This window comes from Notamacropus eugenii, chromosome 6, assembly GCF_028372415.1.
Source record: "Notamacropus eugenii isolate mMacEug1 chromosome 6, mMacEug1.pri_v2, whole genome shotgun sequence".
Classification (NCBI taxonomy): Eukaryota; Metazoa; Chordata; class Mammalia; order Diprotodontia; family Macropodidae; genus Notamacropus; species Notamacropus eugenii.
This window is the reverse complement of record NC_092877.1, coordinates 158303595-158547387: the sequence shown is the minus strand read 5'-3', so window position 1 is coordinate 158547387 and position 243793 is coordinate 158303595. Positions and strand designations below refer to the sequence as shown.

Genomic DNA, 243793 nt, shown 5'->3' with positions numbered 1-243793 from the left:
AAACATTTTCTCAGAAACATACTGATATTTTAGAGAAATTACATGCCCATTTCCTTCTGCTGAGTATTTTAAATACATTATATTGTGAATCATAGGAAGAAATTGAAGGAGATATAGCTCAGTGCTGCAAAAATGCTCAGGGATGACAGTACTGTATTATGGTTAGTTATAGCTGGATCAAAACCAGGTCTAGACCAGCTCTCTAGTGACCTTCCATTATAGCATGCTATCTCAAACACACTTGTCCAATTAATAGACAAATAATGCTATGTTATAGGAAATATGATGGATGACAAAATAATAAAAAAGTCCTTAAAGGCAATCTTGTATTTCAATTATTTATGTATTCTGAATTTAATCAACACCAAATAACACCAAAAACCCATTTCCATTTACAAAATAGAATAAAAAAGGCAATTATATGTGAAAATCTGATTGTATACAGCTTGCATTAAAAGAAGTATATAAATTCAACATATTAAAAGAGATCTACTTGTCTGTTTTTCCTTCTGAGCTTCCTTTAGTGTATTTAAAAAATATTTTAATTGCCTTCTTATGATTATTTTGTTGCAACTTTATTGTTAATTCTACTTTCTCCCCCCTTCTTCTATCCTTCTCCCTATTAAAAGAAAAACTCGATACTTATATCAAATAAACAGTCAAGCAAAACAAACCCTCCCTGTCAGTAAGTGGGTGGCATGTTTCTTCATCAGTCTTTTGGATTCCCATTTGTTTTTATTAGTCATCAGAGTTTTTATGTCTTTTAAACTTTATTTATTTATTGGTTTATTTTTACAATAAAGTTGTCCAGTTGTGAGTGACTCTTCTTGAGCCCATTTGGGGTTTTCTTGGCAAAAATACTAGAGTGGTTTGCCATTTTCCTCTCTAGTTCATATAACAGATGAGGAATTGAGATAAACAGGGTAAAGTGACTTGTCCAGGGTCACAGAGCTAGTAAGTATCTGAGTCCAAATTTGAACTCAGGAAGATGAATCTTCCTGACTCCAGACCTGACCCTCTACCCACCATGCCACCTAGCTGCTAATGTTGTCATTGTGTAATTTTTTCTTCTTTTTCTGCTCATTTCACTCTGCATCAGTTCAAACAAGTCATGTCAGGTTTCTCTGAAACTCATCATTTCTTATGTTTCAGTGATAATTGATGACATTCACATAACATAATTTATGGAGTCATTTCCCTATTGATAGGCATTTCCATTTTTCTAGTTCTTTGCTACAATACAAAGTGCTACTACCCTTCCACATCTTGTGAGTTAGGGCTGTAGTACCCTATGATTTGGAAAATCTGAAATTTTGGGCCCTTCTTTTTTACCAGAGAAGTGTGAATTTTTTTCATTTGTGGGGTGTTTACAGTAACTTATTGTAAAATATGGGTTGAAATTATACAGTATTATACATATATTTTATGCATTTCCGAATTCCTAAACTTTTCTATGTTGTCTCCTGGCTTTTGTCTGTGGCTTCTATAAAACTCCCCCCAAATTTCCATTTAATTTCTTATGCCAATCTGCAATATATTGAAACTGTGATGGTGAAAGTGATGATGTGGAAGGGACAACTGTACAGAGCTTTTTTCCTTTTTAATATATATTTGGTGTATAAGCTTACTAATGGTATTGTTGTATTGAGATTTTTTTTAAATCAATGGCATAATAAATAGATGAAATCTAACCTAACAGTAGTCCATATGAAAAGACCATGGCATGTTAGCTTATGAAAAGCTAAGTATAAATCAGCATCATGACATCACTCATCAAAGAGATAATGCCATCTTAGATCACATTAGTTAAATTAATTAGTTTGAGCTTAGCTCAAAGGAAGTAATAGTTCCTTGGCTGTTCAGATCACATACAGAGTACTTGTTGAGTTATGAATAGGCATTTGATAAATGCTTGTTGATTGATTCTAAAGGCCATATTTTAATAGAAACATTGGTACACTGAAGCATTTCTTGAGGAGGGTATGATGGTGTATTTGTCTGGAAGCTATCTCATATGAGAAATGGTTGAAAGAATTGGAGTTGTTTATGCTGGAGATTTTGATTGGGGAAATGGTTGAGAAGGGCGATATAAAAGTCATAGTAATTGAAAGGATTTCCAAGAGAGGTTTTGAGAAAAAAAAGGATCAGATTTATCTTGTAGTTCTGGAGGGCAAAGTTAGGATCACTGAGTGGAAATTATATGGACACAGATTTCAGCTCAGTGTAAGGAAAACTTCTAGTAATTGGAGTATCCAAAAATGGAATGACTAGCTTATAAAGTAGTGAACCTATCTCCTTATTTATCTTGTTGTGAAAGAAGAAAAAAAACAAAAGGAAAAAAAAACTATGAAAAAATAAAGTGAAAACAGTTATGCTTTGCTCTGCATTCAGACTCTTTCATTCTGTTCTTTCTTTGGAGGGGGATAGCATTCCTTTGAAATTGTCTTGGATTATTGTATTCATGAGGAGAGCTAAGTCAATCATCATTGATCAAGACCTGATGATTTTAGTCATAGAAAGGATCAAAATATCTAGAAATGGAAGCGACTTAAGAAAGCAAATGGTCTGATCCCCTGATTTTATAAATGAAGAAGCTGAGAGAAAGATGAATTGTCCTGATGACGAGGAAAAGTAGTTAAGCTAGAGTGAATCAAAGTCTTCAAACATCAAAGTCCTCTTCCATGTTGTCTTTCATTATGCTTGATAAAAATTTGAGAAGGGAAAAAGCAAGACTTTAGTAGATTATGGCTGGCCTTCACTACCCATTTTTCATGAACTCTGCAGCTTTTTTTTTTTTTGACATTGTCAACTATCTTCTGGATACTCATTCCTTTGAATTCTGGAATACTGCTCTCAGCTGGTTCTTTTATGAGTCTGACTACTCCTCAGCTTTCTTTGCTGGATCATCTTCCATATTCTCTCCCCACCAAATATGTGTTGTTTCTGAAGACAAGTGTAGCTCACATAATAGTTCTTCTAATTTAGGACTAAGTTGTATTTCTCAAATTAAACCTACCCATGATTGCCACTTTATATTACACCATGTGTCTTTTCCATCATCTACAGTACCTAGCTGATTACTAGGCATATTACTATACAATTCCATATTACTATATATGTATGTAATCCCATAATACTATATAATATACTATACTATATTTTATATTATTATGTAATATTATACCATATTACTATGTAATTCAACAAATACCAGTTGATTTAATTTAGTTTGAATAAATTGAATTAATTTAATACTAAATTAGATTGAAATTGGTCTGCTGGTAACAGGAGATGCTAGTGGTTGGAGTAGATGGGAAAATAAAAAGACATTTTTAGGGAATTGGAAAAATAAGTTAAGGACTTACTTGTAGATTGAAGGTGATTTTTCAGAGAAAAGTATTTTGGAAATTTTTTAAAACATCTTCTCTGGTACTTTATTAAGTCTTCACAGTCAACAAAGAAATCAATCAAACCCTGATTTGTAGTTTGCTCATTTCTAAGATGTAAATAAATGTTCATCCTGAAAATGTAATAACTGTCTGGCTCCAGTACATCCCTGTTGCCCCCAGGCTCCAACTTTTTAAAAATTCATTTTGAACTTCAATACAAAATGAGAAAAGAAAAAAATAGCATTGCCATGTACACAGCAGAGTATGAGAATACATTAAAACAATGCATTTCCATTTCAAGAAAGCCTGTGTAATAGATACCATGCATTGTTTTCCAAGATTCCTAACTTGTCTTCTCTTCCTTGTAGGTATTCTTCTGTTCTCTGCTGTGGACTTTTTACTTTATATTTTTTCCCTCCTCCAATCCTGCCCTAATGAAGGCTAAGTTAAGCATGGATATACGCATATGTACATACATACATATATATATATACACAATGCATATATAAACATACATATGTATATACACACACAAATACACTCATAAACATATGTGTAAGACCACACTATCTTTATTTCCACTTGTCATTTGTTTCTCTGAAGGTTGATAGCATCTTCCTTCATAAGTCCAAGTCTTTCCATGTTTTTCTAAATAAACCAGTTCATTTCCTATACCATAGCAGTATTCTAACTCAATCACGTCCTATCTGAGAGATTGTCTATGAAAGTTTTTTTTCCTGTTTTCTACATTCCTTCTATTCTTGGCTGCATAGATTTTATATATACAAGACAATTTTAATTTAAAGTAATAAATTCTATTCATTTTATACTTCAACAATACTCGCACCTTATAATATAGTTTAAGGTCTGATTCTGCTGAATTTGCTTCCTTTACATCTTTATTTCCCTTGGTTTCTTTGAAGTTCCTGACCTTTTGTTCTTCCAAATGAAATTTATTATTTTTTTTCTAATTTAGTAAATAATTTTTTTTGGAATTTAATTAGAATGGCATTAAATAAGTAGATTAGCTAGGTAAAATTGTAATTTTTAAAAATTATATTGGCTTTACCTACCCATGAACAATAAATATTACTTCAATCACTTAGATTCGACTTTATTTGTATAAAAAGTATTGTATGTTTATGTTTATATGGTTCCCGTATCTGTTTTGGCAGGCATACTCTCAGGTATTTTATACTGTCTAGCTTATTCTAAATGGTCTAAAACAATATTGAATGATATTACTGACACATAGTGTAGTTTTCCTATTTTTTTTTATAAAATCTACTTTAGTTTTAGTTTTTTCTGAGATCATGATTTTTACCCCTGCTTTTTTTACATAATAAATTCTACTCCTACCCTTACTTTTATCTTTGTGCACTTCTCTCATTTTTATTATTTCCTGAAAGCAACATATTGTTGAATTCCAAATTTTAATCTACTATCCATTTCTGTTTTAGGGGTTAACTCCTCCCATTCACGTTCTAAGCTATAATTACTTGTTGTGTATTTTCCTTCTTTATTTTTCCTCACTATCCTTCTCACCCTTTTTACCCCCATCCCTCCTCACTCCTCTACTTTACTTTTACATGCTACCTTGCCCTCCTATTCCTTAACCTACCCATCCCTCTAAGAATCCCTTAATTATTCTCTCCCCACCACCCTATATTTTGGAAATTATTTGTATAACAGTTTTAACAGTTCAAAATAGGACCATGTCATTTTCAGGACTTCATTTTTCTAACCATCCCCTTCCCACCTGTATCTGGATTCTTATTCTAGGATTCTGTGCTCACCTCATAGGTGAGGCCCATGTCACCCCTTCTCCTTTCTAAATTTGCTTTATTTTTTAGCTTTGTTTTTCTCAGAATGTAACTTCTTTGAAATTATGGACTATCTTCTTGCTTGCATTTGGATTCCTGGTGCATATCATATCATATATCATATCACATCACATCATATATCATTCATTTGTTATGTCTCCATGATTATTTACATGTCAGGTAATTAATACTTTTTTCTTCTTCAGACAGATAGATTTTTCTGATCCACTCCTATAATGTATGAAACCATATTTCTAGTAATAATCTTATATTTTGAAAGATTATAATTTTAAAAGCATGGTTATATTTTGTTCATTTTATATATTTGATAGAGACCTAGATTTTTGATGGTCTATCGCTACCTTTGTTTAGATTCTTTCTTTGCCTTCGTCACTCCCTGATGTTATGTTTAGTTTGTGAACATCTCATCCCCACCTTTAACATCTGAATGCAAACACTTGTATTTTTGTTTTTGTGACATTCCCACTGCCTAGCATAGCTCCTTGCACATAGCAGGTATGTTACTCAGTTTGTGGAGTTGAATGCTTAGTAATGGACAATATCAAGTATTAGAGAAGGAACAACTTTTATGTTGTTCCTTTTTTGTTTAAAATATCTTGTTTTCTTCACATACAAAAATGAACACTTAGTTTGGGGGTCATTTCAGTCTAGACTGAAAAATTCAACCCAAAGCACCACATGACTTTTTGTATGTTAAAAAAAAATTTAAAATCAGCTTATGGTTCAAGTAACTTTATTGTCAAAAGAAACAGTATATACACATACCCATCAGTTCCTTATTGTAAGCTATTTTGAAGACTTGTAAACACATTAAAAATCACACTTAAAATTCCTTTTTTTTTGTTTAGCACAAAAAACCCTCCAAATACATCTTCCTACTTTTAGAAAAATTTTCAATTTGAAAATAAGAAAGATTCTAACAGTTCTTAGATGAAAATCATTTAGTCACAAAGTAGTTATCATATGAATTGGTCATGCATATAGCAAGGTGCAATATTCAGTGTCAACTCTCCTCTTGCACGACACAGGTCCCTTGAACTTTTCCTGACCTGCAGAAAAGCATTAGAGCTACTTTGTATTCTGACTTAGACCCTACTGTGTGCTCTCGGATCCACATTGTTGCAAAATACAGACTGTGCTCTTGCAGTCCCAGCTGCTTCTTGCAGTCCACTTCAAACTGAGAGAAAACCAGTTAAGTGTTACCGTTGGGAGTGCTGCCTAAGAAAGTAGTAACACTGCTTGGCTTCATGTGTGAGGTGTATGTACAGGTGTCCTCAAAGGAAAACAAAGGAAAGCAGTGAATTCTTAATGAAGAAAATATCTGAGTCTTTTATACATGATCAAGATCATAGTATCATAGATTTAAAGCTGGAAGGGACCTTAGAGATCCACTCTTAGATTCTAATCCCTCATTTAATAGATAAGGAAATTTAGGGCCAGAGAGACCTTAAGTGACTTGCCCAAAGTTACTAAAGTTCTAAGCCCCAGAACCAGGATTCATGTCCTCTGGTTCCAAATCCAGTGTGCTTCCCTCTGTTACTTTTTTTTGATTCTTTGAAACTGAGTGCACCCCATATATTTATAAGAAACTTCAGGAAAAAAGTGCGTGTAAGTCTTGTATTTACTGAACTACTAAGTCAACCAAGTCCCCACCAATTACTGGGAACCCAATTATTTAACAAATGAGATTTTTGTTGCATGTCCATTGCAGATTGAAAATAGATCCAAACAATCCTCTGTGAAGTTTTTTTTTCGATTTCCCATGCAATATATGAACTACTTTTGGCTCACTGTCCTCTATAATTTATTTTCCTCTATGTGGAATTGAGCCCCTTTTGTTTTTCCAGAGGAGCTGCAATCAGATGTCCTTGTTAGCTAATTGAGTTTGTCCTCCTCTAGTATATTTCTATGGATCCACGAGCTCATTGGGTCCTTTGGCTGGTGCAGATCACCATTCACGTGCATCTTTCAACCTGTGCCATCTGTGGCTATCCCTTCTATAAGTCTCCTGCCAAAGAGATCCAGCATACTGGAAGACTTCCTATTGGTGTTTTCTAAATCATCCTCTGGGTCTGGTATAAACTAGTCATTTTATAGCTTTGTTGTGGTAATAGTAAGTTCACTTTGAAACAGATAATGGTATTCATTGTGGATTTTCTAATTTTAGAATATGGTTATGTATATGAATTGATTCTTGTTGATTGAGTGATTAGTGACATTTCACAAGAGTCTGTGAAAAGAGCTGGCTTTATTAGCTCAGGTGGGATCTCCTGAACTGGCCACATTTCTACCCATATGAATGACGGAGTATAGGTTTTCTGACTGCCCTTGCTTTCGATGGATCTTCTTTGCTTGTAGTTATACCAAACCTGACGAATCATTTCTTTGAATGGTCTTGTAGTTAGAGTGTAGAGAATGGGGTTCAGAGCACTATTGATTGGAAGAATGAAAATCACCACCCAAGAAGTTATGGTACCTGGAAAAAAATGTTAAATAGTATTAGCTTTTAATTTAAAACTTACTAGTTTCCAAAAAACCATGATCTGCACTGACCCCCAGCAAATAAACACATCCCTCCCAACTTCCTGATTTACTTTTCTTCTGTTGCCATTTGACTATATGTCTTACCAAACATTGTTTCAGAAGGTCAGTACTGCATCACAACAATGTTTAAAAAAGTGATACTTTAATTCAACTCAGTTCAACGTATCTTTCTTTAGTAAGAACGTGTAAAAAGCCAGACAATGTACTAGCCTGGATCATTTTCCAGGGCCAAGGAGATTTTGCCAGACAAGTATGTAGAGGGAATAAGTTTGAGGCACTGAGTATAGTTTTTTTTGAATATGTGGAGACAGGAAAACAAGGTAACCTGTGAATGATTTCTGAGGTCCTTCACTTACAGGGCTAAACCTACTACCTATGATCTGATAAATTTAAAGCATTCGAAAGTAAACAAGAAAATTTTATTTTCCCCCAAATTGAATAATAATATGATGTGAACTCTATGTGAAACTACTTCTACTTATCAGATCACTTTTTAAAAAAATTGTTGTGATGAAATACAGACCTTCTGAAACAATGTTTGGTAAGACACACATTGACTGAATATGTAGTCAAATGGCAACAGAAGAAAAGTAAATCAAGAAATTGGGGGGAGGTATTTATTTGCTTGGTGGGAGGAGTGTCATGAAGTTTCCTTCTCCCTCTCAGACTATAATCCTGCGCCTCTGCCCTTCTTTGTGGAGGACGACACTATGGATGCAAAACATTGCATATGCTATCAGACTCAGGTATTGTTTAGGTTTTTTGTTTTTTTTTGCTAACTTGCCTTCTTTTTTTTCTCTTTGTTATAAGAGATGGGTCTCTACAGGGGAGGATATATGTAGGAATGAAGGTGATGTAAGGCAGAAGATAGCAACATATGAACAAAGCTATCACTGAATACTTGATTATCGGCATGTGAGATATCTGTATATGTATGTACATGTATATACACACATATGTAAGTATACATTTGTACAAATGTACACATATGCATATACACATACATCTGCCAATTTACAGGGCATTCCCAAAGTCTTAGTGCAGCTTTAAGCCATTAAAGCTCTCCAAGCTTTAATATTAAACTAAGTCTTGTGGGAAACCCAATATATCCACTCCCAACTGGTCAGTCTTTAATATTTGGGTGCTTTCTTCCATCACCTTAATAACTCTCATATAATAACATTCAAGGCTTAGCCACTGCTTTCCTCACAATAACCCTATGAGAGAGGTAGCATAAGTATTATTTTCCTTATCTCTCAGACAAGAAATATGCATCTTGTAGGGATTAAGTAAATTGTACATGGTCTTAATGGGCACCGACTGGCCATACTGGAAGTTAAACTCAGGTCTGACTCCAAAGGCATCAGGCTCTATTATGCTGTCACCTGGCAGTTCCCCATCCAAACTGGTGTGTCTGCAGGCTGTGTAAATTAGTTTTTATTATTTGTCAGTGTTAGCAGTGGATAATTTCGAGCAAGTCACCAATACTTCTTGGCCTCCGTTTCTATGTACTAATAAGCATTGTTACTAGATATTCATGAAAGACACTTCACAGTTCTCTCTAAGGAAAACAAACAAACAAACTAAATCCAAACATTTTTACTGATGGACTAAGCATACAAATTTTTAACATATATCCCTCAAAAGGATTTTAAATTTAGACTTTTAATCATTTCTTCTCAGCAAAATACAGTGGAAAGAGGAATTTTGTTGCTTGTCATTCACAAAGAAAAGAAAAAAAAAACCCTAGCATCATACCTGGTATTTCTACCTGAAGCAGTGAAAGGAACTTCAATATAAAAATGGGTATCCAGCACAAGGCATCCGTAAACACAATGAAGAAAAAACGTTTGGCAAGGGTCACTTCCTTTTTAACATGATTCCGGATTTCTGTTGCAGTAACAGCCGTTTTGTGAACACTGTAAAACATGCTCCCATAGGAAAAAACGATGATGATAAAGGCTGCCAAGTTAACACCTATTTAGGAGATAAGGCCCATTAGTCAATATGTGACTCAGACCTGGAAAGCATAAAGCATTCTATAGTTCAGTGTTATTAGCAGTATTGTTAAAGAGAAGTTGCTGGAAAAGTAACACAAATTTCTTTGTTCTACGTTAAAAATTAATATAGCACTTGGAAATAAAAAGATTTTATTTGCAGCTATCCTGCATTTGCTAGGAATTATGAAACGTGTAATATGGAAAGTGTTAGAATAAAACAAAGAATTCTTTTTTTAATTTAGAAAAGACAAGTTTAATAAGATTATTAAAATCTATTTTGTAAGTTCTTACAAAGGACTGGTAATTTTAATACATAGGAACATAATGGCCAAAGTAAGCATTTCTCATTGACATAAATGAAATTATTTTTAATTTCTTAAGCAAGTCACTTTAACCTTTCTTGGTATTCATTCCTTCACCTGTAAGACAAGGAAACTGGATGAGATGATGTCCATGTACTAAAAATATTTTTATTCATATTTGTGAGATTATTGCTGAAAATGTACTAACAAGGTTAACTATGTAGCAAAAATACATGTTCTATCTAAATCTTATGATTCAGAGCTGAAGGGACCTCAGTAATCATCTGGTTCAAGTCTTTCCTTTTACAAAAGAGGAAACTGAGGCTCAAGGAAGTTAGCTGACTTGCCTAAGATCACAAACAGAATAAGAAACAGAGTTAGAATTCTGAACCCATTTTACACTAAATTGTAAAACCTGAGGTTTGTTAGCTTACATTTTAGTTGTCTTAGTCCTTCACTTACATGTTTAATAAGATCTAGAGAAAGACCACTACTTGTGGGAGGTCAGAGAAAGGCAATACAAGATCAATTTAATTTCATTGACATTTATGAGCTACCGATGTCTGTGGAGTCAGCATCACGATGTCAATGGGAAAAAAAAGATGGCCTATTCAGCCTAGATAAACTGAGGCAGCCCCAACCATGACACTCATTTTCATCCCTTAGCTTATTAACATTTTAAGAAAAAGGCAAAACAATTTTTTTTAATGACTGTCACACTGGCAATACTATAACATTGCTACATTATAAAATTAAAATGTAGGAATTTCTATACTTTGTGAACTCTGGAGATGGAGCTTAAAGTGAAGAATTCTAATGGTTCATTGTGCCTGGGCACGTCAGACTTTCTAGTAATAGTGATGTTGATTTTTCATAATTCAAGCACTTTGTTTTATACTTTAAACATAAATATATATTTTAATATGCTGATTCCACAGGTATTCTGCTACTTAAAATACACAAGCATGTTAAAATTATAAATGCAAAGGACCCAGATTCCACCTCCATATTGGCATTTACAAAAATGCTGGTAAAATTCCTAAGTATAAGTGACTTGTGTTTTATTAACTATCTGCATTATATTATGGCTTGCTTATATTAATGGAAGGCAGAGGAAGATCTGTAACTAGTAATGAATGGGGTGAGCATACAATATCTACCTAAAGAAAGTGGTATAAAATATGCACTTAATTCATTTGGGGATAGGGTGAGTGAAGTAGCATGTGCACTCCAGGGCACTGTGAAACTGGCTGGTGAGGGATTTGGGGAGATGGAAATAGGGGGATAGGGCAAAAGTGTTCACCTGGGATTTGACTTTTGGCAATATATAGTAGCTTTCATTTTAACTATTTTTGCTAACTAGGTACTTACTGCTAAGGAGCTGCAAATGCTTCCAGTACTTTCTACATTTCAGGACCCTGGAGCAAAGTCCTAGTAATTGCCCTGCCCTAATCACTATTCTGGCTACAGAGATAATGTGGTCTGGTGGAAAACCTACCATACTGGACAATCAGGAAATCAAGGGTTAGATCAGAGGTGGTGAACCTGCTGCTTTGAGGCCACATGTGACCCTCTAGGTCCTCAAGTGCAGCCTCGAGGTCACAGGTTGCCTACCCCTGGGTTAGATTATAGTTCCTCTAGGCCCTTTTAATGCTTCCTTATTATCTGACTTTTCACTTAGATGACAATTTGAAATAAAAATCTGTAGAGTTCATAAAATATAATGAGCTCAGAACTGCTGGTCATTTTGTCACCAACTAAAAGATAATAGTTTCTTACCCAGAAAAATAATTACTGAATAAATCTGTGCTCCCATGCTTTCTCCCTGCTCTGAATGAAGGGGGAAACAGACTCCGTTGGTACCATAATAGTTTTTGAAAAATTCCTTGTTGCTCAGTGGGATAAAAGCCACCACAAACCCAATAATCCATATAAGAATCAGAATTATGATTGTCCTGCATTTTCCAGGTTTCAAACATCTAAAAGGGTAGACGATGCAGATATATTTTTCCAAAGTCAGGAAAGTTAGAAGTAAAACTGATACTTCTGTGGACAGTATGGCCAAAGATCCTACTAGCTGGCAGTGGGTACTATCCATCCAAAACTGTGCATGTTTATTGTACTCTCCACGATACTTCAGGTCAAAGGCTCCAATCACAAATAAATATATTCCCATCAGGCAGTCAGCACCTATAAAAATCAATTAACAGAATGTATATAGAAGCATAAATAGATAACACTTTTTCTATCTCACAAGAAGTAATATTGTTTGAAAATCAACTTAAATGAGAATGTTTTTCTTTGTAATTATTACACTTGAATGGAATAGTTTTCAGAGCGCCCTCATGGTGACTTGACAGTAAGTTTGCCTGATCAGTCATGAGAAGTGCGTTAGTATTCTACACCTTTCCTTGACAGTGTAGTTGGCATGTCAGAGTGACTGATGTCTTGTCTGGTCCATTGCTCATCACTGACTGTAGCAGTGGAAATTAATAGGTAAATAAGGAAAAACAACAACCACCAAACTAATTTTTTTGCAGCTGTGCTTAAGAATTTGAGGAGGAATCTAGAAACTGGTGTCTGAATTTGGTCCTTTGGAAGGTAATCCAGTAACTACTGGCCCATGTAGCAGCTGACTGGAGCTCTTGATCCTCATTATGGAAAATACATGCAAATGATCATGAAGTGGTGTTCAGAAGTAGCATATCTTCAAGAATTAAAAATCATTCCCTAGATTATTGCCTTCTGGACCTCCCTGGCTCCCTCTTATGTACTATTTTATTTCTATTTCCAACTTCTGAGACCCTGTGCCTATTCAATCAAAATCTGCCTTCTGAAAAGGCTGTGATGTCATAACAGACAGGATGGGTAAGTTGATGTTTTGGCTCTCTGAGAGGTATTTGCAGTACAAATTGTGGAATTTCTTTTTAAAAACATTTTTATGTATTTTGTTAAATATTTCCCAATTACACTAAAATATTTTTAAACATTTATTTAAAAAATTTTTGAGTTCCAAATTCTCGACTTCCTGTTTTGCCCCATCCCTTCAAAACATAAACAATATATCTATTATATGTGTGTGAACACACACACATATATATATATATGTATAATTTGGTTATTCAAAACATTTCCATATTAACCATGTTGCAAAAGAAAACACACACTAAAACCAAGAAAAATCAAGGATGAAAAAATTGTGTTTCTGCATTCAAACTCCATTGGTTCTTTCTCTGGAGGTGGATAGCATTTTTCATTGTAAGTCCTTCAGAATTATTTTGCATCATTGTACTGATCAGAATAGTTATCATTCACAGTTTTTCATCATACAATATTGCTATTACAATATTCTTCTGGCTCTACTCACTTCACTTTTCATCAGTTCATATAAGACTTGTCAGGTTTTTCTGAAGCCATCCTGCTCATCATTTCTTATAGCACAATAGTATTTGTCTGTGGAATTTCTAACTAGGGAATGATATGCTCTGTCCCATGATAGCAAGTCATAGAGAGGCAACATGGTATAGTAGTCGATAGAGGGCTGGCTTGGAGCCAGAAAGAACTGGGTTCAGATCCTGCCTTGGACACATTCTGGATGTGTGACCATGAGCAACTTATCTTTCAGTGCCCCAAGAAAATGCTCTTAGAGTATAAGTTACAAGAGAGAGTGCCTTTGTGAATTATTAGAGGGAGTTTCCTACAATGCAATCGGAAGTCTAGTCCCTATCTCTTCTCCCTAAAGAGTCATCAAGCAGAAAGTAAGGGGAGATTTTGTTGGCTCAGAGGGATAATTTTACTACCCTAGAGGTCACACCATTGTATAAGGCCAGCCCTGATCCCACAAAAGTGTAAAGTTGGATCACTGCCTGATAAACCACTGACTGGATCCAAATATTTCATTGAAAATTTGGAGCTAAAAAAGGTTGCTGAGTTGTCTTGCCTAAGCAGCACATACTATTTGTTTTCCTCCAAATAAGAACTGGTAAACCTTTTGAGGAGGGGGGAGGGAAGAGGCAGAATGAAAAAAAAGTGGAGTTAAGAGGAGACTTATGCTTTTCCTTGGTTGAAGGATGTAGTGTAGTCTCTTGGATATACTAGGTGTCCAACATATGTATATGGAATGAATGACATAATACTAAATACTGATATTCTACCAATCAGAAGTGGTAAATGCAAATTTAAAAAGCTAATGGCATTAAATTTCCCCTGGATATAAGGGAAATTGGATTAGATTAGATAACTTAAGGTTTCTTCTAATATTTTACAGTGGAATGGTTAGATCTTAGAACCTGTTAGACAAGGGGCTCTTAATCCAGGGTCTGTGAACTGGCTTTTAAAACTATTTTGATGATTGTAGTTTAATATAATTGATTTCCTTTGAAATCCCATATATTCTGTTTAAAAGCATTATGCTAAGAAGGGGTGCATAAGCTTCATCAAATTGTCAGAGGAGTCCATGACACAAAAAATATGAAAAATTCCTGTGTTAGACAAAGGACTTTCCTTCCTTCCTTCCTTCCTTCCTTCCTTCCTTCCTTCCTTCCTTCCTTCCTTCCTTCCTTCCTTCCTTCCTTCCTTCCTCCCTCCCTCCCTCCCTCCCTCCTTCCTCCCTTCCTTCCTTCCTTCCTTCCTTCCTTCCTTCCTTCCTTCCTTCCTTCCTTCCTTCCTTCCTTCCTTCCTTCTTTCCTTCCTTCCTTCCATCTTTCTTTCCTTTCTTTCTTTCTTTCTTTCTTTCTTTCTTTCTTTCTTTCTTTCTTTCTTTCTTTCTTTCTTTCTTTCCTTCCTTCCTTCCTTCCTTCCTTCCTTCCTTCCTTCCTTCCTTCCTTCCTTCCTTCCTTCCTTCCTTCCTTCCTTCCTTCTTTCTCAAGGAAAGGAATCTCAAGGATCTCAAGACCTCTCAGAAATTCTCTAAAATGTCAGGTAGATATATTCTCGTAGGATTTGTGTGAGAAGGATATGGGAAAAATTGCACAGGATAAGAAAATGTGGATGAGCTGTATTTCTACATTGCTGGGGGGTGGGGGTGGGGTGGGTTGGGATATTCCCACCATTAAGAATGGTCCACTTAAGAAATTTTCAAAGCTAAAACTTCAGTGTGATAAATCTATACTACAACCTCCCCCAATTTGCCTTTCTACAGCTAGCATATCAAACAATCAGTAGATAAGTGGTACAAACTGATTGAGAACTGCTTGTTTATAGAGAAGCTTAATCTAAAGGAGCTAATAAATGATATCACTAAACTACATCTTTGCAAAGGAATTTGACTCCAGGACCTCTGTGAGAAAACTAGATCTAGCCAGGAGCAGACAAACTTCTTTGCCTTAGGAGAAGGAGGCATGGGGAAGGGAGGCATGAAATACATCTGAGTGTTTGGGGGGACTGGGGATATTTACTAACACATAGATTTCTGCAAGTATGATTTTAATGGTGTTGGGCACTGCATCAAATGCTTACATCATAAAACAGCCCAGTTGTTATACTCTCCTGGGGTCATGACTTCATTGGTGGGGTGGGGAGACCTGGAAAAGGAAGGGCAGAAGAGGAGGACAGGAATAAGAGCCGACATATAGTACTTCATAAATTTGCTCATAGGATCTCACAATATTCTTTATCTAAGAGAGCCAGGCAGCATGATATCCATAAGAGAGATGGTCTTTGTATCAGAAAGCTCTGGTTTCAAGTCCTGTCTCTGATGCTTTTTAACAGAGTATGAGTAAGTTACTTAACCTCTTTGTGCCCTCATGTGTCTCTCTAAGACTCTAACTTACAGAGGAGTTGCCAGTCTCCAACAGTGGAGAAGGATTTTCCACATCTAGAACTGCCCATTTGGATGAAATCCCAGGTATGAACTTCCTTGCTCCCAGAGTCTTTAGGGTGAAGCCACAGAATAGACTGTGACTCTGGAAAATATTTGGAATTTTCTTATCGTCTAACAGTAATGATAGTGAATAGCCGAAAATTTCCCTTTCCCTAGGAGGAATACTCACAGCAGAGAGAGATGATTGACATGGCATGAAGCTTATTCTCTGATCTGATATAAGGCCGCATGCAGATGACAAAGATATTTCCAAAGCATGTAACTGCAGATACAACCCAGACAAATACTCTCTGAATGATGCTTGCTAAAAGATTCTCTAATGATGAAATTCCATCAGTATTTGGCTTGCAGCTGCGTACATGTGGAGCATAGCCACAGTACTGGAATTTCTTAAAATATCTGTTGGACAAAAGAAGTCAAAATGATATTTTCAATTTAGATGAGAATGTTCACATATCATATTCATATCCATTTTAATAGCCTCTCTTGATCTCTCCCCCAGTTAAAAAAAAAACAACAAAATCTTGATTTCAGGGATATTGTGGTGGAGTCTAGTAGAGAAAGCATTGAATTTAGAATCAGAGAACTTGGAGTCAAATGAAGTACTAGCTATTCACTTATCTTGTCAGTGGGTTGGAGTAGATGTAAGATCTTTTCCAGTTCTAGATCCTATTACATCCTGGAGAAATATAGAACACAAATACTGTAGCTTTAAATACAAGTTTAGTTTTCATGGGATTGTACATTTAGCTTTGGTGTAAACCTTATGGATTAGCTACTCTAATTGCCTCATTTTCTACATAATGAAACTTAGGCCCAGAGGGGCAAAGAGATGCTGCATTTCTTATAGGTATGAAGTGGCAGAGAACCAAGTTCCGATTCCAAGTCTGCTACCTCTCCAAAAGGAGGGACAGTGACTTGATTTCATTGTAAATACATATGCAAGTGAGGAACACAAGAATGCTGGTATAGTAAGTCTAAAAGATGATAGACCATTCATAAAACTGTTGTTCATCTGGTATGGAAATGGAAAAAAATTCTGAGTGTTAGGCATATGTATTTATCTAATTTTTTTAATAATTTAGATCACTTGTACATTTCAAAACTCTCTGGGTATTGAAATTTTCAAAATAATAGTTTTAAAATAGATTTTTGATACTGTTGGTATCTCTTAATAGTGTTTGCTAAAGAAATTTTCCAGGGATGAAATTTCACCTATACCCTTTTGATTCCAGAATATACAAACACTTAGCTTGCAGAGGTAGAATTACTATATCCTCATGTTTATAGCAGTTATATCACTGAGGCCACCCTGGCCTGTTATTAGCTATAATAGTGTTATATAACTGGTGTTAGTTATAATAGATGTACAAAAGAGGTCCGGAGAGATCCTCAATAGTATTTTTGTGTTCATGGGACAGAGCCATGGGATGGTTGTTGTAGATCTGTACTGATCACATGGATAGCAATTTTCTTTGATCCTTACAGAATCAAAGAAGCATAGATTTAGAGCTGGAAAGGACCTTCAGGTCATCTAGTACAACCCTTTCATTTTACAGATGAAGAAATCAATTTCCACAAATGTTGGGACTTGCCTGAAGTTTGTCACCTGAGTAGTAAGTGGCAGAGCCCAGCCTATGGTCCTTTGATTCTCAAGGCAGCTTTCTTTCCACTATTCCACACAAAATCATTCTTGGCGCAGGTATGACCACTAGCTAATTTTATAAGTAAATGAGATAATAAAAATTGTCTAGTAGGTGCACTTGGTAAGGATATTTTATACAAGCTCATTAGAAACAGGTAATACATTAATAAGATGAGGGACTGAAGTGGAAAAACTTACATGTGGGATAGATTCCTAAGAGGTGCAAACATTCTTCTTTGGATATTTGAAATTTCAATTCCTTCTAGGCTTCTAAAATACCAAATTCAAAATCAAATTAAGCAAGAGATATGAAATCCATAGCATGACAAAAGCTTTTATGAGGCATGATAGAATTCATAAGAATTCATCACTGTTTCAGAATCATATCTAATTCCTTTCAGTCTGTATTAAATAATAGGTGGAAAAATAGGTGCCTGCAGTTTTCCCCCTGCATATGTACACCAAAGTTATCACACTCAACGAAAATAAATTAATGATGTTGTAGTTTATGCAATTTAGTTACTTAAGATAGAGTAGACTTAAATCCCATCTTTTTTGGAAAAAATACAAGGACAAATTGTGGTCAAGTCTTGACAATTCAAAGCTCATAAAAGGAAGGAGAACATAAAACATTAGATAACGAAATTTTTATATTTGAGTTTGGATTGCAATCAGTTACAAATATATTCTTATGTGATAGCCAATGTGAGAAAAAAACTCATTTGTAAATAGTGAGATAAAACTTGTTCAGAACTGGAGAAAATTTCTCTACTGCTTTAACATCAGTTTTTGTAGGAAATAGGGAAATTGGCCCATGATCATTTCACCTAAAATTTGAGAATTTTATCTTATTTGAAATACAAAATTTAGGTGAAGGCCATTATTAAGTGAGTTGACTTTAGGATAATCAGTTTTCAATAAACTGACCCCAATTCAGGTGAAGAGTAATGATTTTAAGTAATTGATGTATAGTCTAACCGCAAATATCCATAAGGGAGCTTCCTCAAACTGACATCTTATTCTTAATATCTTTTGTCAATCATTTTTATTGTCAAGGTCAAAGTAGCTTGTTTAAAAAGAAAGAAAAATTGCTTGCTTTTATAAACTTTCAGAAAAGATTTTCAAACTTCTGAATTCAAGTTTTGTATTTAACTTTTGGTATTTTGTATTTTCTTTACTAAAAGTTAGGGGAGGAGAGAAAGTAGAGAATAGGGTTGTGTGCTTTGCAAAATCAGGTACCTGACAACATTTGGTGATGATGTGCAAGAAGAGGTCAGGGGGAAGGGAGGTGAGGAAAATCAGTGGGAAGAAAGAGGAGCTTCAGCACCCATTATGGAAGTCTACTGAATAGGTTCCCTGTAGAGGCTCAAGCAAAAACCCAAAAGGTATCATCTGGGGATGTGTAGCAAAATTTGTAAATGGGATATAAAATCACTTTATGTGTTGGAAAGCACTTTATATATGATATTTCATTTGATCCTCACAACAACCCTGGGAGGTAAGTTCTATTTTTATCTGAATTTTGAGGATGGGCAAACAGACTGAAAGAGGTAAGATGATTAATTTACTAAGGTTATTTACTAATTAAATGTCTGAGACAGAATTTGAGCTCAGGTCTTCCTAAGTCCAAGTTTAGCACTCTATTCTATCACCGAGTTACTTTGCATAAATGTATACTGTACAACTAGAATGAACACAAGGATACTATTTTCTCTTCACTGAGAGGCAGGTAGGGAACATGGGAAAGAATGATGAACATCTGATGTTGAATTCTCAGCTCTGAGGTTCCATATTTACCAGTTGTGTGAACTAAGGCAAGTCACTTGACTGTATGTACTTCAGTTTTCTGTATCAAATGAGTCTAATGAGACTTTCCTTACTTATTTTGGAGGGTTTTATAGGGGAAAGAACTTTGTATGACCTTAAGGCATTATGTAAATGGAAGTGATTATTATTTGTAGAAGTTAAGTGAGGAAAAGACTTCTTTGAAGAAAGAAAAGGATTTTCTGCTTACATAGTTCCTCATCAGTTTAGTGACTATCCCCCAATCAACTTGACGAAATTCAGTTTTTCTTTGGAGACATATGAGGGAGGAGGGAACACTGGAACTTTGCTGAGAGGATGGAGTGTTGGGATTGGAAGTTCAATTTCGTGTGGACAGTCTCGGGCGGGTAAAGGTGGGAGCTTCTAAATCTTAGAGCTCTCACGAGACCCCCCCAGGAAACGGCAGGGGATCGAGGTGAACCGAGCTAGCTCGGGTATTTCCGCCTCTCCCCGGGAGATACGTGATGGGTGGAGTCTCCCTGCCCTCGAGGTCGTCCCGGATCTGGGCACACTATTGTTATCTAACAGCACGGTATTGAGATGCAAACTGTGTGGCTGAAGGTTAAGTAGGATTGAGAAAGCCTGAAAGCTCTCTTAGCACGTAAGGAGCCAAGAGGACAGTAGGCTCCGTTCTCTTCTTTCCTCTCTCCCCTCCCCCTCTCTCCCCACTTGTACTTCTACTTCCAATCCCTTAAGATCCTAGCCTCCTTAGGAAATCTCCCCCTCTTCCTCCTAAGGAAGATCCCCCTGCACTTGTAACCTAGACCCTGAAATAAAGCTCAACCCTTGTTTGACTCTGGAACGTCCTTTCTCTCATATGAGCATCCGGTTTTGGCCAACCGAAGACCTCGGAGGTGAGGTAAGTAGACTCGGGTAGCCCACACAGGCCTCTAGGCCTGGCAGTTGGCGTCTCCGAACAGAGGACAGGAGCGCGGATATCCTGGGTGTTTTGGGGGAACACCCGGAAGGGGCTGTGAAAGAAGCGAGTCCCGAATCCTAGATTCGGAAGGAGAGAAAGAGTGAGAGAAGCTTCCCACCCCCATGGGAAAAGGGCAGAGATGGGGAATCTATTGCCAGTAATAAAGCCAGAGGAACAGGAGGTCTGGGCTGAGAAACTTCACAGGGAATGCAGGAAGGCGGGGGTCACAATAGAGTTAGATGACCTCCGAGAATTTTGTAAAAGGATTTGGAAAGTTTCTCCTTGGCTCAAGCAGGCAGGAATATCAAGAGAAAAATGGGGAGTGGTCAGAGAGCAAATGACGGCTCATGAGCAACAATACCCTGGGGAGCTGGAGGATTTAGATTTCCTGATATTCGGTGTAATTAAGAGCCTGCTGGAAGGGCCGGAGAGGCCAGGGCGGGATTGGAATGAGAGTGGAAGCAGAGAGAGGGGAGGGGAGAACACGGGAGGGACGGAGAGTCCAGGCAAGCAGAAAGTTAAGCGGAAGGTTAAGGAGCGTAAAGAAAAAATAGACTCGGAGCTCCATCTAGCGGATGGAAAAGGCAAGGCAGGGGAGAATACGCCGTGCCTTCCCTCCGCGCCTCCTTATAACCTGCTCCATTGGTCAGACAGTTCAGGGCCACAGTCCAGTTTGGAGAAAGGAATAAGAAAGGCTATAGAGAATGGAGAAGATGTAGGGACATTTCCTGTGCTAGAAATAGCGGACCCCAGTGTCCCTGGTGGCGTTCAAAGGAGCCACATACCCATAGAGTGGAAGAGAGTGGCGACTCTTAAAGAGGCTTGTACCAAGCATGGCCCTAATTCACCCTTTGTCATAGCCATGCTTGAGACTCTCAGTGGTCAGTTCGTTCTGACTCCTAATGACTGGAAGAGCTTAGCTAGAGCCTGCCTTACCCCTGGGCAGAATGTGATTTGGGTATCAGAATTTTCTCAGAGGGTAAAGAGCACTACCGGTGGGCTAGGGGCTCAGGCCCCCCAGGCTTATCAGCAATTTACAGGAACAGGGCAGTTTGAGGCTACAGGAAATCAATTACAGTACTCAGCCTCCGATTATGTTTTGATTGCCGGAATGGCTATTGCCGCCTGGAAGGTTACAGCCTCTAAGAAAGAGAGAGAGTTTCCCATGACTAGGATTACGCAAGGAAACAATGAGCCATTTACTAATTTTGTGGCCAGGCTGCAGGAGGCAGTAGGTCGAGATATGGGAGAGGAAAACCAAGGGACAGAGATAGTGTTGAGGACATTGCTGCGGCAGAATTGTAATCATGACTGCAAAAAGGCAATGCTGGGACTGCCAAAGAATGCATCTGTTGAAGAAATGATACAGAGATGTGAAAGGGTAGGAAGTCAGGTCTACTTGGCACAGGTGCAAGGGAAGTACCTGGCCGCTGCCTTAAGTAATATCTCTTTGGAGAAAAAATGTTTTAACTGCGGAAAACCGGGACACCTTAAGAAAGAGTGTAGGAAAGAAATAAGTACAGGGAGGGGCCAGGACCCTTGTTTTTCATGTGGAAAGCCAGGTCACTTAGCTAAACAATGTAGGAAGTCAGGAAACGGGGTGAGGGGCCCCTCGAGGGCCCCGAAAGTGTACCCTTTGGCAGAGAATCGGGACGGCCCCTTGGAGGGAGAATACAGGAGATTATGGGGCCAGAGGAAGGAAGGCAACACCTTTACAGCTTAGAGAAGTGCCAGCTTGCAGCTCATCAGTTTGCCATGATCCCCCTGAGAGACCCCATACAGGAGGAATCCCTGATATTACAGAACCCCTCTCATGCACCCGTAGTTATATATACAGGAGTTTATCCCACCGGCACCACAGCACTTCCATGCTCCAATGTGGTAGCCGAGCCAGCTCATATAGACAATCAGCTTCCCATAGCTATTGCCCTTCCTTTAAAGCACTCAGTTCAAATCCAGTTACTAAAGGAAATAGGACAGAATAGACCCGAGTATACAATCTGGCTCAATGGAATTCCCATGACTGGCCTCCTTGATACTGGAGCGGATAGGACCTGCCTTAGCGGTCGCTCAGTACCCTGGCACTGGAAGCTCAAAGAAAGCCAGAGACCAGTGTGGGGAATAGGAGGGTGCCAAAATACCTTAGAGACAATGCACCCAGTAAAGTGGGAGGCAGAGGATCGCCAAGGGACTGTATGGCCGTTGGTGATTCCAGGACTTAGTTTTAACATCTGGGGCAGAGGCATTATGAGCCGCCTCGGGATGAGGTTATCAAATTTTTAGTAAGGGCCATCGCTGTTGCTCTGGAGTCCCCACCCTTGAATTGGAAGTCAGACACCCCGATTTGGGTGGAGCAGTGGCCTCTGACTCCAGAAAAACTCCAGGCACTACAACTATTGGTTAAGGAGCAATTAGCACCCTGGAATGCTCCTGTGTTTGTTATAAAGAAAAAATCCGTAAAGTTCAGGTTCCTTACAGATGTTAATCAAGCATTTGTAAGCACCTGGCAGCAGCTATACCAAAATAAACAGCCACTATGCATTCTTATCAATTTTACCTTAAAGGCGATCCTCGCTAAACAAAGAAGGGGAAAAGGTCGCCTAATACAATCAGAGCTTGATACAGCTGTCTCAAAAGGCTCACATACTACTCCAGCTATGAGACATTTTAAGATACTAATATGGGGTCGAGGGTATGTTTGTGTCTCCACAGGAAAAGGGAATGCGTGGATTCCCATTAGAAGGATCCGTAGGAGACGACGGAGACGCAGGAGGCGGAGAGCCCGGAGACCCCGGAGAAGGATCATACACCACCTGAGCCTGCTGCTGACAGCTTTAACCTTGCTGCCCAGAGAGGAGGCAGCACTCATCACAACCGCAGACACTGCTGCTGACAGCTTCCCATCTAGGCATCTCTTTCCACCAGCTGAAGGACACTTGGGGGGGGAGGAGGTGACCAATTTTCCACCTGTATAGATCCATTTGCAAGATTAAGGGGGGTTGTGACGTGTAAGGCGCCTACACCAGCTGCTCCTCTTAAAATATGCTTTGGGATTAGTTGATTGCACTTCCCCTGTTGTAACTCAGCCATTTAGTTTCATCTTTGTTTTATTTGATGCCTCCCTTTGTCAGTTGTGCTAGCTGCAGATTTCTGTGTGAATGAAGTCTTGTTGTAGGGTACTCATATGCTAAAGGCCTTCCTAATTCACTCAGCCTCCAGCCACTGTTTGCTCTAGAGCCAGGTGCGCTCCGCGCATAACAAAGAAGGGGAGATGTTGGGATTGGAAGTTCAATTCCGTGTGGACAGTCTCGGGCGGGTAAAGGTGGGAGCTTCTAAATCTTAGAGCTCTCACGAGACCCCCCCAGGAAACGGCAGGGGATCGAGGTGAACCAAGCTAGCTCGGGTATTTCCGCCTCTCCCCGGGAGATACGTGATGGGTGGAGTCTCCCTGCCCTCGAGGTCGTCCCGGATCTGGGCACACTATTGTTATCTAACAGCACGGTATTGAGATGCAAACTGTGTGGCTGAAGGTTAAGTAGGATTGAGGAAGCCTGAAAGCTCTCTTAGCACGTAAGGAGCCAAGAGGACAGTAGGCTCCGTTCTCTTCTTTCCTCTCTCCCCTCCCCCTCTCTCCCCGCTTGTACTTCTACTTCCAATCCCTTAAGATCCTAGACTCCTTAGGAAATCTCCCCCTCTTCCTCCTAAGGAAGATCCCCCTGCACTTGTAACCTAGACCCTGAAATAAAGCTCAACCCTTGTTTGACTCTGGAACGTCCTTTCTCTCATATGTGCATCCGGCGTGGCCAGCCGAAGACCTCGGAGGTGAGGTAAGAAAGACTCGGGTAGCCCACACAGGCCTCTAGGCCTGGCAATGGAGGACTCCTGATTGGTTCAAGTGATCAGGACTGCTTCCAAGATGATTGGTTGGCTGATGCTCAGAAGGGTAGACTTAACAGTGAGCTGTCCCTGCTATGTGGCATATGAAAGCAAACTGACAAACTAGCATGGTCTCTTTTATGTTTTGGTTTTGCTTTCCTATTCAAAGAATAGACCAATGCAAAACACAGCAGACCTGCACTGGGTTGGAGCAGCAGGAGAATAGAATCTGAATTTGAATAGCTTCTTCTCCCAGGGATTGGAAATGGCTATATTGGGGCAGACACACAGAAATAATATGTGCTCAAGAGGAAAAAATATGAGTATAGACTTTCCCAGTCCAAGAGAATGGAGTAACTAGGGAACTGATAGATATCCTGCAGAAACATGTGCAACTAGATGGCACAGTGACAGCATGTTGGACCTGGAGTCAGAAAGACCTAAGTTCAAATTTGACCTCAGATACTTACTAGCAGTGTGACCACAGGTAAATCACCTAACCTCTGTGCCTCAGTTTCCCCATCTGTAAAATGTACTTCCTATAACTGTTGTGAAGATCAAATGAGATAACATTTGTAAAGTGCTTCACAAATGCTAAAGCATTATATAAATGCTAATTATTATAATTCTTTCTCCTTTTCTCTTATTGAAGTGGATATATGTGGCCACTTGTAATGGTAATTTAAATGGGAAGACCTTTCCCATTCATTAATAGGCCCATGTGACATGCTTAAATCACATGGAAGCCTAAGTCACATGTAGTGGGAGGATCTTGCTGAACAGGTGGAACAAGAAAGGTGGAGCAGAACTGCGATGAAGTTGAGGAGAATGGTTAGGAGTAGAAGAGAGAGGACACAGACAGGCACAGCTAGTCTTGTGAGTGTTTGTTTGTGGGGAACCCCATTTGGGGTGTGGTGAAGAATTGGAAATGGCTTTGTCCCTTGCAGTTCTAATATGTATTGACTTCTTAGTTACTATGAAGGAGTTGGCTTTCTGGTGTTGGGATTTGGCTTTCTGATGTCTGAATAAATGTTTTTATTCTACCTTCTATATGGAGAGTCTGTTATACTTAAGATTCAGAACTATACCAGCAAATTCATAGTGGCTCTCAGTGCTGTGAATATCATTTTGGTGATACATTTGCTGTCACAAACAGGATCCTAGGGTATAAGATCTCTATTTGGAGGCAGAAAGACTTTAGAGGAAGAAACTGATATCCCAGGATGGGAGGATTTACCTTATTCTTCCCTAATAAGGGAATGAGCTGAAAACACTGGACCCTGTGAAAACTGGGAACTGAGGTTACAGAAGAGGGAACTTAGAGATTTGGAAAGGTGTTTGCAAAGAATATCAATAAAATCAGGGAAAGACCTGGCAGGGAAGTGTAGGACAGGCTGGATTTTATTAACAGGTTGCCATATTATGCAGAAAAGTGCAGATGAACTGCTAAAGGAAAAAATTCAGATGGAAAAAGAGTTAGGTAGTTTGCATGGTATTCTCAGCATTTGGGCTCTTCTTTAAAAGAGCAAACTGGAGGATCTCAGGTGGTATAAGAAAAAGCTATTCATTTAGCTCAGAAGAAGAGAAAACTGGCAAGAGAAGTGTACATACAAGCTTTGTACAGACTCAGCCTAGATGCCATCACCTAGTAGGTGATGACTGCCAGGAGAGTGTGTGGGAGGAAAATGTAACAAAGTCAGAGTTGGAAAATGAAACAATGTTAGAGGGAGAAGGCTTCTCAGGCAGAAACATGCCCAATATAAGGAGGTATCAGGAAAACCAGGGGGGCAACACAGAATTTAGGGAGATAATTGAGGATTTTACTTGGCAAGAGGTCATAGATATTTTGAATCGGTTCATACAAAGGATAGGAGAATCCTTAATATCTTGGACGGTGAGAATCAGTGATGAAGGGGCCAGATTAGTATTCATAGATGGTATTAAAAGTTGCTTAAAAGTTGTAGGTATTAATCAGAGATTACCATACACAAGGAGGTAACAACATGACTAATCTGTTAGCTTTGGCAGTAGGTGGATGTAGTAAGCAGTATCCTACTGACTCTATGTGGCCTGGTGGAGATAGACTCTGGTATTCACTTAGAGAAAGTTAAAGAAGGAGGTAATGAAGACCGCCATAATGTTCAGAAATGCAGATGATACTGATTCCCCCAGGCAGTTTCCCACAGTGATATAGTAGTGAAGATGGCTTCTCTTGTTTACAAGTACCTAGTTCTGACTCTACTAATTGGGCAAATAGGGCACCCTCTTTCAGAAGTGGTGGACAAGATTTCACAGTTAAGTGACTTAGGAGACTAGAGAGAAGAGTAAATAGATAGCTATTCAAACTCAGAATAGATTGACAAGAAAAGAATTGTTTACTCTCCTATTAAGAGCAGGGATAGATTTTGGAAGCATACATGGTATTCCAACAAAGGAACTATAGAAAATGTACAGAGAAAAGGGGCTTGATATTAGTTAGACTGAGCAGCAAAATAAGATCTGCCCCATACAGATCTCCTGAAACATTGTATCCAAGTTTGTCACACCTTCAGGGAGAACAGGAAATTGGTCAGGTCCCAGTTCAGATTAAAGAAATACACAGACAGGATTACAGATCCCGTATCAGTCTGACCATATATTGGAAAAATAGTTCAAATACTGTAAGTAGGGTATTAATATACTGGGGTAGAGGCCTCCCTTATATATGAAAACCTTGATTAATTTAATCATGGAATTCCTATCACCATCACAGGACTAGGAGGGACTAGAATATCAGCCAGACAAGTCAACCTAACAATGAAAATACCTAAGGAAGGATATACCGTGGTAATTGTACCCATTCCTGAATACATCATTGGAATAGATATATTGAGAAGTATGACTTTAAATTTACCTGAGGGGAGATACCAATTTGCAGTATGGATGATAGGAATTAATATAGTTTTAGTGGGTAAAATAAAAATGAACTCATTCACTTTACCTGAACCTTCTGAAGTAATTCTGAAGTAAAGGAGTATCATGTGGGCAAGAAGAAATTACCGATATTGTAAAGGAATATGTTGAGACAGGAGTGTTATTCCCTACAACCATTCAATGGAATAATCCTATCTGAGCAGTACAAATGTCAGATGGGACATGGAGTGTATTATAATCTATTATAACACTATATTATAGTGTATTATAACAGTGTTATAGACAACCGAATAAGGTGACTCTTCCCTTGTATGCTGCTGTTCCAGATACCATTACCTTAATAGAAAAGATTCAGAAATATGATGGGACTTGGTAGGAAGTTATTGATTTACAATACTTTCTTCACTATCCCAATAGATTTGAAATGATGGGACCAATTTGCTTTCCCTTAGCAGGGCCAACGATATACTTTTACATGCTTACCACAAGGATATGTGCATTGCCCCACTATTTGTCATAGAATTGTCGCTGAACATTTGGATGAGTTAGAGCTACCTGGTGTACAACTTCCAGACTACATAGGTGATATTATGATACTGTAGAAGAAGTGGAGAAGAGTGTGACACTTTTAATTGGGCATATGAAAAGCAAAGGGTGGGAGATTAACTCTGCAAAGATTCAAGAAGCAGCTCAAACCATAAAGTTTTGGGGTATATAATGGAATCAGGGACTGGAAGAGGTTTTCCCACAAGCCCGACAAAAGATTCAGGATTTTCCTATCCCCACCAATAAGAGAGAGGCCCAAAAGTTTATAGGATTATTTGGATATTGATGATATCACATACCACATCTAGGACAAATTTTGAAACCCTTATATAAAATTATTAGGAAAAAAATATGAATTTGATTGGAGACTTGAGCAGAGTACAATTTTTGAAGAAGCAAAGGCCATTATACAATTGGCCCTAGATTTATGGCCTATGCAAAGTGGCCTGGTGGAATTACAGGTGACAGTACAGGATGAATATGCAAACTGGAGTTTATGGCAGAAACAACAAATCTAAAATGTACCCTTCAGATTTTGGTCTAGTAAACTCCATCTGGAGCTCCATATACCCCTTTTGAAAAGCAGTTGTTAGCTGCATATTGGGCTTTGGAAGAGACTAAACAGTTGACTTTAGGCCATGTGGTAATATTAAGGCCTGGAATCCCAATTATGATCTGGGTAATGAGGACCCCAGGTTCTCATAGAATTATACATGCATATGCATAATTAAATGGAAATGGTATATTCAAAATAGATCTAAAACAGGCAAAAGTGAAGTTTCTGCTTTACATGAATTATACACCTTCTGAACCAAAGCAACAGTTGGTACAGTCCTTGGCAAAATGGAATGAGGGATATCATGGATTGACTGAAGAACAAAAGAGATATGCATAGTTTACTGATGGGACAGTAACATATTTGGGCCACAAAAGACATTGGAAAGCAGTAGCCTATAACCCATGTACTAGGCTGACTGTGGAAAGTACTGGGATAGGTAGAAGTAGTCAATATGCTGAACTTACGGCAGTACATCAAGCTATCAAAACAGAACAAGGAGGACAGTGTCATATATACACTGATATATGGGCAATAACCAATGGGTTAGCTACATGGTTACCCATCTGGAAGAATCAAAATTGGGAAATTCATGGCAAACAAGACTGGGGCAAAAGAATTATGGGAAGATATATGGGATGTCTTTGGTTACTAATTTGTCAGTTTTTCATGTAGATGCTCACATGGCCTCACCATGCCAGAATACACTGCACATTCTCATTGACTAGCAAAGATTGCTACTCAACATATTGTCCCTACTTTGACACCAACTGATGATGTGGTACTGGCAAAATGGGTCCATCAAACGGCCAGCCATTTAGGGGTCCAGGTCACACACCAGAGGGCACAAGACTGAGGTATTAGTATCTGTCATTCATCATTAAAACAAGTAGCAGAGGAATGTTGTTTATGTCAATTGGAAAAGGAATGAACTATTCCTTGGGCAGTAACTGGAGAGATAGCAAGGGGGAAAGTACCAGCCCAAATTTGGCAAATATATTATATTGGGCCCCTACGCCAAGATAAAGGATGCCAATTATATGTACTTGTGCTGACACCTATTCAGGTGTACTAGTGGCTTGTCCCTAAGAATGCAACCCAGAAAAACACCTGTAAAACTCTAGATATCATAAATCTATATTATAGAATCCCAATGCAGATTCAAAATGACAATGGGTCACATTTAAAAGGTAATGAAATGAAGAGATATTGTGTATTAAGCAATATAGAATGGATATATCATATTCCATATTATCCACAAGCATCTGGGTTAATTGAAAGAATGAATGGATTATTGAAAGAACAGTTAAGAAAGTTGAGTGCTAATCATTCTTATCAACGTTGGAAAAGTAATTTGTTCACTGCTTTACATAATTTGAATAATAGACTATTGGGAGGAAGTACATATCTGACCAGAATGATGACCCCAAATCTGCAAATTAGAAAATGACAAATGTATAAGATCCCAAATATTGAGTACTGTACTGTGAGACCAGATATCCCAGCACTGTATTCAGGGGTACCTGAATCAGCAGGATATGATTTTCATTGTCTAGAGGACTTTTGGTTGGATAGAAAAGAAATAAGAAAAATCTCTACTGGAATATGTATGAAAATCCCTAAAAATCATTTTGGATGGATATTACCTAAGTCAGGATTAGCAGCTTGAGGAATACATGTATTTGCTGTAGTGATAGATTCTAATTATCAGGGAGAAATTATTGTGACATTCCAAAATTTAGGTGAAGAACCAATATAGTTTTGTAAAAATGATAGAATAGTTCAAGTTATTATCATTCCTTGTGAAACAATACCCCTGGTGAAAACTTAACTTTCTTCCAAAATAACTAGCAGAACTGAGGAGTTGGGTTCTACTGATAGAATAAAATTGAGAGGTAATGTATGGATAAAACAGAAGTCAGACAATTTTCCTAAGGCTGTAGAAATTATATAGCACATGAGAAACATAATACTATAACAGTTGTTTATTCAAGAGAAGATGATTACCAAATTGTACCCTTAACTCATATGTTCTACTGTGAATGAGGCTTAATAGTGGGTTCATGAACTCCAGAAGCATGGTTGACCCTACATCTACTCTGCTTCTGGTTATTGTTTCCTTGTTGTTTTTTGTTTTATTTTTTTGGCTTTTTGTCTGTTTACCTTGTTTACTAAATTTGTTTCCTGCAGCCTTAGTACTCTCTACCTGAAGATGCCTGATCATTTAAGCCAGATGTCACCCCTTGTCCATGAGTGTGATGTGTCACCCCTGGACCTGGCATTGACCAAGCTCCAGATGCCAGCTAAAGAACTAACCTCTCAAATGGGCCCTCCTAGGGCAGGGACAGCTCCATGTCCAATTTCAGCAGGAAGTAGCAATGGAAGAAGAGACTCTTGTCCCTTGCCCCAAGATTGTCCCATTCATTTGAGTGGGGGAATTTTGGGGCGCATGTGCTGAAGCCCCACCCTAAGATATTGTTTTATGCTTTTTTGTGTGTGATCCCTGTTATATTGTTGCAAAGTTCTGTTGGTACCAGTTGCCTAAGATATTGTGTTTTATACTTATTTTCTGTTATCCCTGTTACAGTTCTGTTGATACCAGTTGCCCCACTGACCTATGTAATGGAGCTGAATGTAATGGTAATTTAAATGGCAAGATCCTTCCCATACATTGATAGGCCCATGTGAATGGCTTGAATCACATGGAAGCCTAAGTCACATGTAGTAGGAGGAGCTTGCTGAACAGATTGAAGAGGATGGGTGGAGTAGAACTGAGAGAAGACACAGACAGGCATAGCTAGTTTTGTGAGAGTTTGTTTGGGGTGGGGAGCAGGCTTGGGAATGGCTTTGTCCCTTTCAGTGCTAATGTGTATTGACTTCTTGGTTACTATGATCTATTTGGTTTTCTGGTGTTGGGATTTGGATTTATGGTGTCTGAATAAATGTTTTTCTTCTGTCTTCTATATGGAGAGTCTGTTATACTTTGTGATTCAGAACTAGGCCAGAATATTCACAGTTGCACACGACTACACTTTGGTGATACACCACTCAACTGAGAGAGTAGCTAATGGACAATGCCTGTGAACTTTTAACTCCTGTGTGGAAGAGGAGGGAATTTTTAATTCTGAAATTGGTGTGATTGTGAAACCTAGCCATCTTGACTAAGAAGGAAGATTTCCTAGACAGTATGAGCTTCAGCGATTGCCTAATGGGTGATTCTAATTTTGAGAGTTCAGCAATTAGATCTTCTAGAGAGAAGAAGGGATTTCTTTGGAGAGAGAAAAAGATTTCCTGAATAATTTGTGAGCAATATCCTACTTGGAGAGTCAGTGAGCTATTCATATAGTACATGTCTCACTCAAATTCATCATCTTCATAATGTTTTTGCTCTGTAGGAGGAATACAAACCATAGGGTATGACTGTGTAGGATTTCTTTGGATGGTTACGAATCCTCCCAAGATCAAAATGTTGCACTAATAGCAGCCCCAAATTCAGTTCTTTTCCAAGGGGAGCTGAGTGCTTTATGTGTTTCTACATATGGGCCCCTTTTAGTCCTTTGCATATTTTGAACTTTTAGTGGAATGAAAGCAAAGCTGTCCCACCAATTATATACATTACTACTTTGAATACCTCTTTGGGAGAGAACCAGGCCTTTATTAAACATATTTGGAGGAACGCATGTGAAAGCTCAATGTTATATAGTAAGAAATTTTCTGCGAGTAACTCTAGGTGGGGGTATAAAGAAAAAATGACCCTCTTCCCTCCAGGATCAGACTGTGTAAACCCAGAACTCTGTAATAGAGAGACACTGGGCCACAGTCACATATTAATCTAGCTAGTTGGTATTTATAAGCTCCTGTAGGATTTTTTTGTAATATTCCTTTCTAAAAGACTCAGAAATGAGGGGATATATTAAAAAGCAACATGCTGTTGTCTGAAAATCAGAAGTCATCATAAATCTCTATCCCACCAAGTCCATATACTTACAGAGATTTGAGTTTGACTAGATAGTCAAATTGGTCTGCTTTGATTTTCTGGATTGGATTATAGGAAAGGTTCCTGTTAAGTTAACAGTGATAAGTTAGTATATAAAAAAAGATTCAATGACTTTTTATAAAATTTAAATTGTGACCTTGAAAAATAACCAAGATAAAGAGATGTCAGAGGCTTAAACTAGATTAGGCTATATAAGAAATCAGTTGCCTTTATTTTATGGCTTAAGGGACATGAGGAAAGCCCCTAAAATAATCACAGTGATTCTGTGACTTTTTAATTGATCCTACTTGCAATTAATTGATTTTGTCCTGTAAGTACCTAAGTCATGATTCTTTGTCTCTGAACCTAATTCAGAAATTTAGTTGTCCTGTAATGAGTTAAATTTAGAAATCCAGTTCTCCTGTTGTTTACTCTTCTATTTTTGTGTCAAGGCAATCTGTTATCCTTGAAGGTTGCAGGTGGACACTAGGGAGTTTTGTCTACTATCTTTACACCACCAAACTATCCTTCAAGGATGTCTATTTTATTATACAAAGATGTCTGGCTTGCAGATGCAGCTGAATTCAAACAATGAACATTTCTTAGTCATAGGAGGGAAGGAGGCGTTGTTGCTATCCCTTATTCCCAATTTCCAACCAATTACATTTTCTTCCATTTATGATGCTAGACTTCCCATTTTCTGTACATCCTCAAACCATAAAAATGCTGTTGACCCTGTAACTGAGTCTTAGCTTTGCTGGGGAAGCTGAGATCCTATTTTTTGGTAAGTTCACACTTTTTTAATCAATTCATTATGCTTGGAACTTTGTGCCTCAGTCTACTTTAATTTTTTTGAACTGTTATACCCCCAAATATCTCTCCTAGTTAAGGTGCTAAAGTGCCTAGAATTCCACTTTTGTACATATTTTTACATTAAGTATTTCTACTCTTTGCATTTTTCTTTTAAGATATAGAGAGTTCTAGAGGGGAGGAGCAAACAGCTATTAACATTCTAGTATAAATTAGTTTAGCCATTCTCTTCTAGGACTAGAGGAATATTAGGCAGCAAGAAAGAACTGGGTAGGTGGAAGGATAGCCTCCTTCCCATTTTCACCTAGCTTAAATGCAATATAAAACAATCACTTCATAAAAAGATGAGTCTATAGAATCATGCACAAGAATTTTTTTTTGCCAAAACATATATATCAAAGAATACCATACTAGATATTTTTTAGATATGAAGATTAAGGAAATTATTCTTTTAACTAGAACAATACTTACCTCAACATAAAAGTGGAGTTGAATTTAAAGAATATAAAATTTATGGAAAAAATATGCATGCTCTTAAGAGCTATTGATTCACAATGGGAGTTTCTCTAGGGGAGTGTTGGAGACTCACCAGTCAGATACTGAAAGCACAGGTGGAGGGAGAGGTGGTGATGAAGAACAAGCAGCCCTAGGGTTGGGTCAGGAGACCTGGGTCCCAGCTCTATAACTTACTAGTTGTGTGACTATAGTCAAGTTACATACCCTTTGTGAGCATGTCTTCATGTACAAAATGAGGAGGAGGTTGAACCATCAGGTGTCAGTGTCTGGCCTGAGAACCAGAAGAAATGGGGATGATCTACGATGAGCAGAGAGGTTCATTTTAATGAGACATGATCAGGGCATCATCAATTTAGAGCTGGAAGGCACCTCAAAGATCACCTACTTAGACCCTTTTATTTTATAAATGAAGAAAATGAGTCCCAAGTTGGGGGAGGCAACCTGTCCACGGCAACTCAGGCAACCTCTATATAGGAGGGGCTTTTGTCAGTGATGTTTTATATTTGGGATGTCATTCCAGATGTTATTTCTGTGGGTGGCCCAAATGGGGAAAAGAAAGAAGAAGCAGAATTAAATCAATTCCTGTTAGATCTTACAGTTGGGAGAGCTCCTTCAGGTCCTTAAACAGGTAAGGAGGAAGAACTTCAATCTTGTTACTTGCTAAGTCCCTAAGAAGAAACAACCCCAAATATATCATGTTATTTGCAATACTTCATTCGTTTCATTGACATTTATTAAGTAAGGCATACTGGTAAGTAAAACTGAATAAGAAAAGGTCTAAAAAGCAAAAGATGTAGAGTTAACAAGAAAGCAATAATTATAGAATACATTGCATATAACTATTTTCCCAAGACAAATAATTTTGGGGGGCTAGTGGGGTTGGGGGAAGTATTTCATAAATCTTATCTCTGTCCTAATTTTGGGAAGTGGGAATTAAACAAAGGGTTTGATCCTTCATTTATATATATAGGCTTTTTTGTCTTTGGATTTGATTCTGGGGGAAACTGATTCCCAAAGTGCACATGGTAGTACATTTAAAAAATGCTTCTTGAATATATATTGTAGAGGGAATTCCTTTTCAGGTATGTGGATTCTATGGTTGCTAAGATCCCTTCTAATCCTAAAATTATGTAATTATGTAAATCATTTCTAGCTACAGGGTTCTTAGTTCTAAACTTCTACCCCAGTATCCTCATACATCTAGACATTTACTATATTACCTGATGCTGCAAGCAGAAAGCCAGCCTGTCTCTGATGCTGTAGGCTTCTAGAATTCCTTTGTCTTTGGCAAAAGGAAGAAAACTAGAGGGAAGGGACTGCCTTGCTGGCTGAACCCCTTGAGAAACAGGGTGGGGTAGAGCTTAATAACTCCTGGAGATGGATCTTTTCTTGATACTTTTCTTTTTCCATACTTTTTCCTTTGGCACTGTATTCATTTACTCTATGCAAATGTGTCTAAAATCATTGTCTCCAGTACAGACCTCTCTTCGGACTTTCAGACTTGCATCTCCATCTTCCTTCACATTAAAATGCTAAGATCTAAATTTATTTTCTATTTTTCAATGAAAAAGCATCCTTGTCCTTTCTGCCCCCCCACTGACCACTGCTAACTACAAATATACATAATCAAGCAAAACAAATTCCTGCCTTGGCCATGTCTAAATATCTCATTTTGCCATAAGTTCATCACCTCTCTGTTGGAAGGCAGATAACATTTTATTTGTTATCTGGAATTTTTATTATCCTTGCATTGATTATAGTTCTCAAGTTTTTTAAAGCTATTTTTTATGATCTTATAATTGTATGGATTGTTTTCCTAGATCTGCTAAACTTATTTTATTTCCCCTACACATACTCCTCTTATAACATCCCTGTATCTCTCTTGGAGCATGATCATTCACCCTAGCTCTCATATTCAAAACTTTAGAGGTTACTTTGTTTTTCCTTTTTTCCCCCTTATTTTTCATATTCAATTCATTACCAAGTCCTGCCAATTCCACCTTTCATGACTCTTTTATGCCTTACATTGCCACCATCCTAGTACAGGCTTTCCTTCCTTGTTTAATAGTCCACCAAGACTATTACAGTAACTTCCTAACAAGTTTTCTTGCCCCTATCTATCTTCCCTCTTTTTTTATCTTCCCTTTTATTCTAAACTCTGAAGGAGGGACAACTAACCCCTTTTCTTGGGCCATTAATCCTAACCCTGCAACTCATGGTATGCTTTAGAAGTTTTCATCATGAATCATCAATTCCTCCTTCTCTCCTCCCCATTCACCCATGTCCATATTCAATCTTTTTCTACATACTTGCATGTTTGCTGCTTCTTATAAAAGAGACTTTCATCTCCCTTTATTATTTTCCCTTTATACAAAAGGAAAATAAAGAACTTTTACTTAAGAAGCAGTGTATACATTGGGGGAAAAATTATGGTGAGGACAGTGGGACAAAATGATTAGAGGGAGGAGGTCACGATGTTGGATACTTTATCAAAGTCCATCTTCTTCACAATGTTCTTGGGCTTAATATTTTCCTCTTGATTTCAGATGAAAACCTGTCCAGCCTTGTTGGAACTCCAAAAATATTGGCCATCCATACCTTCAGTTGGTCTCTCAGGGTCTCTACAAGCATTCACTGATCAAATGTGGATGTGTAATGCTCACAACATGACAGATAAGTTATCAGATGCTGTTATCAAAAACTGATACTACCCAGGAGATCCATTATCTCACTTAGATATGACAGATCTCTATCAAGTCTCCAAGGTACATTATCTGCCAGATGGGCTACTTTTCTTGGTGGGTCTGGTCCATCATGTACTTACACAGGATGATCATTAGCTTCCATGAGTTTACAACTCCCAAATTTATATAGATAGCTCTTATTTTTGCCTTCTAAACATCTCTACCTGGATGTTTCATCAACAAATAAACTCACAATGTACAAAATGTAACATCATTTTCCTTCTATCTCTACCTATCCAAAATCCAAGCTTCCCTATTTTTGTAAGAATAGAATCACCTTCTCAGTAATGCAAATTTGTAACCTTATACTCATCTTCAACTCTTCTTTCTCTCATTCCCCATATTTGTCATGTCTTAAACCCTCACAACGTCTTTCAAATACCTATCCTTTTCTGTACTTACAGGGTCACCCATCTAGTTAAGATCATTGTCACCATCTTCTCTCACTTTGACTATTGCAATAGATCTCTAGGCTGTGTTCAAGTGAAGAATGTGAACTGCTGTAGGCCTCTGGATAGGAAAGAGACTTTGATATACCTCTAATTCAGTTTTGACAGGAAGCTTTGAGAGCATAATATTGATGTGGTTTCTGTCTCTGTTGTGTCTATTCTAGCTTGTGTTGAGGTGAAGAATTATTGGAGATGATGTGTCCCTCTGAACTTTGAAAGGTTGGAAAGGTGAGCTACCAGAAATTCAAGAATTGGAAACTATACAAGTGTTTGCTGACAGCCTTGAGGGAATGCCCTGCTTGACTCGAGACAGACATGGATCAAACTGGTAGCCTAGACTTCATGTCCTGTAGCAAAGGAACAACTTGTCCATCAGCTATGCCACATTTGGAAGTGAACTTAGTGGGGTGAATGATTTATAGCAACAAACTTACGTTTAGACTCATGCTCCCATGAACTAAGGTAGTATTGGAAATTATAGAGTATATAAATAGTTTATACTTATAGATTATAGGAATGTATAGAAAAGAATACAACCCAGTTAGCAAATGTTTTATACTTCATGTCTCACTTTATGTTTTCAGTAAATATCCCTTTGTAAAAGCTATTTAATAAGGGTTAATTTGTCAAATTGAGAGTAGGGTGCTAAACACTAGGCCAATCACTGATAAAGGAAGGATATTAACTGTAAGTGGCAATAGATATCAGGATAAGATAGAATAGAATAGATATATATTAAGGACCACAATGGGAGCTTAAGGCAACAATTTTGGAAAGATACCCATAACCCCTTAAGAATAACCCTAGAAGGGACCTGTAGAAGCTCCCCTCCATAGCCCATAAAATACCTGTAAAAATGACTCTAAACAAATTCTAGAGCAGTAGAAACCACAAAATGACAGAATGAAAGAGATTTCCAGCCCAAGGCAGCCTGGAAGGGAGACAGGAAAGGTCTATTGCACCAGGTGTGGAGCAGAGTGCAGCTCAGCTTTGGTCTCAGTAAGGCAGGGACAGGACTGGAACAGGATTCAGGGGGTGAAATCCCTGGTAGCAGCTGCAGTTCCCAGATCGCTCAACCCACAGATGCCAAAGACAGCTTCAAAGGTCAATGAGAAAATTCTTTCATGGGGACTAGCCCCACTGGCAGCAGCCACTGCAGCAGCAGTGTCCATTTTGGGAGCCCTCAGCCTAAAGCCCTTGGGGGAATTGAGCAGCTGATCTGAATCTCAACCCTGAATGATTCTGCTGGGTTGAAGAAGAGAGCTGGTGTGGTGGAGCTGGAGGTGGTTGTGGAGAGGGAATTATACTTGCAGATCCTGGGCAGAACAGAGTGCTTGTGGCTGCTCACAGACAAGAATGCAGGCTAAGAGAGGAGTAAACTCCTCTCCTTTGATTGTGCCACCTTGGAGGAACTGAGAACTTACAGGTTCCCAGAGCATACCCTCCTCTTGGCAAAGGACTCAAAAGTCAAGTAATCAACTAGGAAAATGCCCAAGAAATGGAAAAAAAATAAGACTATAGAAAGCTACTGTCTTGGTGAACAGGTATTTTCTTCCATCCTTTAAGATGAGAAAGAACAATGCATACCATCACAGGAAGACCTGAAAGTCAAGGCTTCTCCATCCAAAACCTCCAAAATAAATATGCAATGGTCTCAGGCCATGGAAGAGCTCAGAAGAGGTTTTGAAAATAAAGTAAGAGAGGTGGAGGAAAAATTGGAAGAGAAATGAGAACAATGAAAGAAAATCATGAGAAGTGAGTCAACAGTTTGCTAAAGGAGAGCCCAAAAATGCTGAAGAAAATAACAACTTTAAAAGTATGGTAACTCAATTGGCAAATGCCAATGAGGAGAGGAATGCTTTGAAAAGCAGAATTAGTCAAATGGAAAAGGAGGTTCAAAAGCTCACTGAAGAAAATAGTTCTTTCAAAATTAGAATGGAACAGATGGAAGCTAACGACTTTATGAGAAAACAAGAAATTACAAAACAAAACCAAAAGAATGAAAAATAGAAGATAATGTGAAATATATCATTGGAAAAACAACTGACCTGGAAAATATATCCAGGAGAGAGAATTTAAAAATTTTAGGAGTATCTGAAAGCCATGATCAAAAAAAGAGCCTAGACATCATCTTTCATGAAATTATTAAGGAAAACTGCCCTGAGATTCTAGAACCAGAATAAATATTGAAAGAATACACTGATCACTTCCTGAAAGACATCTGAAAAGAGAAACTCCTAGGAATATTGTGGCCAAAGAGTTCCCAGGCCAAGGAGAAAATATTGTAAGCAGCCAGAAAGAAACAATTCAAACAGTGTGGAAATACAATCAGGATAACACAAGATCTAGCAGCTTCTACATTAAGGAATTGAAGGGCTTGGAATATGATGTTCCAGAAGTCAAAGGAGTTAGGATTAAAACCAAGAATCACCTACCAGAAAAACTGAGTATAATTCTTCAGGGGAAAAAATGGTCATTCAATGAAATAGAGGACTTTCAATCATTCTTGAAAAGATCAGAGCTGAATAGAAAATTTGATTTTCAAACACAAGAATCAAGAGAATCATGAAAAGGTAGAGGAAAGAGAAATCATAAGGGATTTACTAAAGTTGAATTGTTTACATTCCTACATGGAAAGATAATATTTGTAACTCTTGAAACTTTTCTTAGTACTTGGGTAGTTGGAGGGATTACAGACACACACACACACACACACACATATAGATAGACAGAGTGCACAGGGTGAGTTGAATAGGAAGGGATGATATTTAAAAAAATAAAATCAAAGGGTGAGGGAGGAATATATTGGGAGGAGAAAGGGAGAAACTGAATGGGGCAGGTTATCTCTCATGAAAGAAAAACTTTTTCAACAGAGGGGAAGAGTTGGGAGGTGAGAGGAAAAAAGTGAACCTTACTCTCATCACATTTAGCATAAGGAGGGAATAACATGCACACTCAATTTGGTATGAAAATCTGTTTTATACTTCAGGAAGGTAGGGAAGAAGGGGATAAGTGGGTTGGGGGGGATGTTAGAAGGGAGGGCAAATGGGAGGAGGGAGTAATTAGAAGTAAACACTTTTGGGGAGGACAAGATCAGAAGAGAGAATAGAATAAATGGGGGGCAGGATGGAGGGTAATATTATAATATAAGTTAGTCTTATACAACATGACTGTTATGGAAGTCTTTTGCAAAACTCCACATACATAGCCTATATTGAATTGCTTGCTTTCTGAGTGGGGATGGGTGGGGAGGGAGGAAGGGATAGAAATTGGAACTCAAAATTTTAGGAATGAAGTTTGAGAATTGATTTTGTGTACAACTGGGAAATAAGAAATACAAGCAATAGGGTATAGAAATCTATCTTGCCGTACAAGAAAAGAGAGAAGACAGTGATAAGGGAAGGGAGGGCTGTGATAGAAGGGAGGGCAGATTGGGGGAAGGGATAATCAGAATGCACAACATTTTGGGGTGAGGGGAGGGGAAATGTGGGGAGAAAATTTGGTACTCATAATCTTATGGAAATGAATGTTGAAAACTAAAAAATAAATAAACATAAAAAAAGAAAAAAAAGAATAACCTTAGAACGCTGAAGGGGAATATAGCTACCTTTCTGGGGACTTGATTTATGAATGTGAGTGAGACCTGGTTAAGTACTCCTAGCATACGTACATATATATTGTACATATATGCATATATATATATATATTTGTGTACACACATATATGCTACATTTGAATGAATGATTGAAACAAGTTTCAGATCCTTCTTAGCAGGATAGGACTGAAGTTTCATGCAACTCACACTTATCCTTCAAGGCAAAAAAAAGCTTTCTAGGTTTGCCAATGAGAAGAGTAGGCTTGTGGGACCATTGGGTCATAGATCTACACTAGATGGAACCTCAGAGACCGTCCAATCCCTTCATTTTATTGATAAAGTACTGAGGTGAGGAAAAGTAAAAGGAATGGTCTAAGGTCATCTCTTTCGAGAATAACTAAATCCACAATAACTAAATAACTAAAATAACTAAATCTACAGTTCAGAGAGCTAACTATCTCACCATGGGCCAACGATTATATCATGGGTTTTCCTGCTGCATGGTGGTAGCACAGATGACAGAAATTTCACACCAAATAAAAATTTGAATTATTAGATTTTAACAGAGAGGATGGTTTATGTGAATTTTTCTCTGATAAAAGACAGACATGTCCCAATATATTTTATAACTGTTTTTCCTGTAAATTCTTTGATTATACATAGCAAAATGAATTATGAAATAAATGTTAGCACTATTTTTATGCTTAGTGTGGATAGAGATGGATACCATGAACTGCATAAGTTCCTAAAATACTGTAAAAACTGAAAAAAAAATCTTGAAAATAACTGCTAATTTTTTTTAAAGTCACCCACTCCCTGCCCTTCAATCCTATCCCAGACTTACAGTTCATCTAGTTTCTGAAGAGGGGCAAAGCTATTTTCATTTAAGTGGTTGATTTCATTTTTCCTCATTACTCTGAAAGAATAAAGAAAAAAATATTCTTTAGCCTCTTAACACCATTGCTACCACAAGAGATAAAAGAATGAAAACAATTCATCAGGAAAAGCAAAGATATTGTGTCTACGAATCATCTCACTGTGTTTTGTTGGAGTGAGATATCTTAGAGATATAGGAAGAACAACTAAATTAGTTTTAACTTGGGTTGTCCAAAAGTTCATGAGTAGAATAAAAGAGCAATGATGTAAATTCTTCAGTGTCATGAGAGAGATTCACAATGTAAATAATGAAAACCTCTTTTGTAAAACTACAAAATAGATTTAAAAATCATCGTCATTTTTTGGAGTCGCCTCATCTGTGGGGCATCATGTATGCCTTCCACAGTGTTTTGCTTATAGTAAACACTTAAGGGTTTTTAATTTGATTTGACTTACTACTCTGCAGCTGCTTAAGAAAGTCTATTCTTGACCCAAGTTGGAACAATTCAGTAGGCTCCCACTTTTAGCCTCAAAGGGAATTGGAATTCAAGTGAGCATCTTAGCAATTTCCCTCTCCCTTCCTGCCTAACTAAAAGATGTAAAAGGCAGCTTGCAAAGAGTTTCAGAAGGTTTCTAAGGTCAAAAATGTAATCACTGTACTTTCCCCTACTTATCAGGTACTAAATCCAGTCCTCTTCCATCTTCTTTTTCTGACACTCCCAGTATCACTGGACTAAGACAACTCAAGCACATGCATGGAGGAGATATATTTAAATGATCTTTGACAAATAAAAGAATTAAGCAAGAAATATATTCAAAGACATAATAAAAAATCTTGAATTTAACCAATATCTTTTAGGCCAGCTGACTGATTTCTATTAGGGTAAATCTGATAGATATGTGCTTTGCCTGACTAAATTAAAGGAGATTGTGTGCTGCTTCACCATCTCCATCAAGTATTTTATATGTTATTGTCACTAAGTAATAAAAGTAGCACTGAAACTCTCAGAGAGAGTGTAACTGGTATGAATTTATTGAAGCATATAAACTAGAGTAGAAGCAGTATAAGGAGCACTATTGGGCCACAAGAATTCTATATTTTCTGGGACAGAGAAGTAGGTAAGAAACTTTTTAATCCAAAGGAAGACCTACTTGCAAATAGACCTTATCCTACAGGTAAGCCTTTCGGGCCACAGATACCCTAGAGACACAGGAAAATCAGACTTCATAGTACCCTAAGATGTTTTAGTATCATTTTGATGACTTGCATATTATGCTTTTTTTGGTTGTACAGAGCTTAAAATTGACCATTTTCACCTCTGTTTCAAAGAGGTTTTAACTGGGAGGTAACATCTGTCAATAATTGTCATATATTTGCTATATTAGCTTTTTTTTTTAGCAAATAAAATTCATTTTGATTGCCATACTTACAAAACAGTTAATGTACTACAGGAAATGAAAGTCATGTTTCTTAAATTGTGAATATGGTTGCCTTCAAAGTCTCTGTAAGATAAAAAAAATTTTCATTAACAAAAATAAATTTGGTTAAGATTTCATAACTGATCTATTCATTTTTTCTGTCTAGTTTTTCACATATGTATTACTAAGTCTTCATACTGGGATAGAAGAAAAACTATGTTCCCATTTTCATAGTCATTCAGTCAATAAACATTTCTTAAGCACCTACTACATGTCAGGCATTGTGCTAAGTGCTGGGGATACAAACACAAATAAAAATAAAGACATTTCATGCCTAGATAGCTTACAGTCTATTAGACTATAAAAGAATGACCAAAAGGAAGATGAAAAGCTCCCTCTTTAAAAGAGGTCCTGGAACCCTTGGCCCTGCTCTCCAGTCTAAGAGTCAAATCAGAGGGGAAGGGGTGGATGAGTACTGTATAGCCAAGGCAATATTCACAGTACCGACTGCTACTATGAAGAGGCCAGCATAGTTCTGAATCACAAAGTATAACACTCTCCATATAGGAGGCAGAAGAAAAACATTTATTCAGACACCAGAAAGCCAGATCCCAACACCAGAAAGGTAAATCCATCACAGCAACAAAGAAATCTATCATAGTAACCAAGATGTCCATACACATTATCAGGCCTTCCCATAAACAAACACCCTCACGCAAAATGTCCTTCTCTCACCCCCAGCTAGCTCCCTGCTTTCTCTCTCTCTCCCAGATCTGATTAGTCTGACTCACTTCCTGCTCCACCCATTTAGCAAACTCCTCACACACAGGTTCCATGTTACTCAGACTTACATGTGACCCAGGCAGCTCACATGGGTCAATTAATGAATGGGAAAGATCTTCCCATTTAAATTACTATTATATTCAGCCCCAAGATCTTTCATATTCATTACATACATCAGTGGGGCAACTGGTGTCACTAGAACTGTAACAAAGATAAGAGAAAATAAGTATATAAAACAATATCTCAGGGTGGGGCTTGAGCACAGGTACCCCATCATTCCCCTCTGAATGAACGGGGCCAAAAATCTTGGGGTATGGGGTAAAGGTCTCTTCTTCCATAGCTACTTCCTGCTGAAATTGGATGTAGAGCTGGTCCTATTCAAGAGGTCCTATTCAGGAGGTCAGTTCTTTAGCTTGCATCTGGAGCATGGTCAATGCCAGGTCCAGGGGTGACACATCAGAGTCATGGATGGGGGTGACATCTGGCTTAAACAATCAGGCATCCACAGGTGGGGGGTATTAAGCTTGCAGGAAAGAAATCTAACACACAAGGTAAACAGACAAAAAATAAAAAAGAAACAAGAAGACAGTAACCGGAAGGAAGGTTGATACAGGTTTAGTCATGCTTCTGGAGTCCATGAACACATTATCATAGCCTCATTCCCTGTCGTTTACTGTTTCATCATTTACAGTTTTGGGGTCATCATTCTGGCTAGATGTATACTTTCTTTAATCTGAGCTGGGACCTGGTCAATTCCCTATTCTCCCTGCAGGTATGACAAACTTGAATACAACGTTTCAGGAAGATCTGTAGGGGCAGATCTTATTTCACTGCTCAGTCTAATATCAAGCCCCTTTTTTTTCTGTACATTTTAAATAGCTCATTAGTTGGAATGCCATCTATTCTTTCAAAATCTTCCACTGCTCTCAATAGAGCAGTAAACAAAAATTTTCTTTTCAATTTATTCTGACTTTGAATCTGCTGGCTATTTACTCTTCTCTCTAGTCCCTAAGTCACTTAAGTGTGAAACCTTTCCACTTCTGAAAGAGGGTGGCCCTCTTTGCCCAATTAGTAGAGTGAGAACTAGGTGGTTGTAACCAGGAGAAGCCATCTTCCCTATGACATTTCTATGGGGAACTGTTGAGGGGGTAGCATAGTATCATCTGTGTTTCTGATCATCATGGCAGTCTTCATTATCTCCTCCTTTAACTTTCTTATACAATCCCTAAGTGAATACCAGGGTCTTTCTCCACTAGGCCACATAGAGGCAGTAGGATACTGCTGTCAAAACTAATAGATTAGTTGTATTGTCACCTCCTTGCATATTGAAACCTCTAAAAGCTTGCTGTACAAAAGGATTCTAATACCTACAACTTTCAAGCAATCCACACCATCTGTGGATACCCCTCTGGCCCCTTCATCACTGATTTTTTATATCCAAGATATTAAGGGTTCTTCCATCGTTTGGGTGAGCTGACTCAAAATATCAGTGACTTTCTCCTGAGTAAAATCCTCAATCATCTCCCTAAACACTGTGTTGCCCCCCTGGTTCTCCTGTTTCCTCTTTATATTGGACTTTCTTCCGCCTGAGAAACTTCTCCCTCTAACATTGTTTCATTTTCCAACTCTGACTTTGTTACATTTTCCTCCCACACACTCTCCTGGCAGTCATCACCAACTAGGTGATGGCAACTAGGCTGGGTCTTCACAAAGCTTGTATGTACACTTCTTCTGCCACCTTTTCTTTTCTTCTGAGCTAAATGAACAGCTTTTTCTTGCACCACCTGAGGTCCTCCAGCTTGCTCTTTTGAAGGAGGATCTGAATACTGTGAATTCCCATGCAAACTAGCTCTTTTCCCATCTGAATCTTTTCCTTCAGCAGCTCATTGTTTCTTTTACCATAATATAATAACCTGTTAATAAAATCCAGCCTCTCCTACACACCCCTGCCTGCTGTTTTCCTGGTTTAATTGGTATTCCTTGCAAACACATTCCCAAATCTCTAGGATTCCCCTCCTGTAACCTCAGTTCCCAGTTTTCACAGGGTCCAGTGTTTTCAGCTCATTCCCTTATTAGGGAGGAATAAGGTAAATCCTCCCATCCTGGGATATCAGTTTCTTCCTCTAAAATCTTTCTGCCTCCAAATAGAGATCTTATACCCTAGGATCCTGTTTGTGACAGCAAATGTATCAACAAAATGATATTCACAGCACTGAGGGCCACTACGAATTTGCTGGTGTAGTTCTGAATCTCAAGTATAACAGACTCTCCATATAGAAGGTATAAGAAAAACATTTCTTCAGACACAAGAAAGCCAAATCCCAACACCAGAAAGCCAACTCCTTCATAGTAACTAAGAAGTCAATACATATTAGAACTGCAAGGGACAAAGCCATTTCCAATTCTTCACCACACCCCAAATGGGGTTCCCCACAAACAAACACTTACAAGTCTAGCTGTGCCTGTCTATGTCCTCTTTCCTCTGCCCCTAACTACTCTCCTCAACTTCCTCCCAGTTCTGCTCCACCTTTCTTGTTCCACCTGTTCAGCAAGATCCTCCCACTCCATGTGACTTAGGCTTCCATGTGATTTAAACAGGTCACATGGGTCTATTAATGAATGGGAAAGGTCTTCCCATTTAAATTACCATTATAAATGGCCACACATATCTGCTTCAATAACAGAAAAGGCATAGGAATTATAGTAATTAGCATTTATATAATGCTTTAGCATTTATGAAGCACTTTGCAAATATCTTATTTGATTTTCAAAACAGTTATAGGAGGTACCTTTTACAGATGAGGAAACTGAGGCACAGAGGTTAAGTGACTTACCTGTGGTCACACTGCTAGTAAATGTCTGGGTTCAAATTTGAATTTAGGTCTTCCTGATTCCAGGTCCAACATGCTATCACTGTGGCATCCAGTTGCACATGTTTCTTCAGGATATCTATCTGTTCCTTAGCTGCTCCATTCTCTTAGGCTTAGAAAGTCTATACTCATGTCTTTTCCTCTCAAGCATGTTATTTTTATGTGTCTGTCCCAAAACAGCCACTTTCAATCCCTGGGAGAAGAGGCTATTCAAATTCAGATTCCATTCTCCTCCTATTCCAACCCACCTCAGGTCTGCTCTGCTTTTTGTTGTTCTATCATTTGAATAGGGAAGCAAAAACAGAATATAAAAGATACTATGCTAGAGAGCCCCCAGTTTCCTCTTTTTTTTTTTTTTTAATTAATTTTTTTATTTTTTTAATGTTTAACAATCACTGCCATACAATTGCGATTTTATCCCTCCCCACCCACCCCCCACTACCTCCCTCCCTCCCCACGACTGCATACAATTCTGTATAGATTCTACATATACTTTCCTATTGAGTATATTTTCACTATAGTCATGCTATGTAGTCAGACTAAGATAAATGAAAGAATCCGTATAACAAATCAGAACATGATACACAAACAGATACACATACACAAACATGATCTGCTACATTATGTGAGTGACTTCCATATTTCTCTCTCTGAGTGTGGAAGGCATTTTGCCTTGAGGTCCACCATTGGGATTTTTTTTTTTTTTCAGAAGTTCTTGTGTTATTACAAAAATCTAAGTCTACCAGAAAAAACTCTCACACACTGTGGTTGTTGCTGTGCATAAAGTTCTCCTGGTTCTGCTCCTTTCACTCAGCATCAGGTCATATAAGTCCTTCCAGGCCTCTCTGAAGTCTTCTTGTTCATCATTTCTTATGGCACAATAGTACTCCATTACATTCATATACCATAATTTATTCAGCCATTCCCCAATTGATGGACATCCCCTTGACTTCCAGTTTTTGGCAACTACATAGAGTGCTGCTATAAATATTTTTGTACATGTGGGACCCTTTCCCATTTTTATGATCTCTTGGGGATATAGTCCTAGTAGCGATATTGCTGGGTCAAAGGGTATGCACATTTTTGTAGCCCTTTGGGCATAGTTCCAAATTGCTCTCCAGAATGGTTGGATGCGCTCACAGCTCCACCAACAATGAATTAGTGTTCCAACTCTCCCACATCCTCTCCAGCATTTATCATTTTCTTGTTCTGTCATGTTTGCCAATCTTATAGGTGTGATGTGGTACCTCAGAGTTGTTTTGATTTGCATCTCTCTAACCAATAGTGATTTAGAGCATTTTTTCATATGATTATAGATAGCTTTAATTTCTTCCTCTGAAAATTGCCTGTTCATATCCTTTGACCATTTATCAATTGGGGAATGACTTGTATGATTATACATTTGGGTCAGTTCTCTATATATTCTAGAAATGAGGCCTTTATCCCCGAGCTTAGCTGTAAAAATTTTTTCCCAATTTACTACATCCCTCCGGATTTTGGTTGCATTGGGTTTGGTTGTGCAAAAACTTCTCAGTTTAATGTACTCAAAGTTATCCATTTTGCATTTCATAATGCATTCTATCTCTCCTTTAGTAAAGAATTCTTCCCTTCTCCATAGATCTGATAAATACACTATTCCTTGCTTCTCCAGTTTATTCATGGTATCAATCTTTATACCTAAATCATGTACCCATTTGGACTTTATTCTTGTGTACGGTGTCAGGTATGGGTCTATGCCTAATTTCCGCCACACTGTTATCCAGTTTTCCCAGCAATTTTTGTCAAACAATGAGTTCTTATCCCAGAAGCTGGGGTCCTTGGGTTTATCAAACAGAAGGTTGCTATATTCCTTGCCTACTGCATCTTGAGTGCCAAGTCTATTCCACTTGTCTACCTCTCTGTTTCTTAGCCAATACCAAGTGGTTTTGATAATTGCTGCTTTATAGTACAGTTTAAGGTCTGGTAGCGCTAGGCCACCTTCCCATGCATTTCTTTTCATTAGTCCCTTTGATATTCTGGACCTTTTGTTTTTCCAAATGAATTTTGATATTATTTTATCCAGCTCTAGAAAGTAATTGTCTGATAGTTTAATTGGTATGGCACTAAATAAGTATATTAATTTGGGTAGAATTGTCATTTTTATTATATTAGCACGGCCTACCCATGAGCAACTAATGTTTTTCCACTTACTTAAATCTGAGTTTATTTGTGCAAAAAGTGTCTTGTAATTGTGTTCATATAGTCCCTGGGTTTGTTTTGGCAGGTAGACTCCTAAGTATTTTATACTGTCTACCCTAACTTTAAATGGGATTTCTCTTTCTATCTCTTGCCCAGCTTCCTCTTTTAAAGGAGATCCTAAAGGAGATTCTAAACACTGGGAATTCCCATGCAAACCAGCTAAAACTCTTCTTCCACCTGAATTTTTTCCTTCAGCAGCTTGTCTCTGCTTTTATGCATAATATGGTAACGTGTTAATAAAATTCAGCTTCTCCTACACTTTCTTGCCAGTTCTTTACCTGGTTTTATTGGTATTCCTTGCAAACACCTTTCCAAATCTCTAAGTTCCCCCTTCTGTAACCTCAGTTCTCAGTTTTCCCAGGGTCCAGTGCTTTTAGCCAATTCCCTTGCTAGGGAGAAATAAAGTGAATCTTCCCATCCTGGGAAATCTTTTTCTTCCTCTAAAGCCTTTCTGCCTCCAAAAAAAGATTTCATTTCCTCTGTTCCTGTTTGTGACAGCAAATTCAAAGCAACATTCACAGCACTGACTGTGACTATGAATATGTGGATGCAGTTCTGAATCACAAAGTATAACACTCTCCATATAGAAAGCAGAAGAAAACATTTATGCAGACAGCAGAAAGTCAAATGCAATAGCAACAAAGAAATCTATCATAGTAACCAAGAAGTCTGTATATATATTATTAGGCATTCCTGCATACAAACACCCTCAAGCAAAATGCCCTTCTCTCACCCACAGCCAGCTTCCTGTTTTCTCTCTCCTAGATCTTACTAGTCTGACTCACATTCTGCTCCACCCCTTCCTGCTCTACTTATTCAGTAAACTCCTTCCACCATGAGCTCCATGTGACTTAGACTTCCATGTGACCCAGGCACATGGGCCTATTAATGAATGGGAAAGAGCTTCCCATTTACATTACCATTACAATTAGCAACAAGATTCAATTTTACAGTATAATGAGATTTCCCAATGAAGGGCTTCCTGGGGAAGGAAGACATGTTGAAGAGTTCCAAAAACATCCAAAAGTCTTGTAGCTGGTGAGGAATAGGGAGAAAAACTACTATAATTTCTTTTCCTATACTATAATACAGGGTCTTCATCTTTTTCCTACACTGTATCCTCATATTTTTTGAGTGTACAACCTGATATAGAGGAAAGATATAGAGGCATGAAAAATGAGAAATCATCAGAAAGAATGGGAAATATTATGACCATCCATTATATATTGATTTTAATACATTTTAATAATGAATAGTATTAAACATTTGTATGGAGTCTGAAGTTGCATTTTATTGAATTCACTTTATGGTGTTAGGTATTAACCATGCCATAAAGATAAATTTAGGTTACTCACCAACACATAAGACTGAGAGTTTGTTATTAATTCTTGGAGTAGCAGAGTTGCATTGTGATTTTCCATTTCCATTTAGTAATCACCAGAGATCTTTTCTAAAAGTTCCAGTTATTTTCTTAGCTATTTTTGGTTGTTAGATTTATATAGGTCTGAATGGGGTATCTTGAAATCTCCACTTATTACAGTTGTACTGTCTGTTTCTTCTTGTAAAACAATTAACTTTTAAGAATTTTACAAGATATGCCATTATGTCAAGTATTGATATTGATACATTGTTCATCATGATATAGTTTCCCTTGTTATCTCTTTTAATCAAATTCATTTTTGCTGCTTCTTTGTCTGAGATCATGATTGCTACACCAGCTTTACTGAGCTCATCAGAAGCATAGAAGATTTTGCTCTGACTCAATATTTAAGCCCTGTATGAATCTTTATTTTTTAAGTATATTTCTTATTCAAAATATATCTTTGTGTTCTGTTTTCTAATCAATTCTGATTTCCTCTTCCATTATTTTTGCCCCATTCTCCTCCCCTTTACAGAGAAAAGGAGGGCATTGATAATAGTTTTCTCAGTACTAGCATCTATGCTTATTTGCTTCTGTTGTCCTTTCCCTCTTCTCTTCCTCTTGCCAATATCCCCAAAGCAGGTTCTAACCTTTTCTCTTTCCTTTTAAATCTCTCTTCACTATCCACACTCCTAGGTTGTAGTTTGTTTCATGACTAATCTCTCTCTCTTTTCTCCTCCTTTCCAGTTATGTCGTTTCCCTGTAGAGTTGAATATATTTCTATACAAAAAACTCGTGTGTGTGTGTGTGTGTGTGTGTGTGTGTGTGTGTATTCCACTCTCATTTAACTGGTTTAGATGCAAGTGAGGTTCAAATGATACCTGGTCCCTAAGCCCTTCCTCTTTATTTGTACTGTCTTTTTCTTGACCACTTGGATTGCGTGAGATAGTAAGCTTTTCCCTTGGTCTCTAATGTATTTTTTTCTTTTTTTAATCCACAGTACTACTATGTGTCTCTCTGTCTTATTTAACTCCATCTGTAATACTTGCAGACATTAGGGTCTGAGAGGACAGTTGTTTCTTCCCTTACAATGTTGTTATTGTATAAATTGTTTTCCTGATTTTGTTCATTTCATCTATAAGTTCATACAAATTTTCCCAGGTTTCTCTGAAACCATCTCTTCTATAATTTCTTATAGCACTATAGTATTCTATCATATTTACATGTCATAGTTTGTTCAGCCATTTCCCAATTGAAGGGCAACTCATCAGATTTCCATTCTTTGCTACTGCAAAAAGGGCTGTAAACACTTTTGTTAATCCTTATTTAGAATTTGTTATCCTTAGGGTTAATTCCTCTCTTCACCTACCCTCTCTCTAACTTTCTCTCCTTTTCTTCCTATTCTTATTGAAATACATTTCTATACCCAACTATGTGTGTCTGTGTGCATGTATATCCTTCCCTCCTCTGACCAGTTCAGAGAAAGAGGTTCAAGTTTCAGCTGTTCCCCTTTCACACACACACACACACACACACACACACACACACACACACTTTATACTTGAGCACTCTGATAATGCAAGGTAAACCTTTCCCTCCTCATCTCCAAAGGTATTCCTCTTCCCTTCCTTTTCTATACTTTTAAAATCATCAAGACATCATGCAAACCACGTCTAGGCCTTCTAATTAGATTCTCCCTGTGACCAGTGATGATGGTAGGGTTCAGAGTGGACACATGTATCATCTCCTGTATTAGAACGTATGTATACTCTTGGATCTGGGCATTTTATCTGGCCATCCTCCATGCCTGGAATGCTTTCCCTCTTCCACTCTGCCTACTAACTTCTGTGGCTTCCTTTAAGTCCCAATTAAAATCTCATCTTTTACAGGAAGCCTTCCTTAATTCTAGTGCCTTCCCTCTGTTAATTATTTCCTATTTATCTTGTATACAATTTGTTTTTATATATTTGTGTCTCCCTCATTAATTAAATTGTAAGCCCCTTGAGGGCAGAGACTGTTTTTTGCCTCTTTTGTATCACCCATGCTTAGCACAGTGCTTGGAACGTAATAGGCACTTAACAAATGTCTACTTATTACTCCTTTTTACTACTGTTCACCATTTTTATGTTTCTTTTGACTGTTATGTTTGAACTTCAATATTTCTACACAGCTCTAGTCTTTTCATCAGAAATGATTAGAAATTCTCTATTCTGTTAAAGAGCCATTTTCCCCATGGCTTCTCAGTACTTGACTTATTTCTTTCACCCTCCTTGCAGGAATTTTACTTTTGACCTGGGAGCTCTGGATTTTGGCATTTTCTTTGGAGATTTCATCAATGGATTTTCATTTTGAGGTTTCTTCCAGGAGGTGACCAGTAGATTCTTTGTTTCCACTTTGCCCTATGTTTCTGAGTTCTGGGGAGTTTTTAAGATTTCTTGAAATGCGATGTCTACATTCTTTGTTGTTGTTCATGGTTTTCAGGTACTGTTTCTTAATTTTTTTCCCCTTGTTGTTTTCCAGGTCAGTTGTTTTTGCTACGACATATCTTACAGTTGCTTCTATTTTTTTCAGTTTTTTGATTTAATGTTTCTTGTTGTCTCAGAAGAGTTATTACTTTCTATTTGGTCCATTCCAATTTTCAGGGAGTTTGTTGTTGAGACAAGGTTTTTTTTCCCACCTCTTGTGTCAAGCTGTTAATTCCTTTTCCAATTATTTTTCCTTAGCTCCAATTTACCATTTCCCCCCTTTTGTGCTCTTATTTCATTTACATTTGTGTGTGTGTGTGTGTGTGTATAAATAATATATATAAATAATTTTTTTAACTTAGAAAAGTCTTCTTGCTTCATCTGTTCTAGGAATTCTAACTGAATTTGTAACTGACCTGTGGGTTTGTGGTGTGTGTGTGTGTGTGTGTTTTTTTGCTTTGCTTTGCTTGTAGATGTTTTAAAGTCATTCTCTTCTTCTGGGTTTGTATCTTGAGTGTCTTTGTCAGTATAACAGATTTTTTGTGGCAGAATTCTTTGTTCCTTCTTTCAGTGACTTCCTTACTTCAGATTTGATGTTAGAGCTGGCTTTGTGCAAGTCTAGAGGGAAGGTCTAGGCTAATCTCATAGATGCTTTCTTGGGGATATTAAAGATAAGGATCTCAGCCACAAGTTACTTCCCATGTATCCTGACCCCTTGTAGAAATGGAATGAATAATGAGTTTACTAATCACTTTGATTTGCTTGAACTCCCTTATTATCCAAGAGAAGTTGAAATAATATAGGAATCAAAATCAGCCAATCAGGAGGCAGAATATGTGTTTCTCGAGTTTGACCCACCAGTGATCCTTTGCATTGTTCACTGGGTGAATTTGGAACAACTCTGCAGTGCCAGCAACCATAGGGCTGGCTCAAATGGATTCATACTAGCCCCAAATGGGCAGAACTTGCACAAACATCCTGGTTCCAGATAATCTGTATTTATTCTATTTTCCTGCCCCCTTTTGTTGTAAAACCACATAAACCACTTGGAATAGCAGATTAGGTTCTATTGTTCTACTGTTCCCCATGTGCAAAGGTGCTGTGCTTGCCCAGTAAATGCTTCCAGTATTTGCTCTTGAACTTTGCCTCTGGTTCCCACTTTTCACATGGACACTGTACTCCAATCAATCATTCTGCCACAATTAATCACCCTAAAAGAGCATCTACTTTTAGACTACAAATATCTAATGTATAACAGATAGATAAAATTCTAATCCCAGTATCTCTCTTAAAGAACCGTCCAGTCAATGCTCTCCTATTCCCCAGAAAGGAGGACATTGTAGTGTTCCTCCAAGATGTGAAATGAGATATTCCAATTCATTTCTATGTAAATAAATTAATACAACATGAGCTGCCCCAGGTCCTTGAGGTGTAGTACAAACTTTTATATTCTTTTAATTTCTTTCACCACAATAACTCAGAATCCCCTTAACCCTATAACAGGTAAGAAGGGCCAAAAACGTATGTGGCTGTTGCAATAACCTATTGTGTAGCCTAAACTTGAGGCCCTAGCCCCTCTTGTCTCTGTCCAAAACCATGGTGGTTAGAGTTGTACTGTAGCAATAAATCAGATGACTAAGGACATCCAGCCTCCAGCAGGAGTGGGAAAAGATGAAGGAACAGAACAGAAACTAAAAGTGCTTCTGCCTCCATCAAGGCAGTCTGGAAAGAATTACTGACGCCTATAGTCACCAGAACCAATAGAAATATCATCTAATACGTTGAGTTATCTGCTGTCTAGTAGATATCAGTGAAAGGATTCTGGGACCAAAGGCTGTGGGAAAGACTGACTTCAAATCACCTGAACTAGTGCCATTCATCTTAGATGTAAACTGAGCCCATAAATTGCTGGATTCTCCAGGACTACCAGTTGGAGCTCAGCTTGAGTAATGTGAAATTTACTCCCCTCGTGATAGATAGCTGAGGGTGTTTGACTTTGCCTTAGTCAAGAGTTGAAAGAAAACACTATGAGAAGTTAAAAATGTGCTATGGTCAATGAGTGCACAGTCCTTAGAAAATCTACATTCCTTGACTGATTTTGATATATTTTCCCTCCTTTCCCCCCAAATGCTGCAGCCACTTTTGAACTTCTCCTGCTTATTGGCTTTCAAGTGCTTCCAGTGAGCTTCTAGGTGGGGAGAGGAGCAATATCTTTGCCTAATCTCCCTGTCCTTGAGTATATAGTTCCTCATTCTGCTGCATTTATTCTTCCCTGGTCTTAGGTGAATGACTATCAAAATACAGAGTGGACTAGGCTATGACCTTGGGAGCTTTGAAAGGTCAGGAGAGCCATCAGAAACTTCATCAAAGATGGAAGCAAGCAGAATCTACTAGAGTTGGTAATGGGAGCTAACTCTGGTAGGCAGAACCACACATGAGGAAAGACTGGCTTCACCCAACGCAGCAGTGAATGAACCAGACATTCTCATAAGGAGCTAATATATTTGATGGAGCAATTCCTCCTTTGGTTAGGCCATACCCCAATGAGAACTTGCTGGGGACTACTTCAAGGGAAAAAAGGCCCTCTGGGGCCTGGAGTCTCACTGTGATTTTGGTTACACTATTCCCTACATATCTGTTTCAGTATTTTTTGATTAGGAGCCCTCTTTTCAGAGGGAATTTTTTTCTAGCTCTTGTCCATTATACTTTCTCAGTAAGTATCCCTTTTGTAAGAGATAATTTATATCAATCAGTTGATTAATATTGGGGGTAGCATGTTAACTGGTTGATCCTGGAGAGCACATCAGATGAGGGACTTGTGAATGATAATACTAGAATATCATAAATTCTTAGGGTCATCCTGAGGACCCTGGAAGGAAAAGCAGTCAATTGCCTTTTCTGCAAAAGATTGGGCCCACTATACAAACAAAATTTGTAAGATAATTTTCCAGATCTTTCTCACTCCGAAATGCTTTGTTTGCATGTATATATTTTTACTTTTTTATTGTTGTTTCTATCTTCACTGGGATTTTTTCTGATATTAGGGGTTCTAGAACTAGAGGATCTAAAACTCATGCCTTCTGTTGATGAAGTATTCAGTATTCCTTGGTTAAAACATTCCTTGGTTTGTAAGATCCTGAAATGCAGCTTTTGTGAGAACATGCAGCTCAGTGAGGTCATTCCTGATTCAGAAATGTTTAGCCTTTATTTTAATAAAGACAGGGTCATGATGTTCTTCCCATGCATGGGCTTTTTTGTTTGTTGGTTGTTTTGTTTTTGTTAGAATCAGGGAAGTAGAAGAAAAGAAGCTCTCTTCTCTGGGCATTACTGCTAAGTTACTAATCACTGAACCAAAAGGATTTTCTAACTGACTATAGACTATAGAACATCTTCACTTGTATGTTCCATTGGTACTTCAGACATAACATGACCCCAAATGAAGCTATTGCCTTTCCCCCAATCCTGGTTGTTTTTTGTCTGTGGCACACTTTGGGATTTTCTTTGACTCTTCCCTTCTCATCCCTAGCCTCTCTTCAGCCTCTTCTTGAATACCCTTGGGAAAGGAAGCATACAACATCCAAAAGTAGCCTATTTCATCTTTGTACAGTTCTAGTTCTTGGAAAAAATGATGTACTAGGGGAGAAATTGGAGTACGTGACTTCTAAGGTCTCTTTCAATTCTGTAATTTTATGGTAATGAAGTCTGGATAAAGGATCTTAAAACCTCTGATTCTTTGTGATATCTGCTATTATGACTGACTTTAGAAAACACGTTCCCTAGAACCTGGCTACTTTATTAGATTCTACATTTACAATTCTGATAACTGTCAAGAAGTGCTAATAGTGCCTTCACTATTAAATCTTAAAAATGTACATTAAATCTTACAAATGTATTCTTCAAGTTGAATTAGTCTACTCACCACTATTTTTTCCTACAAAAACCATCCTTTTCTACAATGGAAAGAACACTGAATTTCCAAATCAGGCAAATCACTTAATGGGCTGTAGTTTCCTTACCTGCAAAATGAGGGGGTTAAACTGGCCTCTGAGGTCCCTTCTTCCTCTAAAACCATGATCTTATGATTTCCATGTGCATATTTACATTAATAAGAAGTGGCATATTTGGCACATGTTGATGTCTAAGTTAGACTTCTCCTAACGCTTCACTATATATATTACCAGGTTGTTGTGATGAAAGCGTTCTGACAACTGTTAAAGGACTCAATGTCTACAAATATTTATATTTCTATACAAGATGTGACTAGGAAGATCCTGGGAAAACTTAATAAGACTAAAGGATGAATGAGAACTTTGTCACGATATTGAACATATTTTAGAGAAGGTCTATATAATAGCTTGGGAGAAACCTGCCTTTTCTTGCCTTTGCGGAGATCTTCTGGAACAAGGGAATTATTCAAAGAAAGGTGACAAAAACAGAACTGAGATTATTACAGTCCCCTATCCCCACATCTCCCAAATGATTTTGGGATAGGTATAAAGTGGGCCAAGTTCTAATGTTTGGTAGGAAAAATGATTTGTGAAAAATGAAGAAGTATATTTCCTTCCTCTTCCCCTGAAGTCTGAACCCAGGTTGTGCAAACCCAAGGCTTTTAGTTCTGGGTGACAGGTGGTACTCTAATTCTTCAAAAGATCTATGATCTCACTGATATGGCTATTCCTACCATTGGTATAAACTGCAATTCAGCCATGCCTTTTTATCCTGAGATTCTTAAGGTTCTAAAAATCCTCCATAGACTGGATAACCACTGAGTTGGAGCCCTTCTTTTAAATCCCTTGGCATTCTCATACTAGTGCAACTCTTGGAGTCATCTTTTGTGACCCCTTTCACTGCAATCCCTCTCTTTCCAAAAAAATTCATTTCTAGACAATTCCTTATTGTCATCTCTTGCATATAAATCAATGCCGGCAAATATGCCATGGCCTTCTTATAATCACCTCTGTTCTTTGAGTCACCCACTATTACTTTAATTTATTACTTCATACTAATCCCAGACTGAATAAAATTTTAACTTCAAAATGTCAGAGGCTTTGTCAGTATGTGGTTATAATATGTGTTCTGGTCTTCAGGCGTACTATGAAGCAAATTTTTCCTCTAGAAGAACAGAAAAAAATATCACCTAAATTGTCTCCCTAATTTCTATGTATTAAAAAAAGCTCTAAACATGGTTTAAAAAACAACAATAAGAAACTGCTTTTCTAGCCCACATCTTTCTTTTGAATCCTAGAAGCCAGTTATCTTCTTTAAAAGGACCAGACAGTTCATTACTCACTCTTTCCTGACTCATGATTCAACCCCAAAATCCAAAAGAAAAACAATGGAAGCATAAATTCCCAACTATCTTGCAGACAAAATTTCCCCCAACCAAGATCAAGTTTGTGTTTACAACTTCTGCTAGCTACCATTACTGCCAGCTGACCAGCCTCTTATGTACTTGTATCTTGGGCCAGCCAGCATTTGATTGTTCATGTGAAATTTGATTGTTCATGTGAAATTTGATTATTCATGTGAAATACTCATTATTTTGAATGTAATTGCTTAAAACCACATATTAAAGAGGCACACAACATTCATCTCCTTTACTTTTTAAACCTCTCTGTAAGGATTTTGAACTTTTCAATGCAGAATATTTCAAATGCAATGGTTTAAAAAGTTTTACAGTACTTCCTTCACATCTACATCCAAAAAGTAAGGGTTAGCAGTATTAAGTTATGTACTAGAGTTGAAATGTCTTGAAAGATTTTGGATTTCCTTATGAAGATTAAGATATTTCAAAGCAGAATGATATGACATGATCTTAGGTTTTCTTAGATTTCCTACTCTTCTTAGGTTGTTTCTCCAATAAATTCATCATCAACTTTGAGACTGAAGGCCAACCTCAATACTAATATCAATCCTACTCTTAGGTGTTTTTCTATACTTGATTCTCTTATTTAAAAGACATTTTACTTTTAATTTGAAGGATTCTAACAGGGCAAATTACCTAACCTCTTTTGGTCAGGCTCAACTTAAAATTGAAAGAGGGAAAGCAGGAACCATAGTTAGGTGAATTGTTAAGTCCCTTCTAGCTCTAAAAGTTAAATGTATAATTTGAATAGAAATACTTAGAATCTGTGAAAGCTTCAGTTTAGATTGTTATTTTACTGTATTAAAAAACCCACACATTTTGCAGGCTGTTAACTCCCACATTTATAAAAATGATGCTATTTAAGAATTTGTGGATCAGGAATATGAAAACCTCTATGACCTTGGGCAGATCATTTAATGTTTTTCAGCCTCAATTTCCTCATCTGTAAAGTGAGAGATTTTACAAGCTGTCAACTTGAAGATCTCAAAGATCCCTTCTTGTGCTAAATCTATGGGACCATGGTACTCACAACACTGTGAAGTAATAAAAGTAGTACAATGTAGATCATACAGATGAGGAAAGGCTCTACATCATTTGGCTGAAAGCAAGGAAGTCTAAAAACCAGAATCTGCTCCAGATCACTTGATTCTAAGGTCAGTGTTCTATTATAAAGGCTGAATTTTTTTTAAAAAGGGCAAATTGGTATTAATTTACTTAGCTTTAAATGTAGTTAAACCTACATTTTCCAATAAAAATACATTCAATCAGGTATTAAACATCAGTAGAAAGTCTTCTAACTATAACAGTTTAGCTTATCACTTTTGTTACTGTTATGCTGATCACATATAATCAATCATGAGTAACCAATGCCATGAAGATATAAAAATAGCCAATGCCTCCATTTCTAATGCACAGAAGACACCATATTCAATCTTCTTTGCAATGTTAGCATATGTGAAAGTGACCTATATTCAACAGGGTCTATCTTCATAGAACAGACCAATATCAAATTAAGCCTGGAAAAGAAGTCTCTAATTTTGATCAAGGTAAAATTCATTTGTTTTTTTCTACTACAAAGATAGCCTGGCATATAGAAACCTGGATATGTAATCAGAAAATATGGGTCTGAATACCATTTATTCCCTGTGTGACCACAGGCAAGTTCATTTAAACCTTTTGAGCCTCTGCTTCATCATCTCTAATATGGGTGATTATAAGTAATATTTGCATTTTCTGCTCTATAGGATTATCAGGAAAAACTTACTTTGTAAAGCTGAAAACAGAAATATAACCATTTTCACTTATGACAGATTTTTTAAACATTTCCCACTTCTTTTTCTTTTAAAAAATTATTTTCTTCCTTTATAAGATTCATTTTTTAGAACTGAATTTTTAAAAGCCAATTTTTCAAAATCAGCATGATTGGCTAATTATCAATTTGTTGCCTGGTACTAAGATATAAAACTGTCAGAGGCCCAAGTGGGAGCAGTGCCCCTAAAGGAAACCAATACAGAAGAGGTTGTCTTGCCACTGTCACTATCTTCTTTATCCTATCTATTTCCATCTGTAAAGACTGCTCCATCTCACCTTTCCTCCCTTGCTCAGTTTAATCATATTGCCACTCTCATTTCCTTTTGCTTGAGGAATGAGGCTCCCTTTCTCTCAAATCATTTTCCACATTCCTTCTCCCTCTCTCAATGATGCTGATCCATTCCATAAAGTTTTTATTATGACTAAAATTTAATTAAGATGAACTAAATTTGATAATAAATCATTGAAGTATACTCTTTAAATATTCTGAGAAGTAGCAAGGAGACTGAATTCATCTCAGTGAAGATTAACTCTAGCCTTCATTCCTTAAATTCTTTAGAGCAGTTTTTCCTTTTATTTAAATTCCAATTCAACAGGGCAAAAAGGTGGATAGTAATCATAAAGGAAAGGTTTTTTTTTTTTGTTTGAGAAAGAATTATTATATTTAGGATAGTGGAGGACATCTTGGATCAGGCCTAAGGTATTTACCAACAAATGGGATCTTTCACTTCAGTGTACCCTGGTTACTGCTAAAATAAAAACTTTATTGTAAACTTGGAGATTTCAATCTGAAGATGAACTTTAGTAATGGCACCCGAGGAGCTTTCCTTTAATAAGATAACCTTTCAATTAAGCAACTACTGAAAACAGGCACCTTCATTGAACAAAATGCATCAAAACACAAAAACAAAACCTATCTACAAGGATATTATAGAATAGAAGAACATTATTATCAAGTTTTACTCCTTATTCCTTTTCCATATTCCTTATTTTGCAGCTCATTGAAAGATTTGAAAAGTTAATTTTTTTTTTTGGTGTGAATTAACTAGCCAGTAGAGAAGGGGGCATTTTGGTTAGAGTTTGTTACCTTTTCTCCTTTATCTTTAGCTGAAATTTTCAACTAGATTTTAAAAGATGGCCATTAATGATATGAAGAACCCCTGAGAGGCTCTGAAAGTACTGCTTCAGTTTTTTTCTTTGAATTTTTGCTGAAAACCCTTCTTCTTTTACCTGAATTTAAAGAGACTCTAGGACGCAGGAGGTATTTGTCTCGGGTTCTCTTTGCCCTATTTAGCTTCTCTTGTTCTTTATTCATTTCTCCCTGAAGCTGTAATGCCAATAATCTATCCTCTTCCTCTTGCTGATGCCTTTCAAAAAATAAGAGCTCTAAATCTATCAGTTTTTGGGTAAAGGTACTTTTTCTTTCCTCTTTCTCTGGGGTGTTTTCTGGGCTTATTTTCCTTTTCTTCGAAGAGAAGTCTGAATCAGTGGGGGATTCAGACAGCAATTCCAAACTTTTTCTTCCAGGAATTTCTTTATTCACCAACAGACTACTCCCTTCATCTTTCATCTCTGCTGTGCATTCATTCTCTGATTCACCTGAAGACTTAGCTACAGCTTCCCCAGAGCAGAAAAATTTAGTTTTGGGCAGTTTGTGATGTGCAACATTAGAATGGCTTATAATTGTATTCTTGCTGCTTGTTCCTGGCTTACTTTCTCCTCTAAGACAAGTTTCTATCCCAGCTGCCTGAGAAGTCTTTGCACCAATGTTTTCAATTTCACAGGCTTGTGTAGATAAAGTTGGCAAATCTTCACCTCTTTCCCCCTGCCACCTGGTGCTCTTTCCTTTACCAATACTGACCTCCTTAGACTTGTAGGATCCCTTGCCTCCCTCGGTTCCAAGTTCATTCTGTAGCGTTGGGGAAGTAAGTGGGGACTTGAGTGTCATGCACTTGTGAATGTCTCTAGCCTCGTTAGGTTTGCTCTCTGTTTTCTTTGGTGATCTGCAAGGGGCAGGGTAAGACGAATTGGCAACAAAAAGGGAAGTCAAGACACATTTCAGTGTTTTAAAACTGGTGCTTATTTCTTGGGCCAGTTCTTGACCCATTTGCAGGTGGTCCTCCCTCTCTTTTTGTCTCCCTTCCTCCTCCTGCCTCAGGTTGTCTCCATCCTCAGTTTGCCCCGAGGCTTCCTCATATCTTGGCCTCTTTCCCTTCTCCCTAGTTTGAATTTCTTCTGGCTTTGACCTCGGATTCTTTCCTTCCTCCTGATTCTCTTTTTGCTCCAGCTCCAGTCTCGGCTTCCCTTCTTCCTCTTGTTCCGGCTTTTGCCTGCCTTCCTCTTCCTTCTCCTCCTCCTCTGCCAGCAGTCGGTTTATGTATTCTGCGCTGATACGAGCCTCCTCTTCAGCGCATGCTTGCCTCTCCGCTTTCACCTTGCTCAGCTCCTCCTCATACTCCTGCCTCAGCTCCCCAGGCGCACTGAGCCTGCGTAGTGGGGGATCTACCTCCTGGTCCTTGTGCTTGATCCTACCTCCCCAGCCTGCAAGCCCACCCTTCTGGAGGTACTGCTTCTCGATCCTTCGCCATAGCTTCTGATTGATCAGCGTGTTCTGGCGAGCTTGGGCACGGGCCCACGAGGACACCCGGCGGCGGCAGAAGGGGCAGTACAGGCTGGCCTTTTCAATGGTCTGCTGGAAGCACGAGTGGCACAGAGTGTGGCCGCATGGGAGACTTATGGGCTCCACCAGGATCTCCATGCAGATGGGACAGAAGCATTCAGAGAGCTGGAGCGGGGCCTCCGGGGAAGTGGTCATCCCAGGGGCGGCCGGAGGAGAGCTCCCCATCCCAGGATCGTTGGGCGCCCAGAGCTAGACCTCAGGACGGCCAGATTCCTCTCCTGACCCCTGGCGCCGCCCCGTCTGGGGTTTGAGAGGCCGAGCCTGCAGCTTCGTCCCGGTATTAGCCCCAGGAGGGCGGGGCTTCAACTCTGGCTCTCCCTCTAGACCCCGAGCGGAGCCGACCTGAATACAGCTGGGCTGCACCCAGTCTGGGCTGGCTCTTGTGACGTCAACAGCCGCGGGGGCGGGGCTTCCTTTCTCCCACCCCCTCCCTTCTCCTCCCTTTATCCTCCCAGCCACTGGGAGCCCCCGAGAGTGCCGGGGAAGGGTGGGGGGAGAAAGGGCAGCAGCCACAATACCTGTTCTGCCCACGGGTTTCGATGGACAGTGCCGCCTAGGCTTAGGAAGGATGGATCATCCATCATGATGGTGGAGTAAGAAGCTACCTTCCAGATCACAAAGACCTGGGTTCCATACTATTTTTGTGTCATGAACAAAGACAATGTTTGGACCTCAGGAGAAAGTTTGGAAATGCGTAAGATGAAATACATAGGGAATACCAAGGGGAGCTACTTACGTTGAAATACACTTAGCAAAATATGAAAAAAAATTGAGAATCTTTAATATAGTTCAAACCTGAGACCATTTCCTTATTTTCCCGGAATTCACTTTTTTGGGGGAAGTTGTATCATCTTAATTATCTTCTATATCTATACTATATTTTCTTTACCATCCATCTTCTATAACCCTCTTCTATATTTTCTATCTATACCATCTATCTCTTTCCATCTGTTTTTCTATCTATCTACCCATTTTTAAAAACAAAGTATTGTAAATGATACTGCTGTCCATTAAGTACAGTTGCTTTTAAAGTATTTTTTTGTTCAGTCAGGTTCTCCTCTTTATCATTTCATTTAGGTTTTTCTTGGCAAGAGATACTGCAGTGGTTAGCTACTTCATTCTCTATCTAGCTCATTTAGCACATGAAGAAAGGAGGCAAGCAGGATTAAGTGACTTGCCCAAGGTCACATAGCTAGGAAGTATGTGAGGAGAGATTTGAACTCAGGAAGAGAAGTATCCCTGACTCCAGGCTCAGCATTCTATACTATTCTAACTAGTGGCCCTTTCTCATTTTATACCTGAGGACAGTAAAAACCAGAAGGGTTGCCCAAGGTTACACAAGCCATCTCAAATCATTAAGCACCCATTTATTAAGCACTTACTAGTTTCCAGGTGTTGGGAAGATACGTTCCAGATGATGGGTAAGACCTGACACACTGCCTGTTTTCAAAACCAAAGTCATTGGACTAAAAATCAGGCTCTTTCCACCTCTGTTTCTTTTACATACCTCCTTAACTGATATGTTAGACATCTACTTCAGTATTTCAAGGACATGTGATTTTATCCCAGCGATTATTTCTTGGCTGCATTTCTAAGGTTCCTGATGGCTCCCAACATGATGATCTCTTGGTATAATGTGCTTTAAGGAAAGGATGCCCTTACAGCCTATGTACAAAATAGCCTTGACTTCCTCTGTCTTTTGAATTCCTGGGTCAGATTTTCATATTTTATGTCTTTTCTCTTTTTATATATAGTAGTTATACAGACACAGACTCTCTCACGTATCTGTAACAACAGTTGGGGAAACTGGAGTAGAGACATTAAGTGACTTGTTCAGAGCTACCCAATAAGTATCTAAGGCTGGGTTTTCTGAACTCCAGTCTTGATTTCAGGTCCAACACATTTCCACTGGGCCAGCTTGGGTGAACTTGGAGTGAAGGGGAACCTGAGTTTAAGTCTTGCCTCTGATACTAAATAGCTCTCTTACCATGGGCAAGTCAATTTCTCTAAGCCTCTGTTTTCTCATCTGTAAGGGAGGGTTAATGCTACTTTAATTACCTCACAGATTTATTGTGAATAAAGAGATTAAGAAATTTTAATATCAGGTAAACTTCAGGTAAAACTTTCTATCAAGTTTTTTTGAGAGTGCATTTGTAATAGGTTCTTCCACCTTAAAATGTACAGCTTTGGAATTGACATGGATTTGGATATTAGTTTTCTAAATTTATCTGAATTCTATATAAAATAAACTGAGGAAAGATCTTATGGAGTCACATGTGAAGAAAATAGATACACTTTAGTGCACATACAGTATACAAACATATGTATATGTATGTATATATATGTAGATATACATTTATTCTAACAGTTCACCCCTCTACTTTTAAAATTACTTTTTATCTTGTTTTTCTGATAGGTGAGGTTCCTGGATATGTTAAATATTATTAGAAATAGCATGATGTAATAAATCTTATCTTAGACACTTAGCTATATGACCTCGGACAAATTAAAAGATAGGATCATAATTTAGCTCAGAGGACCTCAAAGAACAACTAGTTGACCGCCCCCCCCCGATAATTTACATGTATCTTTTTTTTTTTAACATGAGGTATTAAAATTGTATCTTGTTCTGGTCTCCTTGACCTTCCCCTTATTTATTATGCTTTAAAGATATTGCGTTTTTGTACAAATTGGAGGTTTGTGGCAACCCTGTGTTGAGCAAGTCTCTTGGTGTCATTTTTCTAACCGCATGTGCTCACATTGTGTATCGGTGGCACATTTTGGTAATTCTCTCAATATTTCCAACTTTTCCATTATTATTAGATCTGTTATAGTGGTCTGTGATCAGTGATCTTTGATGTTGCCATTGTGGTTGTTTTGGGGTACCATGAACCATACCAAAAAAGTTATGTGTGTTCTGACTGCTAAACCATTCCCTGTCTCTCTCCCTTTCCTTGGGTCTCTCTATTCCCTGAGACACAATAATATTGAAGAATATCATATAAAATACAAACATAAAATTATCACATAAACTTAATCGATAAACCAGTGGCAGGGTTTAAGAGAATTGATTCTAATTTTGAAAGAAGTTCTACTGTGGATAAAATGCTATCAAACAGCATCACATGCTACAGAGAAATCTTTATAAAAGGACGAGTCAATCCATGGGGCAAACTACATTGTTATCTTAAGAAACTGTTATAGCCACTGCAGTCTTCAGCAACCACCACATTGATTAGTCAGCAGCCATCAACATCTTGGCAAGATCCTCCACCAAATAAAAAAAGACTTGCTGAAGGTTCAGATGGTAGTTGGTATTTTTTAATAATAAAGTATTTTTAAATGAAGGTATGTACATTTTTTTTTTAAAAAAACAGAATACTATTGCTCACTTAATAGACTATAATATAGTGTAAAAATAAACTTTTATAGGGAAACAAAAAAATCCATATAACTCACTTTACTGTGATAATCGTTTTACTGCAGTAGTCTGGAACCAAACCTGCAATATCTCCAAGGGTTATCTGTGAGTTTATAACAATAGCAGGAAGTAAGATTGCAAAGGGGAACCTAGAAGTCATAGAACACACCATTCCAAGGATCAAAGGAGCATAATTTGCAAACAGTACCATATATTAACCAAAATTCACATCCTGAGAATATGTGCTGTATCAGGGAAGTCATGTAAGCCTTACTGTCAGAGTTCTTAATGCTATGATATATAAATATCAGATAGGTTCCAGACATCTGCAGTAAAACCAGCAGAATAGCAGATGTTAAATTTGAGATGACATGGACATGTTAATTTTGACTTACAATTTTGAGATAATTTGGATATTTTGGCGAACTAACCTCAAGGTCACACAGATAAAACCCTATAAAAATGAGACCTCAAACTTCTGTACCTCTCAGCATTCTAACACCTTCATCTGGGACCATGCAGTTGAGTGATCCCAGCTCTAATCTATCCTTGCAGGAGTGACTTTCCTACTTCCCATTCTCTTCCTCATGATGTCTGCCTCTTTCTCCCATCCCATCTCAGTCCCCATGCTATCTGCCTCTATATTCATTCTCTCTTGCACCATTTGTCTCTTTTTGTACTTTCTGTACCTTATGTATGATTACAACCTCACTTCCTGCTGCCATCATGGTCTTCCCTTGTAAGTACCTAAAGAACCAGGCATGCCTGTCCCATTTCATAATTACATGAATTAATTAGCAATTCACACCACCACCACCCTACTTTAGGCACTCAGCATCACTGGCCTGGAATATTTCAGTAGCTTTATAATTTGGCCCCCTTTCCTAATTGTCTCCCTTCTCCAATTCATCCTTCATCATTCATTGTTTCACCACATTCACTCAAAAAGTCCTAGTAGCTCCCTATTGCTTTTAGGAAACAATTCTTATAATCCCTAGCTTCTTTTAAGCACAGCGCAAGTGATATCCAAGTTTACTTCCTACATGAAGCCTTTCTTGATCACCCCTACTTGCTAGTATCTCCCCCCATTACCTTGGCTATATTTTGAGGTTACTTATATTTGTATATATCTTCTTCCCCAGTTGAATATAAACTTCTTGAGGGTAAGGACTATTTTCATTTATGTCTTTGTATCTCTAGTGCTCAGCATGGTGCCTAGTAGACACCATAGGAGACATATTAATATGCGTTGCTTGACTGATTGTTAAATGACCAGCTATTTGTAGTAGCAGGCACCCTGACACATCCAGGATGGGGGAGGGTGGGGCTCCTTAAAGGCTACCTGGAGTTTCTTGGGGCACACAAACCTTCTTCCAAAGAGTATGCCCCCAAGCAAAACATCACTTTTCAGAGCCAGACGACATCAAGACCCTTGTGACCCAGTGCCTCATTAGCAATTAACAAAAGTTGTGGGCCTTTCTACCAAACAAGCCTCCCCTATTCAAGCTTCCCTTAATGGGCTTCACTTGAGGCCTATTGATGGATAGGGAAGATCTTTCGTTAACATTATTACAACACTTTAATATGTCAATGTTAAGTTTGGACCACATTTTCTAGTGAATTAGATGCCTCAGAATTCAGTCCTTGGTACAGTAACTGATAAAATTAATATGGGGTGAAGTTAAAAGTGGCCTTTTTATCAAATTTACAGATGACACAAAGCTGTGATGGATCTTTTCATAGTGGAGTCCATTGTTTGACATTGAGGTTGAAATCTAGAATACATTCCAGTAGATTAGGCTGAAGACCAAATCTAAGTATAAAGAATTTATGATCTGGATTTAGAGAAATTGAGTTTAAACCTGGATCTTCTACTTAGTATCTGTGTAGGCTTGACCTAGTCTCTTCTCTGAACCTCCATTTCCTTTTATGTAAAATGAGTGTTGGACTAGATTTTTTTAAAAAGTCTCTTACAATTCTGAGTGTATGAAGTCAAATCCAGGATAGATAAAGTATGGTTAAGCAACAGTAAAGATGAAAACTGTCTAGAGTTATCAGTGGACCACAAAGTCAATGTGATCTGACGTTTCCAGGATTGGGAATTAACCACAGCCAGCAAAAGCTAAAAGCAACTTAAGCTAATTTAAGAGAGGCATAGTGTTAAGAAGCGGGGAGTAAGCGTTTTGCGGTACTCTGCCCTGATCAGATGACTTTTGAAGTGTTATGTTCATCAAATATTAGGAAAGATATTGACAGGTTGAAGCATATCCAGATGATGATAATATTGATCATACCATATAAAGAATAGTTGAAGGGACTGAGAAAGGAGGTAGAACATATGAAATGTCCTCAGATATTTGCAGCAGTGTCACGTACAAGGCAGATTTGACTTGTTCTGATCAAACAGGCAATGTGTCATAATGATAAAAGGTCTGGTCTGAAGTTAGAAGAGAACTGAGTTCAAATCCTGCCTTATTGCCCTGAGGAAGTCATAGGATTATAGGTTTATATACTCCTGGGAGTACATAATTCATATATTCCTTCTGGGAGGAACTAATTGATGGATCATGGAGTCTAACCAACCTCTTCATTTTCCAAATGATAGAATGGAAACCCACTCATCCTTTCTGATCCACAATTTCCTAATTTATACAATAGAGATAATAATACCTGTAACACCTGTCTTAGATTGTCCTTGTAAGGATCTAATGAGGTAAGAATGTAAAGTGCTTTGTTAACTTTAAAGGCTATCTTAACATCAATTATTATTATTAGACCCAGAGGACAGAATTTGCACCAGTGTTTGGAAGTTTTGGAAGTTTCAAGGAGGCAGAATTCTACATAAGGAATAAATTCCCTAACAATTAGAGCTATCCAAAAGTAGAAAGATTGGCTTATCAGTGGTAGGCTTACACTTACTAAACTTCTTCAAGTATTATACTGGAGATATATCTCTAGAAATCCTTTTCTATTCACAGCCTCTGTAATTCCAGGAAATGTTTTGAAGCTAGTGGTGAAGGAGAGAGAGGTTTTATTATCTTACCCTTTGCCCTTCCTTTGTTTTGTTGGGTGGGTATTTTGAGAATTTGGAGGTTTTTAGGGTGCTGGAATGTGCAAGAAATGGAAATTGGAGAGGTTTACTACTTGGTAATGGGTCTGCTCAGCTCAGTTTACCACATCTAGCCTAGGTTGTGCAAACAGGGTATTTATTATCTCATTCTTTATTTATTAAGAATAGTGTCGCAGAGACAGACATAAGAGAAGATCTGCTATGCCCTCTTATTGAATTTGAGTACACCTAACATAACACCTACAGTAGAACTTACCTCATGCTTTGTCAAGAATCTGGTGAATCAAACAGAATTAAGTTAAGAAAATAATAGCTGTGCTCTTTTCAAAACAAAAGGAGAAACTTACAGCCAGTGTAGTCTAGGCATATGCTGGCAAAGTGGTTTATCAGGTAAATGGACAAGAGAATTATTCATCAGTGCCCTGGAAAGAGAAAAAAAATGCTTGTTGACATATTTGCAATGAAAGAAGGCAAAGAATTCCAGGGGTCTTTTCTCATCTCAGTTGCAAGCTGGTGATAAAGCTTGCAGAACCCAATAAAACACTGACATTTCCCTGCCACACAAAGAAAGCCACAGTAACTGTCCTGAGTAGTTACAGGCTGATGAACGAACCTCTCTCCTACTCTGAAGTTGCTTATAGACAGTAGTTTAAAGTAGGGAGAATAGGAACCCTTGGGCTTGTGTTTTTCAGCTTGGTCCATTCTGCCGCTGTGGCAGAGCTATTTTTTTGGAAGGAAGGAAAACTAGTGAACCAAGCAAAATGTATTGGTAACAGTACAATGAATGTGCTTTTAGGCTTCTGTTATTTCTGAGTGTCTTTCTTTGCATTCCACTGTGTTTACTGCATGCTGCTTTGGAGAAATCTTATGTTCTTGGCTATGTTGGGATTTGACTGAGTTGCTGGACGCAGAGAACACTGAAGTATGTGGTGGATGATCCATTTGTGATACTAGGTCAGTGGATGCTGCATCTTTGACAGCAGCTGTCCACCGTTTTCCCAAGTGCTCCTATAACTGAGATAACAGAGCCCAATAGTCAGAGGTTGTAGGTTCCTGACACTACCTTTTTAATGTCTTCTTAAGTTTTGGAATAACCAAGTGCTTCAGTGACTAAATTTCAATTGCTATTATTTGTGATGCATGAGAATACAAACCTTTTGAGTTTCCAATTTAAAAGGTCATTTGTTTTAAGTTTGACTAGTAGTATTAAGGAAAAAGTTGAGTTTTTCTAATAATTAAGGCAAACCTGAGTACAATCTTGGTTTGTTAAAGGCAAATTACAACATATGTAGTAAGGCTGTATCCAGCTTTAAAAGGTCTTATACTCCAAAAATGTTCTTTTTACTTCTATATTCAGAAAGCATTTGCCATGGAAAAGGTTGAGGAAAAGAGATTTCAAAATGTTTTACAATCTTTCAAATTGGACTGATAGCTTCATTTTCCAAAATGGGGAAAGAACTTTATCTCCTGCTAATCCAAATTTATCCCTATTAAGCTTAAACTACTAGAACAAGAAGTTCATTATTATTAAATTGTACTTACAAGAGGATAAGAGAATTAAGTCCATAAAATGTTAATGGAGAAATTCTGCTGAGTTGATTGTCTTCAATTATTCTGCCAAGTAGAAGAAAATTTTGTTTTCATTAACTTATTACAATGATGTAAAAATGAATGCTTTTGCTTACAAAGAAAACATACAGCCATTCCAGTCTGTGGAGATCTTCAAATACACCAGGCTTCAAAACAGTTATCTTGTTGTGGCTCAGATACCTGAAAAAAAGATAATGGAAATATACTTTAGAGTTTATTCTATTTGTCAAATGAATGTAGGGGAGAATTAAGCTAATCTAGAGATATTAAAACATGTGGAATTGTGGTGTTGCAAAGAAAAAAGCATCTAATGACTAGCCTAATTTTTCATTTCTCGTTTGGACGTTAGCTATTCTATAGACATTAATTTTTACAAAGAGTAGCAAAAGTGTGTACATATATATTCTCATTTCACTAATGGCTAATATGATTGGGTTTTTTTTGGGGGGGCTATGACACCACCAACAGTACTATGTTTGGAAGTCAAAAACTTGAATTCAAAATGGAGCTCTGTTATTTTTACTAGTTAATATGATTGTAAGGAAGTCACTTAATCTCTCTTTGATTCCATCAATTGGTACATAATAGGTGCTTAATAAATGCTCATTCACTTTCTCCTTTTTTCATCTGTAAAGTGGAGATAACAACTGTGTTATCTGCCTCACAGCGCCTTCACTTTTATGAAGAAAGTAACCTCCAAAACACAATTAAAATGGATGTTCATAAAGGGTTTTCTAATCTTCATTGGTGTTCCTTTGTTTCCTTTTCTTCTTTCAACTGCACCCTCAGTATAGTCATTCCTTAAAGCTCAATCTTTTGCTAGAGATTTTCTTCTTCTTTTTTTCTCTGTAAACAGGGGTTCTTCACTCTCCCAAAAAGGATTCTTTTTTTGGACCAACTGATTGAGGAAATAGATGCTGACAAAAATTTACCATAAATTTCATAATGTCTTAAAATGAATACTTTGTTAATCATTACACCCTGTTTATACATTTGAAAAATAATTATACATGGTTACAACATTTATTTAGTTTATAGAATATTTATTATGTTGAATTATGCAGCTTATTTTGTTGCTACTGAAGATAAAAAGACAATTTTTTGTGGTCAGATAGTCTCACTGACCCCCTGTAATAATAACTCTACAACCCTATATTCTTAAGTTTTTCAAAGTTGTTTTTCTTTACAATGTTGCTGACCTGGTATAAATTATATTATCTTTGGATTGTAAATTGTGCCATTGTAAATTGATATGTGCCAAGCTACCTATCTAGAATAGTTTCCCTGATGCTCATTTAAATCCTAGCCATTCCTCAAGGCACTCTTTAAGATTCCATGATGGTTTTCCCAAGTATTCAGTCTATATGGATGTCTCTCTTTTCCCGAATTTCTAGGACATGTATAGTTCACACCACACTTTATCTACTACCTAGAATGCCCTCCCTCTAGGAAAGTGTCTTATTTTGTGGATAGTAGGGGTGATCACCACCACCAAAAGTGATCTATTTTGTCTTCTCCCTAAAGCCAAGGGAGAAATGTCTTTATTCCCCTCCTTGCATTCCAGATAGATGATAGGATTCAAAAATAACTTCCTCTCTTTCCCCAGTGTTTCTGAGGGCTCTTCCATATGCAAACAACATGGGAATCATCAAGGGAGTCCTACTAATCAAGAAGGACTGGCATTACAACATTACTGGTATTATTGGCGTTACTTTATCCAGCTTCCATCCATATCCCTCTCATCTAACGTTTATTTCTAAAATAACTTTTATGCTTCTACATGAACAAAAAGTCTTATAAAATTTTATACTTTTAAATGAATAAAAAAATCTATTTTCCAATCTGTTCTACCTTTTTCCATATTGGAAAAAGAGAAAAAGAAAGCCTTTATAACAAGTATGTATAGTTGAAACAAATTCCTGCATTGTCTCTATCTATCTATCTATCTATCTATCTATCTATCTATCTATCTATCTATCTATCATCATCATCATCATCATCATCATCATCATCATCATCATCATCATCATCATCTCTCTCTTATATTTATCTGCATGTCTATATCTGTATTGTAAGCCTGTCATCTCCTTATCAAGAAGTAGCATGCTTCATTAGTGGTCCTCCAAAATTGAAGTCATTATTGATCAGAGTTCTTAAGTCTTTCAAACATCCGTTTAATACAAGACTATGTGTAAGTCACTATGATAAGTGCTGGAAAGATCCAGAGATACACAAGTAATGGAGGTGGTGAATTAGGGATGTAGCTAAGTAAAATGCAACTGAGAATATGGTAGGATCATAAGGAGAATATAATGTGCTATGAAATCAGATAAGGAAGAAATTACTTTTAAGTGGGGGAAGCCATGGAATGCTTCTTAGAAGATGTGGTATTTAAATTGAACCTCTTACCCCCTCCAGGATTATTCTAGTTCATCCTGATAATTCCCTTATCTGAACTCCATCTTAGAGCTGAACCACATAGTTAACCCTTAATAGTTTTATGGAAACGGATCTTATTTCTCCAGTGAGAAATAATAAAGTTCTTGAAGATGCTTTTACTGCTTTTGTATCTCAGACAACTAGGCACAGAGCAGAACACTTTAATAGTAAAAAAAAAACCAAAAAACAAACCACTTTAATAGTCAATAGTCAGGCATTTATTAAATGCCCAGTATGTGCCAGACACTATGTTAAACACTGGAGATACAAAAAAGAGGCAAATGACTGTCTCTGCCTCAAGAAGCTCACAATTTAACAGGGGAGACAATATGCAAACAAACATATACAAACTGAGTATTGTATTTATTAATCATTCCCCAGCCCTTCTCACCCAGGAGAACAGAAGCTCCTTAAGGGTAGAAACCTTTTTTTCTTCAAATCTCTGGTACCTAATAGTATTTTGTGTATAGTAGGTGGTAAAAAATTGAATTGAATTAGATTGAGGTAGGAGAACAAAGTGTAGCTGTAGAACATTTCCCAGAGGGGGTTGATCTGTGACTCAACAATGGGGGGTTAAGGGTGGGGTGGTGGGATTGTATCTTTTTTTTCTTGTACATTTTCATCCCTTGCTTTCCTTCCCAACCACTTCCTACTATTGCTAAAATTATGGAGATGCTTCCTGGCTTCAGCATACCCACCCAACTTGCTGTCTCATAAATTTCCTATCTTTCCTATTACGTTGTGAACTCCTTCAAGCTAGACAATGTATTTGTTTTTACCTTTAGATCCTCAGCCCACAGGGTTTGCACATAGTAGGCACTTAATCAATATTTATTACCTTACATTGAATTAATTCAGAAACACTAACATTTGGACTAAAAGAGTGTGAATAGACTAGAGAAAATAACCCAGATCATTCTTTATCTTAAGCACTGTCCCAAGACCTCATCTTTTTGATCTGTATTTAAAAAAATGAAGGCTGGTACTTACAGCTTAGTAAGGTTATGCAGTCCCCTGAAAGCATGCACGGATACAGATCTAATTTTATTATTTTGCAGGTACCTAGGAAGAAAATGGTAATAAAAACAGTGAAAAATGAAATAAATGAATAAAGATGGGTATCAACATGATTTATAAGCATCCAGCATACTTAAAAAATACTGGTAAACCTTAAAATAAACTTATTTTAAAGTTCTGTGGGATAAACATGAACAAGCAAACATGAAAAAAACTTAAAAAATAGCTCTTAGAAGAGCTTAGGATCCATCCTAAATTATCTCATTGGAAAGAAAACGACCAGAAAACCCCCTTAGTCATTTCTGAATCCTAATGAGCAGTTATAGGTCTATTGTGAGTACGGAAAAAAAGATTTTGAAGGCCTTGGAGATACTGTAGCAATGTTAACTAAGTTCAAGAATGCGTGCAATGTTCTTATAAAGTATTTGGAAATGAAACATTAAAATAAAAACTGTGTAGCAAAAAAAATGCTTTTAGAGTCTTTAGCAACAAAATATAATAAACACATTAAATGTTATGCTATGCTACATGGCACTTTAGTTCAAAATCTCTCGAAAGGTAAATTTTAGATGCCCCCTCCCCTCTGCAATTTTTCATCCTCAGAACAAGTTATTACTTAGTGTTCTTAGACCTCAGGCCAGTCTAACTACTGACAAGCAGGTTTTGTGACTGGGATTCACCTTTTTTCTGAGTAACAGAGAAATACCAAGTTTACACAAATTAAAGCCTTGGCTTTTCAAGATAGCTTCTCCCCTGCATTCAGGAAAATGACCAAGATGACCCAACTGTTTGTCTGACTGCTTGGACTAGGGAGGGTGTGTGTGTGTGTGTGTGTGTGTGTGTGTGTGTGTGGTCACTATTCTCTTCTGTGCACCCTGTGATTGTACATATTCTTTTCACTTTAGAATTTCCACCTTTGTTTATACTTCAATGTTTATTACACAGCATTTGATTGTAATTAATACAATGTGGTACAGTATAGAATGAACTTGGGGTTTGAAGTCAGAGGATCTGGGTTAAAATTCTAGCTCTGGTTTTACTACCAGTGTGATATTGGGCAAATTGTTTAATTCCTCTGGGTCTCAGTGTCTTTACTTAAAAATGAGGAGGTTGGACAGATAACCTTTAAGCTCCCTTAAGCTATGACCTCATGAAATACATACTGTTAAATTAGCCCTTATGGAAAGTCATTTTAAAAAGTTATTATAATGACCCAGGTCATAATGAGCAATATAGACTAGTGGATAGAATTAACACATGATACCTGAGTAACTCCAGGCAAGTCCAATGCCTCAAGAAGTTGTAGAATACTAGCTTATCTTCATAGGAAAATGGAGTTTCCTTACCTTGGAGCATCTTGTCTGATAATATGATCTAAAATTACAGATCTGGACAAAAGAAAGAGATCTAATGCTAAGCAAGAAATTGTTAATTGTTTATCAAATGGCTACTTGTGAGCTAGTTATTTTATTCTCATTATTAAGTGAATCAGGTTGACTACTGAGTCCCTTGCTCTGTGTTATCTGAACAAAAGACTAAATTTCTATGTGGCAAAACTCCGTATTTGACTATTACTAGCTGCATTTAAAACTGTGGCCATGAGGTGGCACTACAGACACAAACATGTTTTCCCATCAAGAAACTAGTGAGAACAGTTTTATTGGAGTGAGTCTATCAGGAATGACTGTAATGTTGATCTCTTCTTGATAACAAAAACTTCAGCCTAAGTTATGAAATATTGTTGTAATTAAAATTCTTATTTTTAAATATGATAATGCTATATTTTGAAAGTATTCTATTATGGAATTCTTTTTTATTTTTAAATTGCTCATGTACCATCAGTGACATTTTAAAGTTTTTAGTGTAATGGTGAGATACAGACATAGCTTTTCTAGATAAGAAATAGCTTTGGAGAATGAAAATGAAATGAGAAATCATTACATTTTCTATAGATGGTTAAATAATCCATGACATAAACATTCAAACCAGTTTTTAAACTCTCTCTCTGTCTCTCTCTCTCTGTCTCTCTGTCTCCCTCTCTTCTTGTCTCACTCCTCCCCCCACTTCTTCCCTCTCTTTCATTCCTTCCTATCTTTCCCCAACTTCCCCCCCGCCCCATTACACCTCCCCCTACCTCTTTCTTGACTGTAAGGAGCTTTTGGTAAGGAAAATTACTCTAAAAAGATGTAGATAAGTAAGAGATATAGAGGGCTGCGTGTGCACATTGAGAGGTTAGATCACTTGACTCTGAGGCAGGAATCAACCTAGACTTTCCAGACTCTAAGCTTGGCTCTTTCTCTTCCCTATACTACAATGTTGCTAAATAACACCCAAAGATCAGCATTACCACTGTACCAGCTTGACTCTGGGATGGATAGGGTGTTAATCTGTAAAGGAAATAAGATCCTGGTACCAATTCTGAGTCAAAATAATGTGCAAATGCGATTTTTGAATTGACTACCAATTATAAATTTCAGTTTACTTGCAGCTATGAGCTAGAATATACCCTTAGTTTAACTTAACTGGGGGAGGGATATACATTCTATACTGCCTTGTTTTCTAGCATAATTAAGGAGCACATTGATTATTGAGAATTCCCTTTTTGGGAAGTAGATGGATGGAGGAGGGTGATGAAAGCATTGTTGGAATTGTGATGTGTATACAGCTCCAGTTTCTATGTGGCTGTTCTGTCCAGTGAGAGTTTTCTGAAGTTTCAGAATGTCTTAGGAAACTTTTGCAGCAGCAAAAGTCTTTACCTAACAATTCCCTGCTCAAAAGACAGAGAAGGAGAGAGAGGGAAGGCTATTTTTTTCTGAGACTTTATTGTATATTGATGTTCCCTGGGGAGATGTAAAGGGAAATTCAAATAGCATGTGCAAAAACATAAAAAAGATAGTCATCTCTGTTTCTGATAATTTTGTGGGATTCAAATGTTTTCTTACAGTTTCTGAAGATCCTGGTACTTCTTAAAGCCATCACTGGGAAGTTTTCTTAGTAAGTTCCACTGTAGTGACCTGAAATTAGTGTGAATTTTGATGTTAAGGTGGTTTTATAATGGTAATCTATAAATAGGTATTTATAAGGGTAATAAACAATTATTGCTTTATTTTATCACACATTTTGTGCCCTCCCATGTGGCATAGTAGCTCATACACATCAAATTCACCCTAGTATTTCATAATTTTTAAATGGGTCCAACATTTTGATTTCAAAATAGCTCTTTTTATAGGCAAATGGATTAGAAAACCTTAATTTAAGGTCAAATGATATAGAACACAACATAACCACCCTAGCATTTTGCTAATACTAGGATGTGTAACACCTTAATTTTGCCTTCATTTAATTTTGCCATCTAATGAATATCCAGTTTTGTTTTTCATTTCCCCACCTGGATAACATTATTAAAAAAGAGATAGATCATGTCTGTAAGAGCTTTTTGGTTTGCAAAGAACTTTTTTTTTTTGGTAAAAACATGAAGTGGTAGTTAATATATATGTTTTCACTGCTACTTCATGGATGATACAAGTGAAACTTGGAGAAGCTATTAAGTGTCCAAATCAGTTAAACTCAGGCCAACTAACTGTAAACCCAGTGGTCTCCCTCCTACCAGACTGGCTCCTCAGCTCAGCTGTAAATTTTAATGAAATTAAATGAAAAGTTCATTTCAATTGTATTCAAAATGTCCATTTTATATATCTCAAAACAATTTTGCTAATCTCATTTCATTTTGAAAATAATTGTCAGGGAAATTGTTATTAGTACTGCTGAATAAACTACTTTCTGAAATGTTGTATAGGAATATTTCCTAATAGTCTACAGCTTGATCAAAAACTATCTACATAATTGATAGTATTAGATATAACCCAAACCTTCTATCTCTTACACAGTTGTTGGGGCGTGGTAGAGAGGACACTTGATCAAGTCTGGAGGGCTTGATTCTCGTCAGTTCAGTCACTAATTACTTGTTACTAATCTCCAAAGTGCCTTATCATATAATCTTTAAAGTCCCTTCTGGTTCTGTCATTCTATCATCTATTCCAGGGGTGGGGAACCTGTGACCTTGAGGTCTTATGTGGTTCTTTAGGTCCTCAAATGTGGCTCTTTGAATCTATACTTGAGGACGAAGAGGGCCACATGTGAATTCGAGGCTGCAGATTGGGATAGTCATATTATGTGATACAAATACCCAGAAATACTTTTTCTGATATTCATGGTTCACTGTGAAATGGACTAGCTATGTTTAGGTACCACTATTTTATATTAAAGCCACTGGTTGATTAGTGCCTTCAATGACTGTTAAAAGTTGTTGAATTAGCAATCCTGCAGAGATACTAATCTTACCTTTCACACAACCAAACAGAGCAGTTGTGTCATAAACTTTATTCTAGCTAATGACACCTCCCTCCAAGAACTTTTACACCTTCTTATGTGGCCCAGATCTCCTAATGCTGCCACATACACTCACAAAATGTGTATACTGTATAAATTTCGATTTCATACTATAGCTTGCTTTGTTCATATGTAAGTCAGTCGTAGTCATAAGAAATCTGTTGCTTGGGGGGCGGAGCCAAGATGGCAGAGTAGAAAGACGCACATACACTACCTCCGAACCCACTGCCCATAAAATACCTGTAAAAGAAAAAAGAACCACCAACGAATTCTGGAGCAGCAGAAGCCACAGAATGGAGCGGACGAGATTTCTGCTCCAGAGAGCCTGAAAACCTCTTGCAAAAGGTCCCTCGTGCCCCGGACCCGGAGCAGAGCCCAACCCTGCCTCAGCGGTGCAGCGCTGAAAGGAGAAGATCTGAGCAGGCTTCAGGGACGGAATATCCAGCAGCCGCGCAGGTCCCTCCACCTACAGGTGACAAGGGTCAGTGAGAGGGTCTCTTTGGCGGGTTGAGAGGGGAGTGGGGTGCCCCCATAACTCAGACCCCCTCAGGAGGCAGCAGTGGAGGCGGGAGCAGACCAGGGCTCCCCAAGCAGGCAGGAGCCTGGATCCATTGTTGAAGGTCTCTGCATAAACCCCCTGAGCGAACGGAGCCTGTGAGGCGGCCTGCCCTGACCTGAGCACCTGAACTTAATCTCACACTGAACAGCAGCCCTGCCCCCGCCCAAAGCCCTGAGGCTGGGAAGCAGCATTTGAATCTCAGACCCCAAGTGCTGGCTGGGAGGATCTGGAGGCGAGGTGGGGGTGGAGAGGACACTCAGAAGTCAAGTCACTGGCTGGGAAAATGCCCAGAAAAGGGAAAAAAAATAAGACTATAGAAGATTACTTTCTTGGTGAACAAGCATTTCCTCCCTTCCTTTCTGATGAGGAAGAACAATGCTTACCATCAGGAAAAAACGCAGAAGTCAAGGCTTCTGTATCCCAGCCCACCCAATGGGCTCAGGCCATGGAAGAGCTCAAAAAGGATTTTGAAAATCAAGTTAGAGAGGTGAAGGAAAAACTGGGAAGAGAATTGAGTGACATGCAAGCAAAGCATGAAAAACAAGTAAACACCCTGCTAAAGGAGACCCAAAAAAATGCTGAAGAAAATAACACCTTGAAAAATAGGCTAACTCAATTGGCAAAAGAGGTTCAAAAAGCCAATGAGGAGAAGAATGCTTTCAAAAGCAGAATTAGCCAAATGGAAAAGGAGATTCAAAAGCTCACTGAAGAAAATAGTTCTTTCAAAATTAGAATGGAACAGATGGAGGCTAATGACTTTATGAGAAACCAAGAAATCACAAAACAAAACCAAAAGAATGAAAAAATGGAAGATAATGTGAAATATCTCATTGGAAAAACAACTGACCTGGAGAACAGATCCAGGAGAGACAATTTAAAAATTATGGGCCTACCTGAAAGCCATGATCAAAAAAAGAGCCTAGACATCATCTTTCATGAAATTATCAAGGAAAACTGCCCTGAGATTCTAGAACCAGAGGGCAAAATAAATATTCAGGGAATCCACAGAACACCGCCTGAAAGAGATCCAAAAAGAGAAACTCCTAGGAACATTGTGGCCAAATTCCAGAGTTCCCAGGTCAAGGAGAAAATATTGCAAGCAGCTAGAAAGAAACAATTCAAGTACTGTGGAAATACAATCAGGATAACACAAGATCTAGCAGCTTCCACATTAAGGGATTGAAGGGAGTGGAATAGGATATTCCAGAAGTCAAAGGAACTAGAACTAAAACCAAGAATCACCTACCCAGCAAAACTGAGTATAATACTTCAGGGGAAAAATTGGTCTTTCAATGAAATAGAGGACTTTCAAGCATTCTTGATGAAAAGACCAGAGCTGAAAAGAAAATTTGACTTTCAAACACAAGAATGAAGAGAAGCATGAAAAAGTAAATAGCAAAGAGAAGTCATAAGAGACTTTACTAAAGTTGAACTGTTTACATTCCTACATGGAAAGACAATATTTGTAACTTTTGAAACTATTCAGTATCTGGGTACTGGGTGGGATTACACACACACACATGCATACGCACACGCACACACACATAGAGACAGAGTGCGCAGAGTGAATTGAAGAGGATGGGATCATATCTTAAAAAAATGAAATTAAGCTGTAAGAGAGAAATATATTGGGAGGAGAAAGGGAGAAATGGAATGGGGCAAATTATCTCTCATAAAAGAGGCAAGCAAAAGACTTATTAGTGGAGGGAAAAAGAGGGGAGGTGAGAGAAAAACATGAAGTTTACTCTCATCACATTCCACTAAAGGAAGGAATCAAATGCACACTCATTTTGGTATGAAAACCTATCTTACAATACAGGAAAGTGGGGTATAAGGGGCTAAGCAGGGTGGGGGGGATGATGGAAGGGAGAGCATGGGGAGGAGGGAGCAATTTGAGGTCGACACTCATGGGGAGGGACAGGATCAAAAGAGAGAATAGAAGCAATGGGGGACAGGATAGGATGGAGGGAAATATAATTAGTTCTTACACAACACTACTATTATGGAAGTCATTTGCAAAACTACACAGATTTGGCCTATATTGAATTGCTTGCCTTCCAAAGGGAAGGGGTGGGGAGGGAGGGAGGGCAGATTGGCAGACAGGGCCAATTAGAATGCTGGGTGTTTTGGGGTGAGGGGGAGGGGACAAAAGGGGAGAAAATTTGGAACCCAAAATTTTGTGAAAATGAATGTTAAAAGTTAAATAAATAAATAAATTAAAAAAAAAAAAGAAATCTGTTGCTTTTCTGAAGTAAATAATGTATCAATCTTGGCCTGATCGTTTTATTCACAGAGCATTTTCTTTGGTAAATAATGCCTTATTTCCCAGGCATAAACTTTTAGCACACCTTTCTTTTGGAAACCCTTCAAAATATTTGTTCAAATTTTGACACCTCTGTGATCTTGGGAAAGTCACTTAACCTCTCTTATCTTTTGTTTCCTTCTCTATAAAAGGAGGTGGTTGGATTTGACCTTGATGAGTCCTTCAAATTATATGGCTATGGATATTTTAGAACATATAAGTTCTTTTTAAAAATGTATTTTATTCTGAACTTAAGAAATAAAACAAACATTTCCATAACAAAGTAGAATAGAAAAAAAAAGATGATTGTACGTGAAACTGCAAATCTGTTAGGTACAATTTGCTATTCCTTTTAAATATATAATAAAGTTATCATGTACCTTTTTTCCTTTTTTTCTTCCCTCTCATCTACAGCCCCTCCTCCCCAAGATGGCCATCATTAGACATAAATTTGTATGTATAAGTAATACAATTATATATTTTTTATTTATTAGTTCTTTCTGTGGGTGCAGATAGTGTCTTCCTTCATGTATTCTTTGTAGTGGTTTGGCATAATTAATAGTTAAAATGACAGTCACTCAAAGTGTGCATTTTTTTTCTGCTTGAATATGTATGGAATACTTGTTTTTTTTCAAGTTCAGAATAAAATAAATAAAATTCACATTCTATGGATATGGACTTATGATCCTGTTGTCACAATATCTTTGTAGAGAGATGAAGTTATTTTCCCCATTTGGAAGTTGGAAAAATCACAGTACTACTATTTAGTATATCTTTCCACTTGACAGCTATATGACTTTCTCAAAGTTATCTAACCTGTGGCAGAACCAAGACTTGAAGTTAATTCTCAAATAAATGCTCTTCTTATTAAAGTCCAACGTCAGTCATTCACTCAGCTCCTTAAAGGCAACTGCTTATGCTACTAAAAGGAGCTAATAGTTAGAAAGTTGGAATAATGAATAAATAATTCCAGGAATTGACTTATGCTTATTCATTTTTTGCCAAAGTGAATTTCCATTTGTGAAAAACAACTTAGTATCACCACCAGTTGGAGCTTGGTTTTAAAATTTCAGTTTCTTTCACTTTCAATTTGTCTCCATACCAAGTTACTAATCTGTAATAGTCCTATCCCAAATTAAGGAAAGAGTTGGGAAATTAAATAAAATATGGTTTTTTATCACCTCCTCTATCCAGGTTTTAGTGCAATATTTAGGGACTGTATTTTAGGAATCACTGAAGGACTGACCAACAAAACAATTAAAAATCAAACATCACCAAAATTTGACTGTGTATCTATGTTTGAGACTTGGTAGAGTGAAACCCATGATTAGGCCTTGGCTCTGGATGGGTAGACCTTATTGAGAAGAGATAGGACAAGTAAAAGGAGTGGGAGTGGGGTAGTATTCTATATCAAGAAAGTATACTCGTGTGAGGACATCCAGGAATAAGTCAGGTTGGGGTGGAGAAGCATGAGAAAAAGAATATTTGACTGAAGGTCAAAGGAGAGAGAAATAGAAATGATTTTGTCATTGGCTTTTGTTACAGACTACTTGGACAGAAAGAAGAAAATAGATGAAGAGTTTGGGAAATAGATCACAAGACTGACAGAAGCAAGTAATAGTGATGAAGGACTTCAATCACTCAGCCATCTACTGGAGCGATCTCTCCAGCAAAAGTAGAATAGCTAATACTTTTTTATTTGCTATAGTGCGTATTTCATCTTTGAAAAGGTAGAGGAATAAACAAAAGGAAAACCTATTTTGCATATGGTTTTTGCTAACTAAGAGGAAGTGATTCCTGGGGTAAAAATGCTGGGAACCTTAGGAAAAAGTGATTAATCCATCTTAGAGTTTATGATAGGGAAAGAAAAGAGAAATAGGTATTGTCCGTCATGGCCCCTTAGATTTTGGGAAAGCAGATTTTAGAGGAAAAATTGTTACTATTCTATAGAATAAATAATTTCAGAGGAAGTAACTGATGCTCAAAGAAATTTTGAACACATCAAAGGAAATAATTCCAATGAAAAGAAAAAATAGGACTTCTCTAAAGAGATACTTCAATATACAGGGAACTCACTAACAAAGCTAGATTTTACAAAAGAAATGTACAGAAGACACAAGCTCAGTCAGGCTGCCAAGATGAATGAATGTAAGTGTGGAATGGTCCTATAAAAATTATGTCAGTAATGCTAATGCTCCAAATGAGCTGAGACTGGTGAAGGAAGGTAAGGACAACAGAAAGGGCTTTTATAATTATTTTGGGAGAAAAACAAAAGATTTTTAGATTTGCCTTAGTATGATAACTTCCAAAAGAGAGAAGGTAAAGCTGCTCATTTCATATTTTGTTTGTTTTCTCAGCAAAAGAGAATGACTTTTACACTGTAAATGACAAAACAAAATTACTTACAAGAACTTGATGCCCAAGATAAGTGAGTCTATAGTAAGAGAGCACTTATCTGCCCTTGAATTTAAGCCACTGGACCCAGATGAACCATATCCTTGGTTCCTGAAAAAACTGGTAGCTGTGATGGCTGAACCATAGCCATGATATTTAAGAGACTATGGAAAATGAGGGAGGTGCCACAATGTACCTGTGAAGAGAAGATGCTATTCTGATTTGCAAAAAAAAAGAAAAAAAGTCAGAGAACAGAGTTTGCAAATTATAGGTGAATAAGCTTGACTTCAAATCCTGGAGAAAATTCCAGAAAGTGTCATTAGACTACCTAGAAAGGGAAAATTAGTGAATGTTCAGTAAGTGAAGCAGTAATTACAAAAAATGATAGACCAATCTCATTTTCTTATTTGACAAGATTACTAGCATGTCTGTAGGGATTTAGGATGAGGACTATGAATATAGTTTATCTAGATGTTAACAAAGTATTCTGATAAAGAAGTTCATACTGTTCTTGTGCATAAGGTCCAGAAATATAGATTAAATGATCATGTATAATTATATGGTTGGATGGCTAGACTCAAAGAATAGTTGTTAATGGTTCATTGTCTATATGTCAGGAGGTCTCCTCAGGGATCTGTGCTTGGTCCTGCATTATTTATTATTTTTATCAAAGATTAGAATAAAGATATAGAAGATATGATACAAGGTTGGGAGGGATACCCAATACATTGGATGACAAAATTAGGATCAGAAGGATCTTGATATGCTAGCATACTGAACTGAATCAATTCCATAAATACAAGACGGAGGAGGCATGGAGAAACAACAATTGCTCTGAAAAGGATTTGGAGCTTTTAGTGCACTGCAGGTTCAACACAAAGCAACATTGTGATGTGGCAGCTGAAAAAGCTGATGTAAACTTAGGTTACATTAAGAGAGGCAAAGTTACAGGAATGGTAATGTCACTGTACTTTGCCCTTGTCAGACTTTATCTGGACTAATGTGATTAGTTGTTCAGTTAATTTATTCATTTTAGTTTTCAACATTCATTTCCACAAAATTTTGAGTTCCAAATTTTCTCCCAATCTCTTCCCTCCCCTCACCCCAAAACGCCTTGCATTCTGATTGCCCCTTCCACCAATGTGCCCTCCCTTCTAACGCTCCTCCCTTTCTTTATCCCCATCTTCTCTCTTGTCCTGTAGAGCAAGATAAATTTCTATACCCCAATATCTGTTTTTTTATTTCCCAGTTATACACAAAAACAGTTCTCAACATTTGCTCCTAAAACTTTGAGTTCCAACTTCTCTTCCTTCCTCCCTCCACATCCATCCCCACTGAGAAGGCAAGCAATTCAATATAGGTTATATATGTGTAATTTTTCAAATGACTTCCATAATAGTCATGTTGTGTAAGACTAATTATATTTCTCTCCATCCTATCCAGCCACCATTTCTTCTATTCTGTCTTTTGACCTTGTCCTTCCCCAAGAGTGGTTACTTCTGATTTCTCCCTCCTCACATTTTCCCTCCCTTCCATCATCCCCCCAGCCTGATTATCCCCTTCTCCCCTACTTTCCTGTAGTGTAAGATAGATTTTCATACCAAATTGAGTATGCATATTATTCCTTTGTTGAGCCAAATGTGATGAGAGTAAGCTTCACTTTTTCCCTCTCACCTCCCCCCTTTTCCCCTCCCCTGGAAAAGCTTTTTCTTGCCTCTTCTATGAGAGATAATTTGCCCCATTCCATTTCTCCCTTTCTCCTCCCAATATATTCCTCTCTTACCTCTTAAATTTACTTTTTTTTAGATATGATCCTTTCCTATTCAACTCACCTTGTGCTCTCTCTGTTCGTTTCTTTCCTTCCTTCTCTCTCTCTCTCTCTCTCTCTGTGTGTGTGTGTGTAATCCCTCCAGCTACCCAGATACTGAGATAAGTTTCAAGAGTTACAAATATTATCTTTCCATGTAGGAAGGTAAGCAGTTCATCTTTAGTAAGTCCCTTGTGATTTCTCTTTCCTGTTTACCTTTTCATGCGTCTCTTCATTCTTGTGTTTGAAAGTCAAATTTTCTATTGAGCTCTGGTCTTTTCATCAAAAACGCTTGAAAGTCCTCTATTTCATTGAATGACCATTTTTCTCCTGAAGCATTATATCAGTTTTGCTGGGTAGGTTATTCTTATTTCATTGAATGACCATTTTTCTCCTGAAGCATTATATCAGTTTTGCTGGGTAGGTTATTCTTGGCTTCAATCCTAGTTCCTTTGACTTCTAGAATATCATACTCCAAGTCCTTCAATCTCTTAATGTAGAAGCTGCTAGATCTTGTGTTATCCTGATTGTATTTTCACAATACTCAAATTATTTCTTTCTAACTGCTTGCAATATTTTTTCCTTGACCTGAGAACCCTGGAATTTGGCTACAATATTCCCAGGAGTTTCTCTTTTTGGATCTCTTTCAGGAGGTGATCAGTGGATTGTATTTATTTTGCCCTCTGATTCTAGAATATCAGGGCAGTTTTCCTTGATAATTTCATGAAAGATGATATCTAGACTTTTTTTTGATCATGGCTTTCAGGTAGTCCCATAATTTTTAAATTGTCTCTCCTCAATCTATTTTCAAGGTCAGTTGTTTTTCCAGTGAGATATTTCACATTATCTTCCATTTTTTCATTCTTTTGGTTTTGCTTTTTAATTTCTTGGTTTCTCATAAAGTCATTAGCTTCCATCTGTTCCATTCTAATTTTGAAAGAACTGTTTTATTCAGTGAGCTTTTGAACCTCCTTTTCCATTTGGCTAATTCTTCTTTTTAAAGCATTCTTCTCCTCATTGACTTTTTGGATCTCTTTTGCTAATTGAGATAGCCTATTTTAAAAGGTGTTATTTTCTTCAGCATTTTTTTTGGGTCTCCTTTAGCAAGCTGTTGACTTACTTTTCATGATTTTCTTGCATCACTCTCATTTCTCTTCCCAATTTTTCCTCTACCTCTCTTAATTATTTTCAAAATCCTTTTTGAGCTTTTCTATGGCCTGAGACCATTGCATATGTATTTTGGAGATTTTGGATGCAGAAGCCTTGACTTTTATGTCTTCCCTTGATGGTAAACTTTGTTCTTCCTCTTCTAAATGGATGGGAGAGAATACCTGTTCACCAAGAAAGTAACCTTCTATGGTCTTATTTTTTCCCCCTTTTTTGGGTGTTTTCCCAACCAATTACTTGACTTTTGGGTCCTTTGTCAAGAGTAGGGTGTACTCTGGGGACCTCTAATTTCTCAGTTCCTCCAGGGTGGCACAATTAACATAGAGGATTTTACTTCCAGGCCTGGTTTGCTGCTGTGATTCAGATCAGCTGCTCAATTCCCCCAAGGACTTTAAGCTGAGGCTCCAACAATGATGACAGTCATTGATGTTTCAAGCTGACTCTGGCGTTTGTGAGTTGAGGGATCTGGGAACCTCTGCTGCTGCTGAGGATTCTGTCTGCGAGGCCTGCTCAGGTCCTATTCCTTCTGATGCTGCTTGGCCCATGTTGGGCTGTGTTCCACTCTGCATCCAGTGTGACAGACTTTTCCTGTCAGCCCTCCAGGTCACCCTGGGCTGAAAATCTCCTCCACTCCATTGCTCTGTGGCTTCTGTTGCTTTAGAGTTTGTTGTGAGTCTTTCTTTACAGGTATTTTAGGGGCTGTGGGAGAAGAGGTAGAGTATGTGCATCTTTCTACTCCCCTATCTTGGCTCTGCCCCCTATTCTTCAGTTTAAGAAACACATTGATAAACTGGATAGTATCCAAAGAAGGGTAGCTAGCATGGTGGGGAGACTTGAGTATGAGGATCTGAAGGAACTGGGAATGTTTAGTCTGGAGAAGAGAAGATTCAGGGATATTTGAGGCTCTCATATGGAGGAGGGATTGGATTTATTCTGTTTGGCTCCAGTGGCAGAGCCAGGAAGAATGGATGGAAGTTTCAAAGAAGGTAGTCTAGGCTGAATATCAGGAGAAAAAATTCTAACAATTAGAGTTGTCTAAAAGGGGAAGTCTTTAAGCAGAGGCTGGATGATCACTTATTGGACATGTTGTAGTTAAGTATATGCTGGTAAATGTTTAACAAGCAGCTCCCTAAAAACAAACTAAGAGACCAACCAACCCATATGCACAACATACTTTTAAATTTAATCTACTTTTTCTTTATGACTTTCTTAAATGCTATGGCCCCACGTTGGTGGGCTCCAAGTTGCTATTGGCCCCACGTTGGGCGCCAAGTTGCTTTGGTGACGGCATAGCTTACCGAGAGGAGCAAGTCTTATGCCTGGCCAGCAGGCTGCTCGTCCTCCTGTGGAGCTCGCGAGTAAGAGAATGAGGCGGGAGAGCGGGTCAGTGAAGCAACTCCAATTTATTCAAGCAAGCACTCTGATTATATAGTCTTTGCCAGCTAGCCCAGTGAACCATGGTAACACACATAAACAAACCCGAAACTATAGAAATGAACACAAGCTGGAACTATAGTGACAACAACAAACCAGGGGTGGGGCCGTCCCTTCCAGCGCCATCTTGTTCACCCTTCCCTGCACCGGACTCAGTTTACCTGATGTCCATCAGTGTGGCGTCCCAGATGGTGTGGCGGTCAGCGCCCCTTACACTTAAAGTCTAGACCAGAGATATCAAACATGTGCCCTGTAGGCTGCAATGACTGGCAACACTGAACCAAATCAAAATGTAATTGGGAAATATTTAATACAATAAATAAAAATACAATGGGACATAGATAATGTTAATATATGGTTTCCTAAGTAAATAGAAGGTAGAAAGATCTTTATGTGAGGTTTAGTGTCCCCCATCTATTTGAATTTGACACCACTGGTAGGCAACCAACAAAACAATAAACTAAACCCTGATTTGTGGCATTTGATGATTCTTGAGGCATAAATGCTCCTACTGAAAATATAAAAATTGTCTCTCAGGAGCCAGTATGAGGTAGCTTTGGCATACCCCTGATTGTAGTGGAGATTTCTTTCTTTTATTCATTAGACTAGATGGCCACTTAGTTCCCTTCCAACTCTCCAATTTTAGAATTCTTTGATGATTGCCTCGTCTTCGAGACCTTCTACAATTTGGAACTACCAGACCATGCCAGTTTCTTTTGGTTCTTACTACTATCCACAATTGGTCTGCTCTCTATTTTCCCATTACCCCTTCCTTTACTCTCTCTTTGCTATTTGCTTGTTTTATTCTCCATGTCAGGAATATTATTTTGGTTATTACCTATTCTTCTTTGCCTTCTGCATTCTATCCTGTCCTTAATATTCTAGCCCACTAGATGTTATCTGGAATACAGTGTTCAGTTGTGGGAACACATTTTAGGAAGGCTATCAACAAACTGTAGCATATCCAGAGAAAGGTGACCAGGAAGAGTGGAAGGTGGGGGTTTGAGAAAATGTTTTACAAGAATCACTTGTAGGAAAGAAGGATGTTCAAATTGGAGAAAAGTTAGGAAAGATATAAATGATTTGAGTACAGTATTAGGCTTATTTTACTTGGTCTCAAAAGGTGTGCCCTTGAACATTCAAAAAGGAAATATGACTTCAACAATGTTTTGTATAAAAGCAAATATTCCTTCAACATTTTTAAAAGTAAGATTTTTTAGTTTAAAAAATCCATGTCATGTATGATGCCAGGAATACCCTATTCTCATTACTTTAAACTCTCATGTGAAAAGCTATTGATTTTTCTTGGACTGGCCCGGAACTTCAAAGGCTCATTATCAAACATAGTTATAGACCTTTTTGGTGTTTTCTCAGTTTTACATAGCTTTGATATGCCTCAAGTTGGTGCTGCCACCCTTCTTGGAATACTAAACTTTGAGATCATAATTTTGAATTGTGGTAAACCATGTATATATCAGTGGAGCGTCCTGTGGGTTGTTTGGGTCAAGTTCTAATGTCTGAAAGAATGTCTAGGGCTGGTGGAAAGGTTTCATGGCCCTCACAAAGGTTTAATGCTGGGCATTTGAGCAGTCAGATTTGTAAAAGATAGCAGAATTTAGAATTTGGACAGACTTTGGGGCCCTATTGAGACCATAGCCAACTTGTTAGGATGTCAGCTCCTCTTGGAACTAGTTGGTCCAAGAATTTTTCCCCCTAAGACTTTTTTCCCTTATACTTTTTATGATAATTCTTTGATCCTGGGATTCCAGGCTTGGGATACTAAGCCTCCTTGACTTCTCTGGCTATTATGCTGAACTTTGAATTCAGCTGTATTTCACCTGAGATCTAATTATCGGCCTATTTCCCTTTGTGGTTGCAACTGCCTCCAGGTTTTCCACTTTCCTCCTAGGACTCATTTTTCTCTTTCCTTTCTATGTTCTAACTAACAACATTTTAGGTCATGAGTTTATTTTGTAGGGTTTTTTTTTTTTTTTTTAGTAACAAGAGAAATGGGAGCAGACACATTCGGAAATGATAGAGCTTGGAATGAATATTAGAAATGAATGTAAAAGAAACCTACCTGGTCCCAGACAAGGTGACCTTAAACTTTTTAAACTGTAATCCCCCAAGAATAGAACATGGTTACTTTCCTCCAGGATTCCTTCTTGCATGACTTCAGATGAAAATGGTATGTACTCCTTTCAGAACACTATATCTAAATTTAGTGTTACACAGTCTTGGCTTTCTTGACTGAGCTCATTGGTTCATTTTTCTAATCTCAGGTTCACTTTCAGTTGATCTGGAAGTCTACTGTTGCATGGTTGCATTATTCCCCATTTGTCTTTTAAATTCCCTTCATTATCTTACTTCAGTTATCTTACTTCATTTTCACCCACTAAAACACAAATAAGGAAGTACAAATAAATGAATGAGAATTCCATTTGCCGCAAAATCAAAATCATTCAACCTGAGACTTATCAACTCCTCTGTTCACAAATGACAACTCTATTTTTTTTTACATGGGTATCCTGAAACTATTGGGAATTCTATCAGACTTGTCAGAACCCCCAGGTCAAGCTCGTGTCACAGTCAAGATTGGTAGGACTGATTAGGTAACTGACAGGTGTATTTGGTTGTGTTGGTACCCATACTGAAAAAATGCTTGTGTACTGAGGTATCTTCAGATCAAATTTAGCTAATTCCTATTTTTCTGCTAACATGCTGGTCAAGTAATTCACCTTTCTGTGACCCAACTCCCTATTTCACTGGCTTACTGGGAGAATTAAAGAGGTTCCCCTCAAAAAGGATTTTTAGTTCTGAATTCAGAGAGAAAAGAACCTTCCTTCAGATCCTAGGCCTATTATATTACCTTATTTTTATTTTCCCAGGCCATCACCAGCTATATAAACTATTGGTGGCTTGAGACCACAGAATGCTCTTCAAGATGTTGCAGAGGAGAGAGATCACAAAGAATGATACTTATTTTATAGCACCATATTGTACCAGCATCCTTTAATTTGGGTTTTTACAGTCACTTAATCAATCAGTCAATATACAGAACTCCTGCTTTGTGCCAGGCACTGAATTAAATGCTGGGGATACAAATATAAAAAAAGAAAAATGGTTTCTGCCCTTAAGAAACTTACAATTTAAAACAACGTAAAAGGAAGGTGAAAAGGGAAAAAGAGTGAAGGTGTATCATTTGCCTCTACAACCTCACATCATTAACATTTTCTTTAAAATTTGAATGACATCCACACAAATATTAAGGTTGAAGTGATATGGAGTGTGCACATGTTCACTCTCTGTCTCTTTCTGATTGTCTCTGCTTTGCTCAGGGAGAAGAATATGAAGGAAGATCATTTTTTCCTTCTGAGCTTGGGAAAGTGCCATCAAACACCTTAGTGAATTCAGAGAGAAAAGAACCTTCCTTCAGATCCTAGTTCTATAATATTCCCTTATTTTTATTTTCCCAGGCTCTCACCAGCTGTACAAACTGTTGGTGGCTTAGAAATATTTGATACCTGATTCATAGAATAACATTTCTTGTGAAAAGCACTGGGGGACTAGCTGGGAAGGTGACACAATTATTGCTTGCATGACTTTCCTTAGCTCCTCCCTGGTGTGATCCACAATTTTCTCCCTCTCCACCCCCAACTCTTATAAAGGTACACAATCTACTTTCTAATGCAGAGTAGAAATTAATTTCAACAGGCATTTATTGAAGCAGCATGGCATAGTGGATAGGGAACTAGATAGAATTAGGAAGAGTTGGGTTCAAATTCCACCTTAAACAGTAATTAGCTGTGTGGCCATGGACAAGTCACTTAACTGATCTGGGCTTCTGTTTCCTAATCTATAAAATGAGAGAGTTGGACTTAATGACCCCTAAGATCCTTCCCCACTCTGAATATATTAGTTTAGGAGTATCTGCTATACACATGGATTGATCTGTGCTTGTTGACATCTGAACCATGTATATTTAAAGACTAAGTTTATATGATATGGAAACAGTTGGATTAAAAATGAAAATCTCAGTAAACATTTGGACATCTTTTATCTCTGAAAGTAATGTAGTTAAAAGAGAAGGAAAACTCCAACATTTTATCCTTCAATTTTCCTTTATTTTTTCAAAGAATATTATATTGTAACAAGTTATTATAGTCAAGTGAAACCAAATCTATGCATTGGTCAGGCATGGAAATGGGAACCTCACACACACATACAATCCCCACATTAGTATGTCCTAAAGATATATATATATATATATATATATATATATATATATATATATATATATCTGTCTATGTCATTTTGGACTGTGAATCCATCTCCTCTCTGTCAGAAGGTGTGCAGCAGGTTTTAGCAGTGGTCCCTTGGAATCATAGTTGATCATTGTGTTAATGAGAGTTCTTGAATCTTCTGAAGGTATCTTTGTTTTCAGCGTTGTTATTATATAAACTGTTCTCTTGGTTCTGCTTATGTCACTTTGCATCATTTCATAAGAAGCTTCTCAAGTTTCTCTTCAAATGTCCCTTTCATAATTTCTTATGGTGCCCTATAATGTAGAAATTTGTTTTGCTTGATTGTGCAAAGGTTTTTGTTTTTATAAGGGTTTTTGTTGTGCTTTCCAGTGGGAGAAGGTGGGAGGGAGAGAAAATTAACTTTTGTTCAGTAAATAAATAAAATTAAACAAAATAAAATGTAAGCCACCTCCTACACCTTTAGTCCTGTGGCTCTTTTCTGAGAGGCAATTTCCAGTTTTCAATCAGATGTTTAGCGTTACATTGTCAGCACTTCCATCTTAAGCAGATGGAGCTTAGTTGGATATTTAGTCCTTTTATTCTTTTCAGTGTTAACTTCAATAGGAAAATGATCAATTTGTAATCACTCAAACTATATTCCCTGTCAACCAAGGGTCAGTGATCTCTTTTATGTGATATTAAAGACAGGGTGTCATTATTAGTTGTGATGTAGTCTCTCTGGGTGCAATTAAAGACTGATAAATAAGGACATTCTGCTCTACTTACATCATAGTCACATTTGAAGACACAGATGGGACAGCACGTAAGTTGGCTTCATCACAGTCAAGCTCTAGACCTTGGCATAGACATTTCACTGGCACAGAATCAACCACTGAATGAAGAGGAGGGGAGAGGGATAGCAGAGGTTGAGGGATGAACAGGAAGATAGAAAGAGGAAGAGAGAAGCTAGGAGAAAATTACTTAGTACCACAGAATATCCTATGCTGAGGACAGTTAGGTAAGGCTTTAAATTAAGGTTCCCAAATTCACATTTGATTTACTTTTTCTCTGGATGTCAAATATTATTAAGAATAATTCACCCATCTATGAACTGAAATGATGTGACGATGCAGCCTTGGAAATATGTACATTAAATTACCAGCCCACATTTGTTTTATCCAACCTATCCTCCTTTACTCCCAGCAAAATGAATGAAATCAGCATTCTTTAGAGCTTGCTATCCTTTGATCTAGGGAAGTAGCTATTTCCAAAGCTGGCTTGCTCCTCTGTGATGCACTTTGAGGTCCACATTAACGCTGAAGCTATTCAAGAAGAAAGTATTATGAGTAGCAGCATAGCCATTGCTTTTAATAGAGCACTGCATAATTTTTATGAACTAGTGAGGAAAATATAAGAAAAGAAAATTCATTAAACAGGTTATATCATAGCTTTGCTACAAAAATTTTTAGTAGAGCTCAGGAATTTTTCAGATAATTTGGTAATCTATCATCTGAACCACTTGAAGAAGTCATTTGCTTCTGGAGAACTTCTCTGACAAAATTTTTGAGCCAAAGAGTAGCTCCTCTGTGACTTCTCTATTGTAGAAGGCTTTCTTGGTTCCCATACCTGTGGGTCATGTGTGGGGAAGAATAGGGGGGAGGAGAAAGCAGTGAAAGGAAGGAATTTCTGCCTTTAGTTTTGCTGATTGGGGAAAGGACAGGGATTTTAAATCTGGGAATAGATTTTAGGGGATATGTGAATTTGGATGGGAAAAATGTACCCCTATTTTCACAAATCTCTTATTGAAATCTAGTATTTCCTTCAATTATTTCAAAACATTATTCTGAGAAGGTATCCTCAGGTTTAACCAGACTCTATCCCTGGGAGAGAAAGAAAGTCTTAAAGGACCTTCTTCAACACTTACTGAAGCTCTATTTGAGGCTTGCAGGAAAAGAGTGTACATGTTAGCTTCATAGTTCTACTAGAGACAAGACACTTCTGAGGCTATTTAGTTTATACTGCTCCCCCACCACCCACTCTCAGGCATAATACAGATGAGGACACTAAAGCCCAGGGAAGTTAATTGACTTGTTCAATATCATACCTCATTCAAAGTAGGATTTTGAATGCAGGTTCTCTAGAGTCAGTACTTGTCCCATTGTATCACAAAGTGTCAATAATTTTAATAATGTGATTGATGAATCACACAGCTAAACTTTCCAAATTAACAAGTTTAATAGAATTTTCATTCCTTTGTGACCTCATGAGATGACTCTGGTACCCAGTGTGTTTGATTCTCTTGTTATTGGCTAATATCCACATTCTGAGTGTGGAGAAGTAGTATTGGGGCTTTCTTTACCTGTCTTTTGTTCTTGTTGGAGTTATTGGTCAGCCAGCCCTCCCAACACTTTCTGGGGCATTGACTGGACAGTTTTTCCATGAGAGTTTTGGTTCTACAGTCATGATGCTGACAGCACCCTTCCCAGAGTATGTCACAAATTCCATGCGTCTGTCACTGACAATGTTTGAGGCTTTTGACTGTGGAGGTCCAAATGAAGCAAAATGAAATCCCAGCTTGCATTTCAGATGAATTACACTTCAGAAATCATATAGGCAGTGGAAGCCCTTTATAATCAGGCATTAAAGAAAGGCTAAATGCCTGCCTTAGATAGTTATAAATTGTAGAGATGTAACAACCCAAAATCTCCATTCTGTAATAATGAGTTTTATAAAGTGATCCCACTATACATTGTTTTTCGCATTTGCAACAAAACAAAAGAAGCTTCATTCCCATCCAAACCCTTCCAACTTCCCCCCATACTCAAGAACCCTCATTTTAAAGTAAAAACAACTGCTACATGAGAGACAAGATGGTGCCTTTTTCTGTCCTGGATTCCTTTGGAAGTCTGGTGAGGTGTAAGGATTCCTCAGAACAACATTTTAAGATAATTGAAGGCAAAGCTAAATTTCATTTAGAGCTCCGTGAAAGTAAAGGTATAATTTGTTCTTGGACCACTTGAAATGGAGGTCCATAGACGCTAGTTTAAAGGCTCTGGTGGTACAGGATAAAGAGCTGGTCTTTTTACTTAGAAGGTTAGGAAGACCTGGGTTCAAGTCCTGCCTCTGACTCACACTGGTTGTATTACCCTGGGAAAGTGACTTAATAAGTCCATCAGTGCTTAGGGTCACTCTCTGAGATTAAAAGTTGTAGAGCAGTTGGTGATCTGCATTGGTTAAAGGAGTGTCCTATATCAATGAAATCACAAGTTCAGTTCAAAACAAAAATCAAATATGACAAAACCTACATCTTTTCAATAGCTTCAAAGTAGGTGGGGCATCATTATAATTGAGGAAATAAGAATCTTCACAGTCAAAAATTCCTATATTTACTTCTTGTTGGCCAAGGAAATTTTAGTTTAGGATCTCAGATTATGAGGGGCCTGCATTTCCTACCAAATGACTAAATTTCAAATTTTGTATAATTAGTTGAAAATCAAGGAAAACCAGACTCTAAAGTAAACGTGTTTCTGGCCATTGGTAGGCAACACATATGACTGCTACTTTAGTCACACCTAAGAGATGGGGGCAGTGGTATGCTGAAGCTCTCTCATATTGACTTGGGAGAGATAATTGTTAAATTTTCGTTGTGAGCATTTATACCTCAGAATTTGGAAAAAATTAACGCTTGATTTATTGTTTTGTTGATAGTCTTGACATAAAAACAATGGAAAAAATTTAATAATGCAGATTAAACTTAAAAATGTGACTTGATTATTGATCTTTCTTTCTGTCTAACTGTTTGTTAAACATTTGCAGTATATCTCTGTGTGTGAGTCACTTATCTCTTATTTACGTCCCTATGAATGAGAGTGAAAAAGGTGCTACAAAAAACAACTGCCACCGTTCAAGAGGAAGTGAAGAAAGTAGAGTTTGTTTTCATGCTAAATTTTAAAGATCTACCCTATTTAGGGGTAAAATAAATAAGGTCCTACAGATATCCTCTGAAGAGTTGGCATAGCTCTTCATATTAGAACATCTTAATCCACTTCCTTTATATTAACAATACAATAAAATGAAGTCATTATCTTTTGGCTTTTGTGAATGATAAGTACTCATATCCTTACCAGCAGCTATTAATTCCTTAATTTTATCTAGGACACAGGATCATGGACTCAGATCTGGGAGGGACCTTAAAGAGCATCTGTTTCTCCATCTTATAGGTGAGGAAACCAAGGTCCAGTGAGGTGAAGAGACTTGCCCAAGGCCACATAGGTAATAGTTGACAGAGCCCTGATTTTCTTTGACTTCAGATCCAGCATCTTCCTTGGAAGAATAGAAATGGTGTAGGCATTTATTTAAAGGATGGTAGTTATAAATAAAGTCTGATACAATGATAATGTAGAGGGTATGGACAAGAGTAACTTGGCAAATCCAACAAGGTTAAAGGATAAAGCTTTCTGTGTATCTCTATTTTCAACACACTGAGGAGGTTGATGGTATCCTTCATATAGTACAAATGGGTATCTTGCTATAAGTGACTGTCAGATTGTTGAGGATGATTGATTGAATCATGATGTTGAGGAAGGTGAACTGAGTTATGGCTATTGTAGATCTGGGACTCACCCAGGACCAGTATAAAAGACAGCATAGGCCAAAGAATTCCTTGGAAGAAGATTAAGACTAGTCTACTACTTCATACCCTGTTTAGGAGCTGACCTCAGTCCTCTCAATGGCTTGCCCCTTCATTTCAGTCAGGTGTCTTCAAAATCCTTGATAGGTTGGTCAGGCCATTCCAAGTCATAGCCTCTACATTAGGACATTGAAATTAAAGATACATTTTTAGAGAACTATGCTTTCTGGGCAGCCCTATGCAGAATGTTATATGCAGATAGAGTTCTAGAGGTCAAAGTATGGAAGTAAATCAATTTTAAGTGTTTATTGAAACATTTTTTGTCTTACTTTTGTCTATTAATGTCTTACTTTGATATTACATGGCAAGAAGGTAACCCTGTTTTTTTTCAAGGCTATGCCAGAATATAGGTCCTACCAAGCTGGAAAGCACCTGGTGATGGCTAGATGTCATGCAAGAATATTTAGTGAAATAGGACAGGCTCAATACCAGATTGACTGTAGGATGATTTATTTTTCACAACAGCAACTCTCCAGCTTTGTCAGCTGAGTCATAGAGGAGTTGCAATCTGTATCAGTGAGAGGACTATATATACCAGTGACACTTGAAATATTGAAGTAAATATTGGAATTACTTCTCATCTAGCTCCCAAATGGACAAAAGTAAGACTCTCATGTTTAATGTGAAGTATACTTATATGAAAATAGGACTTTAATATTATAGTACATTAGGAACCTTAATTTAAGTTTTACCTAAAGTCTTCATATCACACTTTCCATTGTTTTTCTATTCATGCTTCATTTCAATTTAGATAGAAAACTTTCATCCAACAAAAAGACACCAATAATAAAGTTAAAAAAAGAAAAGGAGTGTACTTTTGGAACTAGTACAGCCTGTCCAATTATTTTAGCATTTCTTGTTAGCTTCTAGGTAACACCTGTTATCTGTGTCTAAATACTTTTAATCCATTAAATAGCTTAAATATGAATAAATAACCCAACTTAAATAACTTGGATTGAAATTCTCTCCCCCCAGTTTTCTCCTTTTACTTTGTGCCATCCTGATGTTAGATTAGCTGAATGTCATAATTCATCTGAGTTACTGGACCAATTTTGGCCACACATTATAAAAATAGTAACCCCTTTAAAATTTGTGGGTACATTTTTGTTCAGCTCAAAGGAAACACTAAAAATGGTAGGTTAAAAAAATTTAAGCTGTATCTTTAAGCAGCAGGACACTATAATACTATAGCCAATAATGTAAAGAAAAAATAACTTGTTAATCAAAATGCTGAGTACAAACGATTACCTCAGCTACGGATGTACCCATTTTTTAATTTATAAAGTAGAAAAACTGTAAAAAAAATGAGTTATTTTGTTTCCAATTTGTCTTCATAATAGAAAACATTAGAAATGCTTATATCTAAAGATCTGACATCTAAATCCAATAGCTTTGTAATCTATAATACTATTTCTACACATTGTTGTGTTGTGATTAATGATGATGCCATAACTTAAAAGATAACTGAGATTTATAGAACGTATCTTACTTAGACAAACATTAAAATCCATGTACTATCCCCATTTCTAGGTTTTATTCATATTCATGAGAGCATTCAAGTTATAGTGGGGTCCATTCCATTTTACAAAATCTTCTGTCATGACAACCTCTCCATATCACTAATACAGTGAAAGGCATGAAGAATCACTTATTTTTATTCTCCATCAATTTATCTTGTAATTCTATGGAAGAGAAACTTCAAATAACAGATTGTAATTTATCATTTTTTTAAAAACCACATTTCAAAGTAGCTTTTCATTACACTTAAGTTCATCGGAGAAACACATTTGACTCTATGATATTTAATAATGATGGCAAATTCCTGTGACTACTTACAGCATTCAGAGGACTCTGTCTCAAAAGGATATGGGGAAATCATTTTATAATTATTTGCAAAATATTTATCGAGCTGCTGAGACCATCCGTTGTTGTCTCCTAGAAAGAAATCAGATAAAAAAGTTCAAAAACCTGAGAAACATCTAGCTATGTCTGGGAAAATAGAAAATAGATGCTCTTAACTAGAAGAAGTCAAACTATTTTTAGCATTAGAATCATATTTTAGGTGACCCTTTAATTTCTTTCAAAAACAGTGTACAGCAAGGAAATGGGGATGTGAGAAAACAGGTGCACTAAAGTACTGCTGGTGGATCTGTGAGCTAGTCCAACCACTCTGGAGATTTAGAACCATGCCCCAATGGCTATCCAAATGTACCTACCCTCTGATCCAATGATACTGCTACTAGTTCTATACCCCAAAAAGATCAAAGAGAAAGGAAAAGGGCCTATAAATAGCAACTCTTTTTTGGGCTGACAAAGAATTGGAAACTGAGGGGGTGTCTGTCAGTTGAAGAATGATTAAGCAAATTATGATATGTAAATATAATTGAATATTATTGTGCTGTAAAAAGTGATGGAGGGGATGACTTCAGAAAAGCCTGGGAAGACCTGTATGAACTAATGCAAATTGAGGTGAGCAGAACCAGGAGAACAATCTTCATAGTAACAAAAATTGTCAAGATAATCAATCCTGAAAGACTTAGTAACTCTGATCAACACAATAAACAATCACAATTCCCAAGGATTTATGATAAAAATATGCTGTAAACCTCCAGAAAGAGAACTGATAGACTCCAAAAATGTAGTATTTTTCTTTTTTTTCCTAGCAACTTTCTTTTTCTTGCTTTTTTCCCCATCTTGGAACATGGCTAATATGGAAATTTGTTCTGCATGTCTAAACATATTTGTAATGTGTTTTGTTTTTCTTGTCTTCTCAATTGGTAGAAGAGGAGAAGGAAAGAGAGAGATAATTTGAAACAAAATAAAATATAATTGAGTAAAAAAGGAAAACCACAGATTAACATAAAATAGTATAAAAGTGTATCTATTTGAGATGATTGATATGTGATCCTATCTAGAAGTTCTGAAAATTTCCCAGATCAGTGCTATGTACTAAGTAAGGTCTCACCTAAATATAATCAGATAACAAGAATAACATAAATAAATAGTGGTCTTATTAAGTTGATTTTAATTTGATTATTCTATTAAAACCTGAAATATTCTGCCTTGTGATTCTTTGAAAAATGCATCACACACTAGTGATATCAATTCTTCATCATAAACTAAATGTTTGCATCACATATTTGTGAGGTATATTGCTTTGGTTAAAACAATCTTGAAATTATTATGCTGTATGGTGGAGGGGTGCAGTTTTCATTTTGGCTTTATTGGGTTATTAGTTAAATCTAGAGAAAGCACATTTATGGCATGTTAATATGTTTCCTTCTACTTATTTTCTCTATAATAAGAAAGTGATTGTAGGTGGTAGTTAGGTCACATGTTGCTTAGTCTGGTAGATAGTGGTGGCATATGACAACATGAGAGGGAGGGTAAAGAAAAACTCTTCTCTCCATCTAAAAACCTAAGAAGTCCAAAGATAGTAAGCCATATGTAGAGAGAAAGAAGCCCAAAGATAGTAAGACATGCTTCTTCCAGAGACAAGAGGAAAAGGGCATTGTTGATCTATTGTGTCCATTTTTATGTCCCACTGTTGAGATAACTGGATATGTTCATCTCCTTAAAAGAAGGATGTCCTCCACAAATTTAATGGGTGAAAGAAGGTAATTTGTGTGTAATGGTGTGAGTTCAAGAAAGTTTTACATTTCTCCACTTCTTAGGATTGTGTTATTTAGAACTAAATGGGACCTTAGAGATAATTTAATCCAATCCCTTCTCCTTCCCTTTTCCCTCCCACAGGTGAGGAAACTGTGATCTATAAAGAGCCTTGCTCAAGGCATCACACATATAACTAGGAAAAGATTTAGTATTTGAACCCAGGCCCTCTTATTCCAAATCCAGTTCTTTTTTTACTGTACCAAGCTCTACTCCTCCCTTCCTCTTGAACATTTATTGAGCATCTGCTATAGACTCTAAGTTAAGTAAACAGGCAGGAGGAACACAAAAATGTACAAGATGTGGTTGTTGCTTTCAAGAAGCTCATAATTTAATTTGAGGGACAGGCCTATTGACAAACATGAATTAATAGCATATGCTAATTTTCAGAGAAAATTGACTGTTGATGGCATGAAGGTCTAGGGATCATGGCTTTACTTTAATAAATAGCGTGGTGGTAATATATAGTTATGCTTAAGTTTCCCACTATTTCTGTAGTCTAAGGAGAGATTTCAGAAAGCAGTTTTTTCCCCTTTGCAATTGGGGAAAGTGTGTTCCTTCTATACAAGAGGTAAATCAAGGACAGTGACTTTAGAAGAGATGATAATTGAACTGAAGGTAAAAGAGTAGGAAATAGGAAATGAGGTTTTTTTTTTGAAAAGGAAAGAATATGTTTAAAAGTTGCATCATAGTAGATTTATTATTTATAGGTTTCTGAATTTATATACCCTTAATTACCTGAGAGGGTTTTGCTAGGATTGAATGAGTGAATGTGTGTGAACCAGCAGCTCACCTTGGAGAGTTGCCTGAAATTAAGTGACTATGGGTACACAAGTTACTAAATAATAGAAACAGGTTTTGAATCCAGGACTTCTGGACTCCAAGCCCAGCATCTATCCACTACATCAAGTGACTTCAAGATTGAAAAGCAATACTGATATTCAGGATTTACTTTCCTTTGAAGTTTTAGTTTGAGCTGTGCCAGGCACAGAATAATTTAGGGCAGCTGCTATAACCTCAGAACACCACTACTCTCTCCTCTTAGTCCATGTGCATAGGAAGAAGAAAAAATGAGAAAGGAGGCAAGATGCAGCTGGTCAGGAAAGAGGAGTGAGTGCAAACTCCTCAACTCTTCCAGCTTCCGGGTCTTCTAAAATAAAATAGAAAATCCTTTGCTTAGTTTTCAAAGCCCTTCACAACTTGATCCTAATCTATTTTTCCAATCTCGTACAACTTTACTTATACCTCTGGCATGCTGTGATCCAGCCAAACTGCCTTCTTTTTGGGGCTTTTTCCCTTGAAGAGGCAAATCAAAGATAATTTCATCAGACATTATGAAATCTTAACTTGCAGCACTCCAGAAGAGCTTGGAAGGGGAACACCATGGAGAGAGTTACAGCAAATGCGACAATTATTTGTTGTAGAAGATGAAAAAAATAGTATGTTTAGGATTACTGTTCAAAGAAGTAGAAATATCTTATGGAAATCTGATGCTGTCTTCTTACCAGACTATGTGAATGTATACTTAGATAGGGCCTTCAATGTGAATTTTGGCACAAGGGAGGAGAGTGAAAAATATGGTTCTGCATTAAGAAATGAAAAATAAGGCTTCTATAAGCCTCCCTAGAAAACATAATATCTATGCATCACAAATATTTTCTTTGAGAGCAGAGGTGGAAAGCACTGAACAAGGTAAGGACCAAAAAACACCACACTAAAAAGTGAAATTTAGTGTACTTGAATAGACTCTCCCTGTTAATAGAAAAGCTAGTTACTTATGTGGGAATCATATCAGAATCAACTATGTGTCATTAGAGCTCATTAGAACTAGTTAGAAACAAGGGTCAGAATTAGTACCACAACAGAAGAAAGAATTAAAGAAGATACAACTCCATTATGACCTATATAAGCAAAATTTTTTACTTGGAAAAATAAGTAAGTACAACAAATACATTTACCCTAGTTATTACCATTGATTAGAAAAAAATTGAAACAATTTGAAATAATTGTCTAAAAACGAGGCCAAAAGAGCCCTGAACAAGCACTTCATCTTCCTTGCCAATTGGAAATCCATACCAGGCAACCTAGGACAGCATCAGTTTAGCAGGGGTGGGGAACCTGTGGCCTTGAGGCCACATTTGACCCTCTATATCCTCAAGTGTGACACTTTGATTCAATCCAAACTTCACAGAACAAATCCCTTTAATAAAAGGATTTGTTCTGTGAAACTTAGACTCAGTCAAAGGGACACACACAAGGATTTAGAAGGCCACAGGGGCCCTACCCCTGACTTGAAGAATAAGCTAATTTGCAAAATATTATAGAGAAGGATGGAAGATGATAAGCAGTACAGTTGGACAAAATAGTGAGTGGCCATGGAAGGGAAAATGAACCGGCAAAAAGCTTACTGTGAAATCTAACCAAGCTAGAGTACCCCAAGAGAATTACAGATGAATCTGGACAGACAGCAAATATGAAAGGGAATCCATTTGCCATAAGTGTTCATCGAGGTCAGTAGAATCAATACATTAGACAACATCAGTGCTTAACGAACTATATAAGAAAGGAGGAAGTAGAAATGGGGCTAAAGATGACGTCAGGAAGAATGTATGAAAATAAGTACATCTCAAGGAAATTTGTGCTGGAGGCACACAATTTAAAATGTAATCAATTATCAAAATGTTCTAATGAAGTGAAGATTTAAAAATAATCACAGCTAGTATCACTACCAAAAAATGACTTAAAAAGACATTTGCTCCTGTGTCCACTTTCTTATCTTGATACCATCTTTACAAGAATGGACTCTGCACATAGTGAGAGCATCCTTGATGAAAATGAGAAGGGAACGGGCAGATTGTTGCAGATCTCTACAACAGTCATATAATTAACTGAGGTATGAGGGAAACAGAAGATGGTGCTGTGTTTATTGCTTATTGGTTTCTAGTAGGGATAAGTAGGCTGTAGCATAATTACCAATGATGATTTACACTTAATGCAGTACATCAGACAGGATTATGAATATATGTAATTGGGCAACGGATCTGGACCAATTATATAGAAGGAATAAAAGACCTCAGGTAGCTGTTTTACAGAAATCTGTGCTTGCAGGCTTGTTCTGAGCCTTTTTGGCTGCTTTTATGGCAATTATTTCAGATTGTTTCAGTTTTTTCTAATAAATGGTGATAATGGCAGTGATACCAGCTGTGATTATATTGTGTGCAATAAATTAAAAGACTTGGAGAATGACTTCTAGAATGCAGAACTGACCTCTATAGAAGATTTAGGAGAGGATATGGATATGAATTGCATATGTTGAGAATTTGTGGTTGTGTTGAATTCTTTGTAGGTGAAGAATATAGTGACACTCATGGGATTCCTGATGCATCAGAGTGTCAGAATAATGTGTGTGTGCATTTATGCAATTTTTGTCTTAGCTTTTATTTAACGAAGTTCGAGTATTAGAGATGAGATTCCTTTGTTTATAAAATAAGCTCTTTTAAGAATAAACTTTAAGTTCATTTTCTCAAAATTATTTTGTGTGTTTTTGTATGACCCGTTTTGCATTATCTTCAATATATGGTGAGACTTGTATTTGGTTAATGTTTCAGTACTTCTCTTGAATGAGCTGGTAAATGTTTAAAATCAGCTCTGAAGATACTCAACACACTTTTAAGTTTAATCTGCATTATTGACATTTTCCCCATCACTTTTTAAAGTCAAGGTAATCCACATCACAACAAATACTGATTTGTAGCAATGGCCAGTTTCCCAGGTGTACATACTCACATTGAAAAATTAGCGGTGGGTTCTCATAAGTTGGTTTGAGCTGGCTCCATTTATACCCTTGATTTCTAAGGTGTGAATATTTCTAAATATCACTATGTGATATTTAACAATAAGTATTGTATTGTATAAAATATTATGTCAAGACTACAACTCAGTAGAGCAGAACAAAGTACAATTTCTTTAAATAAAAATACTTCATGTATTTTTACTACCTATTTACATTTATTATGTAATGAAATTTAGCATTTAACTAATTGTTGCATATGCTTTAAAGATTTTTAATTAAAATACAGTTTCTTAGGAGTAGTCTTAATTATTGTTAATATAATGATAATTTTATTTAAGTATAAGATTATGTATAAGACATGAGTAGTGGGCATTTGGGTGGCAAAGTGGATAAAATGTTGGACCTGGAGTCAGGAATCTGAATTCAAATCTGGTCTCAGCCATTTATTAACTGGTTACTTATTGACCCTGGACAAGTCACTAAATCCTGTTTGCCTCAGTTTTCTCAGCCCCAAAATGAGCTGGAGAAGGAAATAGCAAACCACTGCAGTATCTTTACCAAGAAAACCCCAAATGGGTTTATGGAGAGCCAGATATGACTGAAACAAATGTAAAACAAAAGACCATATGGACTTTCATCCTTAGTTAAGTATTTACCAAATTTTGGTTCTTCCTGATGGAGGCTAAGAGTCCTAGATATTTACCCCTCAGAATTGTTTTTCCCCTATTTCACTTTATCTTTCCTAATCTCCTCCACTTTTTCTCCATTCACTTGGTCACTGAACTAGTTCAGACCCTTGTTACATCTCACCTGGACTATTGCAAGAGACTTCCAACTGGTCTTCTGTCTCATCTTTTCTCTCTGCCTTGTCTTTTCTCTCCAATCTGTCTTTCACATTGCTGACAAAGCAATATTCCTAAAACACGGGTCTGACATGTCACAAAGCTCCATAGGTTCTCTACGGCCTCTGGTATAAAATGCAAACTTAAAATATATTTACACCCCTTCCCACTCTAGCTGTAGCCCACCTTTCCAGGCTTGTTGCACATCACTCACCTTCATCTGTCATTTGATCTATTAAAACAGGCCTGTTTGCTGCTTCCCATACAGCAATTTCCCATACATACATCTCCATCTTTGAGCCTTTTCACATAACTGGAACAAGTTGATGACAGCAAGCTCAAGTGCTCTGTTTGAGGGCTATCTCTGGCAGGGAGTCTTTTTTGATCTGCTCAGCTACAATTCTCTGACCCCCTCCCCTCTCGCTCCCCTTCCACCCCCCCTCCATTTGCATGGCACATAGTAAGTGCTAAATAAATACCTTCTCAATGGAATTTTTTTGGCACATGTTTGTAGGTGTGTGTGTGTGTGTGTATGTATGTATGTGTGTGTATATGTGTGTGCATACACCCACATACATACACACACAGTTTTCCTGCTATCCAATACAAGGGCCTGTTTCTTAAATTCAATTCTGTTTCAATATTTATATACTTAGGCTTTAGCTCAGTGCCTAGTATGTTATAGGTTTTTATTAAATTTTTTGGTAGATAGATTGTCATCAACTAAACAAGAACCAGCCATGGGGAGGGTGGTGGGAGCAGTGATGGGGAGGAGGTGGGGTGCTTTTGTAGATTTAATGTGTTTGAAATGTATTTGATACCACTGTTATGGGGGGATGGTGGGGAGACTGGGAAGTTGTGAGAGAGGCAAAGGGAAAATGAGATTCTGCAGCATTTTTCTTCTTAAAACATGTGAGAGGAAAGGGAAAATAAAAGAAGAGGAGCATATAAGAGTATATGGAACAGTTGGTGGATTGAGATTTTCCTTGGCTTTACCTTATCCACTTCAGGCTACTTATTCATTAGTTACAGAAATGGAAATTTTGGCTTGGTTGTCATCTGACTTCCAGAATAGCAAATATTCTGGCACAGAATCCACGTTTGAAAAGGAATCCTAGTGTCTCCTCAGGGCAGCAAACCTGCTGGGTAGGCTGCAACTGCCCACATGTTAGCTCACAAGGAATATTTCTAAATGGAATGGGTTAGGGAGATTTTATTTTATCCTGAGATTTAGAAATAGTGAAAGTAACATCAGTAGTGGTACTGATGCTACAATTTGAAGGCTTGCACACACACACTCACATACATACACACATACATATATTTATATGTACTATCAAAAATCATTTTGCTTTATTATAAATAGAAAGCTGGCTAATTATAGATAGAACTGGCTATTAGATAAAGGAAAAGACTCCTGTCTTTAGAACAGTCCAGAGTGCTGGAAGTCACATCAGAGATGATTGTACTAATTGCATTCCTCTAGGTGCTTCTCCGTTAAAGATAGCCTTCATTTTCAAAATAAAGCCTGCAATGGGGCTAATCTGGTTTCACAAAACCATAGAATTTCAGATTTGGAAGTTAGCCCAGAGGTCATTTAGTTTACACTGTGGTAAAGAATCTGCTTTACTACATACCTGACAAGTGGTAATCGTGATGATAATGATGATGATATTAGTAGTAACCAACATTTAAATAAGTGCTTACTATAAGCCAGAACTAGTTTTAAGTGCTTTACAATTATTATTTCATTTTATCCTCATAACAACCCTAGGACGTAAATTAAATTATTATCTCTATTTTATAAATAAAGAACTTGAGTCAGGTAGAAGTTAAGTGACTTGCCCAGGGTCACACAGCTAATAGAGGTTTGAGGCTGGTTTTAGATTTAGATCTTCCTGACTCCAGGCCCTGAGCTCCATCTAGCTTTTCCTAAAGAATTCTAGGGGAGGTGAATCTTAGTTGCCTACCTCTTTTTGGAGTCCATTTCACTTTTGGATAGCTCTACTTATAATAATCTTAATAACAATAACTAGTATTTATATGTTGCTTCAAAATTTACAAAGCACTTTAAAAATGTTTTTTCTTAACTCAGGCCTAAATTTACTTCTCTGCAGTGTTTCTGGTTCTTCTCCTTGAAGACAAGCAGAAAAAAAAATCTAATTTCTAAATATCCCCCTCTTAAGCCTTCTATTCTCCAGGCTAAACAGTTCTTTCTTTTGGCCTTCAGGTAGGTCTCTTGCTTTTATAAAGTCCTCAACTCCTTAGTATGAAGGTAATTCTTGCAACTGGCCCTGAGCTTTCTGGGACCAAAAATCTGTGTCTGGATTCCAATTGCTGCTCGGTTTTCTCTTTGTCTGGGTTCCTGATCCCTGCTGCTCATTTTCCCCTGTGTCTGGGAATCTGATGTAGTAATCCTCTGTGCTTCTCAGTTCCCCAGTTGTGGGGTATTATTGAAAACAATGGCTCTGGAGTCAGAAGCCCTGTTTTCAAATCCCATCTTTAATACTTAATACCTATGTGATTTTGGGAAAATTGTGTAAGCTCTCTGTGATTCTTTCCTCACCTGTAAATTCAGAGATTCAGACAAGATTGGTTCTAAGGTCCTTTCCAGGTTGAAATCTATGAAATCTATGAAACTGAATTTAATTAAATTCAAAACATTTATTGTGCCCAGTATTGTGCTAGGTCTAGGGTGGGGAACTTGAGGTCTCAAGGCTACATGTGGCCCTCTAGGTCCTCAAGTGTGGCCCTTTGACTGAATTCAAACTTCATAGAATAAATTCTTTATTGCGTAAAACTTGGACTCAGTCGAAAGATTGCACCCAAGAACCTAGAAGGCCATATGTGACCTTGAGGCTGCAGGTTCCCCACCATTGTACTAGATGTTTGAGATCAAGAAGAAGGCATGAGTGGCACAGAAAAAAAATTATCATGCAAATTTCACTGAGAGATTTGAAGAGGGAAAGATCACTTCAAGGAGTGAAAATCATGCAAAGTTTCATGAAGACAGTGTCCCAAGCTGGATGCTGAAGTTAAGGAAGGGTTTTGGCAGTCAGCTGTGTTGAGAGAATGCATTTCAGTTGTTGTGGATGGTATCTGCAATGTGAATCAAGACAGATTGAGATCAAAGAATAACTCATCTTGAATGAACCTTATGAAGGATAGACGTATGAAGTAAGACTGACAAGGACCTCTGTATTATGATTACAGTAATCTCAGTATGTCAGATGGATTGGAATGGGAAGAGAGAATCGAGACACATAAAACAGATACAGTAGGATCCTCACCTCTGATCTGACCTGTCAAGCAGCATATTGAAGAATTGCCTACTCAAGGACAGCACCTTTGGTATGATGGCTGCCGAGCCCTTTTTGGAGCTCTTTCCACCTTTGGTGCTTACCTGTTCCACCCAACTCTCACCTATGGCTCCAAGATGTTCCAGCATGCGCTGAGGCCATAACCCTGGTAAACCATTTTGGGGATGGGACAAACCCAATAAAATATATAAACCATTAGTTAACTTGATTTAAAAAAAAGAGGAAAACCAAATTACCAGTATCAAAAACCAAAAAGGGTGAATTCACCACCAATGAGGAGGGAATTAAGGTAATAATTAGGAGCTATTTTGCCCAATTGTATTTCAACAAATCAGACAATCTAAATGAAATGAAGATATACACAAATATAACTTGCCCAGATTAAACAAAGAGAAAACAGAATACTTAAATAATCCCATTTCAGAAAAAGAAATTGAACAAGCCATCAATGACTTCTTAAGAAAAAATCCACAGGGCCAGATGGATTTACAAGTGAATTCTACCAAATATTTAAAAGAGCAATTAACTCCATCTAAAAACTATTTGGGAAAAAAAGACAAAGAAGGAGTTCTACCAAATTCCTTTTATGACACAAATATGGTGCTTATACCTAAATCAAGAAGAACCAAAACAGAGAAAGAAAACTATAGACCAATTTCCCTAATGGATAGTGAGACAAACGTCCCAAGAAAGGGAAAAATCTTCAAGTAATGAGTCATTGAAATTGACTTTGATTCTTGGCAAAATTCAAGAATTGACAATGTGAACATTTTGAAAAGGAAGTGATGATCCCAAAGGTCCACTAGGGCTTCATCAAGAAGAGGTAAAAAAATGAAAACAACAACTCACTTTGCCCCCACAGGTCATGGCAAATTCTTTGATTTTTTTAAAAGCAAGTTTATGAAACAAATAAAAAAGGGATATGCAACAGACATAGAATCTATGGATTTCAACAAAGCGTTTGACAAAGTCTCTCATATTATCCTTATGTTTTAGATGAGATAGACTTTGGGGGCTTTGGAACAGATTGAATGACAAAGGGTCCAAGGAGTTGTCATTATTAGACTGATACTGAATTGAAGAAAGTCTTCTAACATAGTGCCTCTTGACTCTTTGCAGTTCATTATTTTGATAATCAATAGTATTGTTATATGTTGCTTATAATTATATGATATTATATGTTACTTTATGATGCTCTAAAATTTTTGAAGCACTTTATATACATTATCTCATTTGATATGTAATGATATGGATAAAGCTTTAAATAGCCTATATATCAAATCTGCAGATGATGTAAAGCTGGGAGGGAGAATTAGTATATTGTATATGATAGAGTCAGGATCAAAAAAGACCTCAATAGGCTGCATGATGGCCCAAATCTAACATGAAATTTAATAGGGCTAAGTAAAAAAAATTTACATATGGGTTCAAAACACAAATTTCACAAATGAGGAAAGTATGTACAAAATGTGAATCCTTATGAAAAGGATCCAGGAGGTCTTAGTAAATGACGTGGGTTAAGCTTGCCATGTTATATTTTTGTTACTATTAAGTTTTAGTCATGTCTGACTCCTCATGACCTCCTTTGGGGTTTTCTTGCCAAAGATATGGAGTGATTTGCTATTTCCTTCAGAGGTTGGTCTGTGACTATTCATAGCTAATATGAGCTGCGGGAGAAGTGTTAGCTATGTGTGTTGTATAGGGTTTATAGCGTTGGACCTGGAATCAGCAAGAACTTGGCTTTGAATCCTGCCTCAGACGCTTTTTAGTTGTGTGACTGAGTTGATCTACCTCTGAGTTAATCTCTCTCAGTCCTTGTGTCCTCATCTGTAAAATGGGATTGATACTTATAACACCTACCTCACAAGATTATCTTGAGGATAAAATATTATAACATGTGTAAGGTGCTTTGCAAAACCTTAAGAGGCTATAGAAATACTAGTAAAGATGGCAACAACTACATTGATAGATTATTGACAGCTTGGCTCTTTTTAACCCCTTTCTTAGATCATGAAGATAACCTGGGCAAAGGCATGGTCTTTGTGGCCTTCATGTTCTTGGGCAGCACAGGGAATATTTGAAGATTAGACTTTTTTGGGCAAGGATTTCTTAACATGTTTCATTTCATTTCCCTGGTCATGGGCACTGTGGATACTTCAGTTCTATTTAGTTCGGTTCAATTCAGTTAAAATAGTTTCATTATAACTCATTTTGCTTCTATTCAATTCAGCATTTATTAAGTATTTGCTATGTCCAAGAACAGAAAAAAGCAGGATCTTTTCTCACCTTCTAACATATAACCTGACTGCTTCCTGGTCCTAGATGATTAGAAATATATATGGTTATCCTTATCTACCTAGGGAGGGTTAGGCTGGACATAATAATGGAAATTTAATGTGAAGTATTTCTCTGCACTCTGAAGTGTTTATTCCAACCCAAACTGACGAATTTCTTAAAAAAACAATAGAAGACTAAAGTTTTTTTAAAGCATCTATTTATCACTAGTATATTTTAATTTTAATCATAGATTGCAAGGAAAATACAGAGCCTGAATCCTGGGAATTCCTCCCTCCTCCAATAGTAATATATTCACCAAGAACTCGTTTTGGTGAAAAAAATAAAAAGATTTATAATTTTTAGAATTGATTAATTACCTGACAAAATAGGTCTAAATAGAAATTTTATTTAGAGTCAAAGCACATTTAATTCTGTTTGTGTCTCTGCTCTTAATTCGTGGAACTTAGTTATAAGTTTGGTAGGTAGGTAGGTGCTATAAGTATTATTCCCATTTTACAGATGAGGAAGTGAGGACTAAGAGATATCAACTATTAATAACTCTTTTGAATGTTTTTTTTAACAGTATAGCAATACCTAATATTTGAATGTTATTTTTTTTAGGCAGGCTTCTTTCAAGACTATTAAAATGCCACTTTCTGCCAAAGGCCTTTCTAGTATCCCCATTCACTTGAGATTTCCCCTCTAAGGAAGATACCCTGTATCGTGTATATATATGTACCTATTTTTCTTAATGTTATCTCTTTTGTTAGTATGTGAGCTCCTTGATGGCAGGGGCTATTTTTGTCTCTTTGTGTTTTTTTGTATTCCCACTGTCTAGTACTCTGCCTGGCAGACACAGTAACCACTTAATTAATTTTCTGTTTTTATTATTGATTTTCTGTTTTTAATTTTTAAAATAACTTTATTTTTTTATGAAACCAAAAGTGACAAATTTATAAGTACCATATTGAGAATTTACTTATGTATATATTACCAGACTAGCATGGGTTCTTTAAAGGTTTAATAAAATCCCTTTTTTTGTATCTGGAAATAAAACTCATTATAAAAGTATAAACAGCATAGCAGTATATTCAGACAAGTAGAATCTTAACAGAAAAAGGACTAGTTTAAGAGGCAAGATGAGTTTGGGGTTTTCTTTTTAGCTCTACTGGTACTTTGGGTAAATAAGTCATGCTGCTAAACTCTCTATGTCTCACTTTTAATATCTGTTACATCAACAGGTCATACTAGCATCATTTCTTAGCTCCCTTTCAACTGTAAAATGGTGAGATTCTATTGTCTTTTTTGTGATGTATATTTCTTTGTCTTTTCTTTTTTCTTCTTTTTAATATCTTATTTCCCCCCAATTACATGTAAGAACAATTTTAACATTCTTTTTTCTTCAAATTCTGAGTTCTAAATTCTCTTCTTCCCTTCCCACATCTCTCACTGAGAAGGCAAGCAATTCAACATGTTATACATGTATAGTCATGCAAAACATGGAAAGTTTATTTTAATTGTGATGGCTTCACTGTCATTTGGACTGTACCATCCCTATACCTAATGTCCATTGGGTAATGACAATTAACAAGAATTCAGGGACAATCTCTGGATCTTACCAAATACATATGGAAGAAATCCAAATAGGAGATTACCTAATTTTAAAGATGTTCAAGGACTGATGCTCAAGTGGAAAGAGTGCTGATTTGAGCACCAGTCAGATTCTGTAGCTCTGATCTTGAATCTTGTGTCTGCTACCTGTATGACCTTGGAGATATCACCCAACTTCCCTGGGCCCAAATTTTCTAAACTGCAAAATAAGGATGTTGGACTAGATGGCTTCTGCATTCTCTTCTAGCTATAAATCTATGATTCTATGATAGTGCAAAGAGAAAAAAAAATTCAGAAAAATAGAAAAGATCTATCCAGAAAGTATTTGGTTAAATACTTTAACCAAAATTACATAACCAAGTCAAGTGCAAGTCATGTCACCATTTCTCTGATGGCATGCTCTTCTTCAGCAACGAAGGACAAACACAGATTAACTATCTAAGGAAGCAGAGAGGAGGCTATTATAGCAATCTAAACAGAATGATCTTTCCCATTCATTAATAGGCCTATGTGACCTGCTTAAATCGCCAGAAAGCCTAAGCCATATGTGGTGGGAGGAGCTTGCTGAATAGGTGGAACTAGAAGGGTGGAACAGGGAGGAAGTTAATGAGAGCCATGGGTCTGTTGGGACAGAAGAGAGAGGATGCAGGCCAGGAGGCACTGCAAGGCTTATGAATGTTTGCTTGTGAGAAGGCCCTGGCAGATGAAAGAGGAGGAGGCTTGGGAATGTCTTTGTTCCCAGCACTGTTAATATGTATTCACTTCTTGGCTACTAGGACAGATCTGACCTTCTGGTGTTGGTATTTGGCTTTCTGGTGTCTGAGTAAATGTTTTTCTTCTGTCCTCTACATGGGAAGTCTTTTATACTTTGAAATTCAGAGCTATGCCAGCATATTCATAGCTGTCCTCATTTCAGTAAATATTACCTGGATGATACTGGGGCTACACATAGAATGAAAATACCCTTTATGACAATATGACATGGGAAAGGCAGTCTTTCATAGAATACAGTGGACCATGTATTTATGATCATATAACTGGACTGACAGGTTTGATGACTATAAGAATCTGAGGTATTGATTATCTAAATGTGGATTAGCAATAGGTAGGCCAAGAAATACACGGGAAGAGGAAATTGGACTGGATTGCCTATGGGGATTTATGTGGTGATTTTAGTACTCTGTGCTTCTTCCTGAAACAAAGGTTCATTTTTTTAACTATGAGACTTTTTTCCAGTGAGGTTTTATAGCCAAAAATCATGATATACCATAGTGTCTGAGGAATCAAGAGAGATAAGGTGGGCAGGAGTGAGGTACAACACATTACCAACAATCCATTGCATAAAAGAAGTGTTGTAAACAGTGGTGTCAAATTCAAATATAAATGGGAGCCACTAAACCATATATAAGGATCTCTGTGGGCCACACGTTGACTTAGAAATTCACATGTTTACGTATTTTAAAAATTAATACAATAACATTAAAATTAAACAGTAACTGCATTTTAATATGTTTTAGGTAGCACTCAGGAGTGTTGGTCTGCACATGTGACCTGCAGGCCATGAGTTTGGCACCTCTGTTTTCAGAAGGTTGAACAGTCTTGGGATGAGAGTGAGGGATACTTGATGAACAGCCCACAAGTCAGTTCTACTGACATCAATAAAGTGTCAGGAAATCCCTCAGACTGTTAGGTGAACCTCAAGTAGAGGCTTTATGTGAACAAAAAAGCATGGATGGCTTCCAATCTGCTCTACTGGAACACAGATCTATCAAAGTAAGGACTGACGCATTTGACCTGACAGGACAAAATATAGTCATATAGCTCTTCCTCAAATGTTTCTCCCATATTCACATCAAAATCATGCAAATTCCTGACAAAAGTGACTACAGAGATTATTGTGTATTGATCTATTGAGTATTGACTTCAAATGAGTTTTATATATATATATATATATATATATATATATATATACACACACACACACACACACACACACACACACACACACACACACACACACACACACATATATATATATATATATATATATATATATGTTAGCCAAAGTATTTTCCAGAATCATGGAATAGGTCACATAAAAAGATTCCCAACTGAAGGTGAGGTTTTCCAAAAGTTCCTAATCATACATATTCATTGCCTTAAAGCCCAGGATGTTTCAGATTCTCTTCTGGGGCAACCACAGAAATGAGAAAGAAATCAATCTAATCATGCTTAATGGAAAATCATAATAGATCCTCAAAATGCACATTTTTAGACCTACATTATTAGACAATCTATTGAATTAATCCAACCGTAAGTACATCTTGGAGAGTTGCTACAAATAGACAATGAGCTAGGCCCAGAACTGAGTAGTCAACAGAGCTATAACTTGGATAAGGCAAATAAAGCATTGTTCCAAAGTGCTGATGTATAGGAGTGAACTTCCTTTCCAGGTCAGTGAGTTTTCTTCCTATTATGACAGCCATTTGTGATTTTCTATTGGTCTGCACCACTGCATTCCACAATTAATTCTGGACCTACCACCTTCTGGACTTCATTAGGTATCCTTCCTATTCAACTCCTTCTAGGGTTATGACAAGGGGCTAGATCATCATCCCCCCAGCCCTCAATTAAACTTCTTTCCCCCCAGGTAAAAAAAATTCTACTTCTTGTTCTGGTGGTAGGAAAATACTTGGTTGGATTGCAGTGGGGGAATTGAGCAGAGCTTTCAATCATTCCATGCTACCCAAGACCACATATCTTTATCAATAGTACTCTTCTGATGATGCCACCTGACTGCAAATCCTTCAATACCATGATCTTAAAAGACATACAAAGGCAAATAAACCCAATGACAATAGAAAGATGCATGATGATTAGGCTTCAAGTTTTGGAATGATGACTTGTGTGTATGAAGTGGTGTCAAGGATATTATCAATGATGTGTTTGACCAAAAAATGGAGGTGGATCAATCACATAGAAAAGAGAGACTACTGATACCTAAGAAGTATGTTGGTTTTCTGAGAAGGAAGAATTCTAGAATTTCGGGGATTTGACTCATGGAGGATTTTTAGGAAAACAGAGGGCAAGTAGGTGGTCCAATGGCTGGAACATTACACCTATGGTCAGGCAGACCTGAGTTCAAATCTGGCCCCACATACTTACTAGCTGTGTGACCTTGGACTTAACCTCTACCTCAGTTTCCTCAACTGTAAAATGAAGATGACAAAAACATCTATCTTCTAGGAGTGTTATGATAAAATGAGAGAATATTTGTAAAGTGCTTTCAAACTTTAAAGTGTATAAATGCTAGCTATTATTACATATTGTTATTGAGACATCAACAAGTTTTACACAGGATGGGAGGATGTGGAGGGATTGCAGTCTATAACATTTAGCATCCTAACCTCCGGGAAATCACAGAACCATCAAAGAATTTCAAGAATCTAGTCATTGGATTTTTATTCTTTGCTCTTTTGACTGACTGTTTCATTTTTGAAATCATTGATCTTTTTTCAGTAAAAATGATTTATTTATACAAAAGAATAATTTTAAGTAGTAGCCATGAGCCATAAACTGTACTTCCATTTCAGCTCGTAAACTTATGAAGTTTTTTTTTCACAGAAGTAATGGTAACAAAATCATTACATTATCCACTACAAAACAAGTCATTAAAATAATTTCGCTTAGCAAACTGTTATTAAACAAATTAAGCCAGGAGTATTGATTGCAACCAGTTGTGGTGAGGAATAGATGGATTCACATAGACACAGACTCACTTATTGGGTAAGCCCAGGACTGTGGTAGAGAGATGAACTTGAAACTCCGCAGCGCAAGAGTTGCTCCTGCTTCCTTCTGCTTAAGTAGGGTGGCCAGGGGAGTCTAGAAGTCTTTTTTCTTTAGAACCTAACACTGACACTCCTTTTTATCCCAAGCTAATGGTGCTGGCATGTCCCAGTCACTGAAGAGCAGTGTGGCCCCTCAGAACCCTGCCTTGTCAGGTGGTACACAGTAGGGATAGAAATTGTGCTCTCTCTCTCTCTCTCTCTCTCTCTCTCTCTCTCTCTCTCTCTCTCTCTGTCTCTCTCTGTCACTCTGTCTCTGTCTCTCTCTTTCCTCATCCTCTTATTCCAACCCTTCCTCGCCCCCCCAACCCTTCTTGCTCTCCCTCTCTGCCTCTCTCACTCTCTCTTGTTGTATTGTTGCTCGGAAATTTCAACAGACAATGATTTTGAGTGGCTGCCCGAGAATAGCTGCTTGGCTATCATCTGCATATTCCCTACCCATGGTTCTTAAGAAGGCACTGTATTTAGCTTAGCTTTTGCAAACAAGGCATTTCAGTCTTCTTAATTACTGTTCCTGAGTGTACAGGAAAATCTCATTAGGAAGGACTCTGTTCATTTGGAACTTATTTGGAATATTTCAGGGTGAGAGGCAGCTTAGTATTATGGAAAGAGTACTAGCCTTGGAGTTAGGGAGTCTTCTGTTTACTTTGTGTCTCTGACATACATGAGTTGTGTGACCTTGGACAAATCACTTTGACAAATCACAGTACCTGAGACAGCTCTCTACATAGAAATTGTTGATCTACAACTTTGGTGAAAGTATGGAAACTCTCAACAAAACCAGCAGTTTTCCCACACAAATGAAATCACAAGTCCACATGTGGCTTCACTCCAGTTATAACAAGAGAATTGATCTTAGCCGAAAGGCCCAAGAGTTTAAATGTATGTACATATATGTGTGTATCTGTATATAATGTATATATGTATATACACACATACAAATACATCTTGCTCTGCCCCAGGTACTGAATATTATGGCAACTAGGTGGTATATTTGGATTCATTACTGGACTTGATACCAGGAGCTGATTGGAATCTGGAATTGCCTTTCCATTATACTATGAACATGGTGCAAAATTCATGGATTTGTGTTTGACTCACTTCAAGGAAGTTTAGAATACTGAACTTTCTCTCTCTCTCTCTCTCTCTCTCTCTCTCTCTCTCTCTCTCTCTCTCTCTCTCTCTGTCTCCCTCTCTCTCTCTTTTCCTCTCCTTTCATATATATGTATATTTATACGTACATGTATATCAGTGTATATACATATTCATATTCAACTGTCCAGCATATTGCTTGGGGAAGAAGGATTCTGGTAGTCAAGTGATAAGACCTATTTTCATCATTCTAGGTGTCAGTTTCACCATATATAAAATTGGGAAAATGGGCACTCTGGTGCCCACCTCATATGATTGTGGTGTGAGTCAAATGAGATAATATCCTTAAAGCATATTGCAAGCATCAAAACCTTAACATTCATATAGTGCTTTCTATATGCCAGACAGAGTGTTAAGTACTTTACAATTATTATCTTGTCTGATCCTGGGAGGTAGGTGCTTGTTATTATCCCTATATTACAGAAGAGGAAACTGAGGCAAACAGGTTAGGTGATTTGTCCAGAGTCATACAGCTAGTAAGTATCTGTGATGGAATTTGAACTCAAGTCTTCCTGACTCCAGGCCTAGTGGTCTATTTGCTCTGCTACCTAGCTATTTTAGATTCAGAACTGAAAGAGATTTTGGAAACCATTTAGTCCTTCCTGCTTATTTTTTTCTCCTTTTAAGATCCTTTTAAGATTGTTTTTATATCAAAGTCATGTCTCCTTAATCATCCCCAAATAGCCTCTTATTTTACAGATGAGGTAACTGAGGATCAAAAAGGAAGACTTTCCCAAAGTCACACACATAGGAAGTGGCATTCAAGATTTGAACCCAGGTCCTGTGGCTAAAAATTCAGAGTTCTTTTTTTTTACTATAACACAGTTTACTTAGAATTTATGAAATGAGAAGTGCAAGGGACTTTAGAGATAATTTACCCAACCTCTCACTCCTAAAGATGAAGAAACTGAGTCCTAGATAGATTAAATGACTTTTGCCATTATATCCCTCATACCTAGCACAGTGCCTAATGTTCAATAGGTGCTCAATAAATTCTTGATTTTTGATTGATTACCTGAAACCAAATGTGCAGAATTGTTATTTGAACCCACATGTCTCTCAAGTTTAAGTCCAGTGGAACTTTGATTATATCATACTGCCTCCTAAAGTAACATAATCCACTAAGGGATTTTGTGGTTCATCTTTTGTTTCCATAGCTTTAAGGCTGATGAATCAAAATAGAAAACTGAAGACCTTTTAACCAGACTGGGATTTTTGTGAGTTTTAGGGAATAAGACTCTTTTTTTCCCCCTTACTCTTATCCAAATACATGGCATAAGCAAAGAATCAAATGTATTGGTGGGTACAGGGGAGGAGCAAGAGTTTGTGTTAGTTAATCTCCTTTATGCTCTTTTATTGTGTTTTATACTCTTTTATGCTTGAAGTGTAGACCTGGGGATCTAAGTATGTCTGTTGTTCAAGGATGAGTCTGGCCTAGTACAGAGAAGTTCATCTTCAGGAACTTAGTGAATAGGTAAAGATTTTTTTCTTAGCAAAGCAACTCATAAAAACATGCTCTGAGGCTCAGGGGGGAGTCACAGGAGAGAGTTGATCGGGGTAATATCACAGATTCTCAAAGTATTAAAAAGCACTACACTGTAGTACTGGTAGTATAATTTCTGCACTTGTGGATGTGTTTCTGCAGCAATAATATAACTCATTTGTATAGAACAAGAAGTACACTAAGCACTTCCTTTACAACCCTGTGATGTTGGTAGTGCAATACCGTTAGACCCATTTTATTGATGAGCAGACGTATGCTCAAAAAAATTAGGCAGCTTAAAGAACCATAAAATTTAGTGCTGAATGGGACCTTGGAGGTTAACCAAAACTCCTTCTTTTTACAGATGAGGAAAGTAAAACTCATGGAAATCAGTGACTTTTCTGAGGTTAATTGGGTAGTAAGCAGCAGACCCAGGATTTGAATCCAGATGCCCTGACTTCAAATTGTGGACTCTTTATATTACATCATTCTCTCTCCACCGACTTAGTACATTGGGAGGCAGGCGGATCCTTTGAGGTTAGCATCTGAGGGCAAATGCTGTGTGTGTACAAAATCAAATCAACCAGCATCTATTAAATGTCTTCTATGCACTAGGTATTGTATTAAGGATTTTGGATACAAAGATATCTATTATCTATCTATCTGTCTGTCTGTCTGTCTCTCTCTCTCTATCTATCTAATCTACTTACCTACCTATCTATCTATCTGTCTATCTATCTATCTATCTATCTATCTATCTATCTATCTATCTATCTCTCTATCATCTATCCATCCATCCATCCATCCATCATCTATCTATCTATCTATCTATCTATCTATCTATCTATCTATCTATCTATCTATCTATCTATCATCGATCTGTCATCTGTCTATCTGCAGCTAGATGACATAGTGGATAGAGTATTAAGCTTGGAATCAAGAAAACTCATCTTCATGAGTTCAAGTCCAGCCTCAGACACTAGCTGTGTGACCCTAGGTCACAAACTCTATTTGTGTCAGTTTCCTCATCTGTAAAATGAGCTGGAGAAGGACATGGCAAACCACTTCATTGTCATTGCCAAGAAAATCACCAAATGGAGTCACAAAGTCAGACATGACTAAGACTGAACAATAAAAGTCTATCTATCTAAAATATCAGAGGGAAGACAGCAGTAAGGGGGAATGGGAAAACCTTCTTAAGAAACATGGGATTTTAGCTGAGAATGGAAGGAAAGGCTAGAGAAGTCAGCATGGGACCACTGCAAGTCATCTTGATTCCTGTCTTGTCACTATTCCAATGACTCTGAAGGAGAGTGAGGAGCTCTGCCTCACTTAAATCTAATTCCTGTGCAAGTCAAGAAATCATCCTCATGACATCATTGGTCTTATTCAAGAATGAATGACAAACAGGGAAGCCTGGAGGGAGTGGTGAGGAGGAAGGATGTATCAGTCTTGGGGGTACTAAAAGTACCAAAGGTACTACCCATAGTAGTACCAGTGAAAAGGTACATAATCACTGAGTGTGAGAAATAGTAAGAAGACTAGTGTCTCTGGATTATAGAGAATGTGGAGTTGGAAGATTAGAAAGGTGGGAAGGGTTTTAAACATAAAAAAGAGAATTTGATATTTGATCCTGGAGGCAATAGGGAGTTATTGCAGTTTCTTGAAGGGGAGCAGGGCATATGGTCAGACTTGTACTTTAGGAAGATCACTTTGGCCCCGGAATGAAGGATGGATTGGAGTGGGAAGAGATTTAAGACAAGGAGTTGAAAGAAATGATTATTAATAACCAATTAATATTGAGGATTCAGGTTTTTTTCTCTTTTTATTTCCTTACTTAAAGACTATGTCAAAGTAGCCTTTGAAGGATGATGAGATTAGGTTAGCATTCTCCTCAGTCTTGGAGCAGGATCCTATCCAACTGGGAAAACTTAATCTAATCTAGTGACTTCTGGCCTATTGTTCAACTACATTAAGTGGCCTGGGTAGAGGTGGATCCTTTTGTATAGATGTGTGTGTATGTGTATAGGTGTGTGTGTATGGGGTTGTGGGGGTACATGTGGGGATGGTCTGGATGGAGATAAGTCTCTTTGTACAAGAGTGATATAATCAGAATAAAAGGGGGAGCCCCTCATTAGAATAAGCCCACCTCTCATTATATAATATTAATCCTCTCATTAATTGCTAACCAATCAGAGTTGATTTCTGCTTTTCAGGAGCATCCACTCTTCCAGGTGTATTTAAACATTGGATGTTCTCCATGGAGGCATATTTGATTTCCAAGAGGGTCAATAACCTCAATTTATTGATTATTTGATAGCCTAAATTAATAAACTGATTATAATTAACCCAGAGACAATATACTTCAGACTTTTCATTTATCACAGAATCCAGTCAGAAGGCTATTTGTCTATTGCAATAGACCAAGTGTGAGATGATGAGGATGTGTGAGTGTAAGTGTGTGTGTGTGTGTGTGTGTGTGTGTGTGTGTGTGTGTGTGTGTAAAAGGGGGCAGAATGGTTGCATTTCATACAATAGTCCTAGGCATAACTTTTGTGCATCATTCAGAGATTCCAGATGTTTCACTTGGAAGAAAGAAGATTGGGGTCAGCCAGGAGCTCTGGATTGGGACTCCTTACTCCTAATGTTTCTAAATTAATTCTGCCAGAGAAAATGGAGGAATGTGAAAATTATTCCTTTGCATAAATTAGTATAAACTTAAATTGAAATGAAACATGTTTCGCTGTTAATTTGGGCCATTAATTAATGAGGAAATCAAGTAAATAAAAAAGACTAGATAGAAAATATTAGTTATCTTTATTTTGGATGCTAACAGTATTACTGATCTTATTCCCTTACTCAGTAAACTTCAGTTTCTCCCTATCGCTTTTAAGAGCAACAATAAACTCTTCTGTTTAGCCTTTAAGGTCCTTCACAATCTGGTCTTAATATGTAACCTCATAATACCCTCTATGTGCTCTACCTAAAGGATATGGCCTTATATTATATTATATCCAATGACATTTTTCTCAATCCTCACTCTGGCACTGTTGATAACCCTCTTTTCCTTTATACTCTCTTCCCTCCAGGTTTTCAGGACACCATCTCACCTGGTTCTCTTACTGATCTGACCACTCATCAGTCTTCTTTGCTGGATCAAGCTCTCTAACCAGAGGCTTCCCACAGGGTTCTGTCCTGGGCCCTCTTTTCTTCTCTCTCTATAGTACTTTACTTGGTGATCTCAACAGCTCCCACAGATTTAATTGCCATCTCAATGCTAATGGTTCTCAAATCCAAGTATCTGTCTGTAACCTGTCTGTTGATCACTTCACACTTCGACTCTATTACAACAGAGTTGGTTGGTCTGCTGCCTCAAGTCTCTTTCCACTGCAATCCAATTTTCATTTGGCCACCAAAGAGACTTTCCTAAAGCACAAGTCTTGCCATATCAACCCCCTATTCAATAAACTCCAGTGACTCCCTCTCACTTCTGGGATATAAAGTAAAATCCTCTGACATTCAAAGCCCTTCATAACTCCCCCCTCCAGTCTTTCAGTCTTCGTAGTGAGTGGAATAGGTTTAGTGAAGACTTCTCAGATTGTAATTCTTCTCCCAGGGGTGAGATAAGACTGAGAGGCTCAAGGTGACTATATTTTTAGAACAGAATAATTCCATATAAGGATATAAAACTGTGTAGTACATTAGTGTCTCAATGACTGGTTAAAGTTTACCTTATTCTTCAATGTCTTCATTTCAAAAGGGATTGGTTAGTTTTCGTGTCTAGAATGTAAGATCATATTCTCAGCTAATGAGAATAATGGTCAGTGGTGGGAGGAGGGACTTGCGTTAGGGTTTATATAAATCACTGCCTTTTCTTTGTCTTCGGCTTTCCTACTCCAGGTGAACTGGTATAGGATTGTCCCGCTTCTCGAGAATCTAGTAAATAAATCTTTCTGTCATCACTTTAAGAGGCCTTTGAGTAACTGATTTAAGTAGGGATCTGAGCCATCCCACACAGTAGTTTTCCAGTCTTCTTACACCTTACACCTACCTCTTCCTCCTTCCCCATGTATTCTTTGATCCAGGGATAATGTCCTCTTTGCTGTTTCTCAAACAAAACACTCCCATCTCTGGGCATTTTTATAGACAAAGAGTGCTCTCCTTCCTCATCTCTAACTCCTAGCTTCCTTCAAGTCCCAGCTATAATCTCATCTTCTACAGGAAGTCTTCCTCAACCCCTTTTTAAATTATTTCCTATTTATCCTGTATATAGCTTGTTTGTGCATATTTGTTTATTGTCTTCCCCATTACATTGTAAGCTCCTTGAGGGCAAGGATTGTCTTTTTCCTCTTTTGGTATCCCCAGAACTTACCACAGTGTCTGGCACATGGTTGGCACTTAATAAATCCCCTTAATAAAAGGATTTGTTCTGTGAAGTTTGGATTCAGTCAAAGGGATGCATTTGAGGATCTAGAGAGCCACATGTGACCTTAAGGCTGCAGGTCCCCACTTCTGGACTCTAGTCAAATTAGCCTTCTTATAATTCCTCCTACTGGACATTCCATTTTTCGTTTCTATGTTTGCACTTGCTGGCTCCAGTGCTTGGAATGCACTCTCTCCTTACTCTTGCCTCTTAGATTCTCTTGTTTACTTCAAGACTCAGTATAAGAGCCACCTTCTACATGAAATGTTCCCTGAGCCCTCCAATTGCTTGTGCTTTCCTTGTATCCATTTTGTATATATCTATATATAGACATGTTCACTCCCTTATTAAGAACATAAGCTCCTTGAGGTCAGGGACTGTTTCCCTTTGGTCTTTGTATCCCCAGAACCTAGCAGACTGCCTAGAATATAACACTTAACAAGCATTTGCTTGTTGACAAATTGACTAATCTCTTAGTTCCCAACAATGGTACTTGCTAATTTGAACAGGCCATCTCTATCTAAATTGGTAATTTCTTAAGATGCAGAGATGGCTGAGATCAAATAGATTGGCCAGTCTAGAGATTGTTAACCTGGGGGCTGGGAATTTATTTTTTTAATATTTTGATAGCATTATATCAATAAAACTGCCTTCCTTTGTAATCCTATGAATTTCTTTGTATTTAAAAGCATTAGCTTAAGAAGGCCTCATCACATTGTCAAATGTGTTATAGTATTTCACTTGGTGATATCATCAACTTCTGTGGATTTAACATCTCTGTGTTGATGATTCTCAGATTTGCCTAATCCAGCCCTAACCTCTCTGCTGACCTCCAAATTGGAATCTCCAATGACTTTTCAGACACCTTGAACTGGACATTCAGTAAATATCTTAAACTTAATGTATCAAAAAGTGAATTTATGATATTACCCCTTGATCCCTCCTCCTTTCCAAACTTCCCTATTACTTTTTGGAGAGCATCATTGTCTTCCTTTAGGCTCATAACCCTAGGCATCATCCTCCATTCTTTATAACTCTCATTCCAAACTCCAACCCCACCCTATCCAATCTGCTGTCAAGGTCTGTTCATTTCACCTATTGCAAAATCTCTCAAATATACACTCTTTCTTCTCTGACACTATTACCACCTTGGTATGGGCCCTCATCACCTCATGCTGGACCACTGCAACAGCCTGCTATGTGGTATGACTGTCTCAAGTCTCCCTCTTCTTTAGTTTGAGCTCTATTTAGCTGCCAGAGTTATTTTTCTAAAGTGCAGGTCCTACCATATCACCCTGGTACTCAAAAAACTCCAGTGGCTCCCTATCACCTACAGGATGAAAGATAAAATCCTCTGATGATCAAAACCCTTCATATCCTGTGCTTCTCACCTCCTCTCACCTTTCTTACACCTTAACTCCTTTCCCTTCCCCCAATATACTCTTTGATCCAGTGACATCAGACTCTTGGCTGTTACATGAACAAGACATTCCATCTCTGGTCTCCAGGCATTTTCTTTGGCTATACTCTATACCTGTAATGCTCTCCCTTTTCATCTCTGCCTCCTGGCTTCCTTCAAGTTCTAACTAAAATCCCACCTTTTAGAGGAAGCCTTTTCCAATGCATCTTAATTCTAATGCCTTCCCACTGTTAATTATTTCCAGTTTATTCTGTATAGAATTTGTACAAATTTGTTTGCTCTTGTCTCTTGCATTAGGTTGGGAGCTTCTTGGGGGTAGGGACTATCTTTTGCCTTTCTTTGTACCCTCAGGATTTAGCACAATGCCTGGCACATAGTAGGCACCTAATAGATGTTTATTGATTGACACATAGAAAGATTGAGAACCCCAATCTAGTGTAATCCCCCCCACCCTATTTTACAAATCAGGAAACTAAGATTCAGACAGGAGAAGTCACTTGTCTAGATTGATACAGGTTAAAATAGTGGTACACCCAAAACTCAGGCCCTGAACTTAATCTTCTGGTATTAAATTTTCATTACACCACAGTCTGCTCTGCTTTTACGTTATTTTACATTAACAAAACAGCCATGAACAAAAACATTCAGGCGGAGCCAAGATGGCGGAGTAGAAAGACACACATACACATAGCTCTGAACCCACAACCCACAGAACATCTGTAAAAAGGAACTTACGGTGAATTCTGGAGCAGTAGAGGCCACACAACAGTGGAGCGAAGGAGATTTCTGTTCCAGAGGGACCTGCAAACTTCTTGCAAAAGGTCCCTTGCGCCCTGGACCCAGAGCAGAGCCCAACCCTGCCTCAGTGGCGCAGCGCCGAAAGGAGCAGATCCGAGCAGGCTTCAGGGACGGGATCTCCAGCGGCCACGGGTCCCTCCACCCACAGGTGACAGGGGTTGGTGAGAGGGTCTGTTTGGTGGGTCGAGAGGGGAATGGGGTGCCCCCATAACTCAGGCCCCCTCGGGAGGCAGCAGCTGAGGCAGGAGCAGACCAGTGCTCCCCAAGCAGACAGGAGCCTGGATCCGTTGTTGAAGGTCTCTGCATAAACCCCCTGAGGGAACTGAGCCCCATGAGGCAGCCCTGTCCCCACCTGAGCACCTAAACTTAATCTCACACTGAATAGCAGCCCTGCCCCCGCCCAAAGCCCTGAGGCTGGGAAGCAGCATTTGAATCTCAGACCCCAAGCGCTGTCTGGGAGGATCAGGAGGCGAGGTGGGTGTGAGGAGAATATTCAGAGGTCAAGTCATTGGCTGGGAAAATGCCCAGAAAAGGGAAAAGAAATAAGACTATAGAAGGTTACTTTCTTGGTGAACAGGCATTTCCTCCCTTCCTTTCTGATGAGGAAGAACAATGCTTACCATCAGGCAAAGACACAGAAATCAACGCTTCTGTATCCCAGCCCACTCAATGGGTTCATGCCATGGAAGAGCTCAAAAAGAATTTTGAAAATCAAGTTAGAGAGGTGGAGGAAAAGCTGGGAAGAGACGTGAGAGACATGCAGTCAAAGCATGAACAGCAGGTCAGCACCCTGCTAAAGGAGACCCAAAAAAATGCTGAAGAAAATAACACCTTGAAAAATAGGCTAACTCAATTTGGCAAAAGAGGTTCAAAAAGCCAATGAGGAGAAGAATGCTTTCAAAAGCAGAATTAGCCAAATGGAAAAGGATATTCAAAAGCTCACTGAAGAAAATAGTTCTTTCAAAATTAGAATGGAACAGATGGAGGCTAATGACTTTATGAGAAACCAAAAAATCACAAAACAAAACCAAAAGAATGAAAAAATGGAAGAGAATGTGAAATATCTCACTGGAAAAACAATTGACCTGGAAAATAGATCCAGGAGAGACAATTTAAAAATTATGGGACTCCCTGAAAGCCATGATGAGAAAAAGAGCTTAGACATAATCTTTCATGAAATTATCAAGGAAAACTGCCCTGAGATTCTAGAACCAGAGGGCAAAATAAATATTCAAGGAATCCACAGAACACTGCCTGAAAGAGATCCAAAAAGAGAAACTCCTAGGAATATTGTGGTCAAATTCCAGAGTTCCCAGGTCAAGGAGAAAATATTGCAAGCAGCTAGAAAGAAACAATTCAAGTATTATGGAAATACAATCAGGATAACACAAGATCTAGCAGCTTCTACATTAAGGGATCGAAGGGCATGGAATAGGATATTCCAGAAGTCAAAGGAACTAGGACTAAAACCAAGAATCACCTACCCAGCAAAACTGAGTATAATACTTCAGGGGAAAAAATGGTCTTTCAATGAAATAGAGGACTTTCAAGCATTCTTGATGAAAAGACCAGAGCTGAAAAGAAAATTTGACTTTCAAACACAAGAATGAAGAGAAGCATGAAAAGGTAAACAGCAAGGAGAAGTCATAAGGGAGTTACTAAAGTTGAACTGTTTACATTCCTACATGGAAAGACAATATTTGTAACTCTTGAAACTTTTCAATATCTGAGTACTGGGTGGGATTACACACACACACATGTACACACGCACACATACATAGAGACAGAGTGCACAGAGTGAATTGAAGAGGATGGGATCATATCTTAAAAAAAAAATGAAATTAAGCAGTGTGAGAGAAAGATATTGGGAGGAGAAAGGGAGAAATGGAATGGGGCAAATTATCTCTCATAAAAGAGGCAAGCAAAAGACTTATTAGTGGAGGGAAAAAGAGGGGAGGTGAGAGAAAAACATGAAGTTTACTCTCATCACATTCCACTAAAGGAAGGAATCAAATGCACACTCATTTTGGTATGAAAACCTATCTTACAATACAGGAAAGTGGGGTATAAGGGGCTAAGCAGGGTGGGGGGGGGATGATGGAAGGGAGAGCATGGGGAGGAGGGAGCAATTTGAGGTCGACACTCATGGGGAGGGACAGGATCAAAAGAGAGAACAGAAGCAATGGGGGACAGGATAGGATGGAGGGAAATATAGTCAGTCTTATACAACACAACTATTATGGAAGTCATTTGCAAAACTACACAGATTTGGCCTATATTGAATTGCTTGCCTTCCAAAGGGAAGGGGTGGGGAGGGAGGGAGGTAAAGAAGTTGGAACTCAAAGTGTTAGGAACAACAGTCGAGTAATGTTCTTGCCACTAGGAAATAAGAAATACAGGTAAAGGGGTATAGAAAGTTATCTGGCCCTACAGGACAAAAAAGAAGATGGGGACAAGGGAAGGGAGGGATGATAGAAGAGAGGGCAGATTGGTGATAAGAGTAATTAGAATGCTTGGTTTTTTGGGGTGGGGGGAGGGGACAAAAGGGGAGAAAATTTGGAACCCAAAATTTTGTTAAAATGAATGTTAAATAAATAAATAAATAAATGAATATATTAAATAAATAAATAAATAAAATATAATATTTAGATAAAAAACCAAAAAACAAAAACATTCAAATAAATGAAATAAAAAGTTAAATCATAACCAAGATCACTAACTGCAAGCTATTTATAGTTTATGGGGGAGAAAAAAATGTGTATATTTACTTTATTTAACATTAATGAAGTAATAATATTATCTTATTTTCTTCTCTATTCTCTTCTGACTTGTTTTTCTTTGGTATTAATTATCAAGTTTCGTTGATTTTACTAGGGACATTAAAAATATAATTAGGAGTGTCTTTTCTCTAGAGTAATGGCCCTTACAAAAAAGAGGTGCCTATGGCTATTAGAGGAGTCCTTGAAACACAGCCTGCACAGACAAGATGATCCATTCAACCAGTTCCCTGGTATCCATTGGAATGTTAATTATGTTAGTTGCCTCATGGACAAATAAACTACCTCATTTGTCAACATTTTCAGGCAAGGTTTTTCATGAGATCAAGAAAGTTAGTCAAAGAGGATAATGTTTTATATGGGCTCCTTTGAAGGAAAAGAAACAACTGAATAACAAAGCAAACTTTGACCCCAAATTACCCTAGGCATGTCAGCTAGGAAGGTTCTAAATAGAACTGCGTTGTGATGTAAGCTGCACATAGAACTTCATTATTTTCATGATCATTTTGGGAATGGTAAACAGAAAGCTAAAATAAGTAACTGAGTTTTTAAAAACAGTACATGATTGAGTATTAATACATCCTGTTTATGAACCATATCAGTTTTATTTTTACGTTCTTTATGATTTCCCCATTGAAGTCCTGTTGTGATGTCTCATCACAGTTGACTTGTGGTTTTGAAAAGGTTTGCCATTGGACCACAAGTGGTCAGGTAGGTCACAAAGCTGAAAAGGTCGCAAGAGTGAACTTCGTGATGATCTGAGTGTGTATGTCATAAAATCTTTAAACTGGAAGGGACTTAAGAGGCCATCTAAGTTAGTCACATTTATGGGAAAAAAGAATCCTCCAATGAAAGGGAAACCAACAACCTCCTGAAGATAGATCTTTCCACTTTGGGATAGATTTAATTATTAGGAATTTTTTTTTTTAATATTAAACATATTTTGTCTTTCTGCCTATTGCTCCTCATTCTATTCCCTGGGATCAAGCAGGAAAAGTCTAATTTCTTTTTCAGATGACAATAACAATAATAACTAAAATTTGTATAGAGCTTTAAAGTTTGCAATGTATTTTTACATAGATTATCTCATTCAACCTTTACAACAACCCTGGGAGGGAAATACTATTCTTATCCTCATTTTACAGATGAGAAAACAGGCTGAGAGGTTAAATGACTTGCCTAAGGTCACAAGACTAGTAAATATGTGAGGGAGAATGTGAACTCAAATCTTCCTGACTCCAAGTATGGCACACCATTTACTTCCAAAATCCTTAAAAATTTTGAAGATGGTTCAAATTGAGAGAAAGTCATCAAGATTAGCACTACAGTGATAATGATTTTTTTGGGGGATGTAGCAGTTTTTTCTATTCTGAACTGATCAAGAGTATAACGCAATGACGAAATTATTAGGTCCTTTCCTGTTAAAGTGTTTTTAAAAGAAAAGGGCACTTTCATTTCAATGGACAGTCTAACTGAAAGATGGCCAAGTTTTACTTGGGACTCTTTGAAAGCATCAAAACTTCATAGTTTCATAAGAAACTGTGTTCAATGAAAATGAATTAATTTTTCATCCATCCTGCAAAATGATTTCGGTGTCCTGAAAATTTCATTCAGCAGGCACTCTTAATAAACAAACTCTAATATAACCTTTTCTTTTTTTAAAAATAATTTTTATCAATTAGCAAGCATATATTAAATGCTTACTATGTACTGGGCACTTTCCTAGGATATTAAACCAAATATAAAAGATGATGGCTCTCAAGAGAGACTCATTCTTTCTAAAGGACAAGACAGCATGCAGTTATGCAGATAAAAACAAAACACAAAAGGCAAGATGGAATGGTGGATAGAGAGTTGACTTTGAAGCCAGGAAGAGCTAGGTTAAATTCTGCCTCAGACACATTCTCAGGGTTGTGTGACCCTGGGGCAATACCATAAGGTGGTGATCTGAATAGGCACAGCCTACTTGCTCAGTTTCCCTGTGTCAATGAAACACAAGTCTAATCCCTATCCTTTTTGAGTTAAGAGGTCTATGATCCATTTCCTTAAGTCACATGGAACTATTCAGGCTTCCATGACTATAAGAGCTCTGTTACTTATAGCAAGCATTATTTTGTTCAGTGGGTATGATATTTTGGGGGTATACTTCCTTGCCTCTTTTTGTATCCTTAGCATACTGTATGGCATTTAGTAGGGTCTTAATAAATGTTTATTGATTGATTGAACAGAGCTACTCTAAATAGGACTTGAAGCTAAATAATTTCCCAGGGTTCATTTAATCACCAGGACTAGATCAGGATCAAAACTTCCTCTAATTTTCCACTTATGAACAGATGCCCATGTAATATAAGCTAAGAGGGTGAAGCCAGTCTGAGAGGACTTCATGTTGAAATCAAATAACACTGACAACCACGTTAATCTGACAACACATATTAGTAAACATGCATGGTAAGCAGTTCACATGTGACCCTAATTAATATTGCTTTTATGCAGCCAGACCAAGCAGTTCTGAGGTGAGCTGGAAAGAGGTGGAAAGAGGATTGATTACTTTGTGCTCCTTCCTTTGTTCCAGTTCTCTTTGCTCCCACCTTCGGGTGATAGTGTAGGGCCTGGGCTGTCTAGGTAGAATCTTAGGATAAGGTACTACTCCTTCTTAATCTCAAACCCCAAGACCACACTGTCTTGAGCCATCCTGTCATCAGAGGTTCCCTAGGACTCTTGTGGGGTGTGAAAATCCCTTGCTGGAAGGCAGGGACATTTAGTCACTGTTTTGTTTAGAGCAATGGCCCTTTAGAAAGCAAATTCTTCTCATAGCTTTTTGAGAGTTCCTTATGTCTGCAGTTCCATGTACGTCTCCACAAGGAACACTTAATATCTTGATGCCCTCATAGCCCTATTCTTCTTATACATATATGTATCTGAAAAACCATATATATACATGCACACACACACATATATTTATATATAGGTACACACACATCAATATAATCATATATATTTGATCTTTTAAATTTAATTTTTGCATTCTCCTACCTTACATTTCAATTAATATTTTTAATTGGAACTTTTCACAGAGCTCAGTATCCAAACAAGATTAATGGCTTCAAATTTTCCTGAGAGTTATTTTTAACAGATTCAGAATATGTCTTTTCTAAATCTCAAGAATATTATGATAACAGTATGATAAATGCATATTCAGTTTATTTCTATTTTGTAATGTTTCTTTTTCTTTCCTTCTTTGAAAAATTGTGTTTTGGAAACTTGACTTCCTTATCTGGTAGTTTTTATTGAATTGAATTTATAGTATAGTATTTTTTATAATAGTATATTATATATATACATATTTTATGTAATATAGTATTTTTTATAATAAATTTTAAAATTTATTATAGCATTTTATTTTTCCAATAACATATAAAGATAGTTTTCAGCATTCATTTTTATAAGATTTTGAGTTTTAAATTTTTCTTACTCTTCCCTGCCCCATCCTCAAGATAGCAAGCAATCTGATACAGGTTATACATTTCTGATCCTGTTAAACATATTTCCACATTTATTATATTATGAAAAAAGAAACAGAACAAAAGGAAATAATCACAAAAAAGGTGAAAGTAGTATGTTTTGATCTGCATTCAGATCCCATCAGTTCTTTCTCTAGATGTGGATAGCATTTTCCATCATGACTCCTTTGGAATTGTCTCAAATCTTTGTATTGCTGAGAAGAGATAAGTCTATCATAGTTGATCATTGCTGTTACTATGTATAATGTTTTCCTGGTTCTACTCATTTCACTTTTCAACAGTTCAATTGTATCAGTCTTTCCTGGTTTTTCTGAAATTGTCCTGCTCATCGTTTCTTATAGTATTTCATTACATTCATATACTACAACTTGTGCAGTGATTCCTCAATTGATGGGCATTGAATTAAAATTTTTAACTTTCATAATTTTTATTTGTGTAGATGTTAAATAGCTTTAAAGGAATCATACGGAACTTTTACAAGTTAAGCTTAAGAGTTACTCTTTAGAAAACCTCCTAGAATCTCCATTTTTCAAAATAATAACACTAACATTGTAGGCTTTTGATTTGAGCTTGTTCTATTAAGTAGTATATAATTACTCTAAACTGATGTGTAAGTTTGCTGATTTTGCTTTTCTATGTTGTATTGGCAAAATTATTTTAAAGCTGCTTATGTAAAATGTGTGAGAGTATACATTTGATTCAGGAGAGAATCAAACTTTCAACTTAATTTAATTAGCAGTGTTCAGAATTTAAATATATTTAAATCAAACAGCATGGATAGCATAAATTATCAAGATAATATAATGCGGAAAAAACACAGCTGCAAAAGAAACTAAGCTAACAAGGGGCACGCAGAAATAGATACACTTCATCATTTTATCATCTGCATCCAAAGTTGAGACCCATTTGGGAAAGATCCAGCCTCACTATGGTGTGAAGAAGAACCTAGCATTTTGGTGGCTAGCTGGTGGCAGCTACTAAATTGCCATACCCTTGTGTGTGGGGGGAAGGCGATAAATTTTGATTGAGATTGATGATGTTGCTCCTGATTGTTTAGTAGGATTAGCTTGACCCTGGTTTGCATGTGCTATTGCTGTCATCTGAACTGGGATGCTGAGGTGGCACAGTGGATAGAGCAAATTGGAGTCAGGGATACCTGGGTTTAAATTTGATCTCAGACACTTACTGTGTCACCCTGGGCAAGTCACTTAAACTGTTTACCTCAGTTTCCTCATCTGTAAAATGGGGATAGTATAGCACCTACCTCTCAGGATTGTTGTGAGGATCAAATGCGATATTTGTAAAGAGCTTAGTAGAGTGCCTGGTACATAGTGAGTGGTATCCAAATGTTAGCTCTGTTGATGAAGATGTCAAAGTGGAAACAACTGTCTCTTCCTATGATGAAACTGCATCAAAACCGACAGCACCCCATCTAGTAGGTATGTAAAACTGCATTTAAACTTAAAATTGCTGAAATGGCAATTTTTTGCAGATGCTAAGAGAAATGATGTTAAAGAATGTTCTTTTCATTAAGATTTTAAAAAAGTCCCCCCAGACTTCCAAAATTTGTAAATAAGGATTTACAATGGGAAAAAGGGGGAGAGGAGAAGGGAGGGAAATCAAAACAGCTTATTTTCCCTATCTTCCTTTAATAATGAAAGCAAGCTGTGGTGGCAAGAAACTGAAGAGGGAGAATGACAAGCTGGGTTCTTGTCCCTCCTGTCCCCCTGATAGGTTATGTGACATAGGACAAGCCAGCATTCCTGGATCTCAGTTTTGTCACCCAGAAACCAAGTGGGGTTAGACTAAATGATTCTTTGAGACTCAGGAGAAATAATTTTTATCAAAAATGTTCTAAATTTTGCTTCAGGTTTTTCAAGTAGAGGATACTTGTGTTTCAAAGGAAAGCAGCATTAGTCACATGATATTATCTGGTCTCCTCCTCCATCTTGGGCTTAGCATAGTCCGTCTGCAGGACCTCTTTAAAACTAACTTATTAGTGGACTCATTTGGCCAGTTTTACCATCCATCTGCATGTCAGTCTGGGCAATGCACATTTTAAATTTATTGTGTTTCCTGGTAAAGATGCCTAGATCATTCTTTTTTCACTGCCAAGTTCATTATTTTCTGCAGCTGTACTATTCCCATGGGGCCTCCCATGACTGTAGACTGTGGCCTGGAGGCCACTGTGGATGATGAGGGGATGTGGAGGATGATCCTGGATAGAAAACCCTGCTTTAACCATGATAGTCTGTAACAGTAACAGTTCTGGTTGGGAATTATCTGAAACAAGGGGTGGTGTATTATTTGAAATCACAAAGCCAATTTTTACAAGATATCAAACAGATTTTGAAGCCAAAAGCAAGTTTGATGTCCAGGATTCAATTCAGTTTGTGAGGATCAAATGAAATAATCTTTGTGAGGCACTTAATCCAGTGCCTGTCATATAGTAGGGACAGTATAAATGCCAGCTATTTATTATTATGACTTAAATTTATTTTAAATATTCTATTCTTTCCACATTAACATATAAAGATAAGTTTCACCATTTAATTGTTTACAATTTTGGGTCACAAATTTTCTCCCTCCCTCATCTTCCCGCTCCCTGAGACACTGAGCAATTTGACACAGGTTATGTCAATCAATTTCTGAAGTGCCTACTATGTATAAGACCTGGAAACACTGGCTAGTAATTTGGGAATATCGGAACACAAAAGGCAAAATAGACATTAGAGAAAAGTCCAAACACCAGGGTGTCCAAACAGGTTTGATCTCACCAAGTTATTTTCAAAATTAATTTGATCGATGTAATTTGTTGCCGTCACTTTGCTAGCATTTAGGGCTTATGTCAACCATCTTAATATTATGAAAGAGCTTCATATATGGACAACAGTGCTGCTAGTGTTTCTGGAATGAGAAACACCTGAGTTTGTGCAGGAGGTTGATAACAGAATAAAAACCTATCTCATCAAAATACTTATTAATGGAAAGATTTGATAGGACACCTATTTAGTTATATGTCATTGGACCTATATTGGACAGTATATATTTTGTATCCATTTTGCTTTTCCAGTGTGGGTGGTTAGACTAGTCTCACACTATGAGATGTCTCTGAGGAGCCTTTGTAAGCTTAGTAAGGTGTTAACTATGTAAAACACATCAACAGTAAACCCATGTTTTTGTTTAGACCTTGAACAAGATATGTTCTGTTACTCTAGGTAACAAATACATATCCTTTTTTAACAGTCTGATTGCCTTTTATGACTCGCATGAATGTGTAGCGTACCTGTTTTACAAAGAACCTTAAGCCACTTTCATCAAGGTCTCAAGGTTCCCTTTAAATAGAATTGGAGGGCTAGAAGGGACCTTAGAAATTATCTAGACCATCCTCCATTTTACAGTTTAACATGAGAAAATTGAGACTCAGAGAAATAAAATAACTTTTCCTGAACCTTAGAAACACTTTAAGTGGCAGAGAAAGGACCCAGAACAGAACTCAGGTTAGCTGAATTCAGATACAGTTCTCTTTCTACTATATGTCATCCCTTTATATTTTGTTAATTCTATGAATCAAGCCCTCTCTCTCTCTCTCCTATTACGTTTTGGATTTGGTTCATTATTTGTCTGCCTAAGTAGGAGGTATGTACTGATAGACTAACTTAATGTGCCACCTGTCTAAATGTACACTGGAATCTGGATAACATGATTTTTTTCATCGACATGGTTCTTCCTATGTGTATTGCTTGTCTCATTTATTTTGAGGGATCATGGATCTCATTGGAGGTCCTGAAATGCTTCAAGTGGAACTAGGAAAATGTTAACTTCAAATAGAAATTAATGGAGGATGTTTTTGTTCATAAAGGACTATGTCTTCAACAATACATAACATCAGCATCAAATCATAGTGAACATACAACTCCCTGTGTTTTGCCTCACTTGGTACTAATATTCAAAGAATCACTGAAACAAAATTATATCTCTAATTATATCTACCAAGAGATTTTATATGATTTTTAACATATACATAGCAGACAGCTTTTTGAGGAGAAAGCTTATGGTTTTGTTTTTCTCTGAGCAGTCAGAACAATTTATGGTAGTTATCCTTCCACCCTTGCTTCTTTCCTTCTTTCCTCCCTCCTTTTTTCCTTCCTTCCCTCCCTCCCCTTTTCTTTTCTTTCTGTGATGAAATTGCTTTATAAACTATAAAACTTTATAAAAGTTGAAACATGCCAATACTTCCTGTCTATTCATCAACCTCTTCTTTAAAGAAAATATGGATAATAAGATGATTACTAGTACTTTAATGCTATATTAAATAAAATAGAAGGTCACTTTAGAGGTACAGAATTAAAGCAAGTGAATAAACCTCAGTGTTTACTCATATCTTTCATTTATAAAGATAAAGAGACTTTAGCAGCTTTGGAAAAGTGACCAGTAAGTATTATTTGTTAATATCCACCCAGTCCCTTAGCATTGAAAAGTTTTCAGGATATTTCTGCCTTTCCCTTCTATCTTTTTTTCTTCTTTTACTATTTCTTCTCCCGTATTTCTCTTTCTCTTGAATTTCCTCATTTGGATACCATATACCTCTCCATCTCTTTATCTATCTTGTTCCTGTTGATGAAGATAAAATACACCCTTTTCGAAGACGTAATCCAATCTCATCCCATTAAATCTCAGTGATACCTACAAGGTTAAATGTACCTTTCAGTATTGAAATCTCTAGTTCTTTTTATCTAACTTTTTAACATTTGTACATAGATACTGGAGGTCATGGGCTTTGTCTGATCTATTACCAAAGCCTGTGGAATGCAAGGTTTCAAATTCGTCCTCTTCTCTCGTTAGACGAGGCCACCACTCTAGTGCCTACCCTTATCACCTCCTTATCCAAACTATTGCAATAGTCTGCTAGTGAGTCTGCTTGCCTCAAGGCTCTCCTCACTCCAATCCATTCTCTACTTAGCCCTAACAGTGATTTTTCTAAAGTACAGACCCAATCATGTCTCCCCTTGCACGTTTCCACCCCCCAACCTTCCCTGCCAATAAACTTCAATGGTTCTCTATTGCCTTCAGGAACAGATAATGCTGTTGTTGTCATTCAAATCCCTTCATAACCTAGCTTCCTCCTGTCTTTTCAGACTTATATCTTACTTCTCAATCTAACCTCTTTCAGCCAGTGACATTGGTCTCTTGGCTGTTCCACAAATAAGACACTCTATCTCTTGGCTCTGGGCATTGTCTGTGACTGTCCCCAGTGCCTCCCTCCTCCACTTTGACTACTGACCTTCCTGACTTCTTTCAAGTCCCAACTAAAATCCCAGTTTCTACAGGAAGCCTTTCTCAACCCTTCTTAATTACAGTGCCTTCTTTTAATTATTTCCTATTGATACTTTATATAGCTTGTTGATATATATTTGCATATTGTTTCAACCATTAGATTGTAAGTTTTTTGAGGGTAGGGACTGTCTTTTCTTCTTTTTGTTTTCCAGGCACTTAACCCAATACCTGCACATAGAAGGCATTTAATAAACGTTTATTGTTTGATTGCTAGTTTAGATTTTATCTCCTATGAATTGCTGGACATTTTTACTGTTATTCTTTCTATGCTATAATTACTCTCTCTTATTTTTAGTTATTATGGAAAGGACTATTGTTCAGGCATAGGTACTGCTAGATGGTTGGTCTCTGAAGTCCTTTCCAACTCTGAGATTCTCTGATTTTTTTTTTTTTTGCTTAATTACCAGTGATTGGCATCATCTGTTCCTACCCATCTGTTTTTATCTTTAAATGAAAAGGAATAGATTAAATTCTAGACCCTGTTTCTTAGGAAACTTTTTAGCTTCAAAGACCCAGTAGAAGTTATATTTGGAAAAAAAACACAGCCTCAGAAGCAATTGAAAATTTTATTTTTTATGTAGCTAACCATGTACCATTACCATTTTAGTCCTGGCATCCCAGCGTGGCATGGTAGAGACCTGGAATTCTAAAATTGGATCACATAACTCTGACATCATTTACCAAACTGGAAAGCCTTCATGTATGTGCATTTTAGCAAAATATATACCTGTCACTATTACCAGCCCAACTGAGAGTGCAGAGATATCGCCAGAAAATTGACCAATAGAGGATGATTTTTTTTGACAATAGCAACTCATGAATGCTGTCTACTAGGCACAGAGGACTTGTGGTATCCACCACTCTAGGGAGCAACACAGGGATGAAAAATAATAGACTTTTATAGTATTGAAATATAGATAGCATCAAAACTTTGAAGCTAATTTCGTTATCTGGTGGTTTGCCTGTATTCACTTGTAGACCTCTTTTCTCTTTTCTAGATTGATCATAATAAACTCAGCGATATTTCTAACTTTCCTCTAGCTCTTAATAAGACTAGCTTCAATAGTAATAATTGAATTCAAGTTTATGATCAGAAGTCAAATTTAATGTAAAAAGGAGCCATAATGTGCTTTCTCACTTGTCTTTGCTTACTATTAAAATTCATAGAGATACAGGCATCTGAGAATAACAGAAAAATGAACACATTAGTGGGTCTAATTTGTTTTTTCCTTCTGGTATATCAAGCATCTGCATTATTTTTTCATGAGTATGTGAAAAATCATCCTTCACAGATGTCTGTGTAATGATCAACCCTACAGGAAGAGTGAGCAAATGCATTTTTCCTTTAAACCTCAGTTGCTGTTTCAATATTTAGAGGAATTTGTTATCTCAGCAATGAGAATTTAATGACATAGGTCGTGATTTATCAATGTCTGTCTATCCTATGGGGTTCTTGTCCCTATTTTCTCATAAGTCCTCCTCAACAGATCCACCCAACTAGCTAAGAGTCTTATCTAGATGATGATATTAATAATGGTCAACATTATTTAAAGTTTGGAACATCCTAAACATGATATTATCTTGGCATGTCCTCAAAGTAATCACATGAGTAGGTACTCCTATTATCCCTACTTTGTAGATGAAGAAACTGAGGTTCAGAGATTAAGTGACCTGTCCAAGAGTACACAGCTAGTAAGTGCCTGAGGAAGGATGCAAACCCTGGTCTTGGTGATGCCAAGTTCTTCTCCCTGATCACTGCATCACCTAGTTGCTTCAGGTCTGTTGATACTAGGTGGACACCGGTGAAGCAATGTCTGTATGTCTCAATATGTCACTGGCTTACTCCATTTTCCAGGCAAACATTTCCTAGGAACATGATAGAATGAGAGATTCAGATGTGCAAGGGATCTTAGAGGTCATGTCTCTGATGACATCCTTTAATCTCTCCTCTTGCACAATTTTTCTTGGTTGAATATTGCAAATTAAATAGTTGACAAAAAGGAAGAAAAAGATAAAGCCTGTATACTTTTATGTCTGAATGCTTTATTTCAGAGCATTCACTTACATAGAAAGAGAATAGAGTTTGATGGATGAGCTAAGAGACAAAACATCAATCCTAATACATGACAAAAAGATGTGCATTTGGAAGTTCAGTTGTTCTCCTGAGTGTGGTTCTATGTTTGAATACAACTGTTTTACAATTTTAATTTATGTACTTTTGAATTCTTCATATTCTTATTTTGTGAACATGAATGAAAAGTGATTCTTATTTATTTGTGCCTTACAGAAGCAGATTTTCAAGTAAAAATGGTCTTAACTTTCAAAGGGGGAAGAACCATTTTGTGATAATACTTTTTCAAATATAAAAATGCTCTTCTTAAGAGCTGCTATATATTTGATATATATTTTAATGGATGCCAGAGGGATTTTATAGTAACCTTATCTGTACCTATATATATTTAATTGCTTTAATTAATCTATAAAAATTAAGCAAGACAATGATATAGGTGTTATTATCACTTCCATTGTACAGTTGAGGAAACTGAGAGAGATAAAGAGATTTTTCCCAGAATCACAGAGCTAGGATTTGAAGTGTGGTCTTTCTGACTCCAAGTTCCATCATTCTATCCACTTTGCCACCTAACTACTGATAGAATACCATGATTTTAGAAGAACTAAAATTACAGCTATCCAAAGGACAATGAGAAGATGCATTGTGGGCATCAGTAGGCTTTAGCACATTCACCAACAATGCATTATGTGGAAGAAACGGTATAGAAGGCAACATAAAGGATACATACAAACGTACACACACATACATATACATACATGGAGATGGACTGGTCATATAGTAATCTATCAACTATAGGAGACAGTGGATAGACAACACAAATATTTTGTTAATATTCTTTGAGCAATGAATAAAACCAGAGGAAGGAAGTGGGCATTTTGTGTGAATTTCTTTTGGAATACTCCAGGAATAACATGGGTGATAATTGCACGGTAGAAAAAGGTAGAGGGACTAAAACTTGGCTTCTTAGAGGGAGTCCCAATAATGACGAAACCATAGATCAGATGGCTATCCAAATCAGCCTAGGTATACGTTGTGAGAACACTCAAAGGCAGTTAAACCCAGAGGAAATACAACGATCGGTTTTGATCTTGTAGAACAGAAGCTCAAACCTTTTTTTGTTAGAGAGTTACAAAATTTTGTACACATGCCAGATATAGTAATTTTGTTGGTCAGTTTTAGCTAATTGTTTTAGTTTAGTAAAGGTTTACTGAATTGAATTCTTTCTTTTGAAGGAAGGCTCAATGTGTATGTGGAACAGACCCAAAACGACAGGTGTAAATAACAAAAAGCCTCAAGAAAACTTTAACAAACTATAGATAGATCAATAAGGTATATAATTGTTTACTAATTCAATATTTAATAACGATCTATTATCTTGATTAAAAATAAAATGTGCTATTTTAATGTGCCTTATGCATTCTTATTTCTTAGAGGTATGCTCAACAATGAGCAAATACTTTTTTGTTTTCAGACATGACTCAAGACTTATCTGTCAGCTTCTTAGCTGACTCTTATTAAAATTAATATCAGAAAATGCTTTTTCTACATTGAGCCAAAATTGAGAGAAGTTTGAATGCATAATTTTTCAAATAACATTGACGGAATCATGGGACTTGAAGTTAGAAGGGACTAGATAATCTAATACCTTCATTTTATGAATGAGTAAACAGTTTCAGAGTTCACATGACCTTACCCAAGGTCACACAATGGAAGAACTGAGATTTAAATCCAGGCTCTTTGGTCTTGAATTGAGGATTCTTTGCCACACACCCTCAAAAACTACCTGCGTCCTAAGTTCCCTAAAACTCTGAGCTTTTTCTTTATCTGCAAAATGGTGTAATGATAGAAGTGGTACTCACTTTGCAGGGTTATCATGTTCCTCAAAGGAGATAATACTTGTGAAGCACTTTGCGAACTTTAAAGTAGAATATAAACTCTACATTATTAGTATTATCTTACCCCTTTTTGCTATTGTTGTTCAGTCACATACAACTCTTTCTGGACCCCATTTGAAGTTTTCTTGGCAAAGATATTGGAGTGGTTTGCCATTTCCTTCTCCAGCTCATTTTACAGATGAGGAAACTGAGGCAAACAGGGTTAAGTTACTTGTCCAGGGTCACACAGCCAGCTAATAAGTGTCTGAGATCAGATTTGAATTTATGAAAAAGAATTTTCCTGACTCCAGGTTCTACATGAGATTCACTGTGTCATCTATCTACCCCTATCTCATTCCGACTAGGTTATAAATTCCTTGAAAGAAAGACTATGCTACTTTTATATGCATATCCCCAATTCCTAGCACACTGCTTTAGATATTAAAAAAAAAAACTAAATCTGTAATTTTATTGGCTTATTGAACTCCTGGTGTGGAAATTCCTTTCACTAATGCACATAGGCAACTTATTTGTAATCTCAGAAAGTTTCCTGAGCACTGAGAGTTAAGTGACTCTCTCTTGGACACATAGATAGTATATGTAGGGAACAGGACTTGACCCACATCTTTCTCATTTCAAAGTTGGTCTTGTAGCCCTTAAATCTGATTTCCTGCTACATAGCAGTAAGGGTGTGTTATAGATGTTTAACAACAGGCTCTCACAGGCTATATATAAGGATATCTTATTACCATCTTTTCCTTAATCTTTTAAAAATTTTCTCCATCACTTTCTTAAGTCTAGATAATCAATAAAACAACAAATTCAGCATGAATTTGTAATATTTGCCAGTTTCTGAGGTGTAAATGATTACCCACTGAAAATTTAACAATTGTTGAGGCAGCTGGTGTGAACTGGCTCCAGCACACCTCTCCATAGCAGATGCTTAATCTTTGTTTGCAGAACAATAGAAATTACTGTAATTTTAGAAGACAATGTCAACGTTGACTATCATCCTTTTTTTTTTTTAAAGCTATGAGTTTTAGAGGAACCCAGGTTATATCTCTAAGGATCTGATTCTTAATCTCATCGACAAGATTGCTAAAGGCTGAACTGCACAGAGTTTTGGCCTTTGAATCTATTTAGTCAGGTTTCAATTGCGGTCTGTCACCTTTAACAAATGGCCAAAGCTGAGCACATAATTGTCCTTATCCAGGGTTTAATTGGAATGGTAAAAGCTGCTATTTTTTTCTCTGAAATCCTGAAATCTTTCAGCAAGTATGCCTTGCCTCTTGATGGCTATTTCTTCAAAGAACTCAAGTTTGACCCAAGCTTATTTCATATCTTATACTGCTGCAAGGTCTGCAAACTAATGTGCTTTCTCAATTTCCTTAAATGCAGAGAGCTTTCATTCCAATAAAAGAATTTCTTTCCAAAGTCAGTCCTTCATTTCCCACTCCCTCATTTGGCACATTTAAATGAGAAGCTGTGCTCATCATGAAAAAGAATTTCAATTATCTCCTATACTTAAAGTCTCTATTCCCCCCATCCCCAATAGAAACACCTTCAGTTGTTTGAGACAGAATGAAAATTTGGATGTTGCCTCTGCAGATCCATCATAACTTGTTAGGCAGGAGAAGCTCGGGATATTGACTGTCAGCTTTTTGTGGAAATGCTCAAAATGGTGCACAAGGGTGATCACCTTAATTTTGTTGGCAAGCTATGGGGCTAAAACCATTCCTATGCTATTTCCTTCAGCAATATTTGCACATAAAGTGCATCTGGTGGTTTATCAAGGGAGATGGAATGCTATGTTTTTAAATAAAGAGAGGATAATTTACTTCCTTTATGCTCAAAGTCCTATCAGCAGCGATAGAAAGAGGTGTACTGATGTCAATTTATTTGCATTTCAAACATTCTGTAAGAGTAGGTGAAAAATCTTCTCTGCTAACATGTCCTTTGTTGAGTGGTAACAGTGTTAGTTCTTCATGAGACCCTTTAGCATTAACATATTTATTTAGGAGGTAAAATAGCAAAATCTCATCCAGGTCCTATGATACATCCCATGCTATCGAATATGATGACATAGATTTAATCTGCCGGTTGGTTATGAGTAAAGATGACCATATTAGTGAGATGTAAGGTCTCTGAGGGCAGGAGCTGTTTCACTTTTTGTTTCTGTATCCCCAATACCAAGCAGAGTACCTTGCATATGGTATGTATATATATGTGTGTGTAGATATGTGTACACACATAAATATATATACACACATACACATATACCGACACGCACATATTAGATAGCATACTTCATATTATTAAATGAAATTAAATTATTAAATTAAATTTTCTCTAATCATTTTCACAGATAATTGCTTCTCTTTTGTGTTTGAATTATTTTATTTTTAAAAATTGTTTTAAAGGTATTCCAATATATTGACAAAACATTTTTTATGCATTCACTTAGCAATATCCTGAGCCACCACCTTCCCAGCAGATAATTTTATACAGATTTTATTTCCTCTTCTGTGATTTTTTCCATGAAATACCAGCAGCATAGTTTCTAGAAAACTGTTCTATGATTTGTCATGAGATGTTTTTAATATTTGCTTTTCAAACTGTTGGACAATTTCTCATGGCAAATAAGACAGCAGTGAGATCTGAGTCGAATTTGCTTATAATTATCTAAGAAATGATCCATTCCATTTGAAATTCCCCATGTTCACATTGTAGTTCTCTGATTATTTTTCCTTTTTAAAATGGTGCTCAATGTACTCACATCATCAGATTATATAGAATAATTGACCATTGTTTACAATAGTTAGGACCATAGAGCTTAGAGTTGGAAAGGACATTAGGGGTCATCTAATCCATTCTCCTTATTTCACACATGAAGAAACTGAGGCAAAGAGAGGTTAGGTGATATGTCCCAAGCTTACCTAAGTAATAAGCAAGTAGAGCTAGGATTTGAGCCCAGGAATTGTGATGCCAAATTTAGTGCAATTGCTACTGTACTATGTTTTAAGCCACAAGGAGCCACCACTTACTTCCTTGTGGCTTTCTACTTAAGAGTCCACAGAACTATGGTAAACAAATTTGGTAGTGGCTATAAATCAAAGGGTCATACTTTATAACTGAGACTTTCTTACCACCTTGGGGCAATTTACCTAGACTAGAGATTCTGTTTCCTCTGCAAGGTAACTAAATCTCTTTGACTCTGGAAAGCAAAAATTATGAAGTAACAGGAATATTACATAGGTATTTTACTTCAAATTCTAAGAAGTATATGCATCTATCATCTGGACAAATCTCTGTTTTTCTCCGTGAATGGCATACATTATAGTATTGTCTGTTGCCCCAAACCTTTGCTTTTATGTATGTATTAAGGACAGAAGATTCAAATAAACTAATTTTCATGGTTTCTGATTACACAAATTTGAGGAAAAACACAACACTACTTTTCCTAAAAGCTCTTGCTGCTGAGAAATCTACTTTCTGAACTGTTTGTTAACAGTTGACGGGACCTTGAGTCACCTCGTCTCTTGACATTGACATTCCTTAAAGAACAGGAAATGGCTCAGAAGGGTCTGTTAATGACAGATTCACTGATCTGGAGACATGAATACATCGTAATTTAAAACTAACAAAGAAACAAAAAATCCGTAAGAGGTGTTGTTTGTGGATGGCATGCCAAGCTGCTTGACTGGTGGATTACAAATGAGTGAGACTTTAACTGGGTGCATGTGTTGGGGTTGGATATCAGACATATCTCCTTCAGTCTTCTCCTTAGGAAATCCTTACTAGCCTGTTAGAGACTCACATGAATAAATGCCCCCAAACGTTTGGACCTCTGTGCCATGTTTCCCATGGTGTGCCTTCCATACCTCTCTTTCTGGGTCCTTCTGACTTTGGTTTCATTTCAGCATTTGCTTACTCTCTACCAGTGGTAGAATTATGAGGCTAGTCTATAGATCAAAGGAGGTAATCTGAGTGAAGTGGCTTGTTGCCAGAAATGTCTGGGGTATTCTCAGTGCAAACACTCCTGCATCTTCAGAACTCTGTCCTATCTTTCTCCTTCCCTAGACCACCTAATTGTGTCTCCATGCCTTTTCTATTGGACTTTCTTGTTTTCTCTCTATTCTGGGGAAGGCTAAAGGTTAGTTAAGTAGACCTGTAGTACAGTGGCATGAGCATCCCCATTTCAACCTAATAAATTTCTTAACACAATTCAGATAACTTCCTTCTTCATGATTTCCCCTGCTGTTAGGTCTTTCTCCTTGCTGAAATTACTTTGTACTGACTTAACTACATATATGTTTTATCCCCTCAGTAGAATGTAAGTTCTTCAAAGATAGGGACCTTTTTTCTTTCCACTTTTGTCTTTATAGCTCCAGAATCCAACACAGGTTCTTTGCATATAGTAGGTAATTAATTTCTTTATTGATTTCAATCTAGTTAATATGTACACAACGATTCTTACCTGAAACAAGGTGGAAAAATATAAAAGAAGTTGGTTTAACTGTTAAGTCCCTACTGAAAGTCATACTTTATCATAGAGTTCTTTCATAGGACTGATATTAAAACCCCACAAATTAATATAATATTTTGAATTTGTAGAATTTCAGAAAGAGTCTTCAGAGTCCAACATGTACCTGAATAGGAGTCCCATTTCTAACCTCCCTGATATGTGGGATTCCATTCTTTGTTTGAAGTGGTGGGGAGCTAAAGGGGAAGTAAAATCAGTTCTTTTTTTTTTTAAAGCCAAGTTTGTCACTCATTCCACTACTGAGTTTTTTCCTTTCTCCTTTCTGCTTCTTGATTATGGATTCTTACTGTCTCTAAAGTACAGGATCATGATCTGTTCACTTACCACAATTTTCTTCATCAGCATGATTTCCACAGTCATCTACCCCATTACAATGAAGTAGCTGAGGCAAGCACTTGGTTGCATTTCCACAAGGGAAATACCCAAGGGAACAGGGGCTGTCATGTTCAGTTCCATGAATAACTGTGAAGACAAGAGCAGAGAAGACTACATTTGTACAAATAAAGTGGATGAGGTGAGCCTTGGGACATTCATGATGGGATTAATCAGGAAAAGGATGTTTCCATGCTCCTTTACAAGTATCCCACCTATTCATCAAATGAAATAGGAAATGAATACTACAAGTTGCCTTCACAGTGTTTGAAAATCTAGTTGTTAATTCAGAAATAATAATAACAATTAATGAATATTGAAAAGATCAGTGATTTCATACGCATTATGGACTCTTGGTAAGGAAACTTCTTCCACTTGTGGAGTTGGTCAGAGGTGAATTTCAAATCCAGGCTACCACTCTAACCACTGTGCTTTGCTGCCTCGCGATAACAGAAGCAATGTTAGAGCTGACATTTTTATATAGCACTTTGGACTGGAAAAAATGGTTGAACTGTGAAGTTAAATTTAATGCCAGGTTAAGGAATCAATACTTGTTTAGTAGGCAGTGAGTAACTACTGAAAATTTTGGTGCAGAGTAGTGACATTATTAATGTGGCTTAATAAGTCTTATTAGCACTGGGATTCTAGTGAGTTGGTACGGTAGATAGAGCCTTGGAGTCAGAAGACCGGAGTTCAAATCTGCCTTCAGACACCTATTGGCTGTATGACTCAGGGCAAGTCATTGAACCTTTATCTACCTCAGTTTCCTTATTTGTAAAGTGGAGATAACAATAGCACTCACCTTGCAGGATTGTTGGGAGGAACAAGTAAGATGATATTTGTAAAGAGTTTAGCATAGTGCCTGACACAGAATAGGTACTTAATAAATGCTGGTTTAAATGATCATCATTATTATTTTAGCATTATCATTTTTTACTTGAGTAGCACTGCGAAGGGTGGTGTGAAGATAGAAAAGGCTGAAGGCAGAGAAAGAAGTTTATGAGGGCCTGAGTTAGGGAGATTACTTAATAAATGATTGTTGACTGACTGACTGATTTACCCTGCAGAGTCTCTTACAGATCTAATCATCTGAAGGAGTTTACCTGTCTACCCACATCGAAAAGACCAAATAGATGAAGAATATCCTTTGCCCAGAGTTTAGCTTGATTGAAATGGATACCCTGTAGAGTTCATCAGACAGTTTATATACCCAGACAAGACAATACAGATGGATGATGAGCTGAACCCAGAGTTGATAAAGAAGAACAGATGAGGCTGGATTGCTTTCAGGAAATTGCTGTGCTCTTTTGCTGACCCCACACTTGTCTGAACAGCATGAAACCTGTCTTTTCAATATAGACATTTTGCCAGTAATACTGCAGGGCAGTGGGGCAACTAGGTGGCACAGTGGATAGAGCACTGGGCTTAGAGCCAGGAAGACTCATTTTCTTGAGTTCAAACCTGGTCTCAGACTCTTATTAGCTCTGTGACCCTGTGCAAATCACTTAACCCTGTTTGCCTCAGTTCCCCCTCTGTAAAAATGAGCTGGAGAAGGAAATAGCAAACCACTCCGGTATGTCTGCCAAAATCACAAATGAGGTCACGAAGAGTCAAACATCACTGAAATGACTCAAACAACATCAACTGTAGGGCAGTTGGAAGACCTGGAAAATGACTGCATCCAAAGAACTGAGGATGAGCATATAGAAGGCAATGGAAAGAAGCTAGGTGGGTGGGAGTAGGCTGCAACATCTATCTAATGCGGAAGTTCAAAGATGAGAAAGAAAAGATAATCCTCAACGAATCAAATGAATGAAGGAGAAGGTAGGTTGGTCTCACGGTGAGAGCAAAAGATCACAAGTGAATGGCTGCAAGGGTGGGGAACCTGTGGTCTTGAGGCCACATGTGGCCCTCTAAATCCTCAAGTGCGGCCCTTTGACTGAATCCAAACCTCACAGAACAAATCCCACCCATGTCTGTTCTACTGGTCAACTCACAATACTGGGAGAAAGTGAACAAAGACTCTAACATGGTAGGTGGAAATTCTGTGGTGAATTCTTGGGAGGGAATAGGCAAGAGTAACAGAGGACAGACAAGCAGGGATGAATGGTCATTTCCATTGCTGGAAGGAACTTCCAGATGGATGAGCAAACAGATCCATTTGAGTATTTGAGGGGGGAAAGGCAGTTTTTTTTAAAAAAATAAGACTGAATTTAATTTTGAACATGTTGAATTTCTGATATTGGTCGTACATCCAGGCGGTGGTATCTTTCAGGCTGCTAGAAATGTGATTCTGAAAAGTAAGTGTGGTTGGATGGAGATTTAGGGTTAACCTCGTGAAGGTGATAATTGGAGTCAGGAGAGTGGATGGGAGAGCTAAGAGAGTGTAGGAGAGGGTTGAGAACAGACTCTTTATTCTCAGTTCCCTGTTAGGAATTATGGTGGATACAGATGCATAAGAAGTGTGTCTTTGCTTCAATGATTTTGCCATTTGACCTCGGCTTGAAGCCACAAAACATAAGTTCAAATCCTGGGTCTGAAACTTACATGCAGTATAAATATAGACAAGTTGCCTTACCACTCTGTGCCTTAGTTTTGTCATTGGCAAAATGGTGACAATGATACTTGCCTTACCTTTGTCATAGGGTTGTTGTGGGGGAATCATTTTGTAGCTGTAATGTGTAGTTGTAGCTATACGTCTGTACAGCTGCAGATGCAATAATTAGCTATACAAATGTGAACTTTTATTGTTTCACTGTAGAGATTACATGAAAGAACAGCAAATAATAGAAAACAACACTCAGGTAGTTTCTGGCTTATACTTGCCTGATGAATATATTTGTTATATATGACTAGTTGTCTAACCTGGACTGTCATAGGGTTTTTCTTCCAATTTGATAATTCTGGGGCTTTTCTTTTCTTTTTCTGTCCTCACTGCAGTAGGCTTTCCCAGGACCTAGAATACTCCTTTTTCTTACCTCAAATGCTGCAGAAATCAATGTGTACCCTGAGAGATGTTTATTTATGGATTCTACTAACCCAGACTTATCTAACTAATGGATTAGTTTAGGGTCCTAATGCAACCCAGTGGCTTACAATCCTTATTTAGCACATTAATCTTATATTCTTTCTTGGACAAAAAACAATTATAAAGAAATAAGAGCACAATATTTTAAAAAAGTCAAGAAACAATTAGGTCTAATTTCTGGTAAAACCACCAGATGAGATTGATAGATATTCACTCAGACCTATTTGGCAAAAAAGTGTCAGGGTCTTGAGGAGTCTGAGGCTCACCAAGATAGTTTGCACAGGTACCCCTAAAGCAGAAGTGATCTAGGAACTTTTGTCTCTCCTCTCTGCTTTCCTACACAGTTAATCTGTGTTTGTCTTTTGTTGCCACAGAAGACCATGCCATCAGAGAAATAATGACACGACTTGCACTTGACTTTGTTTTGAGTGAGAGAGGGCTGTGCAGGTCACTAGCCTCACTTCTCCTCCAGAGCCATCTGGATCCAGTGACCAGATATTCATCAGGATGACTGGAGATGACCCAGAATGAGGCAATTGGGGTTAAGTGGTTTGACCAAGGTCACACAACTAGTGAGCGTTAAGTATCTGAGGTGAGATTTGAACTCAGGTCCTTCTGACTTCTGCACTGGTGCTCTATACACTGTACCACCTAGCTGCCCCTCCCTACACGGTGCTGCAGTATTGAAAGGCATAGAAATCTGTGGATTTACCCAATCAGAAACCAGCTCTTGAATCTCCATGCATTGGCAAAACCTGCTTCTTTCCTATACTGGTCCTAGTCTAGCAACTCTGTTTTACTGACCCTGGTTCTCCATAGATATGGACAAACATGCTTGGATACTGCACAGAGTTGTTTTTACCTAGAATGCAATTTGAGAAGCAAAAAATTAGCACATCATAGCAAGAAAACAGTGCATAATAGAACATCTCCCAAGTGACTCTAAGCTCATTTCTCTCTCAAATCTTGTGAATGTCCTTAGATAGCAAGAAACTACTTTGGACTAAAGTCTTAGGAAATGCACAGTTTGACTTTATTCATGTGCTCCCCATGCCTGTCCATCCAATATGCAGGCAGAGTAGAAACAGTACAGAATATTCAGTTCATAAAACCAGCAGGTCCTAAAGTCTTAGAAATTGGGCTCTTGGCTTAACCCAGGAGTGTAACGGTGCAAATTAGAGCTTATGACAGTTGATGTTTTCTGTCTGTCTTTCTGTCTGTCTATCTGTCTATCTGTCTATCTATCTATCTATCTATCTATCTATCTATCTATCTATCTATCTATCTATCTGTCTGTCTGTCTGTCTGTCTGTCTGTCTATCTATCTATCTCTGTCTGTCTATCTCTATCTATCTATCTATCTCTGTCTATCTCTATCTATCTATCTATCTATCTATCTATCTCTATCTCTAACGATATCTGTCTATCTCTATCTATCTATCTATCTATCTATCTATCTATCTATCATCTATCTATCTGTCTGTCTATCTATCTGTCTGTCTATCTATCTCTGTCTATCTATTTCTATCTCTCTATCTCTATCTATCTATCTATCTATCTATCTATCTATCTATCTATCTATCTATCTATCTATCTGTTTCAGTTACTTTTTTTTTCTTCAGCTAGGGTGAATGGGCTCAGTTGCCAGCACAAGGAAGGGACAGAGTCATCTTCATGCTATCTCTCTCCCATCCTTAACCAAAGCATACTTTTGCTCTCATAACTGGATCTTCTCTCCCCTTCCCCCTCCTCCCCTCCTCAAGACCCAACAACTCTGTTTTTCAGCTGGAAGAGAGGAGGACAGCAATGACAGGATAGTGAGCATCATAATGGTAAGTGATTAAAGTAGGCTTTCTTAAGCTTCTTTATTTTGTATCTTGGACTTCTTTGGCAGTGTGATGAAGCATTATCCTTTTAGAATAATGTATTTAAATATTTAAAATAATAAAATAAACAATATATTATATAATACACAATAACAAAATGTATAAAATGATAAGATGAAAGATTACATAGGAGACCAATTATGTTGAAATAAACATGTAAATGTTCCCCATACAAGTTCAAAGACTCTCAGCCATCCATCTATGGATCCAACAGTGATGGACCCCTGGTTAAACCACCTTGACTAAGGCAGTGGAGCCTTGGTCATGTGATAAGAATGAAGGATAACTAATGCATAGACAGTTTGTGTGCTCTGTTGATATCCTCATGATGTCAAAATAAAGTGGGCAGGATGTTAGGCCTGATAGAATCCCTTACCATGAACTTATGTGTGTTCATCCTTCTTTGGTGAAGAAGATCATGGCATCAGAGAAATAATGACATGACTTGCACTTGACTTTGTTTTGAGTGAGGGAGGGCTGTGCAGGTCACCAGCCTCACTTCTCCTCCAGAGCCATATGAATCCAGTGACCAGATATTGATCAAGATGACTGGAGATGGCCCAGAATGATGCAATTGGGGTTAAGTGACTTGTCCAAGGTCACATAGCTAGAGAGTGTCAAGTACCTGAGGTGAGATTTGAACTTAGGTCTTCCTGACATCTGCACTGGTACTCTATCCACTGCACCACCTAGCTGCCCCATGAACTTATGAGAAGATGTGGACAGGAGTTCAGAGCCATGGAAGGCAGCCAGGCACATACAGGATGGGATGTGCCTTGTTTGAGGGGATATTCATATCAATGAAACTGCAGATTTGTTTGAGTATTTATTCCAAGTGGGATAGAAATAAATCTGCCTTTTACCATTTCCCTTTGGTAACACAATCAGAAAAGAGCTGGTAAAAGTTTAACAACCTGTTCTCTGAAGAGGGAGTGGGGACGTGCAGGGACATACTTTTAAATCTAAAATGAATGAATCATTAACATTTTTATGCTACTTTCTTAAGTCCAGGCAATTGACAAAACAATAAATCAAGCTCTGATTTATAACATTTGCTTTTTCCAAGGTGTAAATACACATACTAACAATTTAGCAAATTATCCTTGGTTCAGCGGTCTCCAGCACACCCCGAAACAATGAAACTCTATAAACAGAGAAAACCCACACTTGTTAAAAGCTACCCATTACATAGTAGTCTTTTCTTCCTTCTAGTTAGTATGTCTCAGGGTACTTGATTTTGGATTTGATACTCAAATCTACGAAATAATGAGTTATAATGACATTTTTAGTACATTTGAAAAATCATCATTGAATTTATTTCTTGTCTTCTTAATATAAAATCAAAAGAATTATTATTACTTTTAATAAACCCTGAATGTAATGAATTCCAAATAGTAGATAGATCAAGCCCACATTTAATTTGTATTGAGATTAATTTTCTTCATTTTTAGTTTCTTTTACGAATAAATAAAATTAAGAATCAAAGTACCCATAATAAGTGTTTGAAGAGTTTAGAGCCTAGGGATAGAGCCTCAGGCTGTAAGACATTTTAACTAGTCCTGCCTGATTGGTTTCTTACTGTTGTCTAGAAAACTGTTTCCCATGCATACAGAATCACTTGTATTCCACGTGGTCACACAAACTGATTTTATATTCCAGTGTTTCTTGAATATCCACAACACAGAATTACTGCTGGATAGAGAACCTAATAACTACCCATGCATACTCTGGGTCCTGCCTTAAGTAAGAAACAAGCCATAATAATGGCTCATATTTATATAATGCTTCAAAGCTGGAGAATAATTTCCCATCTAATATCTCACTTGAGGCTCATAACAGTGTTGTGAGGTGGATACTGTTACTATTCTCCACTTTACATGTGTGGAAATTGAGGCTCAGTGAAGTTAGTCAACCAATCAGTAAACAGTTACAGGTTTTTTATCATGGTTCAGACACAGTGCTAGGTGCTGGTGATGCAAAGACAAAAGGGAAGCAATCTCTGCCTTTCAAGAGCTTATATTTTAATGGGGAGACAACCTGTATCCTTAGAAGTATATGTAAACCATATACAAAGCAGATGAGGGAGGAGTTAAGACTCTAGCAGCCAGTGGGGGATCAGGAAAGGCCATGCAGATGGTACTTAAATCCTGAAGGAAAAACAGGGATTTAAAAAGGCAGAGGTGAGGAAGTAGTGTCTTCCAGACACAGAGGACAGATCAAAGGAAGGAAGGAAACATGCATTTATTAAATACTGACTATCTGCCAGACCATGACAGCTAGGTGGTGCAGCATGGATAGAGTGACAGACCTGGAGTCAGGAAGCTTGATCTTCCTGAATTCAAATTCAGCCTCAGACACCTACTAGCTGTGTGACTCTAGGAAAAATCACTTAACCTTTGTCGGCCTCAGTTTCCTCATCTGTCAAATGAGTTGGAGAAGGAAATGGCAAACCATTCCAGTATCTTTGCCATAAAACTCCATAAAAAACTCATAAAGAGCCAGACACGACTGAAGTAAAACAACGTACAAGAGACTGTGCTTTTACAAATATCATCTCATCCTCATACCAGCCTTGGAAGGCAGATGACAATATTATCCCCATTAAAAGAAGAAACTGAGGCAAATGGATGTCAAGGGATTTGCCCAGGATCACAGCTAGTAAGTGTCGTAGACTGGATTTGAACTCACATCTTTCTGAGTCCAAGACTAGTACTTGACCCACTGTACCACCTACCCCCCTAGCAGCCTAGGCACAGAGAGAAGATAGAGTATCATGTGTGAGAAACAGCAAGAAAAACAGTTTGCCTGGACCATAGTAGGAATGAAAGGAAGTAAAATATAACATGGTGGAAAGGTAGGATGGGGCCAGGTTGTGAAGGGTATTTGAAGCAGTTAGACAAGATGCAGTGGATAGTTGGACAAGTAGTCAAGAAAATCCTAAGTGCAGATCTGGTCTTAGACACTTACCAGATGGGTGACCCTGGGCAAGTCACTTAACCTCCTTTATCTATAAAATAAGGATAATAACAGCCCCTACCGAGCAGAGTTGTTGTAAGGATCAAATGAAATATTTGTAGTGAGCTTAGCACAGTGCCTGGCACATGGTAAATGCTGTCTAAATATTAACTTTTATCAATCCTAGAGGTAACAGGGCAGTTAAGCTACCTGCTGAATGTTTACACATAGTCAGTATTTTGGGGAGATTGTGAAACCAGGTCTTTGACTTCAAGCCTAGCTTTCTAGCTACTACATAATACTGACACTTTGCCATGCAGTACTAATGAAGAAATGGAAGAATTATTGCAGCCCATCTGAGAAAGGATGCAAACATTTAGAAAAAATACAGACTTACACAGGAGGCCTTCAGATTGTTTTTCCAATACTTCCTAATAGTTTCCAATAATATCTTATGTTTTTATAATGCTTTACAATTTACAAAGCTTTTTCATGTGTTATTGAATATAATCTTCACAACAACTCTGTGAGTTAAATAGGGTATCTATCCAGGGGTGGGGAACCTGCAGCCCTGAGGCCACATGGGGTCCTCTAGGTCCTTGAGTACAGCTCTTCCACCGAGTCCAAACTTTACAGAGCAAATTTGTTCTGTAAAGTTTGGATTCAGTCAAAAGGCAGTACTTGAGGATCTAGAGGGCCACATGTAGCTTCCAGGACACAGGTTCCCCATCCCATATCCTCACTGTTATATGAGATCAGGAAAATCAGTGCTAATAGGTGAAGGTATTGACCTATATTTACACAGCTAATAAGTGGTGGAATCTGGATTTGAATGCTAAGTTTGACTTTACACACAGTTCTTTCTACCTCTCCACTTTGTACTCAGTTCTTGCAATGACAAAAAGTAGCAAATAAGGATTTCAGAGCTAAGTCACAATGCCCATTCACTCTGTAGTACTCAATTCTTGGTTCTAGGTTTTAGGACTGGCATGAAGACATTCAGAAATAGAATCATTTGGAGTTGATGATTGATTAAGTATGTGAAACAAGGGAGAGAAAAGAGAAAAAGGCAGCTATAAAGTTAAAACCACATATGACCATGAAAATGGGGGGTGATAGGGATGTCTCTAAAGTGATTTTCCTAAAGTACAGTTCTTATCATACTCTCCCTCTCTCACTTCCTACCTGCATTCAATAAACTCCATGGCTCCCTATTGCCTCCAGGAGCAAATACAGAATGTTCTATTGGATATTCAAAGCCCTTCATAGCACAGATTCCTCTGATCCCCTGTGATACTGGCCTTCTGGTAGTTCCATGAACAAGACACTCTATCTCTTGGCCCCATGGCCTCTTCCTCTCTGATTACTGACCTCCCTGACTTCCTCTAAATTCCAAAATAAAATCCCAACTTCTACAAGAAGCTTTCCCTAACCCTTCTTAATTTCAGTGCCTCCTGTCTTCTACTGATTTCCTATTTATCTTGTTTCTATATATTTATTTGCATGCTATCTCCCCTATTAGATTATATGCTTCTTGAGGGCAGGGACTTCTTTTTTTTTGCCTTTTTTTGTATCCCCAGAATGTAGTACAGTGCCTGGTACACAGTGGGCACTTCATAAATTACCGATTGGTTGATATTGATTGAGAAGAGAGACAGAATAATGGGAAAGATATTTGACACAACTTGAGCCTCAGGTGGTTCATCCAGGTGAAGTGTTTCAGGAGGTCAGTGGAAATGCATGATAGAGTTCCAATGAGATTCTGCGGATCAATACATGATAAATACATTGTTAAGCTCTTGGGACCTCAGTGATAACACAGTTTCTCTCTCTCTCTCTCTCTCTCTTTCTCTCTCTCTTTCTCTCTTCCTCATAAAGACTACACAGAACAAACAGATTAAATTGGAAGAAAATAGGATTGTCATTGTTACTAGAATTACCAGACCGGGAAGGAATTCTGTGGATTAGAAACAGAATTACTCTTAAACAAGTTGTTTTAGAAAGGTTTCTGAAAAAAAAGAATATATTTGAATAGATTCTAGTGAAATTTCTTAAAGGCATAGAAATGAAGAAATTCATAATTTCTGCAATGACAAAAAGTAGCAAACAGAGATTTTAGATCTAAATCACAATACCCATCCACTCAGTAGGCATTCATTAAATGTGAATTGGTACAAATTAGTATTAGTTTCGGGACAACTTGATTGCCCTAGTGGATAGCGCTCTAGGTCTGGAGTCAGAACAGACCTGAGTCCAAATGTGACCTCAAACACTTGACAGCCCTGGAACCCTGTCAAGTCAATTAACCTCTACTTTCTTTAATCATTTGGAGAAGGAAATGGCAAGCCATATGGTATTTTAGTGATGTACTCCATGGGGTCATGAATAGTTGGACATGACTGAACAACAAAATGTAAGTATGGTTCTAACAGTATTATAAAGTTGACAAATGGGAATTGTTCTCCCAGTGCTTCATATTAATATGTGTGTTTTACTTTCAATGATATTTGTAATAAAATACTTGCCTTTGTTGTTATTTAAATAATTTCACACATATAAAATTGCACAGTATTTGATTCATCAATTCTTTTCAAAGAGGCACATAATCCAATCCAATAGGCATTTATCAAGTGCATATTATATGCAAGGCATTGGATGATAAGCTGGGGACATAATCAATGGCAAAATAAAAACCAGTCCTTGCCTTCAGAGATCTTACTTTCTACTTAGAGGATACAACTTATGAATAAATGATAAAAATGATTCTTTGAAGAGAGAGAGAGAGAGAGAGAGAGAGAGAGAGAGAGAGAGAGAGAGAGAGAGAGAGAGAGAGAGAGAGAGAGAAAACACTGACAGCTAGGGAGATTAGAAAAGACTTCCATACCACTGGGCACATGAGACTAAGAGGTACTGGAGAGGAAGGAGTTCATTCCAAGCATCAGTGGACTCCCTATCCAAAGGTCCAATAATCTATGATGGAATGCTAAGTTTGAGTAATAGCAACTTGGATTATTTGACTGGAATGTAGAGTTAACAAAGAAAAATGTAAAATTGACTTGGAAATGTTGGCTGGAACCAGACTGTGAAGGGCTCCAGATGCCAAACTTAGGAATTTATATTTTAAAATAGAGGGAAGAAGGAGCATGGTTCTTGAGCCGGTAAGTGACTGACTGGCTTTAGGAAGATTGACAGCTGCATGGGGGATGGTTTGGAGAAAGGAACGATTTGAAACTAGAAATGCATTAAGATATTTTTGCTCTTGTCCAGGTAAAAATTAAAGGAAGGCCTGAATTAGGGTGGCTGTGCAAGTAGAAAGAAGGAGATAGATAAGTGTTCTGAAGTAGAGTTAGAAATGACAAGAATATCAGCTCAATGAATATGGAGGGTGAGAGAGAGGAATAAGTTGAGGAAAATGCTGAGATGAAGAACCTGGGAGACTAGAAGGATAGTTGTGCCCTCAAAAGAAATAGGAACATTTAGAGGAGAGGTGGAAGAGTTAGACAGGTTGAACTCCAGAATCATCTTAATGGAAATGTCCAACAGACCCTTCATGAAATGGTACTATAGCTCAAGAGAGAGAGAGATCAGGGATGTAGCTAAAAACTTAGACATTATCTAAATTGATCTGATCATTAAAACCAAGAGAACTAACTAGACTATGGAGAGGGAACATCGAGAGCTAAGAGGACTTAGAAGAGAGAAATGGGGATACCTACAATTAGGAGGCATGGCATGGATGATGACCTAACAAGGAAAATTGAGAAAGAGCAACAGAGAGATGAAACCAAGAGAGAGAAGTGCCAAGAAAGCCCAGAGAAGAGAATCTAGAATGAAGTGGTTGACAGTGTCAAAGGTTGCAAAGGTCAACAATGAGATAATATCAAATGATTGATAGATCTACCTGTCATCACTTTACAAACTGAGGCAGGTTGGTGGTGAAAGTCAGGAAAATCTGAGTTCAAATCTTGTTTTGGATACTTATTAAATTCTGTATATCATCTAGGGTAATCTCTCTCAACCTCAGTATCCTTATCTGTAAAATGGGAATAATAATAACAACATTGACCTTGTAGATTTGTTGTGAGGATCAAATAAGGTAATTTTTGTAAAAAAGTGCAAAGTGCAAACCTTAACGAGCTACCTAAATTCTCGCTATTACTATAGTAACATATAAATGTTATATATCAATAAAAATAATGAAGATTAAGAAAAGTCCTTTGGATGTAGAAATTAAAGATGATTTTTAACCTTGAAGAAAGCAATTTCAGGTGAATGCTGAAGTTGGAAGTCAGATCTCAAGGAGCCAAAAAGTGAGTAGGAGGAAGGGAATTAGAAACTGTGAATATAAACAGTTTTCTAAGGAAATTTTTTTTTTTTTTACTGTGAAAGATCGAAGAGATATAGAACAACATTTTGAGGGCATGGTTAAGTCAAGGGAGGCATTATTTAAAGATGGGAATACGAGTACATTTACAGTTAGAGAGAAAGGATCAGTTGATAGGGTGATATTGAGGATTAGAGAGAGGGCATGATGGGAAGGAAACTAGTAATTTTAAAAACACCAATAATAAGAGTCCAGGGAACATAAACCTACAAGACCATAGCAGTTCAGCTATGAAAATAAATTAGAAAATCATTTTTAACAATTATAATCTCACTTGTTAAGACATAAATAGGAATAATTTTGTTGAATTATATATGTATGTATGCATACATATATATATGTGTGTGTGTGTGTGTGTGTGTGTGTGTGTGTGTGTGTGTATGTATATAGGAGACCTGCATCACTATGGAACTCACTACCTTTTCCAGTAAACTTTTCCACATGGGGCTATTGTAATTTTTAGGAAAGTTATATATCAAGCTTATACGACATGAAGACATGCAGTTTCTACCTTTGTCACCTCTGAGGTAAAAAAATAACTAATCTAAGTTCAACATGAATATCCTCCAAGTAATTGAAGATGTCTCTCCTATGACTTCTTTTTCCCTAAGCTAAATAAATATTCTTAATTCCTTCAACCAATATGCTATGGTTTTAAGTCCCCTCACCATCCTGGGTGCTCTCCTCTGGACACATTCTAATTTACAATATTATTTCTAAAATGGGTAATCTGGAACAGCAGAATGAACCAAAATAGAGGAAGTCCCTTTATAAATTTTTGTGTTGTGAGAAAGCATATTTCCTCAGAGGGCTTATTACCATATATCCTAGTTTACAGTATGGAGCTATTATATTTTAGAAAATGCAATTAGAACCATTAAATACTTATATAAATTTGATAATGGCCTTTTATTTCAGAAGCATTTTTGAGGGCGTGGGATGGCTCTAACAAATGAAGACTAAAGGCTTTGCTTTTTGACAAATCCTTACAGAATTGTAAATATAACTATAATGTCAAAAATGGAACCAATGAAAGCCCCAGCTTATCAAAACTATCACACTTACAATAACTTAATTTTGAATGCTTTCACTTCTAGGGACAGATATTTTAAATGCCATTTAAATGCGATGACTTGAAATGAATTCATTCATTGAATTAAAGACAATCTCATTTAGTGATTATATAATAAGAATTCTCAGGACACCCAATTACAGGGTGAATAAAGTGATTATCCAGAGAACTCTGGGCAGGTTGTAAACACTAAGATTAGAGTTTCATTACATTCAATGACTTCCTTCTAGTATTTAAATCTTGCCTATAATCCACATTGATTGTATAATGTTTTCATTTTTGATATGAAATATCAAAGCATCCAAAAGTTATAGATTTTTTTTTGCTGAATTCTGTAATAGTTCAAGTCCTTTCTGTTTTTCCTCCCTTTAGCCTCCTAAATGAACTTGATCTAGCACAACACATGTTGATTTCTTAAAATCATTTATTTACCATTTAAATATCAGCTTAGACATAATTATTAAAAAAAAGATATTCCTCATTATTTCTTCTCATTTTTCAGTCTATTCTGAACTTTATTTTCTAAATTGTGAATGATGCTTTATTTGTGCCTTCTTTACTTTGTCCCTTATCGGGCTAATGGTTTTAAAGTGACTAGTTCTAGTTCTCTCCTCTCTACAATTTTTATTACTGCCTTTATTCATCTTGCTTCACCCTCTGTGGTACTTTTAGAAACATTAATCAGGGAAGAGAGGGACATGGGATAGATTCAGAGCCCCTTAGTAGAAATTACCCAGTGGCCCAAATTGTAGGTGTGACTCCATTTCTTGATTTCAACACTATCATTCTTTTCCCAAAATTTCTGGCCAACTCATCTCTACTTCTGTACCTTACCTCTTCCTCTCTCATTTTCTGGACTGTGACTACTCTTAGGAACTCCCCCATTCATGCTATCATGAGGGGATGCCTATTATCAAGAGATTATAGGGAATATTATTCGTGAAAGAAAAAGAAACAAATGCACAAAACTCACGATAAATATAGGAGATAGAGAGAAGCAAAGGAAGACATACATGAACTGATGTAAAGTGAAGGAAGGAAAGCAACTTGTATAATGGCTTCACCAATGCAAATGGAAATAAAAAAGTACAAAAATGGAAAGTGAATACTATAGAATTAAATTGACCAAGATTGTTCTGGAAGGAGAAATATGAGCATTTGACTGCTCTCTTTGCAGAGATGAGGGGTCCTATGGGTGTGTAATGTTGCATATGCTATCAGACTTGGATAATGCATTAGATCATTTTCTTGAGCAGCTTTTCCCCCTTCCTTTTCATTTTTTGACATAAGATTATTCTCTGAGTGGGGAGGAGAGAGGGATATATGGGGAAATAAATGTAAAAACATGTAAAAACAACAGATATCAATAAAATAAAATTAAAAAAAAAACCCCTTACTTGTTCACATAGATGACAGGAATATATGAAACTTCTTGATTGATTGATTATTGATGAGAAAAGTTCATTTCTAATATTAATTAGTTTGCTTTGGGGTCTTATGCAGCTTGGTATATAGAATGCCGGTGAGCTGGAATAAGAGAAATTCTGGACATGGAGTCTTTACTCCTGAGCTCATTCATGGATAAGATAATTCCATGATGGGTAGAGGAAATTCCGTAACTGATTTTCTAAAGATTTTAGAAGTGGGTGGATATTACCAGATAGGGAATAATTAATTTCTTTAAAAGAGGAAAATTTAAAGTAGGACATTTATGTAATAGCTAAGCTGTTTTTTTTTATAGCAGAATAGTGCACTGCTATTCTGTAAGCTTTCCTCTGTTCTTTCTCTCTATTAAGCAGAGAGGAAATTGATAAATAACTGGAAGCAGTGTTGAGTTTGATAAAGGGAGGAAATTCCCTGACAAGGAAGATTATTAGACACCGTAAGTGAGACATTCATAGGAGGAGTCGAGAAACAATATGGCTTCTTATTTGGTTGTTGAAGCGTTGTGTTGCCAAAGGAGGAGGGGTGGGAATGAGATGAGTTTCAAATGCAAGTATTTAAATGTGGCCCACCTTCTATAGTGCTTTTTTCAGCTTCAAATCTGAGATACAGTCCCTTTGTAAAGTGTGAGTATGTAGCAGCAACTCTGATGAATTTCAGCATGCTTTCTCAAAGCATATTAAAGTGTGCATTATAGTCACATAATATCTAGGAATAATGACATATCACTGTATTTATTAATTTTCCAATGTAGTTTCACCATCACATGTGACACTACAATTTAAAAAGAATTCAGTAGCTTTGTAAGATTATATATGCCAGCTATATTGGCATTTTGTCCCATTCGTATTTATTGACTCAGCTCTCTCCTTCTTCTGGTATTCTCCATGCAGCTATTGCTGCTTGGCCTTCCATTTATGTAGTTTTTTAAAGTTTGCAAAACACTTTCCTTATAATATGCTGTGAGGCAGTTACCCGTTTTACAGATGAAGAAACTGGGGCCCCAGATGATGAAATGTCTTTTCCAAGGTCATCCAATGAATTAGTGGCCACATCAGGACTAAAACTCATGTATCCTAGTTCCCAATAACCAATCCACACTGTCTACCTGTGATAGGCATGTAAAACATAATCGTGGAAAGGACGAATGGATGAAGAAGGAAAAAATGAAATAAGCACTTACATAGCACCAGCTATGTGCCAGGAACTGTTCAAAAGCCAAGCAACTTTTTTACAAATATCTCATTTGACACTTGCAATAATTTTGTGAGGTAGGTACTATCATTATCCCCATCTTACATTGGAGGAAAATAAAGTTAAATGATTTGCCCAAGGTCACATAGCTAATAAGTGCTTGAGGCTGGATTAGAACTCAGATCTTCCATGGAACCATCAGCTGCAGCTCTCTTGAACTGCTGAATGATAGAACCTAATATTTATGTATCAGCAACACAGGCCCCATGAAGAAGCAACACCTCTTCACTTGTCACCTGAGGACACAATCATTTTTTAAAATCAAACGTACTATGAGGATGTCTCCTGGTTTTAGTGATTATGCAAAAGGAAAGCATAGATTGGGAAGAATAATTCTTATTTAAGTACCATTATTTCCTGGGGGATATTCCTGGCATGTGGAAGACTCTGAGCAAAGGCATGGAGATGAGAGATGGAATGTCATGTGTAAGGAACAATTAGGCAACCAGATTGACTGAAACACAGGATTCTGAATGACCTGGAAAGGGAGGTTGGGATCCACTCAAATTGTTGCTTGGTCCTTTCAGTTGTGTCTATTTGTGACTCCATTTAGGGTTTCCTTTGCAAAGATGTTGAAGCTTGCCATTTTCTTTTCCAGCTCATTTTACAGATAAGGAAACTGAGGCAAATAGGGTTAAGTGACTTGCCCAGGGTCACACAACTTGTAAGGGTCTGAGGCCAAATTTAATTCAGGTTATGGAGGACTTTAAATGTCAGAGGAGTTTATACTTGATCCTAGAGGCAGTAGTTCATTTGATTTTCACAACCTTATGAGAGAGTTAAACGAGGCATTATTATTCCAGTTTTATAGATGAAGAAGCAGAAAATCTGAAAGATTCGATGTCTTGCCCACTGGCACACAGTTAGTAAGCCTGTGTGATCAATAGAAGTCATGTCTGCCTCCACTAAACCATACTATCTCTATTCAACTTCCTTTATTCCTGCAAGACCTAGCACAATATTGTGCAAATATTAAGTGCTCAAAAGATAGCTATTTATGAATGAATGGATGAAGGAAGGTTGGAAACAGGTTCACATAAATCTTCATGGGCTTGGTCCATGAAGTGTTTACATGATATGGAGAAAATAGCTTTTCTCTATGAATGAATGGAAAATCTTTTCATTTAGATGCTGTATTTCTGTTTTGTTCCTGTAGAAAATAAAGACTTAGGGATGTGCAGTCCTGGTGATATGTGCTTCAGCAAATTCTCCACTTGGCAACTCCCACACATCTAGTTATATACTCTTCTGTGCTATGTTCAGAGATGTGTACTAAAGTATTGAACCAGGGACTTTCTACGCTTTCAGTTGTTCAGCCATGAATGACTCTGATCCCATTTGGGGTTTTTGTGGCAAAGATATTAGAGTGGTTAGCCATTTTCTTCTCCAGCTCATTTTACAGATGACGCAAATAGGACTAAGTGACTTGTCCAGTGTTTCACAGCTAGTAAGTGTCTGAGGCCAGATTTGACCTTAGTGTTTGCGACACCAGGCCTGGTGCTCTATCTACTGTGCCATTTGGCTGTACTTTCTATCCCTACAGAAAAGCATTCCTACTTAATTATGAAGTCTTTAATTATTAGTTTTTTTCTCCTGATCATGCTTGGAGAATATGTATTTACTGTTATGGAAGAGAAAATTAGATATAATGATTTAGAAGCCATTTGAGTGAATAGGTAAGCTTTCCAAATGCTGTTTCTCAGTCTAATTTTTTTGGAATGATATAAATAGATCCCACAAATGTTTAAAATGTCTTCTATGAATACTAATCCATAAAAACTCTAGGACCTAGATCTGGAAGGAACCTGTAAGAGGTTATCTAATCCAATACCTCTGCTTTATTGAGGAGTAAGTATCCTGAAGCCCAGTGAGGTTTAAGCAACTTGTTCATGGTCATACAGATAGTAAGTATCAAAAGCAATTTGAACCAAGGTCTTCCATATGTAATACTTTATGTATATACACAAACACGTATGTATGTATGAAATTATTTTGGTTCTTTTATACTTCATAATAGTTTAATAGAACATTTTCACTGATATATGAAAATATGTTATTTTTGTGGTAAACCTTGGATGACTGAATATATTATACAGAAAATATTAATATATATTAATTATTTATTATATTAATATTAATTATATAATACAGAAAACATTATGTTTAAAAATTTAACATAATTCTTTGGGGTAAATGATATGATCATGAGAGAAAATAATTTTGAAATTTGTAGTTCTGTACTTAGTGGTTAGTTCATTTTTATAGATTCATGTGGTTGGACAAATTGTTGGTCAGATTTACAGATTAGAGATAACACTTTTTTCTCTACATTTAGACACAGAGATGTTGTGAGGCTTGCTGGATATATGGTTTTGCCTTCACAAAGAGTGTGCAGAGGTAGTCTTCACAGAAATGGTGGCAGGAAGTCATTCAGAGAAAGGAAGAGAGTGAGAGTAGGGGGTGACAGAGTAAAAGAGTTTCACATTTGCTTGGAGATGAGGGAGACAAAGGAATAATAGGACATATTATGAACTGATTTTTGAATTGATTCAGATGGCAGGGATGAATGAACAAACTGTCAACGTTAGGGCACTTATGAGGGACAATCTATGATTCTTATTAGAAAGAATGGGGAGAAAAAAAGGAAAATGTCTGATGTGTATTAACCTTTCAGCAGGCTAAAGACAAACATCATGTATGTACTCATATGTCCTCCAAACTCCTCTCTACCTCTTTCTGATCACGTCATTTCCTTTATTTAGAACAAATGCCTCTCCCTTCTCTGCCTCTCTCTCCCCAAATCCCATCCATTCTTCAAATCCCAGGCCAAACCCTTTCTCTCAGGAGTCACCCTGGCTTAGTCCAGCTCCTGGTGAGCTATTTCTCATGACCAGCACTGTTCCTTCAGTGCTGAATCACCCATCGCTTTTGGATGCTTTGATCTGGAATATGCAATGCTGACAATTTGTGCGCCAGTCTTTAGCTTTTCTTGGTATGTGTCTTATTTCCCTAAACAGACAGGAAGCTCTTTGAGGGAAGATGTTGTTTTTGTATTACTTATGGTTCCCAGCCTGAACATAATTGGCACTCAAATAATTACTATTTGCTTGAGAAACATTTGCTGTTGTCCAGTTGTTTCAGTTATGTCTGACTCTTTATGACCCCATTTGGGGTTTTCTTGGCAAAGATATTGGAACGCTTTGAATTCCCTTCTCCAGTTCACTTTATAGATGAGGAAATGGAGACAAACAGGGTGAATTGACTTGCTCAGGGTCACACAACTAGTAAGTGGCTCAGGCTAATTTGAACTTAAGAAGAAGAGTCTTCCTGATTCCAAGAGCATTGTCTATCCACTGTGATTTTTCATCAGCCAGCTGTGTAATATACTGGAGAGGTTTGAATTTGGAATTTCCTAGAAAAATAAAAATTTTTTCCTTTCATAAGATAATAGATTTAGAGGAGGGATTATTCTTAATTTGGGTTCTATGGAACCTGATAGATTTCAGCGGGTCTGTGAAGTTAGATGGGGAAGAAAAATTACATCTTTATTTTCATAAACCTAGGACTGACATTTAACCTTTCCTTCTATTGTAAATATAGGTAACAAAACACTATTCTGGGGAGGGGGTCCAGTGGTTTCACCAGACTGGGAATGGTATCTATGATACAGAAAGGTAAAGAACCCCTTATCTTAGGCTAGAAGGGACTATAGAGGCCAAATCTTTCATTCTACAAGTGGGGAAACTGAGACCCGGGAAGGTCAGGACTTAGTCATGGGGAAGTAATTGATAGAAGCAAGATTTAAACCAAGATTCTTTTGACTCGAAGAGTCATTCCATTGTACCATGCTGACTTTCTACCATTCTACCTTAAGTCTAGCCCAAGATTTCTTTTTTTTTGGGGGGGGGACCGGGGGTAGAAGAGAAACGACTGCAGATATAATATAGGGCATTTATATATGTCAACACTTCAAGGATCTACGGATTCATTGGTATAGGAAATCCTTAGACTAAAGTAGGATGCTCAGTCATAAAGGTAAGTAGGAGATGTGAATCTAGGTCTCCCAGAGTCTTAGTCTTAGACTCTTACTATATCATGCTGCCTTCTGGGTATCTATATAAAAATTCGAATTTAAGGAGTATTTAAATAAGAGCCAGACTTGCTGAGTAAGTCTAGAACTTTACTCAGTTTGGCACCTAGCTACCCATACACACATGCACACACACACACACACACACACACATGCACGTACACACACATAGAGTGTGTTGGAGCCAGCTTGTATCAGCCAGCTGATACATTTTCAGTGTGAACATTTATACTTTGGAAGTCAGCAGACACTACAAATCAGGGTTTGAGTTACTGTTTTTGTTGATTGTTTAGATTTAATAAAATGTTGGAGAAAATGTTTTAAAAGTCTATCATGCGTAAATTTGTTTTTTATCCCAAGAACCAGTTGTTAAACATTTACCAGCATATCACTGTATTCATGTGTATATACAGTATAAACATATGCACATATTATATGTTTATATTATATATGTATATATAACATATGTATATGTGTACATATATGTGTGTATACACATATCTATTGAACCCTGTTAAATATCTATAAGCACATAGCACACACACATAAAACATAATATGTAATACTTATTTGATATGTGATAATATATGATATGCCATAACATAATATAAAAGAACATAAAACACAACATATATGAGGTGGGACTTGAGTGTCAGTCTCCTTTACTCTGAGACCAGCCTCCATCCACGAGGATGTCCTATCTCTCTGCCAAGTCTCAAAACACACAATTCTGTTAGAATGTCTTGCACTTTATAAAATATACATACACATACACCCACATAACAAGCCACTTGTTAGGCTAGATATGTGTCTTTGCCTTTACCTTTAACAAGAATTTTGAACAAATCTGCCCTTACATCTGGGCATATCTATTATATTATATGAGAGTACAGAGTAGTGGATGGAGGGCTGATCCTGTAGTCAGGAAGACCAGAGTTGAAGTACTGTCTCTAACACCTATTGACTCTGTGACTTTGGCCAAGTAGCTTGACACCTTAGTGCCCCATGCAATTTTTTATGGTTACAGAGATATCTCCTCAACAGAGGGAGTTCCACATAAAGAGTTCCTCTGTTGTTTGTCCAGTCATTTCACTTGTGTCTGACTCTTCATGACCCCATCTGGGGTTTTCTTGCAAAGATACTGGAGTCGTTTGCCATTTTCTTCTCCAGCTCATTTTACAGATGAGGAAACTGAGGTAAACAGGGTGAAGTGTTTTGCCCAAGGTTATAAATCTATTAGGTGTCTTGGGCCAAATTTGGCCTCAGGTATTCCTGACGCTGGGCCCTGTACTCTATCCACTATAGAGTACACCTGGCAGCCCAAAGAGTTCCTTCCTTAGTGGATAAAATTATATGCCTTAGGCCACTTAAAAAAATTATGTAACATACCCTCACACTGTACCCAGTTTCTGAATATTATGAGAATAGGTACCTCTTTTGCCACCCTTCCTCCCTAACTTTCCTAGAGTTAAGCATGTAAACATAGGAAGTTTTTTTCTCTCAATACAAACAGCATCATTCATGAGTCGCTTCATCACAAACTATCTCTGTGTGGATGGAGGTATAGAACTCTGTGATTTTGAAATAACTGCTTCTAAACGAAAGAAAGAATGGGGTGTCTGTTCTTAGCACATAGACTTCCTAGGATGCATCTGAGAAGCCTAGTAGGGTATTGTTAGTGTGGTCTCTCTCTCTGAAAACAAGAGAACAACACACTGATCAAGCCCCCTACAAGGACTGCATCAGATGATTGCTCAGCACAGAGGGAGCTGGCAGACTGTCTGACAGCTAGCTGCATGGTCTCTGGTGCAAAGTTGCTAGCTTCTTGTGGTCAGCCTTCTCATGTCAGCTATTATTTGGCAGGGCTACATTTGACAGTATTTGGATCCATTTTATTACCTTGGCAATTTATCAAGAAACTTAAAGATGGCTTTTTGATCATACCTACTTGCTACCCTATAAGGCAGTTAAATATATTAGAAATCTCCCCGGGCTGCGAATCAGAAAGAGTTCAAATATCACTGGTTCTTGTTCAAACACTGATGCTATACTACTAAAGACATGTCATTTACCCTCCCTCAGCCTCAGTTTCCTCCTCTATAAAATGGGAACAAAAATAACAAGAATAGATTCACAGGGTTGCTGTGTGGGTCAAGAAAGACTGTATATAAAGCACTTAGTAAATCCTAAATGCAATTTATCATGTCACCTATTATCATCGTTATCATTACTATCTCCTTCTTCTCCTCTTGTTTATTGGAGTTAGAAATGGTCTTGGGACAGGCTGATATCCCTGTTATTATTTTCTCATTTGCATTATCTTGCAGATTTTGAGCAAGTGTACAAAATGGTGTGACGATGGTGATAGCAATAATGAAAACAATGGGAATATTCTGTGTATTCATTCTTACTCCTTGTTCATGATGGATACATATGGTACTTCTTCACCCAAATGACCTTTTTCTTTATTTGCTGGTTCTTCTAGCTTTAACAAACTTTCAGTACTTAATAATTATTCCACATAATTATTTTGTCCTCTTTTGTGAGTAATTAACAATCAAGTGTTTACTGAGGAATTACTTTGTGTGTAGCTCTGTGTTTGGTGCTAATTACAATATCTTCTTCCCCAATGCCCCCATACTACTTAACTCATGCATTCATACCTCAAAAGTTCATGTAGGCCTTACTAGGTTCACAGAACAGTGTTAAAAATCTTCCCTTAGAGAAGATAGTTAGCTGTAGTAATTCTTACCTTCCTAGCAAAAGAATGTTTTAAGCTTGATTGAAGCATAACGCAATAATTAGTTCATTTTAAGCCTGGGGGCAATGTAATGTTCCCCAAGGTCCACGTGGTTCCCTCCTCTTCAGTTTTGTAAGACAAAACGTTATGAGTTTAGTAACAAGTCGCTGCAAGCCCCCAGTTAGGAAAATTCCTAAGATTCAGGCAGAGCTTGGGCTCTCTGTCAGACCTTTCATTTATATTTATTTCTAGTGAACCACTTTCTACTTTGTGGATGAGAAAAAACTCAGTTCACTGGAAATGTCTAGGTAACAAAATATGAAATTATATTATGGTACATGTGGGTAGATAGGCGCCAGGAAGTTGAGGAGAGAATTATCCTTTTCTCAAGACTTTTCTCATCTCAGGTCTTCCCAGATGTCTCTATAACCTATGTCTCTCCTAAGTATTTTCCTTTTTTGCCATAGTTTGGTTTTTTCTTTGTTTCTCAGGGGTTTTCAAGAGTTCCGTGCTTGCTCTAACCACTTGAATTAATCTTTTCCAAATACATTTGTGGTCAAGTTTCTTTCAACCTGTCTGGATGCAAGTCTTGGACAATGCTGTTCTAGTTGGGAAGTCTTTTCACACTTATTCCAAAGCCTGTTTTTGAATTTGATTGGACATCTTGCTACTTTAAGTGGGATGAGTCTGGATAAAGTAATCAACCTACTCCTACCTAAGCAAAAACTTCCTAACCATTAGTGCTGACTTCCAAAGTGGAGTGGGCTTCCTTGGAAGGTACAGCACATTCCTCTGCTCTCTGGATGTCTTCAATCAGAGCCTGGATAACTACTTGTCACATGTGTGGGGATTCCTTCCTGTGCTTGTGTTGAACTGGATGACCACTGAGGTCTCTTTCAACCCTGAAATTTTTTGATTCTCTGATGTTATACTGGTCTACATTTTTCCTAGATTTTCTTAAAGAAAGAAGAAAATGAAGAAAGAATGAAAGAAAAGAAAAGAAGAGAGAAAGAAAGAAAAATAAAAAGAGATCAAATGAGAGGAAAAAAATCACATGGGGAACAGGAGGTACAATCTTCTCTGTCATCCTGTCTATGATTGGGATTATCTTGACGCTTTCAGCAAACCTATAGAAGTTAAGTCTGAATCCCAATACTTTTATTTAGTTATAAAAACCAATCATTTTATCCACCTGTGCAATGGTTCACTGAACGCTAAATGTAAAGGAATAATCACAAGACAGTGACTCGTTCTGGGACTATTTTTGAGTTCCATAGGATATAAAGATAAAAAGAAACAACGAAATCTCACTTTTGATTAGCACTTTCAAATTTTCAAAATACTTTATATACATGACCATTGTCCTGTTGGAATAAGCATAGACTCAACAGTGGGGTGATAGCAGCAAAGTAATGGATGATCCATGATCTATTTCAACTCCTTTTCCTGCCTCGGTGACGATTTTTCCATTTCTGGTTTCTCAGCAAAGTGTGGAGCAGCAAGTGACAGAGCAACACTAGAAAATCCATTAAAAGTCACTCACTAGCTAGTGAGTGGGGCAGGGGAGGCCTCTCCAGTGTTGTGCTTTACAGGTTCAATAAGCATCATTGACCAACTAACTTCCTGTCTCTGTGTATCTGCATTGATACATTCAGAATGAAATGTGGGTTAATAGAGGTGATCCAAGCAACCAGAAGCGTTTCAGTCCCCATACATTCAGGTGTTGGCTCTTATGCAGCCATCTATGTACACTTTATCTGCTGACCTGTCCATTTGGATATGATATCCAGATCAATGGAGAGATACTTTCTCAGAAACAAAATCTCTCCAGAACAGAATTATTAAGCAAGAAGACTCACTTTTAAGGCACTCTTTCTTTCTGTCTTTTTTCCTGGCTTGCCCTTTTTTATTTTGTCTTTCCTTCTCTACCTTTCTTCTCTCCCCTCCTCCTGCTAATCTTTATATGCAGGCAAGCAACCTATACAGTAGTATTTATCAGGTAGCATGATATAGAGAAAAGAGCACTAGAGTTGGAAGGAGGACAGACATGGATTCCTATTCTCCTTCTGATACTAGATTTATGAGTGCACAAAATCATTTCATCTCTATGATTCCCAATTTTTTCACCTGCAAAATGTGGAAAATAATAGGACCCACCTCACATGTTGTGAGGAGGAATATTCATAAAAACCTTAAAGTGCCATATAAGTACTAGTTATTATTATCATCTTTAGTGAAATGAGGATAATAACTATAAATAACTATTTCACAAGATGGTTTTGAGGATCCAATGAGATAATGTGGGTGAAGGACTTAAAACACTTTATAAATGTCAACTGTTGTTTTATTGTGGTTTCATCTTGTCTTTTAGTACAAGGTTACACAGCCAAAGTGAGGGAAATTGGGCAAGGATCTAGGAATCTGAGACTTTTCCAACACTGTTTTCTAATGAATGTGTCCTAAAGATGTCTTGGGTATGATAGAAGCTGGTCTTTCCCTCCATCTGTGGCTCCAGTTGATTCTGGTCACAATTCTTCCTGCCAAGTGGCTGATGAATGGTCACTAAGATTTGGAATCCAACAGAGTTTGCCTGTTGGCTTTTTTTCCTCTAAAGTCTTCATTACTTACAGCAGCCAAAGCAGGAAGGGATAGAGCTGGCAAAGCAACTGAGCCTAAGGAAAATGCGTGATTCTTGGTCTTAGCTCCTGACTGGAGAGAAGAAGAAAGGGATAGAGGGAGAAAAGACCAACCATGTACCAGGACCAAGCTTGGTGGTAGTGATAGACCTTCATCTCTAGAAGCTGAACTTTGTTTTCAGAGCCGCTCCTCCCCCATATTGGGGAATATAGTCTGGATTTTGTTTCTAGAGCACCAATCTGTATCATTTAGGTTTTCATTTACCAACTTGGCTGAACGGTCCTGAATTCATGGATATTAGGTGTTCATATTTGCTTTAACGTGTGATTCCTTGAGGGTAAAAAACAAGTTTATTCCGCCTTTTGTAAAACATGCCCTCCATATAAATGAGACTCCACTGATCATTCTCCCAGTCATTCAGGCTCATAACCTAGTTTGTTTCTACTCTTACCCAGGCAGCTAGGTGTTGAAGTGGATAGGTTGTTGAGCCTGAAGTCAGGAAGACCTGAATGAGATAATATTTGCCAAGTGCTTAGCACAATGCCTGACACATCTTAGGCACTTAACTCAATAAGTACTTATTTCCTCCTCATTCAGCTCACTTTATATATTCAACCTGTTGCCAAGTCTTGTCATTTGTACCTTCCTACATGTCTTCTATGCATTCCCTTTCTCTGTAGTCACCTAACAGTCATCTTGGCACAGGCCCTCATCCACTGGACTATTGCAATAGCCTGCTAGTCTCCTTGTCTCAAGTCTCCCCCATGCCACTCCATCCTTCACTTAGCTGCCTGCCAAAGTATTCCTAAAACTCAAGTCTGCCATCTCTGCCTCTGTCTCTCTCTGTCTCTCTGTTTCTGTCTCTGTCTTTCCATCTCTCTCTCTCTCCAACACAGTTACTGATGTTATGTTCCCTGTTAGAATGTGAGCTCCTTGAGGTTAGTGACTGTGGTTTTTCAATTTTTTTTTGTATTCCCGGCTCTTAGCATAGTACCTGGGACATAGTAAGTGCTTGTGGTTGATGTTGCTGCTGACCTGGGTTTATTGTTCAGTGCTGTGAATCAGTAACCAGTTGTTACTCATAGTTCCTTGAAATCTCAAATCCTGGAGGTTGAACTTTAGTGCAGATTTCAAAGGGGCCTAATTTATACCCAAGGAATAACTTAGGTGGTGGAGAAATCTGGCTGATTAGGGGGTAAAACTGACTTAGAGATCTTTCCATAGGCTGAACGGAGTTTCAGTAACTCGATGGTTGCTTTATTGGAGTAGGCAGACTCTCCCAGTAGTTCCGATGGGAACTCAGCAACAGGTTTTGCAAGTGCCAAATACTATTTGTTGAAAAACTCTGTGATCTGCACATTATCTCCTTAGTAGAATAATAATGTGGTTAATGATTACCTCAGGGAGTGCAATTACTTGGAATGAGTTGTCCTCCTTAACAAGGTCTCAAACAATGGGTGGGACAAAGCTATGGAGCAGAAAACAAGATTGTTCCCTAGGAGCTTACCAGACTGTTTTAGGGAACACAAGGTGCACTGGCAAGGTGGGGATATAGAAAGTAAATTTTACAAGAATCTCCTTGGACTTTATGGTGATGTCTCCCCTTCTTCACATAAAACGCCCAACATTTAAGCTGCCCTGCATCCAACCTAAGGGATGATCCAAGGAAAATAAAGACTTGATGGCTTCACCTATGTATAAAATATGATCTGACAATGAAATTTAGGAAATATTTTTAAAGGATGTTCTTTATGTAAAGAAAAGGTAGCTTGGCAGAGTGGATAGAGAGCCCCCTAGAAGTCTGGAAGAACTGGGTTCAAGTTCTGCCCTGGGCACATACTGGCAGTTTGATCCTGGGAAAGCCACTTTTAGTGCCCCTCACCCTCCAAGTCATTAAGACTATAGACTTCAAAGCAGCTGCAGATCTGCCTTGTTAAAGGGAGTTTCTTCACTGGCCATTCCTTATACTAATGAAAGCACAGTCCCTGTGCTTTTCTCTCCACCCTCACCCCCTCTGTAATTGTACAAAGCACTGTGCTGCCTTCTGGGAATACAAAATCAAAATAGTCTCTACCCTCAAAAGACTTGTACTTTATTACTGTGGAGACAAGATAGATATGGAGACAAAAAAAACAACAGAATTTCTGATCACACTACTTAATACACTGACTGAATGAGTAAACAAGCTTTCTTCTCTTCTCATCCCTTGGTCAGTAACATACTCTGTTAGTTGTATTTTGTCTAAGCCACGTTTGCAAGTTTCTTCTGATGGTCTTAACCAGTAAGAGGAAATAACAATCAAGTTTTTAAAAAGAAGGGAGCAAGGAATGGGAAATATCATTATTCAAATAGGCGAGATCCAGATGACAGAATTTGTTGGAAATGAGAACCAAGAGAGTGAGACATGCATGAGAACCATTTCTGATGATTGGAGGTATAGAGTACACATCAACAATGGCCAGTCCTATCCAATTTCACATGTTAAAAAAGCAGATCTTAAATTAGATTTTGTACAGAATTGTCTATAGACTGCAAACACCAGTAAGGCAGGAAAAAAATCAATAGACATATGTATATATTATATTTGTACATATGTACATTTTTATAATAGCTATATAAATAGATACTATAACATGTGCCATACCACATGTCAAATAATAGACCAACACTATATTGTATGTAAATATATTTCATATAAACATTGCATGTTATGTATATCTATATTTATATATAATGCCCACATATAAGCAAATATATATTTATTAGATCCTGGGAACCCTTAAAAATCAATAGATGATAATCATTCTTTCTTACATATGCTAGTTAACATTTAAAACTTTTGTGAAAGATTCAGAATTTTTGAAATAGAGAACTTGAAAATCAGATTCTCTGGCAGCTGAATGGAGGGAAAGGAGGTTCTACCTCACTGCAAAAAAACTTGGAAGCACATGACCCTCTACTGGCCAAGACCCATTACCAGGTGGACCTGCTCTATTCTTACATTAGTCAGTACAGTGAAGCTGTGCCTCAGTTTGCCAAATCTGTGGATGTCGTTGAGGAGAGGCTCACCATGCTGAGCAAAAGGATAAAGGTGGCTGAGATGCCTTCTGCTGAGGGTGGGAAAAAGATTGAGGAGTTTAAGGGACTGCTTGCTTCCAGAGATTATGGAAAAGACCCTTATGGTGAGTGCAGAATATTAGAGTGGCAGCAGGAAGTCTTTTCTTTCTTTTGAGACTCCTAGGGGAGTATCAGTCCTTAGATCTCATTCACTACACTTAGAAAGAACAGAAGGGGAAGCAATCTGGGAGGGGTCAAAGAGATTCTTAGTATTACTTTTCCTGCCTCCCTTTGCTCTCTCCTCCCCTCTACTCTGAGGCTGGAAGGGCCCCCTTTCCATGAACTACCCCACAGTCAGGAATAAGCCACTGTCAGCTCAAGAGTCAGCCTAAAGGAGTTGCCTCCAGGTATCCATTTTCAAAAGACCTTGAGTACCACCTGAATACTACCTTGCACTAGTCTATCAATGCTTAAAAACCTTACTATCACTGGGAAAAAGAGGAAGTCTGTATTCTATAGATAAAGACTTCAAGATACAAAAGTTTGTTTGGAAGAGGCTAATTTTAGCCTTAGAAAGTTCAGGAACTTGGTCTTTTCAAGAGTTCACTAAACATTTCATTGGGTATTTTAGACATTTAAGCCGTCTAATTAATGGCAAGATGAAGAGCAATATTAGTTTTGGCTAAATTTTTTGAGTATATGTTCCAAAATAAGAAACTCCTTCCAAAAATTAAAGTGAATTTTAATATGAATGCAAATTCCCAAGAGGAAAGAAAGATGGAAAGAAATGTCTAAATACTATCCTTGAAGTCAGAATAGATATGAGTTCAAACCCTTCATCAGATACTTAATTGTTGTGAGACCATGGGCAAATTCCTTCACCTCTCTGCCTTAGTTTTCCCAACTGTTAAAATCAGGGGGTTGGACATGAGGGCCTCTAAGGTGACTTTCAATTCTAAATCAATAATTTTTAAAATTTAATTTAAAAATTAAATTAAATTTAAAATAGTTTTTAATTTACTCAGAATTAAAAGCAAGCTAGGTAATGCAGTTGGTAGTTTTGAACCTGGAATCAAGAAGACCTGAATTCAAATACAGTCCTTGACTATACACTTAACCTTGTCTGCCTCAGTTTCTTCATCTGTAAAATGGGTATAATAAAAGCATCTACTTCCCAGGATGGTTGTGAGGATCATTTTGAGAAAAGATTTGTGAAGCATTTACCACAGTGGCTGGCATATAGTCAGTGCTAATAAATGCTTGTTTCCTTCCCTCCCCTCTAAGCAACCACGAAAAGTAGGATCAACAAATATTTGTCCAAAATTGCTAATTTCATTATTTTAGAGATTCCATCTTAAGCAGTGAGATACAGATAAAGAGTATGCCTTGGAGCTAAAAGGACCTAGGTTCAAGTTACATTTTTGGGAATGACTATGTAACCTTGGCTGTTTAATCTTTCAGCGTAACTTTAAGACTGAAGGTACTGATCAGGTTCTGATCTGTGTTGGTAGAGAGTTTTCTTCTAAGACGGTTCCCTACATCCATGCAATCACCAGTGCGTATAAGGAGAGTGAGGGAGCAGGAAATCAGAGGTAGTATATTTTGGATGAGGAATTAATTTAATTCAAGCAATTGAATTCAATTCCATCAGAAAAGTAGAGGGTAAGTGTTGGCGCCAGAAATTCAAGGAGCATTTGAGTGCCTACTCTGTCTCAGGCAATGTGCTAGGCAGTGGGGAAAAAACACGTACACACAGGAATCTGCAAATTTTGGCCTAATGTCCTCATGCTTTAGAGAGCATCGTTGCCTCCCAAACTGTGATTAGAGTTATTTAGCACAGTAGCATAGAGGAAAAGAGTGATAAGAATAGATAAGGGAGATAAAAATAAAAATGCTCAGCATGTGCATGGATGTGCAGGCATATTTGTGTGAAATGAGTGGAAAGAAAATACAAACCAGCCTGGACAATTGCCTTGGAAGAATAGGAGAAAATGTGGCTTAAGGAGGGTTAGACTGTGGTTCTAACAACGTAGGAGTTGAGTTAAAATGTTCAAGCTGTTTTATATCCCCCATTCCTCCCCCCCCTCCCCACCCATTTTTTGGCATTGGGACTTTTCTCTCCTCCCCACCAGTGTAGAACTTTAGGTGTGTAAAGTCCCTTCATAGGTGCAGGTTGGCAATTTGTAGATTTTAAAAGTTTTCTGAACGTACTTGGTGTGGCATGTCAAATGGCTTTATCCATAGGCACACTGCTGAGACAAGCCCAACTGAGGCATGATTTACCTTGGATCTTCCTGAATCTGAGGACGATCTTTCACTCACTATACCGTGCTGCCTCTCATTTCCAAAATAAATACTTCTTCGTGATTTGATTAAAAATAACAGTCCTTTGATTTCAATGCCTCAGGTTTTGGTATACAAAATTAATCTATTCTTTGTGTAACATGAATAATCATCCTCTGATTTATCAAATCTGTAAAAATTGCCCTTGACTGATGAGATTTTTCTTGAAAAACTAAAACCTCTAAGTCTACTTAATTCCTCTGAAAGTGTGGTAACAAATCTGTGAAATCAATGAGAGTTATACAAATTTCTGACAATATCTCAGCACAACATTTTATAAATTCACATTAATATTAGTCAAGAGTTTGTCATCTCCACTGACATAGTTACCTAAGGTGATGGTCTTGCGTCCCCTTATTTGAACTGGCTTTCATTTTTATATCTATCGCCTGGTGTGTCTTGCCCTATTTCTTTATGTGAGAAATCAGTGTTGCTCCAAAGTAATGAGGAGAATAGCATTTCACCCCTTTTCCTCCCTCTGATCTGGAACTTGGCAAGGGCTACTTGTACTTTGCCTGAGGGCACTGAATTTAAAAGGCACCAACAACATTTCCAATGAAGTCCTTCAGCAGTAGTAGGATCAGTAATGCCTACCACCTAGTTAGCAATAATAATAACTTGAAATAGAAGCAGATGTGCTTCTTTCTCTCTTCAGAGGGCATGCCAGGTGAGGCTCCTGATCTGGACAGTCCTGGCTTCTACCTTCTGCTTGCTTGCCCTAAGGCACAAAAATCACTATTTCCAACTCTGCTAACCTACTCTGATCACCAGCCATGGATTGGAATCACTTATCCTTTGACTTCTATAGCATAGAGTCACTTAACTTGTTTCTTATCTATTCTACAAATATGTTTTGCACCATCCACGCTTGTACTATTTCAATGTTTTAATTTTGCTGCTTCTGTGCCTTTTTGTGATCCACCTAACCCATTTACCTGACTCCAGTCTCTCTCTCTCCACTTCATTCCATCTTTCGTCCTGCAAGTGAATGATTTTTCGTAAGTTGAGGTCCATCTCTGTCACTCTCCCCTACTCTATAAACTCCAGTGGCTCTCTCTTACGTCAGGGATGAAATATAAATTCCTCTCTTAGTCATTTGAGTTTTTACAACTTGCCCCCTAGCTTATCTTTCTAACTTTTTAAAACTCTGCTCCCTCTCACCACCTTCCCCCTCCCATTCTACTATCTAGCCAAAACAGCCTTTCTGCTGTTGCTTACTTGCACTCCATCTTCTATTTCTGTGCTTTATGCTGGCTATCCCTCAAGCCTAGTATGCACTCTTTCTTCATCCCTATTTCTTAGACACTTCGTTTCTTTCAAAACCCAGCTCAAATAGTTTTGAAATATTTGGAAGTCTTTTTGCAAGACTTACTTTGGAATGACACAAACAAAATTATGACATTTCTTTACACAGACAAATCTAAATAATTGTAGAAATATTAATTGTTCATCGATAGGATGAGTCAAAGTAATAAAAATGACAACAGTACCTAAATTATTTTATGTGTTCAGTGGCATGCCAAACTATCAAGGGATTACTTTATAGAGCTAGAAAAAGTAACAAAATTTGTGTGTAGAAACAAAAGGTCAGAAATATCAAGAAAATTAATGAAAACCGTGGGAAGGAAAAAGGGCTTACTTAGCAGTATTAGATTTCTGATTATATTGCAAAATCATAATAATCAAAACAGTCTGGTACTGGATAATAGAGAGGTAGAATAGCTAAAGTACCTGATCTACATAAACAAATGAGTAAAATAGCCTACTGCTCGATAAACTTAAAGGATCCCAACTATTGGGGCAAGAACTCACTATCTGACAAAAACTGCTGGGAGAACTGGAAAGTAGTCTGGCAGAAACTAGGTATAAAGCAACACTGTATACCAAGAGAAGCTCCAAATGAGTAAATTAGTTAGACATAAAGGATGGCTTCATAATTTGGGGAACATGGAAGAAATTACCTGCCAGATATATAGATAGGGGAAGAATTCAAGACCAAAGAAGAGACAGAGAGATTCACTGGAGACAAAAAATGATTTTGATTACATAAGATGAAAAAGTTTGTGCACAAGCAAAACCAATTTAGCAAAAATGAGAGATTCAGGAAACTGGGGAAAATATTTATAGCAAGTTTCTGTGATAAAGATCTCATTTCTATGATATTTAGGGAACTGATTAGAATTTATAAGAATAGAAGCCATTTCTCAATGGTTAAATGGTGATAGGATATGAGTAGGCAGTTTTCAGAGAAAGAAATTCAAGCTATCAAAAGCCATATGAAACCAGTGCTCTAAATCAGAGGTGTCAAAGTCATTTGATCTTTCTCAGCAGAACCAGATTAAAATGTAATTAGGAGATATTTAACAAAATGATAAAAATGCAATTCTACAAAAATAATGCTAATTTGACATTTTCCAAGTCAATATGCAGTGGCAGGGATCCCTTTCTATTTTAGTTTGACACTATGGCTAAATCACTAATAGAACAATACTAGCTAAAACAACTCTGAGGTACTGTCTCACAGACATCAACTTACTTGGCAAAGCTGACCAAAAAAAAAAAGAAAATGACAGGTGTTGGAGGGGCTATGGGCAAACAGGTAAATTAATACTATGCTGGTGGAACTATGAACTAGACCATTCATTATGGAAAGTTATTTGAACTATGCCCAAAGAACTATTAAACTGTGCCTACATTATGACCCAGTGATACTGCAACTGGGTCTCCACTCCAAAGACAACAAAGAAAGAAAAAAAGGACCTGTATGGTCAAAATATATTTCTAGCACCTCTTTTTGTATTTTCAAATAGTTGGAAACTATGGGAATGTTTATCCACTGGGGAATGGCTGAACAAATTATGGTATATGAACATTATAGAACACTATTGTGCTGCAAGAAATTATAAAAGGGATGATTTTTAGAGAAGACTAGTATGAATTGGTACAAAATAAAGTGATTAGAACCAGGCAAACAATTTATACAATTCAAACAATATTATAAAAATAACCAGCTTTGAAAGACTTAAGCACTCTGATCAACATGATGACCAACCACAATTCTACAAAGCCACATAAGTATTACGTGGCAGAGAGGATCTGAACCCAGATTCTGACTCCAAAGCCAAGATTCTTTCTACTACACCGTCCCATCTCAGTTCCCAGCACACTGTTTGGCACACAGAAGGCAAGACACATGAGTGTCTCTTGATTGACTGACTAATCAATTTCAGTTTTAGCAGTTCTGTTTTCGCTTGTGAGTGCCAAGAGGGCAGGTATTAGCTCTATTTAGTTCTTTTTTTTTTACCTCCCAAACTTTGAGAGCATCCCTTGCAGTTAAGTGCTTAATCAGTCTCTTCATAATTGCAATAGATCTTTGGACGTGAGGTAGAGGAAACTTCCTCTGTGTGTTAATGAAGGAAAACTAATGATAGTTGGATAAAACATGCTAGGAAGAAATCAGAAGAGAATTTTCCACTGACTTGGATCTGATAAGAAAGCTACTTACTTTTTGATAGCCCCAGGGACAGTTGCTCAGTTGTTGGGAAAATACACTGAAGTCCAAATACACAAAAGCAATTTCTTTTGTCAGGGAATTTGATTTCTTTTGGGCCAAATTTGGCTGTTTGGGATTGCAGTTACTAGAATGGAAATAAGGCTCTAAATTACTTTCCAAACTAGCCAACCACCTCAATTAACATAAAGATAGAATGAAGGAAGCTAAGGGAAGGGAAGCTAACCAAAAGGAAGGAAGAAAACAAGCATTTATTAAACACCTACTGTGTGTCAAGCACTGTGCTAAGCACTTTACAAATATCCCATTTGGTCTTCATAACAATACTGAGAGGAGGGTGCTAATACAACTCCCATTTTACAGTCATGGAAACGGAGGCAGACACATTAAAGTGACTTGCCCAAGGTCATGTAATAAATGTCTGAAATGGGATTGGAATTCATCTTCCTGCTCCTTGGCCAAGGGCTCTATCCACAGAGCTACCAAGTTGGATAAGTGATGTTTTCTATTTGTCCTTGTTTTAAAGTAAATATTGATGGATTTAGTGTTGACTTTGAAATCTCCAGAATATCAGAAAAACTAGAGAACAAGAACGGTAAAATCCTGGATGTCTATAGATAAATGAAATTTGATCTAGGAAAGGACTATTAAGATATCAAGAGATTGAAAGGGAAATGAGGTAGTTTTCAGGATGGTTAAAGTGAGGGCTAATGTCCACATTTAGTATGGAAAGGAGTCATGAAGGGCATAAAAAAAGAAAGGATAAGACTCAGAGGTCATATACAATCTTACATAATGAATGATAATGAATCAACGACCTGTTTGAGAAGCCAGTGGCCAGGCACTTTATTAATGATCTTTGATTATTTTTAGTTGGAGCATGGTTGACCTTGATAAACTCATGAGTCACTTAATGTATCAAATAGTCTGATTTCTCCGCAGTTAATTCATGAACATTTGTTTGCATATTTTAAGCATAAATTTATGCTAGTTTATATCCATTTGCATGTTCCATTTCACCAAGGTCTAATTCCATATTGGTGAAATGCAATGAAGTAAAATATTACCCCTACAAAGCAGGTGGCTTGACAGGCCCTTGAAAGTGGATGCTCTTTTGCCAGGGTGAGGAAGGAGAAGAAAGGCCATAGGAGGATTTATAATACTAGCTCAGCAAAACAAGCAGGCTAAATAATTTATCATAAAGCGAGGCTTAGTTTCAATGCAATCCAATCCAACGCAATCTAATCCAACAAATAGTTGAACAGTTTTCTCTTTGAGCGCCACAAAAACAGGAACAGTACAGTCCCATCCTTAAACAACTTAATATTCTAGTGGGGATATACAATGTCTATATAAAATAATTTCAGGAGGGCGTAGTGCTAATAATTGGGGGAGCCAGAAGAGGCTTCATGGAAGGGATGGTATCAGAACTGAGCCCTGAAGTAACATAGGAATTCTGAGAAGTGGAGGAGAGAAAGGGAAGCAAAGGGAAGCAAAGTTTGGAGAAAACATGCTCAAGGAATGACTGGTAGGCCAGTTTGGTTGGAATGTAGAACATTTGAAAGGGAGTACTTTGAAACATCTGGAAAGGTAAGAAAGGAGTCAGATTGAGTAGTCAGGCTGCAAAAAGCAATGGCTACCCTGTCTCTAAGGTTGTCCTAAAGCAAGAAAGATGAGGTATAGCATAGAAGAAAACCCACTGCCATCCTGGGCAAGTTCCTTTGCCAATTTGTCCCTCAGTTTCCCCATCTGCAAAATATTTGATTATCCTTGTAGTACCTACCTTATAAGGTGGTTGAGAGGAAAGCACTTGGTCCTCTGACTTGGTTTGCCCTTCTGGGGCTCATTTTTTTCAGAGGGAATTGAAAGGAATACTAAGGACCTGCCAGATCTATTGATGGTAGTTATTTAAAAATTCTAAAACCCTTGAATTTGTCTGGTCCACTCATACTTTACATCTGAGATTAGCTCCCCAGAAACAGCTGGACTGATAGAAGTCACTAAATGCAGTTTTTGAAGACAAAGGAATTCTATCAATCCCTTTGTTATGTGTATCTGTCCTAATCATGGTGTATTGAAAGGTGTCTGGCAAATTGGTGAACAGGAATGAGTTCCAGCTCCCCTCCAACTCCTTCCCCTATCCCAGCTCAGATTTATTATGTAAAATTCTGATGCATGGTGGGGGAGAATTATAAGACAATTGCAAATACTGCTTTATATCATGGAACTAGAACAGATATTGGTACCCTGAATGACAATGAAGACATGTGCAATGAGGACATGTGCATTACTGCATGTGACCTCATGCCTCCCTATCTTTAAGTCTAGAACCGTACTGGTAGGTTCTGGGCAAGGTTCAGTGTAGAAGTGGAGTTGACTTGGGCTATGCGGAATAGAGGCAATTATACTGTAGGATCCTCTATGCAGTGCCAGTTTAAACAATACCCAGGACCCAGTGAGAGGTCTGGGTTAAGAATTCCTTGAAAAAAGTAAGCCTTGATAAGAGTAGCTTTGATAACGAAGTGGAACCTCAGGGGAAGAAGAGGCAAGGAACTCAGAAGCTGGGTGGTAAAGAGGAGATGCAGATAATGAGTCATAAATTGACCTAGAGCAGAGGTGGGGAACCTGCAGCCTAGAAGCCAAATGAGGATCCTCTAGGTCCTCAAGAGCTGCTCTTTGACTGAATCCAAAATTCATAGAACAAATTTCCTTAATGAAAAGATTTGTTCTGTAAAACTTGTACTCAGCTAAAAGGCTGTACCCAAGAACCTAGAAGGCCACATGTGGCCTTGAGGCAGCAGCTTCCCCACCCCTGTCTTAGAGAGAGGCCTATGGAGAATGCTTTATTTCCTTCAACCCAGGAAGGAAGGGGCTGGCACCAGGCAGGGTGGAGGCAGGTAAAAAAGACAAAGAGTGAGGGACAGAGAGACACACAGAGAGACATAAAGAGAGAGAGGGGGAAGAGATAGAAACAGAGAGACAGAGACAGAGACAGAGAGACCGAGAAAGAGAGAGAGCACAACATATCACAGAATCAGAGCAGAGGCAGAGACGGGAAGGGACAGATAGGGAAAAAGAGAAAGGCAGAGACAAAGAGACAGGTACGAAAGAGCAATAAAAATTATAAAATCATGAAACTGAGAAACAGAGCCATGTTATTGCCCTGCCTACATTGTGAGGCCTCCATATGTCCCATGTAGATCCTTGCACAAAGTGGGATCCATTAGAGATTAGGGGGACAGTTTTTGACACCATCCAGATTGAAGTGTTTTCTCAGCTGTCAGTGGACTCAAATATAACCCCTTTTCTGCATTTTTTCTTGGTTAGGTTAAGTAAAACTCATTCCATATTCATTGTTTTGTTCACATCAGTGCTTGCAGGAGAGCCGGGGTCCTGGTTTAGGTGAAAAATGAGCCAGTTTCCCTGGATGGGGCAAAAGTCAGAGAGATATTGTGAGAAACATTAAGAGCATATACAGATCTGTCTTGTCAGGCTCTGATACATGGGTTTCAAAGCTTCCCTTCAGCTTCTAGAAAGATGTCATCTATCTACCTGAGAGCTGGAAGCATCTGAGAAATTTTGGCAGACTTTCTGTCTCATTACAGAAAAACCAACAGGTCTCTATTCTGAGACTGCCTTATTTTGCCTGTGAAGTGGCATTGCATTTCCCTTTCCAGGGGGCAGAACACTCACTGAGCGCTCTGTGTGGTCATTTTAGAGGGGTGGACTTTAAGGTCAAACATAGCATATAGAGAATTTAGAGCAGAATGGAACACGATGGAGAAAAATAGCACAGACATTGTATATGTCTAAACACATGATAAACTGCAGCGATGTTGATTAGATTAGGAAGAACTCCATTTCACTGTGTTATTATCTAAGAGGTTGCAGATTTTGGAAAGCTCATTTCCTTACTGAAGGTAACCTGTGTTTCTCTGGATATGTTTAGTCCCAATGGGATTAGTGAGCAGGAGATGGAAAGAGGGCACTCTAGGGGATTGGAACAGGATATTTTTCTATCTGACTCCTTCCTCAGTTCAGTGCTATAACTACTCCAATTAGCATCTTCTCTTCTTAAAGTCACTAATGAAAGTTGTAAATGGAGAACAATCTCAAGGATACAAGATTGTGTCTACACAGTCATGATATCTGATTACTTGCAAAAATAATTAAACTTAGGGGTAGGTGTAGACAACCCGGATTATTAAGGCAAGCAAATCTAAAGACATCTAACATATTTAAGTTATCTCTGATTAAATCCTTCAGTGTTTTAAAGTGGCACTGACTCACTTGCCCCACTTTATCCCCAAATATGTCCTGGCCATAGGCAGGCCTTGAAATTCAGAAAAAGGCAATTCAAAAGAAAATAAAGGGTAGAAAACAAGGAAATAAGAGAGAATGAGTTGTAGTTAAGAATAGTTGTATGTTTGAGGAAAGAATTTTTTTAACTAAGGGCATTTACTGAGGAGTAATGTGAAGAGAGAAAAGGAGAACTAAAAGGAAAAGAAAAAGAAAAGGAAGAGAAAGAAGGGAGAGGGAGGGATGGAAAGAGAGAAAGAGGGAGGAGAGACAAATATAGAGGGAGATAGAGAACAACAGAGAGATGGAGAGAGAAAGAAGGAGAAAGAGAGGAAGAGATAGGAGAGAGAGGGACGGAGGAAGGAGAGGGAGAAGAAATGAGAGACAGATATTGCCTGGCCCTTAGTGAGCATTTAAAAATGATTGTGATTCATTGATTGATTGATCATAGGAGCATAGATTCAGAGCTGGAAGTGACCTCAGAAGCCATTCTGTCCAACACCCTCATTTTACAGGTGAGCAAACGGAGGCCCAGGGAGATTATGTGACTAGCGCTAGGTTACCCAAGTAATAAATGTTGGAGGCAGAATTTGAAGCCAAGTCCTTTGCCTCCAGATCTGAAATGCAAAGGTTAGGTTAGAGACAACTCTAAGTTCCCTTCCAGTATTTATTCTAATGAAGCAACTTCCAGCATCTGGCCCAATCTTCTATACCTTAACATTTATACTTACAGTATTGTTCATTGATCATTGGTACTCATAATCATGACCATAAGGCACTGAAAAAACTCAAGTCATTAAAAATACTTTGTTAGTTTTAATCAGGGATCTATGGCTTGGTAAGTACAAGTAGAACTTGTACTTCTCAGACATAACCTTTGAGAGCCCAAGGACTCTTCAATGTCATATGAGGTTCTTACCAAACTAAAAAGGTTGGTATATGTAAGGTGATGGACTGCTATCTAAAAACTAGCCTGATAAAGCTAGAGATTGAAGGGCTTAGTATCTGGCCAACAGGTATTAGGGAAGTTTTATGGCCATGGTTAGTGGAGAGATTTTGATCTGCATTGGCAAAAGGAATTCCCACAATGATGAAGTCACAGCCCTAATGAAGTATTTGAAGAAGAATTTTATGTTTTACTTCAACAAAATATTGCCCTTAAAATTCTATTAAACCTAACTGAAATGATTGATAGATAGATGGAGGCAACATGGTCTCGGGATGGCACCAGGAGGCAGGAGCCCCAGATTTAGCTTTTCATTTTACCCCTTGCTTTCTCTGTGGCTTTGGATTAGTCAATTAATCTGGCAAGTTTCTTAGTTTTTTTCATCTATCAAATGACCCAGTTGAATTAGTGACTGAGGTCTCTTCCATCCCTAAATCAATGTTCCTACAATTTTTCTAGCTGGTATAAATGATCGCTTGAAGTTTCTTCTAATTTTAAGATCTTAGGAAAGTATTGATCAGCAGGAATGAAAACAACAAGCATTTATGGTTATCAAGCATAACACTTCAGGGAGAAAATCCAATTAACCAGAACATTTCATTCCACAAGTATTCCAGTGAATTGACTTCTCCCTAACTAGTTTTATTTTATTCTGATGGAAACCCTGGTCTGATGGCTAAGAAATTACTTACTTCACAAATATAATATCATATACCTCCTTGTTATTTTAATTGTGCAAAAGAGAAAGTACTGACAATGATGTTTTGTGGAAATTTCTCAAATTTTCTTTCTCCCTGAAGATTAAAAATTATGGGCGAAAAGACCGAGTGGGAACAACATTCTTAGCACAATCTGAGAAAAACAGAAAAGTAAAATGCAAGAAGGGGTGCATCTGAAGTTTTCTTTCACAAAGAAAATATTTTATTTTTTCTTTCCTGGAGTGAGCACATAACCCCATTTTCTCCTTTTGCATGTGTTAATCAAGATAAGCTACATTACTGCCCAAGAATGCCTCCTCCCTATTCATGACTATAAAGGAACATTGAAAGCAGCCAGACAAAACAATGAATAGATATGCCAATGCCTGGAAATGAATTTCCTAAAGAGAATGCAGTGGCAGATGGTAAAAAGAGTGAATCTGAGTGAACAGGAATAAACTGTAGCCTAACCTTTTGTATATCCTTCTACTTTATGGGTTGATGAATTTTCTAAAGCAAGGGCACAGTAGCAACAGCCCCAAATTTTGAAACATTTTACTTGTCTGGAGAACATCTCCCCACTTTCTCCTTCCTTTCTCAGCCCTTCTCCCTAACCTTCTTCCAATCTCTTATGCTAGTTTCCCTTCTCTACTTTCTAGTTTCCCACATTGGTCCCTTCTTGGGTTTCCTACTATTACTCCACTACATTAGAGTCAGCTAGGTGGTGCAGAGGATAGAGCACCAGTGCAGGAGTCAGGAGGACCTGAGTTCATATCTCACCTCAGACACGTGACACTCACTAGCTGTGTGTGACCTTGGGCAAGTCACTTAACCCCAATTGCCTCATCCTGGGTCATCTCCAGTCATCCTGATGAATATCTGGTCACTGGATTCAGATGGCTCTGGAGGAGAAGTGAGACTGGTGACCTGCACAGCCCTCCCTCACTCAAAACAAAGTCAAGTGCAAGTCATGTCATTATTTCTCTGATGGCATGGTCTTCTGTGGCAAGGAAGGATGAACGTGTCCTATTTCTGCTAAATCCTGCTAGTGTTAACCCATAGCTAAGGTGTTAGCTGGAAAAGGTTTCTGAATCATGTGGCAGCAGTCTGATGCAGTAGGAAGAACTCTGGAAGGGGAATCAGGGGACCTGTGTTCAAATCCTGACTCTTTTGCTTACTACCTGGGTGAAATCAGCAAAATACTTTTCATTTCCTCACCTCAGTCTTCCTTTGTAAAAGGAGTCCATTTGACTATCTGTCTCCAACATTTCTTGTACATCTAAAGTTATGATTCTGAGATGTGGAAGTCCTAGGTTCAATTCAGAAATAATCACTGTGTAATCTTATAAAATGTCATTTAACGTTGTTGAGCTTTAGTTTCTTTTTTTTATAATAGGGGCAGGGGGGCAATAGTATCGCCCTTGCCTATTTTCCAGGACTGTGATGACCAAATGAGTGGTGTAGTGGGAACAGTATTGAGGCAGAAGACATGTTAAGATCTACCTTAGTCACTTATTACTAGTATACCCATGTGAACATCACTAATTCTCTGTGAATCTCAGCTTCCTCATGAGTCAAATGGGAATAGGGATTTTTGTATTACTTACCAAGCAAGGTCTTCATGAGGGAAGAGCTTTGTAAATTATAAATAGCTCTCTCTATGTGTGGACTTTTATGACTATGCATGTAAACATGTTTTTGTAAACCATAGATCACTATATAAACACAAAATAATATTATTTCATAAGAAGTGTAAATTTTAATATGGTAACTTGGAAGCTTGAAAAATTTTCAAGACTCCAAAGAATGCAGCTTTAAGGATGAGATTTAATATTTGGCTAAGAGGGGAGTGCCTAACATCTCCCTCAAATGACATCTTGAAGACACCTGCCTTTTTTGCTGATTCCCTGCATTTCTCCCCTCTTGAAGAGTCCAAGAACACATAATCATAAAGTGGGAACAACTGGAGTCAATGAATACTTCTATTTTGTATTGTGGCTACTAGCCAGAAAGTAAAGAACTCCTCTTCATCCTTCCAAGTAATTGTTATAAGATTAAACAAGTGAAAACATTTTTTTTAGCATTCCTTTTTTCATTCAACAAGTTTTGAAGCCCAGCTGGGTGCAAAGCCTGAAATGATTGGTATAATTCATTTAGCCGAAGTAGTTTCTGCCACAAATACTCATAAATTCTTCATCCCCACCCATCATTATCCGTCACATTACTATGGTGCTTCACAGTTAACAAAGTTCATTTTTTTCATTGACAACCAATGGATTAGGTGGGACAAGTAGGATCTCTCATTTTACAGATGAGATTGAGTCCCAGAGGGGTGAGGTCACACATCTAGTAAATGATGTAGCCAGGTCTGAAACCCAGGCTTTCTGACTCTAAGTCCAGGACTTGTTCTATTTCTATCACTGCTATGATGTATGTTAATAACTTGCCCACTTAACTTGTTCATTTAATGGAAAATGTATATAAGAAGGAAATGGATAATTCACTGGAGATTAGCAGGCTGCTTCTGATGTCTCAAATATTATCAAATATTACAGGCTTTTCAAACTCCAAGCTGTAATCAGAAACCTTTTCACCTCTGACACTTAGGTCTCCTTGGGCAAGCTGCTTAACTTCATTGGGCCTCAGTGTCTTTAGCTGTAAAATAGGGGATTGGACTAGATCAGGGGTGCTTAACTTGAGATCCATGAACTCTGGCAAATATGTAGACAATGGTATTTCAATATAATTAGTTTTCTTTTTAAACCTATGTATTGTATTCTATGCATTAAATATATTATTTTGAGAAGAGACTCATTGGTTGCACCAGACTACCAAAACCCTTGGACTAGATGATTTCTGAGAGGCTTTCTAGGTTTAGATACGTGATCCTATGATCTGGGACATATTAACTAAGTACTTTGATTTTTCTGTATATAAAACAGAAGTGGGAGTAATCAAGACAGAGCTACGGTGTGGTGGTAGTGATTGAAAACAAAGAACTTAGCGAGACTTCCCTCCTACCATTTGTGGAATATGTAGTTTTTCACCACTGTTGACATCCCCTAACTGACCATACTTTCTTGCATCTTTAACTTTGGGGTGGAGGGTGGATGGTGACAGAGGAAGGAAAAGGAGGGAATGGTGGCAAGAGGTACTTTTCTGATTGACCCCAATCAGAAATAGGGGAATGAGATTAAAATCAGCCAAAGCATAGGTTCTCATCTTTATCCCTGCTCATGCTACTCCCCAAGCAGTGGCAGTATTGCTATCATGACTTTTAAGTATGAATATGTAAATGCACTCTTGGTCAATATTTGAAGGTTAGGTACAGAAATAGCAACATTCTTGTGAGTTGTGAATTTCTTAAGATCCACACATTGTTAGTTACCAGGTATTCAAAGTGCTGAGAAACTTTCCTCCACTCTGTTGGCTTCCCCTGCATACCTGGCCATCTGTCTTTTTGTGCCTTTTTTTTTCTAAGATAGAAATGAAACTAGGCACATGATTCTATAGGGATATCCACACACACAGATGTGGTTCATGCAAAACAGCTTTCCCCTCCACAGAAAAGGTTTCCTGAAAAGTAAATAACTGGCTAGAGAAAACACAGTGTGCCTTCATAACAACAGAGTGAAAGGACTGCTCAGAGCTCATGGAGGTGGTTTAAATGATTCCTGGTGTGTTATTGTGTCTGTTGTTAAACGGAGAGTGAGAAACTGTGATTTAGGCAGAAGCATGATATGCAGAGGTCCTTTCACCAGTAATCACAAATAAGATATTTAAGTCATAAAGAAGAGTTCAAAATAAGACAGCTCCCACTAGAAACATTTCTGACCATTTACCCCAGCATGAACTCTCAGTAATATTGCTTAGATATAACTTCTTCAAAGAAGTTTGCTCTTTTTAAAAAATAAAAGCATTTTGTTATTAATTGCAACTAATATGGAATACACAGGCTAGCCTGTGTAAAGCATTAGATAGATTTTTAACTTTGCTTGCAGTGATCATTCTGACAATAGACTGTAAATTATATGAACATAGAAATTCATTACGAAGAATAATCTTGAAGAGAGCAAGTTTGAGCATTCTCCCCCTCCCCCATGCATTTTTATTTTACCAACATAAATGTAGTCATAAATATTCATGTAAATGTGCCCAGTACATGACATGCTAAAGTATATGTAAATAAAATGCTAAGTATACTTACAGTATTTTCCAATGATCAAGAGGTAGAAGAAGATGGAACCAGCTGTCATCTCTTTCCCCTTTAGTAACTAATTAATGAAAGTGAACAAAATCTGATCTTGGCTTCTAGATAGCGTACAGCTCACGGTAGTTATTACATATGCTATTTCTGACTGCAGTCGTAGCAGCTATAAAGCAATCTTTCTTCCTTTCTTTCCCATCCTCTCTCTCTTGTTCTGTCTCATTTCCTCTCCCTCTCTCCCTTTCTTCCTTCTCTCTGTTTCCTCTCTGTTCCGTCTCCTTCCCTCTCCTTCTTGTCCCTCCCTATCCTCTCTTTCTCTCCTTCTGTCTCTTTCAATCCTCTGTCTCTCTCACTTCTCACTCCTTTCTCTCGCTGCCTTTCCTTCTCTCTCTTTCCCCACCCACTTTCCTCCCACTGCTTTTCTTCCCATTCACCTGAAGACTCTATCTTTCTTTCCCTCTTATTTTTATGCCTTATTCCCTTTCTCAATCTCTCTCTCTCTCTCTCTCTCTCTCTCTCTCTCTCTCTCTCTCTCTCTCTCTCTCTCTCCTCTCTCTCTCCCACATTCTTGATCTGTTAAAACTGAGCTAGAAGAAGAAGTTTCAAATGGAGAGCATTGTCTCTCCTTGATCATTCTACAGATCTCACTTTTGTGTTCTGTTAAAAACTAAGTGTGTGTGTGTGTGCGTGTGTGTGTGTATGTATGTATGTACTGACAAATGTTTGAATCACAGTACTATAAGGAATAAAAGCCAAAGATATACAAATCAAAATGTTTATTTTTAAAGTGACTTCAGGTCAGGAAAAGAAAAGAATGATCTAATAGAAACTTAGCTTAGCTAAAGCAAAACACTACCTTAGAGTTAAGAAAGGCATTGCAAAGTGGAAGGATTAAAGTGTCAGAGCAATCTCATTGTGAGTTAGCATATGGTTATAGTCATGAATTAGAGTAGTCTTTTTCATAGATCAATAAAAATAAGAAAATACCTCTTGAAATCTAGTAAACTGACAGGTTCTCCCTTAGTGATGGCTCTTGTAAAGGTGATATAAATTACCTGAAAGTGAAAAGAAAAGGAGTGAGGAGAGCTCCCCTGAGTATTGATGCCTTTCCAATTGAGAAAACTCTCATTTTCATTTCCTATTGTAGTGGTCACTCTCTTTTCTTTTTCTTTAAACATTCTTGTTCCAGCTCCCCAATACGGGCATTCATCTGCCCCTATAATACCAAGACTGAATGTTCTGGTGAAAATTTAATCTATGTGAAGCGAGGGCTTTCAATGACTCTGAAGGTAGAAATCCCATTTTATTGAATGTCATTGCAACATTCAGTTCAATATATGTAGGCTGGGGCTAGGTTCTGGTTGACAGTCTCTACTGACAATTCTTGCTTAATGTGGATATGATGAAATGGATGGAATAAGCAGTTTTATATTGACACATTCAAAAGTCCCTGTCCATCTAGCAGTTAATTTATTTAATGAAATTTTTCCTTTGGAAGGCATTTGTGTTCATTAGGGCATAGGATTTAGAACTGAAAGAGGTATTAAAGATAATCTGGTCCAGTTTTCTCATTATATTGATGAGGTAGCTGAGGCTCACAGAGATGACCTTGCTCAAGGTCAAGTGCTACTTAAACAGTTAAGTAGAAAAAGTCAGGATTTGAACCTAAATTCAGATTTTCATCTTTTCTAGCATAGATTCTACCAGTGGCCTAATTAGACTGCCATTTTCTTCCTTTCCTTCCTTCCTTCCTTCCTTCCTTCCTTCCTTCCTTCCTTCCTTCCTTCCTTCCTTCCTTCCTTCCTCATGTTAAGCACCTCATGTTAAGCATACTAGGTGCTGGGGATACAAAGACAAAATAAACAACAATTCCTACCTTCAAGGGGATTACATGCTATTGGAGAAAAACAATGTGGCACAGAAAATTGCGTATAAAAGATATGAAATAGATACAAAGCAATTTCTGAGAGAAGAGTACTTGGAACTGGATGGAGGGCAGAACAGAGGAAATCAGCATAAGCTTCCATTGATGCTGAGATCCAACCTGGGTCTTGAAAGAAGCTCTGAGAAGTTTTGAACAAGAGACATGGTTAGCTTCGTGTGGACTGGAGAGAACAGACACTGACATTCTCTGAGTCTTTCAGGCTTATTGAACATTACTTTTCATACGCTCTGCATTTCAGTCAAGCTGCCCTGCTTACTGTGTCCTCTTCATGATATTCCATCTCCTATGGCTAGGTCTTTGCATAGACCATCGGATGCACTGTATTCTTGCTGCCACCTTAGAGAATTTTCCTCTTGTCATTTTTGCCAATTTGCTGTGTATGAAGTGAAAGTAATTCAGGGTTGTTTTGATTTGCATTTCACTTAGGAGTGATCTGGAGCATTCTTTCACATGATTGCTAATACTGTGCAATTCTTTTGAGAATGGTTTGTTCGTAGCCTTTGAACACTTATCTATGGCTTTCGATCAGGTATATTTCTGTTAGTGATTGTTTTTCATTTTGTCTTTGTATTCCAGTGACTAGAATAGTGCCTTACATATAGTAGGCATGGGGGGTTGGGGTTGGGCTATTATTTCTTTGTGCTGTTGTGTTTGACTCTCTATCTCCTTCTATTCCTGTCTCTGAACTGAAGATGTTTTTGCTGCTTCTTGCCTGAGATGCAAAGATTCTAGTTATAACTCTATACTTAGTACACTGCCTTGTATATCAAGGTTGTTCAATAAATGGTTGCTGGATCAAATTAGAAGCCACCAGGTGATGTATCTAGTGAGCTACACCATGCATTTTATTTGTGTGTTAGTGTCTCTGGCTTCCCTGTTCCTCTTTTCTCCCCAACAGAGTGAAATGTTCCTGCCTTTGACTTCAGATGTAAAATTTTGTCAATATTACTCTAGTTTTGAACAATCTTATTAGTTCTGTCTGATGTGTGCACTTCAATTTATGTATAAAAAAATCTGTGATTTCATCAGTATCAATTCTCTAACTACCAACTAAATTTACACATCAACCTCTCTATACCTTATTAGTTGATTGTTATGAGTTGTGGTCAAAAAACCCATCCTTCTGTGACCAACCTAGTGATGAGTCTCAGCATTTGTTAATCTGGGGTCCTCAAATGAGGCTTTATTTCTAGCTAGCCTGGATTCTTCCAACAACTTCCTAATTGGACTTCTACTTTCATTCATTCATTTATTTAATGAACATTTATTAAACATCCACTGTATGTACATAGTACAGGGAAACAGTGTGGTAGAATGGAAATGGAATTGTCTCTGTAGTCAGAGGTTTCAAATTCTGATTCTTATGATTTTTACCTTTATGATCTTGAGCAGGTCACTTTGCCTTTCTTGGTCTGTTTCCCCAACTGTAAATGAAAGGGTTCAACTAGATGGTTTTCCTCTCATCAGACTCTAGATCTGTGTTCATTCCTTCAAAACTGTTGTTGGACCCATACAAAGTTATATAAAGTTTCTTAAGTAACTGCCACAGTTCATACTCTAATGGTTTAGCCTTTAAGAAGTATCACTATGAGAAGGACTTTGAGGGGGATAGAGCATTTGTTCAGTCTTTATACCAACTCTGTGAGGGTGTCTTCTGGAGGTAGCCTAATGTAATGTTAAAAGCCCTGGATTTGGAGTAAGAGACATAGCTCTGCCACTTACTATGTGATGGACAATTCACTTCATTTCTCTAGACCTCCTGTAAAATGAGGAGACTGGACTTGATAATCTCGAAGGTCCTTGTAGCTCTAAATCTATGGTACTAGTATATTGTGTTTCTCACCTTACAATGAAGAGACTGAGATAAGTTGTCTGAGATTGCACACCTAAGCTTTGACAGAACCAGAACTAGAACTCAGATCTTCTGACTGCTAGTACAGAGCTTATTGTGCTATAACATATCTGAAACTGTTTTCAGCACCTTTAAAATTAGATGGCTATATAATGCATGAGGCTATTGTTTGAACTTCAGTCTTTTCATTCATCATCACTTGCATTGTCTTTAAAGTCAACACTAATGCTAATAAAATTTCCAGTTCTGTAATACATTAAAGCTTATAATGTGCTTTCATCTCAACAGCCTTGGGAGACAGGTAGAAGTAGCTATATTATTAAGCACAGCAAGATTATTTGCTTGTAAACCTGTACTAGACACAGTGGTACAAGGCAAAGAAACGACTACATCAAAACATTTATTAAGCATCTATTGTATGCATATCTCTATACTAGATGATGGCGATATCAAGTTTAGATAAGATATGATCCCTGACCTCAAGGAATTTTCAGTCTAGAAAGGTAAGGTATAACTATAATGCCCAATGTTATATGATATATTCATTAAAGAATTATAAAGGTATCATTTACTTAGATCTGATAGGCTTATTTTTGCACTGATCAGAGTTTTAAAATCTTTCAACATTGTTTATTTTTGCAATGTTGATATTCTAATATAAATTGTTCTCCTGGGTCTGCTCACTTTACTCGGCATCAGTCCATATACATCTTCCCAGAATTTTCCCAAAACTGTTTCTTTTTTCATTTCTTACAGCACAGTAATATTCCTTTACGTTCACATACCATAGTTCATTCAGTAGTTCCTCAATTGATGGGCACATCTTAGTTTCTAGTTCTTTGCTACCACAAAAAGAATTGCTATTAATATTTTTGTTCAATGGCACCTTTTTATTTCTTTGATTTCTTTAGGATATAAATACCTTTTGTTTTTGCATCACATTCATTTCTGGCGCTTTCTTTTTCCTCTCCTCACCTAGTGAACTATCTCTTATAATAAAGAGGGAAAAAAAAGATGAAAAGAAGAGTTCAGCAAAACCACTCAAGACATTGATTATTTGACAGTATATTCAATTAGTTCTCTACCTCTATTCATGTGATTTTTCAAATAATGACCTCAATAGAGATGTCTGGCAGGCAGTGGGATATAAAGAACCAAGGAGGGGTAGAAAGTTGATGGTGAGGGATGTGAATCTTGATGTTAGAGAATAACAGATGTTAGAACTGAAAATAGCTTTTAGATATTTTAGACATCAAATCGCAAATAATCTTCAGTCTTCAAATGATACAACTTAGATCCAAAGTAATCATCACATAACTGGGAAGTGGTAGAAGGTGGTGTTGCTTGCTGGTCAGCTATCTAGTCTTCTTGGTAAATGACATATGTATTCTACTGAGCTACACAGCTATTCCTACACAATATCTCTTATGGGCATCTATCTGTCTATCTGTCTATCTGTCTATCTATCTATCTATCTATCTATCTATCTATCTATCTATCTATCTATATCTACATAATTAATTGCCACTGTTCATAAGCTCTTAAATAATTGAGTTCAGCAGAAAAATAGTAAAGGTCCAAGAGACCTTAGGTGATATTCACAGTTGATAGGTATGAGTAAAGAGAATTTGTGGAACAGACTGAGAAAAAGTGAAGGAATGGCTGGGAGACTTATAAGTGAGACATTAACCCCTGTAAGCTGAATTAGGCTATGGTCTGGGTTCCCGAGGGATGTTGAGTGAAGCTTGTGATGGATGGGAGTTGTATGCTACAATCTTCATTAGTACAAAACATGCACATTGTATAACACAGAACTTACGTAACTGCTGGATTGAATGAATGATTTGGGGGTGATCTGCTTTGTCATACTGACTTTTTTTTTCTGTGTGAGGTAACATTTCAAGCTGTGCCACTGAAATGTGGAGGTGTTGGGTCAAGGAGATTAGTTTCCAAAACACAAATATATCTGCCACTTCTCATTAGCTTGTCTGTCACTTAAGTCCTGGGGCTTGTTAGGTTTCTAAATCATGTTTGTGGTGACAGCTGCTCATCTTGCAGTGTTGTGAAATAGCCACAGGAGACTTGTCAGCTCTTGTATCTCCTAGAGAGTATGAAGGTGGGGATGTCAGATCCTTAACCACATTTGTAACCATACTTCTTTGCCTCACCCCTGTAACCACTATAGACTCATTGTCATTTCGGGCTTGGGAATCAGGCATTTCCACAGATCAAGGGCAGCTAGGTGGTGTAGTAGATAGAGTGTCAAGCCTGGAGTCCGGAAGATTCATCTTCCTGAGTTCAAATCTGGTCTCAGACACTTACTAGCTGTGGGACCATGGGCAGGTTACTTAACCCTGTTTGCCTTAGTTTCCTCCTCTGTAAAATAAGCTGGAAAAGAAAATGGCAAACCAATCCAGTATCTTTACCAAGAAAACTCCATTTAGAGTCACAAAGAGTTAGACACAACTGAAATGACTGGACAACAAAAATTTCCAGATTGTCCAGTTTTACAGACCCAAAGCTAATTCTCTGGATACATGGCTCATCTAATTCAGCTCCCCTTCATTCAGCAACCATTCATTCATAGGACTAGGAAGGACACTGAGGATATTCAAAATATTGTAAGATCATAGATTTATACTTGGCAGAGAACTTTGAGGACATCAACAGCAATGATGTTGACCTATCAGGTATGATGTTGATGTATAGGCGTGTTGTGCCTATAGTCACACAGATAGTATCAGAGATTTATTTGAACCCAGATCACCTGAATTCAAGTTTAGTATTCATCTATTCCTCCAGGTCCCAACTAGACTGTGCCTAAATAATTTCCCCTCAAATAGGTATCTGAATTTTTTTTAGCCACCAAGGAAAGTCTCTTCTTTTGGAAAACCTTCCCCTCTTTAATAACCTGATTGTCTGAATATCTTTCTTTGTAGTTAACCTAAGTTCCTCCTGATAAAAGTTAGTTCATTTTCTCTTGCTCTCTTAAGAAACAGGGTTGCATGGTAAGTATAATGTACTGAGTTCCAATCTGGCCTCAACTACTTATGGATTGTGTAATGCTGGGTCAAGTCAATTAAACTCTTAGCTTTAGTTTTCTCATTTTTAAAATGGATCTAATAAAAACACCTACTTCCCAAAGTTGTTGTGAGGATAAGATGTGATATTTGTGAAGCATTTTTCAAACCTTAATGTGCTACACAATGTTTATTATTATTATTTTATCTTGCACATCTCTGATGAACTTAAAAGGTTTATAATTGTGATCACCACTCAACTACTTTAAACTTCTCTCATGGTATGCATTAGTATTATACCAGAAAGTAAGAATCTAGCTAATATGTATTCCATGGAGAATACATGTAGAATAGAAACAAAACTGAAGGCATGTATAAATAAATAGACACATATGACAAAATTTAAGTAGATATGTTATCTTTTTGTTAATGTGGTTCTGGATCAAAGCAGGGAAACTTACTGATGATTAATTATTATTTTACTAATTTTAGTTATTTTTATTTTACTAATTTAATTTTTATTTTAGTCCTAAAAAAAAGTAGGGGAATGGGCTGACAAAGAGAAAGAAGCTGTCTCTTTTAGACATTGTGGGTCACCTAAATAAAGATTTGGGAGAAAATAGAGGGAAGAATCTACATTTATGGAATGGAAAAAGTTATTACATTCACACTATACATATTGTTCTTAAGTCAGTAATGAATACAAAAACCCATCCACCTGTACAATTGAAAACCTCAATATAACAGTCAGTTCCATTAACTTATATAATAGTTATGAAAACCCAATAGTGTATTACCTTCCCTTAAAATCCTTTAGTGGCAATATGCTAAAAATTCCAGCAGATGGGAATGTTACTTCACAGAAAATTCCCCTAAACCCCCAATTTTTTTGGTATATAAATCAAGATATAATGCTTCTCACTTTCTAATAATAATTTATGTTTTTGAAATAGTAAGGTTGAGAGGATCTGCAAAATGCCTGTAGAGTATAACACTTTCTTTAAAAAACAAATTCTAGCAGAATTTTCTGACTGACATTTTAAAAATAAGGACAATGCCATTAATTAATTGGATCTTTGTCACTCAGGGTTTTGAGGGATAAACAGATGTGTTTTTATAATACCTGGTGCATCAAAGTCATGTTTTTCACTTTGTAAACTGAGCATTGCAATCCCACCAAACAGTACTTTTGCAAATGGTACCTTAATATTGTATACCCTTAATAGGACACCTATGTAGCACATTGAGCTTGGAATATGGAAGACTCATCTTCATGAGTTCAAATCTAGCATCATATGTTTACTAGCTGTTTGACCTTGGGTTAGTTACTTAATTCTGTTGGTCTCAGTTTCCTCATTTGTAAAAATGAGCTGGAGCAGGAAATGGCAAACTACTTCAGAATCTCTGCCAAGAAAATCCCAATTTGGGTCATGGAGAGTCAGACACATATGGAAAATGACACAACAAATCTTAATATAACATTTCAGCAAAGAGTAAGCTATTCCTTACCTTATCTCAATTCACTATTGCATTTATTTACTTATATCTGAATTCTAAGTTGATAGCCTTCTGTGGTGGTTAGTATTTCCAAAAAGGTTATAAAGTGACTAAAGAAGGTGTTTATGTTCTATTAGTTTGACATCCATCCTGAGATTCCCAAAAACAAGTTTTTGATGTAAGTCTCTAAGAATGGTCAGATCTTTCACTTTAGGTCACAGGATCACAGACTGGGAACTAGAAGGAATCTAATAAGTCATATAGCTCAACATTTTCATTTTATAGATGAGAAAACTGAGACAGAGAATAATTGAGTGACTTGTCCAAAGTTACCAGGAGAGCTGTGATTAGAACCCAGGTCGTCTGATTCCAAATCCAGATAGAGAGACATATGTGTATCTGCATAGATACAGATACACATACATACTTACATACATATAGATGTATAAAATTGAACTTAATACTTGGGGAGCCCAGACCTCACACATAAGGCTCTCAGAAATGTTACCCTGAGTTTAAGGTACTCTGTGGGTCCATACTCATACAAAACTGCTAGTTAAAAGTTAAGATTTTTAGTGAAATATAGAGTAAGAAAAGTAGCATTTCCTATCCCCTGCTGCTTAAACCTAGGACACGATTTTCCACCAACAGACACTCATAGAGATCACATATGAGAGCAACACACAGGTAGGCTAGGATAATTCAGGTCTCTGATCCTGCAGATCTGCCAGTATCTTCTGATGATGTTGAGAGATGAGAAATGAGAGCATGAGCAATGCTCTCACTGTTGGATGTTACTGTCTTCTAGGCCCGTTTCCTGTCAGAAATAGCTATCTGTTGCTCCTACTTCCCTAGGACTCTCTATATGGCACACATTCGACTCTGCTGTTTCCTACCTTCCTTTGTGCAGTCACCTCAGCTGAACTGTCACCTCTTCTCCCCAAGACTTTCATTTCTCTTTAGTTTAGAGTTCAGAGAATAAGTTTCAGTTCTTCAGGTTTACACCTGCTAGCCATATTAGAAAGCAGTATTGTACAAATAGTGGGAAGAGAAATGATTTTAGAGTCTGAGGACTTGGGTGTAAATCCTACCTCTCAACATTCCTTAACCTATGTGATGATGATCCCTCTGGGCTTCAGTTTCCTCATATGTGAAATTAGAGACTTTAAATCTATGATTTAGACTAGAAAAGACTAGAAAGTCTCTCTTCAGCAAGAGCAGATTTAAAGCTCCTTATAGCTCTTTAGTCATAGCTAGCTTATGAATCGACAAATTTAGTTAAGAGCCCAAACAAAATCCTGACAAACCAGCTATATTTAATTCATTTCTTTAACCACTTGCATATGGAGCTGAACAGTATTACACTTTTTCAGATAAGTATCTGACTTAGGGTTAGAAATTCCTAATTCCAATTTAACTTTCCATAAGTATCCTATACCCACAAAATCCTCTTGTGGGTTCTACCAAAGAAACTCTTCAGTAAGCTGTGTGGAGGCACTTAAAGCTTAAATGGCTTCCAGTTCTTTTCCAGATTTACAAGCAAATGAATTTGATCCATAAAGAAGACACATTTATTGTCCTCCAGTCTTGGTTACCTCAAATTTCTGTCTTTATTATGCATATCTATCAACAACCAAAACTCAGTAATCATTCCTTTTTCCCCACCACCCAATCCTGGCTTTTAGGTGATATTTTGACTTATAAGGGAAGCCTTGCTGTCTCTCTACATTCAAAAAGACTATCGGGGGTGTTTAAAACTCTACATTAATGTACAGTTCTTTCAAGAATGTGTTCTTAGCTCTTTGTAGACTAGGAAATTGGTAGATTCATGGATTCAACTGATGAAAACCTTACCTTGGTTATAAATGAATTTACATGAGTTATTCACTCCATTAGGAAGGAGATGAATTTGCCATGAAATCAATCTTATTATTTGAAATTTCTGTTGCCCAGGAAAAAATGAGCCTTTAAATTTAATGTGATTCATCATATTTATACAGAAATGTTACTATATTGGTTAATTACTCTGAATTGTGTGCTAGAAAGTATGTATTATTATTGAAAGTCAGCAAATCATTGAAAAGATGCAACATCCATCCTCATGGGATGAATGTAGAAAATTATATTTGTTCAGTCATTTCATTCATGTCCAACTCTTTGTACCCCATTTGGAATTTTCTTGGCAAAGTTACTGGTTTGCCATTTTCTTCTCCAACTCATTTTATAGAGGAGGAACTGAGGTGGACAGGGTTAAGTGACTTGCCCAGGATCACACAGTTAGTAAACGTCTGAGGCTAGATTTGAACTCAAATCTTCTCAATGCTGCACCGCCAATATAATTTATACACATACACATGCATAATGTGTAAAATAAAGATTTGCTTTAGAATTTTTTGAAAAATTTTAAAATTACATGTGGGAAAAGTTGAAATTGATCATTCTGCCTTATTATAAAACTCTGTTTAATTGGATTTTTAATGTCAAACACAACATGTTCTTTGGAAAATAGGCTGTGAGTCAAAAAGGGAGGAAGATAGTGTTTATGTAAGCAATTTATAAAAGAAAAATTCATGTGAAATAGATGGCCATAGTTGTAGATATATTTTGAACATCTGAAAACATGGCATGAAACTTATCATCCTGTTCCCTTCTGAAAACTCTAATAGGAGCTCTGTCCTGTTGGGCCTCAACTCTTACCTTCTTGTTACCACTGTATAGTCAAAAGTGTTTTTTTTTTTAAATGGTAACAATTATTTTTTTTTGAAGCCAATTTCATACCTTGCTTTTCGCAAAGAACAAGATGAGAAAGTGCGCCTGGCCCCTAACTTAATGGTTTTGACAGGAAAAGCAGATATTTTACAGTGATGATTCGACTCTAATTCCAAGAGTTATACTTTTATACAAGTTATATACTTTTATACAAGTTATACAATATATAAATTATATCTTGGGGACACAGGACAGGGCAGAACACTCTTCTTTCCAATGTGTGGATTTCCAAGGCACTAGGTTATTGCTTTAGCTCCTTCACCAATATCCTACAATTTACCCAAATTCTCTCTTTGGTAGTGTGATTTTACAGGATTAGATCTGGGGAAAGAGTTTAGAGGTTATATAGATTATCTAGGTTATATAGGCCAACTACTTGATTTTGACAAATGAGCAAACTAAAGATTCTTGGAAGCTGAAGTGACTTGCCCAGGGTCACACAAATAGTATCAGAGGAAAGATTTGAATGTGGGTCCTCTGAACCTTCTGGTCCTCTGGCTCCTCCAAATATGTGTGTACCACACTGTACCCTTAGCAGGGAGTGGTTAATCCAGGAGATCTTGGTGCTTGTAGATGGTATCCATGTGGGTCAAAGTACTTGAGATGTTGCTATTTGTACCTATCAACAAAATTCACCAGTTGTACCAACTGAGGAGATGTGGTGTAAAGAACTCTGGATTCTGAGTCAGTTGGCCTGGATTCAAGTTCCTTACTACAAACTAATGAAACATAAGCAACTAATGGGCTCACTGGGCTTCAGGTTCCTAATATGTAAAATGAGGGAGTTGGGCTATATGATTGATATTAAGATCCCTTATCATCCTACAGGTCAAGTATCTGGAAACTTATTCAAGAATCTCCCAGTGGGATTGAGTGGGAACAAAGAGACAAATGGTGAGATTTGTTCAGTGTTCATGGACTAAGTACATGGTCTACACTCTAGGGTCTTATCAATGGAGTCTTGGATGGCTCTATTGGCAATTATTGAGCAAAAAAGGGTGTAGGAGTTTGGGGAGGGAAGGAAAAGTCTGCAATACAGTTTGTTACTGCTCTAGGGAAGCTAGTGCCAAAGGGAAAAATGACTGGTAATTTGGATGTATACTGTGCAATGCTAAAATTGTTTCCTCTTTTTGAAAAAAAAATGTACTATGTATACTGCTTTCCTGTATGACAGCCAAGGATGGATCCATTCTTTTTTATTCCCATGCGTACTAGGATAAAGACCTCCTGGTCTGAGTTCCTGAGATAATGCATTCTATTTAAGCCCAGAAAAGAGACTCTTAGAGATTGAAGGAGAAATCTGAAGGAATCTAAATAGAGTTGTTTACTTCCTCAGTCTCTGAACACTGCACATAAAACTTGCAGTTTTATGGTGTTTGGGAGATGAGAGAACTCACAAAACAACCACAATATAGACTGTATAGTCCCATCAGAAATACAGAAATAAACCTCACATAGAGGAATGAATTTCAGAATCCCAGAATTCTGGAGTTGAGAGAGACCTCAGTGGCTATCTAGTCTAATTCATGCCTTAAATGAATCCTCACTATGTCATGCCAAACATGTGGTTATCCAGCCATTGCTTGAAGACTTCAGATGATGGAGAATCCACTACCTCTTGAAGCAGCTTCTTCCATTTTTGGGGCAGTTCAAATGGTTAGGAAGTATTTCCTGAGGTCAAACTGAAATTGACCTCTTTGTACCTTTTAACCGTTGTCCCAAATAGAACAAGTCATCCATGGGATAGCCCTCAGATACTTGAATATAGCTGTCATGTTCCATTTGAGACTTATCTTCTGTAGTCTAAACACCCCCACTTCCTTCAACTGATCCTCAGATGACATGGACTCTAACACCTACACCATTTTAGTTGCCCTCTTCTGGACACTCTAGCTTATTAAATTATAATCCCCAGAACTGAATAAAATACTCCAGATTAGGTCTGATAAGGACAGAGGACAGCAGACTCATTCCTTCCTTATTCCTGGAATCTATGCACTTCATAATGCATCCCAAGTTTTCATTAACTTTTTTAGCTGTCACATTAAACAGTTGATTCACCTTATGGTCTACTAATACTCCTGGATCTTTTTCAGACAAAATCCCATCTATTTATGCCTCCTCTGACTTGTACTTGTGAATGTTATAATCTTTAAATTCCATCTTAGTTCTATTTATTTCTTTGACTTTTATCATTTATGTTTACTTTCTTCTGAATTTCCTAGAGAGAGGACTCCTACCTACCACCTGGGGACTAAGACATATACATAGTACTCCTTTTTGGTACCCAGAGAAGAATCTTTCTTAGGATTGGTAAGTAAAAGCAGAAGCTTCCTTGGAAATATCTAGAGAACTAGAAGCCTATGGATTGGACTTAATGGATAAAAAGAATCCATTTTTGCAGGTTGTAAGGACCATTTGGCTGCAGCATCTGGCACTCTAGTGGTTGTCAATGTTGATTCAACTTCATGATCTGCTAAGCAGGTGCCCCGTTCCTCCCTCACTATAATTCCATGGATTTCCTCCCTGAAGCTGTGGCTTATTTGCAAAGGACATTCTGTCCCTATTGAGTAGTACTGGCCTTTAGTCAAGATCATAGCTTAACATTTCTCTAGCCCTTTCCAGTTTACAGAGCTCTTCTCTCAGAATGACTCTGTGAGGCAGATCTAGTAACTGTGTCTAACTTCATTTCACACATGAGGAAATAGAAGTTCAGGGAGAGTGAAGGATTAGCCCGAGATCAATTGGCTAATCAATGTCAGAGCAGGAATTCAAATGTGGGTCTTTTGAGGCTCTGCATGGCCTCCTCTGGAGAAAGGCTTACAAGGAGCTATGCTGCCCTTCTAGAAACTGCTAATTCAGAATACATTGGTCTTGGAACTCATATTTTTTGACTTGTCACAATACTGTATTAGAGGAAGGCTTAGAAGATGGGATTTTTTGGGCTTTCTATTCATATACTGACAAACATCACAGTATGGTGGATAGAATGTTGGACCTAGAATCATGAAGATCTGGGTTCAGATTTTATGTCTGACATTGACTAGCTGTATGATCACTTAGTCTCTCTGATTTTCAATTTTCTCATCTATAGAATAAGGGTCATAATGATGATAGTGCCCAAGTTACATAGTTATAGTGAGGCTTAGAATGATTGCTCTAGGTAAGGATCATTACAAACCTTAATATGCCCTAGAAATGCCCTGATAATAATCATCATTACATTCCCCATGAAGACAGGACCCCTTCCCACAGTTTAGTTCAGTTGATTGAAAATGGCATTGTGCGGACCATGTTTCTTTGAACAAATTAAAAAGAAATTACTAACAAAAGAGAAGCAAATGAAAGAGTTGCCATTAAAATCAGAATATTTTTCTACAAAGTAAACAATTAAACTTTTTCTTATGGTGGGTTATAACCACTTCCTGTTGTAACTAGAGGGATTGTGGAGATCAAACTCACTACAAATTAAATGGAGGGCTGCAGAGGTGAAGTTGAGTTTGATGGTGTCTTTAAAAGAATACATGAAAATAAGTACCTAGAGGATGCAAGCTCCTTGGGAGACTTTTCTGTTTTGTACTTGGATCTGCGCTGCTTGACAGTGGAGTGCTTGGCACATCGTAAATGCTAATAAAAACTAGCTGATTTGAATTGAACAATTGAATTGAGTCAAATTGAACTGAAAATAAATGAAATGGACCTAAGAAAAATTAAATAATGGCTTTTTAAAAATATAGGCATCTATAAGTGATTCAGTAGATCAGAGTGCTGGACTTGGAGTCAGAAAGACCTGAACTCAAATCCCACATCAGACATTTAGCCGTATGACCCTGGACAAGTCTCTTAATCTCTTAGTTCTAATGTTCTTATTTCTAAAATGAGGATAGCAGTAGCATCTAACTCACAGGGTCGTGGTAAGGATCAAACAAAATAGCCATTGCACACCTTAAAGTGCTGTACAAATGCTATAAGCTGTCATTGTCATTAGGATAGATCCTTAGTCATGTTTATCTCCTTTTTGGGAAGATGTTTTGATGAGGCTAAATGTTGTGGAATCCTGAGAATATTTGGAATGCATGCTGTTAGCCCAATGGAGAGTAGTGGAAGTATATCTAACTGTAGAGAAGGAACTAAATAGAATTTAAGGGAAACCACTGTTTTTTGAAAAAGGTTCCTATAAAGATCTAAGCTAAACTTCTTTGTTAGAGTTAGTCTTCAGCTTGCTCTGTCTTTAGCTCCAAGCTAAAACTTGTGTTTACTCATATATTAGATGGATAGATAGATAGAGAGATAGATAAAGTATTTATTAAGCACTTAACATATTTCAGGCGCTGTGCTGAATAAATGCTGGAAACACCAGTAGAAGCAAGCAAGGCAGTCCCCTACCTCAAGGCACTTATATATAAGGTGCTTGTATCTTAATAGAGGAAGACAGAACATAAAGGCCAAAGCTTACTTATCAGAGCCAGGCATCCCAGAGGTGAAGTCCACCTCTAGACTACAGAGAGGGGAGAGCTAGAGTGCAGGCATCTTGGTGTGAGGATAGCAACTGGGGTGGCACTCAATAGATATTATTGTGAAACTAGGCTATGAAGGAGTTTTATTGCTCTATGAGAAATGACTTCTTTCTGTTGGATCCAGGGGACCAGCATTCCTTTGCTGGTGTTTACTACATGTGTGACCTTGGGTGAACTGCTAGACCTTGGGGGTCACAGTTTCTTTATCTGTAAAATGAGGGAATTGAACCACCTGACCTCTGACATCACATCTTGCTCTACATCTATTATTCTATGATGCCAAGAAAAAAGTCAACACACTAGTGTATTTTTTCATGATTTCCCTTAGTCCCGTGACATATGGAGCTAATGTTTCTAACACATGACTCTGTTTACCAAATTGAACTTTTAAATATGTGTATATATATATTTAAAGTTACTGAAGTGGACTCTTGTAGTTACCAATGAATAACAGGTGAAAGACTTTTCAAAGAGAGAGACCATTTGGCTGAGTTGGGGCCTCAGCTGTGGAGGCCTGGACTCTAGCACACCAAGCTTGACTGGACTCAGTTCCAGACTCTCCTCACAGACTTTAGGTGTGCCTCTACCTGAGAACCTTCCCTGATCTTATATTGGGCTCCCCAACCCTCTGGGTTTTTAAGACTTAGCTACTTAGCTATTCCTTTCATTAAACACTGAAGGTATGGAGAAGTCAGAGGTCAACATGGTGAAATAAAGTGAACACTTTACCTTCTGCTACTGCCTTGGTGTCTTCCTCTGTTTGTATGTTCCTTCTCCATCCACATGAGTCTGTCTGAACTTTTCTAGTATCAAAAAATATCAGAGTTGGAAGGGACTTAAGAGGCTATCTAGTCTTATCTATGCAATACCAGAATCTCTCACATAACATATTGGATAAGAGGTCAGGAACTGCTTGAAAACTTCCTAATCTACTACATCCATAGACAAGTTAACTTACTGAGAGGTTTTCCTTATATTTAACCAAAATCTACCTCTCCACAGCTTCCACCTTGTGCTCCTAATTCTACCTCCTGGATCCAGGCATCTTTCTTCTTTGCTTTAGTTCTGAATTATCAGTTGCCTACTGACTTTTAGACATCTCACAAGCATCTCAAACTCAGCATATTCAGACCAGAACTCATCATCTAGCTCCCCAAACACACCTCTATTCTTAACATCTGCTTCTTTCAAGTGAACCACCATTCTTCCAGGCACCCAACTTTTCAACCTAAAAGTCATCCCCAAATTCCTTCCTCTGCTAGTCTTACCCACATGATCTCCACAGAATGGCTTGCTTTGGTACTATTCCTTGGTTCATGCTCTTATTATCTGTTGCTGACATGATTGCAAGAGTCCTTCAATTGTTTTCTATGGCTGCAGTCTTCATTACTTCCAATTCATCTGTGTCATCTGCTATATTCTACTTGCTGTGTCTTTAGGTCTCCTGGTTCCATTTCCTCTTTTCTTGCTGCTAAATATGCATTAAGAGAGCTCCTAGACTCTCAGTGACTCACATTTTACTTAAACAGTCACAATTCCTAAAATTTCATCTATCAAACTAATTTTAATCATACCTATATCTCCAGATGGTTATATAATTTCTCATTTTTTAGTTTTTGTCTTCTTTAGCCATAAAACATGTCTATGTAAATTGGATAATGTACCTGTCATACTTTGTTTTAGAATCCTTACAAGGTTCTCCATCTTTTTGATGACCTTGAAATAGTTTCTCAGGTTTTTACTAAATAAAAGTTCTTTCTTCACTTCTTTATGAGATTAAATTGTTTCCAAATAAGGGAGGCATCACTCCATCTTATCAAAAGAGATTCAAATCCTGACATCTATATTACAATACTTTTCTCTCCTAAATTATTAAAAAAAAAATCCTCTGAATCTTATGTTGTATCAAACACATATATTAGCTAGGTGTATTAAAAAGTCTGATAAAGAGACAGATTAAGTTCTGGTTAAGAGATAGAGAGGTCAATTAGTAGGATAGACAGAAAAGAATATAGTAACCTAGAATTTGATAAATTCAAACTTCAGCTATGGGAGTAAAAACTCACTTTTTGAAAAAACATATGCTGGGAAAACTCAAAAGTGGTCTGGCAGAAAGTTGAGTGTAGTATAACATCAACTCCAAATGGGTATATGACAAATATAATAAGTGACATCATAAACAAACTAAAGAATCAGGGAAGAAATTATCTTTTAGATCTGTGGATTTGGGAAGATCCACAATCAAACAAGAGAGAGAAGGATCACAGAAGACTGAAAAGGACAATTTTGGTGACATAATATTAGAACTTCTTTTACATAAACAAAACCAATGCAGCTAAGATTAAAAGGAAAATATGGAAAAAACTTTGCATTGAGTTGATCTTACAAGGATCTTATTTCCAAGATGTATAATGAACTAATTTAAATTTCTAAGAATATGAACCCTTCCCCAGCAGGATGCCAAAGGATATCAGTCAGTTTTCTAAAGAAGAAATTCAATCTATCAATAGCTACATCAATGCTCCAAATCATTAATAATCATGTAAAATAAATTAAAACAACTCTTAAGTTCAGACTGGCAAAGATCAAAAAGAAAAGAAAATAACAAATGTTGGAAGGGTTGGCCAACAGTATACAACAATATACTGTTGTTAGAGTTGTGAGTCAGTCTAGCTATTCTAGACAGCAATCTGGAACTATACCCCTAAAGTTACTAAATTGTGTATAACCTTTGATTAGTAATATCACTGGTTGACCTATACTCCTCCAAAAAATCAAAGAAAGAGGAAAGGACCCACACATACAAGACTATATTTTTTGTGGTAACAAGTACTGTTAACCAAAGGGGTGCCCATCAATTAGGGAATAACTTAACAAATTTTGCCACATGACATAATAGCATACTATTTTTCTATAGGAAATTATGAAAAAGTTGGTATTAGACAAACAAGAGAAGATGTATAAACTGACGAAGAGTGAAATGAACAGAATCAGGAGAGTAATTTATATAATTACAAATTATAAAGAAAGAAAGCTTTGAAAGATAAATGTGATGAGCAACCTCAATTCTAGAGGTCTGATGATGAAGCCACATACCCAACTCCTGAGACAGAGGTTACAGATTAAGACTTTTTTGGACATGAAGATGTGAGAATTTCTTTTATTTGACCCTACACATTTATAATCAAGCTTTTCTTTTTCTTTTACAATGGAGATGGGAGTGGAAAGAAGAAAAAAGTAGATTTTTATGGAAAATTTTTTTAAAAGTTCCTTCTCTACCAATATCAAAATATTCATCCAGAACAAAGGCAGTATCATATGTATAGACTTCGACAATTAATATATATTTCTTCCTTTACCCAAAAACATTTTTCCATCTTCCTCATCATTATATGTCCTTGATAAAAAGAGCTTTAAACTTGGAAAGACTTATATTCACTGATGTTGAGTGAAGTGAGCAGAATGACGAGTACATTGTCTAATGATAAGCTAATGAATGACTGAACTATTCTCAGCAATATGGTCATCTAAGACAATTTCAAAGGACTCATGATAGAAAGTGCTATCCATATGCAGAGAAGAACTGATGGAGACTGAGTGCAGATCAAAGCATACTATTTTCACTTTATTTTTTATAGTTTTTTTCTTTTTGTTCTCTTTTGTCCTTTCACAACAAGACTAATGTAGGAGTATGTTTTACATGATTGCACATACATAACCTATATAAATTTACTTACTGACAAGGAGAAGGGAGAAAATTTGTAACTCAAAATTTTATAAAAAAAATGAATGTCAAACATTGTCTTTGGGGGCTGGAGCCAAGATGGGAGAGTAAAGCAGGAACTTGCATGAACTCTCCCCCAAACCCCTGCAAATACCTGCAAAAATGACCCAATAAATTCTAGTGCAGCAGAACCTACAAAATGACAGAGTGAAACAAATTTCCAGCCCAAGACAACCTGAAAGATTGACAAGAAAGCTCTGTTGCCCTAGTCTGAGAGAGAAGTGCAGTCCAGCACAAAATGTGCCAGCACATACTGGGCCTTGAGCAAATTTGGATCAGGCCTCAGGAGACTGAATCACTGGCAGTCATGGCATATTCCAGACTTCCCAACCCACAAATTCCAAAGACAACTTAGAAGGTCAGTGTGAAAGGTCTGTTGAACATGGGTGAGAGAGAACAGTCTGCCTCCCTGGGATGGTGGCAGTGGTAGTGGCAGCCACTGCTTCCAGAGTACTCAGCCCACAGACAGGGGATCCAGCAGCTGATCAGAGGGGGATTGCAGGGATCTCTTTGCTGGTGCTGAGGTAGAATTCTCTGGCTTTGCCCTTGCTTCAATCTGGGTCACAGTCTTGGGTAACAGTCCTGAGGTAAGGAAGAGTGCTTGCATGTCAAAGCTTGTGATGGTGGTGGAGAGGGAATTCTCACAGTTGCAAGACAGAAAAGAGTGCTTGTGGTCACTCACAGAGCAGAGTACAGGGCAGGAAAGGAGTAAATATTTCTCCTTTGATCACATCACCTTGGAAGAACTGAAAATTTACAGGTCTCCAGAAGTATTTCTGAAAACAGCTACACAAAACCACTAAAGTCTGGGACAGTACACCCTCTGCACTAGAAGCAGAGTACTACCTTAACAAAAAGTCACGAAGTTAAGTAATTGCCTGGGAAAATGAGCAAACAGTGAGAAAAAATCAGAGTATAGAATCTTACTTTGGTAACAAAGAACACCAAAACATACAACAAGGAAAATGATGACAAGGTCAAAGGTCCTACATCTAAAGCCTCCAAGAAAAATATGAATTGATTGTAGGCCATGGAGGATCGCAAAAAGGATTTTGAAAACCAAATAAGAGAAGTAGAGGAAAAATTGGGAAGAGAAATGAGAGTGATATAAGAAAATCTTGAAAAATGAGCCAATAGCTTGCTAAAGGAGACCTCACCAAAATACTGAAGAAAATAACACTTCAAAAAATAGGTTAACACAAATGACTAAAGAGTTCCAAAAAACTAATGAGGAAAAGCATGCCTTAAAAAGCAGAATTGACCAAATGGAAAAGGAGGTCCAAAAGCTCACTCAAGAAAATCATTCCTTAAAAATCAGAATGGAGCAAATGGAAGCTAATGACTCTATCAGAAATCAAGAAATTATAAAACAGAACCCAAAGAATGAAAAAATATAAGACAGTGACAAATATCTAGTTGGAAAAACAACCGACCTGCAAAATAGATAAATTAAAAGATAAAAAGAATTTTAAAAGATAAAAGAGAGATGGTTTAAATTTAAATAATTTAAAAATTATTGGACTACCTGAAAGCAAAGATAAAAAAAAAAGAGCCTGGACATCATATTTCAAGAAATTATCAAGGAAAATTGGTCTGATATTCTAGATTCAGAGGGTAAAATAAATATTGAAAGAATCCACTGACCACCTCCAGGAAGAGATCCAAAAAAGAAAATTCCTAGGAATATTGTAACAAAATTCTGAAGTTCCCAGGTCAAGGAGAAAATATTGCAAGCAACCAGAAAGAAACAATTCAAGTATTGTGGAAACAAAATCAGGATAGCATAAGATTTAGCAACTTCTACATTAAAGGATCAGAGGGCTTGGAATATGACATTCCAGAAGTCAAAGGAACGAGGATTGAAACCAAGAATCATCTACCAGAAAAACTGAGTATAATTCTTCAGGGGAAAAAATGGTCATTCAATGAAACAGAGGACTTCCAATCATTCTTGAAAAGATGAGAGCTGAATAGAAAATTTGATTTTCAAATACATGACTCAAGAGAAGCATGAAAAGGTAAAGAGGAAAGAGAAATCATAAGGGGCTTATTAAAGATGAACTCTTTACATTTCTACATGGAAAGATGGTATTTGTAACTCATGAGAGTTTTCTCAGTTTTAGGGTAGTTGGATGGAATATGCATATATATATATACACACATATATGTATACACACACATACACACATATAGACAGAGGTACACAGGGTGAGTTGAGTATGAAGGGATGATATCTAAAAAATAAAATTAAGGGGTGGGAGAGAGGAATGTACTGGGAGAAGGAGAATGGGCAAGGTAGAATGGTGTAAATTATCTCACATAAAAGAGGCAAGAAAAATTTTTACAGTGCAGGGGAAAGGGGGAGGTGAAAAGGAATGAGTGAACCTTACTCTTATTGGATTTGACTTAAGGAGGGATAAACGTACACACTCAGCTGGGCATCTATATTACCCTATAGGAAAATAATGGGGAAGGAGATAAGAGGGGGGATGGGAGAAGGGAGGACATATTGGTAGAGGGAGTAATCAGAAGCAACATTTATGAAGAGGGACAGAGTCAAAAGAGAGAATGGGAGGGTGGGATACTATAGAGGGAAACATAGTTAGTCTTTCACAATGTGATATTATGGAAGTGTTTTGCCTGACTACACATGTATAGTCTATATAAAATTACTTGCCTTCTCAATGAGAGTGGGTGGGGAGGGAGGAAGGGAGAGAATTTGGAACTCAAAGTTTTAAAAATAAATGTTAAAATTTTGTTTTTACATGCAAATGGAAAATAAGATATATAGGCAATGGGGTATAAAGATCTATCTTGCCCTACAGGCAAATGGAAAGCAAAAGGGACAAGAGAAGGTGAGGGGATGATAGAAGGGAGGGCAGATTAGGGGAAGGGGTAATCAGAATGTATTCTGTCTTGAGGTGGAACGGAAGGGAGAGATGGGGAGAAAATTTGGAACTCTAAATCTTGTGGAAGTGACTTGGAAACTAAAACCATATTAATTAAAAATTATCTTTCCATGTAATTGGAAAAAAATAAAATGCTATTTTTAAAAAGGGCTTTAAAGAGGCAATGTACCCCACACATTTTTCACACAGCTGCTAAATTGATATTTGTAAAGTGTGTATGTCTGACCAAATAACTCCCTTGCTCAGAAAGCTTGAATGAGTTCCTATTTTCTCTAGGATAAAACACAACCTCCCCTGCTTGGCATTTAAAATGCTTCAGAATTTAGCTCCAAGTTTTCTTTGTAGCCTGATTTTACATGACCTTCACCTCACAGATTCTGTGTTTACAATGGCCTATTTGCTGTTCCCTCTAGAGAAAAATTTATCTCTCATTTCTGTATTTTCTGTGTCTATGCCAGGAATGATCTTTCTCCTCAACTCTGTATTCCTCATGTAGGAGACCCTTTCCTTGATCTCTTAATTTGTTAATACTCTTACCCAACACATATGAAATTATTTTCATTTACTTATCTATGTACATGTTGTTTTGTAAGTATCTTGAGAACAGGAATCATTCCTTCCTTCCTTCCTTCCTTCCTTCCTTCCTTCCTTCCTTCCTTCCTTCCTTCCTTCCTTCCTTCCTTCCTTCCTTCCTTCCTTTCTTTCCCCAGCACATAGCACAATGCTGGTAGCATAGTAGATGCTTAACAAGTGCTTGTTGAATTAATTCAGTTGAATCTTATGCAGAATAACCACACCAACCAAAAACTTTTATTTTATATTTAGTGTAACGAAGGGCACAGTAACATCTCTGATTCTAAATCTAGTATACTTCCAACTAAACCACATTGCCTCTCAGTTAATTGCACTTAGTGAGTGTGTGACTTGAATGTTAAGACCTTGTCTAAGTTGGCTCAAAGTATTTATGGTTTTGTTCAATAAGAAACAGTGTGATTTGTCCTTTTTAAAAAATGTTAAAGATTAATAAAAGGAGCTTGAATTTGTTTGAGGAACTCCACATTTCATCAGCTATCTGCTATAGTTCCAGTAGTTTCAGCCTGTGGAACAATTAAAGGACATCAATGCTTAGAACACACCTCAGCAGACAGTTAGTGAGTATCAGTACTTAGACTGATAAGCACACAGCAACGATCAATACATTGTCTTTTGTAATAAAAAAATAGGATAAATTTTCTTAGAGATTTAAAAAATTGTAATTTAAGTAGATTATTTGAAACATTTGAAAGAATGAAAAGCATGAATTAAAGGCACTTAAATGGTTACTATGTGTCAAGCATTGTGCTAAGTGTTAGGGATACAAATACAAAAGTGAGACAGTACCTACCCTCAAAGAGCTTACATTCTACAAGAGTAGACAGCTCATATAGTAAAGGAGTGGCCAGGAAAGGACCATTTCATTTTAGAAATCACAGGGATGGTGAGTGGAGCCATGTGTGAGTTGACTGTTCATTTCAAAAGCAAAACTATTATTAACTTGGTTATAGTTCCCAGAATAAGAAGTAGAGGGTAGAAGCAAATATGTGACAGCAGGTAGATGATAGGAGGAAAAGAGCTTGGCCAGGGTGGACGATTGGAAGCATGATCTTCTGTGTAGATGCTAGATCAATATAATAGGCTGTGTGAGTTTGTACTCACTGACTCACCAATCAGGACAGTTCAACCTCAGATCAGGGGTTCTAAAACCAAGAAGATTAAGTGCTCTGGGATAGTTTCTGGAGCTCTGATGATCTAAAGGTTGTGAAAGCAGGATGAAAGGAAAGAAAATGGTTGAGAGAGAGAGAGATGGTTGGAAGCAAGTTCTGGCTATACAGAATGGGCTGCATTGAGCTCTTTGTCCTTGGTCCTCACTTCTTTCCTTTGGTGATGTTCTTTAATTACATGTCTTAGAATTTTCTCAAGAACTGAAGTCATGCTCACTAGCATATAGTTTGTAAACTCTGTTCTATTTCCATTTATCTTTTTTAGCAAAGACAATTTACTCAAACAGAAAAAAACAGTACATTCAAATCCTACCTTTCCCCCAAAACTGGGAGCACATTTTCCCATAGGCCCAAGAGTCTGGAAGAATGGGCATGGACATAAAGTCCAATGGTGGTGATGTGCAAACATGAGTAGGGAACACACTTAGTTAAAGCTAGTCAAATCTCTGGAACTGTAAAACCTCATTACTCTTACTCCCTCAGCCTCTCTCTCCATTTTAGCAAAAGAAGGATGTTTTTTCTTTTCGATTTTTGTGGTGTCTCTCCTGTTTTTCATGAATTTTCAAATATACCAATATTTGATTGGCAATCACCTTTGTTAGTCAAAAACTTCAGTACCTAAGATGCAGTTTATGTGGACCAGGAGACCTGAAAGAAGAAAATTAGCGAATGAGTGTTTGATTATCCAAGATAAGTAAGGAAACAGAGAGCAGCTAGAAGCCTTTGTCACCAATCGGAGGGGATTTGAGTTAGAATGAAAGAATTTACTAGCAATAAAATTTATCAGAGATTAGCTTGAGAAATCTAATGAATTTCTTTCCTTAGAGATTTTTTTAAGTCCACAAGCATTGATTAAGTACTTCCTGTGTATCAGGTCTGGAGAGACAGAAAAAATGCAAATACTCAGTCTCTTTCCTCAATTAGCTTAAATTCTTAACCCCCCTATAATGCCCTTATTTCCATAAGAATCTGAATGTTTGAACAGATTCTTATTTTAAATGAGCTTTTGGTAGAAGAGGGGCAGAGACATTAGCTGATGCCTCAAAGTGTATAGCCCACAATTCTTTTTCCCCCTCAAATAACATCTACAAACTAAATAACATATTTGAATCAGGGAAATCTACAATATTTATAGAAAGCTAAGGGATCAAAGGATTAACCACTTACATTCATACTAAAGAGGCAGCTTTCTTTCACTGCAATAAAATCATTATTATTTGTTTTCTATGATCCTTAGTTTAAGGTTCTCCAAAATTCATAATCACAGACAGGAATAGAAGCAGCAGCTTCGTTGATAACTGTTAAAGACTGACTAAATGGACAATTCAGGAGACCTGAGTTATAAGACAGATGCTGCTGAACACAATGTTCCAGGGCATTCAGCCTTTTCATGTTTACTGAGGGGGATAAAAGGGACTGTTTTACTGGCCATTTGAGGTTATAACAATTAAAGGCTATTCCAGTTTTTAACTGGGATGCTATATCCTCCACTTAACCCCACTTATGGCTATTATTTCTCTGAGTAGTTTTAAGGCATAGAAAACAAAAACATTGATTGTAGAAACTTGGATTGCTTATCTCATATTTTCATGGTTTTTCAAATAATGCATTAGGCCATATTTTATGAAAACAGTTACTTAAAGGACCATAGATACACTGAGAGGTAGAGTATTGCAGTGGATAAAGGACCTACCTTGGACTCTGAAAACCTGAATTCAAATCCTACTTCTGACTCTGGCTATGTTACCTTGGACAAATCACCCAACCTCTTAGCATCTTATATTATAAATTACAGGTGAATTGTAACTATGTAGCAGTGGAAGGATTTTCCACACCAGGAACTCCCTACTTTAATGAAATCACAGATCCAGACTTTTTTGAAAAAGAACAAACTTATTTCAATATGTCTTTGATTTCATCAGTGCAGTGGGCCCTTCTACCTTTTGGTAGATGGTATGCTGCGTTGATGTGGCCAAAACATTACAGAGAAGTTAGAGATCCACACTGCAGCTCCTTTTGCTAGTAAAATCACAGGTTTCAACCAAAACAAACAAATAAACAGCTATAAATTGAGAAAATTGCCACCTTGAGGTAAATTATATCATGCTTTTTTTTGTTGTTCACAGAATCACACAGAATAAATTAAGCTGTGATTGAATGTTATTGAAGTCTGTCCTCTGGAGACTGGTAGCACAAGATCAAATCCATCTGTCAGCCAGTAGTAAAGTGTTTATTGAGTGTTTGCCAAAGGATAGGAAGTACAAGAGAGTCTTTGTCCTCGAGAGATTTGTAAACTTGATTAAGTTCATTTTGATTTGATTCACTCCAACATGCATTTATTTACCAAGTCCCTATTTTGGGCAAAGTACTAGGTGGTAGGTGCTGGGGATACAAAGACAGAATGAAACAATCCCTGCCCTCAGAAAGGATGATAATGGAGGTATTTATAGCAACAAGATGTATTTAAAAATGGCTTTTTCTAGTATACAAAGGGTGCAAACACTTCTCAAAATATGAAATGCAAATAAATCTCTGATCCCTTATTGATCCTATTTGTATGTAGTTTTTTGCATGTTGTCACCTATATTAAGTAGTGAGTTTCTTGAGTGCAAGGACTGTTCTTTTGCCTTTCTTTATATTCCCAGAGCTTAGTACATAGTAGGTACGCAATAAATACTTATTGATTTGATTATTGAAGACCATATAAAAGACAATTTCAACTAACTAAGAAAAAGAGAAGCGCGAATTAAAACAACTCTAAACTTTCTGTTCTTACTGAGCAAATTTGCAAAGATGACAAATGGTCATCATTCTCATTGTTGGATGGGGGTTTGGAAAGATGGGTAAACAACTAGGGAGAGGGTCAGAGAGAATCCCATAGACTAAAATTCTGCAGTGGAAATTAGACCAGGAGGAACAGAAGATGCTCAAGAATGATATTCTGAAGACACAAAGGGGAACATTTCCAATGAAGAAAAAATAGTGGTGTGTGATGACAATGATGTGAGTGAAGGATGCCTCCAATCAGATTTTTAAAAACGTATAAAAGATGGAAGCAAGATGATACACCAGAGGATGCATATCAGGCTGTGGTACATCTCTGTAAAGATAGTGCAAGGTTACCAAGGTTCAGAGGCTAGAGAAGTAAGCTAAGGAGAACAAAAAATGATTTATTTTAGGTTATATTTGGAGGGAATAGTCATAACTGACAACAGAGAGAAGGTAGAGTTGTTTAACTGTGATTTTGCTTCTGTTTTTTTTTTTTCTGCCAAGGAGAACAGCCTTTATGCTGGAAATGACTGAACAAAAGTGACTAACAGGTAATTGATGTCCAAGATGAGTAAGGAGATACTAAGAGAGCACTTAGCAGTTCTTGATGACAGGTAGGACGTTGTATTCAGTGGTGTCTCCTAACTCTGATCTTTTTAAATTGCTCTTTTATTTGGTTTCTAGCTGTTATTGACACAAGAACTGTTTCTATTCCTATCTGTGATTAAGGGTTTTGGAGCACAATTAAATTAGGGATTATGGGACATAGATAATAATGATTTGATTACAGTAGAAGAAAATGGCTTATTGAGTGTGAAAGTTAGTGGTTAGTCTTTTGGTCTCTTAACTTTGTGTATATATTATGACTTTCTTCCATTCAAATGTGTCATTTGTGGTTGCAGCTGTTATTTGCAGGGAAGAGAATTGTGAGTTAGGGTCATCAGCTACCATTCTTCAACTAAGAATTCATTTAAAGTGAAAAATTTTATTTTCCAGTTATATGGAGAAGGAGATTTCACAAATTTCTTAGACTGATGTTTAACAAACCCCTACCTTTTAAACCAGTAAATTATTTCTTGCCTCTATCTCCCCTATAACAGCAGAATCCCCTTTTCTCATGCATTGCCAATCGAGGTAGAGTCTCTACCTATTGACTATCCCTCTAACTTCTAATCACTAAAAGACAATTATTAAGTTCCCCAAAGCATGGGAGAAGAGAGTGCTTGAGCCATTGAACCCATTTCTTGGGCGTGAAGGTAATTGGTAGAGTATTTATGAATGAGAACGTAGCTGTAATAGCTAGGTGTCAGGGAGGCTACAATTTTCTCATCTTTAAAACAGGAAAAGCATTACTTATAGTACTTCTCAGAGTGGTTGAGAATATCACTTTAGGATTATAGATTTAGATGGCAATTGTGGAATTTTAGAGTTGGAAAGCAAAGTCAGTGACTGATTCCAACTCCTGGGAAGAAGAATCTCCCATAAGAACAAATCCAATAAGTGATCATCCAGCCTTTCCATGAAGATCTTTAGTGAGAGGGAACTGCCCCGTCTCTCATCCTCTCTCCAAGTCCATTGTGCTTTTGAATAACTCTGATTGTCCATTAGGAAGTTTTTCTTTTTATCAAACATAAATTTGCTTTTTCTTGTTGTTGCAGTTCCCATTCATTGTTCCTGTTCTGCCCTCTGAGACTAATCTCTTTTTCCCATGGCAATCTTTTCAAGTACTTAAAGATAGCTGTCATGTATCTCCTGAAACTTTTTCACACTAGAAATCTTCTTCTTCACATTAAGCATTCCCAGTTTGTTACAGAGGAACATGATGGAAGATAATGGGAATTATTACCTCATAAAACTGTAGAAGCAATGAAAGGAAAAATGAGTTCAGAGAAAACTTGGGGCAAGAATCAACTAAACTAGTTCATCCCAAGAGTATTCAAAGATGAAATTAGAAGGCAGGTAACAAACAGATAAACAGTGGAGTAGATCAGTATTTATATGATCATTTTCTTCATCAATGACAGTGAAGCAATCACATTTGAATTCTAAGATCTCAGTGCCCCATGTGTTAAGTGGACATGGCAGAAAAGGTAATTGGATTTAACCAAGTATATGTAATAGTCATCTTTTATCTGACACATTCAATGGCCTTTTCCCAATTGTCATTAACTTACTAGATCTATAGCTTTTGGCACTTGTTTTTGTTTTTGACATTGACTCACTCACTGTTAACTGTTCTTCTTTTTTGATACTCCCATATGTGCTGGTTAATGAAAATCACTTGAGCTTCTGGAAGAGGAATATTTTGCTAGTCTCTTTGTAGGAATAGTTCTTGGACCTGTAATGGAACTTTGAGACATGTCTAGGTTATTTAAAATGGAAATATCATGTAAGAGATGCTAGGAATATGCTTATGAGAGAATTATGATTGTGATTAACTCCATCTTAGGTCATCCAGATATGTATTAAAGTCTCATTATAGAATTATAATATCATTCCATAATGGAAAACACATTGGACTTGGATTCAGGAAACCAGGATTCTAGTCCTAGCTTTGCCAATAAGTAGCTGTGTGACTTTGGCCAATTTATGCCCCTCTCTCTGTCTCAGCTTTGTTCTCTCTAAAATGGCCGTAAAGTGGGATTGGACTAGATTATTTCTAAGGTCCTCTTTCAGCTCTAACATTCTATGATTCTGTTACTGTGGTACATATAGTTCTGTGTAATCAGTCTTATTGAAGTGACTTTCTCCCTCTTTCTCATCTTCTTCCCTTTTTCTTTCTCCTTCTTCCTTATGCTATTCCACCAGTGTGAGAACTCCCTCTACTAGTTCATATCGCAACTTTTTGATAACAGTAGATGGCCTCTTAGAGTTACAGTGGTCAAAACATTCATTACTGTGAGGTCATTCTGATAATGAGCCTCTTCCCCACATGAATTATTTCTAAACACAGCAGGAATAAAAGACAACACAATGCTACATCTTATCTCTGATCTTATCTTATCTTTGACAATTATCTCCAGTAACTTTTTATAAGGAAACAAAAACAACAAAGGAAGCAAAAAAAATTGTGAGAACCATAACCTGATGGGTAAGAAGACTTTAGCTGAAGTGTTGAAAATCATTTGAACTAATTATAATGTCCTTTAATGTTGTGTTTAAGCTTGACCTGGAAACTCCCATCCATCCTGAGAATGGAAATTCCACTTCATCCCTCCTTTGAGGTCAGTTGGTTGCTCATTCTCTTCTTGAGAGATCTTGGAATGAGGAAGTTCTTTCTTGGACAATAAGGAGACCACCAGAAATTAAGACATTGGAGTTTTCTTGGAGGGGAGATTTCTGGTAAGTGGAAAACAATTAAATGGAGGTAGGAAAAAAGAGGGATTTTCTTCAAGAAAGTATAAATATCTAAGTATAGGCAAGTCTGAGAACCTTGATATGTTTCTCTGAAATATGTAACAGACATTTATTAAGCACCTAAGTGTATGCTGAACACTGTACTTAGTCCTTGGGAAGGAAATGCAAGGTTTAAATAAAACGCAGTCCCTCCACTCAGACTGCTACTTCTTTACTATATTTAGACATTGAGAGGAGATAGGATGATACATAGAGTATGGCAGCATAGAACTTGGACTTGGATAACCTGGGTTCAAATTTTGTCTCTGATTACCCTGGTCAAGTGATTTTTTCTCCTTTTTGCTTTAGTTTCTTCATCTAGAAAAATAAGAAGGGTGGACAAGATCTTTTTTAAGGTACTTTCCCACTCCAAATCTATGCCTCCAAGAGGTTACATATGGGGTCTTCCTATAGTTTAGATTTGTCCTATTACTTGTATATATCAAAAATATGCTCTGTATCATTCACTCAGTAATTAACTCAGGATGGAAGAATGAGAGCTTCAAATACTGAAGCTTAAAAAGCTAGTACTGCAGATAATAATGTTACTTTCACCTTCCAACTATAGGCAGTCACCAATTTCTATTTGACTTATAGCAAATTAAGCTGAGACTCTGCCAATTACATCTATATTTTTACTTATATCAGCCAAAGCAGGCAGCCCATGAACTACATGATCCAATAAATCAGCTTCCTGACATTCTCTGGTACACATTAACCTATGTCTTCACCTTAGACTTTAAGTGGTATCATTTGACTTGTATGGCTACTTTTCATCCATTTTAAAGTATAAACTTCAAAGGAGATAACATTTACAAAGTGATTTGCATATCTTACCATCCTATATAAAAGTTAGCTATTATTCCTGGTGTCTTTGAGGAGATTTTCTTAGTGGTTTCATATCCCCCTTCCCTTTTCTACATACCTTCTCTCCAGGGGATCTTTCAAATATTTTGCTTCTTCAATAGCTCCGTGCTCCCATTGGTCTGAGTATGCCTTCCATTGGCACAGAACATAACCCATCCATGCCTCCTCATTTTGTACAGTTCTGTCCATCATCTTCCTCAGGTCCTCCAGAGAGGATCGACTCAGCATGCGGTAGTCTTTCTAAGACATTTTTACTTTTTGTGGGTACTTAGAGAAGTACCCACCCAACTTGGAGAAGTTGGGCTATCCATCTGGTATTGTTCACTTTCCTACATAAGTAACCCACCCTCTTCTCCAATCTTACATTTACTCAGTAATATATTTTACATTTCTTCAGGTCAGGTAAGCATTAGATAAATGCATTACAGGCCATTTGCTCCCATTACGCGTCTCCATTGTTCTTTTGGTCATCTGCAACTTTGATTCTTTTGAGTTTGAGCTGTTCCAAGATTTGTAGCCATACAGCTCTAGTGGACTCATATTTGTATTGAAAAGATGGAGTTTTGCACAGAGGAGAAGCTTGGAATGTTTATAGCAATCTACTCTTTGTTCCCTGTTCAATTCTGAGCCAAGTTCAGTGTTCACTTAAAGTTTCTGTAGAGATACAAGTATAGATATCCCAACTCAACAAACACCTATCTAATTTCATGTTATATGTGGTCTGAATAATAGTGCTTTATCATCTCCTTTATGAATTTTGAACCAATCACTTTAATAAACAGGATGATAGAATACAAAGTCTCACTGAGGAAATATTGTTCTGAATTGGTGAGGTAAACACAATATTGTCTACAACTAGGAATATCTGGAAAAATCATGTTCAGAGAGTACCACCTTTTCTGATTAGACTGTGTAGCACATCCTCCATGAGAATGACCAACACACTTGTTCAGATCCCACTAGCTCATCCTCCATGATAGTGGCCAACATACTTGCTTATGTTTTACTTGAGGTGAGTGATCAGAGGTTTACTAAACAGGTTTGTCTCTGTGAATACCTCAAGGGAGACTTATGTGATTGTAGCATATGGATGATTCTCTTTGTTGAGGAGAACTTTTAAGCTGAATTTGCTCTACCTAGCCAAATGCTTTTGCTTATTAATCAAGCAAAAAAACAAAAACAAAAACAAAAAAAAACAACCCAGCAACAGTGGAATTTTGTTTTCTCTAAATCTTTTAATTAATTATGTGATTGATTATAAAGTATTGTGCACTAGAGAGAATCATTTTGGAAAAGTTGCCTTCTTATTTTTTTAAAGAGGATAAACTCAATACTTATTTAGATCATTATAATGAAGATTTTATAAAGATGAGAAAGCAGTTGAGCAAATAAAATATATGACTAGTTATTTTATTTCTTTCTTTATATATTTCCATGGAGCTGAAAACTTATTGATACCAATATTGCCTCCAACAGGGTACATCACAATTTATTCACTCCTTCTCATGCTGTGTATTTCTTATACAAGTGCAAATCTTATCTATACAATATTTACCCACTCCATTGGAAATCTTTATTTTAAGCCTTTAACAAAATAACATATTGCCTTTGGACAGGCAGTCTATTGACTTGGTTTATTAGTACATATATCTTGACTAGACACTGTTCTGTAAAAGAGAGGAGAGATTGCATTTGGGAAATTTTGTAGCTCTCTCAGTGACTCCAAGCTATTTCTTAACATTCAAAACCTTGTCTTTGAGATGCTAATATTCTTCTGGTGATACTAAATAGATTCAAATCACAGAATGTTGCTCTCTCTGAAAAATCAAAATTACTAAGCACCCAAAGGGCTATGAAGAGATGCATTATGGGTACAGTTTGGTTGCAACATATTACCAATGATAACTTGCATAGAAGAAGTGATTTGGGCCAATCATGTAGCAAGAGGAAGGGATAATAGATGCAGGGTATGAATACAGTAATGGAAAGTACGAGGATATTTACAAAATTGCCCTCTTTAACCCATTCATCATAGAATACTTTATATATGTGTTTGGCCAACTATTCTATACATAGCATGATCTTAAATCTTCTGTATATCCTCCTCCTCTTTACCATTCTATTCCTTAAAAGAGGAAATACTTTTTTTATTTATAGTCCAGACAATAGATTTGTTTGAATAACTAGGAGAGCTCACAAGGAGTTCACTTTCACACAATTAACTATAGAGTACAAAGCATGTACTTCTTGGACACTAGTTAAAGGGGATTGTCCTGGTCCCTATTCTGCTTACTTCACTTGGCAATCTCATCAGCTCTCATGGCTTAAATTACTGTCTCTATACTGAAGATTCTCAAATCCATCTATCCTGCCCCAGCGTCTTGGCTCACCTCCAGTCTAGCATCTCCAACTGCCTTTTGGACGTCTTAAACTGGATTTTTATCTTAAACAAAATATGTCCAAAACAAAACTTGTTACCTTTTCACCTAAAACTTTTCCCCTTTTACCTTCCCTATTACTGTCAAGGGCAACACTGTCTTCTTAATTTTCTAGGTTCAAAATTTACATATCATCCTCAACTCCTCACTATCACACAAGTTTCCCTCTCTACTTTAATTTGTCTTCCACTTAGCCATCAAAGTGATTTTCCTAAAACATAGGTCTGATTATATCTACTCAGTAAACTGCAGTGACTCCCTATTGCTTCCAGGATCAAATAAAAAAATCTTCTGTTTTTTATTCAAAGACCTCCATAAACTTGACCCTCTCCAATCTTTCTAACATCCTTACATCTCATTGATGTTAATGCTTTGCTTTCAAACAGGATCAATGATATTGCAGGGTGATGTCTTGACTTGCACATGAGTTGGATTTAAGTAAGAGTTGTGTAAAGTCATCAGCTTCATTTTTTCCTTCCAAAGTCATTGAAATCCAGTGGTAGGACAAAACTCAGAATGAGTGGTAATGGCCTGGGGTGTAGTGGATGACCTTGGCATCTTCAATGACTGATCACAGCTCCTGCCTTAGCTACCTTTGAACAAATTGTTCTTATTTCCCCATTCCACTGGGGTAAGTCTTCACATGCTTGAGGTATACATCTCCTTAATTCACTTAAGGGTTTGAGGCTTGTTGGTTGACCCCACCCAGGTTAGCCTGTCTGCCACAATGGTTTACTGAGGTGTGGCAACTGCACAGCTACAATTTCTTGGAGACACAGGTGAGAGTTGGGTGGCAGTTGGACACTAAAGGTGGATGAACATCCCTGAAAAGGGCTCAGTAAGCCCTCACATTAGAGGTACTAGTCCTCTCTGAATACCCCACACACATCATGTCCTCTTCAGTCTAATGACTTGCCTTCTTGTTGTTCCACAAACAAGACACTCCGTCTCTTGGTTCTGGGCATATTCTCTTCTCCCCACTCCCATCTCTCTCCTTTTGCTCTTATTGCTGATGTCCCTGGCTTCCTGTAAGTCCCAAATAAAATTATATACTTTATAGGAAACATTTCCCAACCCCTCTTAATTGTAGTATCTTCCCTCTGTTTAGTATTTCCTGTTTTTCCAGTGCTTGTTTTGTAAATATTGATTTGCATGTTGTCTCCTTCATTAGACTGTGAGCTCGTTCTGAGGTTACCTCCTAAAAGCAAGGACAATTTTTTTGCTCTTTTTGTTTCCCAACACTTGGCACATTGCCTGGCTCATAGTTGGCCCTTAATAAATGTTTACCAATTAATTGATTGACAGATGTAGTTAAAGTAATGAGGACTTACCTCTAAGGTGGACCTGTGGCAAGACCCATCCTCCTCTCAACAGGGTTATAAAAGGGCATTCATACTTTACTTAATAATAGAACCATGAAAATAATGAAACAATATGGCAAAAATAATAGTTCACATTTAACTGATTGAATATGGAGCTAGTGCTTTCCTAGCTAGAGTTAAAGTCCTAACTTGGGAAACAATCTTGGAAAAGCTAATGAAACCAATCAAGACGTATACTACCAGGATAACTTTACTTTGGAAAAAGGAAACTCCATGTTTGTGGAGTATTTTTAGTTCCTATGATAAAAAGCATTGCTATAAATTTCTGGAACTTAAAATATTCTTGATGCGTTGTCATAAATTTTCTTGATTTACAGTGATTTATGCCCTGGGAAGCTTCCCAGAAGTTTTGGGAGCAGGATTCTCTAAATTAAATATATTCTTTTTGACAATGAAATGTATTTCTTAAGAATTCTTTCTGTTAGAGAATTTTTTTCTTTTGAAGTTCTTATTCATTCAATAATGTGTTTTCTGTGTTTTACTGACTTGTCTACTATGTGCAGATTATCATGTTAGGCATTCAGTGAGAGACATAAAGATATGTAACATACACATTCAAGAGTTTTCAATGTAATTGAGAGGACAAGACTTAAAACACATGAAACATTTGAGTGATAATACAAAGCAGGCTGTGATTAAGTGCCTGAATTAATATTATATAAAAAAACCAATGTTAGACTCTAGAGAAGGATGAGTTAAATGTGGGCTGATAACAATTGAACAAGACATCATAGAAGATGTGGGATTTATGCTCTACACAAATGGATGATTAAAATTTAAAGAAGTTGTGGGACACCCAAAAGTATCACAGGAATAGCACGAACAAAAACTAAGAGTTAGGAATGAACTGGGTATATTCAGAGGATCTCAGAGAGGAGATTACTGTGACTAAAGCAAAGATAGACTAGAACTCAGGACTCCTGGTGAGCAATCTGGCTAGAGTTCTTATACTGATTTGTCTATTTTAGGGTAATAATAAAAGGAAGAGTCAAAGAGAATCCTGAACTTTTTAGATAATAGGTGGTACTATTGATGGAAATAAAGAATGAAGAATTTGAGAAAGAGGCATATTCTGAGGAAAGGGGAGGAGTTTGCTTTTGACCATGCAGAGTTGGAGATGATATGCTTTCCAAATGAAGATGCCTTTTGATCATTTAAAATGATTACAAGATTGGAACTTTGATAAGAGATGAAGATATAGATTTGAATAGCAGCACAGAGGTTGTAGTCGAAGTCACAAGAAAGGAGTGGTGAAGTTACTGATGAAAAGATTATGTAAAGAAGTCATTCAGTCTGTTAAGAAGCATTTGAAAAGTATCTGTTGTATGCCATTCATTGTGCTGAGCACTGGGGATGCAAAGAAAGTCCAAAACCAGTGTCTACTCTCAAGAAGCAGACAGTCTCATTAGGGAGGCAACATGCAAAAAAACCCCTATTTACAAACGATATACATAACATTAATTGGGAGGAATCTTAGAGGGAAGACACTATTATTGATAATGAGTACAATTTCTGAGCATGGGGAAGTACCCCTAGTTCTAGTGTACTTTGGTGGGAGCCATTCACAGTTAACAAGCATGATCTAGATGAAAATCTATCAAAGGAAACTAAGAAAGAGCAGCTCAACTGGAAAAAGGAAATCCAGGAGAGAACAGTATTGCGAAAGCCAACAGAGAAGAGAGTATGAGGGAGAAGAGGGTGATTAACAGTGACAAAAACTGTAGAGAGAATGAAAGATTGGAAACAGATCATTTAATTTAACTATTAAGAGATCATTGGTGACTTTAGAGAGAACATCTCACTTGATGGCTGGAAGTCAGACTTTAGATAGTTAAGAAAAGAATGAGAGGAAAGGAAGTGCAGGTACCTTTTGTAGACTGCTTTCTCCAGGTGTTTAGCCACAAAAGGGAGGAGAGAGATAAATGAAAATTGCCAGCAGGGATAGATGGATGAAGTGAGGATTTTTTGATCATGGGGAGGATATGGGCATGTTTGTGGGCAGTAGAGAAGCAGCCAGTAGGCAGGAAGAGTTTGAGGATAATTGAGAGTGGGCATAATGGAAGTGACAATCTGCTGGAGAAGAGGGGATGGAGTGGGAACACTTTTCCATAGAGAGGGATTTATCTTGGTAATGAGAAGTTCTATCTCTTCATGTGAGACAGGGGCAGAGGAGGAGATAGTATGGCAGAAGACATCTGTGATGTGAGGTGAGGAAGAGCGAAGAGGGAACTCTCATAAAATGACTTCATTTATTTTGGTGAGATGTGAAGCAAGATTCTCAGCTGAGACAATGGCAGGAGGGAGAGTTAGGAAGTTTTGAGGATAGATAAAAACTTTTGGAAATGCTGCTGTGGTGACTGGGATAGTGAATTGATTAGGGATGTATGCAAGTGTTGCCTTGCCACAATCTCCTCTCTGTCCTCCCCTGAATGTACCATGCTCATTCTTGACTCTCTGCCTTTGTTATCCTATTCTTAAGATACCTTGCCCCAGTTGAGATTATGTGACATAAATTTGCAATTCACCCAGTCAGAACAATTTCATGATCTTCTCCAACTATATTTAGTATCAAGTGAGTAGGAGAATAAGAAGCAGTTTTAGAAGATGAAGGACCAAGCCTTAACTAACACCCACAGTTAGTTAGTGGGAAGAGAAAAGAGAGGCAACAGAGAAGGAATGGACAGAAAAGTAGGAGACAAAAGCTCACTGTCATTGGATCCAGAGGACAAGAACTTCAAGACTGTGCAGCATTGAACTGTTAAATGAAGATGAATAAATAGACCAAGAATTTGGAAAGAAGGAGCTGACAGAAATTGGTTGGTTCCCTGTAGAGTTCAGAGGGGAATACAATAAAAGCTGCAGTATGGTGGAAGGATCACTGGGTCTAGAGACAGCTTTGCTCAGTTATTGTTCAGTTGTGTCTGAGTCTCTAGGACCCCATTTGGGGTTTTCTTGGCAAAGATGCTGGAGTGGTTTAGCCATTTCCTTCTCCAGCTCCTTCTACAGATGAGGAAACTGAGCAAACAAGGTTAAGTGACTTACCCAGGGTCCCTTAACTAGTAAATGTCTGGGACTGGATTCAAACTCAGGAAAATGAGTCTTCCTGACTCCAGGCCTGGCATTCTATCTATCGCACCACCTAGCTGCTCCGTTGTTAGAGGGTCTGTGTTCGAATCCCACCTCTGATATTTATGGCTGTGTTAATTTAATAAATGACAATGACAATATGTACACTGTACCGTTTAGCTACAATAGTCAATAAGTTAAAATTTTATTTTGGAAATTTTGTTTTTTATAACTACTGTTACTTTGCAATAAACTTGAATCAGAAATGCATTTTAATTGTTTGCTGTTACATTATTAGCAAACAGATGAAAAACATTCAAACATTTTTAATTGCTTATTTCCGTTGAACTGAAACAAATGACCATATTTTACATATGATCATAACTTTGAATAGTTGGTTTTGAATAATATGACCTCTTCATAGGATTTATTATTGGAGTTAGTTGGCATCTATCTGTCCTTCTGTTCTAGTTTTATCTTTGTAGTAAATACTTCTGTATTAAAAAAGCAAGTTTTTTTCATCAATGCATTTTTATCAGCTGTGAAATGAGGAAGTTCCACTAGGTGGTTTTGAGGTCCTTTCTCTTTCTAGATGTATGATTCCTTTCTGAGCACATTTACCCCTTTCTGCTACTATTTCAAAGATACTTGCAAAGGGAAATAAATGATTATGATTCCATGGAGGAGTATTTCTGAGTATCAGGAACCTCTAGATAAGTTGTAGTGTACATTATTGATAGTTTACAGGTTAGCATGAATAACACTGGGGGCAAGGTAGCATGTAAGGTAGTGGGTGTGAGGAGGGACTGTTATACTTTGTCATTTGAATGAGTGAATGAGTGAGTAAAAGAGATGTTTTAGGTAAGGTCAGCTGGGATTAGTAAATTTTTTTTCAAATTTAAAAAATTTAATTTAATTTTTTGTTACATATTAAGTTCTGAATTATCTCCTTCCCTCTCTCCCCACCCTGTGCTAGAGAAGGCTGCCATTTGATGCAGATTTATAAACATATGTAAAACTGTACCATGTGTATTTCTATTTATCAATTCTTTCTCTGGAGGTGAATAGCACCTTCCTTCATGGTCCTTTGTGGTTGCTTTGAATGTCTATAATCCTCAGAATAACTTAGTTCTCCACATTTATTCTTCTAATAATATTGCTGTTACTGTATACAATGTTCTCCTGTTTCTGCTCATTTTACTCCATTATTTAATGCAAGTCTTTCTTTGTTTTTCTAAAATCAACCTGTTCATCATTTTGTACAGCAGAATTAATGAATATTAAGGAGTGACCTGAGTTCAATTCTCAGCATGGGTGAATATGGAGATTGAATATACTCTAGATTTGAGTTGAGGAGATCATGACATGAAAACAGACACCAGCCTGGTAGTATGGTTATGCCCTGGTCACTCGTGCCTTCCCATAGCCCCGAATACAGAGCATATACAATTGTGAAATGAGTGATGAAGAAAAAACTGTCAGATTAGATTTTTTCTTGTGAAAGGGCAAGTGATTAAATCTCTTAGTGCTCTGGGTCAGTGATGTCAAACTCAAATAGAAGCAGGGGTCACTAAACCACACATAAGGATACCTGCAGCTACATAGCAACATTGTTTTAAAATGTGATATTATTTATATTTTATTGCATTTTTATTTATTTTAAAAAATATTTCCCAATTACATTTTAATCTGATTTGGGCCATACTTTGGGCCTGTGGTGTTTGATCTCTCTGACTTCTTCTAGACAACTTCCTAAGACTGTAAGTTGCAAAGAAGGCTATGTCTTATGTTGGTAGAGGGAGATCTCTCAACCTGGGAGTTTTTGTACCAAAGAAATAACAGGTCTAATTCCTAACTCTAAATTAGGAAGATGCTAATCTGCTTTTCCTGTTCCCCTCCCTCCCTTCTCACCTCATCCTATTCCATTTTTGTTTTGGAAAGACTGTCTTATGGAGTTGGGAAATGGGTCATCAAGGTCATTGGGTGATCTTGTAAAGGGCCTTTGGTAAACTCCAATGGCATTGCGAGTGTTCAAAGCTAGAAAGCTAGGTCATGTAATGGCTAGAGTGCTGGACCTGGAGTCAGGAGAATATGAGTTTGAGCTCTATCTCATACACTTTATTTGCTGTGTGACCCTGGAAAAGTCACTTAATTTCTGTCAGACTCAGTTTCCTTGTCTGTAAAATATGGATAATAATAACACCTTTATCTCAGGATTGTTATGAGGGTCAAATTTTTTAAAGCTCTTTACACATCCTAAAGCACTATATAAATGCCAGCTCTCGATGGAAAAGTTAAGAAACAATTTTGTGGTGAGCAAATAGGAGTAGAAGGTATGCACTTCTTCTAAAAGCTCAGTGGTGAAGGAAAGAAGAAAAACAGTGGCACCTAGAGAGCAGGATTGTCAAGTAAAGAGATCTGGTATGGTGTGGGGTGTTTTGTGTGTGTGTGTTTTCAGGCTGGGAAGGAGGTGGAAGAGGACAGTGATGATGTAATGGGTGTGGGAGCTTTGAAGGTTTGGAAGAGTGAGAAGGTAAATATAGCAGAAGGGTGTTTTAATAATTCAGAAGGAAGAGGGCACAGATGGAGGGTTTAACCTGAGAGAAATCTCTTCAATGGAGAAGGGAGGGAAGGATGTTGGAGCCCAAAGACTTGGGTTCAAATTCTTTCTCTGTTACCATCAGTAAGTCGCTTAGATTTTTATCTTTGGTTTTTTTTTGTTTTGATGGCAGCTAGGTGACACAATGGATAGAATGCTGGGCCTGCAGTCAGGAAGACCTGAATTCAACTTCAACTTCAGACACATACTATCTGTAGGACCCTTGGCAAGTCACAACCTCTTTTCTTCAGTTTCCTCAACTATAAAAATGGACAGAATAATAGCACCTATACCCCAGGTTTGTTGTGAGGATCAAATAAGACAATATTTGTAAAGACACTCAGTATCGTGCCTTACAAAATTGTAGGTCCATGATAAATGGTTATTCTTTTCCCTTCCTTTTCAGTTTCCTCATTTGTACATCTGAGAAGGTCAAGATAGGTGATCGTCAAGGTCGCTTCCACAGGAGGGAAGAGCTAAATTTGGTTAGCTTGTCACAAGAGGATGAAGATAAAGACGGTGATATGCTGTATCAGAGGACATGTAGGAGAGCACTGACTTCGATCTTAGAAAAATAGGGAGTGAAGTCATTTCCAAGAGTTAGAGGTGGCTGTGAAAGAGGATGCTCTGGAGATCATCCAAAGGAAGGTGGCTAGCATATTAAAGGGTCTTGAGATCATTATGTATAAGGAATAATTGATGGAATTAGGAATATCTAGCCTGGAGAAGAGAAGACAGGTTGGGGGTGGGAGTGTATATACATACACACAGTATATTTCTACGTATGTATATATGTATGCATATATGCAGAAATACTAAGCCATTTGCCCAGTGTTACACAACTAGTAAGTGAATCTTTTTCTTCCTGACTCCAATCTTCAATGTAAGGCTGGCAATTTAGTGATAAATCCTTTGGCCAAGGTAATCCTTGAAATTAGCAAAAATTGGAAAATAGCCCTCATTCTTATGTGTCTCTCAAAGAACTTAAGATACCTTTCAGTTCTGAATATATGATACAATGATCTTATAAACCATATACATGGTTTTATAAATACCTCTAAGTATTTAGAAGACATTCCTACTGGAGAAGGAAATGACAAATCACTCCAGTATCTTTGGCAAGAAAACTGCATACAGGGTCAGGAAGAGTCAGACATGACTGAACAACAACAAAATTTAGAAGACAAAACTAGAGATCTGATAGAAGAGATATCTTGTTCAAAACATTAACTGCCATTTTCTGAGAAATGATGCCTCCTAAAGCCACTCTTATGCTTTAGACAGTGTAGTGGGTAGGAGACTGGGTTTGGATTCAGAAAGAACAAAGTTCCAATACTGTCTCATATGTTTACCTAGTTGTATGATTGAGACAAGTTATTTAACAGTTCTGTGCCTTAGTTTCTTCATATGTAAAATGTTGGAATCTGAATCAATGGTCTCGATGGTTGCTTTCAGCTACTCTATCTTCTCACTGCTTGATCACATAAGGTGGAAAGGGAATATGCAATAGAGCAGGGATATCCAACCTAAAGCCCATGTTGTTCTGTCAATATGATGTCATGGAACAAACATGAAATTTGGAGTCCAAAGAACATGCTTTGGGTCTCAGCTCAGTCAGTTATTGCCTATGTGACTTTGGACAAGTCTTTTAACCTCTCTGCATTCTGGTGTGGTCATGTGAATGTAATACAGGTTTCAAATCTAGAAGCATAGGAATCTGAATTGGTGGAGAGAAATTGGTGGGCAGACATGACCCTGTGTGGCTGTGTTGGGGGTGAAGTTGGCACAAAAGTTTGTGGAATTCAAATTCAACTTCAGACACACGCTATCTGTAGTATTCTGTGGCCTAGGTTTATATATTCTTCATTGTTTCTTTGATAGGATTCCAGAGATTTCTCTATCAATGCTTTTCCTCTGGTCACCTGTCTACACATTTTGATGTCCCATATAGATATTCGTATCACACCCTCCTGCACATAAAATGAAGGGTTTAGATTTCATCATAAGATCATAAATTTAGAGATGGAATGATCCTAGACTTACCGTTCTCAGGATGATTCTTATAAAAAGTGTTATGTATGTGTTTCCACAGACATATTTGGAGAAAAAAAAAGATAAAACATGACAAATTGTTGGTTGTTAACCTTAAGGTCTTTTCATTTTCTTTAGTAATCCCACAAATATGCAAGACCCTACATGTGAAATTAATTACCCAAGTAGGGCTGCATAGTGCAGAAGTAGAAATGGCCTATGTTTATGTTATTCCTTAAAAAAAATAAGTATGGGAAAAGTGGTTCATTTGTAGACAGTTCATTTCAGACATACATCAAAAGAACTATGTTTAAAAGTAACCGTTGTTAAAGTGCCCACCTTCTACAATGAAATAAATTTTCTTGAAGATGCATATCTTGCTGTGTTTCCTAAGATCTCGAGTTTATTCTGTTTGGCCTTTTCCACCCACTTCCATCAGGGTATTGGTTTTTAACCAAATATTTTATACATGCTGTTTTCTTTTGAACATCTGCTGCCTTTGACATGCCATTTTTCTCTTAGAGCTCATCCTCCAATTTTTCTTACAGTGAACTGCCCATTTAATTGCTTACAGACATCCACATTTTTTACAAGGAATAAGTAGAGCTAATTTACTGACTTTAAGGATGAGCACATTAGTGTTTGATACAGATGTACAATATTTATCTGAGTTTCAGTCTTAGCAGTACACCAACTATTTGTATAGTGTGGGTCCTGGTTTGTGGCTATCCACATTGAATCAGATTTGTTTCAGGAAGGACCAGAACAGTAACTAATATTCTGGGCTCTCCTGTAGTATGGAATAGATGATACAATCACATTCAGGCAAGAGGTAACAATCAGAAGGAGGATATTGGGGAGTCTTTTACTATAGAAAATGGAACCAAGTGGGTACCGCGACTACCAGTGATAAAGCTGAGATCAGTGTCCAAAGCGTAATCCCAGAAAGAATACATCAGCAGGCAACCTTTGAAGGTGAACTGGGGATTGATGCAACAGGTATCCAGGTTGCACCAAAAAGCAGATTAAAGAAATGGAGTATGAACATGCAGACAATATTCAGAATGGACATAAAACAGGTAGAGGTTTGGGTATAAACATGGATTTTAGGAACTGTATCTTAGAATCTGATAGAATACTTAAGAATCTTACTGTAATACCTGTAATCTTTTTCTGCCTTTCCTAATAAGAAATGTTCCTGCCTTCCTCTGACCTAACACAGACCTTTGCATTTGTCAGTTTTGATGTAATTGTTATGTACAATTGCATATTTGGACACATATACCTATGCTTCATCCTGGTTTGGAGATGGCTGGGTTGTTGGAGGTTCTGCCAATAGAATGCAAGCTCTGTTAGGCTCTACACATGCTAGAAAAGTTCTGATTATGGTCTCAGCAATAGTTTGTGCTCTGTAGCTCAGCCTAGCTGTCATGGAGAGGCTCTTTACTAGAAAAATGGCAATTTAGTGATAAATTCTTCGGCCAAGGTAATCCTTGAAATTAACAAAAATGTAAAATGGCCCTCATTTTGCTTTTGCAAAGATAAAGAAGATAGAAAAGGAGACAGGAAAAGCTAAGAATAAGACAGGTTTCTAAACTTTCTTTAAACATCAACTTAGCTACTGGCATTCTAAATGTGAGACCCTTGTCCAATGATGCACTACTGGAGGAATTGAAAAGGAACATAATTGCTATAAATCAGGAGTTCTTAAAGTGGGGTCCATGATTTTATTTTACTTTTACTAATTTGAAGCTTTTATTTCAAAACAATTAATTTCTTTTATTAATAAACCACATAAATATTTTATTTAATACATTTACAAATGTTATTTGGAGAAGGGATCCACATGCTTCATCAGACAGCTAAAGGGGACTGTGACACACAAAACAGAGTAAAAACTTCTTGCTAATAATGAAGCCAAAATGCAAAAGGAAGTACATTGCAGCTAAATGGAAAGAGGTCTCACAGTTTCTGCTTGTAGTGGCATATAAAAGATTTGTCAGAATTGGCTTTACTGTGTATTGAGGGGTGATAACATATAGGGTAGTTGGGGATTTTGTGTTATAAAATTTGCAAAGTGACCATCATGAAAATAATGACAGGGCAATATCTGTTAAAGAGGACAAAGAGATAGAGAAATTCTATGAAGAACTTGATTTTGGTCAGGACCATGATTTCTTTGGTCTAGTCACTGGTGAAATCTCGGTGAAGGAAATTTTTGTACCAATGCAGATCGGTCCAGGGTCACACAGCTGGTAAGTATCTGAGATTGGATTTAAACTCAGATCCTCCTGAGCCCTGGACAGTGCTCTACCCTCTGTGTCACATAGCTGCCCCAAATCAATATATTTTTAATAGTAAGTGACTAAAATGGGTGGACATGGGTGAGGATAGTAAAAGATATGTTGGAAAATATGTTTCAGGAGAAAGAAATGAGAGATGCCTGAAACTTACAGACCATACAGAAACCTTAAGTCTATATATTACCAATATTTTCTTTGAAAAAATAATTGGGAGGACATGAGTATAATTAGAACCAAATAATAATGCAAAATAAATGTGATTATAATTTGATAAATAGGAAAGATTTGTTAATAGAAATTTAGATTATTTCTGAAGCAGTGTGAAATGCCTGTCTGTGAACAGTTTAATCATGAGATTTTTAGAAGAGATGTCAAAATTAACACACAAGTAGAATAAAGCATCAAAAGAAAAGGGATGGAGGTAAGGACATAAACAGCAATTATAACAATTTCATAAGATGTTTAATCTATATAAATCAGCTACAGCCTCAACACTATCAGCAAACATAATTTACTTGCCAAGGAGAAAGACATGGTGGCCAAGGGTTTACATCCATTTAGAATATAAACTATTATAAAATCTTTGGTAGAAGAAAGGTATAAAATTATGAATAGTGTTACGTCAAAAATATTGGCAGGGGAAGGAAAAGCAAGTTTAAAGAAAGTTTTGTGAGAGACCCAATTTAGCAAAGTCATCCTAAGGACCTTTAAGAATGAGGCTGGAAGGAAGACAAGAAACAGACATAAAATGGAAAGAATTTGCAATAAAAAACCCCAAGCTCTTTTCAACATGAAGGACAAAGGAACCAACTCTAAATCCTTAGCATTAAGTCCTGGATATTCTTCTTAAGTAAATGGAAAAAACATACAAAAAATCAAAGATGGAAGAACTATCTGTACAAGACCAAGTGTTGAGGATATCCATGTTAGAGGTAACACAATTTTGAGAGAATTGAGGAATCAGTTTTCAAGACAAAAGAAGCAAAGATAAGAAAAGCATGGAAAAAAATCTCAGACACTATTATTATAAAATATGACTCAGAAAATATCAATCACTACTAAACACTATGCTAACTTTCCAAGCTATACAAGAATTCTATGAGACTAATCTGTAAGAGGTATTACTGATGAGGAGAAAAGAGAGGCTTTCACAAACAATATTCCATAGCAAATGACATCTTAACTATTACACAGTTGACTGAAAGTTATAGAAAATAAAAGATCCTACAGCATTTATTGCTTATTGACTACTAAAATTCATTTGATCTAGGAGAGCAAGAGGCTACCTTAATGACTCTCTTCTAACAAAGCAGCTCCCATATAGATGTCAACATTATAAAATTAGTTGGAAAAAATAACGAGAGAAATGACTTTGTTCAACTACTCTCTGATGATTGAAATAAAGATATAAAATAAAGAGCTACAAACACATCCAAGGAGAGACACACATACTCCCTCCCATGGACTCGTAGCAGCATGGTGCAGAAGAAGTTCTGTTCTTGGAGTACTAAACATGAAGTCATGAGATCTGAGTTTAAATTCCAGTCATAACTGTCTGACCTGAAGTAACTTAACTTTCCAGGATCTCAATATCCTCCCTGGTGAAATGAGGGGATTGGAGTTGATGAATTCTAATGTCCCTTCCAGCTCTAAATCTATGATTCTTTGATCCCATGATAAGATCCATGGCAGAGTAAAAAATGAAGATGGGTTTTCTCTAGCTGATGAGGTCAGAATAGATGTTAATTTTTACTGAAAATATTATCTTGATTGCATGAAGCCCCAGAATGCTGCAGTGCATCCTAATGAGATCTATAATCACTCAAAAGAGTTGTTTACTCAATAAAGAAAAATAAGTGGATGAAGAATGCTTATCAATGCATCTCATACCTATAAAGCTCAGCCATCAACATCTCTATTGTGGAAAGATACAGAAAAATGAAACAAGATGGGTCCAGAATTGAACAGGAGGAAGGGAAGTAGAATGGATGTCTTTAAGAAAATTGAAAAATTAAAAAAAATAATTTTGCACTTCTCCTTGTAACAAAAACCCACTTTTTAAAAAACAATATTCCTTTGGTGGTGTTGCATATCTATGAGTGATGGAACCCTACTGAATTTAAAGAATTGAAACTGAGACCAATCTGGGGGCAATGGAGAGACTTTTGGTTTCTGTGATCAGATTGCACCAGGTTACAAAGAATCATTATATGAGAAGTGGTGGAAAGGGTGTCATCAAAGAAATGTGTAATTGAAAGAGAAGATGGGTTAGCATTTAGGGAGAGTGAGAGGTAACCTGTGAAGAGTTTGCATGATCTGTTGATATCTTTACAAAGCCAAGAGGATAAGAAATGGTCCCAAAGCACTTTGCATGGGCCACAGCCTAGCAAACTAAAAAGAGATTGTAGATCAGAGTCAGTCACACAGAGAGAGCAGACATGGATGGGTGGCATTCTGCATTTCTGGAGGGAATGCTCTCATCAGAGAAATCACAGATCCAGTATAGCATTTATAGCACTTCAAGGCTTGCAAAGTACTTTACAAATAATTTTTAAAAATCCTTACTACAACCCTGGGAGGTAGGTACTATTACTATTCCCATTTTACAGGTGAGGAAACTGGGGCAAACAGAGGTTAAGTGATTTGCCCAGGGTCATACAGTTAGTAAGTATCTGAGGCTGGATATGACCTTGGTTCTTTTTGGCTCTAGGTCCAGTGCTCTATCTACTTCACCATCTAGTCAGTACTACTGTGCTCAGAAATACTGAAATATAACATATTTTGCGTTTGTATAACAGCCCTCCCTTTCTATCACTGCTAAATTGTATGTTTCATAAGGACAGAGACCATGTCTTAATTATAAATGTAACTCTTTAAGCACCTACTGCAGGACCTCACTTGTAGTAAAAATATGTGGTTGTTGAATGAATTAATGAATAAATCAATGAATGATTAAGGTAGTTGGGTGTCAAAACTGTACCACCAGCGTTGGTCTGTTAAAGCAGTGATGGGGACCAAGATAAAGACAATCAAAAGTTTGCGGTTCCTTGACAGGGACAAGACTGGGCTTTGTAGATTCTTATAGTGGGTGATTATAATGCTTGCAGAGAGCTATGTTCTCTGGAGGAAGTGCACAGAGTTCAACAAATGTTAATTAATTAAATTGAGAGTAGTTCTACATTTTACACCTGGACTGCTCATTAATCCATTAATGTCATTGCAAATTTAAGGCTGAGCCCAGAATATGCCCTAAGGTATTTTAGATTTAAACTGTCTTGTATTTCATTAGCCAAGATGACAATGAAAAGCAGCACATTCAAGGAAAAATGGAATGGCTATCTTACTTCACAGAAACCATTTAGGTTAATAATTCAGTGAATTAAGTACTAGGCCATTAGAGATCGTCATTTACATTTTGTCACTACATAAATAATAAATCGCTGTGGATAATCGCTAAGGCTAGTGTTGGCCTTTTCCATTGACATCCTTCAAACTTGAATGAGAACCTATAAACAGCAGTGGTCTTTTAATGGTAATTGAGAAAAATGGTTTATAACTGTAAATTATGAATGCCATGTAGCATCATTTATTTATTTATTTACAAAATTTATTAGTTTTGCCCAAATGCTGGAGAGCCAATTTGAGGACAAATGGAAGGCAAAGTGACATTGTGGGAAAGAACATTGAATTTGGAATCAGAGGACCTACTTCATTCCCAGCTCTGCTGTTATCTTCCTACATGACCTTAGGCAAATCAGTTAATTATTTCTCTGGGTCTCAGTTTCCTGATCTGTAAAATTAGAGTTTTAGATTACATGGCTTCTAAATTCTCTTGCAGCTCTAAATCTTATGATCTACTGTTCGTACAATAGATCATACAAATGAACTGTTGGTCATTGCAGCTATGATGCATTCAGATAAAATAATACAATGCATAATGCTAGATCATTACTGAAGAGTCTATGGGAAAAAAGATAGCTCTGGTGTAGCCAATAATATTGTTGTTTAGAAAGAAATGGAGCTCTGATATGGATAAAGCCTAGATAGCATGCGAACAAAAGATTTGCTATCATGCCTGGTGCCTCCAAGGAAGAAACAGGTCATTTGAGAAACGGTACTACATTTGGAGTCAAGGAACTGAGTTCATATTCTGACTGCTATGAAATATCTGGGGACAATGGGAAAGGTACTTGTCTTTTCTGGGGCTGAGTTTCCTTATCTATAAAATGAGGGAAGTAGATTAGGTCTTTAAGTTTCTTTCCAGCCCTAAATAGTTCATCCTGGGAAGTCTAACCTTGTTAATGGTGTTGTTTTATTTAGATACAATACTAAATTATATCTATGGGGAGGAATCATCATATTGGAGAATGAAGTTAAAATCTAGACAGAGACTTTTCTTTGGATTTAATTATTTCTAGACCCTTTCTTCTAAGTGACGTGACAAATATTATTTACTTTTTGCAGATGGAGTAATCTGCATATAGAAAGTAAGTGACTGAAATGTCAGTCAATGTTAGTTATTGGGAAAAGTAGGAATTAAGTCCAAGCTTCCTAATTTCTGGGGTAATATCCCTGTCAATAATTTGTATAGTTCTCCTTTTTCAAAGATATGATTTCTCATTTACACTAGTTCTGGTCAATGACTCTTGCCAAAAATTAATCATCATTATTGAAAGGAAAAGAGGAGAGGCCAAAGATCCTTCAAAATTTTGCTTTTAGAGACTTCTAGAGTGGTGGGATTTATTCCTTTGACGTAGGTGAGTGGAAACAACATTCATTGCTGATGGGAGAAATATATTTCTGTCTAATAAACTGAATAAATTGTTCAGGGACGATTCATGTTTATAAAAAGCTAAATGTGACGTTTTTCCAAGGTCTGCTTTTTTGCTTTTTGGGCCATCTGTTGTGCTTGTCAGAAGACAAATTGCTTAAAGCAAACACTTGTATTTTCCCAAAATTGCCCATTTTGGATCTGTGAATTGAGTTATTGATCTCTCATTGCTGATTATATGACAACGCTCATCTTCTCAACCGCTTATAATGCCTTGGTTGAGAGTTCTGGCACATGCTAGACTGGTGACTACTGATTAGGTAGAAACTCCTTGGAGGAGATGAATACATGATGTTTTGAAATTTCCATGAGAGGTCTCCTGATTTGTAAAGTAATGCCTTGGTCACTTCAGGTATAGAACTTAGGATATATAAGAACAAAACCAAATATTTACAGGGAACATAATTATTTGTGGCTACAATCATGCCACTGATGTGATTCAACCATATCCCAGGCCATTTACCTGTAATCTGTCATGTAATGGAACTGCTGTATTTTGTCATTTTTTTTTCTAAGGGTTCCTTACTGACATTTGTATTTTGGAATAACTTACTTGTATAGTTCAAGGATCCCTTTTTCACATTTCTCTGTGGCTGCTCCCTATAGCAATACAGATAGTGATAGTTCACTTGCTCTAGTAGATGAATTCATGTGTTCATGTGACTGATAATTAATAATAATTGCTATTATAGCTGGCATGACTTAAGATTTGCAAATCACTTTACACATTTTATCTTATTTAATCCTTACAATATCCTTGGGAGATAGGTGCTGTTGTTATTTCCGTCTTACAGATGAGAAACTGATGCAGACAATGGTTGAGTGATTGACTCAGGTTAACACAGCTGTTAAAGTTTTGAGGCCAGAATTCAGGTCTTCCTGATTTCGTTTAGTGCTCTGTTTACTGAACCACCTAGTTGGTAGTCAATTTTTTGGTGACGAGCCTCTTCAAACTTAGGACAGTTCTTAAATGACAGACTTAGTGTTCTCAGAAAGTTCAAGAGTTCATATATATATATATAACACAATATATGTATATATGTGTATATTATACATATATATGCATTATATATATGTGTGTGCATATGTGTATATGAATTTTTTTTCTCAGAAGTTCTGCTAGCTTAATGGCTACAGGCCAAGGCTAGAAGTAAATATTTAGGGCAACTTCACTTGGTTTCAGGGCGGCTCCTTGTTGAGACTGGCCCTACTCTTTTGTGATTTGCAACATGATATATAAAAGAGTAGCGAAATATATGACAGTCAAGATGGCAAGGAATTTGAGGTATCTAAGTTAAAATAGTTTGGGTGCCTCAGAATCATTATCTATGAAATGGCAATAACACAGAAGTAAAAATGTCATCTTACAGTGGACACAAATGACCCATGGCCACTGTAGGAAATGATTCAAGATCAATACCTCTTCGGCTAATTCATGAGAGTTAAGATTTGTCTACTTCTCGATACATTAAATGTCAATTGATTTCATTGATGTGGCTATTCTCTTCACTGGTGTCAAACTTAACCCTCACCATGCCTTCATATGTAATCTATACCCATACTGATTTTCTAACCCATGACCTTTCTTGCATTACTGAGTTAGAGGGGGATACAAAGGATGAGACCTATGAAGGCACTGAGTCACTAGCACAAGATGATAGTGAAGAATACTCATAGCCATCATCTGAGGCCAAAGTTTGGGGGAGTAAGAATGAGTCATCAAAACAGTCATCTTGCCAATATCTTCTGTACTCTTTCTCTTGCTGCAATGGCGATCTCCTCACTTTGAATCTGTGTTCTTGATTCTAATTCATCTCATCATCTTGGATCCTTCTCCAGGGGAACCTAGATTCATGACCATGACCTGCTTGGCCTTCACAATGTTTGCTTGGATCCTGATTTGGATGACCAACCCTCTTAGTCCAAGGAGGGATAACACCCCCTTGTTCACCTCCCATGCACCCAAGCTCCAAAGATTATCCTAATTACTTGCATATGTTGGCCTTCTATGAAGGACATTATATTGTTTAAGTAAACAAACAGATTTTCTAGGATTATTCTTCACGTCTCCTCACGGGAAGTTCCAGAATCCACTGAACTAAGATAATACTTGGAGCAGACCTCTCAGGAATCAGCAAGCTGCAAGGCAGACTTGCTCCTTGGTAGGTGTTAAACTCCTTTCTTAGGCGGGAGTTAGAATCAACTGTTCAGGCTCAAGACAATACCTGGAGTCTCTCAGTCTCTTGCTGGTTGGTGAGAGGATCTCACAGGGTTTCCAGCCCATTTCAAGTAGGTCTCAGGTCTTTATCCTTGGAGATTCTCCATGGTAGTGTCAAAGTAGCATTTCTGGTATTACGCCTAGAATGCCAGACAGCTTGTTGGGTCAAACCCCAGCTCACAGAAAAATTTTCATTTTTGGGCAATTTGGAAGGCTTGCTTCAGGAGATCAGGGAGACTTTTGACATCCCTTTAAAAGCAAAATTACTAACCAGAATATATTTTGGCTCTATCAGGGTTCAGGGACCATTGGTAGAATATGCCTTTTCCTTCTGAGCCCTAAGTGAAGTCTTGGCATGAATTCCCTTGTTGTGGATAATAAGTTATGGAGGGTATGACTATGGCCATCCCACTTGGGGTGGAGCTTGCTACCATCTTGCTTGTTCTTATCTGGCAGAATATGCATATTTGGTCCTATCTCTGATAATAAGAATAGCTAACACTGGTATACAATTCTGAAGTTGGCTAGGTGTTTTAGATAGGGTCATAGATTTTGAGCAGAAAAGGGCCTCAGAGATCAGCTATTCCAGCATTCTAATTTTACAGATGACTAAACTGAGGTTAGAGAGGTTAATTGACTTACCAAAGATTACACAATGGCTGGCTCTGACTCCATAGCTGGCATTCTTTTCACTGTACCACATATGTTATTTCAAATGATCCTGGAAGGCAGGGACTTTAGTTATTATTATTTCCATATTTGAAATGAAGAAACTATGACTTGGGTTTAATGACTTGGCAAGGGCAACACAGTTAGTGTCAGAAGCAGGATTTAAATCCAGATCTTCCTGATTCTGTTCAGCACATCTCCTTGTCTTTGACTTACTTTAAGGGTCTCCCTCCCCCATCCCCAGGCTTTTTTCTGGGTTCTTTATGTTTTGTCTCTCTATACCATTTCACTTAATGACATTAGCTTCCATGGCTTCGATGATCATCATGTGCTCATGATTTTCAAATCTATTTATCCAGTCCTGACTGGTCTCTTAACCTGATTACAGGGGCAAAAGTAAACCAACTTGGTCAAGATGTCTACCATCAACAACATGGATACAGCAGCTCATTCTTTTTTTTTTTTCATTTTTTTCATTTATTTATTTAATTTTTAACATTCATTTTTACAAAATTTTGGGTTCCAAATATTCTCCCCATTTGTCCCCTTCCCCCACTCCAAAATGCCAAGCATTCTAATCGCCCCTATGACCGATTTGCCCTCTCTTCTAACACCCCTCCCTTCCCTTGTCCCCATCTTCTCTTTTGACCTGTAGGGCCAGATAACTTTCTATATCCCATTACCTGTATTTCTTAATTCCTAGTAGTAAGAATGGTTCTTACCGTTGTTCAACGGTTGTTCCTAAAACTTTGACTTCCAACTTCTCTTCATCCCGCCCTCCCTACTCATTCCCTTTGGGAAGCAAGCAATTCAATATAGGCCATATCTGT

General features: G+C 37.4%; 2 protein-coding genes across 8 annotated transcripts; both read right to left on the bottom strand.

The window, feature by feature from the left end:
- Nucleotides 1-5949: 5949 nt before the first annotated feature.
- On the bottom strand, nucleotides 5950-190875 carry RXFP1 (relaxin family peptide receptor 1). 7 transcript variants are annotated; one of them, XM_072621361.1, is made up of 18 exons: nucleotides 190342-190872; nucleotides 145744-145881; nucleotides 98497-98595; nucleotides 92757-92862; nucleotides 76617-76688; nucleotides 73648-73719; nucleotides 70327-70398; nucleotides 70171-70242; nucleotides 68976-69050; nucleotides 42577-42648; nucleotides 41114-41185; nucleotides 34078-34149; nucleotides 32168-32239; nucleotides 17744-17815; nucleotides 16070-16299; nucleotides 11859-12269; nucleotides 9536-9754; nucleotides 5950-7709 (listed from the first exon to the last, which is right to left on the bottom strand). In XM_072621361.1, the coding sequence occupies exons 1-18, from the start codon at nucleotides 190388-190390 to the stop codon at nucleotides 7408-7410; spliced, it is 2277 nt and encodes a 758-aa protein (XP_072477462.1). In that variant the 5' UTR covers nucleotides 190391-190872; the 3' UTR covers nucleotides 5950-7407. The 7 variants fall into 7 exon arrangements, with proteins under 7 accessions (XP_072477462.1, XP_072477463.1, XP_072477464.1 ...); XM_072621367.1 differs by lacking the exons at nucleotides 5950-7709; nucleotides 9536-9754 and adding an exon at nucleotides 9762-10196 and having other exon boundaries at nucleotides 190342-190875; XM_072621362.1 differs by lacking the exons at nucleotides 32168-32239; nucleotides 34078-34149.
- On the bottom strand, nucleotides 60386-68966 carry LOC140512006 (E3 ubiquitin-protein ligase RNF168-like). Its single transcript, XM_072621369.1, is given in 2 exon segments — nucleotides 60386-60661; nucleotides 60663-68966. Coding segments are annotated over 2 exon segments (1728 nt in total). The 5' UTR covers nucleotides 62303-68966; the 3' UTR covers nucleotides 60386-60573.
- Nucleotides 190876-243793: the final 52918 nt, after the last annotated feature.

Bases quoted from the DNA above. Each gene is read 5' to 3' on its own strand.
- RXFP1 (XM_072621361.1), bottom strand. From the start codon at position 190,390: ATGACAGCTGGTTCCATCTTCTTCTACCTCTTGATCATTGGAAAATAC. The intron at 69,051-70,170 runs GTAAGTACAATT...TTCTCTTTCCAG, and splicing joins CTTAATTCTCTTATCCTCTT to GGCACTGATGAATAATTCTC. The intron at 9,755-11,858 runs GTAAGAAACTAT...TCTCCTAAATAG, and splicing joins TTCAGTAATTATTTTTCTGG to GTGTTAACTTGGCAGCCTTT.